Source organism: Schistocerca gregaria, chromosome 2, assembly GCF_023897955.1.
Source record: "Schistocerca gregaria isolate iqSchGreg1 chromosome 2, iqSchGreg1.2, whole genome shotgun sequence".
Taxonomy (NCBI): Eukaryota; Metazoa; Arthropoda; class Insecta; order Orthoptera; family Acrididae; genus Schistocerca; species Schistocerca gregaria.
The window spans coordinates 28,609,034-28,897,391 of record NC_064921.1 but is presented as its reverse complement, the minus strand read 5'-3'; the positions used below and the strand labels follow the sequence as shown (position 1 = coordinate 28,897,391).

Below are 288,358 nucleotides of genomic sequence, written 5' to 3'. Positions count from 1 at the left end.
TATAGAAGTACGGTATACATGAAGTTTGTAATGAATAAAAATACCGTACACCAGATTCCAAGAAGGGCAGAGGCAAACGCGTAAGTATGGGGACGTCTAACATGTCATATGTTAGGCCAGCAAACACAAATGTTATAATTTTTTTCCTCCAATTCCTCAACAAATTTTTGTGAGTGAGCTTCACCTTTCCATGATCCATCTTTTTTTCTGCTTGCAACAAAGTACAGCTATTTTGGCATCAACAGTCTTTCGTAATCAGGTCGAACGGCAATAAAATTGCAGTAATATTAAGGGTCTAGGGGCTTACACAGTGTACAGATAAAAATAGCCCAAAAATAACATAAATTCGTATGTGCAAAACCTTCACCATCTATTGCATCAAATAGCCTACTAACGGAGTTGCGCACAAACTGTGTCCATTTTCTGCAATTCACAATCGTTGAGAAAGTTGACTTTGTCAACATTCAGAATTTATTTGTGAACGGAATGTCTCTTCGTGCGTGTAGTCACATATTTAAAAATAAGCATGTTTCCCCTAAAGCTTACGGCTGTCCCTGCGTTGATGAACAGCAAAAATTATTTTGGACATGACGATTCAATGGGATATTATCATGACCCTTAAAGCCCCCACCCCTCTCAAACCACTATTTAAGTTAAGGAAAGACAAGACAGAAGGGGAAAGACGCCACATCACAAATGGGTTAACTTTCCCCTATGCAGATGGAAACGACAAAAATACACCACTCGCCCAATATATATGCTCCTGCAGCCGTAGTCCGCAAATCCGTGTTCACAACCTTAATAGGTCGAAGAGAAATACTGATTACAGTGAATGCACACTTGGATTTTATACCGTATAAATTATAATGTGGGCACAGATTTGAGAGCTTGTTGCTGTTACAGTTCTTAAACCAACTGCATAACACAAATACTTCTCGAATTTTTGGGCAGATACTTTATAGGCAATGTATTTATCAGAACTGCCATTACTTGGGTGCAGTGTACTGATGAACACAAATTACATAAAATATTTAAATATCATAACAACAATATATTATTGGTTTTAAAATCTTAGGCGTAGGTACAACGGCATGAGCTTTTATTTTATAGAACTTTTATGTTATGCAGAGTTTCATTTACTAGTATTTTATTTACTTCCGGCTTCACATTGACTGTCAATACCGTGGTATCTAGAAATCTCCTGTGTATGTTCTCACTTTACTGATTGGTTCCCAAAAAGAATAGGAAATATAACAGTCAAAAAAGTTTTTGCACTATTAGTCAACCAAGGTGCTTCTTGCGCCAAGGCGTTTCCAACTTCAAATATGAACTTAGGGTACGTAAATGCTGAGCTTTTGCATAAATCTATCACACAGATTTCCGAGACTATACTTGCTTATCTGATTTATCCTACAGAACAGACGCAACTGGCGCGAGAAACGAAAATGTCGACGTCAGTTCAAAGGCATGTTTCCTCGACACAACAGGGCACTGAAGCGTGCTTTCAGTCTTCTTTTCTTGCTCGAAATTTCAACGGTTACTTTACTCAGTATTCATGATCTATATAACGCCAAGTTATTAAGCTGTTCTCATTATTTCATGCGTAAACTGCATCAATATTTCTTAACGCGGCTGGGCCGGTAAATTATATCCGAGACATAAGTTTCAAGATGTAATTTATACGAAATTAATTGCACCCATGTGCGCAGTCTAACATGACATGCTGCCATAATACATTTCGCTAATCAGGAGCTTGAAATTCAATCACTTATCATCGCAATTATAAACTTGTAGCGAACATAAAGGCTTCATGCTCATTTAAGGGCATCGTATGGATCCCAATAACGACCTACCGATTATAGCAAGAAACTGAACACCTATAATATTTGAAACCACGTACAAGGAAAAGGTCTTATTTTTAGAACGTACCTTAGCTACGCAGTTCACTTCGAAGAAGCAGATTCCTCCACACTTGCTCTGAGAACTAAATCTCTGTTACGACCTGCTTCCTTTTCCTCTTCCTCACTTTACCCTGTTCGACAATAATTCAAACCGTTTTTCATGCTACAATGGACTGACGCGGCCAAGCTGTCCAACATTGCGAAATAAACAAACCCAAACTGTGGCGTCTTTGAGAGTCAATAAAATGCATAATGAGTTCTTTGTGTCTCTTATTTCAAAGTATAGGTAAATATAGCAAACACAACTTGTAAATATTACTTTTCTTCGTTAAAGTAAACTTTCGCAGGATACGATAAAATGCCTCTCCACCAACGTGACTGTCCGTCCATTCAAAAAAATGACGGGCTCTGTTGTTATTCTGTTACATAGATAGCGTTATTATTATCAGTCTACACACATGTGTCTGTAACCATGGAGGTATAATAATTTTACCTCCATGCCTGAAACAGTATAGTTCCGTCTTCTGATACAGTTTCATACACTGCCAGTCTTCGCATTTCATTACTCTCACCATAGCCAACTTAACACAACTCTTTTGTGACAGAGTCGCGCAGATGTCAAATCGACGTTGGTCTTTACATAACCAACGTCTTGTTGCACGTCACATAAAAACTGTTTTACTTTGTAACAGGTGCAACTGTATGATTATAGCACACACACATGAACCCGTCACCTACATTTAAATAGCCACGAATGCTATGTTAACAAGTGTCTAAAAGGAAATACACGAAAACAGATGCTACAAAAGTCATACAGTACGACGTGTTCACATTAATTAGTACAGTAGTATGAACCAACAAATCATTATTCTTCTCACAATAGTGGAATTTTAACGTAGATAAAACTTGTTAACCGTATAGAAACGAACACAAAATATTGTTCAGCTGTATAGGGCAGCATGCTCTTACACTTTAAAAAAAAAAGTTTTTCACGCTAATAATTGTAAAAGATGACTGTGACTTGCTATTATGTATCAAATTAATGTGAGTTAAGTGGTTTCTAACGTTATCAGAGTCGCTTAATTCATTATAATTTCAAGTAAAGTTTCCTCAGTGCGTACTGCAGGAAGCAGTAACATTTGTATATCCGGGCGGTGTGGCCGTGCTGTTCCAAGCGCTTCAGTTTGGAACCGCGTGACCGCTAAGGTCGCAGGTTCAAATCCTGCCTTGGGCATGGATGTGTGTGATGTCCTTAGGTTAGTTAGGTTTAAGTAGTTCTAAGTTCTAGGGGACTGGTGACCTCAGAAGTTAAGTCCCATAGTGCTCAGAGCCAATTGAACCATTTTTTTAGTAACAATTTGTATTTTGATGATACAAAGCAGCTTATTTCCGATGAGCTATTCCGACGGATTTGCTGGTATCTGTAAGTCCATTTGCATTTACTCGAAGGCTCACAAATGCAAGGAAAAGGCGCCGTGTGAATACAACTTCATTGTAGGAAAAATTGCACATACTGATAGTATATTTTGATATTATTACAACATTTATCTTTTCCTTGTATCACTTTCAAAATCAGGGGAATCAACCTGGACAAGATGCACAAGAACAAAACATGGAATTACACGGATACAGAATTGCACCACAAATAAAAAACATCACTATGTAACTAAATTTTTGTTTTCCTTGAAAACCAGCAAGTTTCCTTTTATTTTTACTCACTTCTATTTTGGTATAATTATTCAGCAGAAAACTGGGCACTGTATGGACTATATTTTCACACATGTCACTTAGAACATGTCTCATGAAGAAACAGGTGTCTGACAAAGCTACTCTTTTCAAAATTAACTTTAGAATCTGCTCTTGGTTACACATTTTTTAAAACTATGACTCATAGGAATCTGGTATACACAGACAATTCTTTAAGCCATGTGGCCTAATTTTATAAGTACTTTGGATGGAAAAGTTAAGCAAACCTTATTGAGAATGTCAAAATAAAGGCTACAGCATTCATGTGATTTTACAACTGCAACACAAGTTTCACAAGACACTTTTTGTATAGCATTCTGTGGTACATACCAACAACGTAAACAAAAGCAGGATTATTATTAGTTATATCATTTTCATTCATTACTCTGATAAGTGAATCTTAAATTCTGGGTCTGCTAGAAAAATGCAGTCATCCACATCACCATAGTGAGACTCGACCATTACAAAATCATGATCCAAAATCTGGTGGTTGAAAGAAATGCTTCCATAACTAAAGACCATAAACCAAATAAATTATTAACACTTTTTTAATTCTAAAATCTGTACAAGATGTGATAATTTGCTCCAGATAGTTGTCTGTCTTCTAAATTACCAGTCTGAAACCTACTGTACAGAAAATACTACATTTTGAAATTATTAAAACATAACTTAATACTGCAAAGAATAACTTCATTAGTGTGGTACAAAGCTTTGTGTGTTTCTCTTGAAAGTGATGAAACTCTTATATTTAATGACTGTGACCTGCTTACCTAACATTTGAAATTTTCTAAAACCTGTAGCCTAGAAGCATTACAAATAAAAACTGTGAACTGAGTTTCTCACACTGACTGCCATCCACCAATCTGTAACTATTCATACAAACTGGGCTGTACCCTCACTCTGCACTTCAAAAGACATCAAAGCAGTAACAGCTGTGTCACGAAAAACATTGTTTGCCAAATTTACATTTTGTCTGTCAATGGGATGCACACTTTTGTAACTGAGCTTGTAGCTGCTTTTATAAATGCGATATGTCTATGTTCTGCTATGTATTAGTTTGCCACATCAGAAAACGTAGCTTCTAAAACCTGTTCACAATTCTGATCAAATGAGGGGAATATAAATGTCTTGTCTGCATCTTCTAACTTTATCTGATTGTTTTTTATGTCTTCAACAGATTTATAGTGTCATAAATGACATAATTATATGAAATTATCTTTCATTATCTTTAATGTCAAAAGAAAAATGGAAGTAATAATAGCAGAGAGTTTTGTGTAAGTTTCATGAAAAAGTTTCTATTTACAGCATTGTTATCGCAGATTTTAAATATGAGTTTAAGTTCACAAAACATATCAAGTTTTCTGACTACAAGTGGTTCTTCATATATCTCATGTCCAGACACATTTTTCACTGGATGCAATGAAGCAATTTCACTCATTCTCCTAAATGCAGATGACACTAGAAAAGCTAGAACTGTTGTAGCTTCAGTTCTTAATTAATTCTCAGCAACATCAGTTATAACAACTCCTTTGAACAGAATTTTGAATGAATATAATTCTCATTCAACTGTAAAATACATATTCTTTCCTGAATGAGATATCCACTCTGCAACAGAGTGTGCACCGATATAGAACTTCCTGACAGATTAAAACTGTGTGCCGGACCGAGACTCCTTTCTTGCAGGAGTGCTGGTCCTGCAAGGTTCGCAGCAGAGCTTCTGTGAAGTTTGGAAGGCAGGAGACAAGGTAATGGCAGAAGGAAAGCTGTAAGGACAGGGCGTGAGTCATGCTTGGGTAGCTCAGATGGTAGAGCATTTGCCTGTGAAAGGCAAAGGTCCCGAGTTTGAGTCTCAATCCAACACACAATTTTAATCTGTCAGGTTTCATATCAGTGCACTTCGCTGCAGAGTGTAAGTCTCATTCTGGAAACATCCCCTAGGCTGCAAATAAGCTGCATCTCCACAATATCCTTTCTTCCAGGAGTGCTAGTTCTGCAAGGTTTGCAGGAGAGCTTCTGTGAAGTTTGGAAGATATGAGATGAGGTACTAGCAGAAATAAAGCTGTGAGGGCAGGGTATGAGTCATGCTTGGGTAGCTCAAACGGTAGAGCACTTGCCTGCAAATGGCAAAGATTCTGAGTTTGAGTCTTGGTCTGGCACACAGTTTTAATCTGTCAGGAAGTTTCATATTCTTTCCTGTTCAGGCAATCTGGCAGCCACAGTCTTAAGAAAATGACAATTACTTATTTTCTGCTGAATGTTTAAGGAAGCAATGAGTTTTTGTATTTGTTTTGGAATTGGTAGGTATAGAAGACATTTTGAACAAAGACTGTGTGCTGCACTGGAGTGTTCGAATATTAATAAACAACGTATCAACATATTGACAAAAATACTTTTTCTTTTTCATACCATATAACATAATTTGGTCTCACAAGAAATTGACACAAGTGCTTTTTCCTTAGTCATCAGTAATATTTTGTAAATGTGCAACACAATCTTTTAGTTTTGGAACACAATCATGCACAAAGTTTCAGTCAATTTGTCAATGGTTACATACCTCTGTAGCATGTTTTGTAACTGTGACCACTGAGTTATTTTCAAGAATATAGGCACTATCCATTTCTGGAGCACTTACAGTATTATTGCCAACATATATTTGAATACACATACAACTGCCAATCTTTACATTAACTTGAATTTCTGGAATGTCTTCCATTGATATCTTAGAGAAATATATAGAATTGTTAATTACAGCATGGCATCACATGTCACTTTCCACAATTCTACCTATGTTTTCACACAAATCTGTAAAACATTTCATAACATCTTCTGCAAGTAGCTCTCCATTTCTCTTATGAAGCTCTTCCTCTTGCTTTCATCTTCTTTTAACTAGATCTTTTCTGAGTTATATTTAGACAGCCTGCTTAAATAATGCGTTAGACTGGGGGAAACTCTTGGTATTGCTCTGTCTCTCTGTCATGGTCGAGCACTTGAGTATTTCTCCTCATTTCCTAGCATACCTTTATAGACATACCAAAGTGTATTACATCTTTTTCAAAATGCTTAGCACAGACCACAGATCTCTTGGAAGGTAAACAGTCTTTTCTTGGATTGGCTGTTAATAATTCATGATGCACATCTGTATCTGTTGGGAACATGTTTATCATATGGCTTCACTTCTACATTATGTCATTTTTGTTTCTATGAAAACATATTAGTCAGAAACTTACCTTTATAAACAGACTAGAGAAATAGTTTACAGTAACAAAAATGGTAAGTCTCACAACAAACAAAGCCAAACATTCACAAAGTACACAGAACTGCATCAGTTCAGTAGGCTGTCTTCATAGTGTTGCCACTTCTCATAACTCCATCTAGTGTAAAATGGGCTATGCTCCTACATACCAGGCTGAAGTCATTTCAGTGCAGCAACGAGCTTGAATAGGTGTAAAAGGTATTCAGTCAAAATTGACCAATTAAATGTGGCCTATACGTAAACATTAGGCCACACTACTAATCAATCTGCTGCCATGACTGTTATTTGTCTGTCACATCCTTCGGTTGCACCAACTTACAATCAAATTAGCAACTCCCAATTTAACCTAGACCTCAGGTTATGCTACAGATCAGTCTGTCAACACAACCAAGTCAACAGTAGATCTAGGCATCCTGTATGGGGTGGAGGGGCACCAGGGAGGCCTCAGGGTATTATAATGGTCGCCCTAGCCAACAAGTACGAGAATTTGAAACGGAGCCAATGGGACTAACTTCAACTGTTTTAGGGAAACCTGTTTCGTCCAGTGTCAGGAGGAGACAAACGGAAAAGGGCAGGGGCCTGTTAATAGCTGGAAGTTCAAACCTATGGCAGCCGAGGTCACCCCCTTAGGGAAACAACAGCAAGGAACAGGAAAGGACACCAGGTGTACTCAGTGTATATGCCTGGGAGCCTTATTCATGTTGATTAGGCTAATCTATCAGTAATTGAGAGAACAGTGTGCAACCAACTGCAGATTGTGTCGCACATTGGCTCTGAGTTCATACTTGGGTCATTCCAGTGACTGACAGAGAAGGTTGAGAAGATTAGCCTTGTACATGGAATCTGAACAAAGCTCACAATTTGCAGCATTGCCACCAGAAATGATCATGGCTCTTTGGTTCTGAGTCAAGTGGAAGGACTGAACCAGAGACTTTGAAGGTTCTGTGAAAGCTAGGCTGTGACTTCCTGGACTTGGGCCATAAGACAGAACTGTAGGGTCCCCATAAATAAGTCAGGTGTGCACTACACATAAGAGGCTGCTGGACAGGTAGCTGACTTGTCTGGGTTGCACACATGAGTTTTTTTGATTGACCAACTCTCCATCCGATCCAGACTGATAGCTGTGGGAAACCCAGTAGTGACAGTGTAAGGTTGAAAGAAATGCCTCTCATAGGCAAGAGTGTTAAAATTCTAATGTAAACTGCTGAAGCATTCACAACCAAGTGCCAAAGTCTGAAGTTCTCATGAAAATCCGTGAAGCTCATATAATACTAGGTACAAAAAGCTGGTTAAAACCTGAACTTGACAGTAGTGAGACTTTTGCAGAAAATTTGAGTTACATCAGAAGGATAGGCAAATGAGTAATGGAATTTGTGTATTAGTCACAGTAGACAAGAAACTCTTATCCAGCAAGACAGAGATTGAAAGTGCATGTGAGTCAAACAGGCATAACAATCTAAGTTACTGTTACGATAATATCCAAAATTTGCAATAACCCTAATAGAATAAGTAGGTGAAGCTAAACGCTTCAGCAGATCATCATTGTGTTTCTTCCAATTCAATTTCTCATCAATACACACATCCAGAAACTTTGAATATTCTGCCTTAGTAGCAGATTTCTGTTCAAAGTCTATGTTTATGAATGGTGTAATGCCATTTACTGCACAGAACTATATACACTGTGTTTTCTCAAGATTTAGTGAGAGTCCATTTGCAGAGAACCACTTAATAATTTTCTGAAAGACATTATTTACAGTTTCGTCAGTTAATACTTGTTTGTTGGATGTGATTACTTTACTTGTATCCTCAGCAAAAAGAACTAGCTTTGCATCTTCATGAATACAGAGTGGAAAGTTATTAATATATATGAAGATTAATAAGGGACCCTAGATTGTACCTTGTGTTTCACCATTTTTGATACCTCTCCAGCTAGAGGATTGTGCTGATTTTTACAGACTATCTGTATTGTTAATTTCAACCTTCTGTATTATTCCAGTTAATTACGAATTAAATGATTTGTTCACTGTGCCACTCATAACACAATATGTAAGCTTACATAAAAGAATTTCATGATTCACACAGTCAAGAGCCTTCAAAAGATCACAAAAAATTCCAGTGGGTGATGTTGATCAGTGAGAGTATCTTCTATTGAAAAGCCTTCCTGAAAACCAGCACTTAATTTTTATGTGGAGCTACTCTTGAATAGAGTACTCTTTCAAGAATTTTGGATAAGGCTGTCAGAAGTGGGATTGGGTGGTAGTTGTTAACATCAGCTCTTTCCACTCTTTTAAGCAGTGATTTAACAATAGCAAATTTCAGTCTCTCTGGAAAAATGCCTTGTTTCAGTGAGCTACTACACATGTGGCTGACAATCCCACTTATCTGTTGAGAACAAGCTTTTAGAACTCCGTTGGAAATGCCATCAATTCCATACGAGCTTTTACTTTTTAGTGAATTCATGAGTTTCCTTATTTCAGCATGAGAGATGTGTTGAATTTCGGTTAGCATAGATATTGCCTCTTCATATGCAGTCTTGCATTTTCTAATCTACAAAAAAAAATGGTTCTGAGCACTATGGGACTTAACTTCTGAGGTCATCAGTCCCCTAGAACTTAGAACTACTTAAACCTAACTAACCTAAGGACATCACACACATCCATGCCCGAGGCAGGATTCGAACCTGTGACCGTAGCGGTTGCGCGGTTCCAGACTGAAGCGTCAGAACCGCTCAGCAACTCTGGCCGGCTCTAATCTACAGTTGGATCCTATTTCCTCTACAACACTTAAAAATGATTATTAAAATTATTTTCTACTTCTGACTATTTGTTAACAAACTTTTCGTTATGTTTGATAGAAATACAGTTAATTGATTGATTGATTTATTGATCAACCTTTAATCATTTTTCATGCAATTGATGTCGCCATTTTACATAGATCATATAATTACAAAAGTCATACATTTTTAACATTCTGAATGAGTAACTATGTTTTATACTGTACATGTTCAGTAGTCATTAAACATAAATGTGTCATGCAGAATGACAAAAGGAGATACTGTATGTGTAACACAGTACACATGCTAAGAAAAAACATTTTAACAAATGTAAATGAGACAGGCTTAATACATGTTAACCATTGGGGAAAATGCATTATGTAAATAAAGCACAACAGCATGGTACAATAACATTTTCAGAAGAACTTATGTAGTAGGGTGGTCATGTCATACAGCAGTTAACTACTGAGTAAAAATACATTATGCAAATAAAGCACAACCGCATGATACAATAACATTTTCAGAAGTGCTCATCTAATATGGTGGTCATGTCATACAGCAGTTTTAATAGATTAGATCATTTTTATTACATACTTTAAATTCTTCTATTGTATAGAATGCTTTTTGTCCAAGCCACCTTTTTGTAATATTTTTGAAGACATTAAGTGATACACTGTGTGCTGTAGGTGGTAGCATGTTAAATACTTGCATCCCTGTGTATGTGTAACTGTTTTGGGCTTTTTTTAAGCCTAGTAACTGGGATGTCTATCATCTGCCTTTGGCGTGTGTGATGACTATGTACAGACTTGCGCAGTTTGTAGCTTTCTTGGTTTTCCTTTATGTGCACTAAGCAACGGAGAATAAACTGCGATATAAGTGTCAGTATTTTTAACTCTTTGAAATAGTCTGTACATGATACATGGTTTCTCACTCCAGCAATACACCAAATGGCCTCTTTCTGCCAAAGAAAAATTCTTTTTACCCCAGAGGCATTGACCCATAACAGTACTGCATACGTGAGGTGGCTATGAAAAAAGGCATAATAGGCATTTAGCAAGTAGCTCGTCTGTCACACAAGTCCTGAGCTTAGTTAGCAGATAGGTGACTCGGGATTACTTTTTGCATACATAATTGGTGTGAGTTTCCCAGGTTAATTTTGGATCCAGATGAATGTCAAGAAGCTTAACTGAGGAACTACAGTTGTCATTGTTACATAGGCTGAATAGAATGTTTACAGTTTTAGAGTGGTTAATTTGTAATTCATTTGCTCTGAACCATACTCTGGATCTTCTGAGTTGTTCTGCACTTTTGTGCTTGAGTATGTCCAAGGCCCTGTATGCTGTAAGAAAGGTGGTGTTGTCTGGGTATAGTATGGACTTACAAGGCATAATATTGGACAAATCATTTACATAAATTAGGAAAAGCAAGGGTCTAAGCACGGACCCTTGTGGCACACCTTGTGTTACACCCAATGTGTTTGATTTGTTTCTGTTAAAATGTACTATTTGTTTTCTCTCACTCAGATAAGACATAATCAGAGATAGTAATTTACATAAATTAGGAAAAGCAAGGGTCTAAGCACGGACCCTTGTGGCACACCTTGTGTTACACCCAATGTGTTTGATTTGTTTCTGTTAAAATGTACTATTTGTTTTGTCTCACTCAGATAAGACTTAATCAGAGATAGTACTTTGCCTTCAAACTAGCAGAGCTTATTTAATAGAATTCTGTGGTTGACATAATCAAAAGCTTTACTTAGATCTACAAGTGTGGCGTTTACAGAAAGTTTGGATTCAAATGCAGAAAAAGTGAAAGGAATAATATTTTCCACTGCCTTCACAGTTGATAACATAGGTCTGAATCCAAATTGAGAATCACTAAGGAAGTTGTTGGCAGATAGATGTTTATGGATTTGGAGTTGCATGCAATGCTCTATTACCTTTGATAGAATGGGTGTAAGAGAAATTGGTCGATAATTACTTGGACATGACTTGTGGTGTGACCACTGTCATTTTTAAACATGTTGGGAAACAACCACTAGTAAACATCCAATTTACAAGTACACATAGTGGAAATGCTATCATATCTCCTATTTTTTTAATTACAAAATTAGAAAGACCATAAATGTCTTCTACTCTTGAACTTCTTAGTTTTGCAATTGATCTTATGATATCACTTAACTGGACCTCTTTCCATTCACATGTAGGAGAAATGTGTTCCAAATGTTGTAGGAAAGATACAGCTTCCTTTAGGTCCTGTTGACGTTTATTATTTGACTGAGCTGCAGCAGAGGAACTTATGTAACAAGCATTAATGAAATAGGCATTGAATTCATCTGCTGTGATATTCACATTATAGTCATAACTTTTACAGTTCTTACTTCTCCCCAGTTCAGTCTTTACAACATTCTATGCAGCTTTACATTTGTTGTCAGAATTATTAATGTAATTGTCATTTGCCTCACACTTTGCTAACCTGATTTCTGATCTATATTTACTCTTTAACTTAATATAACTAGCTTTGACTGCGTCATGATTTTTATATTTATCATAATAAATCATAACCAATGCTCTAAACCTCTGCAGAATGAGTGTGATCTACTTGGGTGTATAGTCATGTTTTCTGATTGTTGCCGTATTTCTTTTCAGAACTTTTGAACAACAGCTCTTAAAAATGTCTGCGAGTATATTGATAAAAACTGTAAATGCTTCCTCGACACTTTCACTATCAAGTAGGATGTCATTCCATCTAACCATCTGCAACTGTGTCCTGTAGTTGTCAATATTTTGAGCATACAGTAGCCTAATACGCTTTGCTTTCGGGCATTTAGATATAGGTTTACTGACTTTTAATTTTAACCATATCCCCTCATGGTCTGAAAGAAAATAAGAACTGAGGAACCCTAGCTCATACAGATCTTTTTCAACATTGTTGATAACATTATCAAGACAGGATAACTGCCTTGTTGGATTGTTATTAATGCAATATAGATCATGTGATCTTAACATATTCTGTAGATAAAGATGCTTTGATGTCTTTAGCCTTATATCAGTGTTTATGTGTCCAAATATTAATATTCTGTGTTTGCTTAACTTTTCAAAGTGTAAGATCATGTTTTCTAAGACCTGTGTAAATAATTTACTAACACTATCTGGAGTATGGTATACTGAGACTATTATGAGTTTTAGTGTTGGAGTGCTCTCAGTTGCCCTGTTTCTCTTTTAACATTATTCCAAATTGTTTTAATTTAATTACCAGAGATGCTTATCTCAGACATAATGCATATGCTTTTGGACTTTTTAAGAACTTTTCTTAATATAGAGCGGTAGTTTTTATAATGTTTGACTGTTTCTGGATCATTAACCCCTCCTTCTAGCTACAACATACATTTCATTTTTTTCTTTAGAAGGTATTTTTACCCCTTTAGTTGCCATGGCTTTTTAGATGATTTCGTACAGTTATGTTTCACTGTTTCCTTGGGGAAACTGTTTTCCCATATACTCATATAGGTATAATGAAATAGGTTAAATTTTAAATTAGAATCAGGTTCCCTGTACAACCTCATCCCAATCTAACTGTTGCAAAAGTTCCCTAAATTTACAATTGTTAAATTGTTAACTGACCTGTTTTGGAGGACTGTTTTGCAAGACTGTATGGAGCTCTGTTATATACTGTAACTAGCTGTGCATCATGATAAAAAAGACCATTCTCAACTGGAAAAGTTTTTATTTGATTAAATTTATCTTGTTCTATGAAAATACTATCTATCAGTGTGCTGCTTTCCTGCACTACCTGATTAGGAAAATATATAACTGATGTCAGATCGATAGAACCAAGTAATACTTCAAGGTCATGCTTTCTGCCAGACTCTTTCGGAAAATCTACATTGAAATCCAGGCAAACAATAATTTTCATCCCTCTGTCTGACAGATAGCACAACAAAGAATGCAAGCTTTGCATAAATAGCTGAAATTTTGCAATGGGTACCTATCCACAGCTACTATTATAAAAGTACCATTATTTAGCTAAAACTCACGGGCATATTCTTCTGTATGTTGCTCTACACAAAATTTTTTAGTTTCTAAATTTTTCACATTACGGTAAATTTTAACATACATGACAACTCCTCCTCTCTCCATAGTGTCTCTACTTACATGTGCTGAAAGCTTATATCCACCTACATTTATCTTTTCCATATTTGTAACTATATGATGTTCAGACAGGAATGGTACATCTACTCCACACCCAGCTTCTAAATCTTCTAAAGAAACAAGAAGCTGATCTGCTTTGTTTTTTAATCCCCTTATATTCTGCTCAAGTATACTTACATTATTTTTCACTGTTATTTTATGAGAATCTTGTGATATATTAACATTATTTTTCACTGTCGTTTTATGAGAATCTTGTAATATTTTAACATCTCTAATACATGCCTGTCTGAGCTTCTCATTAAGGTTAATTTCTTTCAGTGATGAATTACTGGACACTGACCTTCACCTAAAAAAAGAGGTACTCCCATGAGTTTCAGTGCCTCCCTCTTAAATACTGTGCTATCATCCCAGCCAATTTACCCTTCCCTCTCTTACTGAGATGCAGGTCATGCCTTATGAGCCTCATTTACCACCAGCATCAACAGGAACCAAACCAATGCCTCACAAAATAGCCACCCGAAGCAGCTGATCTAACTCTGTATTGACTTTCGTAACAGAGCTGTTCAGTTGGAGCCAATCATACCGCATGAAACCAGGAACCAAACCAACATTTGTGCGTTTTATTGCAGATGCTAGTATTTGTTTAAGGAACTCGGGATATTCACAGTATCTTCACAAAATTTTTATTAACATTCCATCCCAATTCAATCATAATACCATAGTGCATAATTGCAACACTAGATGAAAGGATGATATTCACTATTCAGTGTAACATCTGACTTTGGCACAGAAAGGGGGGAATTAAGACACCACAGAAATCTTTGGTCATTTACTAAATAGTATTAAACATCTGACAGATAGCCAACCAGCACTTAAAAACATATTAGAATAATTTCTGAATGATAATTCCTTCTACCCAATAGATGAATTTTTAGATATGAAATGGTAAAAAAAAAGATTATACTGTGTAAAGCAAACTTATGTTAAACTGATACATTCTACATCCTTATGAAATGTCATATTCATGATCTATGGAACAATGTATTAATGTAATGTAATGAAATAAGTATTGTTGTCAGTGGTGTTGAGAAACAACTGAAATCATTAAAACTGAACAAAGCTCCGGGGCTCAATGGAATCCTTGTCAGATTCAGTTTTGAATTTGTGACTGAGTTAGCCCCTCTTCTAACTACAATCTCTGATAGATCCTTTGAACACAAAGTTATGTCCAGTTTTTTGAAAAAAGCACAGGCCAAACCTGTCTACAAGAAGGGTAGTAGAAGTGATTTACAAAACTACTGTCCAATATTCTTGAAATTGATTTGCTGTAGAATCTTGGAACATATTTTGAACTCAAACATAATGAGGTATCTTGAACAGAATGACCTCTCAGTGCCAACTAGTGTGGATTCTGAAAACAGATATAGAAGCAGCTTCAGTTGTGCCCCAGGGTGAGTCATGCTACCCACGTTGTATATTAATCACCTTGAAGACAATATTAATAGTAATCTCAGACATTTTGGGCATGATGCATTTGTCTGTGGTGAAGTACTATCTGAAAGAAGCCACATACATATTCAGTCAGATCTTAATAAGATTTCAAAGTGGCACAAGGATTTGCAAATTGATTTAAACGTTCAGAAATATAAAATTGTGCAGTTCATAAAATGAAAAAATGTAGTATCCTATGACTACAATATCAATGAGTCTACCGAACGAGATGGCACAGTGGTTAACACACTGCACTCGCATTTGGGAGGATGATGGTTCAAAACTGGATGTGGCCATCCTGATTTAGGTTTTCTGTGATTTCCTAAATTGCTTCAGGCAAATGCCAGGATGGTTCCTTCAAAAGGCCACAGCCAGCTTTGTTCCCCATCCTTCCATAATCTGATAGGACCGATGACCTTGCTGTTTTGCCCCTCCCCCAAATCAACCAACCAACCAAACATCAAGGAGTCTGGAATCAGCCTACTCATACAAACACATGGATGTAACACTTAGTAGGGAAATGAAATGGAATGACCACATAGTCTCAGTCATGGATAAAACAGGTGGTAGATTTTGGTGTATTGATAGAATACTGAGGAAGTGCAGTCAGTCTACAAATGAGATTGTGTGCAAATCACTCATGTGACCAGTTTTAGATAATGCTTAAGTGTGTGGGACCCAGACCAAATAGGGGATATTGAACATATACAGAGATGGGCAGCACAAATGGTCACAGTTTTGTTTGATACGTAGGAAGGAACTCAACCAAAAGATCCTTGAAGACAGACATAAACTACACTATGTGATCAAAAGTATCTGGACACTCCCAAAAACACACATTTTTCATATTGGGCGCATTTTGCTGCCACCTACTGCCACATACTCCATATCAGCAACCTACACTATGTGATCAAAAGTATCTGGACACTCCCAAAAACACACATTTTTCATATTGGGCGCATTTTGCTGCCACCTACTGCCACATACTCCATATCAGCAACCTCACTACTCATTAGACATCGTGACGAATCAGAATGGGACTCACGGATGTCGATCGTGGTCAGGTGATTGGGAGTCACTTGTGTCATACATCTGTATGCAAGATTTCCACACTCCTAAACATCCCTAGGCCCAGTTTTTCCAATGTGAGAGTGAAGTGGAAACGTGAAGGGACACATATAGCACAAAAACATACAGGCCGACCTCATCTTTTGACTGACAGAGACCGCCGACAAATGAAGAGGATCATAATGTGTAATAGGCAGACATCTACCCTGACCATCATACAGTAATTCCAAACTGCATCAGGATCCACTGTAAGTACTATCACAGTTAGGCAGGAGGTGAGAAAACTTGGATTTCATAGTCGAGCGAATACTCATAAGCCACACACCACACCAGTAAATGCCAAACGATGCCTCGCTTTGTGTATGGAGCTTGAACATTGGATGGATTCGTTACACAACAATAATTTCCCTGTAATGGACTGGCCTGCACAGAGTCCTGACCTGAATCCAACAGAACACCTCTGGGATGTTTTGGAATGCCAACTTCATGCCAGGCCTCACTGACCAACATCGATACCTCTTCTCAGTGCAGCACTCCATGAAGAATGGGCTGCCATTCCCCAAGAAAAATTCCAGCACCTGATTGAACATATCCCTGTGAGAGTGGAAGCTGTCATTGAGGCTAAGGCTGGGCCATCACCATACTGAATTCTATCATTACAGAAGGAGGGCGCCACAAACTTGTCAGCAATTTTCAGCCAGGTGTCTGGATACTTTTGATTACAAAGTGTATCTTGAGAAATTCTATTAACAAAGTTTCAAGAACAATCTTTCAGTGATGACTCTAGGAATATATTACAATCCTTTACATATCACCCATATAGGGATCATGATGATAAGAAAAATTACTGCACACAAAGAGACATTCAATTGTTCTTCCCATGCTCCACACATGAATGGAACAGGGAAAAACCCTAATAACTTGTACAATGGGATTTACCCTCTGCCGTGTGTCTCACAGTGGTTTGCAGAGTATAGATGTGGATGTAAATGCAGAATAAAGTCAATTAAATTTAGCCAAATGGCAGTTGCACCATACTTATTTTAGTGACTCATTTGGCAGGTGTGAAGCCTATACTATGTTTCTTGTTGTTATTGCTTTTGCCTCACATTAACAAGCTGCTTTTTAGTTGAGAAATTCACACAGTAGCTCCTACTGACAACAAATTTCCTCTATAAACTTGAGAATTAAAAAAAGTCTTTAATCCCTGGAGAGTTGTAAATACACATAGAAATAAGTCTGTAAAGTATTAGTCTTGGTGGTTAATAAGTACTATCAGACTTCTTATTTCATATACCTATGGCTTTGATCTAAGACGTAGGCCTAGCCAGTTGCATAATGGTACTAATCCAGTATGTTGTGTCCCAGAATGTCGCAGCAGCTAAGAGAGCTCCATTAGCCTAAGTAACAGGCTATGTAACTGTATTCGAATTTCCAAATGGTGAGGGAAAGGTCATTGTATGATGGAAAACTATTTCACAAAGTGACTGGAAACCTTCAACATATTAAGTTGTTTACATCAAAAATGTTCGTGAAACATTTTAGAGAAAGTAATTTTAGCAATGTAGATGATTCTTGTGAACAGAAGGAATTATTCTATAATTTCATATAAATAGCAAGATATTTAAACCCAGCAGAGGAGGACCCTACACTGGCAGTACGATTTCCTGTAGGACTCTGAAAAGGCTTAGTTCTATGATAAAAGTTCGATGGGCCTCCAGTTTATAGAATATGTGATGACTTACAAAAAAATATATTGCCAGGTCATTGCAAAGGCAAAACTACTTTGAAGTGATAGCATGGTAAGATTGTCAGGCAATAAATCAAAATCTGTTTGGCAAAATATAAAAAGTGAAAGGGAGAAGACACATGAAGAAAAGGAAATTACACTTACAAGTGATTATAACACATAATGTAAAAAAGACCTGCCAAATTAAAGCATATAAATGCTTCCCAAATACTGAGGTTAAGTTTCACAAATCAGAATAAACTTGCATATCGTACACCAACTTACAGCATGATGTTTTCTACAATTACTGAAAATGAAATGTAAAGGTGGTTATATGCCTCAAATGTTAGCTGGTGTAGATGAAGTACCAGTGCACTTCTAATCCATAGTGATTCATAAATTGCAACACCTTGATACATATTGCCACTCTGTCACTCTGAGTGAATATTCCCTGACAGATTAAAAATTTTGAAAGTCGTATCTTCTTTCAAGATTGGTAGTAGGCATAAATCTGTAAATTATTGACCTGTATTACTCCTCTCAACATTCTCCAAAGTATTTGAGAAATTTATGAAACAACAAATCACAAAGTACTTAAATGACCGTGAGCTACTGATTAGTAATCCACATGGCTTTTGATTGGCACATCAAGTACAGAAACAGCAGTAATTGATTACACAAATGACATAGTTTGAGGCCTAGGTAACAAGAACAGTTCAATAGGAGATAATTTAGATCTTTGTAAAGTTTTCAGCACTGTAGCCAAGAAATTATTCGATATAAGTAGTAAGCAATGGTGATAAATGGGTTGGTAATATAGTGTTTTACCATATTTTCAGAATAGACCACGTGTTGTTCAGCATTTGTAGATGATGCTAATGTAACAGTGAGTGGTGACAAGAAATTGCTGTCTACAGCTGATCAGGCCCTCAAACCCCTAGATTTATAATTCACTACTAAAAGGCTAACCCTTAATGTGATGAAAACAAATTATATTCAGTTTCAAAAAATGAATCAAATCCAAGATTTCTTACTGGTTCTGGGCGGAAGTTTGTTCGAAAGGGTATGAAGTGATGCACAAAACGTTTAGAAATTTATGTCAAATGAGGTTTAAATGGGAAATATCATGTAAGAAAACTCTCTTAGTGATTCAGTTCTGCACATTTTGCTCTGAGAATCACTTCTGCAGTATGCTGCTCAGAAGGAACTAAAAGATATACATTGGTTACTTCCAGAACCTTCTAGCTTATGGAATGTTTTTTTTGTCATAAAATTTGTATCTACATCTACAGCTTTAATATGCAAAGCACCGTGAAATGCAGAGCAGAGGGTATATCCCATTGTACCAGTTATTGGGGTTTCTTCCCATTTCATTCACATATGGAGTGCGGGAAGAATGATTGATTGAATGCCTCTGTGTGTGATGTAATTATCCTAATTTTATCCTCACGATCCCTACATGATCGATATATAGGGGATTGTAGCATTTTCTTAGTCATCATTTAAAGATGGTGGCTAGTGTTGATATACATCATGTTCATGCGAAAAAAAGTGAAAATTATACCAATAGATACAGCATGTGTATGAATTGTAGTTATGAAATCAGAAAGTCAAATGATCGTGTAAACAGTCTGCAACCAACCATTAATATTCTGATTAGAAAGCTAAAAAATCGTACTTCCGAAATGTGTGAATCGACAGCAAACTTGCCTCACAATAACCTCGAAAGTCCAGGAAAAGTGAAAAACAAAGTGCCACATTCTCAAAGAAGCTTATTATATGAACCTAATATCGTGTTCACAAGCAGATTCTGTGTGAAATCAACTCTGCAAGATCAGAAACATTGTGCATGTAATTTAGGAGCTGAATATGAAACTACAAATACGCGGAGTAATACATCCGAAAGAATGGCTAACAACTCAATTACTGTTATAAAAGAGTCTGAAAAACCTGAACACTTGCATCTCCGGTGGTCCCTCATAACGAGTACCGCCCTTCGATTGTGGCATTTGCTTCAGAGCGAAGCATTAGGGTTTTTGCAGGGCCAGCCAGCTAACAGCATCCAGCCAGCAGCAGCAGCAGCAGCAGCAGAATTCCAGCCACCAGCAGCCGCTGCTGCAGTGTTCCTCCCAGCCAGCCAGCCAGCCAGCCAGCCTGCCAACCATCCAGCCAGCCAGCCAGCCAGTCAGCCAGGGTTCCTGCCAGCCAGCCAGCATTCCTGCCTCTGCCGTCACCACTCGCCAGTGACAGCGGAGTGGGGCTTCGGCCCCAGTTGGCGATCCGTCAGTCTTCCTCTGTCTTAGTCCGTCTTCATCCATCTTTGTGAGTCCTTTGATTTCTTCTGTAATTTTTGTCTTACCCTGTTCCTTTCCTCCTTGTCATCACGTCAACCCCCATCACCACTACCACTACGACCACTATTGCCATAGTCTACACATCTCCCTCCACCGCCACCACCATGATTATGTGGTGTGCCCAATCTGCCCCACCCCCCCTGATTCCATCCCCCCACTTCTCACTCTCCCTTCTGCTTCCCTCTTTGTCGCTCCGTCCCTGGCTCCTTCCTCCCGTGCTTCCTCCTCTGATCGCTTCCCTCCCCTCCCTCACTCTGTCTGTGCAACCCCCAATTGGATGGTGGCCCGGAAGGCCACATACCATGCCCTGCTCTTGCCCTCGCCTTCACCATTGTCGTCATCTTCATCATCGCCATTGCCTACACTGTCGCCATCCCCGTCTTCGGTGCCAGCTCCAGCGTCCATGCTGGGACCTGCCACTTCCCGCCACCTCCCAGTTGCTCCTATCCCACACGCCTCCTCTCACCCTTCCATCACTGTCATATGCCCCAATGGCACCCCTGCCTCCTCTGCTTCCAAAAAGGCCCAGCCCCATTCTCCTCCCCCCCCCCCCCAGTTTGCCATTGATGTCTCCCCGCTTGGCCCTGCTACCTCCTCCACCCCCTCCTCTTACAAATACTTCCTCTCCTGTCCTGATCCCTTCCTCCTCGAGGCCCGGAATCTCACACTCCTCCTCCACCAACACTTTCTCTGAGCCCCCATCTCCCTCCTAACTCCTCGCCGAGACTCCATCCTCATATCCTCCCCCAGCCCCACCCTTCACACAGACAGCCTCTACCGCATCCCCGCCCCAGTGCCTCCCTCACCCCATTCCCCTCCCGCCAACCCCAATCTGCGCGTCACCTGCTGACCCGCACTGCTGTGATCACTCGACCTAGTCCAACGAGCATGGAGGAGGAGGTGTTGGTGGAGCTCAAGGCACATCCCTCATTGCAAATACGGGCAGTGCGCCGCATCTTCAACCCAGCTGGCCCCACCCGCCTTATGCAGGTGTTCTTGGAACATGCCCCATCCATTGACCGTCTCCTAAAGGAGGGTGCCCTCCTCTTCCACCAACGTTACAAGGTCTACCCCGTTCCCCTCCTCAATCCCTCCGCTGCCAGAGGTGTCTGCACTATAAAGCACACCCTACATCTAAGTGCCACGAGGCCCCTGTCTGCCTGCACTGTAAACAGGCGCACTTTCTCCAGCAGTGCCCCAACCTATAGTCTCCTCCCTCCTGCAACACCTGTAATCTCCTACATCCCACTTACTGCCAGAAATATAAGGCCTAATTCCCTCCCACCACTCCTGAACGCACCGTCCCTGTCTGCCCTCTGGACACCCCCACTCCTCCTGACAATTCCCTTCGTCCCCCCACCCTCCCACCGTTGAGGACATCATCAGGTTCCTAACCATCGTCCACCAAAATGTTCACTCATTTCAGCGCCCCCATACACATCAGCAGATCTCCCTCACCGCCCAATCCATCTTCCACCTCAACATGTATGCCACCTACTCCTATAATTAGGCCCATTTCACCTTCTCCTATAATTAGGCCCATTTCACCTTCTCCTGTCTCGACACCCTTGTTTAAATCCCTGTCATGGTGCAACAGCACCATATCTTGTTCAATAATATCTGTTCCCTTCCCGCTAACAAGAACCTCTTCTTGCACACCCTCGCAACCCATCGCATGGATGCCTTCCTCCTCAATCAAACCTTTCTTCAGACCCAACACACTGTACGCACCTCACCCTACCTCCTTCACCACTCCAATAATCCCCTCCCGATAGCATGTGGCAGAGTGTCCATTGGTCACCACCGCCAGATCCCTGTTCGGCTCCAACCTCTCCTTCCCGACCCCACAGAACACCTGATCCTTAGTATCTTCTTCCCTGGCCTTACCATCACCTGTTTCACTATATATGTCTGCCCCTATTCCTTTTGACTTCCTCTCCCACATTGACCGTACCTTCTCCTCCTAAGTGATCACTGCCGACCTCAACATCCATAGTCGTTCCGCCGCCCAGTTACAATGGTGGCATTGGTTCCTATCCTCTCCAGCACACCCGCCCTGAATCCGGGTCCACTCCCGATGTCATCTTATCCTCCCCTAACCTCCTTGGCTGCATAACAGTGGATGTTCTGGACCCCATTGGAAGTGACCATCTCCCTGTCCTCACTATTGCAGATGGTCGTCGCCTCCATCCTGACGCTTGTAATGACCCTCCCCCAAAATACGTCCATGATTATTCCCGTGCCGACTGGAATGCCTACTGAGATATCCCCTCTACCCAGGTCGATAGCCACCCCCTCACCTACCACCACCCTGATGACATTACCCATGCCGCCTCCTTTCCCCAGCAGACCTTGTCGGCGGTCGTGGAGGCCCACGTTCCTTCCGTCGCCATCCACCCCCACTGTCCTACTTTAGCCTCACAGGCCGTCCTCCTTCTCCGTGAATCCTGCCGTCTCTACCATGCCTTCCTTCACACGCGTGACCCGGACACACTACGACGCCACTGGCAACTACCACGACACACCAGAAACTTGCTCGCAGCTAAGAAACACTGGGACTTGCGACGGACATGCACCCATCTTAATGCTACACTTCCTATCAACTCGTCCAAGTACTGGCCAGCCTTCCGCCACCTTACCGGATCTAACCTCCCCCCCCCTACTACCTCTCCTACATGATAATCACCCCTTCCCTGACAACCTTAGTAAGGCCAATCACTTTGCCTCCTACCTCTCTGATGTCTTTACCTTCCGAGGCGATCCCCAGTTCGATTACTCCCTCTTCCCAGATGTCCGCGATCGAACTGACTCCTCTGTCCCTCCCCTCACTACCGGTTTCCAGTACTTGGACAACATTGCACACACCGAACTCAATGCCCCCATCACTACTCAGGATATCATCGCTACACTCCACACGAAATGCAACACTGCTCCCGGTCAGGATCGTGTCACCTTTGTGATGCTCCTGCCTCCTTCCTCTCCACCCTGGCCGGGCTCTATAATATTGTGGACTGGAAGAACACAACAAAATATCACCTCGATCATCCAATAGCGTGAGGAATGTGTCTACATAATTGTTTCTTTCACCCACAAATACTGAAGAAATTTTGTCAGTTATAAAAACATTGAAAACAGGGTACTCATGTGGAATTGATGGAATACCAGATATGATTATTAAACAATGCTGTCTTGACTTTTCTGAACCCTTGACACACTTGTGCAACAGCTCAACTGGCATCAGGAACCTTCCCTTCATGCTTAAAAACAGCAAAACTAAAACCACTGCTCAAAAAAGGGAATCCAGAAGGTGTTTCAAATTATAGGCCAATAGCCCTACTGCCTGTATTTTCAAAAATTTTAGAATTTTTTTTATAGGAGATTGTCTGATTTCCTAAATAAAAATAAAATTCTCTCTCCCTCACAGCATGGTTTCAAGAAAGGCTGTTCAACTGAAAGTGCAATATTTGAATTTCTTAATGAACTCTATGCTAAAGTGGATGCGAGTGAGTTTGTTACAGGCATATGTCTTGATTTATCCAAAGCTTTCGATGTCGTTAACCATAATGCCCTACTTCAGAAACTTGGCCAATTTGGAATTAGAGGTATATCAAATGAGTGGCTCAGGACATACCTATGTGGTCGTGAACAGGTGTTTGAAGTGCAATGTACTGACCATAACAAAATCAGCTACTACTATTCAGGATGTGAAAAATATGGCGTCCCTCAAGGATCAGTATTAGGACCCATTCTGTTTCTCCTCTACGTCAATGATCTTATGTACAACAAGTATTGTCAAACTACCCTCCAATTTGCAGACAATACAAGTTTCCTTATTAGTGGTAAAACTGAAGAAAAACTAAAAGACTTCGCTATTCAAACAATGAACAGTGTATCTACATCTAAATCTACATCCATACTCCGCAAGCCACCTGACGGTGTGTGGCGGAGGGTACCCTGAGTACCTCTATAGGTTCTCCCTTCTATTCCAGTCTCGTATTGTACGTGGAAAGAAGGATTGTCGGTATGCTTCTGTGTGGGCACTAATCTCTCTGATTTTATCCTCATGGTCTCTTCGCGAGACATACGTAGGAGGGAGCAATATACTGCTTGACTCTTCGGTGAAGGTATGTCCTCGAAACTTTAACAAAAGCCCGTACCGGGCTATTGAGCGTCTCTCCTGCAGAGTCTTCCACTGGAGTTTATCTATCATCTCCGTAACGCTTTCGCGATTACTAAATGATCCTGTAACGAAGCGCGCTGCTCTCCGTTGGATCTTCTCTATCTCTTCTATCAACGCTATCTGGTGCGGATCCCACACTGCTGAGCAGTATTCAAGCAGTGGGCGAACAAGCGTACTGTAACCTAGTTCCTTCGTTGTCGGATTGCATTTCCTTAGGATTCTTCCAATGAATCTCAGTCTGGCATCTGCTTTACCGACGATCAACTTTATATGATCATTCCATTTTAAATCACTCCTAATGCGTACTCCCAAATAATTTATGGAATTAACTACTTCCAGTTGCTGACCTGCTATTTTGTAGCTAAATGATAAGGGACCTATCTTTCTATGTATTCGCATCACATTACACTTGTCTACATTGAGATTCAATTGCCATTCCCTGCACCATGCGTCAATTCGCTGCAGATCCTCCTGCATTTCAGTACAATTTTGCATTGTTGCAACCTCTCGATACACCACAGCATCATCTGCAAAAAGCCTCAGTGAACTTCTGATGTCATCCACCAGGTCATTTATGTATATTGTGAATAGCAACGGTCCTATGACACTCCCCTGCGGCACACCTGAAATCACTCTTACTTCGGAAGACTTCTCTCCATTGAGAATGACATGCTGCGTTCTGTTACCTAGGAACTCCTCAATCCAGTCACACAATTGATCTGATAGTCCGTATGCTCTTACTTTGTTCATTAAACGACTGTGGGGAACTGTGTCAAACGCCTTGCGTAAATCAAGAAACACGGCATCTACCTGTGAACCCGTGTCTAAGGCCCTCTGAGTCTCGTGGACGAATAGCGCGAGCTGGGTTTCACACGACCGTCTTTTCGAAACCCATGCTGATTCCTAAAGAGTAGATTTCTAGTCTCTAGAAAAGTCATTATACTCGAACATAATACGTGTTCCAAAATTCTACAACTGATCGACGTTAGACATATAGGTCTATAGTTCTGCACATCTGTTCGACGTCCCTTCTTGAAAACGGGGATGACCTGTGCCCTTTTCCAATCCTTTGGAACGCTTCGCTCTTCTAGAGACCTACGGTACACCGCTGCAAGAAGGGGGGTAAGTTCCTTCGCGTACTCTGTGTAAAATCGAACTGGTATCCCATCAGAACCAGCGGCATTTCCTCTTTTGAGCGATTTTAATTGTTTCTCTATCCCTCTGTCGTCTATTTTGATATCTACCATTTTGTCAACTGTGCGACAATCTAGAGAAGGAAGCACTGTGCAGTCTTCCTCTGTGAAACAGCTTTGGAAGAAGACATTTAGTATTTCGGCCTTTAGTCTGTCATCCTCTGTTTCAGTACCATTTTGGTCACAGAGTGTCTGGACATTTTGTTTTGATCCACCTACCGCTTTGACATAGGACCAAAATTTCTTAGGATTTTCTGCCAAGTCAGTACATAGAACTTTACTTTCGAATTCATTGAAAGCCTCTCGCATAGCCCTCCTGACACTACATTTCGCTTCGCGTAATTTTTGTTTGTCTGCAAGGCTTTGGCTATGTTTATGTTTGCTGTGAAGTTCCCTTTGCTTCCGCAGCAGTTTTCTAACTCGGTTGTTGTACCACGGTGGCTCTTTCCCATCGCTTACGATCTTGCTTGGCACGTACTCATCTAACGCATATTGTACGATGGTTTTGAACTTTTCCACTGATTCTCAACACTATCTGTACTTGAGACAAAACTTTTGTGTTGAGCCGTGAGGTACTCTGTAATCTGCTTTTTGTCACTTTTGCTAAACAGAAAAATCGTCCTACCTTTTTTAATATTTCTTTTTACGGCTGAAATCATCGATGCAGTAACCGCTTTATGATCGCTGATTCCCTGTTCTGCATTAACTGATTCAAATAGTTCGGGTCTGTTCGTCACCAGAAGGTCTAATATGTTATCGCCACGAGTCTGTTCTCTGTTTAACTGCTCAAGGTAGTTTTCAGATATAGCACTTAAAAATACTTCACTGGATTCTTTAGCCCTGCCACCCGTTATGAACGTTTGAGTCTCCTAGTCTATGTTGTTGTTGTTGTTGTCTTCAGTCCTGAGACTGGTTTGATGCAGCTCTCCATGCTACTCTATCCTGTGCAAGCTTCTTCATCTCCCAGTACCTACTGCAACCTACATCCTTCTGAATCTGCTTAGTGTATTCATCTCTTGGTCTTCCTCTACGATTTTTACCCTCCACGCTGCCCTCCAATACTAAATTGGTGATCCCTTGATGCCTCAGAACATGTCCTACCAACCGATCCCTTCTTCTGGTCAAGTTGTGCCACAAACTTCTCTTCTCCCCAATCCTATTCAATATTTCCTCATTAGTTATGTGATCTACCCATCTAATCTTCAGCATTCTTCTGTAGCACCACATTTCTAAAGCTTCTATTCTCTTCTTGTCCAAACTATTTATCGTCCATGTTTGACTTCCATAAATGGCTACACTCCATACAAATACTTTCAGAAACGACTTCCTGACACTTAAATCTATACTCGATGTTAACAAATTTCTCTTCTTCAGGAACGCTTTCCTTGCCATTGCCAGTCTACATTTTATATCCTCTCTACTTCGACCATCATCAGTTACTTTGCTCCCCAAGTTACTGAGAGGCTTCCAGTCTATATCCGGCAAACTAAAATCTCCATCCAGAACTATAACATTTTGGGGAAATCTACTCCAAATATTTTTCAAATTATTCTTCAGGTGCTGAGCCACAACAGCTGCTGAGCCCGGGGGCCTAAAGAGACATCCAATTACCATGTCTGAGCCTGCTTTAACCGTGACCTTCACCCAAATCATTTCACAATTCGAATCTCCGTCAATTTCCTGCGATACTGTTGCACTTTTTATCGCTATAAACACGCCTTCCCCTTCACTGTCCAGCCTGTCTCTGCGGTATACATTCCAATCTGAGTTTAGGATTTTATTACTTTTTACATGTGGTTTCAGCCAACTTTCTGTCCCTAGTACTATATGGGCGTTGTGACCGTTTATTAATGATAGCAGTTCTGGGACCTTTCTATAGACGCTCCTGCAGTTTGCTATTAGCACATTAATATTGTTATTCCCTGTTGTATTTTGCCTACTCCTGCCTTGCCGCGTCTCAGGAGGCGTCTTGTCGGGCCTAGGGAGGGAATTCTCTAACCTAAAAAAACCCCATGTGCACTCCACACGTACTCCGCTACCCTCGTAGCCGCTTCCGGCGTGTAGTGCACGCCTGACCTATTCAGGGGGACCCTACATTTCTCCACCCGATAGCGCAGGTCGAGAAATTTGCACCCCAGCTCTCCGCAGAATCGTCTGAGCCTTTGGTTTAAGCCTCCAAACCAGAGGACCGCGATCGGTCCTGGGAACGATACTACAAATAGTTACAAGCTAATTATAAACAAAGAAAAGACAGTGGCACTGAACTTCTATAATCTAAAAGGAGGAGACCACCCAAATATACAAGTAGAACTAAGGGACAGAGTTCTTGAAAGTGTTGACAGGACAATATTTCTGGGACTCTGGCTCCAGAACAACACAAAATGGGAGGTACACATTGAATATTTGCAAAGAAAACTAACCAAAACCTGCTACATGATAAGGATCTTAAAAACTTGTTTCAGCAAAGCCAGCCTGTTAAATGTATACTACTCCTATGTGCATTCTGTAATTAAATATGGCGTAATCTTCTGGGGCAATGCAACAACAAATACTAATCTTTTCAGGATGCAAAAGTGAATATTAAGAATTACTGAAGAGATAAACAATAGGAAATCATCCAGACCCATATTCAAAAACTGTCAGTTCTTCCTCTTCCTTGTATTTTATCTACAAAACATCAGGTTTCATCAAACAATATATTGATGGTCACCCAGATATATCATTAAAATGAAGATATAAATGCATACAATACAAGGCAAAAATCTGACTTTCATATGAAACAGGTAAGAACATCATTGTGCCAAAAAGTCACTCTTCATACTGGGATAAAAATGTACAAATAACCTACCTAACCATATTAAATCAGTAATAAACTCAGTAGTTTTAAGGCTGAACTAAAGGCATATTTAATTGATCATTGCTTTTACAGTCTGACAGAGTACCTAGAAACCAAATAACAAAAATAAATATGCATGAAGAATATTCTACGTTGTATGTTGCCTTTAATGTTTGTTGTACATATGATTCTTTGTTAAATTATTTAAATATCTAGTCCTTAGGAATGCAATACCAACTGTCCTTTATCTTGTGAAGACCTAACCATGTCCAATATCCTTGTATATATTCTATACATGTAGGATTCGAAGGACTAAATAAATAAATAAATATCTTGATGCCAGAAGAAGAGCATGAGCGCCACCAACTGTCTAAATAACTTTGTATGATATTCCCTCTAACATTAGCATATGGTACTGGTTCTATCTTATCATTTATATGCTGCTTTTGTTTGTCTTATGATGGATGTTCTGTCCTAATCTGAAAAATAATTTTGCTAATATGAATACTCTGTTCTGTGAAAGTGTATCTTACTTAATATACAGTTCTGTAGTGTTCTCATATCTTTTACTTCGCAATTAGGACAATGATATGCAGAATTATCCAGGAATATTGCTCCTACATAACTCTTGCTCCACTACAAAGTTGACTGTTACAGAAATTAGTGTTAGTGGTGTTGAGAAACAGCTGAGATCGCTAAAATTTAACAAACCTTCAGCTCACGGTGAAATCCGTATCAGATTCCATACCAGATTTCAATCTGAATTACCTCCTCTTTTAGCCATAATCTATGATAGATATGATTTCAAAGTGGTGCAGAGACTGGCAACTTGCTTTAAATGTTCAGAAAAGTAAAATTGTGTGTTTCACAAAACAGAAACAACATGATATTCTATAACTACAATATCGATGAATCATAATTGGTGTCAGTCAACTCATACAAATACCTGGATGTAACATTTATAGGGATATGAAATGAAATGATCGCAGTCTCAGTCGTGGGTGAAGCAGGTGGCAGAAATACAGTCAGTCCACAAAGGAGAGTGCACACAAAACGCTCGCACAATCCACCCTGTAGTATTGGTCAAGTATATGTGACCCGTACCCAATAATACTAACAAGGGATACTAAATGTATACAGAGAAGGGTAGCATGAATAATTACAGGTCAGTTTGACCCATCGGGGAGTGTCACAGAGATTCTGATGAAACTGAACTAGCAGATGTTTGAAGGTAGACGTAAACAATCCTCAGAAATCCTGTTTAGCAAGTTGCAAGAACCAGCTTTAAATGACAACTCTAGGAATACAAGTATCAATCCCGGAGGAGAAGCTTAGACTGATTACAGGTCCCACTGAGGCGTTTAAGCAATCATTCTTCCTGTGCCCCATATGTGAACTGAACGGGAAGGAACCATAACAACTGGAACAACGGAATGATGATTGGGTTTAACTTCTCGTCGACTTCAATTTCATTAGAGACAGAGCGCAAGCTCGAATTTTGTGAGGGATGTGAAAGGAAATCGGCCATGTCCTTTCAAAGGCTTCATCCTGTCATTTGCCCGGAGTGATTTAGGGAAATCACGGATAACCTAAATCTGGATGGCCAGACACATGTCTCAACCATTGTCCTCCCAAATGCGAGTCCAGTGCGCTAACCAATACACCACCTTGCTCGATCCTAATTACTGATCCAATGGAAAGTAGCCTTTGCCATACACTTCACAGCGGTTTGCACAGTATGTAGAATCATTGTTGAAAAGAAATGTTTTTTAAGGTGGTATAGAAGACAGGCACAGGAGTAGGAGAAGAAGCTACGTATAACTCACATCACCTATACAACATGAACCAGAACTCCACTGACAAAATTTCGGAGACTGTTTGAGGATATTTTCTGAGTTATTTGGTATAAATGACTTGTTGTCTCCAGTGACACGTTGCAGAGTAACGATGAAATGATGATTGATTCAGCTTCCTTACCAGAATTTGAAACGTCTCAACAGAGCCATTCCATAAGAACTTCCAATTATGAATTATGTAGCCCACCATGCAACTGTGGTTGAGCGTATGAACCACTCCAGAAGGCTTGAGTAGGTGGACTGACGGCAGAAAAACGTTTTTTCTTGCAACAAAACCAAGTATTTTGCAAAAGGTCATCAGTGTTTGATTATATCATGAGCTTTTGAATGTCTTTTCTATCAATTTGTGTTGGAAGTTGAGTTAGTCGTCGTCTGCTAGAGCGAGGGCTGGGTGCTCGCTGCTTGGAGGGGAGAGCAGGATGACCTCCTCAGGATCCTAGTACCTGGGCAGTGGGGTCTGTTCTTTCTGGAGGTGCTATTGTTGGTATGTCACGTTGGTGACAAGATCTTTCTGGTTTTCGTTTTCATACGGTAGCCGGTGGAATCTTTGTGGAGAGGAAGGTGTTCTGCTGCTGGTTACTCGTGAGTACAGACGTAGTCCTATGTTGCTCTGTTACGAACTTTCGAAGTTTGCGTTTTATCAGTTCTAAATAGACTGAAATATTTAAGTTCGCTTCGTCTGAAACGCTATGGGTCTTCCAGTGCCTTTGTGCTATGATGAAGAAGGAATAGCTGACGATTATGCGCAGTTTTTGCACTGATCGGACTTGGCTTTTTTGCAGTAGAACAACGTGGTGGACGCACCAAAGAAACTTTCCAGCTTGTTTACGTGAGAATAACTTGCGCATACTTCGCGTGAAAAGTAAGGATGTTTCTTCCTTCATTTCTTTATGCCTTTGATTCCTAAGTTGACCGTCGTGCTCTTTGTTCGCATTGTAACGGTTGTCGTTATTTGAGGATCCATCTGCTCAACCTTTCATGTATAATAAGTTTCTTTCGCTGTGACTTTAAGTAATTACGTTCATGATAGTATTCTCGAACTTTTCATGCAAGTGCGGAATTCTAGCAGAAAAAATCTATTGTGTGAGAACCACGTGGATGTGGAATAGGTGGGGGCCTTCAGCCGGATCAGATAATTCCCCCTCGATTTGATTTATACGGCTGCTGTTCCGTGATGGAAATGCACTCTCTCTGCCCACTTTCCCGGCCGTAGTGGCCTAGCGGTTATAGGCGCTAGTCCGGAACCGCGCGACCGCTATGGTCGCAGGTTCAAATCCTGCCTCGGGCATGGATGTGTGTCATGTCCTTAGGTTAGTTAAGTTTAAGTAGTTCTAAGTTCTAAGGGATTGATGAGCTCAGAAGTTAAGTCCCATAGTGGTCAGAGCCATTTGAACCATGACAGAAAATTAAAAAAATAATTATAATCACTTCCGATCGCAAATATTCAGGCATTGCAGTTCTTGTTTGAGCATATCCAGTCCTCGTCATCAGCACAGCACATAAGGACCATCGGCTCTTCTACCTGCCGGGCAAGTCGTGGAGTTGGGACGGGGAGATTAGTGGAACCTTCCTGGACATTTTCTGGGTGCAGATTTCACTGGGTGCTGTTTACAGGACAACCTATTCGACAGCTTTGAGCCTGCCTGAGGCGACTGACAGCGACTCACATTCCTATGAATCGGCGTAGCTCAGGAAAGACCAGAATTTTGCGTGCCCCACAGTCTCTCAAGAACAGATTACAGGTATCTGGGAATGTAGAAGGAATGTTGGGTGTTAGGAGATGTCGCAACGATAGTCATGAGTGTGAAACATTTAACTCACTATCTGAAACAGCGATAGCAGCGGAATATAACTGAGGAATTTCTATCAGTAGGTCGTAGAGTTTAGAGTGTGAAAAAGCTAAGTATAATTTCAGCGCACACTCCGCTGCAGAGTGAAAATCTCATTCTGGAAACATGCCCCAGGCTGTGGCTAAGCCATGTCTTCGCAATATCCTTTCATTCAGGAGTGCTAGTTCTGCAAAGTTTGCAGAAGAGCTTCTGTAAAGTTTGGAAGGTAGGAGACGAGGTACTGGTAGAACTAAAGCTGTGGGGACAGGCCGTGAGTCGTGCTTGGGTAGCTCAGATGGTAAGAGCACTTGCCCGCGAAAGGCAAAGGTCCCCAGTTCGAGTCTCGGTCCGGCGCACAGTTTCAATCTGCCAGGAAGTTTCAAGCTAAGTATTATTTACAGTGTCTGCGCTACCAGAAGAGAAAAATAAACTTAATAATTACAATACACAGTATTTAATAATAACAATGTTATCACACGAAGCTACAATTCAGTTTGTAATGACTACAATGACACTATTTGTAATTTTGTGATTTGAAATTAAGAACAGGGATATCAATGAAGAAATTTGTGTAATGTACTCAGTTACAGACAACTAGTCATAGAGAAAAATAAAAATAGTTCGATGTGTCGGTAGTTACTAAAATTAAGAAAATGGCAATAGTTAAGGGTAATGTAAGAACGGTAGGAGGCGCAATATAAAAATAATTACAGAATTAACACAGATGCAAGATTCTAGGGATGAGAAGATATTACACTAGTTTGGCAGCAAAACAAAGACAAACACTGTTAGGATTAGAGTTTTGCTCCACTCCTTTATATACTTTTGTTCAGTTCTTTCCCGCTACTGTCTCGGTAATTATTCTGCGATCCGTGGTCCACTTATTATGAAGGCCAAAGCAGGATATGACGTTGTTAAAAATCTTTAGCTGTTCACATGTCATATTTTGTCTTATTGTTAAACTACACTACTGACCATTAATATTGCTACACCAAGAAGAAAAGCAGATGGTAAACGGGTGTTCATTGAACAAATATATTGTACTATAACTGACATGTGATTATATTTTCACGCAATTTGGGTGCATAGATCCTGAGAAATCAGTACCCAGAACAACCACCTCTGACCGTAATAACGGCCGTGATGAAAAGCGAGCGAGCGAGTCCCCACTCTGCCTACCCCTTTAAATCACAAGGTGCTACTACAGGCTGTTTCACAACGTAGTGTCGGGGCGCGCTTTAAAGCTGTGGCGACGCCGTGTACAGATACGTCTCGGCTGCGTTTATTTTTAGACAAATGCCTTAAGACCATAAGCAATACAAAAGACGATAGCTTCTTCCGAAACACAATATTATAGGGCAAATAATATTAACATAAGAAATGGCTCTGAGCACTATGGGACTTAACATCTATGGTCATCAGTCCCCTAGAACTTAGAACTACTTAAACCTAACTAACCTAACGACATCACGCAACACCCTGTCATCACGAGGTAGAGAAATTCCTTGACACAGCCGGGAATCGAACCGGAGAACCCAGGCGCAGGAAGCGAGAACGCTACCGCACGACCACGAGCTGCGGACGGTTGTCAAAAAGGTTTATGCGTTTTGGTAGCAGCAACGATTATTTGTTTTGTATAAAAATAGATTAGAGAATCTGTATTAAATTTTGTTATAAGAATGGAATAAAGTGTATCAAATTTTTGGAAATGTTGAATATTGATTTGAGAGAGTCTGAGTAAACCAAGGGCATACAATTGCTATAAACATTTCATAGCACGCCTTAAAGGACCGCGGTTTTGCAAGCATGGACGGGATTCAAAATGCATAGTTAAGGGACCTATAAATTATCCCGAGGAAACAGTACCTAAAGTGTTTTGGGAATTAGAAAAATCACTCGCATAAGTGTATAGTTTGTAGTGGGGAATAGTTTGAAGAGGATAACATTGATGTAGACTAACAAATAAAGTTCTTACCAAAAATAAAAAGTAATATGTGAACGCATCTCGTATGTCAAGATTTTTACATGGAAGTCCAGAATCGGTGTAAATGTTTCGAAGGAAATTTCAGCAGTGTTTAGAATAGTAATTGTGCACATGTTTTAAATAATATGTCTTAGAATCAGGTGAATAGTAACAGAGATATAGTGACAGAATACATTGAAATGCTGCTGTTCCATAAACATAAAACGTTTTAAGTATTGAATCACATTCTACTAACGAATAGTTAATTAAATTTACGATGAAGTTCTTATATTATTACTGATTTTTTACAACTAGTGATAAAGGTATTTATTGCATTGAACCACGTTTGGCTGTATTTACCTTGGAAAACTGTTTAACACTTTTACTACCATGTAGTACATTTCTACTAAAAGAAACTTTATAGCGTATGAGCAGAATCACAGTTAGAAAGATACACAACGTATTTGTTAAGAAATTATTCATTGCTTGTTTACTACATCGTATTTTTGAGGTCATCATCAACAGTGTCACCGTCGTCGTCGTCATTTTCTAAATGAATAACTATGGCGTCTAGTATATCTCCAATAATCCCTTCCTTAACCCAGTACTGTCTTTCAAGTTTCTGCACGTGGAGGCAGTATGCACTCCAGTCATCTCGAGTTATCGTTTCAAAACCTGTAACAAGTGGGACAAGTGTTTGTATTTAGTTTCGAATAAAAAATGGGAGCTCAGAAAATGGCTTCCACCAACTGTAGCAACGTCGTCATGCTAATATCTCCAATAATGTTTCTTCCTCTGACGAAATGTTTGAGTTTTACCCACGCCATTTCAATTGCATTTGAGTCTCAGTTGTAAGGTTCAAGTCGCAGCACATTGTGTCCATGAGCTTCAAGTATTTTATTAATTTCAAATACTTTTTCCTCCAGCTTATGTTGTTTAATTAAATTAAATAATTTTGTTTTTCTCATTGACGAATGAGCTTCCACCTTATTGTTAATAACCAAGTAATCATATCCCTCTTATTCGTAGACCTAATTGGAGCTTTGTTATGCTCCTTGTCGTAATGTGAAGCGTTGTCCATAACAATGACAACAGCTCGGTGGCACATTCGGAATTACTTTAGTCGATATCAAATCTGAAAACTTTTCGTCTTTCATTTGCCCATGGTAGTCTCCTTTTGCTCATCCCGGTTTATAAATCAACTATGCGTTAGGTAATAACCCATCTTTTGATCCAATATTGTTGTATATATTTCTGTAAGTATTGTTGTTATCCACGCAAGTTTCATTACTATAAAAGAACTTTTTGCCTAGCTCCCTTAATTTCCTCACCTGCATCAGTCTCCAGTCAATTATATCCGTTCTATCTACCAGAATCTTTCGTTTACTTACAGATCTTTTCCACGTAAATACGATTTCACGCAGTGTCTTGCATAAAACATCTTTCTGCCAAGAAAAATCTATGTTTTGTTTCATGGCAGTAAGCAATTTCTGTAATGTCGGCACTAGTTTTTGATTTATGTAAAAGTTCTCCAACGTTTGTCGTATGACCGACTTTGTGAAACTGTCTTTAACGATGGGTTTCCTCCCGAAATTATTAGTTTTCTTTCGTGGTGATTCCAGTAAACCATGCGACTTATTTTCGCGTTCCTTCCTTATGTATCCTATTGTGGCGAGGCTGACGTTTGCATAAATTGCAGCCATTTGATTGGGTCTGGTAAAACTAGCAAACAGTTCTTTTTGTGTCGACTCGCTACACACTCTGTTGTAACTAAAGAGACGACTGAACCCTCGTTATTTCGCAGATACCTCCTCTTCGTATTCTGCACATTTTCTTACAATGCAGGGCGATTATCCATCAGTTCCGGATACCTAAGTATATCAGTGAGTATACAAAGTTAACTGACTACCACTGGAAAGTACGATCCCCGAACAGAAACAATGTTTATCACTGCACGCCGATCTACATTGCTGGACAGGTTGCGGGTAACTGATTTTGAGTGCCCCTGTAGGCCAGTGACAGCGTTCTTCGGGGAAAGGCCACTTCCCCCACCAAAAGCGCTGCTCGCTCTTGAGTTTACAGACAGCCTATACGCCTGGGCATTGAGTCAAACAGAGCTTGGATGGCGTGTACAGGTACAGCTGCCTATGCAGCTCCGTACAGGACCTGCAACATGCGGTCGTGCATTATCCTGCTGAAATGTAGGGTTCCGCAGGGATCGAATAAAGGAAGGGTAGAGCCACGGGTAGCTACACATCTGAAATGTAACGTCCACTGTTCAAAGTGCTGTCAATGCGAACAAGAGGTGACAGAGACGTGTAACCAATGGAACCCCATAACATCACGCCGGGTGATACGCCTGTATGACGATGACGACTACACACTTCCAATGTGCGTTCACCGCGATGTCGCCAAACACGGATGCGACCATCATGGTGCTCTAAATAGAATCTGGATTCATCCGAAAAAAAAATTGACGTTATGCCATTCGTGCACCCAGGTCCGTCGTTGAGTACACCATCGCAAGCGCTCCTGTCTGTCATTCAGCATCAAGGGTAACCGCATGTTCTCCGAGCTGATAGTCCATGCTGCTGCAAACGTCGTTGAACTGTCTGTGCAGATGGTTGCTGTCTTACAAACATCCCCATCTGTTGGCTCAGGGATCGAGACATAGCTGCACGATCCGTTACAGCCACGCAGATAAGATGCCTGTCATCTCGACTGCTAGTGATACGAGGCTGTTGTGATCCAGCACGGAGTTCCGTATAACCCTCCTGAACCCACCGATTCCATATTCTGCTAACAGTCATTGGATCTCGACCAACGCGGGCAGCAATGTTGCGATACGATAAACAGCATTCGCGATAGTCTATAATCCGACCTTTATCAAAGTCGGAAACGTGAAGGTGCGCATTTCTCCTCCTTACACGAGGCATCACAACAGCGTTTCACCAGGAAACGCCGGTCAATTGCTGTTTGCGTATGAGAAATCGGTTGGAAACTTTCCTCACGTCAGGACGTTGTAGGTGTCGCCACCGGCGCCAACCTTGTGTGAATGCTCTGAGAAACTAATCATTTGCTTATCACAGCATCTTCTTCCTGTCGGTTAAATTTCTCGTCTGTAGCACGTCATCTTCGTGGTGTAGCAATTTTAATGGCCAGTAGTGTAGTCTTTGATAATTTCTTCTTCTGACTAAAGATCTTAACCTTTATTCAGTGTGAGACAAACATTGTAGCTACTGGCCGAAGTTTTGTGGCACCTAATACTCTTAATAGCCAACGGCCTTGCCGAAGTGGTAACACTGGTTTCCACCAGGTTACCAAATTTAAGTGCTGTCTGGCTGTGCTAACACTTGGATGTGTGACTATTCGGTGTCCTTGTGAGGCAAACTGAGGAACTAGTTGACTGAAAAGTAGTGGCTCCGGTCTCGTAAACTGACATACGGCCGGGAGAGCGGTGTGGTGGCCACATGCCCCTGCATATCCGCATCCAGTGATGCCTGTGGAGTGAGCATGACGCAGCAGCCGGTCAGTCCTGTTGGGCCTTCCAGGGCCTGTTCGGACGGAGAGAGCTTTTTAATACTCTTAATCACACCAAATGGTTCCTATCAACATAATTTTACCAGTTACAGCCTGCATGAGCAGGTTTTCTGCCTGTTCTACCTCATTTCTTGCTATGCTGAACAGAGACAGGCTATTCTGTCTTCGATAATGTTCTACTTAGGCTGCGTAAACAGGCTGTTTTTCTGTCTTAATCTCGTGTTTCCTTTTCATACTCAAGGCACGGACCGCTTTAAGTCACTGATTTCAGCATTTTTTTGTAACGTATTTTGGCGAGGACTGCTGTCCTTGCATGCCCTCGACAGTGCACTCTATCAGGTCGAGTGTGTCTTCCTGGTGGAGCGCGTTTTTTCAAAGAGCGGAACTCAATGTACAGTACAGGGAACTGAACACAGGCCTTACCATCCGTCGAGGACATTATCTGGTGCGCGGCGGCTGTACATTCTCTTGTTTGCTTTCCGGTTTCAATTTTTCAGTGTAGGTTGGTAGTTTCAAAATGCGCTACTATCACGAAATTTCTTTCAAAGGATTTTCAGACGTTGTATATGCCGCCTTTCATATCACGGAGGCTATTAGAAAGTGGGTCGTGAGCCACGAAGATGTCGACTTACGGGGAGTTGGAACGCTCTATCCTGACAATGTTAAATTTAGTGACTTGGGGTTCCCTGTATTTCAGGAACCACTGTAGCCATTGACATGAAACCTTTACAGGACATTAAACTGTATGTTCTGAGTTACTGAACTACAATAATTGAATTTCAGCTACTGCTTTCGGAAACACAAATTTTTAATTACACAGTTAACATTTTGTGTACTTTTTGTACATTATCCAAAATAATTTTAATTATACATAACATTGCGTTCTTCTTTTAGTTCAGTAGACTCAGCATATGTAAGTTATTACTCCCTGAAAATTTAAATACTCTACCTGGTGTGGTTTCTGAAATTTAGGAAAAAATGCAACTGAAAATGTAAATGTTCAGAAAGAGCTTCAAAAGTTTCAAAAGACTGTAACTCACCTCATATATGCTTAATTTTTTATTTTTAGTCTCTCAGAAGCACCCTGCGCCATACTGTATATCATATCTCTTGATCTTTTTTCAAGTTTTTTCTTCTTCTTTCTGGACTCCTTAGTGGCCAACTGTGCTGTATACTCTGCTTTATCAATGCGAACCTTGTCCATCTGTTCAAGTTCTCTGATGCAGTTTGCTCCAGGATTAATTCCCATATGCTGTAGCACTTTCACCCTACCAATGTTACCATCATTAAAAGTAATAACAGCATCACTGATGTCCCCACTCTAGTGTCTTTATTTCAACAAAAACATTTTTTTAAGCAAGTCCATATAAGATTATTGAATGACTCATTGGGATTTTGAGTCTGACCATGGAGACACTTCTTCAGTAATTCAGGAGTTGTCCAGGTCTGTGTAAATAGGTTTTATGATATCCATGACTGCTGCTGTGATGGAATGTCTATGGCTGTATGAACTTTCTGAGTACTGGCCATTGCGGTAATAGCACCACGAATCAGGTCCAGGAGGGCAAAGGTGGTGTACTGGTTTTTCATTAGTTGACAGTCTGTGGAATAAGGTAGCCTGAACTGCCTGCTTCATTTTCAACAAATCATCAGTATTATTTCGAATGGCCATCCCATAATACTACTGTAGTTCATCAATCATTTTTTCTGTCAGCCTGCCTCTTATGGTTTTACCATCAAAAAGTTCCATGTCTCTCAAACTTTGTTTCCACTTCCTCAACCTGGTGCCCATCCTCTAGTGTAACACACTCCCCTTTCATTCGCAGATCGACTAAAAATTTCAATAGCTGCAGAGGGCTCCGTACCACCAATTCTTCCCTCATAATTTCTGTCTCAGATATGCCCTTATTCATTCCCTGATTTACACTTATAATAATATTTGGGGCCGGTCGGTGTGGCCTTGCGGTTCCAGGTGGTTCAGTCTGGAACCGCGTGACCGCTATGGTCGCAGGTTCAAATCCTGCCTGGGGCATGGATGTGTGTGATGTCCTTAGGTTAGTTAGGTTTAAGTAGTTCTAAGTTCTAGGGGACTGATGACCTCAGACGTTAGTCCCATAGTGCTCAGAGCCATTTGAACCATCTTAACTCAATTACACGCATGTTTATGTGATATTACGCACATTCTTAAAATAAAATTATTAATAATCCTGTTATCTCCAGATATAGTACAAATTCTGCTGCAATTTTCAGTACCCGTCAGTTTTAAAATATTGTTTCCAGACTCCGATTTATCTAAGCTTGTGAGGACATTTGCGGTACCTACAATTGGAACCTGATATGGTGAAGACAGCTAGCTTCTTACGAGATGTGAAATCTGCAACACCATTCTGCAGCAACGTCATCCACCGTTTGGTGCCAGGTGGGGCTTTAAGCCGAAGGCCCTGACTATGACATGAGTTATCGAGCACTTCAGTTCGGTGGATAACTGTAGGACCGTCCTCGGTAGGCCAGCAGCTATCAGAGTGTGAAGTGCACATGTGGGAATGTCCAGCGATGGGCAGCAAGTTTCGCCACAGACTGATTTAGTAAGGCATCAAGGAGCTGATCATTCATCTCACCTGGCAGACACTGCAGGTGGATATCATACCTGACGATGTGTTTATTCATACGTTCCTAGAAGAGTCAACTAGCATGTTGGTTCCTGCTACATACACTAAGGTGACAAAAGTCAGGGGATACATCCTAATATCGTGGAAGACCTCGTTTTTCGCGGCGTAGAGCAGCAACTCCACGTGGCTTTGACTCAAAAAGTCGTTGGAAGTCCCGTATAGAAACACTAAGGCATGCTGCCTCTATAGCCGTCCATAATTGCGAAAATGTTGGCGGTGCAGGACTTATGTCCCACAAATGTACGTTGGGGTTCATGTCGGGCAGTCTGAGTGGCCAAATCATTCGTTCAAAATGTCCAGAATGTTCTCTCACACCAGTCGTGAACAACTGTAGGCCCAGTGCATAGCATATCGTTGTTTTGGAATATGAAGTCCACGAATGATTGAAAATGGTCTCCAAGTAGCGGAACATAACCATTTCCAGTCAATGATCGCTGCAGCTGGACCGGAGGAATCAGTCCAAACGCTATCCATACCATTATGAAGCCAGCACCAGCTTGCACAGAGCCTTTTTGACAACACGGGTCCGTGACTTTATGGGGTCTGCGCCACTCTTACTGAAAACGGGACTAACCTGAGCAGGCCACGATTTTTCAGTCGTCTAGAAATCAGCTGGTATGGTCATGACCCCAGGAGAGGCGCTGCAGGCGACGTCACGCTGTTAGCGAAGGCACTCAAGTCAGTCGTCTGCTGCCAAAGCCCATTAACACCAAATTTCGCTGTACTGCCCCAACGAATACGTTCGTCGTATGTGCCATATTGATTTCTGTGGTTACTTCACGTTGTGTTACAATACTGACAACTTTACGCAGACGTCGCTGCTCTCAGTCGTTAAGTGGAGGCCGTTGCCCATTAAGTTGCCCGTGGTGAGAGTTTATGCATGAGATTTGATATTCTCAGTGTTGTGGTTGGCAGGAGAGCCAACCCGTATACCTAAAGGAGGCCGAAATGCACGCGTTTTAGCTCATGCAGGCTGGCGTGAGGTCTGGAACATGACAAGGGAAGTAGAATTGAGAAAAACGGTCGTAGCTGGTGGAATACTTAACTTTAATCCATTAATGGAGAACGTCGCTCTTTATGGTACATGATTCACAATATCAACAGTACGGATACTGGCGCCTTGCTAGGTCGTAGCAAATAACGTAGCTGAAGGCTAGGCTAACTATCGTCTCGGCAAATGAGAGCGTAGAAGTCAGTGAACCATCGCTAGCAAAGTCGGCTGTACAACTGGGGCGAGTGCTAGGAAGTCTCTCTAGACCTGCCGTGTGGCGGCGCTCGGTCTGCAATCACTGATAGTGGCGACACACGGATCCGACGTATACTACCGGACCGCGGCCGATTTAAAGGCTACCACCTAGCAAGTGTGGTGTCTGGCGGTGACACCACACTCAGCACACTCTTGAACTGTGGATTTCGGGATACTGTATTCCCTAACGATATCGGAAATGAAATGTCCCAAGTGTCTAGGTGAAACTACCACCCTACGTCCAAATTCATAATTCCCGTCCTCAGGTAGGAAACTTTCGCACATCAAGCATCTGAGTACGAATGACAGGTCCGTCAGTGCACTGCCCTATTACACCTTGTGTGAGCGGCGCTATGGCTTTCTGTATACGTGCGCATCGGTATCCCATGACTTTTGTGACTTCGGTGTATATGTCTCAAAATGAGGTGTTACATCTGTCTCTAAATACGTCACAGAAAGTGAACTCTGTCCTTCCGCGGAAAATACGTAATTTAGAGATAATGAATGTTGTAAGAGACTGTAGCAATGCAGGAGATAAAGAGAGGAGAGGACTGGGAGAAGAAAGAGAAACTGAATAGGGCTTGTACTGGCGAACTACGAAGTAATTTTGAATCTCACTGAATGGGTACGTGGAACAGAAGAGAAGGCAACGATGGTTGCCGGAAATCACTTTATACTTCATAATTATCTTAAGGGGACATGCTCGTGAAAAATGACCAAAAATTTGAAAAAATTTTCTTGGTCTATAGAAAAGAGTATTTCATGCTGATTTCAAAAATGTATAGTTTATTGTCATTATCATTTTCCATTCGTTATAACATTGAGGTTGAACGTAATGTTGCACAGGGGCTTCGTACATCTGTTGCATTATTTTGTTCTTCCGTTCTTTTCGTCGTTAGTTACGGATCGTTAACACAGGTGTATTCTAGAAGGCACTGACTCCCAAAAGCCAAGTACAGACATGTCTAGAAGGCTATAGTTCGAATTTAAACAAAGATCTGAGAATATATGATTTCGGAATTTCATATGCATGTGGTTTAGTAGTTATTGTGTATTGTTTTGTTTCTGTGTGTGTGTTTCTGTGCTACAAATGCCGAGAGTAAAGAACTTTAGCCCCAAACGAGAGTTTCACGGCAACCAGTTCCAAACAAAACCGAATGATACACATCAGTTGTTTCAAAGGTCGCAGAAACTGCGTCTGCGGGCAATGCTTCTAGAGAAAAACTTTCACTTTCTGAATGTAAGAAGAACAAGCCTAGTAGTATTGTGAGCACTAATAACGACGGAAATGTTATTTTGAACCTAAATATGCTGTCAAGACTTTTGACGACTGCTGTGAGATGTAAGTACTGCAATTGTGAAGATAGTGTTGACGTTTCTGAGGATATTTCAGAAAGGAAGGGCCTGTCAAGTCGGTTAGTGATTTCCTGTAACTCGTGTAAGATGCACACTGATACTATCACCTTGCCAGTAACTGACAGTCGACATTATAGTGTAAATATTCAGCTTGCTTATGCAAAGCTATGTATTACAAGGGGAAGGAGTGCTGCCCAGACTTTTTGTGTAGTGATGGATTTGCCTCCACCTCCACTGAGGTTTGACGATACAATAAATCAATACATAATGCTTTATGTGGCGTAAGTGAAGATTCAATGAAAAGAGCAGCAAAAGAAGCAGTAGCCTTGTCTGAGAATACAGACCCTGTAGCAGCATTTGATGGATATTGACAGAAGAGAGGTCATACTTCGCTGAATGGGGTCGTAACTGCCACATTTATTGAAACTTGTAAGATACTAGATTATGAATGTGTAACAAAGCACTGCCAGGGTTATTCAAGTAAATTTTGATTGGCTCTGAGCACTATGGGACTTAACATCTGAGGTCATCAGTCCCCTAGAACTTAGAACTACTTAAACCTAACTAACCTAAGGACATCACACACATCCATGCCCGAGGCAGGATTCAAACCTGCAACCGCAGCAGTCGCGCGGTTCCGGACTGAAGTGCCTAGAACCGCTCGGACACCAGCGGCCGGCTCAAGTAAATTTATTGGCACACATGTTGGTGTAAAGAACTTCGATGGCCCAAGTGGAAACATAGAAACGAAAGAACTAAACATTTTTAGAAGGTCAGAGGTCAGTCGTGGTGTGAGGTACGTAGGCTACCTTGGGGATGGAGACTGTAAAGCACACACTACTGTTGTTAATGACAGACCATATGGGGACACTCTAATAGACAAGCTTGAATGTGTAGGGAATGTACAAAAAAGAATGGGAGATCAGCTGAGAAAATTATACAAAGACTTCAGTGGGAAAAAATGGGTGGTCCAGGTCGTCTTAGAAAAAGTGAAATTGATTCTTTAACTCGATATTATGGACTAGCAATAAGGAGAAATGTAGGAGATTTGGAGAATATGATAAGAGCTGTCTGGGCAGCATGGTTTCACAGAGTGTCAACAGATGAAATCCTACAGCATGATTTATGTCCAAAAGGGGAAGATTCGTGGTACAAGTACTTGTTGAGCAATGCTACAGGCATACAGTATACCCACAAGCATTCCATACCACTTGCCGTAATGGAGGCAATTAGGCGTATATATAGGGATCTGGCAAATAAAAATCAACTTAGGAAATGTATGCATCGTCTCTCTCAGAATGCCAATGAAAGCTTCAACAGCTGTATATGAGAGAGCACACCCAAAACTGTATTTGTTGGGCTGAAAGTGCTGAAGATTGGTGTAATTGACGCAATAATAACATTCAATGATGGTGCAATTTCAAGGATCAATGTTATGAAGAAATTGAACATCCAGACGGGAAGGAATATGGCTTCAACTCTAACTGCTATGGATAAGCGGCGGGTAACCGAAGCAGAGACAGCTGCAGAAGCTGCTGCCAAGGAGTCAAGGATAAATAAAAGAGTGAAGAGAAAGAGTATGGAGGATATGGAATCAGTAGGACAGCTGGAGTATACAGCTGGGATGTTCTAAACGAGCATAATAGTAAGTTAATAAATCTGTAAATCTTCTTTTGCGATTTACCGAAAACTTGAATTTTCATCATTCAGGCGCACTTTTCTCCTAAATGACTGAAGTTAAACTCACAAAAATTGCTACAGATATTTAGAATGACCTCCTCTACCCCCCTTGTCTACTATTTCCTGAAAAATTTATAACATGGTGATGATGTCAGCGATATTTAAACTACATTTTTAAATTTTTTTATAGTAAAATAAATTACTTGTCTTTTTCACAGATCAGCACCAGGAAAGGAAATTGGAGGTATAAAACACTTATGCGAGAGTTGTCTGTACTCTGGCTCTTTTTCCAAACTGTGCACCTAGTGGTTCCAAAGAAAATGGTATCGCAGTGATGTAGTGTTCCGTTTTTTAGGCTGTTATAAATAATGTTGTCAGTATCAAAACGTGATAAATATCTCGATGATTTTTTGGGAAAAGCTTTGACTAATGACCCTAATCGTGTGTAAGAATTTTGAGCTATCTCTCATTTGTAGATCAGTTGCACTATGAGGATGAAGATAATGCTAAAAATGCAGCCCGTTTAGAGGCGTGGGCCCTTGTTGGACGCAAATACAATAACCTGAAGAAGGAAGCGATCGGTCGCAGGAAATGGAGGCAACAAGAATCGATCATAACAGGATCCTGAAATAATTCCCGTTATAACTAACCTGTGGCAACTTCCACACGTTAACACGTTTTAGTTTCTTCTTTTTGTCACCGGTCTTCTGACTGGTTCTAAGAGCCTGCCTCGAGTTTCTCTCCATTTTCACCTTAGAGCAGCATTTGCACCCATCTTACACAGTTATGTGTTGGATGTGAGATCTGATTATCTTCTGGTGCAAACAATGTTCAAATAACTTACAGGAATGGATAGTGTGCGCGAGTGTTACATTTTCGGAGCTTCTCTGAAAACAGAGGTTTTAGACTCACTTGCACAGCGCTTACTTGATGCAGTTTTACCTTGAAAATGACAGAGTGTGCTCCTGTCGAAACATCAGTAGTTTCCCGTAAGTTATTTCAACGTTGTATGTTGCGGGAGAAACATTACCTCTAAAGAAGGAAATCTAGCGTTGCTTGAGCAGGTCGGATAACTTTGCAGCAGTAGAGTAAGATTTCAATGTGCGTTGTCGTTTTTGATGAGCTGTCTTGATCAAAATGTTGTTCTAACGTCTGGCAAAGTTGAGGAGCATATTAATTCTCCTGATACCAATCGTATCAAGCAACGCGCTGTCCTAGATCCTGTTCATGAGAGGATCTATTACAGTCGCCGACAGCTGGATTTTGTTTCGCATGAATTGTTTCGGCTTCATTTAATGATTACTTCGAAATTGGGGTTTTTCTTGGGATTGTCTAGACAGTGCTTCATGATCACAGTCTAGGAATTTGCCGGTTTCAACGTGTGCGTGGCTCGGAGTCTAATCTATAGCTCGACGTTCTGTGAGAAATCTCACGGAGGAAGCTTTTGACGATGCAGCTTTATCTGTTCTAGGAAAAAGTCTAAATTTTGCCCCGTCTCCCAAGCGTTTGCCAGAAGTTGATTTTATTAGTTCTGTTGAACAAGCTGTTTTTTAACTACCTTCTGATCTTGCAGAGGAGGCTAGGAGGGAGGCATTTCATGTGTTGATACGTTCACTTAGAGGTGATCAGCATATTGTTATTTTACCTGCGGGCAACGGCAATGCTACCGTTGTTTTGGGCAAGCAGGATTACATTCAAAAGATGGAGTGTTTACTGTTTGATATCGGTGCTGACCCCACAAAAGGTGTTGAGAGAAATACTAACAGCCTCCTGAATAAAAGTATCTTATTGCAGGGGACTGTCAAAAGTCTTATTTCTTATTGTGCTATTCCCTCCTAGGTTATGTGTCGTCCGTAAGGTCCACAAGGGACAGGTTCCTCTTCGTCCGATTTTAGCATTTTTGCTCCAAAATATCGTGCAGCAAAACACCTTGCTACTCTGTTGAGCGCTATAGAATGTCAGCGTGAGCACCACATTAAGAACTTGGCGGATCTCTTACGACAACTAGAGTGAATGTGTTTGAATTACTCTAACATTCTAGTTAGTTTTGATGTGGTCTCCCTCTTCACCCGTGTTCTTCTGGATGATTCTTTACGTTTGATTGAGGTTACGTTTGGTTCCGAAATAAAGAATCTATTTCGGCATGTGATGATTTCCACTTACTTTTTATTCAATGACCAATACTAGGAGCAGACAGATGGAGTTGCGACGGGAAGCCTCCCTGTCACCTATAATTGCCAAATTACTTACGGAAGGTTTGAAGGAAAATGCATTGGAGCCGGCGACTTTGAAACCTGTGTGTTTATTCAGATATGTTGACGATATATTGTTGTTTGGATTCATGGCAGTGAGAGTCTGAACGACGTTTTAGAACACCTGCATTCAATCCACCCGAATTTTATTTCTCGATGTAAGTGGAAAAGGATGTCTGTCTTCCCTTCCTTGATGGGTTGGTCAGGAGAAAGGTGGATGGTACGTTGGAACATGGTGTTTAATAGGAAGCCTACTCACTCAGACTTGTATCTGCAGGGTGATAGTTGTCACCATGCGGCTCAACATGAAGGGGTTCTTCGTGCCTTGGTTCACAGGGCCCATCTCATCTTTGATCCTGAGAGTTTGTCAGCTGAGTCAGCCCAAGTCACCTTTAGTCAGAATGTTTATAGGGAAAGAAAGGTCAGACGTGCGGTGCACCGTCGAGCAGCCGTGCACCAGGTGAATGATGATAATATCGAGTTGGCACCAAGCTCATATTTTACAGAAATATTTTGATGTTAAGTGTATTTTTCGACCATCATCTAAGACGAGGGTGCTTTTAGGTTCCGTAAAGGGTGAATTTAGTTTGCGTAAGGCTGGTATCTACCGTGTTCCTCGCGGTTGTAGCATGGCATACGTTGGTCAGACTATACTCAGCATAAGCGGCAAACATGCTTACAAGGGCCGAGCAAATCCGCCACTGCAGAACACTGTCTTGGCACCGGTCATCCTGTGGAATGTAGCAACACAGAGATTCTGTCATGCACTTCCAGCTATTGTGATAGTATTATTAAGGAAGCTGTCGAAATTATATCAGCAGTAACCTTATGAATGGAGATCGTGGTTTTGTTTAATGGAGATGACGGTTTTTGTTTAAATTCTGTACGTAATCCTGCTCTCACCCTTGTGAAAAAAAGAGGGGCATGGTTTATGCTAGCTCATCGTTGATTATTAATTTCACTATCGATAACTTCTGAGATCATCATCTTTGCTTTGTGATGACGCTAGTGAGTTTGTTATCTTTATCTGGAAACAGAAGTTTTAAGTTCGTTAGCACAGTACTTACTTGCTGCAGCTTTACCTCGAAAATGGCATGTCGTGTTCCTGTCGAAATATCAGTGGTTGTTGACGAAGTTACCCAGATGCATTCTCGTAAGTTATTTGAACGTCAGTTGGATATATTCCAATCTCTGTCTACCCCTGCAGTATTGACCGTCAACAGTTCTCTCTAGTGCCTTGGACGTAGTCTATCCTATTAGTCTGTCCCTTCTTCTTGTTAGAATTCTCCATATGTTCTTTTCTTCGCCAATGCTATTCATTTGTTACTTATCAGTATACCTAATCTTCAACATCCTTCTGGAGCAAAACATTTCAAAAGCTTCGATTTTCTCCATTTATGATTCTCCCACAGTCCATGACCATGACCACCACCACACAATGCTTTGCTCCAAATGTACAAATTATTCCTCAGGATTAGGCCAATGTTCGATACTGGTAGACTTCTTTCAGCCAGGAAAGCTCCCTTTGGCCACTCTAACCTGCTTTTGATGTTCCCCTTGCTTCGTCTGTATTATTTTATTTCTAAGGCAGCAGCTATTCTTAACTTCGTGGTCCCAATTCTTATGTTAAGTTTATCGCTAATCTCATTTCTCCTCCTGATCAGTGCTTTCGTCTTTCTTCGATTTGCTCTAAATCCAGATTCTGCACTCATTAGACTATTTATTCCATTCAACAGGTCCTGTAATTCTTGTACACTTTCACTTGGGGTAGCAATGTCAACAGCAAATTTTATCGTTGATGTCTTTTCACCCTGCATTATACTCTAATGCAAGGGAAAAAAAACGACAAACCACAAAGGAATTATACGAATGGGACGGAAATTGGTAGGTCTGATGTACCTGTACAGAAAAACTAATGATTACAATTTCAGAAAACCTGGATGATTTATTCACTAGAAAGAGCTTAAAGAATTGAGCAAATCAATGACACGTTAATCCATCTCTGGCCCACATGCCAGTACTTATTCAGCTAAGCATTGATTGACAGAGTTGTTGAGTGTCATCATGAGGTATATTGTGCCAAATTCTGTCCAATTGGCGGGATACATGGTCAAAATCACGAGATGGTTTGAAGGCCTTGCCCATAATTTTCCAATTGGAGAGAAATCTGGCGATCTTGCTGATCAATGATAGGGTTTCGCAAGCATGAAGACAAGTAGTAGAAACTCTTGCTGCCTGCAGGTGAGCATTATCGTGCTGAAATGTAAGCCTAGGATGGCTTGTCATGAAGGGCAACAAAGTGGGGCATAGAATACCGTCGACGTTCCACTGCGGTGTAATGTTGCGTTGGAGACAACCAAAGGAGTCCTACTATGATAAGAAATGTCACCCTACACCTTAACAGTAGTAGGATGGTGGCAGTATTGTCCCACTTTTGATATCAAAGTGATATCAAATTAATTGATCAATTAATTACCCCCTGCTCCTGATAACAGCATGGGTTATCCCAACTGGCATGTGCCCCTTTCCCCTGCCACCTCTCTGGGAAATCTCTGCCTCTCCCATCCCCTACCCTCCCCTGCGACTACCCAATAAAATGGCGGGAAAAATTGCTCAGTCTGTGTTGGAATGGGACGACTTCACAACTGTAGGTTAATGTATCGTCAGCCACATTGCATTTAACAATTTAAGGCATTGGAATATTGTTTAAACAATTTTTGGGATACAGTTTGTTTATTTATCTAATAAATTTTAAGGAGTCAAGGCAGTGCAGAATATTGTTTATTTAAACAATATTCAGGGATGGATTTTTCACAGTGTATTTATTTCTTCGATGCTACTAAATATTACTGAAATGTCTTTGTGTGCTCACAATTTGCAGGAGAAATTTTCGCATATTTAAACAATTCGAATCTCTTTCTGTAGAAGATTGCGCAAATGTAGTTCAGTTCCGATTGAGAACTATATCTACATCTACATCCATACTCCGCAAGCCACCTGACGGTGTGTGGCGGAGGGTGCCCTGAGTACCTCTATCGGTTCTTCCTTCTATTCCAGTCTCGTATTGTTCGTGGAAAGAAGGTTTGTCGGTATGCTTCTGTGTGGGCTCTAATCTCTCTGATTTTATCCTCATGGTCTCTTCGCGAGATATACGTAGGAGGGAGCAATATACTGCTTGACTCTTCGGTGAAGGTATGTTCTCGAAACTTTAACAAAAGCCCGTGCCGAGCTACTGAGCGTCTCTCCTGCAGAGTCTTCCACTGGAGTTTATCTATCATCTCCGTAACGCTTTCGTGATTACTAAATGATCCTGTAACGAAGCGCGCTGCTCTCCGTTGGATCTTCTCTATCTCTTCTATCAACGCTATCTGGTACGGATCCCACACTGTTGAGCAGTATTCAAGCAGTGGGCGAACAAGCGTACTGTAACCTACTTCCTATGTTTTCGGATTGCATTTCCTTAGGATTCTTCCAATGAATTTCAGTCTGGCATCTGCTTTACCGACGATCAACTTTATATGATCATTCCATTTTAAATCACTCCTAATGCGTACTCCCAGATAATTTATGGAATTAACTGCTTCCAGTTGCTGACCTGCTATTTTGTAGCTAAATAATAAGGGATCTATCTTTCTATGTATTCGGAGCACATTACACTTGTCTACATTGAGATTCAATTGCCATTCCCTGCACCATGCGTCAATTCGCTGCAGACCCTCCTGCATTTCAGTACAATTTTTCATTGTTTCAACCTCTCGATACACCACAGCATCATCTGGAAAAGGCCTCAGTGAACTTCCGATGTCATCCACTAAAAATACTCGAAAAAATACTGAGCTACCAAGGGTAGTTGGAATCTCAAAACAGAAGTCGCACTAAACCCTGAACAAAGCGTCAGGTGACAGCAACCCGTTGTGCTGCTGCGCTGATAGGTAAGAGGTGATAGGAAGTACTAGCGTTCCACTGCTGAACATCAGATGTGACGTCATGGTTGACTACAGTGCAACAGACTGACTGTGGGAATAATGTATTACCAAAAAAAGAACATCGATAACAAAGACCTAGACATACCACACCAACAGATATGCAACAAACAGACTCTATAAAAGATGCATGCGATCACAGCTCCAAGTACATGCACAGTGATAGAAAAATAATTCCCTTACTGCACCTCGCTGGTAGCATCGCCACAAAATGTCTGCCTCCCACTCTGCCCCAAAGCCTGGCGCCCAGGCCTGCAGACAACTAGCGAACGATCGCAGTGTCCCGACCGACTTTGTTGTGGACAACTGACTGGTGTTCACATCACAAAGAGTGACGTGGTCCATCCCCACGTATACGGACAGACAAAGGCAAATGAAGAATTAATTTTCAAAAACACTCGTCATATATCGGGGAATAAAGTATTAATTTTCAAAAACACTCGTCATGTATCGGGGATCTTGTATGCCTGTTTGCGAACTCACTCTCCTCCACAAGTTGCCCTTAATACACACTATCGGGAAGGCAGCCAAATGTATACTAAGCAGGAGCTCGCTATTCACCCAGGGCGCCTCGAGTGTCACCACCAGCACAGTCCAGTGACCGCAGAACAGAAGTTAACATCCTTTGATGCCTGATACTTGGGAAACCTCCTCCGATCTCTCTCAAGTAGCTACTTCCTGTTTGTGCTTGAACCACTGTCTCCAAATATTCAGACACAGGAAGTGGTTGGCCAACTATGGCTTACCACAGCTCTTGCCCTTATTGATTCTGCTCTACCTTCGCTGGCTACCAGTTTGGAGAATTTCCTCCCTCATGATGCTATATCCTATAGGGCATTTATGATCAACCAATCGTAGGCTGCAGACAGGAGTGACACATCTGCAAATTTTTATGTGGACAGACCAATGTCTGTTTGTACTAGACGCTCTTTCTCAAGTGGATGTTCACTGTTTGTGCATCAACCAATGTCTCCAAACATGCAGACGAACTTTTTCATCCCTCCTCGGAATACTGTGTGTCTCTTAGCTAATGCAGAGGACAAAGGGACACCTGGCGCAATTGCGATATAAAGAAGGTGGAAAACAGTTCATTTGCGCCAGCCTATGAAATTGATTGCTTATGAATTTAAAGAAGTCAAACAGATTGCTGAAAACACTCAACAGTGCCGTACAATGATTCTTCTTTGCAATAAAACATATTTTCAGTGTTTGAGACTCACATGCAAACATTACGCAAATCAAGTAATAAAATTTCCACCTCAAATGGCGCTAAATATATCCGAGGTCTTGTATGCACCAACGTTTGAGAACACAGGCACCCTCCTCCGCCACAACATTTCCACTAGTATCTGGCGAAAAAAACCCTTCCAGTCGCATACACTAGCGATCCTGAAGTGTGTACCGTCCGCTGGAGAGTGACGGCCGCTCCGGACAGGATATCGCGTCCTCGCGCGTGCACCGGTCGGAAGAGGCCCACACACGCATCGTCCACGCCGGCGCTTGCGTGAACTTCTGCAGCCAAACCAGAAGCTCAGAGGCCATACAGACTTTTACCGTGACCACCGACAGTTTAGGTGGGGGGAATAATCGTCCAGCACAAACACTCGCCACATTAAATCGTCTCACAATTTCCACTTAATAATCGGAGAATACTTCCAACACACGCCATGACGAAGGCTGCCCAACACGTACTGAATATTAGTTCCCTATTCACCCGTCCAGAAAGCGACGTGGTTGGGTCAGCTGCGCACTTATAGCTCCCCACCCCTTCCCCCTTACCGCTACGTGAGGCTCAGCATTGGCTTGCACCTTAAGCCACAATTTCCATTCGTTCCGGCCACCGGCTAACTCCACCACGCGCCTAGTCACCAAACAGAGTCGTCCTGGCAAACCAGCCAAATATTTATCAGTGTAATTACAATTAAATATTATGATTACAGTGCCAATCTGGTGACATTCGATAGTGAGCGAAGTATCAGAAATACCTCCCATGAAGAATGTGGCTCTGGAAATATCAATTTCCCACATAAATCTATATACTCCTTATGACATAACATAATTTTCCATGTAAAATCTTTCATATCCAAATAAAATTAAAGCCCTCGGCTTTAATGTTACTTTGTAAACGGTCGCTGACCACGCAGCCATGTTCAAATTTTCCACATCCTTTACGGCTGTCTACGCATTGAAATCGCAGCTTTCCAAATCAAAGTTATACCTCCCTTATGACCAGACATAGTCCTACCCACATCGTTTTCTTCACACATGTCGTGAACCTGATCACAGCATCTTTATATTCTAACACACACATTTCTGAATAGCAATGCAATATTGTTTATATGTATATATTGTGTCCGAAAAAAATTGTGGTATCTCCACACTTATATCAGCTAGGTGTCTTTTCTCCTCAGCTCTAGAAAATTCCCATTTAGGTCTTCCAACCAATCAGAATTGAGGACAGAATGCAGGTAAGGTACTTTCAGTCAGCGCTTCCGAAAGTTGCTGCATCCTGGCAAGACTCTCAAACATGTGTTGTAAATCACAGGGTCCGCCACTCTGTGACAATCGATAGCACTTACACGGACGAAAGGGTTGGAAAGATATCACCAATGTGGGTTCGTTTACTGTAATAGACGTAGCAGTCGACAGTGGGACAGAGGACGTGTGGGAATCTGCTTAGGGGAGCCGATGAGAGAACGTTCTGCATATCCATAATGTTGCAGCCTTATTGTCTGCCCTGTTTGTGCTCTGTATCAGATCCATTTGAACCGTTGTACTGGTGTATTGTGCAGCTGTTTACGAAATGAATCTATCACGCTTTATGGTCGGATATACTAGCCAGTGCGTTGAAGTCACATTTCCCAACATCAAATCTGCCCCTCCCCCTTATGGCTAGACATACGTAATTTTTTGCGGGAATAATAGTCTGATTATTTCTCACACACGTCTGCCGATATGTCGGAACAATATCCACAGTAACGTTACGCTCCAAAAGCTTAGCATTCCCGACAACAAGCGTGATTATCATTTAATTGTATATAGCGTCCGAAAAATTATGAAACGCCAAAACTCACACCACCTGGGTTTCGTTTCCCATGGCCTACAACTGCATCTTAGTAGTAAAACCCCGCCAGCCATATTATTGTTATCACATATTCATCGCCGGTCGGAGTGGCCGTGCGGTTCAAGGCGCTACAGTTTGGAGCCGAGCGACCGCTACGGTCGCAGGTTCGAATCCTGCCTCGTGCATGGATGTGTGTGATGTCCTTAGGTTAGTTAGGTTTAATTAGATCTAAGTTCTAGGCGACTGATGACCTCAGAAGTTAAGTCGCATAGTGCTCAGAGCCATTTGAACCATTTGAACATATTCATCGAGGAATAAAGGGTATAATTGCAATTAAAAAGCCACTGTGTCTTTCATTGATGTTACTTACGTTCTTGCATGATAGTTGGCGTTTGCCAAACCAGGAGGAACAGATGATCCCAGGCAAATAATAGACCCCCTGCTAATTCTCTCAAAATCCCTTTACATTTTGACAGCACTGTTCCATAGAAGGCTGTCTGGTAATCCACTTGTCAGTGACTGGGTAGAGAGCTATCACCACGAGAAAAATAGCACCCTAATTCACTACCACGCAGAGCGTACGTGGACAGCACAAAGAAATTCAAACGTATTACACCTATCATTCATCGAGATCGAATGACAGTCCATAAATATCCACCTATACATATATTAATCTCCCGTATCGTATTCCTACGATTATCACGCTAGAAATACGACAGCGTAATGGTATCGGAGTCTTCGTTGACAGCACAGTGTCTTTCTCGCATTCTCTCTCACTCGTTATTTTAGCAATATCCAACGGAGTAAAACTATGAAGTATATGATAAAACTACTACCTTCTACACCGCAGATTTTTTGTGATACATCTATCTTTCTGATAGATTCTTTGTGCTCCCTGCCACATACGAATAAGGTTCAGATATTATGCTATGATCGCATCAGTCCTATAAAATGATCGTCAGCAACGGAAAATGTATGAAACAAAGACATTTTATGAGGAAATAGACAAACGCAAAGCAGAGATGTCTCACATTTGAAATTACACGCCCTGCATCATTAACTCCACGTGCAAAACACAGTCTCTTCCACACACATAATATGTCAAACAAATGTATACACAGGGACTGCAGTACCTCACTACCTTGGAACCACTGCAGCTATAAGACTGAAGGCTGCGGTACAGGAGTGGAGTACTTTGCATACATCTTCGTTCGTCTAAAGGGGGCTGCTGAGAAAAGGTTTTCCGTCGGTTTGGTAGACACGGTTCATGGCGCATGTGCCGGAAGTCCTCTGTTTGCTTTTAACGATTGCAGGTAGCTAGTGTTCTAAATCACAGGCAGAACATATACACTCCTGGAAATTGAAATAAGAACACCGTGAATTCATTGTCCCAGGAAGGGGAAACTTTATTGACACATTCCTGGGGTCACATACATCACATGATCACACTGACAGAACCACAGGCACATAGACACAGGCAACAGAGCATGCACAACGTCGGCACTAGTACAGTGTATATCCACCTTTCGCAGCAATGCAGGCTGCTATTCTCCCATGGAGACGATCGTAGAGATGCTGGATGTTGTCCTGTGGAACGGCTTGCCATGCCATTTCCACCTGGCGCCTCAGTTGGACCAGCGTTCGTGCTGGACGTGCAGACCGCGTGAGACGACGCTTCATCCAGTCCCAAACATGCTCAATGGGGGACAGATCCGGAGATCTTGCTGGGCATGGTAGTTGACTTACACCTTCTAGAGCTCGTTGGGTGGCACGGGATACATGCGGACGTGCATTGTCCTGTTGGAACAGCAAGTTCCCTTGCCGGTCTAGGAATGGTAGAACGATGGGTTCGATGACGGTTTGGATGTACCGTGCACTATTCAGTGTCCCCTCGACGATCACCAGAGGTGTACGGCCAGTGTAGGAGATCGCTCCTCACACCATGATGCCGGGTGTTGGCCCTGTGTGCCTCGGTCGTATGCAGTCCTGATTGTGGCGCTCACCTGCACGGCGCCAAACACGCATACGACCATCATTGGCACCAAGGCAGAAGCGACTCTCATCGCTGAAGACGACGCGGCTCCATTCGTCCCTCCAATCACGCCTGTCGCGACACCACTGGAGGCGGGCTGCACGATGTTGGGGTGTGAGCGGAAGACGGCCTAACGGTGTGCGGGACCGTAGCCCAGCTTCATGGAGAAGGTTGCGAATGGTCCTCGCCGATACCCCAGGAGCAACAGTGTCCCTAATTTGCTGGGAAGTGGCGGTGCGGTCCCCTACGGCACTGCGTAGGATCCTACGGTCTTGGCGTGCGTCCGTGCGTCGCTGCGGTCCGGTCCCAGGTCGACGGGCAAGTGCACCTTCCGCCGACCACTGGCGACAACATCGATGTACTGTGGAGACCTCACGCCCCACGTGTTGAGCAATTCGGCGGTACGTCCACCCGGCCTCCCGCATGCCCACTATACGCCCTCGCTCAAAGTCCGTCAACTGCACATACGGTTCACGTCCACGCTGTCTCGGCATGCTACCAGTGTTAAAGACTGCGATGGAGCTCCGTATGCCACGGCAAACTGGCTGACACTGACGGCGGCGGTGCACAAATGCTGCGCAGCTAGCGCCATTCGACGGCCAACACCGCGGTTCCTGGTGTGTCCACTGTGCCGTGCGTGTGATCATTGCTTGTACAGCCCTCTCGCAGTGTCCGGAGCAAGTATGGTGGGTCTGACACACCGGTGTCAATGTGTTCTTTTTTCCATTTCCAGGAGTGTACATAATTTTATTACTTTACATTTGGTGGTCATCAAAGTTAAACAAGCTATTCCAGCTGTCTTATGGTTGTCGACAAAAAATTGCCGTGTTTTTGGTTCCCAGTGCTTCCATATCAACTTCTTCTCGTGCTAATTCCTATGTACAAATGCGAGGAAATTCAGAGAGAAAGAGGGAGTACTTACATGTTTGCTAGGTGCAGGAAAATTGTTGTACATGGGAATAAGTGGGTGACAGCAAGAGGAATATGAGAAAAAGTTGACATGGAAGCATCAGAAAAAAAGGAAACAACAATGTTTTTTGCACCTGGGTGTATCAAAAGCATTCCTTTCCTCCACCGATGGGACTAATAGTGTGAATTATCCATACTCTATGGGTTTGAGTCCTGCAGTCCGAAGGTGGATCCACCATGCACTACGGCCGGAATAAGGTTCGGAGGTGGATGCACTACATGTAAAGGCCTGGATAGAGTTCGTAAGTGGATCCACCATGCGTTATGGCCCTTATTCCACATGTGGTTATGCATTGTAAGTCATAAAAATGAAGGACGCAATCCTGAAGATTAGGAGGTGAGGATGACCATCACGTAGGACACTGAAACAGCGATCAAATACTTTGATGCAATATGCACCACTAGTATGAGTAATCAATGCTCTTGGTCTCTTCAAAAATGGGAGGCAATGACACTTGCTACCCCGTCACTGTGGAAGATGAGATTAAATTCAGACCGCTGTTTGGAAACGCTCCACAATGCCGCAAACTCTTTCAGTTTCGATATGTTGCGATGTCTTCCACATTTTTGTCAATAAGAAAACTGCCTCTATCTTTTATTTCAACCATCCTGTGTGCAGCGGAAGCAGTTAAGTTTACACCATGCGATGTCCAGCTATTTGAGAGACACAATAGATCGAAACGTGTTAATGTTAGTATAGCACCTGCCACAGACCTCAAAGAAAGACAAAATGCATGGCTATGTACACAGCTGTACTCATACTCTGCTCCAATGTGTTACAGCAGAAAACAATGTGTCTAACTGCTTACGAAACAACAACACAAGAACTCTCTATTGTGACTGATAGTCTGTGGGATATGGTCTTCCTCTAGCACAGGTCTGTGGAAGCGACTTGATGAGACTGCTCCAGTAGACCAATACATGTCAATTTAATGGGATCACCATATATGGTCGAGGTCCACACACAGACAGTATTTGTTTCTGATTCATTGGAAGAGAGAGACGAAGTGGTAAAGTCTTATTGAGTTCTCTATCAGGTGATGTTAGCGAAGTTCTTATACTTCATAATTTTACTCTGATGGGTGTTACAAAAACAACGAGTGTGTGTGTGTGTGTGTGTGTGTGTGTGTGTGTGTGTGTGTGTGTGGTGACAGTGGGAGATAGACTATGCTGTCAGCGTAGTCTCTGGCACCATTACAGTGTCGTATTTGTAGCATGGTAATCATACGAATAAGATACGGGAGATTACTACATATGTTGTTGTTGTTGTGGTCTTCAGTCCTGAGACTGGTTTGATGCAGTTCTCCATGCTACTCTATCCTATGTAAGCTTCTTCATCTCCCAGTACATACTGCAGCCTACATCCTTCTGAATCTGCTTAGTGTATTCATTTCTTGGTCTCCCTCTGCGATTTTTACCCTCCAATACTAAATTGGTGATCCCTCGATGTCTCAGAACATGTCCTACCAACCGATATCTTCTTCTAGTCAAGTTGTGCCACAAACTCCTCTTCTCCCCAATTCTATTCAGTACCTCCTCATTACTTAAGTGATCTACCCATCTAATCTTCAGTATTCTTCTGTAGCTCCACATTTCGAAAGCTTCTATTCTCTTCTTGTGCAGACTATTTATCCTCGATGTTTCACTTCCATACATGGCTACATTCCATACAAATACTTTCAGAAACGACTTCCTGACACTTAACTCATTACTCGATGTTAACAAATTTCTCTTCTTCAGAAACGCTTTCCTTGCCATTGCCAGTCTACATTTTATATCCTCTCTACTTCGACCATCATCAGCTACTTTGCTCCCCAAACAGCAAAACTACTGTACTACTTTAAGTGTCTCATTCCTAATCTAATTCCCTCAGCATCACCCGACTTAATTCGACTTCATTCCATTATCCTTGTTTTGCTTTTGTTGATGTTCATCTTATACCCTCCTTTCAAGACACTGTCCATTCCGTTCTACTGCTCTTCCAAGTCCTTTGCTGTCTCTGATTGAATTACAATGTCATCGGCGAACCTCAAAGTTTTTATTTCTTCTCCATGGATTTTAATACCTACTCCGAATTTTTATTTTGTTTCCTTCAGTGCTTGCTCAATATACAGATTGAATATCATCGGGGAGAGGCTACAGCCCTGTCTCACTCCCTTCCCAACCACTGCTTCCCTTTCATGCTCCTCCACTCTTATAACTGCGCTCGGACAAGGAAAAGCAGTTCCAGAGTCGAGAACCGAGCCCAGAAAAACCGGGAAAAAGAGCAAAAATAGCTGGTTCAGAGTTACGGAAGCACTTGCTGGGAGTAGTTTTATTTAGACTACAGCCAGCCGTGATCATGTTGGGCCACCGGTAGACTTCAAGGCTAGTTTTCAGTATTTGGGGAGTAAAAGACCAGGTAGCTGGAATATAATTTTAAGAAGATGTAACCTATGACATATATCAGGACAGAGTTCGGCGAAGTCCAGGGAGAGTACAAGTAACTCAACTATACTCACTCACGTTGGTCACACTACGCAGACAGACCCTGACTTACGGATAAAAAGTGGTTGGATGGACGTGGGTGACTGCAGACTAAAGACCCTTTTCGTTACGGCCGATTCAGAAGACAATGAAAAGATCAGTGAAACCTTGTGACAGCTGCGGGCCAATGCTTATACTAACCAGTAGTCTTGCCATAGCGTTGCGGGACGAGTTATCCCGCTGTCCTCCCGTCACTGGGAATACAACAAGGCTCTCCTACACTGTGGGGCTCTGAGCGTGACGCCTTGCCGCTGCCTTCCGTTGTGCGAGACAGCACTACGGGCCTTTTGCGATCTAACAGCAGTAGCCACCGCGAGCACCTGGCCAGCAGCCGGAGGCTAACGCACCCGACCCAGTGGAGTCAACGGCTATCCATTGTATTCGTTGCTAACAAAGTGGCATGACAGTTCATCAATGCGTTCCACAGTTGTTGGTCGCCCTGCTTCACTGGCAGGTACCCACAACCCACTGTCTGCCTTTCCTGCACCACCTGCACTCCTATGAGGAACGTAATCCACACTGTGTGGAGGCCAGAGTTCATTCTGTGATACTCGTAGTTCGGAGGTGTTTTCGTATCGTGGCTTGGACTGACCCACAAGTAGATGACAAGCTAATGGCATTTTAATACTTTATTCTGTTAATGGTACGCGAAATTCATAACTCAAATAGAAGTCTCCCAAAGTAGTTTGATGTAAGTCTAAAAAGTTCTCGAGTAAAATAACATTGATTTATGAGCGCCTTTCATACACTGCATCAAATTGTACTTTAGGTAGGCTGTGTGACTCTGTGCAGTATGCTTACCTGTCACATGAACAACCTGGGTTCGAACCATAGCGGAGGTGAATTTTTGAACAAAGCTGCATGTTCCATGAGCAATTCGTGAAGCGTAAAGTATATGAGGCTTCCCTATGGCTCTGGTTAAATAGAAAAGAAATAAAAGAGAAAGCACACGTTTGTAATATGCATGGGAATTGGATATACGTCCTAAACTCCTTCTCTCCCCTGCATCTCTCCATATCCCCATCTCCCTTTCTTTCTCCATCTCCTTCTCCTTCTCTATCTGTCTGTCCATTGCTGCCTCCCCCTGTCTTTGTCCACCTTCTCCTGGCCTCCTCAGTCTCCTTCTGTGCCCCTCTCGCAGTCCGTAATCTCCTCCTCCTTTCTCTGTCTATCTTCTCCTTCTCCCCCCCCCCCCCCCTCCATTTCTTCGTGCACCCTTTCTCTGTCTATAGCCTCTTTCCCGTTTGCTGTGTTCATTTCCTACCACCCATAAATCCATCTCGTCTACTCCCCTTCTCTGACTTGAGGCTTGTTTATTGTTACTACAAATTTAGAATCAGTAACAGTATTCTAATGAGATTCTACTAGGCCTAAATGCAAATTTTCTGTTGGATATATAAGATAAATCTCCAAAAGATCACGACATTGCATTGGAACAGATGTGTGTTTTATATGTCAAGTTTTTAAAATATGTGTGGTATAGAATTTTTTATAAATTTAATAATAGGGAAACGTTGTTACAAAAAATCTCAGAAAGTTATATTCTATTAATATATGGGTAACTAATAACATGCCTGTGTTAGACTGCAAAGTTTTGTCAAAATTTCAAAGCAATCTGTCAAGAAATATCGGTGATACACGATTCGGAGCAAACGAACTTTTACATTTTTATTTAGACCGTTGATGCAAGTATTGAAACTGAATAATAAAAAAAAAAGACGGAAACAAGACTCGAACAAGCGATGCAGTGATTATCCGTCTCGAGATCTGCTGGCTTTTTCTATGTTTTTGTATTCTACGCTCCAGGGAAATACTTGTAGAACATGTACTGTTGTTTAAGAATCGGCATCGGCGTGTAATCAAATCCACAACCCCTACATGGCAAGTGACCGTCCTACCACAGACCCAGGGTACCTCTCAAAAAGTTTGAATTTATTTTACAGCATTAAAACGCTCGGAAAACTACAGAGTCGATTGTCTCGAGAATTTTTAGAGATGCAACGAATAGCTTTGGAAGACTGATACTTGAATTCTGAAATCCCCGTACCTTGAATATAAAAAAAATTTAAAAATACGATTGCCATGCGGCTTCTTGTCAGCCACTCACAATCCCTTGAACGTAAACAGTATTTTTATTTTAGCATTGTCGGTGCAGATAGTCCTTCTTTCTTCTGTATCTTAATGATGAGATCACTGTGGACAGTGCTGGCTTCCAAGACTGCAGTGTTCAAAGGACTACGTTCCTGGATTGACGAACATTCAAGCACCCTATCGCACGGAGATCGATAACCTAGCTGTTTGGGCTCCTCCCCTAAATCAACCGACCAACCAACCCTTTTGCACTTGAGCTAGTATGCTAGATCACCTGTCTGTAATCCTATATAAAAAGTCTGGAACTGTTTAGAACAGAGGATGAAACGTTGCAATAACATTCCCACAATTTGATAACTCCGTGGAATCTGGTCATCAGTGTATATCCAGCTGGATATGGCACATCTGAAGAAACTGCCTCCCAGAATCGAGTCAGTACCACACTGTATTTGCTTCGTGTCTCCTGGGGTCACTAATGTTTTTTACTGATCTGCTTAAATGCTTACTAGCTTTCAACATGATTGTTGCCCTGTAGTGAGTGACTGTCTTAATGGAGGTAGTGATGCCCTCTGGATTAATGATACATATTTTTTTATAGGCAGCCCATTAGTGCCTTATGTATTTCACTGATCACATTCACAAAAAAATGTAATAATACGAAACTTCGTTTTCGCAGCTGTTACACAGACTTCTTGAAAGACTGTATCTAGTATTTTAACGATAATTTCTATTTCCCAGACATTTACTTTTGTGTACTACTTAGCCTTAGTATGGAAAGAAGAGAAGCTACAGTCTGCTTTTGCAAGCAATTCTGCTGCCTTCCCGATACATATGTTTTCGCTCCTTGGGCATGTTGCACATTTTCTCTATCCTATAATGCTGACACAGAATAAAATGATACTTTTTGCATTGTTGGGCACATGATATCATAACCGACGTGGAGAGAAATTGCATATTGTTACTGCCATTCTCTAAGGTGACATTTTGTGTGAGATTGTACCTTCTAAGCTTAAAAAAAGAAGTTCATTAGACAGCCCTGCGTACATTCAGAGTGCTTTTCCCGTACATCACTTCTTGAATTTCAAGTTGCCGGGTTTTCGGTGTTACTTATTTCGCAATTATGTCCTGATCATGCTGTTATCCTCAATTTCTGAATATGAAATAAAATTACTCGCTCATTTACAGCTTGTACCGGCACTCAAGATTTCGGTCCCCGGACCAAAAGACTGGCATTCCTTAAATTTGTTTACAACATATGGCCTTTTTATGGCCACTTACAGTTCTCTGACCTGCATGTGGTTTGTCTACAAACTGTGTCTATTGGTTGCCAAATCTCTTTCATGCAATAACTGCGTTCCCATTCAATTTGTTTCATGTTCTTCGTCTGAGTGTATTCGCATTATATCTTTCACTCGTACCTTTCGCTCCACTTAATAGTGACTTAGCTTTGCATTAAGGTAAAACTATTTGTTTACTTACATTCTGACAACGAAGCATAAAAAAAAACTTTTGTAGCGTTCAAACACTGCAGCAGTAGATTATATTACTTACGCCATGTTAGAACCAAACCACAGATGTGACATGATACTCTTCGTTCAAATGGCTCTGAGCACTATGGGACTTAATATCTGAGGTCATCAGTCCCCTAGAACTTAGAACTACTTAAACCTAACTAACCTAAGGACAGCACACACATCCATGCCCGAGGCAGGATTCGAACCTGCGACCGTAGCAGTCGCGTGATTGAAGAATGCAGTGCCTAGAACCGCTCGGCCACCGAGGCCGGCATGAAACTCTTAAGTCAATCGTGAAGTGAAACTCATGAAGTGCGTTCTATATACCCATTACTTGACGATATTGATAAAATGATGAAAATCCTCTCTGTATGTGTATAATCAGAGTAGCTGCGTTAAACATAGTTGTTCTCTGTGAGATATACGCCAAATAAATGTGATGTCCTTGTATTCCGACAGTAAGCATTGGAGGTGTGAGATCGTGTTGATATTCGCAGGCGGAATAAGTGTTAAATGAGAAGAGAAACCTTTATTAAAGAAGCAGCTGTACGAGTGGAGTAACAATTTCAGAAACGGCGCCATATGACCCTTTTGTTGGAGACAGGTAGGGGAGACATACATACAGTGGAACAAAAATTACATTTTTTATGGTTTTGAAGAAATTAATTCTTACAGAAGAAAATGTTTGTATTTGTTTAAAAAACAAGTCATTTCCCACATTATGGACTGAAACAAAAATAATTTCCCAGCTAATTAACGCATGGGTTTTTAATTTTAAAAAGGTGCTGCAAATATTTCACGGTATTCCAAGTACAGCACACAGTGAAACAGTATTTTACGCTATTATTACTTGAATAGCTTAAATTACATATTAAACATTAAAATATATGAAACTTCCTGGCAGATTAAAACTGTGTGCCGGACCGAGACTCGAACTCGGGACCTTTGCCTTTCGCGGGCAAGTGCTTACCGACTTTTCTTTTTTTTTTTTTTTTGTATTCTCATTTTGTTCGTTTCAATTGTTCATGGTGGACGTCACCTGACGCCCGTTGAAATTCATTATTGATCCATTCACTCAGTTTTTTTTATTGCATAGGGCAGCTAATCCTCTGACCGAACACGCTGAGCTACCGTGCCGGCTAAAACTTTTTTTTCGCTTTTGTTCGTTGCATCTGCTCGGGGCGGACGTCGTAAAAAATCCGCTTAAGTTCGTTGTTGATCGATTGACTCATTTTTTTATTGTAGAACGTAGCTAAACCCTCTGACCGAACACCCTGAGCTACTGTGCCACCCCGTTCTCACAGCTTTACTTCTGCGAAAAGCAAAGGTCCCGAGTTCGAGTCTCGGTCCGGCACACAGTTTTAATCTGCCAGGAAGTTTCATATCAGCGCACACTCCGCGGCAGAGTGAAAATTTCATTCTAGAATCATTAAAATATATGTCAGATACAATTACCAACACTGAGATACATTAAGTTTTGCTCATTGAGCAGCAAGGCTACCAAAACTGATTGGTCATAGAACATAATTTGACACTCGCCTAGTAGCCATATCCAAAACACCGCAGGCAGAAGCATCGAGTTGTCCTTTTTATGTGACACAAAAGCTACGCTTTCTGCTTCTGGGAGTACAAAACTATTGTTCCCAAAGAAAGGAGGCCTCATATTAATCGTCACCAACTACTAACTTAAACACTTTAGCAACAAAAAATGCATCATTAGGAAATTTTATCAAAATATAGCTGCCAATCACGAGACCTCAGTTAAAAGTAAGGAAATCTAGTGATCTAATTCGTTGGATGAGATGTCTTTATTGCTGTGTTTGTTACATTCTCCTGAAGCCTTTTTACTTTCACACTGCTTAGTTTGCTTTTTGTTGGCTCTCTTTACTCTTCTTTTCTCTATTCATTTAACTGTATCTTTTTCCTTAAAGGTTTTGTTCAGTAGCCTCTTTCTTAGGTGTTGAAGGCAACATGGGGCTTGTCCCTTTTGAGTGTCAAGTTGTTTTCCTAGAAGGATCTTTTGGGTAACAACGAAGCTCCTTCGGTGAGATATATGATTCACTGGTCCTACTGTTATCAGTGTACAAACTGCACGTGGTTGCCTCCAGTGATTTGCATATTATCATCACAAGTATTTGGAGGAGCTCTACTGGATAAGGCACACCATCAGAATTTATAGTGTGGTTTGAAACTGCATACATAAAGAAATCCGACGCATCCAAGATATTGACATTATGTGGATAAATTCCACATTTTGTAACCAAAATGTTACATTTGTTGGCATCAGTGCCTCAAGAAAACTTTCACCAACACAGTTTGCGACTTGATACATTGTCGTAGGCTTGGATTTCTCAGCGTCCCTGAGTCTACACTGTTTCAGTATGTACTGTATTCAATTGTTTTGCTGTGTACTAAACACACCAATAACCATAAAAGTATTAATATTCATCGCCTACATATCTGCCGCATCTAAAACTGGTGAATACATAGGTAAAAGTGTATATCTGATCACAAGATAGCAAATTACTCTTAGCTGTATGTATTGTGGGAAATATATAACTTATAAGTAGATGTTAATTGTAATTTCTGACTGTCAAAAAGATACAATAACATAAAATGTAGCATAAAGTCCATAAAATGTTCCAGCGTTAGTGTCAAAGATGTCACTAATAAAGATCAATGTGAAGAAAACATATTACTAGAAAGACCCAAAATCGAATTTATGACTGTGTATCATGTTTCGCTGTGCTCTCCTCTCCTCCTACGATAACGCACTGTAGGGAGACTATGGCTGAGGTGGTTGAATTGTTAAAAATCAAATGGTATCTATCTGTATTGGCTCCTTTCCAGTCACTATACCCTTCCTCTTATTGGATGTTATTATGTAAAAAGACGACCTCAGTAGACGTCGTACCTAACATCTATTTGACGAAAACTTACGACCAGGTACGTCTAACAGCGTAGCTTGACTGTTTCAGACTTCTTTCCTAGAGGAGGCACCACAACGAATTTGAATTACTTCAATGAGCTGACTAAACTAACTTTCTGCGAGCTCGGAAGTAGAGAGAAGTAAGAATTCAATCATTTGGGTAACAACAGTTACATAAACGTTCCGTGACTCCTCAAAAGTTGACATTTGGAATATTACCTCTGCTCTTGTCCTTAAATGTCGATAACTGCTTCATTTCGAACTGCGATAAACGTAGTGTGGTAGTCGTCAGAAGAACATATGGGAATGCACAGTGAAACGCAGCACCATTCTGTGGCGACGAGTGCACGGACAATCTGCTTTACTCTTTGGTTTTTATTAGTATTCTTTGTATTGAGTTATGTTTTTCAGTTGATTGGTGTTCGAGCTTTAGAAAATAAAAATGTATTGCTTCACTACTACGTTGTATGTCTTCAGCAGACGGAGATAAGCTTCAGTTGACCAAAGTAGTAATTTCAACAAAACTGAATCACGAAACAATCAATCGTTTGCAACATAAATAACACTCAAAAGCAAATAACTTTCTTCGGCACAAATGTTCACATCAACTTTCTTGACAGATAAATAAATCGTTTCCATTTTCAACGGTGTGCTTTACTTGAACTTATTCTTTACAGTGACGTCACTGTTGATCGTAAGAGGTCAAGACAAGAACAATGTCTGTGCCATTACGTTTTCCTTTACAACACTGATCGACCATTTTGTCATTTGTTGCATACAATCAGTTTACATTTATTTCATGAATCAGAGGGCGATAACACATGCCGGCAGGATCTTGTGTTATGTGATGGTCTGCGGTTGGCGGACAATAGCGACCAGTCTCTGCTTGCCGGTGTGCTGAAGATACCGCCATCGACACGTTACTGCGCTCTTCCACGAAATCAAACAGTTACAAAACAAACCATTTAAATGCACAATTTCAATTTTAAAGACACACAGATAGCACTGACAATAATCCTAATAAATATCTAACTTTGTACTCATAGAATACACCCAACAAGCGATTACCTGAAAACTGACCTGTAGGAGATATCGTGTAAATGTACTGATATTTTCTTACACTACATCTCCCACTCACTTGTTGAGTTTGGCAGGTGATAAGGCTAGGACTATGCCCCTTTTGCTTCATTTTAAGACTCATGACGACACTTTGTTTCTCTGCAGTGATTATTAAGCCTAGCAATCAGTTCTCTGCATCATACCATCCCATATACGCCGTCTGTTACCTCTCTTAGCTTAACTTATCTTTACTTGTATCTCGAGCTTCTTTCCGAAAAACCAGCACTTGAAAATTCTGCGCCAGGTCAGGTTGGTATCTTTTACCATCTACTATACTTACATTTACCTGCCTCCAGTCTTTACTTTAATTAACTCTATGACAAATATTGACCTAAACTGATAATTATCAAAGTTATTCTAGATATACCGACACAGTTCCCTGTTGTTATAAGCTTACATGTTACTGTCATATGTAGCATTAAGATACTTTCTTTTAAGCTAGCTAGTTTTCATGTAATACTCTTTCATATTATTAGATTTTCTTTAAATTTAGAAATATCTAAATATGAAGATTTTGTTAGTCACCTGGAGCCCCAGTTTGATGAAACAGCTGTATGTAATCAGCTTTATAGAGATAGTCCATTCAACTACATCATATTGGATGCTATGCTACACTCTTTTCTGTTGTTTTTTTTTCATTCAAACGCATTACCTTCATTTCACACACAGAGCTTCCAGGTATTCATAATGTGATTTACCGCGCATGAAGTCTTATGATTTAACCTCTCCTTTTGATTAATATGTATCGAAACCTGAGTTAAGAATCAATACCAGGGGGCTCTAATCGCAAAAATATCAGAGTCTCTCCCATACAACAATGAAAACCAACTTGTGAGGTCAGAAGGCAATAACGTCCGAAAGTTCATTTAAGTCAGACTCGGTGTGGCTTTGCACCACTTTGATATGTCTCTTATGACATCAGAGATGTCTCTTAACATAACTATGAAAATCATGTGTGTATTGTCATCTTTGGAGAACTGGCCCATAGTATCTTCGCAAACCACTGTTAAAGGCACTGTCACTACTTTCTGGAGGACTTTTACGTCCCGAAATCCAGAGGTCATTAGTATATTCTGCTCACGTCTCCCATTCCCTCTATAGACTGGCTAATCGAAGTCCACTATGTACTTGTGCGACTTTACTGTCTCCTCTGCTTGGAATATTATTATTAAGAATGATTTGCTCCCTGTATTTCTTGACTCTATGCTTAAAGGTAATTTGCTATAATGACTGACTTCATGGCTAGATGCATTTTGGATCAGGCTCTTAAGATATTCCTTATCTCATGAACTAGACTTTCACCCAGCATGTGCTTTGTAATCACACTATTCCATTCTTTTTATTTCCAGCTTTTCATCTAGTACTTATTTGTAATTAATGGCTTCTCTCCTTGTCCTTAAACACTGCGAAATCAATTCTTCCTGTCATCGCGTTAATTCCTTAGATTATTACCAACTTATGACTAATGATGGTCAGCTGATATTTATCTATAAATAACTTTATTACCTCTCCTGCACGGGGTATGCTTCGTTCTCTTATTTGTTTAGAAATGGTTTAACTTTGTCTACACTCTATACGTTTCTAATGACACGTGATACTGGCTCTTTCAGTAACAAGGCAACAATTCCGCTACTAGCAGTCCTTCATATGAGTAAAAAACCTTGCATTCCTTCTCACTTTTAAAACTCTTGAGGTGTAATTTAGCTAATACTAAGTCTCTGACTGAGCATTCTGGTTGTAAATTTTCAGTCTCCTGTCGCAATCCTGTGTTAACTCATTATGTACTACTTCAGTCTATAAATGCCCATTTGCTGCTTCCATCAGTGTCCATGCAAAAGATGACAATTACGATGCTCCTATTTTGCATTTTCCTCTTGTTTTCAATGGTGATAACACATACTTGAATATGGGAGTTCATTTAATATCTTCTCGAAATGAGGCATTAACTGGGCTCATAGAGGGTGCTTATTCCAGCAGTACATTTTACATAAACGCCCAAAAAATACCATCATACACTCAGCAAGGTTTATCTCGTATTGCAGTATCATTTTCTTTAATTTCTTACATGTACTTACGGCCATTCTCTCCTAATATATGTTGTGAAATTCTCTAATTTTTAAAATAAAGAGCAAATAAAACAGTGGGTAGTCACTCGTTTCAACATATATAATGTTGCATGTTTTTACCAACACTTCAAGACTACGAACACATATGTTAATTCTTCCAAACTACGCAATAAAGGGCTGAAAAATCCACCGAAATTAGGTATCATAGACACTCTGGAATTACCGGATACAATTTATATCTTACCTGAAAATTCCTGTCTTTAACCTTTCCGCCACGCGGAGTGGCCGTGCGGCTTGAGGCGTCATGTCACGGATTTCGCGGCTCCTCCCGCCGGAGGTTCGAGCCCTCCCTCGGACATGAGTGTGTGTGTTGTTCTTAGCATAAATTAGTTTAAGTAGTGTGTAAGTGTAGAGTTTGACCTCAGCAGCTTAGTCCCTTTGGGATTCACACACATTTGAACAAGCTTTTGGCAAACATCACATGTCCTTAGTATCGATCTCATTATTCGCGCCATGTTTTTGAAATAATAGCACGTCATGAGATTCTTTACATGCCTGCTTACTCCGAAATGTCCATACCATTCTTGTATTTAAGTGACCAGTTCTTCAGTTGCGGAACTGGGTATACAAATTCGCTATAATCAATCGTCATTAGTAGGTTTCCAATAAAGTAAATCGTCATATAATAACCTCTGGTATTTTATTACCTGTTTCCTTCCCTTGCCTAAGGTTATGGATAATTTCTCCTAGCTGTCCATCGTTTACTTGGTCGAGCTTCATAGAGTTAGCCAATTGCTTCATTTTTCTATTATGATTTACTTTGTTTGAAAAATGAACAGTTAACTATCGCTCTGTCATGATAATAGCGCTCATTGCCACTGGTAACTACATATCCGGCGTTAGTTCTGCTCTCTTTTAATATATCTTATTTGATAATTAACAGTTTATTCCCACTGATAGTCAGGACAGCAGTTCTACTGTGCTTTAAATACCTTATTTCATAATTAAATTCCTGTAGACAACAACCTATGGTGTAATAATTGGCAGTTTGTCAGAAATGTCAAAGTTTGGTGGTCTGTTCATACTACTGTCCTTCCTCTCGCCAGAAGTGCTGACACCTACTGACAGTTACCCCATATCGGTGACCTCAGTAGTTATTATACATCGTGAGAGAGCAGAATGGGGCGCTCCGCGGAACTCAGGGACATCGAACGTGCTGAGATGACTGGGTGTAATTTGTGTTGTACGTCTGTACGCGAGATTTCCACACTTCTAAACATCCCTAGGTCCACTGTTTCCGATGTGATAGTGAAGTGGAAACGTGGAGGGACACGTACAGCACAAAAGCGTACAGGCCGACTTCGCCTGTTGACTGACAGAGACCGCCGACAGTTGAAGAGACTCGTAATGTGCAATAGGCAGACATCTGTCCAGACCATCCCACAGGAATTCTAAACTATATCAGGATCCACTGCAAGTACTATGACAGTTAGGCGGGAGCTGAGAAAACTTGGATTGCATGCTCGAGCGGTTGCTCATAAGCCACACATCACGCCGGTAAATGCCAAACGACGCCTCACTTGGTGTAAGAAGCGTTAACATTGGACGATTGAAGAGTGGAAAAACGTTGTGTGGAGTGACGAATCACGGTACATAATGTGGCGATCAGATGGCAGGGTGTGGGTATGGCGAATGCCCGGTGAACGTCATCTGCCAGCGTGTGTAGTGCCAACGGAATTGTTATGGTGTGGTCGTGTTTTTCATGGAGGAGGCTTGCACCCCTTTTTTTGGGTGGCACTATCACATCACAGGCTTACATTGATGTTTTAAGCATCTTCTTGCTTCCCACTGTTGAAGAGCAGTTCGGGGATGGCGACTGCAGCTTTCAACGAGCTCCATATACTACCAGCCTCGACAGAACTAAAATGATAATAATAAGTGACTATGTTGAGCAGTGGCTTCATGCTACTTGTAAGCAGTGGATCTCTGCTACGCTGGATGAAAATGTGGACTCCACTATTTGGAAAAAAAGGAACCCTTATGAATCAGACAAAATCTTTAGCAATAAAAATGAATGATGGATTGCATGTTTTACATATCAATTTTATTAATTTTACAGTTCCATCTGGTGTTAGAAATTCATACAGACATTTTCCGTCCTTTAACTTGAAACATTCTGGCACACAGGAACGGAGCAACAATCATAAGACTGAAGTCTATAAGCATTTATTTATTATGTTGCAAATACAGCACAATTCCGTACACAGCTGTAAAGGCGAAGCCACATGGCGCTACAATTCAGACGTAACCGTGGCTGAGAGTACGTGTTGATTAGCTGTTTCCGCCGAAGGTTAACCTGGAAAGAACCTCAGCATTACTGTTCACAATGACGATTACGTAAAAGAGCACGGAAATCAGAATGTATTTTAAACGACAAAATTGATTCCCTGAAGCTCAATACCATCGAGAGGTTTGACCATGCTCGTACCGCCTATACATCTGTACTTCGCAGCCAAACGCTTCCGTTTGGAAAAAGCGAGTGAGAAGCCTCAGTGCTGCGACTCTGGTCTGGCATTCGTGAAGAGGGCGATTCAAGTCTTCGTTATGCCATCGAGATTTAGCTCTTACTCTTTTCCCCTAAGTCCCATAAGGATACTGCCGGCATGGTTCCTTTGCAAAGGACGATGTCGTTATCCTTCCTTACCCTTTTCACTCCTGGAGTGGACTGCCAATAGCAGAGGTAGCCGTGAGAAAAAGATTGAGTAACCAACGAAAGGGTAATATTCTGCGAGTCCGAGTATGGAATGGTAGAAATCTGAATGTGGTACGGAAACTAGAAAATCTAAAAAGAGAAATGCAAAGCCTCAGTCTAAATATGGTGGGGATCAGTAAAGTTAATCGGCAAGGAGATACGGATTTCTGGTCAGAAATCAACGTCCAAAGAAGTAGGATACCGAGGTACTGAGCAATGACGGGGTGCGTTTGATTCCCTTAGCCGGTAGATAATTAGATAATGAATACCATAGTAAGCAGTTTAGATAAAAGGGAGAGGGATTCTCTAGGAAGTGAAATCACAGAAGTTGCTTACACAAAATCTAGCTACTAGGAAGGCAACGCAAAGAAACTTAGGGCAAAAGAAGAAGTGCCTCAATTAATCTACGAAAGAAGGAAGTAAAAGAAATGGTCAAAAATGATAGAAATGCAGCTATATAAGTCCCATAGGAATTTAATAAATGTGAAGTGAGGGAGGGAAGGTAACACTAAGTGGTTGCAGGAAACCTGTGAAGAGATGGAAACAGCCGTGGTTGTTGGAAGGGCAGATGCAGCATGTAGCAAACTCAAAACAACCTACGGTGGAATTAAAAGAAAGGCAATCACCATTAAGAATGCAGTAGAGATTCCGATGTTGAATGTAGAGGAGAAATCAGACAGGTGGGAAGGATAAACTGAACGTCTCTACCTCACAGGAAGAAACCTGTCAGCGGACGTAACAGAAGAAGAAATGAAAGTGAATTTGGAAGACACAGGGGATCCAATTTCGCAAAGGTATGGAAGATTTACGATTAAATAAGGCAGAGGGCATAGTATCACACCTTCGGAATTATTAAAGTCATTAGGGGAAGTAGTAATCATAAGTCTATTCAACTTGGTGTGTAGAAACATTGAGACTGGACACATCCCATCAGACTTTCTGAAAAACATCATTCACCCTATTCTGAAAGTAGCAACCAGAGATTAGTGCGCTACCTATCGTGCAATCACCTTGACAGCTGATGCATAAATATGCCGACACCAATTAGAAGGATGGAAACGAAAGTCTAGGGTCTCTCAGGTGTCGATCAATTTTGCTTTACGATAGGTAAAGATACCAGAGAGGCAGTTCTATCGTTGTGCTTGTTAATGGAAGCATGACATAAAAAATCAATACACGTTCGTCGGATTTGTCGATCTACATAAAGTGTTCGACAATGTAAATGGGCACAAGATATTCGAAATCCTGAGATCAACAGGAGTACGATTTTAGGTTCAAATGGTTCAAATGGTTCAAATGACTCTGAGCATTATGGGACTTAACTTCTGAGGTCATCAGTCCCCTAGAACTTAGAACTACTTAAACCTAACTAACCTAAGGACATCACACACATCCAAGCCCGAGGCAGGATTCGAACCTGCGACCGTAGCGGTCGCGCGGCTCCAGGCTGTAGCGCCTAGAACCGCTCGGCCACTCCGGCCTTCTACGATTTTAGGAATGAGGAGTAATATATAATGGGTATCAGAATCAAGTAGAATGGAAGACCAGTAATGATTAGGTGTGATCAAAAAGGCAGTATGGCAGAGGAGTAGTTTTTCTTACCCAGTGTTTAACATTTACACCGAATAAGTAATGTCTGGAATAAAAGCTAGGTTTCTGAATGTGACTACACTTGAAGGCGAAAGAATATCAACGATAGAGACTAAGATTCGCAGATTACATTGCCCTCCACTGACAAAACAAGAAAGAAATAAAGAAAGACGACGGCCTAAGCAAGACGGACACAAGAAGCAGCATAGAGGTAGGGCTGTGCGATCTGTAGGGTGCTGATTTTCATACTCTTGACGCCTTTCATACTCTTGACTCTTGAGAATAAGCGTAAATTAAATACGATTTACCGCAAAAAGATTTTTAGGACGTGAAGATGACAGCAAAGTTGGTTGAAACCAGCTGTTTTAAATAGAGAAATATTTTACGCCATCTTGGCTGTTGAATGGTTTTTAACTCTAGGGTGGCAGGTGATACTGTCTGTGATGCATGAGGAATTAAGACAGTTCACCTGCCAGGGAGTAGCTGCAGTGCATTGGTGGTGGCAGGTGTCTGGCAGCGAGTGTCATAGATACAGTGCTGGTTGAGCTAGTCCTTTATTCCACAACAAACACAGCATTTGAGGTAGAGCTGGAAAGCCAGTGGGTGGCCTCTATGGAATAAGCTGCCGAGGCCGGGGAAGCATGCCGGTGTCAGCAGTAGCTCACGAGAAGGGTGGTGCACTGTGTGTTCCCTCAGGTTGCAAAGCGACGCTTACAGCACAGCAGCAATGATGCTGACTCAAGAATGCCGCCGTGTGGCGCACAGTGGATAGTCATTGTGTGGTCTGAAGCAGCGGGTCTGGGAGTGTCCGTAATTTCGTCCACTGTGCAATTCCTGTTTTTGTCCCAGTGACGGAATTTAGAACTGTTGTTAAAAACTGATTTTATTTGCTGTTTGTAAAGATTACTTTTTTTCATATGGAAAACCAAAAGCGAAGAGAAATGAATTCGTTGCCCTAAATGGTTGGTTTGTTGTCATAAAATATGCTCTTCTTCTGCATAACACATAAATTCATATTTGACAAATTTTTAGAATGATGAAAATAACTTGAAAAATTGTTCATTTGTGGCCTTTCAAGTGATTTATAATAGTGAAACCGCCTGACAATGTTACAATGGAAAAATACATTTTTTCGTTAATTGTAATATTAGGAATTTTTGTGGGGGACGATATTATGAACACGTTTTTTGTATTTCTGTTCTTGAACTGTTAATGTTTATGTCCAATACTAACTTTAGTATATTATAACAATAGTGAAATTGTCTGGCAATGTTACAATGGAAAAAATACATTTCAGTTAATTGTAATGTAGGAAATTTTTGTGGGGGACGAAATTATGAATACGTTTTTTGTATTTCTGTTTTTGCAATCTGTTTATGTCAAATAATGGCTTTAGTATATTATAACAATTTAGTTGTAACTTGCATCCAATTGGAGGATAAATTCAGGAATAAAGCCTCAGGTGACGAAAGTAATGGGACACCTCCTAATGTCGTGCCGGACCTGCTCTTGCCCGGCGTCGTGCAGCAGCTCGATGTCGTTGGAAGTGGCCTGCAGAAATGTGAGCCAAGCTACCTTTATAGCCGTCCATAGTTGGAAAAGTGTTGCCACTGCAGGATGTTGTACACGAACTGGTCTCTCCATTGTGATCCATAAATGTTCGACGGGATTCTTGTTGGGCGATGTGGCTGTCCAAATTATTTGCTCAAATTGCCCAGAATGTCCTTCAACCCAATCACGAACAATTGTGACCCAGTGACACGTTTGGGAACATGAAGTCCACGAGTAACCAACCGCAAATGGTCTCCAAGTAACCGAACATGAGCACTTTCACTCAAAGTTCGGTGCAGTTGGACCAGAGGACTCAGTCTATTCCACGTAAACATAGTCTGCACCATTATGGAGCCACCTCCAGCTTGCACGGTTCCTTGTTGATAACCTTGTCCGTGACTTTGTGGGGTCTGTGCCCAGCTTGAATCCTACCATTAGCTCTTACCAACTGAAATCTGGACACATCTGGCCAGGCCACGGTTTTCCAGTCGTCTAGCTTCCAACTTATACGATCACCGAGCCCAGGAAAGGTGCTGCAGGCAATGTCATGCTCTTGGCAAAGTGGTCGTCTGATGCCCGCTAATGCCAAATTTTGCCCTACTGTCCTAATGGACACTTTCATCATAGGTCCCACTTCGATTTCTGCGGTCATTTCATACAGTGTTGCTTGTCTACTAGCACTGACAACTGTATACAAACGCCACTGCTCTCGGTCGTTAAGTGAAGGCCGCGGGACACTGTGCAGTCTGAGACCAGAAGTAATGCCTGAAATCTGGTATTCTCGGGATATTCTTGCCACTGTGTATCTCAGAACATAGAATTCAAAAAAATGGTTCAAATGGCTCTGAGCACTATGGGACTTAACATCTGTGGCCATCAGTCCCTTAGAACTTAGAACTACTTAAACCTAACTAACCTAAGGACATCACACACATCCATGCCCGAGGCAGGATTCGAACCTGCGACCGTAACAGTCGCGCGGTTCCGGACTGAGCGCCTAGAACCGCTAGACCACCGTGGCCGGCAATATAGAATTCCCCAAAAATTTCCGAAACGGAATGTCCCATGCATCTAGCTCCAACTACCACTCCAAGTTCAAAGTCTTTTAATGACCGTCATACGGTCATAATCGTGTTCTAAACCTTTTCATATGAAGTACCTGTGCACAAATGACAGCTCCACTAATGCACTGCCTGTTTATGCTTTATGTACACGTGCGTATTGCTACCTCATGACTTCGTCAGGTCAGTGTAAAGTGCATACTAACGAGTCTGCCAGCGTGTCCAGAAGCCCTGTCAGTGGTGTAATGTGTAGCAACACTCTTTCCAGAGGCGTTGGACGACGTCTTCTGCATTGACAGTTCACTGAATAATTGTTCTTTTGTACTGAACACATGCTTTTGAGCCAGGCTCCTGATGACATCGTTTTGCTGATTCAATCGCAGAAGTCATTCGCAATGCCAGCCAAACCATGGTGCGACACTCCTCTCCCCTTGCACTGGACTGTCTTCTCTTTACTCTCCTGGAAATAATATCAACGATGTCCTTGGTTCGACATTTTTAATAGTCTCCTCCGTTTCTCCTTACTACAGCTTGGACCACACTGTTCACTGGCAGCTTATGATATTAATTACTAATTTCTAGTGGTAACCCGATTCTTCTAGCAACTCATGCACTGTGAGCTCCAGCAATCGGAAACAAGTTACACGAAGTAGAGTCAGTACGACAAGAGTACCAGAAGCCAAGACACATAATCTCATGTCTTTAATACATTGTTCATCACGGTGTTTTGTACTTGCTGGAACATCTGCTCTGTGGTAATGCACCCTTTTCCCCTGCTATCTGTTCGTCGAGTAAATGGATTACTTCCCAGGCGGGAAGTAACCCCAATGGTTTATCCACAAAATACAAGGGCTGTTTCATATTCACAATAGAGATCCCAGTGATAGTAGCTGACAGATGAAAATCTACTTTTGAGATGTCATAAGTTGTGCCACTATATTCTAGTTCTAGTCTCAGCATCTCTTTCAGTGAGCCCCTCTCTTAGCAGTTTAAAATAACCACTTTCGCTTTGAATATGGAATAGATCCAACGCAAGCCGACCTTAGGGAGTAAGAGTGTGGTGCTACCACATATTCACTTGTTCCGAGCTTCGTTAAAACATCTGTACTAGTCCCTTTGCTTTGGTCTTCACTATTTAGCCATATCTCTCAAAGTAGGAGTTTGTCCACGGACAGTAAAGCGTAACTTTGCCTTTCTTTAGAAATCAACATCTGCTCTTGTGATCTTACATGTAGGTACTTTCCCAGAGATTCCCACTTCATCTGTTCGGGATGGACTATGTAACATCAATACCGTGTGCCGGTACTTGCCACTCGTAACTGAACTAGTACTAAAATTAGAAGGAAGGTCAGCATTGGTCGTAATTTTGATGATTTATTAACAGCATAATCGATTTTCGATCACATAATGATAATCATCAGTGCTCTAGCGTACAAATTAAAGCTCGCAGACACTGGTGTCTAGTTATTAGCAGTAATAAAAGCTATGAAACGATCACAATAACTTATTGTGCCTATGAGCTTTTTTAATTTGTACGCTAAAACACTGAAGATGATCACTATGTGATCGAAAATCGATTTTGCTGTTAATAAATCATCAAAATTACGGCCAATGCTGACCTTCCTTCTAATTTTATTTATCATATGGTCGTTGTGGACACAGCTCTCTGTGGAGTCGCCAACCGATGAACTAGTATTTGCAGCTGGGCTGTACCAGTGACAGAAGAACGAAAAGCTCGGCCCACTCAGTTTAACTTCTGGTACCACTTCTGCTATTAATTCCTTCTTGACCTCCCATAGACCAACCAGAAATTGTTCCAGGGGTAACATTGTACGATTCAACTGCCCAGGTACTGCTTGGTGTATGGTCTCCTCTAATGCTGTTATCTCTACCCTTGCATCCCTTTTGCTACCAGTTAGGAGTTCGCGACTGTCACTATTTCATATGAAACATCTAGCTGGGACTGTATCACGTTTCGCTCTAGATTCGCCATGTCCACGGTTGTTTTAGCAGACTCTGTCAGTTCTCTTGTTGGTTCATACGACGTTCGAGTCTTATTCAGCATGCCTTGTTCCGAATTTGTTAGATGCGTGGTGTGGCACTCCGACGTAGCGTTTCTCCTACCACCTAGTCTTCTTACTTGTCCCAGCGAATCATTTATTTTTCATTTATCATCAGTACCAATGGTCCCTTAGATCAACTTCAGTAACCTACCAGCTGTATTCAAACAAACATCATCTCGCGTGGCAATACGGATAGCACTTTGTGCTACTACTCACTTAGACGTAAGCATTGATTCTCTCGTCGTAATTCCTCAAACACTCTGTTCTTCTCGGCCTCAAGATCTAATTTTGCGAGTGAAACTTTTGTGTACAAGGGTGGCTAGTTAGGATGACACCCTCCTGCCTGGAGAACAGCACCCCTACCTTCAGTTGTTGATTCTGCATCCGTTTACCACCATGGGCGGAGTTACCATGAGAAAAATATTGAACAATCAACGAAAGGATAACGTTCTACGAGTCGGGACGTGGAATGTCGTAAGCGTGAACGTGGTAGAGAAACTAGAAAATCTGAAAAGGGAAATGCAAAGACTCAGTCTAGATATGATAGGTGTCAGTGAAGTGAAGTGGAAAGAAGACAAGGATTTCTGGTCAGATGAGTATAGGGTAATATCAACAGCAACAGAAAATGGTATAACGGGGGTAGGATTCGTTATAAATAGGAAGGTAGGACAGAGAGAATGAAGGGTTCAGTGATAGGGTTATTCTCATCTGAATCGACAGAAAACCAACACCGACAACGATAGTTTAGGTATACATGCCGAAGTCGCAAGCTGAAGATGAAGAGACAGAGAAACTGTATGAAGATATTGAGAGGGCAATACAGTATGTAAAGGGGGATGAAAATCTAATAGTCATGGGGCAGGAATGCAGTTGTAGGGGAACGAGTAGGAGGAAAGTGTAGAGGAGAATATGGGCTTAGAACAAGGGGTGAAAGAGGAGAAATCTTATTGAGTTCTGTAACAAGTTTCAGCTAGTGATAGCGAATACTCTCTTCAAGAATCACAAAAGGAGGAGGTATACTTGGAAAAGGCTGGGTGATACGGGAAGATTTCAGTGAGATTACATCATAGTCAGAGAGAGATTCCGAAATCAGATACTGGATTGTAAGGTGTACCCAGAAGAATATACAGACTCAGATCACAATATAGTAGTAATAAAGAGTAGGCTGAAGTTTGACAGAGATTCCGAAATGAGTACTGGATTGTAAGGCGTACCCAGAAGCAGATACAGACTCAGATCACAATATAGTAGTGATGAAGAGTAGGCTGAAGTTTAAGACATTAGTCAGAAAGAATCAATAAGCAAAGAAGTGTGATACGGAAGTATCTGCGTTACATATACTCTTTCCAACTTTCAGTTTTCCCTTCTTTTCTCAGAACCGGTTTTCCATCTGAACTCTTGATATTCCTAGAGCTGCTTCTCTTTTCTCGAAAGGTCTCTTTAGTATTCTTGTAGGCAACATCTATCCTGCTTCTAAATCATTACATTTGACTTATAGTCATGCTTGCTTAGACTTTTTTCACTTCCTGTTAATTTTTTACATTTTTTTATTTTATTATTTTTTATCTTTTAGACGTTTGTGTTCCCTTTCACCTCTTATGTTATGGCACAGTGGAGACTATATCGCATGTTGTCCTCCATACATCGTCATTTAATAGCAAAATAGTGAAATATATCCCCATACATTTACTTATTGCAGCAAAATTGTAACGAATTGCCCTATACAGCGCATTGTTGTCGCAAAAATTGTATCAAGGTACTCTAAACATCGGTATGTTGGTGGCAGCAAAGTTGCCCTTCTTATAGCAAAGCTGTAACAATTTAGGCACATCACGATGTTACAGATAAGCATCAACTGCCATTACTCCTCAACCATGGTGACTACCACTGCCCTGAATGCTATGGCACCGTGATCGTCAGTTCATCAGTGACTACCATTATCCCAAGGATGAACACCAGTGTCTCCAGATCCTGTTGACTGGGACAATGATAGTAAGTTGACGAGAGGTTTGTCATTACCCTAGGTACAACTGGGTAGGGCAGTTACTGTCAACTAACATTGTGATTGCCATTGTTTGGAGATTTGTGTGTGGGGCAGTGACGAACGGTTTTCAGGGTGACTACGATTACCTGACGTATTACTGTGGAGCAATGATGGTTAGTCGACCAGTTTACTACCATTACCTCTCGACCGTGGTGACTACAATTACTGTGAATGAAAGTGCTGCTAAGATATGGCGACTACCACAATCCTGACTGTGGTGACCGCCTTCACCCTCAACATCTGGTGACCTAGCCCAATAGTGCGTGCCAGCCACTGAATCTCAAGCAGTGCTGTAACACCAGAAGATGGCAGTGCATGTAGCAGTGGCTGTCAGCTACCACATCTCCCCTGTTTTCTGATCAGTTACAGACAAGCAAGAAGTGAAATTGTAACGCATTGCTGTATACATCGTCATGTTAAGGCAAAATTGTGACAGATTGCTACATTACGGCAAAATTGTGACAAATCACCGCATGAGTCACTACTGATATACAAAATTGTAACAAAATGCTCCTGTTATAACAAAAATATAACAAAATTTCGCCATATATCGGTATGTTATGAAAAATGTAACAAATTGCCCATAAATGGGCATGTTACAGCAAAAACTCTAAGAAATTACTCTATACATCGCTATGTGAAAACAAAATTTCGACAAACTCGCTGTGTTATAGGAAAATTATAACAAATAGCACTTACACTTTGATGTACTACAGCGAAACTGCAACACATCATCTCGTACATGACCAATGAGTATGTCCTAGCGGATCTCTGATAGCTCCCTAACACCAGGAGCTGGCATTGCATGTTAAGCAGCTTGACAGTGGGAATCAGTCACTGGATCTCGAATAGTATCCCAAGCAATAAACAAAATTGTAAAAATTGCTCCATACATCAACTTTAAACAAAGTTGTAGCAAACTGCGTCATATATAACCATTTTTGCATAAAGCGGTATCAATTTGTCCCACACATCGCCAGCTCAGCAAGGTGAGTCTTAACTGGTAAAATATGACTTGTTCCAACAAGCAAAAGCGATACATCAGCAAGTTGAGGTCTGTTGGTGCCAGCAAATGAAGACTTCTTCCAACAAGCAAACTGCTTTGTCAGATTTGTGATAATTCATGTGTACATTAGCACTGTATCTATGAGATCACAAGCCACGTCACCTTTACTATGATGTCATAATTACACCATGTACAGATCATTGAAATTGACACTATGATATCAGAATCAGTGCAGCATTTTACTGACCATCATAACAAAACAACCAGTCAGTGTGTACCTGACATCTTGGGTTGTGAGCGTGCACAGACAAGGTCCAGTGACTTGTGCCTGATGTCATGGTGATGTTGTAGTAAAGCGGTCTGGCTTGTGACATCATAGATGGGATATTCACATAAGCACATGATGTAACGAAACTACATATTTTGTTGTTGGGACGTCCTGACTTTCTGGCATTGATAAGTCTCATCTTGTTTGTTAGAATAACTCAACTTCTTTAGTTGGTGATGTTCAGGGTAATATGTTACAGTTTGGTGTAAGAATAGTGACAATTGGGGCACTTTGTTACAGTTTCATTTGATGCTTATCTGTAACCAAATATGAAATGTGGGATATCAATAGCTACAACCCACTATCAAAATGTGACAAACAATCACACACACACACACACACAGCTGCCATTATTACTGCATCCAACGGTGTTCAGCACAAGAGTAGTCACCATTACTAGGAGAGTGCCATTACAGTTTTACTGTAACATAACAATATACAGGTCAGTTTTCTACTATATTGGCGTAAAATGATGGTCATTGTGGGGCAAAATGTCATTTAGTCTCCATTGTGCATTAACATAAGTTAGAATTGTTAGCATAAGATGAAAAATGTTTTACATTGTCAGATAACAGTAACACCCTATCATGCAGCCTGTAAGAAACATGGGTGACTTTTAAAAGTAGTTGAATGTGGATAGTTGAAGGACAGCAACACCTGTTTCTTACCTAGAGAAAGGTGTATTACGACTGGTCAGTATGCTGTTTCATCAAAGTGTCATGTAGTTACCACTGTGTGACAACGTAAATCAGTTCTCAAGAAGTACAATTAAACCTGCAAGTTAGAACAGTAGTGTCTGGTGTTTACACAAATAATTTCGATAATTTTTGGTTTCTGTGTACTTCACACATCAAAGTACTCTAATTTATAAATACCGAAGTCTGTAAGTTAGACGAGCAGTAGTACCATGTGTGTTATGTAATGTTATTAAGAAATCTTTATGGATTTTGACAAATAACACAGACATTTAACGCAAAGTTAGAATTTACGTTCAGTAGGCCCAATTGAAGGAAGGTAATGTTGACTTCGGTGCTTGTGTTAACATGCGACTCATTGCTCTACAGTACTAGCCTCAAGCCCATCAGTACGTAGGTTACTGTTCATCACGAACTTGGTTTTGCAGTCAGTGCAATGTTTACAAATGCGGAGTTGGCAGATGCCCATTTGATGTATGGATTAGCACGGGGCAATAGCCGTGGCGCAGTACGTTTGTATCGAGACAGATTTCCAGAACGAAGGTGTACCGACAGGAAGACGTTCAAAGCAATTGATCGGCGTCTTAGGGAGCACGGAACATTCCAGCCTATGACTCGCAACTGGCGAAGATCTAGAACGACGAGGACACCTGCAATCGACGAGGCAATTCTAAAGTCAGCGTCAGAGAAGTTGCTGCTGTACAAAGTAACGTTGACCACGTCACTGTATGGAGAGTGCTACGGGAGAACCAGTTGTTTCCGTACCATGTACAGCGTGTGCAGGCACTATCAGCAGCGGATTGGCCTCCACGGGTACACTTCTGCGAATGGTTCATCCAACAATGTGTCAATCCTCATTTCCGTGCATATGTTGTCTTTACGGATGAGGTTTCTTTCCAACGTGATAAAAATTGTAAATTTTCACAATCAACATGTGTGGGCTGATGAGAATCCGCACGCAATTGCGCAATCATGTCATCAACACAGATTTTCTGTGGACGTTTGGGCAGGTATTGTTGGTGATGTTCTTCCACCTACGCTCAATGGAGCACGTTATCATGATTTCATACGGGATACTCTACCTGTGCTGCTAGAACATGTGTCTTTACAAGTACTACACAACATGTGGTTCATGCACGATGGAGCTCCTGCACATTTCAGTCGAAGTGTTCGTACGCTTCTCAACAACAGATTCGGTGACCGATGGATTGGTAGAGGAAATTGAGCTCTAACATGGAAAGTAAGCGTTTCCGGACACATATCCACATAACAAACTTTTTTTCTTTGTGTGTGAGGAATGTTTCCTGAAAGTTTGGCCGTACCTTTTTGTAATATATATATATATATATATATATATATATATATATATATATATATATATATATATATATATATATGTTTGTGTGTGTACTTATATTTAACGTTAACAATCCGGACAATTTGGTCGTGGAAATATGTAAATTTGGAGTAGTGTTGTGCCTTACACCACATGTGGTACAGATAATGCATGTAGCCCATTGAAAAGTGCTGCTTAATCTGTAAGGTAGATCACTGATTCGAAGTTACTCCAATGTTGTCAAGAACTTTACTACATAATTTTGCTATGTAATGGAATACTTGGAACACTGTACTTATTTAGAAAAGGGAAGAAAAATTTACGTAAAACGACAAATAAAACAGGCATTTGTATGTGGAATACTTCATTATGGTCAGTATGTTTACATATTTTCGATAAGTCATTCACGTTTTTCATGTACTTTCGAACATGACGCCTCTTTCAGACACTTTTGATCATTGCACAATTTTGGCTTGTAACATTAGTGGATTTGCAAACCGTAACTGGCCTAATTCCTCAATTTGTAATTTTCTTAAAATTTCCTTTTAAATTTCCGATGACTACCACCTTGGAATTTTTTTTAATTTACCACCACCGCCACCTTGCATTTTGGAACTACGCACCCTCCCTGCCCTCATCTTGTATTTTTGAATTTCATGCGGTCTTCGAGATCAGCGACAGGAGCACCATCTCCATCATGTATTTCAGTAGCTGCCTTGCAAGTCTTTCAACGGCAAATAGAGTGACCGATAGTAATCAAAATTTTCTTTTGTATTGTTTAACCAAATGAGACATACTGCCAATTTTTCCCATCTGAAGATCACATAGTGAAGCTGGGTCTCCAAAAGCCCCAGAATTCCACTTTCTGCATTATCCGAAGAAATTGCTGCCTATGGAACAAACCATCTCTTTCGCTTCCTAACGTGCGAATGTTGACGAAACCCATGCACCGCCTGAAAAGGCCTCGTTATAGAAGATTTTCTATTATGCCGCATTACACAGTACAAGCTGAGAGACTACGGAACAACTGATCCTCAGTGACGGGTAAGTGCAGGATGACACAAACACTGCTGTTGTGTGTGAGTGGACATGTCGTACCTTGTGCCGATATGACTGCATAGTGTCTAACACTTTATTTGTTATTTTCTCGTTTTATGAATTTAAATAGAAAAATTGGTGTCGAGGAGTATTACATAACTGAAAAATATGTATACGCGAAACACAACAGCCATTTGAGAAAGAGAAATGGAAGCCCTACAACAGTCACTGTCAGACTAGTACCAACGACGTTAGAGAATTATCGTTCCATGCGTAGTCTGTCATTAGCGCCATAACACAAACGGTGCGTCCGGGGTGGTGAAATTTCCGCGAATTACGGATTGCTGATGAATGGAGTCGCATTTGACAGTTGTAGCATCGCGCTTTAGTGTTTACTTCGTAGATTCTTATTCAAATTGCGTGTGAGTTTCGTATAGGAGGTGCAATTTCGAGTCTTAGTTACTGTAATCGTAAATTCAGCAGATTGTAGCGCAGTCGTTAGGCATCTGTACAGGTTAGTTGATACATTCTTTGCGTGTTTCGCTTGCGTTATCTAGGCACGGACTCGTGTTTCGGCAACTGTTGTTCAACATCGATTAGAATGGACAGGGACTGGGATTGCTGTGTTCGGATGAGGGCTGACTTGGCATCCCTTCGCTCACATCTGCAATCGGCGCTGACTTCGGTCGCGCAGCTTGAGGCTGTTGCCAATGGGCACCACTGTGGGGAGCCGGACTCGGGTATCACGGGGATGTCAACCTCATCCCGTCTGTCCCCAGATCGGTCTGCCGCTGTGGTTGCCCCGGTTGCTGCCCGCAGTGGGGCTGAGCCCTCGCCTGTGGTTGATTGGGAGGTCGCTCCAAGGCGTAGTAGGCAGCGAAAGACGTCCCCGGAGGCTGATCAGAAAGCCTCCCCGGTGGGTCTGACAAACCGGTTTCAGGCACTGTCTCTGGCTGAACCAGATGCAGCTTCCTGCCCTGTTTCAGAGGATCATTCTCAGTCTTCAAGGTCCGGGCAATCGGAGAGGGTGGGCTTACTGGTAGTGGTAGTTGGGAGCTCCAATGTTAGGCGCGTAATGGGGCCCCTTAGGGATACGGCGGCTAAGGAGGGGAAGAAATCCAGTGTGCACTCCGTGTGCAATCCGGGAGGAGTCATTCCTGATGTGGAAAGGGTCCTTCCGGATGCCATGAAGAGCACAGGGTGCAGCCAGCTGCAGGTGGTGGCACATGTCGGCACTAATGACGTGTGTCGCTTTGGATCTGAGGAAATTCTCTCTGGATTCCAGCGGCTATCTGATTTGGTGAAGGCTGCCGGTCTGGCTTACGAGATGAAGGCAGAGCTCACCATCTGCAGCATCGTTGACAGAACCGACTGCGGACCTTTGGTGCAGAGCCGGGTGGAGGGTCTGAATCAGAGGCTCAGAAGGTTTTGCGACCGTATTGGCTGCAGATTCCTTGACTTGCGCCATAGGGTGGTGGGGTTTCGGGTTCCGCTAAATAGGTCAGGAGTTCACTACACTCAGCTGGCGGCTACACGGGTAGCGGAGGCTGTGTGGCGTGGACTGGGCGGTTTTTTAGGTTAGAAGGCCTCGGGAAAGTGCGGGATGGGCTGCAATGTCAAAGGGTGCTTGGCAATTACAGGACGTGCTTGGATCAAGGAACAGTCGGAATTATAGTTGTAAATTGTTGTAGTTGCGCTGGAAAAGTCCCTGAGCTTCAAGCGCTAATAGAAAGCACAGAAGCTGATATCGTTATAGGTACAGAAAGCTGGCTAAAGCCTGAAATAAGTTCTGCAGAAATTTTTACGAAGTCTCAGACGGTGTTCAGGAAAGATAGATTAGGCAGAATTGGTGGTGGAGTGTTTGTGTCTGTCAGTAGTGGTTTATCTTGTAGTGAAGTCGAAATAGATACTCCGTGCGAATTGGTATGGGTGGAGGTTATATTTAACAGCCGAATTAAGTTAATAATTGGCTCCTTCTACCGACCCCCAGACTCCGATGATACAGTTGCGGAACAGTTCAGAAAAAGTTTGAGTCTCGTAACAAATAAATACCCCACTCATACGGTTATAGTTGGTGGGGACTTCAACCTACCCTCGGTATGTTGGCAAAAATACTTGTTCAAAACCGGTGGTAGGCAGAAAACGTCTTCCGAGATTGTCCTAAATGCTTTCTCCGAAAATTATTTCGAGCAGTTAGTCCACGAACCCACGCGAATTGTAAATGGTTGCGAAAACACACTTGACCTCTTAGCCACAAACAATCCAGAGCTGATAGAGAGCATCATGACTGATACAGGGATTAGTGATCACAAGGTCATTGTAGCTAGGCTCAGTACCATTTCTTCCAAATCCATCAGAAACAAACGCAAAATAATTTTATTTAAAAAAGCGGATAAAGTGCCACTAAAAGCCTTCCTAAAAGACAATTTCCATTCCTTCCGAACTGACTATGCAAATGTAGACGAGATGTGGCTCAAATTCAAAGATATAGTAGCAACAGCAATTGAGATATTCATACCTCATAAATTGGTAAGAGATGGAACGGATCCCCCGTGGTACACAAAAAAGGTCCGAACGCTGTTGCAGAGGCAACGGAAAAAGCATGCGAAGTTCAGAAGAACGCGAAATCCCGAAGATGGGCTAAAATTTACAGACGCCCGAAATTTGGCACGTACTTCGATGCGAGATGCTTTAATAGGTTTCACAACGAAACATTGTCTCGAAATTTGGTAGAAAATCCGAAGAAATTCATGTCGTATGTAAAGTACACTAGCGGCAAGACGCAGTCAATAGCTTCGCTGCGCAGTGCCGATGGTACTGTTATCGACGACTGTGCCGCTAAAGCGGAGTTATTGAACGCAGTTTTCCGAAATTCCTTCACCAGGGAAGACGAATGGAATATTCCAGAATTTGAAACACGAACATCTGCTAGCATGAGTTTCTTAGAAGTAGATACCTTAGGGGTTGCGAAGCAACTCAAATCGCTTGATACGGGCAAGTCTTCAGGTCCAGATTGTATACCGATTAGGTTCCTTTCAGATTACGCTGATACTATAGCTCCCTACTTAGCACTCATATACAATCGCTCGCTCACCGATAGATCTGTACCTACAGATTGGAAAATTGCGCAGGTCGCACCAGTGTTCAAGAAGGGTAGTAGGAGTAATCCATTTAACTACAGACCTATATCATTGACGTCGGTTTGCAGTAGGGTTTTGGAGCATATACTGTATTCAAACATTATGAATCACCTCGAAGGGAACGATCTATTGACACGTAATCAGCATGGCTTCAGAAAACATCGCTCTTGTGCAACGCAGCTAGCTCTTTATTCGCACGAAGTAATGGCCGCTATAGTTGATTCCGTATTTCTAGATTTCCGGAAAGCTTTTGACACCGTTCCTCATAAGCGACTTCTAATCAAGCTGCGGAGCTATGGGGTATCGTCTCAGTTGTGCGACTGGATTCGTGATTTCCTGTCAGGAAGGTCGCAGTTCGTAGTAATAGACGGCAAATCATCGAGTAAAACTGAAGTGTTATCAGGTGTTCCCCAGGGAAGCGTCCTGGGACCTCTACTGTTCCTAATCTATATAAATGACTTGGGTGACAATCTTAGCAGTTCTCTTAGACTGTTCGCAGATGATTCTGTAATTTACAGTCTAGTAAGGTCATCCGACGACCAGTATCAGCTGCAAAGCGATTTAGAAAAGATTGCTGTATGGTGTGTCAGGTGGCAGTTGACGCTAAATAACGAAAAGTGTGAGATGATCCACATGAGTTCCAAAAGAAATCCGTTGGAATTCGATTACTCGATAAATAGTACAATTCTCAAGGCTGTCAATTCAACTAAGTACCTGGGTGTTAAAATTACGAACAACTTCAGTTGGAAGGACCACATAGATAATATTGTCGGGAAGGCGAGCCAAAGGTTGCGTTTCATTGGCAGGACACTTAGAAGATGCAACAAGTCCACTAAAGAGACAGCTTACACTACACTCGTTCGTCCTCTGTTAGAATATTGCTGCGCGGTGTGGAATCCTTACCAGGTGGGATTGACGGAGGACATCGAAAGGGTGCAAAAAAAAGGGCAGCTCGTTTTGTATTATCACGTAATAGGGGAGAGAGTGTGGCAGATATGATACACGAGTTGGGATGGAAGTCATTACAGCATAGACGTTTTTCGTCGCGGCGAGACCTTTTTACGAAATTTCAGTCACCAACTTTCTCTTCCGAATGCGAAAATATTTTGTTGAGCCCAACCTACATAGGTAGGAATGATCATCAAAATAAAATAAGAGAAATCAGAGCTCGAACAGAAAGGTTTAGGTGTTCGTTTTTCCCGCTCGCTGTTCGGGAGTGGAATAGTAGAGAGATAGTATGATTGTGGTTCGATGAACCCTCTGCCAAGCACTTAAATGTGAATTGCAGAGTAGTCATGTAGATGTAGATTGTGTTCAGTGACAAATTGCAATTCTGCGGGGGACTGATGACCTCAGATGTTAAGTCCCATAGTGCTCAGAGCCATTTGCAATTGTGCGCTGCCCAGATGAACATCGTTGGCGAAAGTATCGGCGATCTTGTGGGAGGTCCCTTACCTCCTGTGTTTCCGAGGCACACAGTGATGCTAATCCTTGCGCCTTGGGGAGGTCACCCCTAGGATGGGACTTCAGATCGCGGCTGGGAATGATTTCGGGAACTCTGACGCCACAATGGTACATCACGAACGTCTGTTTATTCATAAGTTACCTCTCATTCGAGAGTATTGTGGTGCCATTTTTCAGCTGCTAGTCCACATATAGCACGTGTCTTCAGGGCTGTCTGCGTGATGCTGAGGTACTCTCATGGCGAGCAATATCGCTAAATCTGTCCACAATAGAAAACGTGTCGATACCAGATCGGACGGAAACTCCGACCCGCTGCCAACATCCAAGATATCAAGCACCAGTTGCAACAGCTGTGGCCCATCTCACCTCGGGAGATGATATGACCGAATCAGTCATCACATCCACATCAGAGGGCAGCAATGCAACTGATATGTGTGGTCCTACCACCAAGTTCTTTGTAAATGTGAATCGATATTGTAATCACCGAAGTAGCGTCACATACTTTCTCAGCTCACGAAGTTTGATTTTGCATCTTTTTCCCTTTGCGGCTGCTGCACTTCATGTGATTGTTTGGGTTTTACTATTATTTTCTGTACTAAAGCAAATAAAATAATTTGGTATTGTTGGCTGCAGAACCACGATACCATCAAACACCTGATCCGAAATTTTCTTGTTTATTCACACACGATAACATCTTTTCATCTCCAAGTTTGAGTGTTGTTTCTTGCGTGTACGTGTTACAGCGTAGGTGAAAGTGCAGACTGTACGCGGCTTCTGAAAGTCTGTTTATGTGTTTGATGACGTTGAATGAAAAAAGGAAGAGCATTATGGGCTTTATTAAACTGACCAGTGTGGTTACCTCGCGTGTCTGTCTGTTGCTACAGTCGTACTTACTTCTAGATTAAGCCTTACCTTATGGAGACGCTAGTTTAACAAGGAGATCCAAAGTCGCAGAATAGCTTTGTAACAGATCAGTGTACACTCTGTACACGTACACCACATCTACCGGTATCCGTCCCATCGTGGTGGGTGTATTTCTTTCTTTGTCATAGAGTTCTTTTGCACCTGTTCTTATTTTTGTATCTATCATCATCTACATGTGTGCCTTCTAAGTGCTTAAAAAATTTATTTAAATCACCATCTAATCTTCTCATGTAATATTGTACTAACCGTTGGGTATTACACCGAAAGTCACATGAAAAATATAAACAATGTCATATATTGTAACAGACAGTGTGGATTTGTGCCTTGTGTCTAATTAAGATGATCTGCACAGAACCACATCTTCTTTTCTTGTGCGCCAAATGATTGGGAAGGATATTTCTTGTACTCGCAGGACTGTTAGCTTCTACCTCCGCCTCTCTGACGATTATGAACACCCTCGTCTGCAGAGCTTAACGTTTTGCGCTGAAACAATTACTTGATAACAAGTGTAACTCAGAAATCTGTTCCTTACCACGGGAATATCAGACTTCGTAGACGGAGGCAACTGTCTGCAGACAGAATAATTCTTCGCCGTCCCTCAGGGCCTTAGAGTATATTTTGTACTTTCCGTAATAAAGCGAGCTGAACTTTTGTAGAGTGAATCCTCGTAGCGATAATCCACTGAAGTAGTAGGTGCCCTGCAAACAGAGAAAGCGAGTTAATTACACATTTCAAAAATAAGCATCAATTGAAAAATAAAATAAAACAGATTAACTACGGTTAAAAGTGAATAACTGCCATCTTATATTTCTAGATGTGTTACTGGCTGTCCCAGAAGAAGTACAGGTTTGCCGAATAACTACAGATACACCTACTTCTAAACCTATTGTTATTACAGTATTCTACATCACCCACACTGATATGTGTATACCTCGGCAATCCGCGAGTCTATGCATTCATGAGATGGCCATAGCAATCTTTCTTTTGAAAGCTGATTTCATCGCCATTATCTATAGTGACCCTGATTTCAGCAAGATGTGGTTCATGAAAGAAGGAGCTCGACCCTATCGCAGCAGGAGAGTGTTTGATGTTCTGGAGGAGCACTTTGGGGACTGCATTCTTGTTCTGGGGTACGCAGAGGCCGCTGGCATCAGCCTGGATTGGCCGCCATACTCGCCGGATCTGAAAATATGCGAATTCTTCTTGTGGGACTATATTAAAGACAATGTGTACGGCAATAACCCCAAAACAATTGCTGAGGTGAAAGCAGCCATTCAGGAGGTCACCGACAGCACCTATCTTCCAACACTTCAGCGGGTCATGTAGGATTTCGCTATTCATCACATCAGCGCCAATGATGGCAGGCATATCGAACATGTCATAAGCATATATATATATATATATATATATATATATATATATATATATATATATATATATATATATATAAAATTGCTACACCAAGAATAAATTCAGATGATAAACGGGTATTCATTGGACAAATATATTATACTAGACCACTGACCAAACGTTTTCAGTAGGTGAGAGATCTGGAGAATGTGCTGGCCAGGGCAGCAGTCGAACATTTTCTGTATCCAGAAAGGCCCGTACAGGACCTGTCGTGCATTATCCTACTGAAGTGTAGGGTTCCACAGGGATCGAATGAAGGGCAAAGCCACGGGTCGTAACACATCTGAAATGTAACGTCCACTGTTCAAAGTGCCGTCAATGCGAATAAGAGGTGACCGAAACGTGTAACCAGTGGCACCCCATACCATCACGCCGAGTGATACGCCAGTATGGCGTTGACGAATACACGCTTCCAATGTGTGTCCACCGCGATGTCGCCAAACGCGGATGCGACCATCATGATGTGAACAGAACCTGGATTCATCCGAAAAAATGACATTTTGCCATTCGTGCACCCAGTTTCGTTGTTGAGTACACCATCGTAGGCGCTCCTGTCTGTCATTCAGCATCAAGGGTAACCGCATGTTCTCCGAGCTGGTTGTCCATGCTGCTGCAAATGTCGTCGAACTGTTCGTGCAAATGGGTGTTGTCTTGCAAACGTCCCCATATGTTGACTCAGGGATCGAGAGATGGCTGCGATCCGTTACAACCATGCGGATAAGATGCCTGTCATCTCGACTTTGAACGTCGTGTACAGTTCTGCCATTGGGCACAAGAGAAATTAAGAGACGATGACAGATTTTTTGCACGATTTCTATTTAGCGACGAAGCGTCATTCGCCAACAGCGGTAACGTAAACCGGCATAATGTGCACTATTGGGCAACGGAAAATCCACTATGGCGGCGACAAGTTGGACATTAGCGACCTTGGCGGGTTAATGTATGGTACGGCATTATGAGAGGAAGGATAATTGGTCCACATTTAATTGATGGCAATTCTAAATGGTGCAGTGTATGCTGATTTCCTACGTAATGTTCTACCAATGTTACTACAAGATGTTTCACTGCATGACAGAATGGCGATGTACTTCCAACATGATGGGTGTCCGGCACATAGCTCGCGTGCGGTTGAAGCGGTATTGAATAGCATGTTTCATGACAGGTGGATTGATCGTCGAAGCAGCATACCATGGCCCGCACGTTCACCGGATATGACGTCCCCGGATTTCTTTCTATGGGGAAAGTTGAAGGACATTTGCTATCGTGATCCACCGACAACGCCTGACAACATGCATCAGCGCATTGTCAATGCATGTGCGAACATTACGGAAGGCGAACTACTCGCTGTTGAGAGGAATGTCGTTACACGTATTGCCAAATGCATTGAGGTTGATAGACATCTCTTCGAGTATTTATTGCATTGTGAGCCATATGTTTGTGACTATCACAAAGTGAGAAAAGTGGTTCAACTAAAACATTCATATTTCTTTACGTACTACACTAATATGTAATAAAAATGGGGGCTCCTATTTAAAAAAAACCGCAGTTGATATCCATTTGACCTATGGCAGCGCCATCTAACGGGCCAACCATAGCGCCATCTGGTTTCCCCCTTCAAGCTAGACAAATTTCGTTCTTTGTAGTTTTTTCGTTTGACGCTTATTTCGTGAGATATTTGGCCCGATCACTATCAATGGACCACCATATATATATATATAATTTTCCCTTAATTAAATTTGTATGTGCTTATCATTATCTATAACTGAGGAAACGGTAAATCGATGGCCAGTGTGGCAAAGCGGTTCTGGCGCTTCAGTCTGGAACAGCGCGACCGCTACGGTCGCAGTTTCGAATCCTGCCTCGGGCATGTATGTGTGTGATGTCCTTAGGTTAGTTAGGTTTAAGTAGTTCTAAGTTCTAGAGGACTGATGACCTCAGAAGTTAAGTCTCATAGTGCTCAGAGCCATTTGAACCATTTGAAACTCTAATTGTAACCTGTCTACATTATTTTGATATTCAGAGAGTCTACTTGATCTTACAGATTGAAAGTTAAGCAGTTGCCTTTTAGTCATTCGTTGCGCTATCATACTGACTGAAGTCCACCGGTTTTGGTCACTTACAATTTTTTGCGACATGCAATGTAATTGTCTGTAGTCTCTCCGTACCTGAAAAAGGCGGAATCTGGGAAAGACACGATCGGCGGAATCTTCACTCCATTTTCACAGATTGGTCTGTCACTGCGAGAAAGTGTGTCTATTGAACAGTGCTTCGAGGTGTGTTACCAACGACAGTCTATTTTAGCACAAGTGTTACACTGGTTCTGTCTTTGTATATAAATGTAACTACGCTCTGACCCACAGTCACAGCAAAGACAAGACGTTGTAAAACCAAAGATAAGTGTTCATTTTGACTGTAAATATATTTCAATTCTTACATTTTACATGTGAAATAATCATTTCTGACAACATGTCACAACACTTACAACTGGACAAGCGAGGTTTAACTGTTAAGTGGCGTCGGTGTAATTATAAAATGTTTAATTATTTTTAATTTTAGCATCTTGACAATAGATTATTATTAATTTCTGTGCTTTTGAGAATTGCGAAGGATTGTTCTAAGCCTCTTTCTGCAATGTGATAGGGATACATTTTGTAGATGGTCATTAAAGGATTTTTTTGTATTAAAAGACAATAATAAATATGGAGATAAGATTCAGGACTCTTTGCAGTTGTAAGGAGTAAAAGCTTTTGGAATTGACTGGATACAAGAATACAGTATAAGTTGTGCAAGAATCGCGAGGTGATGCGATGGAGTGCACATCCAATGATGTAGGCAGGGGCTCGTACTGTTAGGCAATACACATATTGTGATAATACGTAGAAAGTGTATTTTGTTTGCAAACACATACTTTTTAAGTGGAAAAATTGCTATTAACATTAAGAAACTAAACGTAGGGTAAATTAGAATGTCAGTGGTGTTTGTTGCAGGCTCCTAGTGCGTTTCCCTGAGATACCGAATTTTGAAAACTTTCCACATCGGCAATTTTCGTAGCACACACTGACGAACAACACTAGTACATACACTAGTTGTGTGGATTCTGACCAGAAACAACAAAACTGACCATCACAGGTTGTGTTCAAAATGACAACTGGCAGCGGCAATGCACGCTTCCAGACTATGGATCGACTGCTGCATACGTACTAACATCTCAGCGGAGACGTCCGAGCAGCCTGCAATAATATGTCGTTGCATATCATAGGGAGTAATTGGCGTGTCCTTGTAGACAGCGTCTCTCAGCTTTCAGCACAGAAAAAAGTCTACAGCCGTTAAATCTGGCGAACGGGCTGGCCAACGTACAGGTCCTCTGCGTCCAATTCAATGACTTGAAAACAATTCGTGTAGCCATGCATCAATATTTCATTCACTAAGGGCTGGTCAGCCATCCTTGCTGGTACCACAGGCTGCTCCTAGTCGGGAGAGCAGCGTCGTCTAGCTTTCGCGGAAGATGGTCTGTTAGGAGGCTGCGATACTTGTGCCATTTCAGTGTTCCGTCCGTAAGAAACGGGCCTATGATTCACTATTCCACAATACAGGTTTACACACTACCGACGCTGACGTTTCACGTCACGAAGCCAACGGGAATTGTCAGGAGACCAATAGTGAATATTTCGGCGGTTTCTCTGGCTTAGATTGGTAAATGAGGCTTCATCACTGAACAAGATACATGATACATCTGGAGTATCCTGTCTTAATGCTCATGTACAGAATCGTTTCTATGCAGCTCTTAGCGGAGAGGGATGTGATAGGGATGGAACCTGTGTTGAGGGAGAACGCGTAGGACACTTGCCTAGCCTGTGCCGTTTTCTCGAACAGCTGCACTGGAGGTAAAGTGCAAATAAATTGCAACAGCAGCAAGAACGTTAATATCTCCCTCTTCTGTCGTTACTTGTTTCCTTTTGTTACGTTATTTCGCTGTTATACTTCCACTTTTACATAATTGGTTGAAGAGGTTGGTAAATAATTGCCGAGATGGTTGACGCCTATTGCGATATTTTGTCGCATACGCCGCATTCTTCCTAGACTCTCCATACACAATAAGAATGTCGGCCTTTTCAGCATTGACAAATTCCATCATCCACTCAGGACCTACTGCTTGGACCGACACAACCTTTCTGACTGGCAAGTCGCAGGGGACACACAAGCGTACTGTAAGCAAACATAACATCGTACTTAGCAACTATGCAGGTTGATTGGCACAAACAAGTATCGGAAAGGAAATTCTTCAAACTGTGATATCTCGTACTCACACTAGAATGTTATAACAAACACCACTAACATTCTAATTTACTCTACTTTTAATATGTTAATGGTAATAGAGACTGTTCCATTTTAAAAAGTGTATGTTTGCACAAAAAAATACACTTTCTGGCTAGCAGTACGACACCCTGGCTACCAAGCCATTCTGTGAAAGCCGCAATCAACAGCATTTTACATTTACACAAAATGTGCCACGCAATTTTCAGGTGATTCACTCGGTATAAAATTTGTAAAAGTAGCTGAACTCCCATACATCAAATTCTTAGTGAGCCAAGTAAAGAAGATATTTTACCACAAAAATCTTTGCTCTGAGCTGTTCTTCTTCTTTTGTCACTTCCAGTTTCAGTACATATTATTAGGTTTCCTCTTTTCTGATTATGGTTTAGAGCCATAATTTTATCTGTAAGTTTCTTAAAGGAAGTATTCACAATATAAGGACAGCTATACTATCCCATGTGTCAAGCACGGTATCTCATTTACGAAGTTGTAATTCCCAATACGGTGCACTGAATTACCTTTACACATATTGTTGTATCCTAGCTATACACCTGCCCCTCCGGCTACCTGGGACACACCTGCTACCGCTGGGTGGCCATGCTCCAGTACCACGCGCATCACCTGTCGAAGCCAGCTGATGTGTTGGCAGGTGAGTGCTGGCTGGAATGGCAGCACTGGCACCAGCGCCTTCAGAGCCGGCTGCTGGCTGCCTGTCTGCCAGCTGCTGCCCCGAGCAACACGCTGCGACCTTAGACTCCACGGCAATGCTGGCAAATCTGTACTGGTCACGCGGACGCGTGATTGGAAACATTCCAGCACTATTAGAGTTTTCCTGTGATTCTGCATTTTGGACATCCATCCAAACTGTAGACCATCTGAAAATAGAAATTTATTCTCTGCGATGAACCATGGACCTTGCCGTTGGTGGGGAGGCTTGCGTGCCTCATCGATACAGATAGCTGTACCGTAGGTGCAACTACAACGGAGGGGTATCTGTTGAGAGGCCAGACAAACATGTGGTTCCTGAAGAGGGGCAGCAGCCTTTTCAGTAGTTGCAGGGGCAACAGTCTGGATGATTGGCTGATCTGGCCTTGTAACACTAACCAAAACAGCCTTGCTGTTCTGGTACTGCGAACGGCTGAAAGCAAGGCGAAACTACGGCCGTCATTTTTCCCGAGGGCATGTAGCTTTACTGTATGGTTAAATGATGATGGCGTCCTCTTGGGTAAAATATTCCGGAGGTAAAATAGTCTCCCATTCGAGTATCCTGGCGGGGACTACTCAGGAGGACGTCGTTATTAGGAGACAGAAAACTGGCGTTCCATGGATCGTAGCGTGCAATGTCAGATCTCTTATTTGGGCAGGTAGGTTACAAAATTTAAAAAGGGAAATGGATAGGTTAAAGTTAGATATAGTGGGAATTAGTGACGTTCGGTGGCAGGAGGAACAAGACTTCTGGTCAGGTGAATACGGGGTTATTATTGATTTGTAATCAAATAGGGGTAATGAAAAATAGGGATGATGAAAAAAATAGGAGCGCGGGTAAGCTACTACAAACAGCATAGTGAATGCATTATTGTGGCCAAGATAGACACCAAGCCCACGCCTACTACAGTAGTACAAGTTTATATGCCAACTAGCTCTGCAGATGACGAAGAAATTGAAGAAATGTATGATGAAATAAAATATATTATTCAGATAGTGAAGAGAGACGAAAATTTAATAGTCATGGGTGACTGGAATTCGATAGTGGGAAAAGGGAAAGAAGGAAACGTAGTAGGTGAATATGGATTGGGGCTAAGAAATGAAAGAGCAAGCCGCCTGGTAGAACTTTGCACAGAGCATAACTTAATCATAGCTAACACTTGGTTCAAGAATCACGAAAGAAGGCTGTAGACACGGAAGAACCCTGGAGATACTAGAATGTATCAGATAGATTATATAATTGTAAGTCAGAGATATAGGATCAGGTTTTAAATTGTAAGACATTTCCAGGGGCAGATGTGGACTCTGAACACAATCTATTGGTTATGAATTATAGATTAAAACTGAAGAAGCTCCAAAAAGGTGGCAATTTGAGAAAATGGGACCTGGATAAACTGAAAGAACCAGAGGTTGTAGAAAGCTTCAGGGAGAGCATTAGGGAACGATTGACAAGAATGGGGGAAAGAAATACAGTAGAAGAAGAATGGGTAGCTTTGAGAGACGAAATAGTGTAGGCAGCAGAGGATCAAGTAGGTAAGAAGAGGAGGGCTAACAGAAATCCTCTGGTAACAGAAGAGATATTGAATGTAATTGATGAAAGGAGAAAATACAAAAATGCAGTAAATGAAGCAGGCAAAAAGTTATACAAACGTCTCAAAAATGAGATCGCCAGGAAGTGCAAAATGGCTAAGCAGGGATGGCTAGAGGACAAATGTAAGGATGTCGAGGATTATCTCACTAGGGGTAAGATAGATACTGCCTACTGGAAAATTAAAGAGACCTTTGGAGAAAAGAGAAGCACTTATATGAACATCAAGAGCTCAGATGGAAATTCAGATCCAAGCGAAGAAGGGAAAGCAGAAACGCGGAAGGAGTATATAGAGGGTTTATACGAGGGCAATGTTCTTGAGGACAATATTGTGGAAATGGAAGAGAATGTAGATGAAGACGAAATAGAAGATACGATGCTGCGTGAAGAGTTTGACAGAGCACTGAAGGACCTGAGTCGAAACAAGGCCCCCGGAGTAGACAACATTCCACTGGTACTACTGACAGCCTTGGGAGAGCCAGTCCTGACAAAAATCTACCATCTGGTGAGCAAGATGTATGAGACAGGCGAAATACCCTCAGACTTCAAGAAGAATATAATAATTCCAATCCCAAAGAAAGCAGGTGTTGACAGATGTGAAAATTACCGAACTAGCAGTTTAATAAGCCACGGCTGCAAAGTACTAACATAAATTCTTTACAGACGACTGGAGAAACTGGTAGAATCCGACCTCGGGGAAGATCAGATTGGACTGCGTAGAAATATTGGAACACGTGAGGCAATACTGATCCTACGACTTATCTTAGAAAATAGATGAAGGAAAGGCAAAACCTTCGTTTCTAGCATTTGTAGACTTGGAGAAAGCTTTTGACAATGTTGACTGGAATACTCTTTCGAATTATGAAGGTGGCAGGGGTAAAATACAGGGAGCGAAAGGCTATTTACAATTTGTACAGAAACCAGATAGCAGTTATAAGAGTCGAGGGGCATGAAAGGGAAGCAGTGGTTGTGAAGGGAGTGAGACAGGGTTGTAGCCTATCCCCGATTTTATTCAATCTGTATATTGAGCAAGCAGTAGAGGAAACAAAAGAAAAATTCCATGTAGGAATTAAAATCCATGGGGAAGAAATAAAAACTTTGAGGTTTACCGATGACATTATAATTCTGTCAGAGACAGCAGACGACCTGGAAGAGCAGTTGAACGGAATGGACAGTGTCTTGAAAGGAGAATGCAAGGTGAACATCAACAAAAGCAAAATGAGGGTAATGGAATGCAGTCGAATTAAATCCGGTGATGCTAAGGGCATTAGGCTTAGAGGCTTAAAGTAGTAAATGAGTTTTGCTATTTGGGGTCCAAAATAAACTGATGATGGTCGAAGTAGAGAGGATATAAAATGTAGACTGGCAACGGCAAGGAAAGCGTTTCTGAAGAAGAGAAATTTGTTAACAACGAGTATAGATTTAAGTGTCAGGAAGCCATTTATGAAAGTATTTGTATGGAGTGTAGCCATTTATGGAAGTGAAACGTGGACGATAAATAGTTTAGACAAGAAGAGAATAGAAGCTTTCGAAATGTGGTGCTACATAAGAATGCTGAAGATTAGATGGGTAGATCACATAAGTAATGAGGAGGTATTGAATGGAATTGGGGAGAAGAGAAATTTGTGGCACTTGACTAGAAGAAGGGATCAACTGGTAGGGCATATTCTGAGGCATCAAGGGTTCACCAATTTAGTACTGGAGAACAGCGTGGAGGGTAAAAATCGAAGAAGGAGACCAAGAGATGAATACGCTAAACAAATTCAGAAGTATGTAGGTTGCAGTAGGTACTGGGAGATGAAGAAGCTCGCACAGGATAGAGTAGCATGGAGAGCTGCATCCAACCAGTCTCTGGACTGAAGATCACAACAACAACATTCGGTGAAAGTGTTCAACCATGAACCACGAATTAAGACACTTCACAGATTATCACACTATAAGACTTTGAAAAGGCCAGGAGGTACAAGAAGATTTTAGAGGACATCATGGTCAGGTAGAGATTCCGAAATCAGATCCTGGATTGTAAGTCTTACCCAGGAGCAGTTATATCGACAGATCACAATTCAGTAGTGATGAAGAGTAAGGTGAAGTTTAAGAGATCAATATCCAAAGCAGATGGATACCGAAGTATTAAGGAGTGACGAGATACGCTTGCAGCGTTCTAACTCTCTAGATACAGCAAAAAGGAATAGCTCAGAAGGCAGTGCAGTAGAAGACGAGTGGACATTTCTAAAAACTGCAATCACAGAAGTTTTAAAGAAAAATGTAGGTACAAAGAAGATAACTGCGATGAACCCATGGAAAACTGAAGAATTACTTCAGTTGATCGATGAAAGAAGGAAGTACGAAAATGTTCAGGGAAATTCAGGCATACGGAGACATTAGTCGCTGAAGAATGAAATAATTAGGAAGTGCAGGGAAGTTAAGACGAAATGGCAACATGAAAAATGTGAAGATATCTGAAAAGAAATGATTGGCTGTAAGACTGACATAGGGTATAGGAAAGTCAAAACGATCTTCGATTGAAATTGTTAGCGAGAGTGATAATATTACTTGTACAACGGGAATCCCACTGTTAAATGCAGAGGAGAAACCCGATAGGTGTTAAATAAATACTGAAGGCCTCTATGGGGGGCAAGATTTGTCTGATGTGATAGAAGAAGGAACAGGATTCGATTTAGAACAGATAGAGGATCCAGTATTAGAATCTGCATTTAAGAGAGATTTGGAGGACTTAAGATCAAATAAGGCAGACGGGATAGATAGCATTCCATTATAATTTCTGACATCATTGCGAGAAGTGGCAACAAGACGACTATTCACGTTGGTGTGTAAAATGTGTCAGTCTGGCAATATGATCTCTGATTTTCGGAAAAATATCATCCACATAGTTCCGAAGATTGCAGGAGTCGACAAATGCTACAATTATCGCACAACCAGCTTAACAGTTCATGAATCCAATTTGATGACGAGAACAATATACAGAAGAATGGAAAAGTAGACTGAGGATGTGTTAGATGAGGATCAGTTTGGCTTCAGGAAAGGTAAAGGCAACAGACAATGGAAGCGAGACTAAAGAAAAATGAGTACACGTTCACAGGATTTGTCGACCTGGAAAAAGCTTCCGACAATTTAAAATGGTGCAAAATATTCGTAATCCTGAGAAAAATAGGGGTAAGTTATAGGAATTGACGGATAGTATACAATATGTATAAGAACCAAGAGGAAACGGTAAGAGTGGAAGGCCACGAATTCTGATTAAAAAGGGTGTAAGAAATGTAGTCTTTTGCCCCTACAGTTAAATCTGTACATCGAAGAAACAATGACGGAAACAAAAGAAAGGTTCAAGACTGGAATTAAAAATCAAGGTGAAAGGACATGAAATTCGTTGCTGACATTGCTATCCTGAGTGAAATTGTGAGGAATTACAGGATCTGGTGAATGGAGTGAACAGTCTAACAAGTACAAAATGTAGACTGACAGTAAATCGAAGAAAGACGAAACTAATGAGAGGTACTAGAAATGAGAACAGAGAGAAACTGAACATCACGATTGATGGTTACGAAGTAGATGAAGTTAAGGAATTCTGTTACCTAGGCAGCAAAAAACTAATCACGGACGGAGCAAGGATGACATCACAAGCAGACTAACACTAGCAAGAAGGTCATTACTGGCCAAGAGAAGTCTACTTGTAACGTAGGCCTTAATTTGAGTAACAAATTTATCAGAATGTACGTTTGGAGCCCAGCATTGTATGGCAGTACTATTGGGAAACCGGAACAGAAAAGAATCGAAGCATTTGAGATGTGATGTTACAGACGAATTTTGAAAATTAGGTGGGCTGATAAGGTAAGGAATGAGGAGGTTCTGCACAAAATCGGAAATGAAAGGAATATGTGGAAAACACTGAAAGGAGAAAACAGGATGATATGCCATCTGTTAAGACATCAGGTTTGTTGATTTGGGAGAGGGGATCAAACATCGGTCCCATCGGATTAGGGATGGATGAGGAACGACGTCGGTCATGCCCTTTCACAGGAACCATCCCAGCATTTGCCTGAAGCGATTTAGGGAAGTCACGGAAAACGTAAATCAGGATGGCCAGACTCGAGTTTCTACCGACGTCCTCCAGAATGCGAGTCAGTGTGCTAACCACCACGCTACCTCGCTCGGTTGAGACATCAGGGGATGAGTTCCATGGTACTAGAAGGAGCTGTAGAGGGCAAAAACTGTAGAGGAAGACAGAGATTGGAATACATCCAGCAAATAATTGAGGACGTAGGTTGCAAGTGCTACCCTGAGGTGAAGAGGTCAACATAGGAGAGTAATTGACTGATGACTCAAAAAAAAAAAAAAAAAAAACAGGAGCTGTCGGTCATACAATCTCTGTTTTAAGCGATCAAGGGCATGATGATCGCATCCAGAGAGACCAGAAATACAGGGCGGGGCTAGTACTTCTCCCACTCGAGTTGCGTAACGACATTCGCGATAAGGTGAAATGCTATTTGTGAAGTAGCAGCACCCAGTGTGGTGGAGTGGCTTTCGTTAGACATGCTGATGTCTATTATTGTTTATCCTTCAGCGGCCAAAAGGAGAATAACAGCACGTTGGTAATAACGTCACCACAATTCAAGTTTCTGCATTTACCACACGCACGTCGGATTGACACGAATGACATACTGATTCCTTTCCTAGACGTCCGTTCTTATACACCCGTAGCGGAGTGGCGCTATGTTGCATATTCACTGCACAAACGCCTTCAGAGGTAAAATTTTGATGGCCCCGTATTAAAGACAGCTCACCGTTTATATAACACTTGGAAGACCTGTTGCACTCTGTGACATTATGTTATTGGTAATAAAGTTTTCATTATTGTCTCTGTATCTTGGAACTTGTTCTGTCAGTGTGAGCTCTAACAGGCCACATAAAAAAAATAACGACGACAATCAAAGTTCGTAAGGTTTAATAACACTCAATAACAACAAGCGTCAAGAGGTTAAAATTTTTGTCTGCTCAATCGATGTCGACGAGTTTTTCAGCGTATTTATAGTGAATTTTCTCACATCTCCGACAGTAGATGGTGCTCAAGACAACTTTTTACAAATCTGGTGTTGTGACGCTAGATTTTTCTTACAGTATGTTCCCAGCCACCAGAGACATGACACCACACGTTACGCCTTTATTACAACCAATGCAGCAAATGCAAAAACTGATCGGAGAAGCTGGCCCACATCACCACATCAGCGGAGGTACCGACCCACATTCCCCAAATCGCCTCCACAGTCAGTGGGCTCTGAATAGCACTGGTGCCTTTCCCCACTCCTGATGAGGTAACCTTGAGTCAAACGGATTCCACGCCTGGAACTACAACTCATGACAAGTGATCGCTCAGGTATACGCATCAGTAGGGTTTCTTGTTAGCTTTTTCAGCTACTGAAGATACTTGTCCTTTCTGACACATGACCACCGTGGTCGTACTGAGATACTTGTCCATTTCGATAATTGACCACCGTGGTCGAACCTCAGACTTTACACTATGTAACACTAAGAGCCTATTTTGCTTTTAGCAACAATTCTTTTGCTCATGCACACCCTCCACAGTCAGGACATCACCCACATCGCTACAGGACTCATTGCCAGTCCTTCCTTTTTATCCAGTCCTGAGTTCTATTACGCACAATATACATTCACAGAACTCATCGCCAGTCCTCCCTACTTACGCAGTTCTTCGCGCCAGTATGCAATGAAGACATTTCATGGCGTCTACCATGCCGCTCTAGGGCTTGTTCTTCCTTCACCACTCCGAATACCAAAGTGCTTCCGTTTCCACAGAACCGATATGCGTCCTCTGGGCACCAAATGTCTACAAAACTCCATTAAGAGGTGCTCTCGCACTACTGTAAACTTTCCAAGCACAACATATTTCGATCATCATATTGTAAAGTGCTCTTGCCCTCCGGCCACAACACATACAAATAATTTCAGTACATGGTGCTCTAGGACTAAGGGCTTAACCCATTTCTACTTTCCTGTGTCGCCATTTCAGGCTCTCAATCCCATTCCGGAAGGTCTAACTCATAATCATCCTTTATCTCTTCCTCTGAACCGACCTTGCTAAATGCTACAGGTGGTCTATTGGTTCACTTCCTGCAGCGCTGCAGTCTAGCCAACTCTCCACTTGTCCTCGGTTGGATGCGTACACGTACGACTACAGGCATTACACAGGCTGATTGCCATTCCACGCCGGACAATCTCTTAGGACCGTCAACTGGACTTTCTATGTTCCTCTCTCTTGGATAACCATGTGTAAAAAGGCTGGTCTATGCTGGAACATGTCTCGATTAATTGGTAAACGGCGTTTTCGCTAAAACGATCCTGCAGTTCCCTCTCTTTACAGATTCGCTCCATCCACTGTTGCACCAGTTTTCTGTTACACCCTGGCAGTCCACATTGGCAGTTGTAATGGTTTCCACTCTCGGGTCCCAACTCTGCTCAAGTATTTCTTCTGTTACCCATAGTTTCTTCGCAGTTACATTCTTTGTGCTTATATTTTTCTTTCTAGCCTGACAATCGAGTATCTGATTACGGAATCTCTTTCTGACCATGATGTAATCTAACTGAAACTATCACATATCGCCCCGCCTTCCACAAGTATACCTCCATCTCTTGTGATTCTTGAATGGTATATTCGCTATTACTAGGCGAAATTAATGACAGAACACAATTAGTCTTTTTGCTCTCTCATTTCTTGTCCCAAGCCCATATTCCCCTGTAGCCCATTCCTCTACTCCTTTCCTGCAACTGCATTCCAGTCCCCCATTACTATTAAATTTTCATCTCCGTTTACGTTCAAAATCCTCGTATCTTTCTCTATGTCTTCATCTTCAGTTTTCGACATCGGTATGCATGCGTGAACCATGGTTGTCGGTGTTGGTTTGCTTTCGACTCTGACAAGAACAATAATATCATTGAACTGTTCATAGCAACACACTCTCTGCCCAGCCTTCCTATTCATAACGAATCATACTCCAGTTATACCATTTTCGGCTGCTGTTGAAATTACCTTATACTCGTTTGACCAGAAATCCTTGTCTTCTTTCCATTTCACTTCACTGACCCCTACTATACCTAGGCTGAGCCTTTGCATTTCCTTTTCAGATTTTCTAGCTTCCCTAACACGTTCAAGCTTCTGACATTCCACGCCCCGACTCGTAGAGCGTTGTTGTCCTTTCGTTTGTTATTCAATCTTTCTCTTATGATCACCTCCCCCTTGGCAGTTCCTTCCTGGAGATCCGAATGGGGGACTATTCCGGAATCTTTCGCCAATGGAGAGATCATCATGACATTTTTCCATTTACAGACCACATATTCTGTGGATACACGTTATATGTGTTTAATACCATGGCTTCTATTGCTTTCTGTATCCTAATGCCGTTGATCCATGCTGACACTTCCACCTGATATTGGTCAAGGCGTGCAAACGTAGTTTAGAAGGCATCCGGCTAGGACTAGGTTTATGCTGCAACCCCAGTTGGATGGTATTCTCACATTGTTAGGCAGCGTGAGTGCTATAAAGGAAAAATTGCGGAGCGCTATTTATTTCTAGAGGCCAATATTAGATTAAGGTCAACGACATTTTTTAGTTTTTCATTTGTCCTGTAGCGACATTCCGAATCTGTTGAGCACTGGCGAGTAAGTTGTACATGTTGATGAATAAGGGCATTTTGAGCTTTAACTGGAAGCAGTGCTGCACACGGATGACTTCATTCCATCGATCCGCATCCAAATGATTTGACGATCAAAACATCGTTTGGTGTAGTGTCCCACCATAACTGAACAAAGCTCTCTTGATCCAACGTTGCAGGTGAGCGTCGTAATGTTTCGTAATTGTTCCTGTTCATTGATGATCACTTGAACTAAATCCCACATGGAACGGAGACTTATCTTTTGACCCTAACACCTCAGAATTAATTTATAACCTAACAATTGATTGGCTATACGCAGTAGGTGAGATTCTTCCTCTTAAAATAGAGCTAGATCAAACTCGGCAAGTCAATAAGTGCTGGGAAGTATGTAAAAAGTGGTACAATGATTCAAACAACCATTCTACAAAAGTAGAGACTGGCATATGGTACTGTGGTGTCCCAAGGACAGTAATTAAGCAATAAGGATATAACATCTCATTTCAGTGGACAAATGCAGAAATGTGGCGGCCACTGAGTGACGCGCGTTTCTTCGGCTCGCGAGTTTTTCCGCTCATTGAAGGTGTTGCAGAGAAGTGCGGCAGTCCACAACGTGTGCATCCTATTAAACAAGTGTTACTTGCCGTGGTGTATTGTTCTCCGTTGATTACCACAAGTGATAAGTGATAAGTGAGTGAAAAATGGGAAGAGCACGAGTAAGCGGCAGCAGGCGAGGCTACAGGGGCTTAGGCAGCGCGGGCGCCCGGTCTCCGGCGGCAGGTGAGGCCCCGCTTCCCGACATCGGGGAGCTCGTCCGGTCCCAGGTGAGTGCGGCGCTGCACAGCAAAGACACGCTAGACGTAATCGTCCAATCCATCACGGACTCCGTGACGGCCGCGGTCATGGACAAACTACAAGAGTCTGTCGGGCGCAACAGCACCGAAATCCAGTCTCTTAGAAAGTCCCTGGCCGCACAAGAGAAAAAAGCCGCCGACCTAGAGGCTAAACTGTCTGCTGCCACCGATGAAATTGAGCAGTATCAGCGAAGGAACAGCTTGCGCCTGTTCGGGGTAGCTGAAAACGATCGCGAAAACACCGACGACCTGGCCATTAGCCTCGTGCGTGAGAAACTTGGCGTGCAGATCGACGTGGCCGATATTGACAGAAGCCACCGTGTTGGGCGCAGGATACCAGGTGCCATGAAACCCAGGCCCATAATAATTAAATTTGTGTCTTACCGGAAAAGAGCTGAAGTGTTTGCTCAGAAAAGAAAACTCGCCAAGAGTGGGGTTACCCTGAGGGAAGAGCTGACGCGCGAAAGGCTAAAAGTTTTGAACGCTGCGATCACACAGTTTGGCCTTCAAAATGTATGGACCCAGGATGACAGGATCGTAATCAAGACGGAACGAGGGAGGAAAACGGTGACAAACATGTTCGAACTGAAAGACTGAGCGAAATCTCGCGAGACACAAAGTCTCATATTGTAATCTGTCTAATATAAGTTAATTTTTTATTCTTTCTTTTCATTTTTTTAGCTTAAATACTGCTCCGTTATTTCTATAAGTACCATAAGTACTCTATTTAAAATCAGTCAATTGTTTCACAAAAATATTGTTTCTTTATTTGTCTATTATAAGTGCTCATGTATATTCATATTGTCAGTCAAATGGGAATTAACATCCTCCATTAACAGGAATCTCCTTACAACCGCCTTTCTATATCTGTTATTTCCATCTTCGCCACTACCACTGCTACTACTACTATCTTTTTCGTAACTACTACTGCCACTTTCCATCTTTCTTTTCACTCCCTTCTTCGATACTTCCAGCGTGTTTTTCACCTTTAGTCCACAGACGCTGGAGTCAGTCACGACCTTGGACACACCTGTAAATATGTCTTGCCCCGCGAAATCCAGCTTTTGTCCCTCTTCCGGCCAGCAGGTAAACGGAGCGCGCTCGGTCCTACAGGCGGCCACAATGGGACGGACCGGTTCCGGCGGCGGGCTCTTTGTGGCCCACGCGAACGCGCAGTCGCTAACGGCTCACTTCGACGAGTTCTGTGACCTGTTCTGCCAATCGCTGTTCCACATTATCCTCGTCTCTGAAACTTGGTTGAAACCAAACATTTCTTCCGACGCTATCCGAATCGCTGGTTACTCTCTCCTAAGGGCAGATCGTGAAACACGACGCGGGGGTGGTGTGGGTGCCTATGTTCGCTCTGATCTGACACCTACTGTGCTATGCACATCGGATGCAAAGGGCGAAGGAGAAGCAGAGTTCTTGTTTTTCGAAATAAATACATCAAATCAGAAACTGCTAATTGGAGTAATCTATAAACCTCCAAACGTCGGTGCCATGTCCTCCTTTCAGTCTGCCCTGTCCTCACTCGTGACACAGTATGAACACATAATCATTATGGGCGACACAAACATCGACTTACAGTTAAAATCTCCCTCTGCCGAAAAACTAAGGCGACTGTTCCACTCCAATGATATGAGTTTAACACCGCTGGACCCAACTCATCACACACCACACAGCCACACAATCATAGATATAATAGCGACAAAGCGACCAGATAAAATAATCCGCGCCAATCAGACATCCGCTCCGGGACTCTCTGCTCATGACGTGATATTTTTAAATTACTCAATGCATACTACCAAAGAAAAATCTCACCTGGTAACCTACAGAAACTTAAAAAATGTTAACCATGACGCTCTTCAAAAGGATTGCTCAGACATCCCTTGGCATGATATAAACGATGAACCGACTTTAGACGAAAAAATTCGGCAATTATGTCGCAAAATTATTGCACTGTATGATAAACATGCTCCTCAACGCACTGTTAAGGTAAAGAGAGCTCCCGCTCCGTGGCTCACCACTGCATTACGTCAGTTAATGAATAAACGTGATGCTGCACATAGGGCCTTCAAGCGTAACCCAACTCCCGAGGCGTACGAAGCTTATAGGAAACTCCGAAACAGAACCAAGCAAAGCGTGAGGAATGCCAAAATCAGACATGCCCGCTCTGTCGTATGCGGCATATCAAAACCTGCTGCACTGTGGAAAAACCTGCGCAGTTTCGGTATAGGGAAGCGAAGATCTGACGCTGTTTATCAAGCGTCTGCAGAAGAATTAAACGATTTCTTCTCAACAGCTGCAAACTGCCACGCAGCGACAAATTACCAGCCCCAAGATATCAATCTCTCGAGAGACAAGTTTTTCCTAAAACATGTCACTACCGGCACAGTACACAAGGCAATTATGAGAATCTCTTCCGAGGCAGTAGGAAATGATGGAGTGAGCATTGGCATGATTAAGAACGTCGTAGACACTATTATTCCAGTTATCACAGACATCTTCAACCTGTCTCTTGTCAGTAGTACATATCCTACTGAGTGGAAGCAAAGCTTAATTAAGCCTATACCCAAGACTGACAACCCTAAGTCGCCAGGTGACTACAGGCCGATCAGCATACTACCTGCAATTTCTAAAGCCCTAGAGCACATCGTCCATGAACAACTGACGGATTACCTCAAAACTCATAACATCCATGACGAATATCAGTCAGGCTTTCGAAAGCACCATAGTACAGCAACCGCATTAATCAAAGTAACTGATGACATTAAACATGCTATGGACAGACGTGAAGCTACTATCCTAACACTGCTTGACTTTAGCAAGGCTTTTGACACAGTTGACTTCGATATATTACTAATTAAAATGAAACAGCTGAATTTCTCAAACAGCGCAACACAATGGTTCGACAGCTACCTCAAAAACAGAAGTCAACAAGTCATTTGTGGGTCGGAAAAGTCATCATGGAAAAGCGTGCGCTCTGGAGTTCCCCAAGGCTCCGTCCTTGGTCCACTACTCTTCTCACTGTACATTAATGATATTTCTTCAGTGATTCACTCCTGCAACTACCATCTTTATGCCGATGACATCCAACTGTACATAAGTGCAAGCCCCAGAAACATTGCTGGCGCAGTAGCGAGTATGAACGCAGATCTTTGCTCTGTTTCTCGGTGGGCACAGAACCTAGGTCTGAAACTAAACCCCAAGAAATCCCAGGTCATACTTATATCTCATCCAAAGTTAATCAGCCGGTACTTTCGCGAAACAGTCCCTAAAATACTCCTCAATGGTACCCAACTACCATACCAGAAAACAGTAAAAGACCTTGGAATAATCTTGGATGAACACCTAAACTGGGAAGAACAAACAGTCACAGCTTGCCGGAAATCGCTCTCCTCCCTACATGCAATTCAAAAGTTTAGAAGAATATTTCCAACCCATGTTAAACAAAAATTAGTCCAAACACTAGTCTTGCCTAATTTTTACTACTGCGATGTAGTTCAATTCTAGATGCCTCGAGCTAGTGATGAATGCTTGCGTTAGATACGTGTGCAATATTCGGTTGTATGATCATATCAGTCCTTCATACTCCCAGCTAGGTTGGATACGCCCACATACGGCACGCGATCTCCACACGATGTGCTTACTTCATCGATTTCTTAGCCACTGGTGCCCCCAATACTTATCTTCTCACATTAAACACCTATCATCATTCCACAATCGCAACACCAGATCGGATACGTCTATCATCTTGGCTGTACCTTTACATAACACAAAATCTTTCTCCGTGTCATTCTCCATCTCAGCCATACGACTATGGAACGCGCTCCCCTGTGATCTGCGTCTTATCCAGAACTACTCAACATTCAAGAGGGAACTCAAAGCTTACATATTAGGGACGGTATAACCACCATTCTTGTGCCCCTCCCATCTCTTTCTTTCTCCTCTCCATCACAGCTTCGAATTTTACCGTTCTATTTCTCTTCCTCTAACCTATCTACCTCTTATATATCTCTTTCACCCCATTCTATCGTCTTATGTCTCTGCTCGATGAGAATAACTCACAAGCTGCAAGAACATAACGAGAAAATTCCCAACTAACAATGGGACTGACATTCAGAAAAGAAAAGTATGTTTACTTTCATATACATAGTCATTATTATTATTATTATTATTATTACTATTATTATTATTATTGATTGTTATAATTATTTTTTATTGTTATAATTATCATTGTACTACTGTTATAATATCTATTTTTTTGTTTAACATCAATACTGCATAATAGGCTATATGTCCTCAATGTTAAGTAGAAACTGTAACTCGTTCAACCTGAGTATGCCTGGTTAGGTGTAAGAGAGGGCCCGAAGGCCCTAATCTTGCCAGGTAAAATAAATGCATAAATAAATAAAAATAAATAAATAATCCTGAAAGTAGCTACACAGCTGTAAACCCAGGTAGTATCATGTTCATTTCAGTTGGTGGGGTATATAGAAATAACCCGTAATAATGGGAATGAACAAAAGTAGAATGGAACAGTATAAAGTATCGCAAACTTCAGTGGATGGGAAGGAGGAAGATGTCTGGATGGCTGGCGCTACAGTCTGGAACCTAGCGACCGCTACGGTCGCAGATTCGAATCCTGCCTCGGGCATGGATGTGTGTGATGCCCTTAGGTTTAATTAGTTCTAAGTTCTAGGCGACTGATGACCTCAGAAGTTAAGTCGCATAGTGCTCAGAGCCATTTGAACCTGTCCCACTAGGTTACTTGAAATCTACGGGTGAATCAAAAGTCCACTGACAATCTTTCAGATGTTTTTCAGGCATATATTTCGAGTATTTTGGTACAGGGGTTCCGCATCTCCAATCTGCATTGCAGTGAAGAAGCTCGTAGCATTTAATTATCAAGACACACAACACAAAGCACACAGTGATGGAAACCCCCACAAAGACGCAAATGTGCCGTGACGTGGTTACTGTCAGAGCGGGAACACCGTAGCCTAACGCCACTGTGCCACTCTTCCATTTCATCAGCCAGCTCTTCACCAGGAAACTTTTCCACATTCCTGTTGTGGATCACTGTTAATGCACAACTAACACTGGAGGTATTTTCGTACACTGAAGAGCCAAAGGAACTGGTACACCCGCCTAATATCGGGCAGGGCCACGGCGAGCACGCACAAGTGCAGCAACACGTCGTGGCATGGACTCGAATAGTGTCTGAAGTAGTGCTCGAGGGAACTGACACGATGAATCCTGCAGGGCTGTCCCTAAATCCGTAAGAGTACGAGGGGTGGAGATATCTTCTGAACAGCGAGTCGCAAGGCATACCAGATATGCTCAATAACGTCTGCGGAGTTTGGTGACCGCTGCAGTGGAACTCTCTCCTTACGGATTGTTGGGACGCTATTTAGTCGTAGTTCATGTGGTGCTCTGAGGTAAAGCCTTATGATGGTATTCCTGTAGAGTCCTGAGTTGTTGAGTAGACTGATGTTCCTGCATGTCACAGATGTCCCATCCTTCCCTATTTGATACGTGTCAGGTCTTGCAGTAAAGTACATGAAATTCACTCACAATTGGGAATACGAACATCTATCAGTTGTATTAAGGAACGAAGACAATGAAAGTTTCTGATGGACCAGGACTCGATATCGACACAGATTTTTTAATTTCCCTGCCTTTCCATATATTTATGTCCATAAAGCTATTTCCATGAGCAAATTTTGTCTTCTAAACTTTTAAGTGGAACTGTCATCAGTATCTCGATTTCTGTAATTATTATTTCACAGCTTGGCAATCTTTCTACAGTGCATCCATCCTGTAGATGAAGGAGGGTACATGATACACCAAAACTCCATACAGCACTTTGGTAGCAATAATATCCAAATGAATACATCACTAAGCACACTTAAATATTTGTGGGGGACAATCTATTAGGTGGATCAAAGTGGAAAGCTTGAACTTTCGTTAATGCCAAGAATATAGCGAAAGACACTACTACACAGCAGTGGTCAAACTGAATTTGCTATACAGATGAGCAGATGATGCACTTATCATGGCTTGGATGGCATCTGTATTACACATCTGTTCTCATTCGCTACTCAGCTGGTATCGATAGGTTATTTCTGTGCTGCGCTTTGCTTTGCTGCAGTACTGGCTGTTCTTCGTGTTTTAATGACGCTGTTAATACATTGTGATTAAACGAATATTGAACTAGACTAATTGGGATTGCTCCATCCAATGAGCAATACTGTATCTTTGATCGCTACAATAGTAAATGAAGGGAAAGCAAAGCAATGTACGGTATTATGTATTAGCATATAACATTATAGTCGGAATTTGCTTTTATCTGTATGCAGTTTCCCGTGTGTCGTGCTTGGAATCCTCTGTTATAGTGCGACGTCTGCCGTAATTGGAAATAAAAATTATTCAATATTTTATTACGCGATTCCCTGCTCAAATTCTCCTACTCACGGTGGTCTACATTTGTCTTTTGGATAGCGATGTTGAAAAAGAATAGAAGGTGGGTAGCTGTTACGTCAGTTTCTAGAGTCAAGTGTAGGTGAGTTGGATATTCAAGTTAGCCTCTGCAAAACAAATATCACTGTAAAGATATCATTTCTCTTACATGAGACACAGAGAGAAGTACTGGGAAAAACTGGAAAGCGTTTTAAGAAATCCTATTATAGTTGAAAAGTATCTCTATGCGTCTGTGTATTAAAAAAAAAAGAGGTGGGAGAGATAGTTGTAAACATATAAGCTTGTGGGTCAAGAGCTATATAATCTACTATGCTTAAATAATATGTACTGTATCACATGTCAGTGTATTAGAATATACACTGAAGCCGCGAAGAAATTAGTACAGGCATCCGTATTCAAAAGCGGAGATATGTAAACAGGCAGAACATGGCGGTGCTGTCGGTGCAGTTGTTAGATCGGTTACTGCTGCTACAGAGACAGGTTATCAGGATTTAAGTGAGTTTGAACGTGATGTTATTGTTGGCGCACGAGCGATGGGACACAACATCTCCGAAATAGCGATGAAGTGGGGATGTTTCACAAGCGTGCCGCGAATATCAGAAATCCGGTAAAACATCAAATCTCCAACAACGTTGCGGTCAGAAAAAGATCCTCCAAGAACGGGAGCAACGACGACTGAAGATAATCGTTCAACGTGTCAGTAGTGCAACCCTTCCACAAATTGCTGCAGATTTCAGTGCTGGGCTATCAACAAGTGTCAGTATGAGAACCATTCAACGAAACATTATAGATATGGGCATTTCGAGCCGAAGGCTGATTCGTGTACCCTTGATGAGTGCATGAGACAAAGCTTTACGCCTCGTCAACAGCGACACTGGACTGTTGATGACTGGAAACATGTCACTTGGCCATACGAGTCTCGTTTCAAATTGTATCGAGCACACTGAGGTAAACTATGTACAAAACTTTATGAATCGATGGACCCTCATGTTAGCTGGTAGAGGCTCTTTAATGGTGCGGGGTGTGTGCAGTTTGAGTGATATGGGACCTCTGATACGTTAGATACGACTCTGACAGGTGACACGTACCTAAGCATCCTGTCTGATCACTTGCACCCGTTCATGTCTATTGTGCATTCCGACGGACTTGGGCAATTCCAGCAGGACAGTGTGACAGCCCACACGTCCAGAATTGCTACAGAGTGTCTCCAGGAACACTCTTCTAAGTTGAAACACTTCCTCGCTCAATTATTGAGCATATCTAGGATGCCTTGCGACTCGCTGTTCAGAAGATATCTCCACCCCCTCGTACTCTTACGGATTTATGGAATGCCCTGCAGGATTCATCGTGTCAGTTCCCTCGAGCACTACTTCAGACATTAGTCGAGTCCATGCCAGGTTGTGTTGCGGCACTTCTGCGTGCTCGTGAAGCCCTGCACGATATTAGGCAGGTGTATATGTTTCTTTGGCTATTCAGTGTACATTTTAGCCAGCCGCTGTTTAGTGTGCTCTGCTAAGATAAGTGCTTGGGTTGCTCTGCAACTCACAACTGGTGAGCGGTAGGTACTCTATAATATCAGATTATTTGATCCTTTAAATTTCACATGCTACTGATCGCCAGAGCATTACTGACTACATGCAGTGCTCTACAATAGAAGACATTGGCACAGTCATCATTTCTCGTTTAAATATTGTAAAACCGATGTAAAAAGGGCTGCTGTGCACATCTTGCTACAGAGAGGCGATAGACTGTTAATAATGTCCCACTTCTAAAAACTGGTTCAAATGGCTCTGAGCACTATGGGACTTAACATCTGAGGTCATCAGTCCCCTATACCTTAGAACTACTTAAACCTAACTAACCTAAGGACATCACACACATCCATGCCTGAGGCAGGATTCGAACCTGCGACCGTAGCTGTCGCGTGATTGTAGACTGAAGCGCCTATAACCGCTCGGCCACGACGGCTGGCTGTCCTACTTCTAGAAAAACCTGAAATTGCAAATAAGCAAGTTACGTAAAATCCCTAGATTGATTTCTCCTTGGTGCAACTAGTTGGCTGTGTACTGACTGGAATACGGTGGCCATATCGTTCCTGGCATACAAAACGAGGGATAATGACAAACGTAGGCACCCACCCTAATGTATTCATAGTGGCGCTAATATACCAATGGGCCAGTGGCTGCTTCGTGGCCAACATACGTGCAGCAAAGGCAATAAGAAGCCCGTTGTGATGGAGGCAAAGGCAGTGCTGGCATGTGAGGCGAGGCAGTTCTCTCCGGTGAGGCACTCTTTGACATGTGAAGGAGCTCTCCAAGGTGTGGTATTTCTTTAAGTCATGGGTGTCCAACTTACGGCCTATGGGCCACATGTGGTACAAAGCAAGTATCAATGTAGCCCAAGAAGTGAGCATCTCTCACATGATCGGCAAAATAAATCCATGAAATTCTGTTTATGTAATATTATGATGAACTGAAACTTAATCCTAAAGATGGGATGAAGTATGCATCCATTCTTTCGTCTGGATGCAAAAATTTGAAAATTAGTTTCAGGAATTTCCAAAAAATAATCAAAATTTTGGTATTTATGCGACACCTTTTAACAACAATATAGACAAGTTGCCAGAAGATTTTCAGATGGAATGCATAGAGTTGAAGTCTATCGGATTACAAGAACCATTTGATTATGTAGCCTTGTTGGACTTTTAGAAATCATATACGTCCTTGATACGCAGTCAAGCAACATATGTCATTCTTGTTTGGAAGCACATACTTTTGTAGACAGTTATCACCTGCGAGAGTAACGCACACAAAGTGTAAAAATAGAACGAAAATCTCTTATGGGAGATTGGTAATTACTTACTCATATATATTAAAATGAAATCTCATATACAAAATGTAAAAATAACTCCACCTTGTTGGTTTAGAATAAATAATCGTAAGAAATGTTACTAAATACCTCCAACCTTCCCCCCCCCCCCCCCCGAATATTTTTTTGTTCTTTGGTTATTGTTACTATTTAGTATATTATGCACAGGCCAAAGATACTCGTCTTCTTGAAGTGTCCCCTAGGTAGGCTAAAAGTTTGAACTCCACTGGTTTAAATAAAGAGGTTGCAGTTACCCCTTTCCTAAACCAGCAGTGATATCAGTTGTATAAACGTTGAATACAAACATCATTAGTGCATGTACAAGTAATATGGTCTGGTATGAGAAAAGTTCCTTATATTTTTTTAAAAGTTTCTTCTAAAAGTGGATAGTTGGATGACTTCCGATAGTAGGCAAAACTAGGTAGCCAAAGACATAGCAACCCTAGTTTCCTCTTTTTACAGTGCAAGTACAGACAGGATTTTGTGGTCCGTTGTGAGCATTCCTGGAACCCATTGTGAGCACCCCTTGGAATATCCGAGATTCTCGATCGTTGCAGACTCACTTCCAATGCTGACCGACAACTGTAGAGCCAATTGTCGAGTTGCGATGTGGCGGTCGGCACGAATAATGGCATCCGCTCGATTCAGAATCTCTGGAGCAGTGGCTGTGACAGGACGTCTCGAGCGTGGCTGGTCATGGAGCTCAGTTTCTGCATTTTCTGAGGCTGTAACTTTCTTTAGTCATCGTCCAACTGTACTCCTATCAATTGCAGCATCGCCATACACCGCACACAAACATTTATGGATGTTCACCACGGTTTCTTTCCCTGCACACAAGAATTTAATAAAAACACCCTGCTTGTAACGTGAGTCGTATGTAGACGCCATTTTGACGCTGTACTACGGCTCTACATCTGCCACAACGGTTCGAAACTTCACAGGCGCACAGATGACACATCAAATGCGAGGCACCAACAAGGACGTTTGTCTATGTATATTATGGCGTTTAAAAAAATGTGGGGCATTACATACATAAAGACCCTCGTACGTACTATCAAAGACCTGTTGTGAAGAAGGTATACGGGCATTACGCCTGATTATATATCGAAGGTCCTAGCATCCCAGTAATCATCAACGTTGGGAACGGAATTGCAGGTACTGTCAGACGCCGATAGGGGTCACGCGGTATCCTGCAGACTCAATGGAGCACGCCGCTGAGCCCCCCCGCCGCAATACAGGATGTCTGGCACCAGCCATACAGCCATACGCCATACAGCCATACAGCCCACTCGAGCTAGGAGCCTCTTTGCTACGTGACGCTATGCAGACACTGCAATTTCTCTTTCGTCATTCAAGCATTTATAGCGCTCGCAACTAACCAGATACATGCTGTCAGTAAAGGTATTTATCATATCCACGCCTCTTTAGCTGGACCCACAATATAAAAAAGAGATACATCTAGCTGTCCTATAACATACAAATAACTAATTAACCCTTTGCATTTGTAACGCAAATAGACACTGTAAATACACTTGAAAAAGTCGAAAGTTGTGCATGAGGCATCTGATTCGCAAATAAACAACAAATTTTACTATAGATGCAAACAAACTTAGTCCAACAGCTGAAGCACCGGTACTTTAATCACATGCACTCACAGAATCGTAACTTGAGTGAGATAATTTAAAGAATTTGTGAATGAAGATGTTTACATGTCATGACAGATAACCAGCATGGCGAAATAGAATAGCCTCTGTGCGATACAACATCATCATGCACATATGCACATGTTAATTGTCAGCTCATCTTAATTTCTTGCAGACTGAAGTCTAATTTGAGAACTGTTCAACCCAAGCTGGCATCAAGTAGCTGCTATGACGAGTTTGCTAAGAATCAGGAGCCAACGGATGCTGTCCACCATACGCCATCGCACCCAGTTCTTGAAATTGGCAGACAGGAACCCAAACCGGCAGCACAGTGGGCACAGGATTCTTGAAAATTCAAATCCCGAGAACCATCATGCAGAGGTAGCTTTTTTAACGAGCGATTTTCATGTACCAAACGACATTAAATCCAGTCGGACCCATAGTGACCAAAATTACAATTTTTAGCAGCGCACCAAGGATACTGTCGCCCACAGTATCTCGGCGTTTACTTCATCTGCTGTCAAACACGCCGTTGTACCGCCCATCACTTCAAGAGCGCTCCCCTAGCAGCGACAGCGCTTAAATGCTAAACCACAGACAAACCCTCTGCAGGCGACAAGCCACTCGAGAAGCTATTCCGTGAAGAGAGGCTAATAATGAGTGGGAACTATCGATATCAAAACGTGTCCAGACAGCACACATCTAAAGACTATTTTGTTTCCATGACGGCACCAGCCGTGTAATCGGTTTGTCTCTGACAGTGATGTAATTGTTTACGTAACTATGATAGATTAAGCAAGTAATTTGGAGATATGGCAACCAAGCAGTCTGAGTCAGCTCTCCTGATTAACAGAATAATGCCCATTTGAATTTCTCCTCGTTTTTGAGTCACCCAACTGGACTTGAATGGAGAGGAGAAGGGGAGCGGGGAGTGACCTTGAATCTCACATGGATGTTTGTTTATATAAGAATATTTGGCAACAATCCAGGCTGAGACAGAAAATACCCTGCCCCTGCTAACAATTAGGGTTGAATTTTCTGTTATGAATAGTCTCAGGTAGCACCTTATGAAGACAACAAATCCTGTTGTCCAAATGTTGTGTGACACTGATATCTGGCCAACATCTGAGGGTGTCAACAGATAGCTGTGAAAGCCTGAAGAATTACAACAAGGAACTCTATGGAGAGGAGACGTACTAAAATATGAAGAAGTTCGACAAGCTTTGAGAAAGGGAAGGGGGACGCTGAGTTCTCTGTTTCCTGCTGAGATGTCAAAATGGAGAATTAGTACAAGTTTTCGCTAGGACGAAGCACCTCATCAACTCCAGAGCGGTGAACAGGATAAAACGTCAGGTGAGCATGGCAGTTGTGAAGGAAAGGTTTGGAAACAGAAACCACAGGCTGGATGTCATTGTTGGGGAGCTTGTACACTTTTACCTGTGTATGGCGTCCTCTCTAGCATATAAGGGTTGGGAATGGATAGACAGTGCCTCTTGGTCCCTACCAGAGTGCACCAGTGTGCTAGTCTTTGAAGTTTCACTTTATGTGTATGGGGGCACATGAGATGGAAGATATTCTCACTGTGATGAGCTGAACTTAAATGGCAAGCAGTTTGATGTCACCACTTTGAAAGTACTCAGCAGAGCCCTCAACTTCGCAAATAGTGCTAGGAATGTACGTATTTCAAGTGTCATTAGTGCCATGGAGCACTAACGAATGAACTACCACCAAATGTGGCAGAAGAAATCGGCCGGGAGACCCGCAGAGTAATCAGCAATACAAAAATCTTGAAAATCAAACATTTCCAGTGATGAGAACCAGCACTCAGGAAGCTCCAGGCAGGCAGCAGCATCATGGATTTGGCAGCAGACAAAAGGAACTCCACTTTCATTACGCAGCAGGCTGATTATGGTAAGACAGTCAATCATTACAGCACAAACGACTGTGTGTGGAGAAGTGCTGTGATTGGGAAAGTTGAACTGCTGACGAATGGCATCGCACTGTGTTCAGTGACGAGCTGTGGATGACCAACGTCCGTGAGTGTGGCAGTGACCTGGGGGGAGATCCCGTTCTTCCAATGTTTCAGAGAGAGTGGTGTTACTAGTGGCGCCATGGTGTGGAAATCCATCAGGTATGGCCTCATGTCACAGCTGGTACGGACTGAGGGAACTGGCTGCACAACATTACATAACGGATGTCTTGTATCCTTATGTACCAACTCTGATGCTGCAGTATCATGGTGCAGTTTTTCAACAGATCAATGTTTATTCTTACGTGAAACATGTCTCTCTAAACTGCCTGCATGATGATTAGGAACTCCTGTTGCCAACAAGAGCATGTGGGGGACCAGCTGCGAAGACAGCTTTGTCCCAGTGGCCTTATCCTGGATGTTAAGTTTTAAGGATCAGTTACAACAACGGTGGGCCAGCTTGTTCCAGGAGAGGATACTCTAGTAATGCGAATTCGATCTGAGCAGCCAAAAGTTACGTCCTCGCTGCTAGTGATAAATGGGTGGATGGTGGACAAAGGAACCTGGCCAGGTAAGCACACAAGGGCACTTTAAATGAACATATTGTACTCAACTTGTGGGTGAAGAAATGCTATTCTGTTGACAACTGACAGACGCGCCTAGCCATAAGCAGAGGCCGATAACAGGCGTGCGTCTAAATACTGAATGTTTGCCAGTAGAGCTAACTATCAACAACTCGGTTAACGTTGGGTACCAGCCAGGAACTCGAAGTAATCTACATCTACATGATTATTGTGCAATTCACATTTAAGCGCTTGGCAGAGGGTCCATCGAACCACAATCATACTATCTCCCTACCATTCCACTCCCGAACAGCGCGCGGGAAAAACGAACACCTAAACCTTTCTGTTCGAGCTCTGATTTCTCTTATTTTATTTTTACCATCATTCCTACCTATGTAGGTTGCGCTCAACAAAATATTTTCGCATTCGGAAGAGAAAGTTGGTGACTGAAATTTCGTAAATAGATCTCGCCGCGACGAAAAACGTCTTTGCTTTAATGACTTCCATCCCAAATCGCGTATCATATCTGCCACACTCTCTCCCCTATTACGTGATAATACAAAACGAGCTGCCATTTTTTGCACCCTTTCGATGTCCTCCGTCAATCCCACCTGGTAAGGATCCCACACCGCGCAGCAATATTCCAACAGAGGACGAACGAGTGTAGTGTAAGCTGTCTCTTTAGTGGACTTGTTGCATCTTCTAAGTGTCCTGCCAATGAAACGCAACCTTTGGCTCGCCTTCCCTACAATATTATGTATGTGGTCTTTCCAACTGAAGTTGTTCGTAATTTTAACACCCAGGTACTTAGTTGAATTGACAGCTTTGAGAATTGTACTATTTATCGAGTAATCAAATTCCAATGGATCTTGAGCTAAAAGAACGGTGAACGATGCCCAGGTGCCCGCCGGCCCTGGCGTCCTTCATTCGTCGGCGGCTTGGAGGTTCTTTATCGGTAGCGATGCTCAATGCGCCGCTCGCGGCACCCACAAGAATCGTCAAGGCACCGGCTATAAGCTATGATACTAAATAAACACGACTTTATGACACCCTTAGCTCTAGAATCAGTCCTTGGATTCAGGCAGAGGCGGTGCGACGTCATGTTGACATGTGAATTAATACTGACAAGTACATTGTGAAGTCGGCTCCATTTTGTAATCACTGAAATCTACGTCTGCACCTAATACAGTGGGGCACCGTGTCAGATGGTTTTCGAAACCTTAGGAATATGGGATCTTCCTGTCGCGCTTCGTAGATGATTCGTAGGATATCATGCGAGAAAAGGGTAAGCTGTGCTTTCTAAATACGTACTGATACGTGTACTAAAGCTTCCCTGACTAAAGGAAATTTATTACGTTCTAAATGACAATGTTGTTGTTGTTGCGGTCTTCAGTCATGAGACTGGTTTGATGCAGCTCTCCATGCTACTCTATCCTGTGTAAGCTTTTTCATCTCCCAGTACCTGCTGCAGCCTACATCCTTCTGAATCTGCTTGGCGTATTCATCTCTTGGCCTCCCTCTACGATTTTTACCCTCCACGCTGCCCTCCAGTACTAAATTGGTGATCCTTTAATGCCTCAGAACATGTCCTACCAACCGATCCCTTCTTCTGGTCAAGTTGTGCCACAAACACCTCCCCAATTCTATTCAACACCTCCTCATTAGTTATGTGATCTACCCATCTAATCTTCAGCATTCTTCTGTAGCACCACATTTGGAAAGCTTCTATTCTCTTCTTGTCCAAACTGTTTGTCGTCCATGTTTCACTTCCATACATGGCTACACTCCATAGAAATACCTTCAGAAACGACTTCCTGACACTTAAATCAATACCCGATGTTAACAATTTTCTCTTCTTCAGAAACGCTTTACTTGGCATTGCCAGTCTACATTATATATCCTTTCTACTTCGACCATCATCAGTTACTTTGCTCCCCAAATAGCAAAAACTCCTTTACTACTTCAAGTGTCTCATTTCCTAATCTAGTTCCCACAGCATCACCCGATTTAATTCGACTACATTCCATTATCCTTGTTTTGCTTTTGTTGATGTTCATCTTATACCCTCCTTTCAAGACACCATCCATTTCGTTAAACTGCTCTTCCAAGTCCTTTGCTGTCCCTGACAGAATTATAATGTCATCGGGGATCCTCAAAGTTTTTATTTCTTCTCTATGGATTTTAATACCTGCTCCGAACTTTTCTTTCGTTTCCTTTACTGCTTGCTCAATATACAGATTGAATAGCATCGGGGAGAGGCTAGAACCCTGTCTCACTCCCTTCCCAACAAATGCTTCCCTTTCCTCTCCCTCGACTCTTATAACTGCCATCTGGTTTCTGCACAAACTGTAAATAGCCTTTCGCTCCCTGTATTTTACCCCTGCCACCTTCAGAATTTGAAAGAGAGTATTCCACTCAAGGTTGTCAAAAGCTTTCTCTAAGTCTACAAATGCTAGAAACGTAGATTTGCCTTTTCTTAACCTAGCTTCTAAAATAAGTCGTAGGGTCAGTATTGTCTCACGTGTTCCAACTACGGAATCCAAACTGATCTTCCCCGAGGTCGGCTTCTACCAGTATGCCGAAGAATTCAGTAGCAGACCCATGTTAAGGCTATTGCTTTGTAATTATGCGGCTTCATTCTCTTACCCTTCTTATATATACGAGTCACCTGCATTTCTTTCCAGTCGCTTGGGACTTTGCCTTGCGCTAAATGCAAACTAGGTAAAGGGCTAACGTCGTAGAGTACTCTTTATGAAACATAACTGGGATTCCATCCGTACCCGGTGACTTAAATATTTACAACTTTTTCTGCTGTTGCTTTACGGCAGACACGGCTCCTACTATGTCGTCTACATGGGAGTCTCTGCGATGATCAAAGGATGGTACGTTTGTTCGACCCTCTTATGTGAACGATTTATTAAACGTGAAATTAAAGCATTTTCTATTGCCACAGCTGACTGCTGTACGAGTGACTGGATAGAAACTTTCGACCCGCCTAGTGATTTTGCGTAGGACCAGAAATTTCTCGGCTTATCAGCGAGATGTTTTGCTAAGGTGTGACGGTGGTAGTATCTGTATGCTTTGCTCCTCGATCATTCTAGAACCGCACTAATCTTTACTAACGTTTGCGTGCTCTGGAGGGGACTAGTGTTCAACGTCCCGTCAGCAACGAGACGGAGCGCAAGTTCGGATTAGGGAAGGATGGGGTAGGAAACCGGCCGTATCCTTTGAAAGGAACTGTCTTGCCATTTGCCTCATGCGGTTTAGGGAACTCTTGAGAACCTACATGTGGATGAGCAGACGCGTGTTCGAGCAGTCATGCTCCTGCGTGCGGTCCCATTGTGCTAATCACTAAGCCGCCTCGCTCTGTTTTTTGCGCGTTAGATTTTGAAACATGGGTGCAGTAGTCTTTGTTTCCTCAGCATTTTCTGAGTTTTGTCATTAAACCACGGTACTCAAACCGTGAAGTATCATTTCGCTTGTTCCTCCTCTGCTGGATGGTTCCCTGCTTTTGTCAGACAGTGTAATTAAGTTAAAACTATATGCGAAAAGGCTGAAACAGAAACTGCGAAATCAGTTAAGCAACGTGAGGACTTTTTTATTGATGAAAACGGCCAAATAAAAAAGGAAGCATTTAGATAGGTAATGTAATCGGAGTTCTACGGATAAATCAGTAGAATATATTCAAGATGCAATGCCACATACAAACATGCTTATCGTAGTTACTCCATGTTCTGTGAAGAAATATAATTAACTCTCACGAAAGACAACGCTGTTACTGGGCTGATAATGTCTGAAGTTAAGTATTAAATCCTGTACTTCACGTACATGCAGTTTGTTCAGTGACATATGCGGTATATCTCTATTGAATTTGATAATCCTAGACCGATTGAAATGCGCCTATAATTAGATCTCTTTAAAGGATGCATAGTAATAGATATTAATTCTAAACACTACTTACCTCTTTTTCGAAAGTACTGGAAACACTTATTTAAGCAAGACCCACACTACATCTCTTTCAAAATAAGGAACACTTAATTTGGGTTTCGATGTGCCCTCTCTCTACAGAACACGCTATTTTTTAATTACGGAACAGAGCTAATAGAGAACATCATGTCTGATACAGGGATTAGTGATCACAAGGTCATTGTAGCTAGGCTCAACACCGTTTCTTCCAAATCCACCAGAAACAAACGCAAAATAATTTTATCTAAAAAAGCGGATAAAGTGTCATTAGAAACCTTCCTAAGACACAATCTCTATTCCTTCCGAACTGACTATGCAAATGTAGATGAGATGTGGCTCAAATTCAAAGATATAGTAGCAACAACAGTTGAGAGAGTCATACCTCATAAATTGGTGAGAGATGGAACTGATCCCCCATGGTACACAAAACAGGTCCGAACGCTGTTGCAGAGTCAACGGAAAAAGCATACGAAATTCAGAATAACGCGAAATCCCGAAGATTGGCTAAAATTTACAGACGCGCGAAATTTGGCACGGACTTCCATGCGAGATGCCTTCAATAGGTTCCACAACGAAACATTGTCTCGAAATTTGGTAGAAAAACCAAAGAAATTCTGGTCGTATGTAAAGTACACAAGCGGCAAGACGCAGTCAATACCTTCGCTGCGCAATGCCGATGATACTGTTATCGACGACTGTGCTGCTAAAGCGGAGTTATTGAACACAGTTTTCCGGAATTCCTTCACCAGGGAAGACGAATGGAGTATTCCAGAATTTGAAACACTAACAGCTGCTAGCATGAGTTTCTTAGAAGTAGATACATTAGGGGTTGCGAAGCAACTCAAATCGCTTGATACGGACAAGTCTTCAGGTCCATATTGTATATCGAGTAGGTTCCTTTCAGACTACGCTCGCTCACCGATAGATCTGTACCTACAGATTGGAAAATTGCGCAGGTCGCACCAGTATTTAATAAGGGTAGTAGGAGTAATCCATTGAACTACAGACCTATATCATTGACGTCGGTTTGCAGTACGGTTTTGGAGCATATACTGTATTCAAACATTATGAATCACCTCGAAGGGAACGATCTATTGATACGTAATCAGCATGGATTCAGAAAACATCGTTCTTGTGCAACGCAGCTAGCTCTTTATTCGCACGAAGTAATGGCTGCTATCGACAGGGGATCTCCGGAAAGCTTTTGACACCGTTCCTCACAAGCGATTTCTAATTAAGCTGCGTGCCTATGGGGTATCGTCTCAGTTGTGCGACTGGATTCGTGATTTCCTGTCAGGAAGGTCGCAGTTCGTAGTAATAGACGGCAAATCATCGAGTAAAGTTGAAGTGAAATCAGGTGTTCCCCAGAAGCGTCCTGGGACCTCTACTGTTCCTGATCTATATAAATGACATGGGTGACAATCTGAGCAGTTCTCTTAGGTTGTTCGCAGATGCTGCTGTAATTAACCGTCTAGCAAGATCATCCGAAGACCAGTATCAGTTGCAAAGCGATATAGAAAAGATTGCTCTACGGTGTGGCAGGTGGCAGTTGACGCTAAATGTCCCCAGCTCGTGGTCGTGCGATAGCGTTCTCGCTTCCCACTCCCTGGTCTCCGGGTTCGATTCCCGGCGGGGTCAGGAATGTTCTTTGCCTCGTGATGACTGGGTATTGTGTGCTGTCCTTCGGTTAGGTTTAAGTAGTTCTAAGTTCTAGGGGACTGATACCCATAGATGTTAAGTCCCAAAGTGCTCAGAGCCATTTGAACCATTTTTGACGCTAAATAATGAGAAGTGTGAGGTGATCCACATGAGTTCCCAAAGAAATCCGTTGGAATTCGATTACACGATAAACAGTACAATTCTCAAGGCTGTCAGTTCAACTCAGTACCTGGGTGTTAAAATAACGAACATCTTCAGTTGGAAATACCACATAGATAATACTGTGGGGAAGGCGAGCCGATGGTTGCGTTTCATTGGCAGGACGCTTAGAAGATGCAACAAGTCCACTAAAGAGACAGCTTACACTATACTCGTTCGTGCTCTGTTAGAATATTGCTGCTCGGTGTGGGATCCTTACTAGGTGGGATTGACGGAGGACATCGAAAGGGTGCAAAAAACGGCAGCTCGTTTTGTATTATCACGTAATAGGGGAGAGAGTGTGGCAGATATGATACGCGATTTGGGATGGAAGTCATTAAAGCAAAGACGTTTTTCGTCGCGGCGAGATCTATTTACGAAATTTCAGTCACCAACTTTCTCTTCCGAATGCGAAAATATTTTGTTGAGCCCAACCTACATAGGTAGGAATGATGGTAAAAATAAAATAAGAGAAATCAGAGCTCGAATAGAAAGGTTTAGGTGTTCGTTTTTCCCGCGCTCTATTCGGGAGTGGAATGGTAGAGAGATAGTATGATTGTGGTTCGATGAACCCTCTGCCAAGCACTTAAATGTTAATTGCAGAGTAATCATGTAGATGTAGATGTAGCTGTAGATTATACAAAATTTATATAACAAGATATTGTCAACTAGTGTTGACTGACTTGTCAAAGGCATCTGACTGTGCAGTTAACAATACTCTCCTAATTATGCACAAACGTTATTGTGCCACAGATCTTGCTAGTAAAAGACATTCATTGTCTCTGTATAAAAGAATGCAGAGTGTCGCATTAAGAGACGCAAGGAGCTGTACACAGTGAAACAGCATCTCAAGAAGCGAGAGTAGGCAGTACAGGCCTACCACAATGATCTATATTGGGTCCCATCTAGTGCTTGCTATTTATTAATAATGTACCATTACATATGAAAGAAGCAGAAATGGTTCTCTCTTAATATATAAATACTCGTATTTTAATCAAACCTAATAAAGATAATCAACACTTGAAATGTAAATGAAATTTTCTTTAAAATTCGTAACCGATTTTCGGCAAACAGAATGTGATTTAAGTTAGATAAACACAATACGTTTACAGATGTTAGAAATCTTAACCGTCCAAACTCTGCAACTTTTGAGTTACAGTTAAAACCAGTTGTTCAGGATGAAATGTCAAAATGCTGACTTACTTCGGATATGTTCATTTCCAAGTGTCATACGACATCATGTTGTAGGGTAGCTGGTCGTTGAGGGAAAAGTTGTTTACCTCCCCAATATCTGCTCTAGAACCACTTGTACGCAGCCCTTTCAGCACTAATATTGGCATGGCAACAATAGCCTCACAGTACGTTTACAACAGATAATCACATCTCGAATGGAAGAGTAACATTTACAAACATAATACTAGAATCAGAAACGGCTCATACCATCCATCACACTCAGTCTGATTGCAGTACAAAAAGAACTAAGGAGTACGATCATAAGACTTTTGACCACCTACCCAATAATGAAAGAAATTTGATAGAACTAACTTAATCATAAACAGATACAGATAAAAGAAAAAGAAAGAAACACCACGATGGAATTATCCGAATGGTATTATAAGTAGATCTGATATATGTGTGTGTGTGCGTGTGTGTGTGTGTTCGGAAACGCTTACTTTCCATGTTAGAGCTCATTTTATTACTTCCCTTCAAATCACATTACTCATGGAATGGTAACACACAGCAACAGAACGTACCAGCGTAACTTCAAACACTTTGTGACAGGAAATGTTCAAAATGTCCTCCGTTAGAAGGAGGATAGATGCATCCACCCACCGTCGCATGGAATCCCTGATGCGCTGATGCAGTCCTGGAGAATGGCGTATTGTATCACAGCCGTCCACAATACGAGCACGAAGAGTCTCTACATTTGGTACCGGAGTTGCGTAGAGAATAACTTTCAAATGCCCCCATAAATGAAAGTCAAGAGGGTTGAGGTCAGGAGAGCGTGGAGGCCATGGAATTGGTCCGCTTCTACCAATCCATCGGTCACCGAATCTGTTGTTGAGAAGCGTACGAACACTTCGACTGAAATGTGGAGGAGCTCCATCGTGCATGAACCACATGTTGTATCGTATTTGTAAAGGCACATGTTCTAGCAGCATAGGTAGAGTATCCCGTATGAAATCATGATAACGTGCTCCATTGAGCGTAGGTGGAAGAACATGGGGTCCAATCAAGACATCACCAACAGTGCCTGCCCAAACGTACACAGAAAATCTGTGTTGATGACGTGATTGCACAATTGCGTGCAGATTCTCATCAGCCCACACATGTTGATTGTGAAAATTTACAATTTGATCACGTTGGAATGAAGCCTCATCCGTAAAGAGAACATATGTACGGAAATCAGGATTGACACATTGTTGGATGAACCATTCGCAGAAGTATACCAGTGGCGGCCAATCAGCAGATGATAGTGCCTGCGCACGCTGTACATGGTACGGAAACAACTGGTTCTCCAGTAGCACTCTCCATACAGTGACGTGGTCAACGTTACCTTGTACAGCAGGAACTTCTCTGACGCTGACATTAGGGTTATCCTCAACTGCACGAAGAATTGCCTCGTCCATTGCAGGTGTCCTCGTCGTTCTAGATCTTCGCCAGTCGCTAGTCATAGGCTGGAAAGTACCGTGCTCCCTAAGACGCCGATCAATTGCTTTGAACGTCTTCCTGTCGGGACACCTTCGTTCTGGAAATCTGTCTCGATACAAACGTACTGCCCCACGGCTATTGCCCCGTGCTAATCCATACATCAAATGAGAATCTGCCAACTACGTATTTGTAAACATTGCTCTGACTACAAATCCACGTTCGTGATGAACACTAACCTGTTGATACTACGTACTGATGTGCTTGATGCTAGTACTGTAGAGCAATGAGTCGCATGTCAACACAAGCACCGAAGTCAACATTACCTTCCTTCAATTTGGGCAACTGGAGGTGAATCGAGGAAGTACAGTACATACTGATGAAACTAAAATGAGCTCTAACATGGAAATTAACCGTTTCCGGACACATGTCCACATAACATCTTTTGTTTATTTGTGTGTGAGGAATGTTTCCTGAAAACTTGGCCATACCTTTTTTTAACACCCTGTATATTGACAAGCAAAGGATTACAGTTTCAGTAAAATTGAATCATTTACGCTGATGAGCCAAAACATTATGGTCACCTGATCAACAGTTTGTTTGTCCGTCTTTGGAGCGAAGTACACAACTGATTCTGAGTATCAGGTATCCGACAGTTTTTTGGTAGGTTTGTGGATCTATGTTGTGTTAGATGTCTACGCAAAGGTCATATAATTCGGGTAAATAACGGGTCGCTGATTTGCGTACGCGGTAATTGCGACCGGTGCCGACCCATATGGATTCCAAAAAATTTGCATGAGGCAAATTTGGTCGCTGAGACATCAACGTGAGTTCACTGTAACGCTCTTCAAACCACTGTGGCGCGTTCTAGCGCCGGAACACGGACAATTATACTGTTGAAATATGACATCCCCGTCGGGGAAGACAACAAGCAAGAAGGGATGTAAGTGGTCTGCAATCGTCAGCCTGTCTTCGATTACTACCAAAGGTCTCATGCAAGCGCAGGAAAATGTCCCCCCTAGCATAAAAATGATCTCACCAGCCTGCATCCGTGCGCGCTACACGTTTCGAACCACCGTTGGCCTCCATGACGGCGTTTGTGTAGCAAAAATCTGATTCACCCTAAGACTCGACACGTTTCATTGATCGACGGTCAAATACCGACTAATCAGTACCCTCTGTAATCGTAATTGGCGATGTCGTTGGGTCATCGTGTGAACACGTAGCCTGCAACGTAGGATGGACGCTGTACTCCAGAACATTTGTGCGCGCACCCGCGTTGTGCTCTTCCTGCAGATATGGCACAGTTCACCATCTGTCCTTATTTACAGAGCAGACAAGCCTCCGAACCCCACGTTCTGTGATGAGTCGTGGACGTCCAATGACTTAGCGCCTAGTGTTTGTTTCACTGTCCTTCTGCTTCTCTTCGCAGATGGTCACGGTAGTGGCCGTGAGCATTCGACCAACTTCGCCGAGATACTTCTTCACTAGCTCTGCGTAATAATAATAATTTGTCAAAGTTGCTTAACTCAATAGATTTCCCCACTTGCAGCCCATATCTTCGCTAGAGAGATTGCCCGTCCTCGTCTGCTCCGCTTACATAACTTGGTTGCCACTTTACGTGCTCGCAACGCCGCCAAGGGCATCATCGTTACGGTAGACAGTGTTCATAATGGTTTAGATTATCAGTGTATTCAAGCGAAAGAACTTCACCAGTTGAGCGAGACAATAACGATTTGGTCCATCTCTGGCACTTATGCAAGCAGTTATTCGGTTTGACATTGATTGACAGAGTTGTTGGATGTCCTCCTGAAGGATATCGTGCCAAACTCTGGCCAATTGGCTTGGAAGATCGTCAAAATCCCGAAACGATTGGAGGTCCTATAAATAATGCTCCATACGTTCACAGTTGGGGAAAGATCCGGCCGCCTTGGTGACCAAGGTAGTGTTTGGCATGCATGATACAGACAGTAGAAACTCTCACAGTAAACTGGCGGTAGGTGCCTCTCTGCTCCAGACAAGTCTTCTACTTGGACTCTCATTGACTGGAGTAGAACTGTCTCCATTGGTGACTCTTGCTTCGAACTGAGCCCCAATGACGAGCGACGGTATGTCTGGATACGCACTGGACAGTGGTGGGTTACCAACCTGATTATCTCCCACCATACGGCCCAACAACCAGAAGTGATGGTCTAGGAAGCCATTTCTTTCATCGCACAACCCCTTTGGTTGTCATCTGCGGCATCTTTACGGTACAGCGGTGCTTCGACGATATTTTGTTGCCCTACATGCAGGCCATCCTGGGCTTACTTTGCAGCAATCTTCTTATACGGCGAGAATTTCCACTGCTTATCTTCGCGCTCACCAAACCCTATCTTGGCCAACAAGATCGTCGGAGCTCTCCCCCATTGAAAACGTTTTGATTCGAGAAACTCTTTCTCCTAAAGAAATCATATTATTTTTCTGAAATTGTAATCGTTTATCTGCACGTGTACATCAGAAAATATATATATATATATATATATATATATATATATATATATATATATATATATATATATATATATATATATGAGAAAACGTACTGTGATTGCAAAAGCGAATCTGCCTCCATATCATAGTGAACGGCCGCAGTGTTGATGCACAGAGCGTCAAGGCATTTAAAGTGAACTTGCATGACAAGTTTCGTTACATTTCATTCATATATAAACTGAAGGTTGTACAAGTAGATTCTTAGTCATAGTGGTTTTTCTGTTGTAACCCTCGCTAGTTCAAAGAAATTGGCGCCTTCGTTACAATTTAGACGTGATTGTGACGCAAGAGTCATATTGGAGTTGAAAACATATTTCAAAAGACTATACTCTCGTCACACCACTGATTCTTCTCGAACAGTTACTTAAATTCATCGCACTGTTTCACAAAGTACCACATTCTATAAAAAGTAATTTAGCTTTTCTAGATGTACCGGCACCAGTATCAGTCTAGTAAGCAACGTTTTATCAAATATTTAGCTTGGTATTACTAGTTAAGCTTGTGTAAAGGTAGTTCAATGTACTGATTGAATACTTGCCGGAGTCACTGGCTTCTCTTTGATACCAATCTTCTTCCAGAAAAGCTCGAATACGTTGGGTAAGTTAGACTTTATGTAGTCATATGGTTCGGTGAAATTGTGGTAGAAAATTCGGCTCCATCCACCAGTACTGCCCCACCTGTACACAGTGATCTGTATCTGCAACGATAACACAGAAAATCAGCAGAGAATTGTTCATCAACACCTTTGTCATTTAGGCCAGTAGGAAATTTAGCGAAAATATGTATAAATATTTAGGGTACTCCCAAAAATAACACACGGCGTACAAGTGAAAAGAAAGACGATTTAAAGAATCTGTTGTATCGGTTATTTAGCGATCAAAAGCGATTAAAAATTGCATCATACTTTCTTAAGCATTGCTGGGAAAGGTGTCCACTATTCTGCAGTTTCAGTTGGATGTAGATATTCATCAAATAAAAAAAAGGTGAGTTATAATTCAGTGATTTCTATCTGAAAGTTGAAATAAAATCATTTGTTACTACATATAGGAATACTCATCAATACTCTAAAACCTCTAGCATTACATTACGATTCCTTAACGGTAAATGGTGGGCCCAATAGAAATTAGTATAAAGAAAGAAACTACCAAAAACATTTTATAATCAGTGAAGTAAAGTAGATGACCTAAAATTAAGCAGTATTATACTGTAATAATACCAAGTGAAGCAATATTATGCTATAACAAAACTAATAAGCAGAACAATACCAATAGGAATACTGTAGAAGAAAACTTCAAATAAAGTGACGTAACGTTCTGTGTTGATAGATATTCAAACCCAGCGCCTAATCTGACTGTAAAGTAAACAGAGTCAAACGTTAAATATGGAATTTTTTTCACTGGTAGTGAGATGTGGCCATGTTTGAACTATAAATAACGCAACGAAAAGTTTTATGCTGACTGGGAGTCGAGAACCCACCCGTCGCCGTTTTGCTGACACATGACGAGACGTTGACTACCGTTTTCTTTCTCACCAGTAGTTTGGAGTGGCATGGATGAACCTCACATGATATGATGAACCCGTCAGTGACTAACTGGGAGCCAAAACCAGCACATACCGTTAGCGGTGAGAATGCATAAAGAAGTTAAAAATAATATTTATTTTTCATCAGTAGTTTGAAAGGCATGATCAGTCTTAAATGATGAAGATGATGATCAGTAGTTTGGTGTAAATATGCTATACCTTGATATACCATGACGCAAATTTTTGTACCAGACCAGGATTCGAATCAAAACTTGCATCTTCGGGGAGACCTTGAAGAATTTAACATATAGGTGTATTGTCTCGAAGGGTTGAAAGGGTTCAAAACTCATGAAAGAGGACCTCTAATTTCGAATCATCGACCAGCGCCAGTGTTTTCAAAATCGCAAGTGCAAATAAAATAAGGAAAAGTGTTCTGTGATCTTGTATTATGATTGGGTCCTTAAATAAAATAAAGTTTCTATAGAAAAAATGCGCATTATCAAATTTATGTGACTCCAAGTAGGCGATTCCACGCAGAATCTACAACTAGTGAATTTTCTATATTGTCAAACATTAAGACAATGAGATCGTGCTATAAACAGCATTTGTTTGACAAGTTACACGGTAATGTGACTACTTTGTGGAGCAGAAGATGAATTATCTCTTTTATTCAAAATCGCTGGAGATTTAACACTTTATCATCTTTTTATCTCTTCTCTTATTGAGCTACAAGCTGCCAGGACGAAAATCAGTTAGGAAATCTTAAGTTCTCTTACAACCTATATTAGGTACCTGCTAGACTTAAAGTTGAAAAATTTAATAAACTACGACAGAAACAAAAAAATTTGTGAATACGTAATTTGATTGTTTTATGTATGTTACTGAATAAGTTATGAACTGAATTTCTTTTTGTCTCTGGCCTCACTATCAGATCTACATACATTTGCGTTAGTCTCAGAATACTTCTTGGGTATGACATCAGAGAGGCACAGACCGTATCGAGGTCAAAAGCGCGTCTATCTTACTAATATGTGAAGTAAATCGGTTTATGGATACTTTTTATTTTTTTAAAGTAGTCTTTCGCTATAGGGTTATCAAAGCAAGTTGTAATTAACTTGTATTAGAAGAGTGCATATTTTTTAGCATTTATCACTGCTTTATTGGATGTAGAAAGCACAAAAGATGATCATAAACAATAAATTCTCTCTCATTAACTAAAGCTGTTTGATAATGTTCAGTCAGTTTTACCAATGTGATAAATCGTAAGAACGTCCATCATCAAAGCCTATTTTTCTTGAATGTGGCGAATAATTCACATAGAAACGATCATACTTTAAATTAGAAAACTATTTTCTGATGTTATTTCTTTGATGTACTCATAGTATTTACGGTACATACGTTTCCAGCTGCCTCCACTACCGACACCACGCCTTTAAATCCAAATAGAGCAAAATTTCACAAATTTTACACTGATTTCTGTTTCACGCTCGGCTTTCTAAACCTTAAACAATGTTCATTATAATTTTGAAATGCGTAACGTTCAATGACGGATAGCAAAAGCAATTCTCGAACAACAGACAAAAAATGACGAATGATAAATACACTTACAGAAATCTGTGTGACAACTCGGCACACAAAATATCCACAAACTTACTTGCTAACCTACTTTCGTCACGTAAAGCCGGCCGCTGTGGCCGAGCGGTTCTAGGAGCTTCAGTCCGGAACCGCGCGACTGCTACGGTCGCAGGTTAGAATCCTGCCTCGGGCATGGATGTGTGTGATGTACTTAGTTTAGTTAGGTTTAAGTAGTTCTAAGTTCTAGGGGACTGATGATCTCCGATGTTAAGTCTCATAGTGTTCAGAGTCATTTTTCGTCACGTAAATTTTAGCTGCAACAGTAGATTACATACTTAAGCATCGTTCACGTTATACGGTACAGAAGCAATGGTCACAACATTGTTGACTTGGCAATTACACTGAAGCGTCAAAGAAGCTGATATAGGCATGCATATTCAAATACTCAGATATGTAAACCGGCAGAATACGTCACTGCGGTAAGCAATGCCTATGTAAGTGTCTCGTGTAGTTGTTAGATTAATTACTGCTGCTAAAACGGCAGGTTATCATTATTTAGGTGGTGTCTTAGCCGGCGCACGAGCGATGGGACACTACACCTCCGTGGTAGAGATGAAGTGAGTGTCGATTTTCCTGTATGACCATTTCACGAGTACACCGTGAATATCAGGAATCCGGTACAACATCAACTCTCCGACATCGCTGCTCCTGGAAAAAGATCCTGCAAGAATGGGACCAACGGCGACAGAAGAGAATCGTTCAACGTGACAGAAGTGCAACCCTTCCGCAAATTGCTGCAGATTTCAATGCTGGACCATCAACAAGTGTCAGTGTGCGAACCAATCAGCCATCTGGGATGCCTTGCATCTTGCTGTTCTCCACCCCCTCGTACTCTTATGGGTTTATGGACAGCTGTGCAGGATTCACGGTTTCAGTTCCCTCCAGCTCTACTTCTGAGATTAGTCGAGTCAATGCCACGTCGTGTTGCGGCACTTGTGCGTGCTCGCCCGGGCCATACACGATATTAGGCAAGTGTACCAGTTTCTTTGGCTCCTCAGTGTACATCAGCCGAAAAGTAGTTTGAAAAGACTATAAGAGGAATGCCCTCGAAATTTTGGCTCTACGTTCGACTGCATGACGTTTACCTCTAGACTGCGAACAAGCAAGTAGACGTTATGGGATTTTATTTTATTGAATACAAAATGAAGTCGAAAGAACACATTGCTTAGCCAAGGCAGCTGGTGAGAGGTGATGCGGTCGAAAAAGGAAATGGGTGTGTTGACAGACTGTGAATCTTCTCCAGGAAGCTAGAATTATCATTTCGTGTTTTGCATTCTCTGTTAGGATAATATGATGAGCCAGATAAGTGTTGATTTCGATTGTCTGTTGGAACGATTGTAGAATGGAATGATCATAGTCTGGATTCGAGTCACACTTCAGGCAATTATTCTCTACAGGTAAGAACATCCAAATATGTATTAGAGTACAGTGAAAATTTATGAAGTAAATCGGTAACGATGTTTCTGAGATTTTTGGTAACAAGAGGACTTGTATTTATACAAAAATATAATTTAACATGTACCTGTATACCATATAAATTTAAAAATATGTAGCCTATGTCTGTCCGAATTTTACTCTGGTATCGAGCAAAAATTTGAATTAAATCGCTGAAGAACTATCCCAGATTTTTCCTAAAATCTTTCACCTTTATATACTACATATACGTTTATATACCACATATATTGCTGTGCTGATACTGCGAACGGCTGAAAGCAAGACGAAACTACGGCCGTAATTTTTCCCGAGGGCATGCAGCCTTACTGTATGATTAAATGATGATGGCGTCCTCTTGGGTAAAATATTCCGGAGGTAAAATAATCCCCCATTCGGATCTCCGGGCGGGGACTACTCAAGAGGATGTCGTTATCAGGAGAAAGAAAACTGGCGTTCTACGAATCGGAGTGTGGAATGTCAGATCCCTTAATCGGGCAGGTAGGTTAGAAAATTTAAAAAGGGAAATGGATAGGTTAAAGTTACATATAGTGGGAATTAGTGAAGTTCGATGGCAGAAGGAACAAGACTTTTGGTCAGGTGACTACAGGGTTATAAACACAAAATCAAATAGGGGTAATGCGGAGTAGGTTTAATAATAAATAGGAAAATAGGAATGCGAGTAAGCTACTACAAACAGCATAGTGAACGCATTATTGTGGCCAAGATAGATATGAAGCCCACACCTACTACAGTAGTACAAGTTTATATGCCAACTAGCTCTGCAGATGACGAAGAAATTGAAGAAATGTATGATGAAATAAAAGAAATTATTCAGATAGTGAAGGGTGACGAAAATTTAATAGTCATGGGTGACTGGAATTCGGTAGTAGGAAAAGGGAGAGAAGGAAATGTAGTAGGTGAATATGGACAGGGGAAAAGAAATGAAAGAGGAAGCCGCCTGGTAGAATTTTGCACAGAGCACAACTTAATCATAGCTAACACTTGGTTCAAGAATCATAAAAGAAGGCTGTATACATGGAAGAACACTGGAGACACTGACAGGTTTCAGATAGATTATATAATGGTAAGACAGAGATTTAGGAACCAGGTTTTAAATTGGTTATGACCTGTAGATTAAAACTAAAGAAACTGCAAAAAGGTGAGAATTTAAGGAGATGGGACCTGAATAAACTAAAAGAACCAGAGGTTGTGCAGAGTTTCAGGAAGAGCATAAGGGAGCAATTGACAGGAATGGGGGAAAGAAATACGGTAGAAGAAGAATGGGTAGCTTTGAGGGATGAAGTAGTGAAGGCAGCAGAGGATCAAGTGGGTAAAAAAACGAGGGCTAGTAGAAATCCTTGGGTAACAGAAGAAATATTTAATTTAATTGATGAAAGGAGAAAATATAAAAATGCAGTAAATGAAGCAGGCAAAAAGGAATACAAACGTCTCAAAAATCAGTTCGACAGGAAGTGCAAAATGGCTAAGCAGGGATGGCTAGAGGACAAATGTAAGGATGTAGAGGCTTATCTCACTAGGGGTAAGATAGATACAGCCTACAGGAAAATTAAAGAGACCTTTGGAGATAAGAGAACCACTTCTATGAACATCAAGGGCTCAGATGGAAACCCAGTTCTAAGCAAAGAAGGGAAAGCAGAAAGGTGGAAAGAGTATATAGAGGGTCTATACAAGGCCGATGTACTTGAGGACAATATTATGGAAATGGAAGAGGATGTAGATGAAGATGAAATGGGAAATACGATACTGCGTGAAGAGTTTGACAGAGCACTGAAAGACCTGAGTCGAAACAGGGCCCCCGGAGTAGACAACATACCATTAGAACTACTGACAGCCTTGGGAGAGCCAGTCCTGACAAAACTCTACCATCTGGTGAGCAAGATGTATGAGACAGGCGAAATAACCTCAGATTTCAAGAAGAATAAAATAATTCCAAATCCGAAGAAAGCAGGTGTTGACAAATGTGAAAATTACCGAACTATCAGTTTAATAAGTCACAGCTGCAAAATACTAACGCGAATTCTTTACAGACGAATGGAAAAGCTAGTAGAAGCCGACCTCGGGGAAGATCATTTTGGATTCCGTAGAAATGTTGGAACACGTGAGGCAATACTGACCCTACGACTTATCTTAGAAGCTAGATTAAGGAAAGGCAAATCTACGTTTCTAGCATTTGTAGACTTACAGAAAGCTTTTGACAATGTTGATTGGAATACTCTCTTTCAAATTCTAAAGGTAGCAGGGGTAAAATACAGGGAGGGAAAGGCTATTTACAATTTGTACAGAAACCAGATGGCAGTTATAAGAGTCGAGGGACATGAAAGGGAAGCAGTGGTTGGGAAGGGAGGGAGACATGGTTGTAGTCTTTCCCCGATGTTATTCAATCTGTATATTGAGCAAGCAGTAAAGGAAACAAAAGAAAAATTCGGAGTAGGTATTAAAATCCATGGAGAAGAAATCAAAATGTTGAGGTTCGCCGATGACATCGTAATTCTGTGAGAGACAGAAAAGGACTTGGAAGAGCAGTTGAACGGAATGGGTAGTGTCTTGAAAGGAGGATATAAGATGGACATCAACAAAAGCAAAACGAGGATAATGGAATGTAGTCGAATTACGTTGAGTGATGCTGAGGGAATTAGATTAGGAAATGAGACACTTAAAGTAGTAAAGGAGTTTTGCTATTTGGGGAGCAAAATAACTGATGATGGTCGAAGTAGAGAGGATATAAAGTGTAAACTGGCAATGGCAAGGAAAGCGTTTCTGAAGAAGAGAAATTTGTTAACATCGATTTAAGTGTCAGGAATTCATTTCTGTAAGTATTTGTATGGAGTGTAGCCATGTATGGAAGTGAAACATGGACGATAAATAGTTTGGACACGAAGAGAATAGAAGCTACCGAAGAATGCTTAAGATTAGATGGATAGATCACATAACTAATGAGGAAGTATTGAACAGAATTGGGAAGAAGAGAAGTTTGTGGCACAACTTGACCAGAAGAAGCGATCTTTTGGTAGGACATGTTCTGAGGCATCAAGGGATCACCAATTTAGCATTGGAGGGCAGCATGGAGGGTAAAAATCGTAGAGGGAGACTAAGAGATGACTACACTAAGCAGATTCAGAAGGATGTAGGTTGCAGTAGGTACAGGGGGGGGGGGGGGGGGAAGAAGGTTGCACAAGTTAGAGTAGTATGGAGAGCTGCATCAAATCAGTCTCAGGACTGAAGACCACAATAAGAACAACATATTAAAAATGTATAAGCTACGTCTGTCCGAGATTTTTGCAAACGTTAAAATACTACTTTTCTCTATATAGTAGTGTAGATGAGACATTTTTCAACACTTGTAAACTCAGATTTATTACAATAACTGATATTTCAAAGTGGAAGTCTCTTCTTCATATTACGTGACGAAAATATTTGCAATGGCTCAAGATCAGGAACTCCTATCTAGCGACTACTTTCCCCTTACTTTATCACCAGCACATGTTGTTGTGCTCACTGCCGAGTGTCGTGACCCCCTGAAACCGGCGTCTCCATCCTCGAGGGCTACCATTTTTCTTTTAAGAGGGAGACTGGAGACCTTCTTTACTGGATCAATCCACCTGCTCACTGTGACTTTCCATTGGTCTCTTGCGGCCATCTTCCCTTACAGGATTATTTTCTCTCTGTGTTCTTCATGTCTTATCACATACCGGCCACAGAACTGCACAATATTTTGGCTGATACGAGAAGAAAGGCGTGCAGAGGTACTAAGTTGCTCAATAATGGACACATTTTTTCTTCATTCGATCCATTTTATGCGCTGCAGCCTGCGCCAACATCCAAGCTCAAATGCATCATTAGAATGCTTGTCTCTGGCGTTAAGGCTCCAAATTTCACAACCATAAAAGAAGACGGTAAACACGAGTGTTTAAATAAGGCGGTTCCTTGGGGTGTTCGTTCTCGCTTTGTTTTGTCATATCTTGTTGACCCTCTTCACAACCACTGACCCTAGCGTGATTCGTCTCCTTATCCTCACAGCTTCCCATGCAGCAGATGGCTGACTCAGGATCCACGAAAGAACACAATATTTCCAGTTCTTGTAGTCGGCCTATGAGTTGAACCAGTTCTCCTCGATCAATTACCGTGTGCTTAGATTTGTCGAGATTGAGGCCTAATCCATATGATAGACTAATATCCTTTACTTTTTTTAGTATCTTAGCAAATTCATTTTCGATGCTGGCTGACAGCACGGTGTCATCAGCAAATCGAGTGCTGTTAATAGTTCTACACCAACTAAGATGCCTTTCGTCCACTCATCAAGAGCATTCCTAATTACAGGTTCTGCGTAGTTGTTGTGTAGCTGAGGGTATAGAATGCAACCCTGTCTGAAACCTTTTGATACATAGAAGAAATAAAGACTTGACAAGTCCTGTCTTCACAGCTGCTAGAAGATTGTTGCACTGACTTCTGATCAGTGCTGTCTAGTTTGGTAGGACGCTGAACTATTCAAACACCTTCCTCAGCTTGTCCCAGACAATACAGGCAAAGGCTTTCCTATAGTCGAGGCAGCAGATGGAAACAGGAACATAGAACTCGCTCGGTTTCTCGATTATTCGTCGTATGTTGAGCATCTGTCCACGAGTTCCTCTCCTTCAACAAACACTGCTTTTCCTGCGGATATGTGAGGCTGAACATACGGCTTGAAACGCCGGTTCAAGATGCAAGAGTATCACAGATACCGTTAATGAAATGTGAGCTGTCCTCTCTTCAGTTCCGTGGTATTTCTCTGATTACGTTCTTGTATCTGTCTTGATCCTGGATGGTGTCGATACCAATTTTCTTCAGATTGCTTCTTTCTTCAATTAACTGTAGTGTGCACAGTGTTACCCAAGGACGCTTTACACTTTGTGGTCTTTCTGATGTCGGAAGTGAAACGACCTCCTTCGTTCTGTCTCACATTTGTGATGCTGGTGCATCCTGATGAAGACTCATGTTGTGAAATTTTGGCCTTACTTACAAGCTTGCCAAAAATTTCTGAAGAAATTCCTTATTTGCGAGTCTCACATATCTTTCTCCGCTCTTCTTGGTGGGTTTGAGCTTAAACCGCATTTCATGGACGGCAGACTGTGATCACTTTCACATTCAGCGCCAGGGAAGGTCTTACAGTCCAACACCGAAGTTGTCCAACTTCATGGCACGAGAATAAAGTCAAGTCGTTTTCTGAATCTATCACTAGGTAATATCTAAGGGTACAGATTGTTTGACGTCTGAACATAGTGTTACAATCAGTGAGGTCGCTCCTCACAAAAGAATCTAGTACGTACCTGCCTCCTCACAAAGGAAGCTAGTAGGTTCCGGCCCAACAGCACACTGTAAGTGCATGTCTTGCGTAGTATCTCGAATTTTAGCATTGACGCCTCCTTGAATTATTGCCTGTTCTTTATTATGGGCCTTACTTCTCAATAGAACTGGTCATATCCTCATCCGATGCTGCAGCAGTAGGGCTGTAGGTCTGAGTGATGTTGAGTTTACATGGGGAAGCACTCAAATGTATGGGGTCATTCTAGGTAACACAGGAGTTCAGGTTTCTAGGAACACTATTGCAACACCATTTCTGCTTTGGTCACTACTTTCTAGAAAGTACATAGTTTTCCTTGATTCATGACGTGACCACTTCCTCTCAGGAGAGTCTCACTAAGCCCAAGAATATGTAGGCCATTCATTCTCCTTTCCCTTTCTATTATAATGTTTTCCTGTTAGAAGTAGCCCTTTTCCTTTCTAGAGTGGCCAACGCACATTCCATGTTGCAATCTTTCCTTTCAATAAGCAAAGGTAAGTTACATTGGGGTGTTGGTCCGATGACTTGCTTCAATCCTATCTGCCCCACTCCTCTGGATATCCCAATGGAGAACTTGAAACCTACGTCAGAACAGGCCTTGTAAGGCCCCATTGTACCGACCGGCCGCCGTATGATCCTCAGCTCACAGGCATCACTGGATGTGGCTACTGAGGGGCGTGTTTACGAGACCGGAGACGCTACTTCTCAGTCAAGTAGCTCCTCAGTTTGCCTCACAGGGGCAGAGTGCACCCCGCTTCCCAACAGCACTCGGAAGCTCGGAGCAAGTTAGAGCTGAACAAAGTTATCGGGTTCTCGTAGGAAAAATTTCAGTCGTGGTTCCCCGTTGCCTTCCACTATCCTTGGTATATAACCACAAAAGATCCTACATACATGGTGTTAGGGGTATAAGTTTAGATATTGTGATCATTGGTTCCCTCATGAGTACCGATTGCAGTGTGCTAGTTGTTTTTTCTCTGCGTCTAACAATCTTTCCGGAAACACGTCACGTAATTTGCTATCTGCTGTTTTCTGAGCAGTTGTAACTGCAGTTGTAGCTGCACTATGCCTGTCAGTATAGACTACCAGTCTTGCGTCTAAACCTCTACACTCTAATACCTGACTTGCTGCCCAATGGAAAATAAGCATTAATGACTTGCTCTTGAACATCTACTTTGAGGTACTAACCAACTTGAAACATACCATTCCTAACAGCTATAATTAATTGTCAGCAAATAAAATAAATACAAAAAATGTTGTTCATTACACTGTCCTCGTTCACCAGAAACATATAGGCATTTATACTCCTGACACCCTGTATGGTTCCCCCCAAAAATAACAATATTTGATGTATTTAAACTTGAAATGACACAACGTAAAGTTTTGGGGATGTGAATGCATATCCTAATAGTGTTGTTGTATGAGCATATTCAAACGCTAAATATCAACTTTTTTCATATTTAGCCAGGTGACTGAAACTGAAATAGCGATACGAAAATGTTTTTCTTAACCAACATACGATTCTGGAACATGTGAGCAATGTCTTCTAGCGAGAAATAGACATTATATATAAACACAATTCATCAGAAGCGGGATGTATGGATGTTTTGAATTGGAAATAGCGTGCCGAAAAGTTGTATGGAGAGGTGAACACCGCATATATCGTCACTGTAGCTATGCTGAAATGATGCGATGAAAACTTTAGTTGTGATATTCAGTCCAGAGATTGGTCTGATGCAGCTCTCCATGCTACCCTTTCCTGTGCAAGCGTCTTCATCTCCCAGTAGCTACTGCAACCTACATCCTTCTGAATCTGTTTACTGCACCATGCCTTGGTCTCCTTCTACGATTTTTATTGTTCGCGCTTCCGTCCAATGCTAAATTTATGATCCCTTGATGCCTCAGAACGTGTCCTATCAACTGATCTCTTCTTCTAGTCAAGTTCTGCCACAAATTCCGCTTTTCCCCAATTCTATACAGGACCTCCTCATTATATACCTAATCCACCCATCTAATCTTCAGCATTCTTCTGTAGCACCGTATTTCGAAAGCTTCTATTCTCTTCTTGTCTAAAGTATTTATCGTCCATGTTCCACTTCCACACACGGCTACACTCCATACAAATACTTTCAGCAAATACTTCCTGACACTTAAATCTATACTCGATGTTAACAAATTTCTCTTCTTCAGAAACGCTTTCCTTGCCATTGCCAGTCTATATTTCATATCCTCTCTACTTCGCCCATCATCAGTTTTTTGCACACCAAATAGAAAAATTCACTTACTAATTTAAGTATTTCATTCCTAATCTCATTCCCTCAGCATCACCTGATTCAATTAGACCACAACCTTTTATGGTCGTTTTGCTCTTGTTGCTGTTCATCTTATATCCTCCTTTCAAGACACTGTCCACTCCGTTCCACTGCTGTTCCAGGTCCTCTGCTGTCTCTGATAGAATTAAAATTCGTCGGCAGATCTCAAAGATTTTCTTTTTCTCCACGGATTTTAATTCCTACTCCAAATTTTTCTTTTGTTTTCTTCACTGCTTCCTCAATATATAGATTGAATAACATCGGAAACAGGCTACAAACCTGTCTCACTTTCTTGCAAACCACTACTTTGCTTTGGAGCGCCTCAACTTTTGTAACTGCCATTTGGTTTCTGTACAAATTGTAAATAGCCTTTCGCTTCCTGTATTTGGACCGTATCACCCTCAGAATTTGAAAGAGTATTCCAGTAAACATTGTCAAAAGGTTTCTCTAAGTGTACAAATGCTAGAAATGTAGGTCAGTATTGCCTCCCGTGTTCCAGCATTTCTACGGAATCCAAACCGATCTTCCCCGAGGTCAGCTTCTACCAGTTTTCCATTCGCCTGTTAACATCTCGAGTTAGTTTTTTGCAGCCGTGTCCTATTAAACAGATAGTTCGATTATTTTCACATTTCTCAACACTTGCTTTCTTTGGGTTTGGAATTATAATATTCTTCTTTAAGTCTGAGGGTATTTAGCCTGTCTCACACATCTTGCTCACCAGATGGTATAGTTTTGTCAGATCTGGCTCTCCCAAGGCTATCAGTAGCTGTTATGGAATGTTGTCTACTCCCGGGACTTTGTTTCGACTTAGGTCTTTCAGTGCCTTGTCAGATTCTTCACGCAGTATAGCATCTCCCATCTCATCTTCATCTACATCCTCATCCATTTAAATAATACTTCCGTCAAGTACATCGCCCTTGCATAGACCCTCTACATACTCCTTCCACCACTCTGCCTTCCCTTCTTAACTTAGAACTGGTTTTCCATTGAGCTCTTGATATTCATACAAGTGGTTTTCTTTTCTCCAAAGGTCTCTTTAATTTTCCTGTAGGCACCGTGTATCCTACCCCTAGTGATATATGCCTTTACACCCTGCTTAGCCATTTTTCACTTCTTGCCAATCTCATTTTTGAACGTTTGTATTCCTTTTTGCGTGTTTCATTTACTGACCAGCACCAATATTTTCGAGATCTCACGTTTAAATGCAATAAGAAATACTGTAAGAAAGCTTTTTCGTGACAGAGTTGCCGCGACTTCTGCATCTATTTTCGCCCAAGCTTAACGATCTTTCTTCCTCTAGGTAATTAATGAAAATGGTCGTGCGGTAGCGTTCTCGCTTCCCGCGCCCGGGTTCCCGGGTTCGATTCCCGACGGGGTCAGGGATTGTCTTTGCCTCGTGATGACTGGGTGTAGTGTGGTGTCCTTAGGTCAGTTACGTTTAAGTAGTTCTACGTTATAGGGAACTGATGATCATAGCTGTTAAGTCCCATAGTGCTCAGAGCCATTTGAACCATTTTCTGAATAGATGAAAAACATCTTTAATATGGGTTTGTAAGCACGATACAGTTCTTAAGTCTTTTAACTGGCGTTACCGGAGTTGAAGAGGGTCTGTTCGTGCCTGTAAAGAATGGTTGCCTGAAGTGTGACCCGAATCCAGACTATGATCATTCCATTCTACAATCGTTCCAACAGACAATCGAACTCAACACATATCTGGCACATCATATTATCATAACAGAGGATGCAAAGCGGTAGATGGGAATTCCAGCTCTCTGGAGAAGATCACAGTTTGTTAACACACCCATTTCCTTTTTCGACCGCATCACGTTTTACCAGCGGCCTTGGCTGATCAATGTGCGCTTTCGACTTGATTTTGTAATCAATGAAATAAAATCATTGGTGCCAACTGGTGACGCTGAAGGGCGCAACCACTCCCACATGAACGATTGGTTCCCACTTGGACTGCTGTGATACTCTGTGAGTTCAGAGTCTGGAGGTAAACGAACGTAATGCCAAGATATCAAGGGCACTCCTATCTCCAGCCTTTCAAACTTCATTTTGGCTGATAGACACTGAAGAGCCAAAGAAACTGGTACACCTGCCTAATATGGTGCAGGGTCCCCTTGAGCACTTACAAGTGCCGTAAGACGATGTGGCATGGTCTCGAATAATGTCTGATGAAGTGCTGGAGGGAACTGACACCATAAACCTTGCAGGGCTGTCCATAAATCCGTAAGTGTACGAGGGGGCGGAGAACAGAACGTTGCAAGGCATCCCAGATATGCTCAATAATCTTCATATCTGGGGAATTGGGTGGCCGGCGGAAGTGTTTATAAACTCAGAAGAATGTTCCTGGAACAGCTGTGTAGCAATTCTGGACGTGTCGGGTGTCCTACTGTCTTGCTGGAATTGCTCAAGTCTGTCGAAATGCACAATGGATATGCATGAATGCAGGTGGTCAGACAGTATGCTTACGTACGTGTCACCTGTCAGAGTTGTATCTAGACGTAGCAGGGGCCCCGTATCACTCTAACTACACGCGCTCCACACGATTACAGGGCGTCCGCCAGCTTGAACTGCCCATACGTGCATGCGGTGTCCATGGATTTATGAGGTTGTCTCCACACCCGTAAGCGACCTCCTGCTCCTTACAATTTGAGACGAGACTCATCCGACCAAGCAACATGTTTCCAGTCATCAACAGTCCAATCTCGGTGTTGAGGGCCCACACAAGGCGTCATCAAGGTTACACGAGTGGGTCTTCGGCTCAGAAAGACCATATCGATGATGTTCCGTTGAATGTTTCGCACGTTGACACTTGTTGATGGCCCAGCATTGAAATTTGCATCAATTTGTGGAAGGCTTGCACTTCTGTCACGTTGAATGATTCTCTTCAGTCGTCGTTGGTCTCGTCCTTGCAGAATCTTTCTCCGGCCGCAGGGACGTTGGAGATTTGATGTTTTACCGCATTCCTGATATTCACGGTACACCAGTGAAATGATCGTATGGGAAAATCTCCATCGCTACCTCGGAAATGTTGTGTCCCATCGACTTCAAACTCACTTTAGTCTTCCTAACCTGCTATTGTAGTAGCAGTAACCGGTCTAACAGCTGCGCCAGGCGCTTCTCTTAACAGAGTGTTACAAAAAGGTACGGCCAAACTTTTAGGAAACATTCCTCATACACAAAGAAAGAAAATATGTTATGTGGACATGTGTCCGGAAATGCATACTTTCCATGTTAGAGCTCATTTTATTACTTCTCTTCAAATTACATTAGTCATGGAGTGGAAACACACAGTAACAGAATGTACCAGCATGACTTCAAACACTTTGTTACAGGAAATGTTCAAAATGTCCTCCGTTAGCGAGGATACATGCATCCACCCTCCGTCGCATGGAATGCCTGATGCGCTCATTCAGGCCTGGCGAATGGCGTATTGTATCACAGCCGTCCACAATACGAGCATGAAGAGTCTCTACATTTGGTACCGGGGTTGCGTAGACAAGAGCTTTCAAATGAAAGCCAAGAGGGTAGAGGTCAGGAGAGCGTGGAGGCCATGGAATTGGTCCGCTTCTACCAATCCATCGGTCACCGAATCTGTTGTTGAGAAGCGTACGAACACTTCGACTGAAATGTCGAGGAGCTCCATCGTGCATGAACCACATGTTGTGTCATATTTGTAAAGGCACATGTTCTAGCAGTACAGGTAGAGTATCCCGTATGAAATCATGATAACGTGCTCCATTGAGCGTAGGTGGAAGAACATAGGGCCCAATCAAGACATCACCAACAATGCCTGCCCAGACGTTCACAGAAAATCTGTGTTGATGACGTGATTGCACAATTGCGTGCGGATTCTCGTCGGCCCTCACATGTTAATTATGAAAATTTACAATTTGAATCGAGGAAGTACAGTACATACTGACGAAACTAAAATGAGCTCTAACATGGAAATTAAGCGTTTCCGGACACATGTGCACATAACATCTTTTCTTTATCTGTGTGTGAGGAATGTTTCCTGAAAGTTTGGCCGCACCTTTTTGTAACACCCTGTATAGTCGCTGCCGGGCGCACTGCCGTATTCTGCCTGTTTACGTATTTGAAGACGCATGCTCATAACAGTTTTTTTTAGCGCTTCAATATATATATATATATATCGTAAACCGTTCTTTTAAAATGGTTCATTTACTGACACACTTCAGCGGGAAATGCTCTAAGAGGTTTCGGTGTGGGAACTTTATCCTATGCTACAACGTTCGGTAGCACTGGCGCCCAGCTGAAGCTGCGTTAGTATTACTAGTTACTAGTAGACAATTTTCATAGGTTAAAGTGACAGTTTCAAGCATACTTTATGCTTATGTTCGCTCCTTTTTGTCTCCTACATCTGGGCAAATGAAGATTTAGTGATCTGCGGGTTTGTTTCTAAATTATCAAGTAAAATCGCATCATGTGTAGTAAACATCGACTAATATCAAGTAATGCTCGTGATAAGTAGAGAGTAAAACAGAGTAAAGTAGAGATTAATTGTTGGGCCTATCGCGACTCAGTATCTCCGCTTTATGAGTAACAACTTTCTTTCTCATAAATATTGTTACATTCCAGCCTGGATTTTCCATTATTTGATTAGAAGTTATGTTTTACTATCAGTAAGTTAATTAAGAGTTAAGTGAATGTTGAGTTTCTCTTTTAAGCGGAAGTGACTAACTGTGTTCGTTATACTGAACAGCTGAAGCGAAAACTTGTAGAACTAATTTTTGCGACTCGTAAATTACCAAAATTCGTGTAGTGCAAAGCGTCTTAAGTGAATTATATTTTCAAGCTTTTAATCTGTGTTGCAATGCGTTGTAAGACTGGATGTTGCCGCAGAGTAGTCCGCCAGGAGTGGCTAGAGTGGTATGTATAGACTGTGCGCTGGAATTCAACTTGGCCACTGCAGAGATAATTGAATGGGAAACTCAACAACGCTCTCCAAAGAACTGTAGGCTCTGAAAATGCAAGGGGAAAATCACTGAAAAGGAGGAAAAAATTTGTGCTCTACAAGCTAAATAGTTTAGGCGAAATTTGAACCCGATAGAAAGTATTTTTTTATGATGCTGAGCCATAGTCATACAGTATTTCTTGAAAGAACACATCGCCAATTGACTGTCTATTTCTGTATATTTCCTGCGTTCAGTCTAGATTTCGGTTTCACCCTATTACGGAGTACAAAGGCAAAATCAAAAATTTGCAAATAGTAAAAGATACAGTAAAATGTTGTTAAAATTAAAATTTAAATTTAAATTTCAAAAAAATACTAGACGTAAGATGGTATGAAATTGCGAGGTATGCACTTACATCTTAGACCATCAACTAATCTTGCTGTGTACTGTGCAAGATGACATATACAGAGTCCAGCACCTTTGCTTAAAATGATATAAATAGTACGAAATTAACATCTTGTAGAAATGCAGCATGTTATCGTGCAAGGACATCATGTCTGGGCAAATCGACACAAAGCACGTAATCTGTAACTATGATGTCAAAGAAAGTAGATTCTAGAAGACCTTACACTTTAAAACGTAGAGGTATCACAGATATAAATTTATTAGTGTTAGGTGTCATCGGACCATATGTGATTTGCCTTTGGAGGCGGCATTGCCAATCATAGTTTTTGCATTTACATCTAACCATCAGATCGTTGATAGTATGAAGTGAACACGCGTTACGTAGCACTAAGAAATCAAAGTCTGTAAGGAACAGACGAAACAAAACACAAAAGGCAATGAATCACACAGAACAGTATAGCAAACGCCAGTAATAATGTAGAAATACTAAATATAACAATAAGAGTGAAAAAACGGGTGGGTGGAAATGAAGCTGGGGGCAAGAGGGTTGGATGTTCTTATTGTCATCAGTTTTTTGACTGACTAGTCTGCCACTAGAACTGAGCCACCTCCGAAAAGTCTTCCGGGAAAACGGGTACAGGTGTAACAGGTTGTATCTGGCGTGACATGCAAGAAACACACCAACAGAGAGCAGAACACCACCGAAGAAGAAAGCAAGAAACTTGTGTTTTTGCCTTCCTGTGGTATAATGTCGGGAAAGATTAGCTGGCTCCTGAAGAGATACAACATTTCATTGGTATTCAGGCCCCTAGCAAAAACTCGACAGCTCATGAGGCCTGTGAAGGACGATCTAGGGGCTTAGAACGCCTGGAGTGTACAAGATACCAAGTCAGTGTAGCTGTCACTACGTCGGCCAAACAGTACGCTCTGTTGAGCAACGCCAGACGGAACACGAGAGGTGCTTACGCCTACGCTACCCAGAAAAATCAGCTGTTGCAGAACACGCCTTAGAAAATGGACACCGAATTCTGTTCGACGAAACATCTCTCGTTATGAGGACGAAGGGGTTTTGGGATAGCGTTATAAAAGAAGCTATTGAAATAAAAACCTCTGAAAACACCATCAACAAGGACGGCGGCTTGCAGCACAGCCTGGGACCAGCCATCGCGGGGTTAAAGCGGGCGCGACCGACACGAGATGAAAACATGACCGTATCCGGTGAGGAAGAGAGTACCAGTGACGTCACAGCCAGCAGTGCGGCTATATAACGACGCGGCCACAGCGGCACAGCAGTCAATCTTACCACTTGATAATAACTGAGGAGAACTCGGTCGAAAGATCGTGGGATTGTAACCACCTGACGCGGCTGGAAGCCCGAGAAAAATTTTATTAAGTCTTTTGACTGGCTTGATACGGCTCGCCTGGACTTGCTTTCCTGCCCCTGTGCCACCTTGCCGTCTCAAAGTAGCGTATGGAACCTACGTCCTGAATTACTTGATATATGTGTTCCAGTCTTCATCCTGTCCCATCTCCTTCTCATTGTTTTCTATGTACTGCTTTCCTCACCGATTCTGTCGAGAACCTCCCCGCTCCTTACTTTATCAGTTCAGCTAATTTTCAACATTCTTCTGTGGCACCACAGCTCAGATGCTTCGATTCTCTTCCGCTCTGGTTTTCCCACAGTGCATGTCTCACTATCATACAATACTGTGCTCCAAACGTACATTCTCATAAACTTCTTCCTCAATATTAAGACCTATGTTTGACACTAGCAGACTTCTCTTGAGTAGGAATGCCCTTTTCGCCAGTACTAATCTGCTTGCTCCTTTCGTCAAGAGTTATTTTACTGCCTAGGTAGCAGAATTCCATAACTTCATCTACTTCATGATCACCAGCCCTGATGTTAAGTTTCTCTCTGTTCTCATTTCTGGTACCTCTCATTACTTTCGTCGTTCTTCGATTTACTCTAGATCTACATTTTGTACTCACTAGACTGTTTATTCCATGCCGCAGATCACGTAATTCCTCTTCACTTTCACTCAGGATAGCAACGTCGTCAGCGAACTTTATGTCCCTTCACCGTGAATTTTAATTCCACTCTTGAACCTTTCTTTTATTTCCGCCATTGCTTGTTCGATGTATAGATTGAACAGGAGGTGCGAAAGGCTACAGCCCTGCTTTACGCAATTTTTAGTTAGAGCACTTTGTTCTTGGTCTTCCATCTTATCGTTTTCCCTTAGTTCTTTTACATATTGAATATTACTCGTTTTCCTGTAGCTTACGCCAATTTTTCTCGAAATTTCGAACATATTGCATCAACGGACACTGTCGAACGCTTTTTCCAGCTCGACAAATCTATGAACGTGTCTTGATTTTACTTTAGTCTTGCTTCCATTATCCGCAACGTCAGAATTGCCTCTCTGGTGGCTTTACCTTTCCTAAAGCCAAACTAACAGTAATCTAACACATCCTCATTTTTTTCATTCTTTTGTATATTATCCTTATAAGCAACTTGGGTGTGAGCTGTTACGCTGATTGCGCGATGATTCTCGCAATTGTCAGCACTTACAATCTTCGGAACTGTGTGGATGATGTTTTCTCGGAAGTCAGATGGTATATCACCATTACTCATTCATTTTACACACCAACGTGAATAATCGTTTTGTTGCCACTTCTACCAACAATTTTAGAAATTCTGATGTAATGTTATCTGTCCTTTATGTCTTATTCGATCTTAAGTCTCCCAAAGCTCTTTTAAAATCTTATTCTAGTACTGGATCTCCTTTCACTTCTATATTGATTCCTGTTTCTTCTTCTATTACGTCATCGGACAATTCTTCCCGCTCATAGAGGCCTTCGTACTCTTTCCAGCATTCCGCTCTCTCCTCTGAATTTAACCGATGAATTCTCATTGCACTCTTAATGTTATCACCCTAGCATTTAATATCACGGAAGGTACCTCTGACTTTTCTAAATGCTGAGACAGTTCTTCTGCCAATAATTTCTTTTTCGTTTTTTTTCACATTTTTCATACAGCCATTTCGCATTAGCTTGTCTGCACTTCCTATTTTTTCTTCCCTAAATGACTTTTATTTCTGTATTCTTGAATTTCCCTGAACATTTTTGGACTTCCTTCTCTCATCGGTCAACTGAAGTATTTCTTCTGTTGCCCGTGCTTTCTTCGCACTTAGCTTCTCTGTACCTATGACTCTCTTCTCAACTGCTGTGATTAACCTTTTATAAAGCCGTCCATTCTTTTTCACCTGAACTGCCCACTGAACTATTCCTTATCGTAGTATCCTTATCCTCAGAACACTTCAAGGGCATCTCTGCATTCGTTAGTACTTCCACGTCTTACCTTTACACAGTCATTCTCCCTTACTAGTCTCTTAAACTTCGGCCTACTCTGCATCACAACTGAATTGTGATCTGAGCCCACATCTGCTCCTGGGTATGCCTTACAATCGAATATTTGACACTGGAATCTCTGTCTGACCAAGGTGTAATCTAACTGAAATCTTGCGGTATCTCCCATCCTTTTCCAACTTAACCTCCTCCTCTTGTGATTCTTGTTGCAGAACTCAATTAGTCTCTCATTCCTACTACCAAGCCCATATTCTCCAACATCCCTTTCTTCTACTGCTTCCCCTACAACCGCATTCCAATCCCCCATGACTGTTAGATTTTCATCTCCCTTTATGTACAGAATTACCAGTTCAGTATCCTCATACAATTTCTCTATATCTTCACCTTCGGCTTGCGACTTTGACATGCATCCCACATCTATCGTTGTCGGTGTTGGTTTGCTGATTATTCTGATGAGAACAACCCTATCACTGAACTGTTCACGGTTATTCATTCTTTGGCCTACCTTTCGATTCATAATAAATTCTACTCTCCCTACACCATTATCTGCTGCTGTTGATATTATTGTAAACTGATCTGACCAAAAATTCTTATATTCTTTCCGTTTCACTTCACTGACCCTCCACTGTACCTAGAATGAGCCTTAGCATTGCCTCTTTCCAGATTTTTAAGCTTCCCCACCACTTTCAAGTTTCTAACACTCCATGCCCTGACTCGTAGAACGTTATCATTTCGTTGGTTATCCAATCTTTTTCTCATGGTTACCCGTCCATTTTCAGTCCTCTCCCGGAGATCCCAATGTGGGACTATCACGGAATCTTTTGCGATGGAGAGAGCGTCATGACACTTTTTCAATCGCAGACCATGTGTCCTGTGGATACAAATTATGTGTCTTTGCTTCCACTGCCTTCTTCATCCTCATGCCATTGATCACCGCTTATTCTTCCATCTTTATGGTTAGTTTCCCACCCTTGGGGCAAGAGAGTGTTCTGAAACTCCGTCCACTCCTCCACTCACTTTGACAATTCTATTGGCAGAATGAAGGTGATTTCTTATTCTGAAGGTCTTTGGCTGCCATTGCTTGACGATTTTTATTCAGAATTTAAACGGTGGTGGGGTTCGAAAGTGGAACCGGGACTGCTTTGATTACTAATCAAAGACCCTATCCATAGACCATGGGCTGCTAGCCGGTAGAAGATACTGTTATGCAAATGTCGTATAAGTTTGATAAACAGAAGAAGGTGAAGAGCGTGACTGGAAAGGTTAGAGTGTGGGGAGGGCCTTGGAAAGGAGGGAGGGCCCCTACTGTAGATACTGAAGAGGACAGTTAGTGAGATGGGTACATAGGAAATGTAATGTCAGAAGTATGTGTATGTGCACAGAAGATAGAGAGTGGGGGTGGGAGAGGGGATTCGGAGGAGGGGAAGGAGCAAAAGAAACTTGGGTGGATATTTAATTGAGTGTTGAAATTGGCAGTCCCATATTTCTTCTTCCCCTTTGTTCTCATCTCCCCCACCCAAACCACACTGCTGCCTCCTCCTCTTTTGCTTCACCTACCCCTTTCTCTATTTTCTTTTTTCCTCTCCTTAGACTTCATTATAATTGTCTTCCATGCCTCCTTACACTTCACTGTATATGTTTACCATATCTCCTTACACTCCTTGTACATGTCTGCCAGTTATCGTTCTGTCCCTCTCCCCCATTTCTCTCAATTGCCTCTCCCCAGCCATTATTGATATACTAATCCAGTCTAATGGACCACTTTCATTGCCCCCCCCCCTTGCTTCAGCTGCTTGTTTATCGTTGTGTCAGTCATAGTTTTTTGTCCCAATCCCTTCCACCTGCCCTAAACTTCTCCCAGTCCCCACCACCATTCTGATCTACCTAATTGAAACACAATCGAATATTCATCCATGTTTGTTTTGCTGCTTCCCATCTTCCAACACCTCACCCCCCCCCCCCCTACTATCACCCCCCTAACATACATGTCTCCTGTTCTCCCAGCATATACTTAATTGTAACACTATATTTGCTACATATCCATGTCAATAACTGTTATGTGCAATTGAGCTCGCATCCCCTTTCCAATCCTTTCTCGCCTTCTCCTTCCTCACTCTTCACTTTCTTCTTTTTCTTAATCTAATACGACTTTTGCATAACAATGTATTCTCCTGTTCTTATACATCCCCCCCCCCCCCCCTCGTTCCCTCGTCCCTTGCCCTACACCCCTGGTTTTACGTTGTAGCTGTTCTATTTAGTACTTTTATATTATTACTGGTGCTTACTGTATCGTTAAATGTGATTCTTTGGCTTTTTTATTTTGTTTCATCTGTTCCTTACAAGCATTGGTTTCTTAATTCTACACAGTGTATGTGACTACATATTATTAATGATTTGATATTTACATTTAAGTGCAAAGATGATGATTCACGATGCCACCTCAAAAGGTAATCACATATGGTCCAATGATGCTTAACGATAATAAGCTTATATTTCTGATATTGCCATATTTTAATGTTTAATGTCTTCCAGAATCTACACTCTTTGACACCACTTTCATAATCACGTCTTAGAGGTATGTGCTAGTCTTGTATTAACCTGTTTTTGGCTGATTTTCGCAAAGATGATGCATTGTACAATATTGCGCTGTATTCCTCCAACAGGTTAAATTTGTACCATTTATATCATGTTAAACAAACGAGGCTGAACTTACATGTCATCCTGCACAGTGCACAGCAAAATGATGTTAATGGCCTAAGAAATAAGTGCATATATTGAGTATTGGGGCAACCTATGTTCTGCACCACTTTCCATTGTTGCCAGATGTTTCCAAGATGTCGGCGATGATGTCATCCACGAAGGCGACGTGTAGATTTGGCAACAGTGCATGACGCCATCCAAGATGGCGGCGATGACGTCATTCAAGATGACGGATTTTTCGCAGCAAATTTGAATTTTGGCTGGAAGACGGGGCAATTGGGCTACCTAAACTAACCTAACCCACTCCCCTCCCCTCCTCCAGAAAAATGGCGGGAAGTTTTAATTACAACAAGATAATGCATCACATCACAGTTACCTCTACTAACCTAAGAAAATTGCAGGAAGATAGGTCAGTTGGGCTACCTCCACTAACCTAAGTTGTCCGAGCACCACCTCTTCCTAAGAACTGGCGCCAAGTTTGAGTTTTGGCGGTAAAGAAAGGCCACTTGGTGTTTCTCTACCAACCTAAGAAAACTGTGGGAAACAGAGCTCACCTCCACTAACCTGAGTCACCTGACCACCACCTTATCCTAGGTATTGGTGGGAAAAGGACTCAGTCTGCACTGGGCTGCTGGAGAAAGGAAGGAGTATACTTTAGTTAATTTGGCACAATTTATTTAGGGATGGGGTGTATTTATTACAGTGATACAGAATACACGCTCTGAGATGCCACACAGTGTACAGACCTGCAAAATACTCCTAAATAACTAATTATATTGCTCCGCACATGTGCTTGCTAATTATAAACTGTCAAAAAAAACGCATTGCACAGCCTACAGACCTACAAATCACTCGTAAATAATGCAATACATTTATGTTCAGAGAGCCAAACAACATGTAAATTGTCAAAATAATAATCCATCTAAAAGACTCTTCAAACATGCTTGCTAATCATCAACTGTCGAAATCATGCACCAGGCTTTATTTAAACAATTAGAGGCAGCACCACCATCCAGTGTGTTCGCCATGAGGTCTGCACCCCAACTGACCTAGTACACAGTACCACCACTAGAAGGCGCTGTTGTCCATTCCATAACGTAAGCCAATATGGCAGCCATGACATCAGCTGATGACACAAGTACCGTTATCCAACATGATGGCAATAGTGTGTTCACCACGAGGTCTGGACCTAGTACACAGTACCACCACCAGAGAGCGCTGTCGCTCATTTCATGCTGTAATCCAAGATGGTGGGGGGGGGGGGGGGGAATGGCAGGAAAACGACTCTGCCTGTGCTGGACATTTTATTTTGCATGTAGTGTCTCCACCACAGAGATTTAGACTCCAACTGTCCTAGTACACAATACTGCTACCAGAGGGTGCTGTCATCCCTCCTGTGACATAATCCAAGATGGTAGTCTGGAGGGGGAGAATCGAGTGAAAATGACTCAGCCTGCATTGTGCTGCTGCAGAGAGTAAGAAAGGAGTGTACTTTATTTATTTTGGAACAATTTATTTAGGGATGGAGTATATTTAGCACACTGATACAAAACACATGCTTGGGGTCACACCACAAAGCCCACAGACCTGTAAGCCACTCCTAAATAACGCTTTGCAGACACGCAATCACTTCCTAATCTACCGAATTAATTTCAGTACAGACTTACAGACTGCAACATATGCAGTCGCTGTCCACCACCCCCTATCTAGTAGACCACACAGGAGGCTACCTGCAGCCCTGCGAAGTGACTTGACTTTCAGCTGTTAAACCAAGCATAGATGCCCTCAAGAATGAGGCGGTGACATCCCTTTCATAAATGGTACCTGAGAAATTCCTCTCGAAATACGTGTTCATCTAGGCACGGTTGCTGATGCGACTGGGTAGGAACACAGACGCCCCAGGGGCTCACACACCGACACCACCGTGAGCCACTGCTGGATGCAAGTCAGTGCAGCCCATCAGTATCACGCCGCTGTAGTTCAAAGTTGTTCTTCCCGTGATTTTCTTAGGTTAGCAGAGATAACCATGGTGCGATGCATTATCGTGTTGGACTTTGAACTTCCCCGCCATTTTTCTGGGGGAGGGGAGGAGGGTTATGTTAGTGGAGGTAGCCAAATTTCCCCATCTTCCCGCCAAAATCCGCCGTCTTGAATGACATCATTGGCGCCATGATGTCATGTACTGTTGGCGAGTCTACACGCCGCCAGCCGTCGCCGCTATCTTGGATACATCTGGCAACAATGGAGAGTGGTGCTGAATATAGCTTGCCCCAATACTCTCTTGTAACTGTATATCAGAGTACATCTAATATGGCCTATTGTTTGCATGTTCTGCTTTTAGTATATATCTTAGGAGTCCCTGGTTTATCAATTAGAGGTGGGACTCTGTCACCTCCAAAGGTCCGAGGCATTTTGCTCTGATTGTTGCCAGCATCATGTAAGGTGTCAGGCAAATCCAACACCTTCCATGAAAACCCTGACATAATAAGCAAATCTACTAGTATGTCACATAGCTCCGAATAAATCGTGACATTAAATTAACCAAAGTAATACGAGTAACGAGTGAGCAAATGGAATACCACAGACTAACACAAGAATGCCTAAATGCATGTCGTACCTTCCCACTGTGAGGCAGACGCAGTTTCGAGGGGAGAAACGAGGACAGAAGCCGAGAGCAGAACCATGTTAAGCTAGAAGGCCCTACGATAAGGGAAGGTCTGGACACCTACTGCGCCAGCTAACCAGTAGGGCCACACAACCCCCACGTTTTCGCGTCTCAGGTACGTCAAGGACCACCCCCCAGCCCATGTTAAAAGCTAGAGCCCTCCAGAAAAACAGTATAGATCTCACGATAACATGAAAAGGGCCACTACCACCCGCAAGTTTTAGCGTGAGACTTTTTCGTGTCTCAGGTACGTCAAGGACCACCCCCCAGCCCATGTTAAAAGATAGAGCCCTCCAGAAGAACAGTATAGATCTCACGATAACGCTAAAAGGACCACACCACCCGCACGTTTTAGCGTGAGACTTTTTAGCGTCTCTGTTACGTTGCAAACTTTAAAAACATTGCCCCACCACGAAAAGTATAACGTTTCTCATTGGATAGACAGAATTTTTGTAGGCGGAGCTTAAGGTTAACATTGAGAACCTGGTTGGTCAGATGAAAACATAGCCAGATAGTTTTTTTAAACCAACTTCGGTAAATTGTAGCAAGGAGAAGTTAGGAGAGAGTTGGTTCCGATACGGTGAGCTGGATGGCTGCTGCGCCGGCCGCTGCCGCCCTGACGCTGGCTAAACACCGACAAGGTAATGAACGCACGCGATGCCGCATTATTGAGCGCATAAGGCTTCACTCAGAACTGCAGAAGACTCATCTGTTACACCCCTTTTTTGCGTAATACTAGTGTCGATCGTTAATTAAAACTCATGGTGTTCACATTTGCCACTTGAAGTAAAGATCTGAAACGCGATGATTTTTCTATTTTATAGTTATTGAGAAGCCACATCAGCCACTGTAATTTACGACAGGTTAGATTAGTAATTAAAGATAATTGAGGGTCACTGTAGACCATTTTGATAGTTTTCTCTTTTGTGAAACTTAATTTAAACATAGATTATAGATGTGATATGGCATAGGTCATTCTTCGATCGATTGTAGAACTTGGAAACCCATTCAGGGAATATTCGTTCACATTTTTGTTGAACGCAGTTGGTTTTTACCATCCTGTATTAAAACATTTCCTTGTATCTATATTGCAATTTATAAACGATGTTTTGTGAGTAGAATAAAATTTCCAATGGTAAACCTAACTGCTATTTCGACGTTATTTTACCAGCTAACTAAAAATAGGAAAGCCTTGAACCCTTTCCACTATATTTAGTTAGTATTAAGATTCTTTTACAGGGAGTGCAGTGGAGCTGACGCTGAGATCATTTAGTATTTGGTTATATCATCGCTAGTCTCACTGAACTCTTCTGAATTCTACATGTCATGTGTGGTCTCGCGTCTCCTTACCAGCAACAGGTCCCAGGTTCAAACTAGTCAATTCCCTAAAAAACACGCTCAGAGCGTCGTTGCGCGAAAGTGGTAGCGAGACACGATATAGAACAAACAGACACCACCATGAATGTTTAGAGTCATACCAGGGAAGCAGGTTGCTAGCCTTACTTGCCCCGGGTCCCATTGAGTTTTACCTCAAACGGTTGAGGGACTAACCGGTGGATCTGGTAGTCCTTGCCGTCTGAGCACAAACGTGACCACGACTCAGAATATGTCCGAGATGCCCAGCCTTATTCCAAAATAACTGGTATCCCGACTGTTAGGACCATTTACTTGGCCACTCATACGTTGCCCATAGGACATGACAACAGGAACCCACACCATGAACCAGGGCGAACAGGTTTAGATGGTGGGGTCATGTTACACACATGGGAGAAGCAAGGTTACCGAAGAGACTCATGGGTTCAGCAGTAGAGGGTAGGAGGAGTCGGGGTAGACCAAGGAGAAGGTACCTGGATTCGGTTAGGAATGATTTTGAAGTAATAGGCTTAACTTCAGAAGAGGCACCAATGTTAACACTGAATAGAGGATCATGGAGGAATTTTATAAGGGGGACTATGCTCCAGACTGAACGCTGAAAGGCATAATCAGTCTTAAATGATGATGATGATGATGATTGTACTACGTATGTGCGTATCTCGTAATATTATGCCAGCCTGTAGCTAATATATATTTTTAATTTTAGAGTTTTTTTGAGTTTTCGGATTTTAGGGTATTCTTGCTTTTGGCATTGTACTCAATAATGGTGTGGTAATCTGAAATCTATATTTTACACAGGAAATATACTTTTTAATGGTGGTGTATTACATAAAATAGTTGAAGGATTAGATGATCGTGGGGGCTGAATAAAGGTAGCAAGTTATCAACGAACTGGGAACAGCTCTGCCAGTAGCTTTCGTTACCTAATAAGTCTGACTTATCTGAAGTAGAAACGGTAGCAGTCTTCTAACAATGAAACTGAGTTTAGGTCGGTACCAAAGGAGAGAAGTAAGAAAAGAGTCTTGCTGCTAGAAAGTAGCCATGGGAGGGATGTAGGTCAGATGTAGAGGACAAATTGGTAACAGGGTACCAAGTCACGAGTATTGCGAAGCACCCTGATCCTGATGACACGGACAGTACTGCTTCTCTTTGACAAGGAGTGGGAACAGGGAACAGCCAGCATAAAAACAGAAATTACAGCATTAAGGGATGACCTGGGTGAAACAGGAATAGCAACTACCCAAACAAGAGTGAGTTTTTTGGAGGTCCTGTGGTGCCATGACTAGCTAAGGATTAATACCGCTGTGAGCCAATGAACGCAGGATTGAGCAGGCTGCTACGGCTGAAATGAAATTGCACATGAGTGCAGTTTCTCTTGTTACAATTCGTAGAAGGGGCTATACCAGGCACGGCCTTCGCCTGAATAGGAGAGCGAAAAATAGGTTGGATGAGATTCTTGCAGACAATAATCAGGACTCTGTCACTCAAAGAGAGATCCCTGTTGTGACTGGTGTCAGAGGCGCACCTTTTTAAGGTTTAGAATCAGTTTTCAGGCACCTTGGTAGGAAAGAAAATGAATTAGCGGAAGAGCCCCATAAAATGATTGAGAACGCACAGAAAAGTAAGGTTAACTTATTTCAATATAGTATCAGAGGATTGAGTAGTAAGGAAGAAGAGATTATTATCTGTTTGGAAAATTTAGAGAGCTCTGAAAACATGAACATCCTGTGCCCGTCTCAGCCCCACATAACCAGAAGGTTAGAAAAGTTAAGATATAAAAATTACACTCGCACCACCGTACTGATATAGGAGCTTTTACGTATGTTGAGGCACAACACAAACTGAAAAATATTGTGGCTAGTGGATTTGCGATGAACAACACATGGAAGCTTGTGGTTGCGAATTAATACTGAAAAATAGTTCACTTTTTATTGTAATTGTATACACTCCTGCTGGGAAATTTTTAACTATGAGTGAGAAATTTGGATTCCTTACTATGGTGTTTTCAGTGTAGTTTTCTAAAGGACTCTCATAGGAAATATGATCTGTTAACCTATTTTGAATCCTACAATTTAATCTAATCTGAGTAATTAACTTTCCAACACGGTTGGACAAAAACATCAAGACCATAATTGATAACGTCTTCATTGGTGAAGGTCAAGGAAAGAAAATAACTTTACACCCAGTAACAAATGCTATCTCCCATCATAATGCACATTTAGTTTGGCTAAACAACGTAGTGCCTTGAATTACTGATATTCTTCGGTGGAAATAAGAATAACTGATGATTTCAGAAAAAACGTGTTCAAGAAAAGTTTACAAGAAAATCCCTGGGATGCAAGTTATTATGAACAAAAATGCTGACACAAAAGTTAATGTATTCCATGACAAATTCATATCATTATTTGAAAAACGCTTCCCATATATACTAATGAGGAAGGATACTAAAGAGCAGTGTAAAGACCACAAATCATTAGAGGAACTGAACTGTGTTCTGAAAGGAAAAGGGAAATGTATCTGTCGGTAAAAGCAAATATAGATCCCGCAGTAGTTAGCCACTACCAAAAATACTTAAAAGCTCTAAAAAAGCTTATTAAAAAACAAGGAACATGCTCTTTATGTCAGTAGTGAGTAACTCTGACAACGGACTTAAGGCATATAGAATACAGTCATACGAGAACAACTGGCCAAACAGCAGAACAATATCACTATTGAATTAAATGGAAGAAATGTATTTAATAAGCATTTCTTAAACAAAGTAGAAATACAGGGACAATATGAGGGCAAGGGTCTATACAAGGGCGATGTACTTGAGGACAATACTATGGAAATGGAAGAGGATGTAGATGAAGATGAAATGGGAGATACGATACTGCGTGAAGATTTTGACAGAGCACTGAAAGACCTGCGTCGAAACAAGGCCCCCGGAGTAGATAACATTCCATTGGAACTACTGACGGCCTTGGGAGAGCCAGTCCTGACAAAACTCTACCATCTGGTGAGCAAGATGTATGAGATAGGCGAAATACCCTCAGACTTCAAGAAGAATATAATAATCCCAATCCCAAAGAAAGCAGGTGTTGACAGATGTAAAAATTACTGAACAATCAGTTTAATAAGCCACAGCTGCAAAATACTAACACGAACTCTTTACAGACGAATGGAAAAACTGGTGGAAGTCGACCTCGGGGAAGATCAGTTTGGATTCCGTAGAAATACTGGAACTCGTGAGGCAATACTGACCTTACGCCTTATCTTAGAAACCGAGCGAGGTGGCGCAGTGGTTAGCACACTGGCCTCGCATTCGGGAGGTCGACGGTTCAATCCCGTCTCCAGCCATCCTGATTTAGGTTTTCCGTGATTTCCCTAAACCGTTTCAGGCAAATGCCGGGATGGTTCCTTTGAAAGGGCACGGCCGATTTCCTTCCTAATCCATCCCTAACCCGAGCTTGCGCTCCGTCTCTAATGACCTCGTTGTCGACGGGACGTCAAACACTAACCACCACCACCACCATCATTATCTTAGAAGAAGGATTAAGGAAAGGCAAACCTACGTTTCTAGTATTTGTAGACTTAGAGAAAGCATTTGACAATGTTGACTGGAATATTCTCTTTCAAATTCTAAAGGTGGCAGGGGTAAAATACAGGGAGCGAAAGGCTATTTACAATTTGTACAGAAACCAGATGGCAGTTATAAGAGTCGAGGGACATGAAAGGGAAGCAGTGGTTGGGAAGGGAGTAAGACAGGGTTGCAGCCTCTCCCCGATGTTATTCAATCTGTATATTGAGCAAGCAGTAAAGGAAACAAAAGAAACATTCGGAGTAGGTATTAAAATTCGTGGAGAAGAAATAAAAACTTTGAGGTTCGCCGATTACATTGTAATTCTGTGAGAGACAGCTAAGGACTTGGAAGAGCAGTTGAATGGAATGGACAGTGTCTTGAAAGGAGGATATAAGATGAACATCAACAAAAGCAAAACGAGGATACTGGAATGTAGTCGAATTAAGTCGAGTGATGCTGAGGGAATTAGATTAGGAAATGAGACACTTAAAGTAGTAAAGGAGTTTTGCTATTTGGGGAGCAAAAAAACTGATGATGGTCGAAGTAGGGAGGATATAAAATGTAGACTGGCAATGGCAAGGAAAGCGTTTCTGAAGAAGAGAAGTTTGTTAACATCGAGTATAGATTTAAGTGTCAGGAAGTCGTTTCTGAAAGTATTTGTATGGAGTGTAGCCATGTATGGAAGTGAAACATGGACGATAAATAGTTTGGACAAGAAGAGAATAGAAGCTTCCGAAATGTGGTGCTACAGAAGAATGCTTAAGATTAGATGGGTAGATCACATAACTAATGAGGAGGTATTGAATAGAATTGGGGAGAAGAGGAGTTTGTGGCACAACTTGACAAAAAGAAGGGACCGGTTGGTAGGACATGTGCTGAGGCATCAAGGGATCACCAGTTTAGTATTGGAGGGTAGCGTGGAGGGTAAAAATCGTAGAGGGAGACGAAGGGATGAATACACTAAGCAGATTCAGAAGGATGTAGGTTGCAGTAGGTACTTGGAGATGAAGAAGGTTGCACAGGATAGAGTAGCATGGAGATCTGCATCAAACCAGTCTCAGGACTGAAGACTACCACACACACATATGAGGGCAAACAGTTTAAGAAAAGAATCACTGCAGTATATTAAAATATCAACTATCATAAAATTAAATCATATTAATAAATCACCAAGGCAACCACCTTAGGACATAAAGTAAGATCCATCTGCAACGGGAAAACCTTGCCGAAAGAGTTACTGCGTCTGCGGGAAACTTCCTGGAAAAAGGGTTACAACGAGACACAAATAAAGACAGACTGAAAAGAGGAGGGAGGGAAAAACAAAAAAACAGGAAGAGAAACGTGTGGCGTTCCTGTCACATGCAGGGCCTTAGATGGCCGAGATCACGAGAAAAGTGGAGAAACACCAGATGGAGAGCGTTTTCCACGCAATACGAGAAATTAAGGCCGTGCTTGGCTCTTCTAAACATCAGCTAGGACTGCTGGCGATGGGTGCTTAGTGTACTGAGTGCGAATGGGGGGGGGGGGGTGAAGTATATCGGACAGGTTCTGAGACTTGGTTGTCAAAGAGGCGGTACAGATACGTTTGCACAACGATATGTTGGATTGGTGCATAAGTCCGTAGCGTTTTTCTATAAGTTTAATAAACACACCAGTCCACATAACAGGGACTTCAGTCATCAATAATACACCTCCTTCACTGTAACTTAGATAACTTTTCGATTCCGCGACCTCAGAAATCCTTGGTTTTTAGGTGAAGAATTTTCCGAGCCATATTCGGAGCGCATTTTCACCCTGGAAGGAAGACACCGGAAAAGGCGAAAATCAGGGGGCGCAAGATCACGTGAGTAAGATGGGAGCGGGTTGACTGTCCAGCGCGGCTCCTGTACAACGCTTTGTGTCAGTCCAGCAGGACGCAGGCGGACGCTGCCGTGGAGTAGCGTCACTTGGCGCGGTCGTCGTGGTCGCTGCTCTCGACAATAAATGTCAGCAGTGAGGGATAAGCGGCGCTGAAGCATCACACCGTCACCGTTTCACCATATGCATAACATTACCTTTTATGGAAGCGCATAGGCCTTTTCGAAGAGTTGCTGCTCTATTAATAACAATAACAACACTCAACAGTCAATAACCGTTCAAATTACCGTAAAAATTAGAAAAATTAAACAGTCAAGAATGATGAGGTTACCAAAAGCCACATAGCTGTATGAAGGTCCTTTGCTCGCACAACTACCGGTTTCACGTCAGGATAGACACATTTTCAGATTTGTAATGGTTATATTTCCATAATGTAGATGCACAATTACGGAGTCCCAGCTTTCGGGAAGTTATTCACGTTAAAAGTCAAACCATTTTCTTGCTATGCTCTGTACAGTGGTATTATGCCCATCAGCGGCACGAATGTTTTTGGATACCTCTGTTGCTGTCACCTCTCTATTGAACTCCAGAAGAATAATATGCGGTCTCTTCAAAAATTCCGGAACATTCGTAATTTCGCGCAAATGGTGTGTTGGAGCGGAATGCGGTTAGCATCCTCGCACAAGCCTGTGTCTGATATGTAACTGCCCGAAATTTCCATGTTGTATGTCTGTTAGGTAGTATTCAGTCTGTATTGAGCAGAACGCCGTGTCGCACAGTTAGCGAACTTCGAAATGGGAGGACTAGAGGAGCAACGCGTCTGCATTAAATTTTGCCTGACCAGCAAGCAAATCTTTACAGAGACACACCAAATGTTGCAGGAAGCCAGTGAAGTGGCTGCTTAAGCCGTACACGGTGTTACGAATGATTCACGCGGTTTAAAAATGACCTGTCGGAAGTTAAAGATGACACTCTTTCAGGACGCCCTTTGACGTCTACCGACAACGTCCACGTCAGTATCATCAACAAAATTGTGCGTGCGTGTCCGAGAATTTGGAGAAGAAGATAAACATTTTAGCTGGATCATGTCATTAAATACTGACGCAGCACCTTGGAAGGCATTGTGTTGTCACCAAGTTTACCCCTTGGCTCATGAGTTAAGACCAGAAAGACCTTCACCTCGCAATCTGTGAAGAGCTTTTCGATCGCGCATGTGAGGACGAGATGTTCCTTAAGAGAATCATAACTATTGATAAGACTTGGATCTACGGTTATGATGCTGAGACCAAGGCTACCAGCGGGACGTGTTGCGACGCCTGCGAGAAAATGTGAGATGGAAACGGCCTAAAATGTGACGAAGATTTGCAACGCTAGACGAGATAAAAGAAAATTTGCAGACAGTGCTTCGCACGATTCAGCAGAAGGGGTCCCAAGATTGCTTCCGGAAGTGGATCGTTCAAAATGGTTCAAATGGCTCTGAGCACTATGGGACTTAAGTTCTGAGGTCATCAGTCCCCTAGAACTTAGAACTACGTAAACCTAACTAAACTCAGGACATCACACACAGCCATGCCCGAGGCAGGGTTCGAACCTGCCACACCGGCCGGCCGCCTGAAGTAGAAACGGTGTTGGGAGCGGAGTGTCAATTGTGGAGGAGAGTATTTCGAAGGGGACCATGCACAATAAATAAAAGGTAAGTATAGTGGAATTTTGTGGACAAAGCTCCGGAAACTTTTCAACAGACCTCGTATGTCGGAAATGTTCCGATTTCTCCACTTGGCAGTCCATACTCTGGCGTCCGCAGCTCTACTCGCTGCCCCCAGTTCACAAAATAACAATGTGTCAGCTCAGACAGCAACAATTAACGACAAATAAAAAAATGACAATCGATAAATAAACCCATAGGAGCCGGAATATCAACATGCAAAACATAAATCCTACGAACGTATTCACCAACTTAACAATAAACCGGAATAACGGATTTCATTTCAGAGCGACTGCGTATCACGGCACGCCACCACTCGGCTGGTAACTTGAGAAAATTTTGTCACGTAGTATATCTTGTTTCCCTTGGCTTGTGAAAGACGACAATTTTTTTGGATTAACCAGCACCCGACACACATGTATCGTATAGACAGCATTAAAGCTATTTCTCACGTTTACATATATACCTGTATCGTGGTGGCGCACTCCAGTGTTTCCTCTTTATATATTCGCTTATTTGGGTATGAAATCACGAATTACGCATAGAACAGGAATTAGTTTCTCGACTAAAACAGATCTATCCTATGTTACAAACGTTGAAATTATTCCGAAACTGTTGTTGTTGTTGTGGTCTTCAGTCCTGAGACTGGTTTGATGCAGCTCTCCATGCTACTCTATCCTGTGCCAGCTTCTTCATCTCCCAGTACCTACTGCAACGTACATCCTTCTGAATCTGCTTAGTGTATTCATCTCTTGGTCTCCCTCTACGATTTTTACCCTCCACGCTGCCCTCCAATACTAAACTGGTGATCCCTTGATGCCTCAGAACATGTCCTACCAATCGGTCCCTTCTTCTAGTCAAGTTGTGCCACAAACTTCTCTTGTCTCCAATCCTATTCAATACTTCCTCATTAATTAGGTGATCTATCCATCTAATCTTCAGCATTCTCCTGTAGCACCACATTTCGATTGCTTCTATTCTCTTCTTGTCCAAACTATTTATCGTCCATGTTTCACTTCCATACATGGCTACACTCCATACAAATACTTTCAGAAACGACTTCCTCATACTTATATACTCGATGTTAAAAAATTTCTCTTCTTCAGAAATGCTTTCCTTGCCATTGCCAGTCTGCATTTTATATCCTCTCTACTTCGACCATCATCAGTTATTTTGCTCCCCAAATAGCAAAACTCCTTTACTACTTTAAGTGTCTCATTTTCTAATCTAATTCCCTCAGCATCACTCGACTTAATTCGACTACATTCCATTATCCCCGTTTTGCTTTCGTTGATGGAAACAAATAATCCGAATTTGAAGAGTGTGCCGCTTTCGAAGTTGTCCCTAGAACAACTGCGATACTAGTAGCACAAAATACAACAGTTGGATTTTGAAATGCGGAAGTAATACCAATATCCCTGGAATTAATGAAAAGAAACTATACGACATTTAGTGAGTACTTTCTCACAATCCATCTGAATGAAAACAGATTTACGACACCTTAGACGGTTCTGCAAGTAACTGAAGTGAATAGCTTAGCTGAGTCGTCCTGTAGGTCCGGAAACGTGTGTAATCCTCAGCTCCAGTCCGCACTTAAGTTATGGCGGATAGGGCAGCCAGTGCCTTCCCATGGTATAAGGCGCTGCGCTGTTCCAGAATTTACGAATACAGCACAGGGAGGGGCTGAACAAGCTCAAGTCTCACCTCGGAGTCGTCCGCAAAAACGTCGTAGTTGACAGTGACCTCTCCTCTGTACACAGTTTCTTTAGTTTCCTCATCCACGACCAGCGAAAAGTTGGCTGAAGCCCCAGAATATTCTCCATCGTCGCAGACCGCATACTCCAAGACGTCCACAGCGTACGGACCCTGCCAAACAGAAACAACGCGTCTGTTACAGCAGAAACAACTAGGTAATCAAGTAAACACAAGAAAACGTGTCCTGATGCTGAATGGGGGCTAAGGAAAATCTCGATGATGCCGTATTGCTAAGTTAGTCGTCTTTTATCAGAACGTTTTGCTACTATAGGCACTACCAAAATTCTACGAAAAGAGTTCAGGAAAACATGTTTTACATAGAACATACACGCAACATGAATAATTACAATTTGTGAGTTTATATCAATGCTTGCCAACGTTTCGTAACCGCCAGAAGGTACACTAGGGTGAAAGAAGACGTATGCCATTCATTGTGATTTCGGCCGTCAATGTGTCACTCAAGCATTTAAAAAAAAAAAAAAAAAAAAAAAAAAAAAAAAAAAAAAAAAAGTTTAAATGGCTCTGAACACTATGGGACTTAACATCTATGGTCATCAGTCCCCTAGAACGTAGAACTACTTAAACGTAACTAAACTAAGGACATCACACACATCCATGCCCGAGGCGGGAATCGAACCTGCGACCGGACTGAGCGCCTAGAACCGCTAGACCACCGCGGTCGGCCATTCAAACACAGTTTGCAAATACACTAACGGAAGAAATCGCAACTCTAACAAGAAGTTGTGCGACATAAACGAAAGTTGGTAGGCGTGTTTCTACAACTGAAAGACAGCGTCAAATTTTGCGGAGGTCGCATGACAGTGGATCTAGTAGCGTCACTATGAGGATGAAAATCAGGTTTGCTTCAAATACACTCTGTAACGGTCGTGAGTTACCTTTGAGACTGGCCGTGCTGAGTAGATGTTAGTCAAGAATGCCTTGAAAGAAGACCGGGCTCCGGATAGCCACATGGCACTACCGAGAGGGAAGACCATCGTCTTCGGCGTGTTGCTCTGGCGCATAGCACTGCGTCTGCAGAAGCAATTTCAGCAGCAGTTGGCACCACTGTGACACACCGGACTGATACAAATCGGTTAGTTCAAAGACAGCTTCGAGACAGTCGACCTGGAGCGTGCATTCCACTGACTCCAACCACGGCCATTCGTGTCAAACATGAGTTTATTGGAGGGCAGGGTGGAGGCCTGCTGTGTTTTTTTTTTTATGAAAACTGGTTCTGCCTCGGTGCCAGCGATGGTCGTGTGTTGGTTAGAAGGAGGCCAGGCGATGGCCTTCAACCAACCTGTCTGCGTGCCAGACACACTAGTCTTACAGCGGGAATTAAGGCCTGGGGTGTGATTTCGTCTGACAGCAGGAGCACTCTCGTGGTTATCCCACACCCTCTGACTGAAAATCTGTACGTCAATCTGGTGATTCGATCTGTTGTGCTGACATTCATGGACAACACACCGGAAGTGTTTTCTAGCAGTATAACGCTCGCCCACAAACCACTGTTGTAAACCAACATACTGTACAGAGTGTCGACATGTTGCCTTGGCCTTCCTAATCACCAGATCTATCTTTCATCGAGTTACATAGGACATCATCGAACAACAACTCCATCATCATCCACAACCGGTATTAAGCGTCCTTGTGCTGACCGACCAAGTGCAACAGTCCTTGAACTCTATCCCTCAAACGGACAGCTGTGACCGCTCGACACAACGTATGCACGTTTGCATGCTTGCATTCAACATTCTGTCGGTTACACCGGCTATTAATGTGCCAGAAAGTCACATTTGGAATGGTTTATCCCGCGCTTACATTAACCTGTTATCTTGCATTGTTCATCGCTTAAATATGTTACTTACACAAACGTATTTCGTAAATTTTATTAATATACATTAATTATTTTTTGGTCCTGCGATTTTTCCTATCGGTGTATTATTGCTATCAAATTCCGGGAGTGCAATGCGTGACAATAAATAGAACGTAATAGCATGTTTGTGAAAGGCAATGTGCCGAGTTGAGTCCCCGGTCCGACATACTATTTAAATCTCGTAGGAACTTTCAAAGTAGTACATACTAGCTATAGAGTGAGACATCCACTGTTCAGAAAACTCCAGGTGGCAGCATTCAAGTATTGCGAGGTCAGATTACGGGAGATATGTTTTGTGAACTGGAGGTCAAAGTTGCAAAAGAGCTGGAGAAAGAGGCATTTCAGAAGCAGAAAAGGCTTTTAGCTAGTAGTATGAACGCAGGCTTAAGGAAGCTACTGGTGAAAGACTGATATTAAGCGTGCTCCTGCACATATGTACGGATTAGAAACTCGTACATTGAGAAATCAGGACGAGAGGAGAATTGAAGCTCGTGGAATGTGGATATGGCGCGGGATAGAAAAGTTCAGCTGGATTGATAAAGTCAGGAATTAGGAGGTACTGAAAAGAGTTGGAAAAGATCGGAAAATGTTGCTAACAGTGAGTAATAGGAAGCTAAACTGGATAGAACATAATTTGAGAAGATATTGCCATCTAGTAGAAGCAACTGAAGTCTATTCCAGGGAAAAGAGGGAAGGGCAGAAGAAGATACCAGATGTTGAATGGTGTCAGTAGACCTCAACGTGGATACCAGCGAATGAAGAGGAAAGCATGGGACAGATAAACATTGTGGAGTATGAGGTCTAAACTTACTGCAAGGCAGATACCCAAAAGATTATGAAGTTGCAGTCGTTTCCCCGCGATATATTTCTTTCAGGAGCGCTGGAGCAGTAGGGTATGATGGCGAGCCTTTATGTGGTTTGGAAGGTATGCGGAAGCACTGGCAGGTGTGAAGCACTAAGGCTTGGTTTGTTCAGTCCGCGAAAGGCAAGGTATGGGGAAGGAGTTGCTATCTGATATACAGCTTTAAAATATCAAGTATTTCTCTTAGCACAACGACCATGATGATGAAATTATAGTAAATCGGGTTCATGCACAGGGATCCTGACAACTGTATTCTTGTATGCCGTTCTCGAATGCAATAAGAATTGGGAAAAATGCTGCACTATGCAAACCACAGCCGTACATCACACAGGCACTTGTGGAGTGCAAGTACGGATGCTGAGACCAGCTCTTGTGTTCGCAACATCTGCTGCGTCACAGTCAATGATTCAATGATGGATGAACAAAATTCTGCGATCGCTGCTATTGACATGGACAGCAAAAGAAGACCGCTCTTGCGTATTAGCCAGAGGGAACAAGAATCGTGGGCGACCAACGAACTGGTGAACCGGCAGACTAGCACAAGCTGCAGTGTCCTGTCTGTAGTGGGGATTGGGATGGTGGTAGCTCTTGCAACAAGTCGACACAACGCTTACCTGTGAAATCGTTATTTTGTCCTTGCATCTAACGGTGTATGTAAAACACGAAAGCCGTTAACAATACAAACGAAGACATAGGCTGGCTGCAGCATACTGTAGAATGGCACAGATAACCAACATCAATGTGTGTTAAGAATCAGAGCCTGCTGCAAAACTGCTGTAAAATGGTATCTAGAATTGCAGAGAGGCAACCGTTGGTTAAAGTAACTTTCAGTGGTTTCAATGGATGTCGTAGCAGAGCCTCCTCGAACGGTAACATAAGAAATTTGTCACGTATTGAGGCACTTAGTGGCACAACGGTGTATCGGCACAATGTCTGTAAGTCAAAGAAACTACAGGGAAACGTCCAAGGAAGTACCAATTCCCTTTCAAAATGTTCTTCCATTGTCCTCGGTAATAGTAATGGTATTGTTAACAGCAATATTGACCCACTGTACATTCATACAGTGATAGAGACAATGTTTCGATTAGGTGTATAATCTGATACACAGAACGAAGGCACCAGTGTTTGGAGTCAAATACGTGTGCCTTAAATAAACAAGATAATTATATAGTCCCAGTTTCAAAATGCTGTAAAAAAAAGAACTGCTGTTCAGAATTATCTCAAATTTGAACGGAATATTATCGAAGGAAGGGGAAATTTTACCGAAACATAAAAATGTAATCGAAATTTTTCCACTAGATGGCGCTGTAAGCATCATACAGGGTGTTTCAAAAATGACCGGTATATTTGAAATGGCAATACAAACTAAACGAGCAGCGATAGAAATACACCGTTTGTTGCAATATGCTTGGGACAACAGTACATTTTCAGGCAGACAAACTTTCGAAATTACAGTAGTTACAATTGTCAACAACAGATGGCGCTGCGGTCTGGGAAAATCTATAGTACGATATTTTCCACATACCCACCATGCGTAGCAATAATATTGCGTAGTCTCTGAATGAAATTACCCGAAACCTTTGACAACGCGTCTGGCGGAATGGCTTCACATGCAGATGAGATGTACTGCTTCAGCTGTTCAATTGTTTCTGGATTCTGGGGGGAAACCTGGTCTTTCAAGTGTCCCCACGGAAAGAAGTCACAGGGGTTCATGTCTGGCGAATAGGTAGGCCAATCCACGCCGCCTCCTGTATGTTTCGGATAGCCCAAAGCAATCACACTATCATCGAAATATTCATTCAGGAAATTAAGGACGTCGGCCGTGCGATGTGGCCGGGCACCATCTTGCATAAACCACGAAGTGTTCGCAGTGTCGTCTAAGGCAGTTTGTACCCCCACAAATTCACGAAGAATGTCCAGATAGCGTGATGCAGCAATCGTTTCGGATCTGAAAAATAGGCCAATGATTCCTTTGGAAGAAATGGCGGCCCAGACCAGTACTTTTTGAGGATGCAGGGACGATGGGACTGCAACATGGGGCTTTTCGGTTCCCCATATGCGCCAGTTCTGTTTATTGACGAAGCCGTCCAGGTAAAAATAAGCTTCGTCAGTAAACCAAATGCTGCCCACATGCATATCGCCGTCATCAATCCTGTGCACTATATCGTTAGCGAATGTCTCTCGTGCAGCAATGGTACCGGCGCTGAGGGGTTGCCGCGTTTTAATTTTGTATGGATAGAGGTGTAAACTCTGGCGCATGAGACGATACGTGGACGTTGGCGTCATTTGGACCGCAGCTGCAACACGGCGAACGGAAACCCGAGGCCGCTGTTGGATCACCTGCTGCACTAGCTGCGGGTTGCCCTGTGTGGTTGCCGTACGCGGTCACCCTATCTTTCCAGCACGTTCATCCGTCACGTTCCCAGTCCGTTGAAATTTTTCAAACAGATCCTTTATTGTATCGCTTCTCGGTCCTTTGGTTACATTAAACCTCCGTTGAAAACTTCGTCTTGTTGCAACAACACTGTGTTCTAGGCGGTGGAATTCCAACACCAGAAAAATCCTCTGTTCTAAGGAATAAACCATGTCCACAGCAAACTTGCACGTTGTGAACAGTACACGCTTACAGCAGAAAGACGACGTACAGAATGGCGCACCCACAGGCTGCGTTGTCTTCTATATCTTTCACATCACTTGCAGCGCCATCTGTTGTTGAAAATTGTAACTACTGTATTTTCGAAAGTTTGTCCGCCTGAAAATGGCTGTGGTGTGAGTTCCTCATTAAGCCAACCATACTTAACAATATGCATGGCCATACAAGTTTGGCATTCAAGAGTTGTGACATGGTTATATTGTTAGGTAAGCCCATCCACCACAGCAAGGTAGCCTTACGTCAGATGAGAAATATGCTATCGTAAGCCGTCGCCAGCACACCAATCGGCAAACATGTGGCGCGAAGATCGCTAGTAGGCGCTGGTTAAAGCGCGCCTATCATGAGAGAGACACACTGACATGCAACACGCAGCAAGTGCCGTCTCGACAGCAAGTTTTTAGGCCGCTGCCTCTGACTGGAGGGCCTCACTGGCTCACTCCTCTAGTTTGGCGCCTCTCAGAATACGCATGGAGCAGGTGTACTTCATCACAGGCTACGACAGTACATAGCGACCACATTAGGGACTATGGTGGGACGTGTTACAAGTGTGAAAGAAAGTCCATATCGAAGCAATTTGTTTGCAACGGCACAAAAACGCTAATTTTGCCCGCTACCAGAAAAATAAGGCTCGTGCACATGCAGTGGACGCTGTGCTTTCAAAATTTAGAAAGGGTACCGATAAAAGTAAAAGTAAGGTTGTGCCTCCCTCTCGTCCTAGCGCTGAGCAACAACGTTCTAACAAACTGTTTGTCTCATTACGAATTATGGCCGTTGTGTGAACTTTCAGTTAGACACAGGTGCCTCAGTAACTTTGCTTAATAGTGCCGTATTCGAACAGTTAGACTCATCACACCTTTCTAAATCTAGCAAGCACCTCACTGCTTACAACGGAACGGAAATTCTAGTGCTTGGACAGTGTAGTTTACCTGCCGCTTACAAATCTCGCACTATGACAATGAATTTTACTGCGTTGAAAATCAAGAGACAATGAGAACATTTTCGGTTTAGATGCTTTTTATTTGTCTGGACTTAGCATCCAAGACAATGTATTTTTAATGTCAGCTTTTAAGCCCAAAGACAATGTAGCTAGCAAGCTCGCTTAAAAAATTTGCTGAACTATTTTCGGAAGAAAATGGAAAAAGCTAAAAATTTTGTGTCACATGGTGCATTGAAACACAATGCACAGCCTAAGTTTGTCCGGGGCCGACCCCTTACAATTGATTTATGAAACAAAGTAGCCAGTGAAATGAAAGAATTGTAAGAATTTGATGTAATTGCTCCCATTAGAGCTAGTAAATGGGCAAGTCCTCTCGTTTTGTTGCCTACGCCTTCTGGTCGCATTCGCATTTGTGTGGACTGCAAGCCTACAGTCAACCTACAAACAGCAGTTGACACTTATTACCTCGGTCTCAGGAACTGACGGACAGGATTGGTGCAGGACGTTACTTTTCTAAGACAGATCTGCGTGATGCCTACTTGGAAATTCCACTGGGTGAAGAATCACAGAAAGTGTTTGTTGTAAACACGAACTACGACTGTTCAAGTATTTGCGTTTACCCTTAGGCAGTGCTTCCGCACCCGTCAATTTTCATCGTTACTGGGAACGGATGACTGCAAAAGTGTCATTTAGTTCAAACTACCTTGACGGTATTGTCACCTCAAGTCGTACACCAGAGGAACACATTACTAATTTGCGTACTCTTGTCGGAAGCCGGACTCAAGTGCCATCTCGAAAAGTGACTTTCTTCAAACTGAACCACAGTACTTAGGTCATGTATTAAACAGTCAGCACCCCGTCCAATCTCATTTGCTTGCAATCCGTGACCTGCTGTTGCTCGCAATGTCAGTCAATACTACGCAAGTGACAATCGGTTCATACCGAACGCCGCACAGATGGCAGCCCCATTGCATAGCTTGCGTCGGGAAAGTGTACCTTTTGTGTGGACTAAAGACCGTCAAGAGGCATTTCAGAAACTCAGAAATGCTTTGCTTAGTGACAGATGTTTAGTGCATTGTGACCCTGCCAAGCTGGTAGTTTTGCAAGTCGACGCTTCTTCCTGCGGAATCGGCGTTGTGCTTTGGCACAGAATTGGTTCACAAGACACATCTATTGCTTTTGACTCAAAGTTGTTAACTCAAACTCAGTGCAATTATTACCAAATTGAGAAAGAAGCTATCGCTATAGTATATGGTGTGACAAAATTTCATCGTTATTTGTATGGTCGAAGTTCTTTTAGTGACAGATCACAAACTTTTGCAGTCCTTGTTTCATCCGTCCAAGCCCGCTCCTATACGCACTGCTCAAAAATTTGCAACGGCGGACTTTGCTGCTTTCTCAGTATCAGCATGAAACTGTTCAGACCTACAGCAAAATATGGAAATGAAGACGCCCTATCTCGCCTTCTGATTGGTCTACACTTGCCAAATCGATGCGTAGGACTCTGAATTGATGGAATCTTTTCCCTTGCACTACAGAAAAATTGCACAGGCCAAGGAAGCAGACCCAGATCTCAAGATTTTGTTGCACTACGTTCGCACGTCTCCACCCCATTCATTGAACAGTATCCAGAACTCAGTTGTGCGCCGAAATTTTGCACGTGAACATAACCTTTTAGTTCATCAGGGTGTTCAAAATGATAGTGGACAATCGCGTGTGCTTATTCCCAGAGTGTTTCGAAAGTATGTGTTGAGATTGCTCCACCAGGAACATTGGGGCATTGCTCGCACTAAATAGTTAGCGCGACGGCACTGCACTTGGCAGGGAATGTACGCCCATATTGAACAGATGACGTCACAGTGTCGCGCATGCCCTGAAAACCAATCCGCTCCGTCACAGGCATTCTCAAATTACAAAAATGAATCTTTAAGAAAACTCGGAAGACAGAAATACTCACAGAAGAGCGGAACGGTCTTGATACATCACTACATAGCAAACGCACTAGACAAGTGTTAATAACAACAGGGGAATTTCTTTGCAAAGAGTTGCATTTTTTTTGTCATCAGTCTTCCGACTGGTTTGATGCGGCCCGCCACAAATTCCTCTCCTGTGCCAACCTCTTCATATCAGAGTACCACTTGCAACCTAGGTCCTCAATTATTTGCTGGATGTATTCCAACCTCTGTCTTTCTCTACAGCTTTTGCTCTCTACAGCTCCCTCTAGTACCGTGGAAGTCATTTCCTCATGTCATAACAGATGTCCTATAATCCTGTCCCTTCTACTTATCAGTGTTTTCCACATATTACTTTCCTCTCCGATTTTTGCGCAGAACCTCCTCGTTCCTTACCTTATCAACCACCTAATTTTCAGCATTCGTCTGTAGCACCACATCTCAAATGCTTCGATTCTCTTCTGTTATGGTTTTCCCACAGTCCGTGTTTCACTACCATACCATGCTGTACACCAGAAGTGCTCAAAACGTATATTCTCAGAAATCTCTCCCTCAAATTAAGGCCGATATTTGATATTAGTAGATTTCTCTAGGCCAGGAATGCCCTTTTTGCCATTGCTAGTCTGCTTTTGATGTTCTCCATGCTCTGTCCGTCATTGGTTACTTACTACCTAGGTAGAAGAATTCCTTATTCTCATCTACTTCGTGACCATCGATCCAAATACTAAGTTTCTCGCAGTTATCATTTCTACTTCTTCTCATTACATTCGTCTTTCTCGATTTACTCTCAATCCATACTCTCTACTCATTAGACTGTTCATTCCGTTCAGCAGATCATTTAATTCTTCTTCACTTTCACTCAGGATAGCAATATCATCAGCGAATCGTATCATTGATATCCTTTCACCTTGTATTTTAATTCCACTCCTGAACCTTTCTTTTATTTCCATCATTGCTTCCTCGATGTACAGATTGAACAGAAGGGGCGAAAGGATACATTCTCATCTTACACCTTTTTTAATACGAGCACTTCATTCTTGGTCGTCCACTCTTATAATTACTTCTTGACTGTTTTACATATTGTAGTTGGCTCGTCTCTCCCTACAGCTTATACCTAACTTTTCTCAGAATTTCGAGGATCTTGAACCATTTTACATTGTCGAACGCTTTTTGCAGGTCGACAAATTCTATTAACATGTCTTGATTTTTCTTTAGTCTTGCTCCCATTATTAACCGCAACGTCAGAATTGCCTCTCTCCTACCTTTACCTTTCTTAAGGCCAAACTGATCGCCATCTAGCCCATCTTCAGTTTTCTTTTCTGTCCTTCTGTATATTATTCTCGTAAGCAACTTGTATGCAAGAACTGTTAAGCTGATTGTGCTATAATTCTCGCACTTGTCAGCTTTTGCCGGCTTCGGAATTGTGTGGATGATGCTTTTCCGATAGTCAAATGATATGTCGCCAGACTGATACATTTTGCACACCAATGACACCAATGTGAATAGTCGTTTTGTTGCCACTTCCCTGAATAATTTTAGAAATTCTGATGGCATGTAATGATCACTACTGCCTTATTTGATCTTAAGTCCTCCAAAATTCTTTTAAATTCTGCTTCTGATACTGCATCCCCTATCTCTTCTAAATCGACTCCTGTTTTTTCTTCTGTCACATCAGGCAAATCTTTCCCCTGTAAAATTTTGAGGACAGAACAACAAGTGTGTAAGCTGTAAACATTTTTGGTTAAATGTTGCAATCTTATCAGAGAAATACAAGCATTTACATAGTTTACAATGTGACAATGTTACGACAGTTGTCAAACGAACACATCTCGTCCTCAGAAAGCGAAAACACAACAATAGTAAATTTTAACTCGAAGTTTCTTTACAAAATTGTTCTTACGACTACATCATGATGTTGGCCAGTACTATGATAAATTATCTGATTCCGGTTAAAAGATCGGTATTATTTAGGATGGCAATCAAGCCTATGGAGGATCGTTAGTTTTGTGACAAGTTGAGCAAAATATTACCCAACGTCGCTCGAGTTTAGCGTTGGTGAACCAACAAGTTTATGCCTCTGCTAGCGGTATTTACCTTAGCTGCGATGATCTGTCGTCTGCGTGGCTGCTCTCATCCTCAATTCCTATAAAAACTAATTAAGCCTTTGTTGATTTTTCCAGCAGAAACTCTCCCTATTTTCTTGTTATGCAAGAAAACATGTATTCATCCCTAGTGTCGGAATATGGCGATATGCACGCGCATGGCTGGAGCAGCATGTTTATTAAATGCCCTCTCAGTCCTCACAAGAACAATTAACTAACTGTCTGGTTCGTTTCTCCACAGTTGGACCTCAACAACACTGCAGCTAATATCTAGCTGAATGTCAGCCGCAGTGAATGCAGTGTTCAAACAATTTTCTCCTGTGCATCATACAGAGTGTTATGCCCCCCATTCTGCACGTGGTGCCAGTTCAGAGATGAATTGCCGAAAATTTCACTCCTGTCTTTCCTGTAGCCGAACTGTCTCCCCACCTGGTTTCTTTCGTTCTCCACATCATGGATTTTTTTCCGACCAATAGGAGCGTTCCTCTTATTTTTGTGGAATCTCTCTCTCTGCCAATCGCAAGGGCCCTACCATTAAACTTCATCGAAATCTTGTCACTTTACTGCTTCCTAGTTCGTTTCCGCCAGTCGTACATTTTGTGCCCACCCCAGATGCCTCAAAGTTACATGCGTTCGTCAGATGTGTACCACTCTCTGTTCAGATGATCAACTGCGTCACTGGTTTTGTTCGTGTCCACTTGGAATTCCGAAATACAGTTTTCCAAAGCTTCTTTCTGTCCTACTCGTGGTGGCCCGTTACTTGTTCTCCAGTACAAGTGACCTGTCCGCTCGCCGACTCCCGCTGCAGGACGCCCACTGAGAGGTTTTCGTGGTGCCTCCCGTGGTGCGGCCTCTGCTTCCACACAAAAAGTTTCCTCTCGCTGCTTGTTTCACATTCTGCTCATTGACATGCGTTGTAAAGGAACGGTGTGTTAATGTCGTCGATTGAGTGTCATCCCTTTTGCATTACATACTTATAGGCAAATCTGCTCATTACCGCCGATGTAAGTTAGGTGTCATACTCACCTTCCCATTAAGATGTACTCTTATGTAAGGTGCGAAATTGATCTTCATTTATTCTGCCACTTTACATATCCTCCTCCTTCCGTGTTCAGTTTTGCGCTGGGTCAATCAGTAGTTGAGAAATTGATTGAAGTCAGTGCAAAATGGTTTGCAACTGCTGACTGTAGCAATTGACATATTTACTAACCAACTACCTATTTTAATATTTTGTATACCTTAAACAGTGATTCGATGTAGTCTCTTTATCATTCTATTTTACATTGTACTGAATTTCAATTTGCGGATCTGAGCTCTTAAGTGATGTCCTTCTTTCTTTCAAAATTTAACACTCTTTCTAATTTTCTGATTTTTTATACAATTTTATTTAACTAATCTAAGTTCCTTTTCTTTCAATATAGTTGCCTACATTTTAATTTTAATTTTAATTCGAACACTCTGAGCTTACCTATAAATTTGTATCATCCTAATTTTTTTTTAACTTTGAGGCTAAACTGTTTTCTTGATAACTTGATTAATGTTAAATGATGAAGGATATGTGCTGAAGTTGAGAAAAACTTAATTTAACATTATCCTCCCCTTTTCCAATATTTTTCAATTTATCTCCAGCTTTCATATCAATCATACTCTAAGAAAGTTTCATTTCTTATAAAAATAGCTTTATGATCTATATTAAAGTCAACCGAGTTATTCTCGTGACTTTACAGCCATAACGCCTATTTAACATCCGTTGCTGCCATACTGCGGTCGCGAAGTGGGGCTGAGGCTGTTTCCCAGATAAGTTACTGCAAAATGACGATTTATTACTATAGGTTTTAGTTTTTGACGTTGTCCATTATGAACACATCGTAGTTCCTTTTATTCTGAAGAAGGCTGGGTTATCCCAACTGAAATGTAAACATTGCAAATGAGGATGTTGTTAATTTAAAATTAATATTTATACAGTTGCTGAGAAGTCCGCGAAGTGTAGAAATTATTATGTTTATATTCCCCAATATCTTAAATCTACGCATTATAACTTTACAAAAATTTTCAGATTTGACTTTTACAAACATCTTAAATTTCTAACCCTACTAATTACTTTACAAAATTTAAACTGACATCTTGGAATACCTAAACCCATTCATATTTATATATTCTCTATTTTTGACAAACATATCACACATTAGACTCTTGACCTTCCAAGACATGTTAATATTAGGATTTCTTAATGAAATGTAGGTAGGTTTAATTTTATGTCGCCGCAGCGTGTTTTACCATTGAGCTGAAGGATATTGTGGTCCATTGTCCGATAGCATTTCATCGACACGACCAACTAGTCGAAGGAAATCTCGTGTCAGCACTTGGCTTATGCTCCTTCCCGTTGCTTTTTTCAACGGTGTAAGTGTCACATATTTTGAGGTTAGTTCTAGAACTACGAAAATGAATACATGACTTCTCTGTGTATGGGGCAAAGGACCTATGAGTTCTGTTGCCGCTATGTGTCTCAATTTCTCCGGAATGATAGGGAACATTGGTGGTTTCGTTTGAAAAGTTACTGTTTGGCTTTGTGGCATCTCTTACATTTAGCTAGAACCTGTCTGATTCTTCGCTCCATATTTGCCAAGTGACAAGACATCTTTAGAAAGCATTACTTAGGACCAAAATGGCTGTTACTCAGATGAGTGTACCAAATGAATTTATTTTTCAGTTACTGTGGTATACATGCTACCCATGAACTTGTACACTCCTGAAAATGGAAAAAAGAACACATTGACACCGGTGTGTCAGACCCACCATACTTGCTCCGGACACTGCGAGAGGGCTGTACAAGCAATGATCACACGCACGGCACAGCGGACACACCAGGAACCGCGGTGTTGGCCGTCGAATGGCGCTAGCTGCGCAGCATTTGTGCACCGCCGCCGTCAGTGTCAGCCAGTTTGCCGTGGCATACGGAGCTCCATCGCAGTCTTTAACACTGGTAGCATGCCGCGACAGCGTGGACGTGAACCGTATGTGCAGTTGACGGACTTTGTGCGAGGGCGTATAGTGGGCATGCGGGACGCCGGGTGGACGTACCGCCGAATTGCTCAACACGTGGGGCGTGAGGTTTCCACAGTACATCGATGTTGTCGCCAGTGGTCGGCGGAAGCTGCACGTGCCCGTCGACCTGGGACCGGACCGCAGCGACGCACGGATGCACGCCAAGACCGTAGGATCCTACGCAGTGCCGTAGGGGACCGCACCGCCAATTCCCAGCAAATTAGGGACACTGTTTCTCCTGGGGTATCGGCGAGGACCATTCGCAACCGTCTCCATGAAGCTGGGCTACGGTCCCGCACACCGTTAGGCCGTCTTCCGCTCACGCCCCAACATCGTGCAGCCCGCCTCCAGTGGTGTCGCGACAGGCGTGAATGGAGGGACGAATGGAGACGTGTCGTCTTCAGCGATGAGAATCGCTTCTGCCTTGGTGCCAATGATGGTCGTATGCGTGTTTGGCGCCGTGCAGGTGAGCGCCACAATCAGGACTGCATACGACCGAGGCACACAGGGCCAACACCCGGCATCATGGTGTGGGGAGCGATCTCCTACACTGGCCGTACACCTCTGGTGATCGTCGAGGGGACACTGAATAGTGCACGGTACATCCAAACCGTCATCGAACCCTTCGTTCTACCATTCCTAGACCGGCAAGGGAACTTGCTTTTCCAACAGGACAATGCTCGTCCGCATGTATCCTGTGCCACCCAACGTGCTCTAGAAGGTGTAAGTCAACTACCCTGGCCAGCAAGATCTCCGGATCTGTCCCCCATTGAGCATGTTTGGGACTGGATGAAGCGTCGTCTCACACGGTCTGCAAGTCCAGCACGAACGCTGGTCCAAGTGAGGCGCCAGGTGGAAATGGCATGGCAAGCCGTTCCACAGGACTACATCCAGCATCTCTACGATCGTCTCCATGGGAGAATAGCAGCCTGCATTGCTGCAGAAGGTGGATATACACTGTACTAGTGCCGACATTGTGCATGCTCTGTTGCCTGTGTCTATGTGCCTGTGGTTCTGTCAGTGTGATCATGTGATGTATCTGACCCCAGGAATGTGTCAATAATGTTTCCCCTTCCTGGGACAATGAATTCACGGTGTTCTTATTTCAATTTCCAGGAGTGTATTTCTATTACGTCTGTAGAATAAGTCATTGCCCCTTACGAGACAGAATTGTCTAATGTCCCGTGATTCCCTGTTTTTCCACTTAATTTTAATCTTGTCTAGGTCTAGGTCTTTGTCTTGTTCCCCTGCCTAGGTCTGGGTCTTTGTCTTCTTGCCCTACCTAGGTCTGGGTCTTTGTCTTGTTCCCGTGCCTAACTGTTTTAAGGTACTGGTGACGTAATTTGCAAATGTCATATTTTTTAGGTAATACATGACACTTGCTCTTCTTTCGTATTGCTCTCTCTGCTTTTGTTAACTCCTTCTGGCAATCAGGAGAGGATATCAGCTATGACATTTGATGGTCCAGGCACTTAAGTGACTCGAAAACGATACTGCTGCAATATTTTTGCACTTAATGTGAAGTGCCTCATGGTCTGTAAACAAATTGTTTTTTCGCACAAACAAAAAGTATCTGAACCTACGAAACACCCATACTACTGCCAACGCTTCTAACCTCGTGACTGAATAGCTTTTTTCACATTTAGTAAGGACTCGACTAGCGAAAGCTACTGTCTTTCTTATCCGTTGTCCGTCTTCCTCATATTGTTGAAAGAGTACCTCACCCAAGCCTGTTTTCGCATTGTCGGTTGCCAGACAGAATTCCTTCGTTAAATCGGGATGCGCTTAAACAGTGACCTTTTCAATTGTTGGAACTCCTGTTCTGCTTTGTCATCCCACACCCAGGACATATTTTTGCTAGTTAAGGCACATAAACGTGGGGTAGCAAGGGATTCTATCCGAATGAATCTTTTGTAGAATTTTATGAGTCCCAAGAACTCACGCAACGTCTTTCGATTACACGCAGTGCCTATGTTCTGTATGGCTTGCAGTTTGTTAGGATTAGGTTCAGTTCCCTGTTCAGAGCTAACATGGCCTAAAAATTCCACCTTTTCATTCCCAAAACTCTATTTCATTACGTTTACGGTTACTCAACATTCTTTTAATGTCCTTAACAATTTATCAAGCACCTCATTATGGAGTTTCCATGATGGCTCTGCTATTTTCAAAAATGGCTCTGAGCACTATGGGACTCAACTGCTGTGGTCATTAGTCCCCTAGAACTTAGAACTACTTAAACCTAACTAACCTAAGGACATCACACACATCCATGCCCGAGGCAGGATTCGAACCTGCGACCGTAGCAGTCGCACGGTTCCGGACTGCGCGCCTAGAACCGCGAGACCACCGCGGCCGGCGCTCTGCTATTAAAATGTCATCAACATAACAGGTGTGACGCTCTTTGAGTTCTTTCTCAAACACAGTCCCTAAACAGAGCAGCAGAGGATCTCAGTCGGAAAGGGAGTCTTTTGAATTGATAACTTCGCCCAAATGCGATAAAAGCGGCATACTTTCTACATTTAGGTGTTAGTCCAATTTAACAAAAACTAGCTCTCAAATCAAGGGAAGAAAAAATCATAAGTCCAAAGAACTTTTGTAACAGCTTTCCAATTTTTCTGGGCGATCGTTCTCAGGAATGATAATTGAATTTATCTTGCATCAATGACTGTCCTAATACTCCCATCCTTCTTATCTACAAATTACAAGGGACTGTTGTATGTTGAGGTTGAAGTTTCAATAATGTCATCTTCTATCATCTTGTGTAATTCTGTCTTCAGTAACACAGTGGAATAGTGTAAGGTGGCACTCTAAATGGCCTGTGTTCTTTAACCTGGAATTCATATTGAAAGTTCTTAATGGCACAAGGTTTTGGTAGAAACACTTTGGCATTTTGCCGCAATACTCCTTCTTATTCGGCTTTGCCTGTATCTGAGATGTGCCTTACTTGTAGCAACTTATTATCAATCTCTTGATGAATTTCCACCATTACATCGTCATTTACAGGCATTGCTTCTTTCGCCCTCCTATATCGTGGATGTCCCTCCTCCGATTGATACAGTTCGAGTTGCATAGTCAATTGTTTGTAAGCCCCTGACATCTCTTCATGTCTGAGTTTCTCTTCAAAATTTAGACACACTTTACCGAGTATCATATACTCTTCGTCCACATTGAGTGTAACTCGATTTTGACCCATGAAGTCGGCTCCTATGATTATGGGTACAGTAAGTTTCGCTTCTATTTCATGCCCCTGATATGAAAAAGTTACACGCATTAGTCTACTAATCACCGCTGATGCACCCGAACGGTCCTTAGACTTCAAGACATTTTGTCCGTAACACTGGTACTGCCTGTTCAGCGTTACATTTCTCAAAAAGTCCTTCCGAAACTGCCATCATTTCGCTTCCGGTACCAAGAGTAACGTCTACAAGCATGTCACCTACCTCAATCCGAACGATCGGTTGCACCTCGTGAGGAGCTTTAGTTTCATTTTCATGTATCATAGGTTAACCTGTCAATTGTCTAGTCTTGTTCTCCCCATTGTACTGTTATCGTCACTTTATTTTCCTCATTACTTTTAACACCTGTCATCTGAATGCTTTGGGATGAAGTTATTTGCCCATAATCTTTATTAAACGCCTGTGTTACAATCTGCCTTAGATATCGCTATTGGTGTTATCAATGGTGCTTTATGCTCTTGGCATACTATTTCTCTCTCCGTTTCGTATAAATAAGCGACATCTTTTACAATTTTGTCATCATCAGTTTTTGTACTACTGTCTATATTCACCGTTAATAACTCCTGTTCCTCAACATCGGTCGATTCCCAGTCAATTGAATCCCAGAATGCTGGTGTTTGTATCCGATTACTCCCTAAACCTACTTCAGAATCTTGCTGATCAAAACTAAGTCTATTTACATGTTTAATTATATAATTAACTTCATTTTACGATTGAATTGCTTGTGACTGGTCTTCGTAACGTTCATCTTGTCAATTCTGTCTTTTAACTGGGTTTGGTGGGCTCAATTCGATTTCCTGTACCAGTTCATTTCGCGTGTTTTGTCCTGCTAAAGCTTTGCCAACCGTTCTATCCATTCCATGTCCTCCTGAGTGGCATGGATTTTGTTGTTGAAAACCTCTAAACCTACCTACCTCGTTTGCACGGTGATTATATCTTGGATCATAATTACCACCGTAGTGTCTAGGACCAAATCCACTATGGTACTTACGGGGCCCAGCAAAACCATAATTATTTTTCGACCTCTGTGTATTTCCAAAGCCATAGTTATTATTGTTATCCCATGGGCGATTACCATTCCTTCCAAAATGATTACCTTTTCCTACGTTATTATTGTCATTGTAATTATTGTTAGAGCCTAATCTGTTGCTATTGTCCTCCATACCATTGTTTTCTCTCACTGTACGATGTTTCTTCGCGTCATCTTCACTGAAGATGAATTCAGGTTCTCTTAACATCCTTTTAAATGCTTGTATATTATCTCCTATCAACCAGTGACTGCTGATATCGTAACGGTAACTTGATTGTGCATATACGTGTCAGTTCCCCATCACTATATGGATTATCTAAACAATGATTCTTTTTTGTCATTTCTTCGAAAAATCTAACTGGTTTCTTTTCTCCTGAATTTTCGAATAACTCTTTCTGTAACAATCCATACTTTATTCTATTTTTGGCTTCCGTGGACCAGAATCGCTCCAAGAATGCGGATTTAAATTGCTCATACCATTTGCAGCTACTCTTTGCATTGTTTCCGCTATTGCGCCGTCCATATGCCCACAAATGAAGTCAAGTTTATGTATAAGGGGCCAATGCTCTGGTAAACCGATCGGGAATTAATTTATAAAAGTGCATGGGTGTAAGCCGTTCCCGCTTTCTTTGTAATGTTGGTATTTTCTGACTGTCAAAAGGTGATCATTGTAAAATTTTTCTATTCCACCATACGGCGTTTGTGTTTTCACAGCATTACCCGTTCCCTTCAACTGTCATATTTTCATGTATTTGTTCTACCATATTTGGGTTCTGAGATGACAGATTTACGTCCCATCTGCCTTCGTTTCTACGCAGTGGTGTGCACTTATCTAAACCGTACCGTTCCTCGTGTATCGGACTGAAATATTCGTTTAAATTTCCCTTTACTGGATCAGTCTTTTATTTTCCTGTTTGATTCATATTGACTTGCGGTTTATAACCCGTTGAACTATCACTTGGAAATTGAGAAATTGGTGCATGTGTCGTCGCAACTTGCTCTGTTCTCGCGTCACTCGCGTACGTTCGGAGGGTCGGCTGCCGCTCTGTTGGAGTTGCCGCATTTACCGTTTCTCGCTCCAGTGTCTGCTGTGACCACACATTACCTGCTTCGTTCACCTGTGTTAACTTCTCTCTTCCCATTTGCTTCTGTTTCGTTTCGGTAACTACTGACGCAACCTCTTGTGGATGTACGACTGGAATCTAATGATTTTTTTGTGTTTCCGCTACTGCTACGAAAGATTGCACAACTGAGTTGTTTACTTCTGGATTTTTGTCCATCACTATGTCTAGTGATACTACCGATTCCGTTGCCTCACTACAGCTTTCTGTACGGTTCTCGATGCACTGCTTCAGTTCTGTAAGAAGATGTTCATACTGTTTCTGATTTTTCGAGGCGATGTCTTCAATGCGTGTATCGAATCTTTTTAATGCGACTCGCGTGACGCATTTTCTGACAGTGAGCTCTTCCACTATTTGTTGCTTTTTACCACACGTCTTATGTGCTAAATTATCATCTCTTTCATTAACATAAGACACTGCATCCTGCACCTGATCAACGTCATAACGCATCTCTTTCTGGTCAACCATTAACGATTGTATAAGCTCGCGCGAATCTCTCGCCTCTCTCCAGATTTTAGTAAACTGCTCATTAACTTCCGTTCGTAGCCGGCCGTGGTGGCCGAGCGGTTCTAGGCTCATCAGTCGGGAACCGCGCGATAGCTACGGTCGCAGGTTCGAATCCTACCTCGGGCAAAAATGTATGTGATGTGCTTAGGTTAGTTATGTTTAAGTAGTTCTAAGTTCTAGGGGACTGATGGCCTCAGATTTAAGTCCCATAGTGCTCAGAGCCATTTGATCCATTTGAACCTTCCGTTCGTATTGGTGATATTCGCGGACTTTTTCGAATCCAGCAATGGTTTCAGTTTTGAGACTATTTAAGCCATCATTTGTTTCTGTTTTTAAATCTGCTTCGACCACTGTCCACATTGTTCCTTTCTGCCAGGAGTGGTCTCAACAAGAGAAGTGTCCAGGCGTCTCAGAGTGTTGTTCGGACATGGAAGAGATACAGAGAGACAGAAACTGTCGATGACATGCCTTGCTCAGGCCGCCCAAGGGTTACTACTGCAGTGTCGGTCGGAGGAACACTAACAGCAACGCCACCATGTTGAATACTGCTTTTCGTGCAGCCACAGCACGACTTAAACTGTGGGTAATAGGCTGCATGATGTGCAATTTCACTCCCGACGTCCATGGCTGGGTCCATCTTTGCAACCACGACATAATGCAGTGCGGTACATATAGGTACTGATGGGGCCCGTGGTCTAGGGGTAGCGTCTAGGGGTAGCGTCTTCGGCCGCCAATGCTGATTATTTATCAAAATTTATGCAGTGGCGGGGATAATCAAAACGCCTTCGGTCCCGGGTTCCATCCCCGCCACTGCATAAATTTTGATAAATAATCAGCATTGGCTGCCGAAGACTTCCGGAATAAGAAGTCAGCCTCATTCTACCAACAGCCTTGTCAAAGAGGGCGGAGGAGCGGATAGAGGTTCAGGGTACTCTCTTGTCCTAGGGGTGGGAAATTGCCCCTAAAGGCGGAAGAATCAGCAATGATCAACGACATGAGGATGCAGAAGGCAATGGAAACCACTCCATTAAAGACACGTAACGTATCCACAGGACATGTGGCTTGTAGTTGAAGAAGTGTCATGATGATCTCTCCATTGGCAAAAGATTCCGGAATAGTCCCCCATTCGGATCTCCGGGAGGGGACTGCCAAGGGGGAGGTTACCATGAGAAAAAGATTGAATAATCAACGAAAGAATAACGTTCTACGAGTCGGGGCGTGGAATGTCAGAAGCTTGAACGTGGTGGGAAACTAGAAAATCTGAAAAGGGAAATGCAAAGGCTCAATCTAGATATAGTAGGGGTCAGTGAAGTGAAGTGGAAGGAAGAAAAGGATTTCTGGTCAGATGAGTATCGGGTAATATCAACAGCAGCATAAAATGGTATAACAGGTGTAGGATTCGTTATGAATAGGAAGGTAGGTCAGAGGGTGTGTTACTGTGAACAGTTCAGTGACCGGGTTGTTCTAATCAGAATCGACAGCAGACCAACACCGACAACGATAGTTCAGGTATACATGCCGACGTCGCAAGCTGAAGATGAACAGATAGAGAAAGTGTATGAGGATATTGAAAGGGTAATGCAGTATGTAAAGAGGGGAAGAAAATCTAATAGTGATGGGCGACTGGAATGCAGTTGTAAGGGAAGGAGTAGAAGAAAAGGTTACAGGAGAATATGGGCTTGGGACAAGGAATGAAAGAGGAGAAAGACTAATTGAGTTCTGTAACAAGTTTCAGCTAGTAATAGCGAATACCCTGTTCAAGAATCACAAGAGGAGGAGGTATACTTGGAAAAGGCCGGGAGATACGGAAAGATTTCAATTAGATTACATCATGGTCAGACAGAGATTCCGAAATCAGATACTGGATTGTAAGGCGTACCCAGGAGCAGATATAGACTCAGATCACAATATAGTAGTGATGAAGAATGGGCTGAAGTTCAAGACATTAGTCAGGAAGAATCAATACGCAAAGAAGTGGGATACGGAAGTTCTAAGGAATGATGAGATACGTTTGAAGTTCTCTAACGCTATAGATACAGCAATAAGAAATAGCGCAGTAGGCAGCACAGTTGAAGAGGAATGGACATCTCTAAAAAGGCCCATCACAGAAGTTGGGAAGGAAAACATAGGTACAAAGAAGGTAGATGCGAAGAAACCATGGGTAACAGAAGAAATACTTCAGTTGATTGATGAAAGGGGGAAGTACAAACATGTTCCAGGAAAATCAGGAATACAGAAATACAAGTCGCTGAGGAATGAAATAAATAGGAGGTGCAGGGAAGCTAAGACGAAATGGCAGCAGGAAAAATGTGAAGACATCGAAAAAGATATGATTGTCGGAAGGACAGACTCAGCATACAGGAAAGTCAAAACAACCTTTGGTTACATTAAAAGCAACGGTGGTAACATTAAGAGTGCAACGGGAATTCCACTGTTAAATGCAGAGGAGAGAGCAGATAGGTGGAAAGAATACAAAGAAAGCCTCTATGAGGGTGAAGATTTGTCTGATGTGATAGAAGAAGAAACAGGAGTCGATTTAGAAGAGATAGGGGATCCAGTATTAGAATCGGAATTTAAAAGAGCTTTGGAGGACTTACGGTCAAATAAGGCAGAAGGGGTAGATAACATTTCACCAGAAATCATTAGGGGAAGTGGCAACAAAACGACTATTCACGTTGGCGTGTAGAATATATGAGTCTGGCGACATACCATCTGACTTTCGGAAAAGCATCATCCACACAATTCCGAAGACGACAAGAGCTGACAAGTGCGAGATTTATCGCACAATCAGCTTAACAGCTCATGCATCGAAGCTGCTTACAAGAATAATATACAGAACAATGGAAAAGAAAATTGAGAATGCGCTAGGTGACGATCAGTTTGGCTTTAGGAAAAGTAAAGGCACGAGAGAGGCAATTCTGACGTTACGGCTAATAATGGAAGCAAGGCTGAACAAAAATCAAGACACGTTCATAGAATTAGTCGACCTGGAAAAAACGTTCGACAATATAAAATGGTGCAAGCTGTTCGAGATTTAAAAGAAAGTAGGGGTAAGCTATAGGGACACACGGGTCATATACAATATGTACGACAGCCAAGAGGGAATAATAAGAGTGGACGATCAAGAACGAAGTGCTCGTATTAAGAAGGGAGTAAGATAAGGCTGTAGCCTTTCGCCCCTACTTTTCAATCTGTACATCGAGGAAGCAATGATTGAAATAAAAGAAAGGTTCAGGAGTGGAATTAAAATACAAGGTGAAAGGATATCAATGATACGATTCGCTGATGATATTGCTATCCTGAGTGAAAGTGAAGAAGAATTAAATGATCTGCTGAACGGAATGAACAGTCTAATGAGTAGAGAGTATGGATTGAGAGTAAATCGAGAAAGACGAATGTAATGAGAAGAAGTAGAAATGATAACTGCGAGAAACTTAGTATTTGGATCGATGGTCACGAAGTAGATGAGAATAAGGAATTCTTCTACCTAGGTAGTAAGTAACCAATGACGGACAGAGCATGGAGAACATCAAAAGCAGACTAGCAATGGCAAAAAGGGCATTCCTGGCCTAGAGAAATCTACTAATATCAAATACCGGCATTAATTTGAGGAAGAAATTTCTGGGGATATACGTCTGGAGTACAGCATTGTATGGTAGTGAAACATGGACTGTGGGAAAACCGGAACAGAAGAGAATCGAAGCATTTGAGATCTGGTGCTATAGACGAATGTTGAAAATTAGGTGGACTGATAAGGTAAGGAATGAGGAGGTTCTACGCAGAATCGGAGAGGAAAGGAATATGTGGAAAACACTAATAAGGCGAAGGGACAGGATGATAGGACATCTGCTATGAGGGAATGACTTCCATGGTACTAGAGGGAGCTGTAGAGGGCAAAAACTGTAGAGGAAGACAGAGATTGGAATACGTCAAGCAAATAATTGAGGACGTAGGTTGCAAGTGTTACTCTGAGATGAAGAGGTTAGCACAGGAAAGGAATTCGTGGCGGGCCGCATCAAACCAGTCAGTAGACTGATGAAAAAAAAAAAAAAAAAGAAAAAAGAAACCAGATGAGTGCGACGAATGTCTTCAACCAGACAATCGTCGGAGACGTGTTTGGAGGCAACCGGTCAGGCTGAAAGCCTTAGACACACTGCCCAGCGAGTGCTGCAAGGTGGAGATTCCCTGCTGTTTTGGGGTGGCATTATGTGAGGCCGACATACGCCGCTGGTGATCATGGAAGGTGCCATAATGGCTGAACGACATGTGCATGCCATCCTCGGACCGATAGCGCAACCATATCGGCAGTATATTGGCGAGACATTCGTCGCCGGCCGGTGTGGCCATGCGGTTCTAGGCGCTACAGTCTGGAACCGAGCGACCACTACGGTCGCAGGTTCGAATTCTGCCTCGGGCATGGATGCTTTGGGTAAGTGTGGGTACAGTATGTGTTATTGAAACATTGGAGGATAATGAAGTTTTGGGTCCATTGCTTTCTTTTGTGAAACGTAGTGTTGTACAGTAGGGTAACGACAGGCTAGGAGTTCCCGTGAACGTGCATAATTTTAGCACCGTAGACGCGAATTAGTGGAAAGGAGTTTTAGAAGCAAATTTGGATGTGCCAGATGACGAAGACTGGTGTTCGAGAGGTAGGCGAAGCGATCCACTAACTAACTATCGATAGAACAGCACTGAATGACAAAATTAAGCATTTGAAAGCAGGAGAAAGAGAGCATATGCAAGAATTATTGTGGGAATTTAAGGATTTGTTTTTTCCACAAGCGCCGTTATCAGCAACTCCATTAGTTCAACATAGGATACCATGAGGGAATGAAGCACATGTTTACCGTAAACCATACAGAATAAGGAGGTATTTGCAGCCGATTGTAGAGGATTTCATTCATCAGCACCTTGCGAACGGTATTATAGAGCACAGTAAGAGTTGCTGAGGAGCGGGCATTGTCGTTGTGCCTAAAAAATCTATGGGTGGAACTAAGAAATACAGGGTCAGTTGTGGCTACCGGACACATACCTCATTCCAAACATACCGGAGACTTTGGATCACTTAGGACACTGTCAGTACTTTTCTACGATGGATTTGACAAGTGGTTATCATCAGTTAGGGGTGGATCCATAGGATCGCCCAAAAAATTTCTCTACTCCTGGAGGCCGCTACCAGTACATTAGAATGCCATTCGGTTTGAAAAACGCTCCGGCAACTTTTCAGAGGTTGCTAGACAGTGTCTTGAGGGGTCTGAAACCACGGGAGTGTCTAGTTTATTTGGATGACATTATAGTATTTTCAAGCAGTATGGAGCAACATAGACAGCGGTTAAGGGAAGTCTTTATGAGGTTAAGAGCAGCTCGTTTGACGTTGTGCCTGGAGAAGCGTCATTTTGAATTAGACGAAGTAAAATATTTGGATCATATTATCAGTAAGGACGGAGTGCGAACAGATTGGAGGTTGGTACAGGGATTTTCGGGAACCGAAAACAGTTAATTAAGTGCAGTCATTCGTCGGAATTTGCAATTTCTATCGAAAGTTCGTGAAGGATTTTACAGATTTAGCACAGCTGTTGACGCGATTGTTACGGAAGGGTGTGAAATTTGAGTGGACAGAAGAGTATCAGAAAGTGTTTGACAAACTGAAAGAAGTGTTAACATCAAGTCCGGTTCTTGTTTTCCCAGATTCTGAAAAGGAGTTTATACTAGCATGCGATGCATCGAATCAAGCATTAGGGTGAGTTCTTAGTCACGAAATTGATGGGAACAGACATCCTGTAGCCTATGCATCTAGGCAGTTGAATGCAGCAGAGAAGAATTACTCAACAACAGAGAGGGAGATGCTTAGCGTAATCTGTGGAATCACATATTTTAAATGTTATATGCATGGGAGAAGATTTCGAGTAGTGACAGATCATGCTGCATTGCAGTGGTTGTTTGGGTTGAAGGATCCGTCCACTAGACTCGCTAGATGGGCTGAGAGACTTAGAGAATTCGACTACGAGGTGGTGCACAGGCCTGGGAAGAAGCACAGTAATGCGGGTGCACTTAGTAGGAAGGCGGCAAAAGTAGAAGTCATAGGATATGACCTAGCAGTATTGCAAGAATTACAGGATGCGGACAACGATTGTAAATTGTATCGGACACAGCCACAATTTAATATGTACGACGGTCCTCTGTGCAAGGAAACGAAGTTAAGGCCAGGGATAGTAGTGCCAGTGAAGTTGAGAGATGAGGTTTTATAGGAAGCACATGATCACGTGTTATCTGGTCATGGATGGTGTAGAGCGACGAACAGGAGAGTGGCGGAGAGGTATTGGTGGAGAGGTAGAAAAGTAGATGTGGATCAGTAGGTCAAGAATTATATACCATGTTCGCAGAAAACAGATAACAGATTTGAGCTGGAAACAGATACAGCTACAATGATTGCCGGAAGCGACATGTCCGTTCTCTGTGCTGGGGATCGATGTTTCAGGACGTTTCAGGCGAACACCATAGGGGAACAGACTCGTTCGACATAAATAGACCATTTTTCGAGGTATGTATAGACGGTGGCTGTGCCAAATCAACAGCAGCAATGGTCGCGCAAGCGTTAGTAAACAACTGGATTTTGAAGTTTGGTGTACCGGAGACGATAATTACCGACCAAGGGACCAACCTCATGTCGGATTTAGTGAAGGAACTGTGTAAATCGTTGAACGTAAAGAAGTTGAGGACGAGCGCGTTGCATCCATAGGCCAACAGAAGGACAAAATGTGTTCACAGAACAATCGGGAAGATGCTGAGTTTTTATGTGGCATATTTAAAGCACATTGTATGGGCATACAATGCAAAAGTCCATGCAAATACCGCTATGTCTCCATATGAGGTAATGTTCGGGCGAGAAATGCCGTCACCATTTGATTTGCTGTGGCTACAGAAAGGAAGGACCGGTGAATCTGTACGTCAATTTGCAAGGACAATTCGGGATATTTGGAAACGGGTACAAAAGATGAATACAAAGACTTCGGAAAGGCAGGAAGACGCAGTAAAAAAAAAAAAATGGTTCAAATGGCTCTGAGCACTATGCGACTTAACTTCTGAGGTCATCAGTAATCTAGAACTTAGAACTAATTAAACCTAACTAACCTAAGGACATCACACACATCCATGCCAGAGGCAGGATTCGAACCTGCGACCGTGGCGGTCGCTCGGCTCCAGACTGTAGCCCCTAGAACCGCGCGGCCAGAGCCAGAAAACAAAGTTCCTCACGGGGTATCAAAGGCCTTACCAAGTTGTTGAAACCACATCCTCCGTTAATGTTAAGCTTCAGCTGCCAACTAGAACAACGATAGTAGACATTGGGCGGTTACAGCCATTTAAGAGTTGCCCGGATGTGATTCCCGGAGTATCACAGGAAGGAAGGAGGAAGGAAGAGAGAGTGACGAGAGGTGCTAAGCACAGAGAAAACCAGGAGGATAGTGTACAACATGAAGTACCATATACTGTGCGATGCAGAAAATAGTAGAGTATTTGTAGTTTCTTTTAGGCCTTGTATATTGTTCCTTTGAAGAGGGCGGAAGGATGATGGTGATCCCTGTCCTCAGGTCACTGAAACGGGAAGCGTAGCGTCTGACATATGTGGAGTGTTGTTGGATGAGAAATCAAACGCAATTCTGGTGAAATAAATGCGTAGGACTAAATTTTGCGGCAAAGCCGTAATAAATATATGTTGAACGACTCCAGAGTCCTACGATTTACTGTTTAAATTTTTAGCTATCGACAGTGGTGGGTCAGGGAAGTCGTGTTTATTGAACAAGTTCGTGTAATGTGAAGTTAAAGATGAAAGTAGTCACACAATCGGTGTTGGGTTTGGATCAAAAATGGTGAATTTTCGAGGAAAATCCTTGAGGCTACAAATATGGGATACATGCACGGTACAGTAACTTTTAGCCAGGGGGAAAGGAATAGACGGTTCAAGGAACATTGTGGAGCCAAAATTGAGCTTGCAACGGGTCGGTATGCATAGTAAGTTCTCCACCTACGAGAATTTGGTAGTAGTAGCAAGTTGTTTTGAGCGGGGAGTGTTTGAAGAAGAGAAACGTATAGAGCTCGAGGGGAGCGGAATTTGAAGCAATGGAACTAAGTGTAACATAATAGGACCAACCTTCCACCTGCTAGCATCGATTTCAGGAGTCACGTAGTTGAATATTACACAGCCACAGCTGTACTGGCCAGAAGCCACTTTAGACATTTTGCCTAGGCAGAATCTGACCTTGTTAAATCAAACTCTGGAGCAGGTCTGTTGAGATCCATAAAGCATTTTAGAGCAAAAGGGGCGCATATCAGCTGAACAGCTTGTGCAACATGTCGCTCAGTTTAGGGACAGGTAACGCCAAATAACGATCATTTTCAGCACCTCTGTGCCAAGTGCCATGGCAGCCTTAACTTTGTTATGTGTCGTTTTCTTTCTGATCAGGCGGAGAGCTAATTCCAAGAGAGAACCAAGGGTAGTCCAAGTCCCAGTGAATTGGATACCGAGGGCGTGAGACGAATAGGAAAGGGGTTGATCGAACAGTGGTCGTCCACTAAGGAATTTATTCGTTTTGTTTCATGTCTTGGTTTTAAGGGGCACTAGACCACATTTAAGTTTTCAGAAAGTACGGAAAAATGTCATAGGTGCCGACCCAAACAATTTAAGAGCTAGTTTAGGGTCGAACAGGGGAGCGAGTCTTTCCAAAAAGGGGAATAATGAATGTAGCGGCATCACCGTTTAGGATAGGGAAAGTTAGCTTTGTGCAATATTCTGAGCACAAGTTACAGACAGGTGCAGGTTGAATTAAAATGAGTTATGCATAACAACAGTTGCAAAGTAGAATAGAGTCCACAGGACCATCAAACTGCTGAAAGAGTAGGCGTAGCTGTTTTGCATGTCGCAAATCACAGGCAGAAGGGGCCCACTGGCCAACCTAGCTTGTTATGAGTACGTGACGTGAAGCAGCGCGTATGGCAAAACAGAGGCGCACAGCCTCGTATAAATAGGTGCGGGTTTCTAACAAGATTCATTTGAAGTGTTGCAGCTCTCCTGGACGGCGGGGCGTGTCACACGACCAGTTACACAGAGCAGCAGATGGGGCGCCAGCGTAACAGTCCACGGCGGGTCAGTTGTTCGACCCTCTGATGCCGATGTGGGGTCCGTAGCCAGCCAGTGGCGGGCACTCCATGGCTCGTTACCGGAGCCGGACTCCGGATCGCGGGCGCTTGTTGTCGCCGCGATCTCAACCACGCCGGCGAGAAGCACGCAGCTGGGTGCCTGAAGCAGTGCTGAGTCACCAGTCGACTCACAGTGCGAGCATGGGTCGCTGAGGCAGCCATTCCACGCCAAGCCATTTTGCAGACAGTGAAGTGGTGTGCTCAGCATTGCAGGACCCGGTGACACAGACTGGAGGGAACACGACACTGTAGTTGGAAGCAATAAATCACTGGGAAAGCTAGCATGAGTCTCAATATATTGCCTTCTACCTCTTCCCTCTACATTTGGTCATCCTGGTACATTCGGTGGCAGAAGTTCCCACTGCAGTATGTTGCACACAGGTGTAGTAGTAAAGAAGTAATAATTTATACTGACATGCGCGATGCTGAAGTTTCATTGCATGAACAGCGAAGATGTAGTAACTTTCTTTTCCGTTCGTCATTTTGTGGGTGGGCGGCGTCAGTGACAAAAGAAATGTGTGAAGCTTTTTGGAAGTTATTTTCAAATACTGGACGAATATTGTTTGGATTACATTCACACTTTGAGCTACAAAAGATGTATACACAGTTTCTAACTTTATTAATAACTTCTTGAGTTAAACCGTTAACATACATTATACCTATTAATGAGTAGATTGTGACAGTGTTTTAACTGAATTTTCTGATTTTGAGAAGACAGAAATAGAGATCTATTTTACTTGCTAAAAACATTCTAAAGCCAAGATCGCATAAGTATTTCTTTATTTAAAACAACTAGTTTCAGCAGACATTGCTGTCATCTTTAGGGCATAAAAAATGTGATAGTTATGTGAAATGTTTATTGTAAGTTGAAAATTAAACCAATGGGTCATATGGATAAAAAAGTAGCACGTTGTAAAAGCTTTAGCATAACTAAAATATTTAAAAACATAAAGCACCTTGTGCAAATGGCCATGTCCATGCATAAAACGCTCACAGATGATCATTACATCATAGAAACACAGTACACACTAACACGTCTGATTACCTAAGCTGTGCATATTCTAAACATTGGAAATCCGCCTTAAGCGGCACACAAGGTACAGATGCAGTACCTTATACGAATTTAAGTCCAATTTTAAATATTTAGAATATGTGTGTGTGTGTGTGTTTGTCAGTTCCTAAGGGACCAAACTGATGACGTCATTGGTCCCGTCGCTCACAGGTGAGAACTCAGTACATACTGTTGAAGCATATCTGTTTTCATACGCTGCACATATTCTAAATATTAAAAATTGGACTTAGACGTTGACTGTGGATATTGTATCACAGACACAGTTCCTTTGACTGTTCACAGATGCCACTAAACCCGCCCAAAGATGTAAATAACGATGCATGAGCAGCGTCTATTAGACGGAGTGTGTCTGACAGCCGATCAGTTCCAGCCATTCCACCAGGAAGGAGGTACACGGCTCGTCTGAGTTCAATCATGCGTAGACGGTCAATACCACGGTTCGATTGCGTCCGCAATGTTACTTTGTGCAACGAAGGGCTCTCAACAAGGGAAGTGTCCATTCTTCTCAGAATGAACCAAAGCGATTTTGTTCGGAGATAGAGGAGATACAGAGAGACAGGAATGATATTTATGTTGATCTCTGTTCCAATTTTCTGTATAGGTTACGTAACTCTCGGAACCGACGTGATGCAAAACTTATTTTGATTTGTGTCTAACTTAAAATAACACGTTTCATAACAAAAAAGATTTTTTAAGAACTGAAGATGATAGCAAAGTCAGTATACACCGGTTGTTTTAATGAAAGAAATATATATGCGATCTTGACTGTAGAATGTTATTAGACAGTATTTTAAATTTTTCAGTTCGGCTTAAAATTATGTGGAACTCTGAAAATAAAGATTTTGTGTCCATCTGGTACTGGATGACGAGAATTACGCATGCAGCAGACAGAATTTACGTGACTTTGGATAGTGACTGTGACGTTAGAACCACGGTGTTGACCCTTAGGAGGTTGGATTTGTCTAAAATTCCAAAGGAAGGAAAGGCGTTGGCGCATCCCCTGGTGAAACCTAGGAGCAGCGCGGACACTCACGGCGAGGGCGATGTTTGCACTTGCGCGGGGCGCCGCGGCGCCTGCCATTGCGGCCACCAGCAGCATCACTCGGGCCTCCATGCTGGACACGACTGGGCCTCGCGACGCGCTCACTGCTGCGCTCGCTGCCTCGCCTCGCCGCGTCGCGTGACGCGTGACGCGTGACGTCCTGCGCGTCCCACTTTGCTGAATGGTCCAGAGATAACAAAGAGCCGCCTCTCCATGCACGCTTGTGCACCGTGATTATCTTCCGTTTAACGCTCGCCGGTCACGACAGCATGACATAGTCCTCTTCCTGTTTTGCGGAATGTAAGCAGTGGTAGTGCAATCAAGCCTTCATGATGCTGTATAAATGAAATTCTAGCATCGGGTGTTTTTCTTAGGGAGAACTTTTGTTTTACTGATTATGTCCAAAATGCCGTTTCGTAAATGAACATTTTTTATCCTCAGATATAAAATTTTGAATCAGTTCCGGGACAGAGAGTTCTTAATTACTCCAGGGTGCACTTCCCCGCTTTCACATACGGGAAACTTTCTCCTGTACAGAAATTGCAGCCAAGTTATCCTGAAGCAACAAATGACAGGGGATACCTCCTAACATTGTGTCGGACCTCTTTCCACTCGGCGTAGTGCAGCAACGTGACGTGGCAGGGACTTGACAGGTCATTGGAAGCCCCCTGCAGAAATATTCAGCCATGCTGGCCAGCCAGTGGTTCACACGGGTGTTGCACCTGCAATTGTCCAGATCTACCATCAGGGCCGGCCTGTCCTCCGTTATGGAGGATGTGAGTCCAGCAGCTGCATCATCGGTGAAATTCTTCAACATTTTGTGGAAGTCAGCATTCTTCATGTCTGCTCTTCAGCCAGCAGCAACGTAGTGAGGCGCAGTGGGTGGAGGGTAGCATGGAAACTGCCGGGGGGTGGGGGTCACTGATAGCACCTCTTGCCCGATGTTGCAAGGCACCACAACCTCTTCTTTTGCAGCTTTGTGAGAGTGTCTTCTCCTCTTTTTCCTGTTGTTATGACTACAGTTCTTGATATAACTGCAGCTGCAGTGATTTCCCAAGTGGGCGCCAACGTAACTGGTGCACAGTACTGCTTTGTTGTGTGTCACGATGCAGCTACGTGTGTCATGCGCTTACGCACACTTCAAGCATGCAACCGCATTTTTGCAGTACTTGGCGATGTGGTCAAGTAGCTGTCAGTGGCAGCACTGCTCTGCCCTCATATTTTTCTTCTTGCCGTTGTGGTTCTTACTGGTCAACCTGAGCAAGATCTCAACTGGCTGTCACTTGCCTCCCTTTCTGTTCCAGACATGTTGATTGTTCATGGAGGTGTCAGTCTGTGTGTCGGGATGTGTAGGCGAACGAGACAAGAGACAACATGTATGATGAGACCTACAGTCAGTTGAGCACCAGAAAATGCTTCCTCACTAACTGGATCCCATATTTATGCCTGGGGGATGCATGGAGTTCTGTCTACTGTCCACTGCAGATGATTGTGAGTTTCCTCTTTGGAGGCACACTTCCGCACCACTGCAAGTGTTCCCTATTTTGTCCACGCCTGCTGCGGCAGGTGGCCACATCATCGTATTTCACATAAGGTCCACGCCCACAGCCTTGCAGCGCTGTTGGTGTCCTTACACTGTCCGAGCCAGCTGTGGCTGACTCTCGCGACAGTGTTCCACATTCATTTCACACCAAGTAAGTGAACTCCCTGATGTTGGAGTTCTATATTTCATCCGTTCCCAATGCAGTAACTTCTTGCTGTGGATACCATTGTCCAGTGTTCCATATTACGTCTGCTACCATGAGCCGATCCCTAATGTCTCAGGCTGTTTCTGTGATTCCATATCTTGTCTGCACCTGCTGTGACCATCTCCCATGGCGATGGTCGATGCCTAATGCCCCATATGTAGAGCAACAGTAGTCTCTCATGTGAAAATCTTAAGAAAAAACTGTTCTCCTCGTGTTATTAGTTTACGGCTCATTAATGTGAGCTGTTAAATGTAGATTAACACAGCAAATAAATCTATATCTTGCTGATTTTTATATTGCTAGGATATGATTTCTATTATTTTTCTCTTGTCTTCTTCGTGACTGATATAAAATAGCAAAAATTTCAAGAAATGGAGTCTTTGGAGACACAGTGTAATGAACTACTCACTCCTGGGTGCAAATTAGTGGAGTTACACGCAGTCAGAAAAGAGGAGAGAATGTATTTTTGAAAATACCACAGCAAGTAATTCTTCAAATATTTTTCTGAGAAAGAATAAACATTACCATCGTGTGCAAATGCATGAAAAGTGTTGAAAACCATCTCATTGTAACTACTGTAGTATCATATCCAGTAGGCATATGCCGACTTGTTAAGTTTAAGATTCTCTCAGCATTATACTACATGGAAAGTAGCACTGCCATGCATAGGTCAGTAGCAGTGAGTACTGTGATTTGACCTGAGAAAGACAAGAGCTGGTACACATATGCAAACGCATTGCTTTCTGCTTAACTACTGGTGTAATTATACATATGCAATAAGTTGGCAATAATGTGGGACTGGAAAGACTATTTTGTAGGAAGAGGTAGCGATGGATTATGAAAACTTCTTCTTGCTCGTAGTCTGGACGTCCTACACCATTTTGTGGCGGACTTGTGCTAATTAAACTCCAGTAATGCTTGATTCTCATGAACTATTTAGATGAAGCAGACACCGCATCAACATGTATTTTACAATTGCATATAAGTATCTGTTTTCTGTCGCCAATAACCAGGCAATGAGAAGCAGCGACTGCAGAAGATGCCAGCCTGTCATTTAAAGGAGCCAGTGTCTCAGCCATTTGTATAATATTTCCATAATCAACTTGTGTATCAGTAAATTACTTTCGGTATCAATTTCATATTTTATGTTTTAATTTCATTAAATAGTTGGATCTCTTGACTTACTTGTCTTCCTACATGACTGAATGAATTGATTTTCTTTTGATGCCTTTGTTGAGTGCCGTGTCCCTGGCCCTTGTAACAAGTATTTTAAGTTCCGGAAATTGATATACACTCCTGGAAATTGAAATAAGAACACCGTGAATTCATTGCCCCAGGAAGGGAAAACTTTATTGACACATTCCTGGGGTCAGATACATCACATGATCACACTGACAGAACCACAGACACATAGACACAGGCAACAGAGCATGCACAATGTCGGCACTAGTACAGTGTATATCCACCTTTCGCAGCAATGCAGGCTGCTATTCTCCCATGGAGACGATCGTAGAGATGCTGGATGTAGTCCTGTGGAACGGCTTGCCATGCCATTTCCACCTGGCGCCTCACCTGGACCAGTGTTCGTGCTGGACGTGCAGACCGTGTGAGACGACGCTTCATCCAGTCCCAAACATGCTCACTGGGGGACAGATCCGGAGATCTTGCTGGCCAGGGTAGTTGACTTACACCTTATAGAGCACGTTGGGTGGCACGGGATACATGCGGACGTGCATTGTCCTGTTGGAACAGCAAGTTCCTTTGCCAGTCTAGGAATGGTAGAACGATGGGTTCGATGACGGTTTGGATGTACCGTGCACTATTCAGTGTCCCCTCGACGATCACCAGAGGTGTACGGCCAGTGTAGGAGATCGCTCCCCACACCATGATGCCGGGTGTTGGCCCTGTGTACCTCGGTCGTATGCAGTCCTGATTGTGGCGCTCACCTGCACGGCGCCAAACACGCATACGACCATCATTGGCACCAAGGCAGAAGCGACTCTCATCACTGAAGACGACACGTCTCCATTCGTCCCTCCATTCACGCCTGTCGCGACACCACTGGAGGCGGGCTGCACGATGTTGGGGCGTGAGCGAAAGACGGCCTAACGGTGTGCGGGACCGTAGCCCAGCTTCATGGAGACGGTTGCGAATGATCCTCGCCGATACCCCAGGAGCAACAGTGTCCCTAATTTGCTGGGAAGTGGCACTGTGTAGGATCCTACGGTCTTGGCGTGCATCCGTGCGTCGCTGCGGTCCGGTCCCAGGTCGACGGGCACGTGCACCTTCCGCTGACCACTGGCGACAACATCGATGTACTGTGGAGACCTCACGCCCCACGTGTTGAGCAATTCGGCGGTACGTCCACCCGGCCTCCCGCATGCCCACTATACGCCCTCGCTCAAAGTCAGTCAACTGCACATACGGTTCACGTCCACGCTGTCGCGGCATGCTACCAGTGTTAAAGACTGCGATGGAGCTCCGTATGCCACGGCAAACTGGCTGACACTGACGGCGGCGGTGCACAAATGCTGCGCAGCTAGCGCCATTCGACGGCCAACACCGCGGTTCCTGGTGTGTCTGCTGTGCCGTGCGTGTGATCATTGCTTGTACAGCCCTCTCGCAGTGTCCGGAGCAAGTATGGTGGGTCTGACACACCGGTGTCAATGTGTTCTTTTATCCATTTCCAGGAGTGTATTTCCTCACTGAATTGTCAAAGGGCTACCCATTTTTTTAACTGCCACCAAACACCTTTTACCTGTTGGAGTGTTGTACAAATGGTAAAATCCTGTCTGATCAGTTTCATCAAATCCTTCTTTTACACCTATAGTACCAATGGAAATGATTTCCTGAAATATAACTTAAAGGACTGAATATAAAGAGAACTTACCCTTGATGTAGAGTACCAACATAGGCGTGAACAGTAGTTGACACTAACGTTAGCTTTTGGAATGATATCTTTATCTGGCAGAAGAGAAAAACAATTCAAGGAAAATTAATTAATCTGTGCTTAAGGGGTAGTCATGATAAAGGACAAGAGGCAAGAAAACTCACATTTAGAATAATTTGTTGACAATCATTTTTAACACTGTTCAATTTTTGTCATTTGTAATGTCGGTATTCTTTTATAGTCAATTAATTTCTTGTTCTGCGTAACATTTGAATGATTTATATGGAGACAATGTTAAAATGAGACAGTTTGCAGATCTTGTATGCAATTATTTCGTTTGTATGGCTACATACTGGCCATTTATGGAGTGCCATACAGTATACACAATGGCTTAATTTTATCAGTGGAAATGGGTACTGGTATATCGATCATTTTATGATTCACTTCATTAGTGGAACATACTAAAATAAACCAAGGTAAAAATAATGTCATTTTATGCAATAGATTAAATGCACTTGGACAACAACAGTAAACATGTTCCGAGTATAGGTTCACCACGACAGTTTGTAACAGACTACCCCTTATCATTCTTATTTCTTCATGATATTTTCTGTCAAACAGAAAATAAGTTGAGTTGATGGTTTGCCTAAGGAGTTTAGTAAAACAAATTATCAGCAGGACTCTCCTTGGATGACAGCATTTGAGCTCTTTAGTGCAGAATTTCTTTGTGATAGATGGCGACGTTTTCAGGTGTGGAGATGTAGGTCAGAGTGTGTGTGGGTCTCCTATCCCTCCTGTGACTCAAAAATGTGTCTATTCTTTTATTAATCAACACATCAAGGAAATGTAGCTGGCCTCCTTTTTCAAGCTGCATCCCGAATTATATATTCAGACGGATTGAGTTGAAATGCCCCAAGGACTGTTTATGTTTTTCTCATTCCACTTGGGCACATCACATACGTGTCATCAAAATATCAACATGAAACACCTTCACTTAGCAGGATCTGCTGACTTTACTTCAGAATTTTCAGTGGCAAACCAATTCACTGAATACTTTGGAGCAAAAAGCACAAGCATCTGGCAAGTTCACATGGAAATAAAGATATTTGTCTCGTGTACTACACTCACGGTTTTTCATAAAAAAAACATATACAGATTTGGAGGGCTTCACAAATACAGTTTCAGAATCAAATTACCATTTTTTTGTCAATATGATCAAAGTATTTTTGTAGGTTCCCTCTCCTGTACCTCTCTGCCATCACATTTAGTATTGGCAACTTCTTTTTTACTCTGCTCTTGTAGCTGTGATGTCTGATTGAATATTTAGTGCGCATTTCCACAAATAAAATCTATTACAAAATTGCAGTTAACAACTTTCAGTCCTCCAAGAAGCCCCTAACAACAATTTTGTGTAGTTCAGTGGCTGGGTGCAGGTCTTTCAATTGGATTCAGCAACTTGTGTATCCCTGATTAACTAGGGTAGGGGTAGGGGACCTGCAGTTTAATGTGGAGTCTAAACCACATGTCACTTCTGGCAACTGTTTATATCACTGAGACTTGAAGGATACATCAAAGGAAGACGCAAAATTTCCATGTCTGACCAGGAACTGATCTCACAGGCTCTTGGTTACTAGGCATACACATTACCACTGGATTGCTAGGCATGACAAGAAGCCCCCACAAAATTATAGACTAAACACCATGTGTTATTCTCATAGCTCATTTTAGTGCAATAAATACTTTGCACATATTCTTCTGACTGTTAGAAATGAAATGTATCAGCAACTATGTACATGCACTATATTTATATTCCATTATTTTTGGTCAATCCTTCCTTTTACCGTATTTAGTGGATCAATGGCAGGTAAACTCACCCAAAGTGTATAGGATGTGACAGGGCAAATTTATTTGGTTTTATTTATTCATTACGTTGGCGCATAATTTCATGGAATTTTTGTTTTGCATATTGGTATATCAGTTGCTATGGGTTTATTTATCAATTGTCACTTTTTATTTGTAGTTCACTGTTGCAATTTGTTTTTGTTTACATATTATTATTTTGTTATTTGCAGATAGTGAGTGGAGTTCCAAACACTAAAAAATGGTGTGCTAAGTGGAGAAATTTGAATATTTCTGACACATTCTTCTGTTTGAGGGCATTAGAGGTTTGACAGGTGAAGAAGTAGGCAGAAAAAATTGTGCTGTGTAAGGAGGTTAATGCATTTGGACAGAGCCTGGCAAGAAAATGTTTTCCCGTTACAAGGAGGATCATTTTGACATTAGTGACTCTCTAAATGCAGGAAGACCTTCAGGATTGATGAAGATAGTTTAAATGCTTTAATCTACAATGATCCAGGTCACTGTACTTAAGAAATGGCAGATGTGATAAACTTTGGTCATTCCACCATCATGTGACATTTACATGCAATGAGGAACGTTCAGAAATGGGATGTATGGGTACTGAATGCTCTAAGCCGCTGAGGTGTAACTATCACTGCTGACATTCATTGTAAACAACTGAGACAGTTTGTTGATGTAACCCAAGACCAATGATAATGAATACTATGTTAAGTGATGCTATCCGTAATACCTGCCCACATTCTGCTAGACTGACAAGAAAAGCTATATAGAAGTTGGGTTAGGAAGTTATTTGACATCCACCTTAAGCAACTGTAGCCCCATAAGTGTTCGTAGGTCTTACTACCATGGCGTAAATCCAGCACATATACACTCCTGGAAATTGAAATAAGAACACCGTGAATTCATTGTCCCAGGAAGGGGAAACTTTATTGACACATTCCTGGGGTCAGATACATCACATGACCACACTGTCAGAACCACAGGCACATAGACACAGGCAACAGAGCATGCACAATGTTGGCACCAGTACAGTGTATATCCACCTTTCGCAGCAATGCAGGCTGCTATTCTCCCATGGAGACGATCGTAGAGATGCTGGATGTAGTCCTGTGGAACGGCTTGCCATGCCATTTCCACCTGGCGCCTCAGTTGGACCAGTGTTCGTGCTGGACGTGCAGACCGTGTGAGACGACGCTTCATCCAGTCCCAAACATGATCAATGGGGGACGGATCCGGAGATCTTGCTGGCCAGGGTAGTTGACTTACACCTTATAGAGCACGTTGGGTGGCACGGGATACATGCGGACGTGCATTATCCTGTTGGAAAAGCAAGTTCCCTTGCCAGTCTAGGAATGGTAGAACGAAGGGTTCGATGACGGTTTGGATGTACCGTGCACTATTCAGTGTCCCCTCGACGATCACCAGAGGTGTACGGCCAGTGTAGGAGATCGCTCCCCACACCATGATGCCGGGTGTTGGCCCTGTGTGCCTCGGTCGATGCAGTCCTGATTGTGGCGCTCACCTGCACGGCGCCAAACACGCATACGACCATCATTGGCACCAAGGCAGAAGAGACTCTCATCGCTGAAGACGACACGTCTCCATTCGTCCCTCCATTCACGCCTGTCGCGACACCACTGGAGGCGGGCTGCACGATGTTGGGGCGTGAGCGGAAGACGGCCTAACGGTGTGCGGGACCGTAGCCCAGCTTCATGGAGACGGTTGCGAATGGTCCTCGCCGATACCCCAGGAGCAACAGTGTCCCTAATTTGCTGGGAAGTGGCACTGTGTAGGATCCTACGGTCTTGGCGTGCATCCGTGCGTCGCTGCGGTCCGGTCCCAGGTCGACGGGCACGTGCACCTTTCGCCGACCACTGGCGACAACATCGATGTACTGTGGAGACCTCACGCCCCACGTGTAGAGCATTTCGGCGGTACGTCCACCCGGCCTCCCGCATGCCCACTATACGCCCTCGCTCAAAGTCCGTCAACTGCACATACGGTTCACGTCCACGCTGTCGCGGCATGCTATCAGTGTTAAAGACTGCGATGGAGCTCCGTATGCCACGGCAAACTGGCTGACACTGACGGCGGCTGTGCACAAATGCTGCGCAGCTAGCGCCATTCGACGGCCAACACCGCGGTTCCTGGTGTGTCCGCTGTGCCGTGCGTGTGATCATTGCTTGTACAGCCCTCTCGCAGTGTCCGGAGCAAGTATGGTGGGTCTGACACACCGGTGTCAATGTGTTCTTTTTTCCATTTCCAGGAGTGTACTTGCGGTTTAAGCCCCAGTTCTTACCACACGTTCTCCTGGTACTCATGAGAGTACCTTTTACCTTGAAACAGGTGCTCCTTACTTGAGGGGTCCAGGGAAGTTTCTCATCCAGGGTTCCCCTGGATATTTTACTATCCCCTTCACTGGTAGAGTTTCATCGAGAAGCTTGAGATTTCAGTATGTGTGTTGGATCTGCTTCCTTGTAAATGGTACTGCAACAGTCTTCTTAGGACTGACCCTTAGATCCTATTTCCTGCACTAATTATGCACAATGTTCAATGCTCCTTGCGACACAGCTCTGACTGTACTTGAAAATTTGCCAAGTATTACTATGAGAAGATCGTCTGTGTATCCCTGGCAAAAGTACTGTCTAGAGTTTAATTCTACTATCAGTTCATTCACCACAAGGTTCCACAGTAGAGGGGACATAAGCCCTCCTTGGGGACAGCTCTGGTGGTTTTGATTACCATTTTTCCTTGCATAATGGTGGCCTCTACCTTTCTGCCACTAAGCATGGCTCTAATCCACCTGCAAATGGTGGTCTCCAAGCCACGCCTTAACTATGGATTCGAAGGTCGCGTTGCTAAAAGCCCCTTCGATGTCCAAGAAGATGCAGAGGGCTATTTGCTGAAAGTGTAGTGCTTTCTCCACCCTCCCAACAAGTTAGTGGAGTGCATTTTCACACGATTTTCTTAGTTGGTATGCGTGTTGGTTTACGTGTAGAGAGACCCTAGTTAACCTCCTCCCTCTAACAAGCACATTGACCAGTTTTTCTAATGTCTTACGAAGAAAGGAGTACAAACTGATTGGTCTCATATCCTTGGCATTGGTATGATCAGTTCTCCCTGGCTTTGAAATGATGACAATCTTCACTTTCCTCCAGACGCTGTGAATGATTCCTGCAGCTAGGCTAACCCTACATAACCTGCATACAAATCTTATTATGTTCACTTCTGCTTTTGCAGGAGCGCTGGAAAAATTCCACTGGGGCCAGGTGACTTGAATTACCTCTGCTACTTCCTCGAGCTCTACTGGATTCGTTATTGAATTACTGACTTCCGATAAGCTTGAGTCGAGGTCCCTTCTATACACATCCCAGTCGTTTTCCTGAGATTCATATAGGACGTGATCTGTCTAATGCCCATTTCCACCTCGAGCTGAATATACATATGGTCTGATCAGGATGGCTCTAAAGCCACATGCCATAGTTTGACATAACTACCCATCAAAGTGAAACCAAAGGTTATGTCAATTACCTTTTCCCTTCTTATATTCCTAAACATAAGTTCCCTGCCCCTATGGAGTATCTCTAAGCTATTAGCTAGAAGAAATTCTAGAAGGTGCTCTACTGTTGGTGTGGCTGCTGTCCCACACTAAGTTGTCGCATCCAACCAATAGTTGGTCGCCCTGTTGTGCACAGGCTTATGCCAGTCTCCTCACCTCCTGAGAAGGAGGAGCACTGTGCTCGTAAGGAAGGTATTCCGAGACCATTACAAACTCCCTTGTGATACGTTCCTCACATTGCTGCATCCTGATGGTCACTAACTCCCTAGAACATCGCCATGAAGAGGATTCCATTTTTTACTTAAATGCACGTTCTGGAGTTTCTTGTATTTCTAGCAGAAACCATCTTACCTCCAGTGCCATTGAGGCCCAGTACACCCCCTTTATATAAATAGGATTCCTGAAACAGAACCACATCCACCTCTTGCCTTTCCAGAAGACGACTCAGGGCAGCAGTGGCCCCTTTACGGTGTTGCAGCACATTCTGTCTCCATCTTGAAGTCATTGTCGCTTCTGATGTCTCTGATTATCCTGGCAGCAACCTTTGAGATCCTCAAGAAAAGTCTCAGGTCCAGTTCCCGCATTGCCTTCAGGGACTTCACTCTGGCTATCACTACAACGGTTTGGCCGTTGGTGCAACCTTCCGATTGATTACCTTCCAATCCTCTGTCGAGACTTTCGGATTTTGAGACCCTATTTTCTCAATCAGAGTCTCTGGAGAGGTATCCTTAAGGAGTTTTTGCATCCATATTAGTATCTTTGCGGTCTTGAAGAGGTCAGCTGATATCTTTACGAGCAGCTTTGTATCCTCGCACAGTGATAGTAGGGCCAACTTTTCCTTAAGCCAGTCCACTGTGTCCAACCCCTCGCAGACAAAGATAAGAGTACCTTGATCCAGATAGACTCTCCTGAATTTGGGTTCTGGATCAGCGTCGTCCTACAATCTTCCCAGAGAGAGCCATCTGCACGAGCTCCTCCTGCTGTGAGGAGATCTTGACTGATGGATGCCCTTGCTGGATAACTGCAAGATAACCGAGGCTGCAGTACTGTAGGCCTGTTTCCCTACTTTTCGCCGCAGCGTTTTCTGGCTACGCTTATCCTGAGAAGGCGAGTCTTAGATTCCTTCCTTGTTCTCTCACTGCCTGCCCCAATGTAGAAGGGGTCTGTACACCTCCTTCGCTCTTGGACAGCCTTTTCTTGGAGATTTTGGGCTCAAACCCCTTTAGTTCTCTCTACTTTTGTTTAGGAAACCACTCTTTTCCTTCCTTTATCTTTTGTTCTATAAGAAGTTTCCTCCTCTGAGCCCCAGACAAGTCCTTGCTCTTAATATGGTCCAACTTTTTAGTAACCATACCCACTTCTTGAACAGGTCTGCCCCCCTGCTCAACTGAGGGGACGTTTTCCACCCCCGATTTTTGGGTGTGTGAGGTGTGTGAGGTCTCAACTTGCCCCTCAATACTGCTGTTTTCTTTTGTGTCTATTTTGATCCCACGAGAGCTGGGGATGTAGACGGTTCATACCACAGAAATCCCACACAGCGCAAGGCTAATTACTCAAGAAGGTCGCCCAGTATCCTTGAGGCTCCATTCACAATGCATCTTCCCATGCATCTTCTAGGTCAAGAATATTGTAGAAGTGGTGTACAGGTCATCTTCTTTAGGAGGTCCTGATTGAACACTGCTTGGTCATTTTGTCTACTATGTCAACCCCAAACATTCTCTTGTAGTGGTAACGTAAAGTTTCTGTAGTTTTTTTAATTATTTGTACTCATAGTAACACTAGAATGAAGGGAGCTCATTACTAGCACATTTTTTTACTTTCTTTCCTTGATAGACTGCCAAGGAAATTCCATTGGACTTTAAATTTTTTACATAAAAAACTGATTTATTTGTTTTCGGTGGCCATTGACATTGTCAGTGGTTATCTTACTTCAAGCCATCCATGACACTGTCAGCTCAGTGTGTCAAAGCATGTTTGCAATCCACGATGCAGTTTTCTGTGAATTTGTTCCAAACCAATGAAAATTTATACTTGGGAACGTAAAGACTGTATATACGTCTGGTAGAACCTCAGAAATCTTATAATTTCTCATAATCTATTTCTATTCATCCTGCAGAACTCTTTGTAAATTGTAAAGTTTCTTATCTTCACGTAAGTAATGTTTCCAATACGTTCCAATCTTCATTTCACTTTCATCGTTGTAATGTTGATTCTTGCTGGGGGAGACAAACAACGGTAATTTGAGTTCATTATTGTCCATTTACACCACGACAATATGAGCAAAGTTAATTATCATATTACAAAGTAAATAGCTTTTGTCTGGGAGTAAAATAAACATAAGGTATACCAATAAACAAAGTTATAGTATTATTTTAAAGCGATCAGTATGACTACTCTTAGTGTTATAGACGAAACCTGCAAAAAAAGTAATTAGTTTGCAAAATGTGCTGTTCTTCAGTATAATGAAAGTACATTCCAAAACTTAGAGAAAGGAAATGTCCCCCTAATCATTCCGTGAAACACAGCTAACACATAGAAACAAAAAAGGGTCATTTTGACCCCTCTGGGCATTCTAGTATTAAGCTGCAATGTGTGGAGGGTCCAGTTCAGTCTCCAGGCGGTTATTTGATGTTCAGGGGGTATTATCATATCATGAGCTGGATTCACACATTAAGGTTGCTCTCTACAGGAACCATTATGTTCATTTCAGCATTATTGGTGAACATGTGTTACCATGTCTCCTACAGCTTCATGATGAATGTGCAATGGGCACCCCCATTTTCCAAGATAAGTCGTGTCCTTAGGGCACAAGGATATTTTATCAGTGGGACAATCATCTGGTTCCTTATCATATTTCAACAGGCTGGCTAAATCACCCAATCTTAATACCATACAAAACATCTGGGAATATTTGGACCAGCGAGTGAAATGTAACATCTCAGCAGGTTTTTTAGCTCTGCAGGATCTGATCATTAGTTATTGCCTTCAGCTGGTTATGGTGCTTCTGAAAAAAATTGTTGACTTCCTTGTATTGTCAAGGTTAGATGTGGTATTACATGGTATTAACATGACATCTCTCAGGTGCTTTAAAAATGAACATGACTGTAGAAAACATTTACTTTGTGATAACTGGTTTAGGTCAGGTTTTTACCATTTTCGGATCCTCATACCACGATGATAGGTGGTGGCAGTGGATGTAGTAGGTGTTATAATTCCACAAAGATCAACAGCAGTTAACGTTCATGGAGTTATGACACCCGTTCATTCACTGCCACCACCTACCATCGTGGTATGAAGCTGTGAAAATGGTCAAAAACTTATTAAAACTGATCACCACAAAGTAAATGTTTTTTACCATTCAGACTCCTTGTGTTAACTGTTAAAGTACTTTTTTGGCAGACTGCTGTCCTCTTTGAGAAATGTTCTCAAAAATTACTCTCATAGGTGTGACTATTTTTTCTCTGGTGTGCAGATTTCCCACACAGAGAAAATGTTTTACAACCTATCGATGCACCACCAAGGACTGTGAGCTTGTTTGTGTCAGGAAACTGCCACAAATGGCTCATCAGTAATGTTGCTATCCACGATGCTCTTCCCCAGTAGTAAATAGTAAATAAGCAGTAATAATGATTTCGTATTATTGTAATGGAATCAACATGTGATGCAGGAATATACAAAAGAAATATGATATTGCTAATAATTCCAGATCCTGTTTTAACAATTATGGAGCTAGGCAGTTGTCATTCACTAGGTATATCACTAACTAACCATTGTCCTTAGAGCACCACCAGTTACACCTCACTTTAGTTGTAATCCCATGGTCTCTGTGGTGTTGCTCTAATCATGCAATAAAGTGGCACCTATCATTTGTTATTAAACAATGCATTAACTAAATGACCCACTGTGATCTCAGGCACAATAGCAGCACATCGAAGAAAGATGGAGATAAATGAAACAGATATGCTCATTTAAACAAATGGAGTGTTGTCACATTATGAGAACAGGTGATACAAGGACGCCAACAGAGTTCATCTGCAACAGTAATCATCATGTAAATACATCGGATGTCCCATATATCAAGACCACCGTAACCAACTTTTTGCCAAGATGCGCAATAAAGAAGGTACCAAGCAAATGTTGTTTAATTACCTGACGGACATCAGAACATCAGCCAGAACAGTTCGCATTCTTGTAACTTTATTCATTAGTAGATATGTGCAACAATACATCATTTTTAAGTAACATACTGCAGTTTTTATTCAGTAATCAAGGTGCTCTGCTCAACACTTGTTCAAAAACATATCACAGTGTACCATTCTGAAGGTTTGTGGGAGTACAAAGAGCACCAGCAAAGAGAAGATACAAATTTTACTCGCCTATGGAAAATGTAAATTAGCAGAGCTAGTGTACATTATCCTTGTGTTTACATTTCTTTACTGTCAGTTGCAGTAAATAGACCAGTTACTTTACTCCAGGCATCTGCACCGAACCAGAAATAAATCTCCATTGTTTCTCGTGAGTTGTCTCATAGTAAGTAAGTGGACATCTCTCAATCTGCTTCTTCTCAGCCCATTACTGATGTTCTGTATGTTTTCTTTTTCTTACTTGCACGTAAATTTTAAGTCAGAATGGGACTCTGCCTGTCACATGACATGCTATTTTCAAGTAAGCTACACGAGCAAACTTCAAAGACTGAATAAATTTTTCAATTCAACAGAGTAAACTATTTTAAGGATAACCCCTGTTAAGACTGAACAAGACAAAAATAATCAATCGTTGGTAGAAGCTTTAGACTGAATGGTGAAGTACGTCCTTGAAACAGTAGTGTCACTGAAAGCAACAGAGTCAAGTTAGAGTCCTGGTCTAACATGAAACTTACGTCATCAGTGTTCAACATAGTAAATATAGGTACATCACTACAGTATACTTACAATAAATAACAGCCGGCCGCACGCCAAGCCGCGTGAACAGTCCCCTAAACAGGTGGCTGCATGAGTGAACAGAATTCAGTCATGCCCTTGGTGCTATTCACAGCACAAACCGTTCCATCCATACAAATGCCAAAACTGCCCGTCCAGACTCTGGGATGCTGCCCACTCGTCTAACGCAGTGGGCCTAGGAAGCTGTTTTCTCAGCTAGCTAGACAACAATTGAAGCAAATCATATTAATGGATTGCAGGTATCTTGGTGTATTTCAGCTATGAAGGCTTTACGGGTTATCAGCCGAGTGGCGTCGTCTTCTAGCCTCAACGTTTCAATGGACTGTGTATCCATCATCTTCAGGCGAAGATTGCGCATCCATTATCTTCGCCTGAAGATGATGGATACGCAATCCATTGAAACGTTGTGACTATAAGACGATGCCACTCGGCTGACAACCCATGAAGATTTCATAGGATATTAATGGAGTTTTTACTGTAAAGTGAACTGACAATACTTAGATTAGCGGACGTAATATGTGTTGAGTGGTACTTAAGATAAGTAAATAAATTAGAGAAATTAGAAAATAAATGAAAAACTTAGTTTAGTTTAGAAGAATTACACACTGGCAAACAACGGACAAAGCAGCAGTGGGAACATCCGGCGCTTGCAGGTCGGCAGGAGAAGCTGTCGATTCAGCCGTCAGGACATCGCCCGACTGGCTCATGTGTTTCTCAGTTGTCACATACAGGGTGTTTCAAAAATGACCGGTATATTTGAAACGGCAATAAAAACTAAACGAGCAGCGATAGAAATACACCGTTTGTTGCAATATGCTTGGGACAACAGTACATTGTCAGGCAGACAAACTTTCGAAAATACAGTAGTTACAATTGTCAACAACACATGGCGCTGCGGTCTGGGAAACTCTATACTACGATATTTCCCACATATCCACCATGCGTAGCAATAATATGGCGTAGTCTCTGAATGAAATTACCCGAAACCTTTGACAACGTGTCTGGCGGAATGGCTTCACAGGCAGATGAGATGTACTGCTTCGGCTGTTCAATTGTTTCTGGATTCTGGCGGTACACCTGGTCTTTCAAGTGTCCTCACAGAAAGAAGTCACAGTGGTTCATGTCTGGCGAATAGGGAGGCCAATCCACGCCGCCTCCTGTATGTTTCGGATAGCCCAAAGCAATCACACGATCATCGAAATATTCTTTCAGGAAAAAAAAGACGTCGGCCGTGTGGTGTGGCCGGGCACCATCTTGCATAAACCACGAGGTGTTCGCAGTGTCGTCTAAGGCAGTTTGTACCGCCACAGATTCACGAAGAATGTCCAGATAGCGTGATGCAGTAATCGTTTCGGATCTGAAAAATGGGCCAATGATTCCTTTGGAAGAAATGGCGGCCCAGACCAGTACTTTTTGAGGATGCAGGGACGACGGGACTGCAACATGGGGCTTTTCGGTTCCCCATATGTGCCAGTTCTGTTTATTGACGAAGCCGTCCAGGTAAAAATAAGCTTCGTCAGTAAACCAAATGCTGCCCACATGCATATCGCCGTCATCAATCCTGTGCACTATATCGATAGCGAATGTCTCTCCTGCAGCAATGATAGAGGCGCTGAGGGGTTGCTGCGTTTGAATTTTGTATGGATAGAGGTGTAAACTCTGGCGCATGAGACGATACGTGGACGTTGGGTCATTTGGACCGCAGCTGCAACACGGCGAACGGAAACCCGAGGCCGCTGTTGGATCACCTGCTGCACTAGCTGCGCGTTGCCCTGTGTGGTTGCCGTACGCGGTCGCCCTACCTTTCCAGCACGTTCATCCGTCACGTTCCCAGTCCGTTGAAATTTTTCAAACAGATCCTTTATTGTATCGCTTCTCGGTCCTTTGGTTACATTAAACCTCCGTTGAAAACTTCGTCTTGTTGCAACAACACGGTGTTCTAGGCGGTGGAATTCCAACACCAGAAAAATCCTCTGTTCTAAGGAATAAACCATGTCCACAGCAAACTTGCACGTTGTGAACAGCACACGCTTACAGCAGAAAGACGACGTACAGAATGGCGCACCCACAGACTGCGTTGTCTTCTATATCTTCCACAACACTTGCAGCGCCATCTGTTGTTGAAAATTGTAACTACTGTAATTTCGAAAGTTTGTCCGCCTGAAAATGTACTGTTGTCCCAAGCATATTGCAACAAACTGTGTATTTCTATCGCTGCTCGTTTAGTTTTTATTGTCGTTTCAAATATACCGGTCATTTTTGAAACACCCTGTATGAGCAAAGGCCCTCGCCTACATTCCAAGAGCCATTGATCGACGTTAAGAAGATTCTTCGAGAAGCTTTTCAACGTGACAGACGAGGCAATGACCGTGAAGTCGTTCACCTCCAGTGAACTGAAGTGAATAAATACGCGAGACGCAGTGGGCCCGACAAGAAGAAGAGAAGAGTAGCAGTAGTTTTCAGTCAGTTTCGGTACTGAAGACCGTCATGCAAGAAGAGACTACATCATACACAGACGCACCAAGTCCGCCGCTGTAATGGAATAGCAAGTAGCAGCCTCGACGCCAGAAGACAGAAGTTAAAAGATATTTGGATTTTTAATTACCCGGGTGACTCGTGAGGACGGGAAGTAGACGGCCTCACATCAGCAGTCACCTGTGAGCTGGGATGAAGATCGGACAGCCGATGACTGGCAAGCTGGAGTCCGTTGTTCGAGTCCGGGACACTGGCCTTCCTCCGCCGCGCCGCTCCGCTGGCCGACGCACAACACGCGCGGCCGCTTAGAGAAGAGAAACACTGGGACGCCACATCCAAGGTATCACCGTCCGATGCACGACTTCGCTCTCAATAATTAAACGGGCCACAGCACGTTGCGCGTCTCCAGTCAACTGGGCGAGACGGCGACACGACATACACACCGCCAGGCGTAATCAGACGCCGCCGCTGCCGCAGCAGAAGGCTTCGCAAACGGCACAGCTGCCGCTCTCCGAGCCAGAACATCGAGTACGGAAACAGTAGCACAGATTTTCAATAAAAGTTATCTTATGTAAAAATAATGTTTAATTCTACCTCATACCCGAGCCAAGGAAGAACCCTTCCTGCCCACATGTTGTTAAGAGAGAAAAAGTAATTTTTGTATTCTCATCCTGACAATTGACTAGCATGAAAAGAGAAAACCCAGTTGCATTTAGTATCAAAAGTGTTACAAATGATATGTCGCAAGCAACTGGCGACGCGCAAGCAAAACATAAGTCATGACTAAAGAGTTAGTATGACGGCTCGTACTCTAGTGCGGATCTCCTAGTGCAGCCGAGGCTGGATGGAGCGGCGCTTATATTCTCTTCGTGTCGGTGCAGCTCCTGTTGTCGTAGCCAGGGTACTGCTGGCTGACGTCTTCTCACAGCCTTGTCTACTGTATCGTAAAGGCCTTGATGCTACGCCTGAACATTCCTCCTCCCCCCCCCCCCCCCAAAGAGACGAACCGTCGTCATTTAGGGAGCGCGACAACAGCGGGGGAGGCCAGAGGGTGGACGACGTCGAGCTTCCGGTCATACCGCGCCGCCCGGCCTTCGCTCTCGCGGAAACGTCCCCCAGAAAAAAGACCAGGCGGTTGCCCGTACACCTCAGGAGGCCAACCAAATGTGGAAGGCGACGGCGACTACGGTGTGAGCGGGTCCAGCTCCATCGGTAGGACGAGAGGAGGCGGAGGAAGTTCAGTCTCCGTCTGCATGGGGTCGTCCCGCAGTGTGTTGATGACATCCTCTGGCGGCTGCGATGGCCGCACTGTTCTCTGGGTCCGGGAATCTGGGGAAAGAGACACAGAGGGTCACCGTGCACATAACAGTGGTGAAGCTGATTGTGATGTCGACGCTGCAGCCCGTCTGGACCTGTAATGAGATACATGCAGGCGTCAAGTCGAAGGATGATCTCGCCCCGCGCCTACCGTCTGCTGCCGCTAAAATCCGTGAAAGACACAGTATCACGGAGGGGCGGAGCGATGCTGGCGGCCTTCCTTCACCGCCGGATGATGGGGAGGGCGGGGCAGATGGAGGCGGCCTTCCTTCGGCGCCGGATGATGAGGAGGGCGGGGCAGATGGAGGCGGCCTTCCTTCGCCGCCGGATGATGAGGAGGGCGGGGCAGATGGAGGCGGCCTTCCTTCGCCGCCGGATGATGAGGAGGACGGGACAGATGGAGGCGGCCTTCCTTCGGCGCCGGATGATGAGGAGGCCGGGGCAGATGGAGGCGGCCTTCCTTCGGCGCCGGATGATGAGGAGGGCGGGGCAGATGGAGGCGGCCTTCCTTCGGCGCCGGATGATGAGGAGGGCGGGGCAGATGGAGGCGGCCTTCCTTCGCCGCCGGATGATGAGGAGGGCGGGGCAGATGGAGGCGGCCTTCCTTCGGCGCCGGATGATGAGGAGGGCGGGGCAGATGGAGGCGGCCTTCCTTCGCCGCCGGATGATGAGGAGGGCGGGGCAGATGCAGGCGGCCTTCCTTCGCCGCCTGATGATGAGGAGGGCGGGGCAGATGGAGGCGGCCTTCCTTAGGCGCCGGATGATGAGGAGGGTGGGGCAGATGGAGGCGACCTTCCTTCGCCGCCGGATGATGAGGAGGGCGGGGCAGATGGAGGCGGCCTTCCTTCGCCGCCGGATGATGAGGAGGGCGGGGCAGATGGAGGCGGCCTTCCTTCGGCGCCGGATGATGAGGAGGGCGGGGCAGATGGAGGCGGCCTTCCTTCGCCGCCGGATGATGAGGAGGGCGGGGCAGATGGAGGCGGCCTTCCTTCACCGCCGGATGATGAGGAGAGAGGGGCAGATGGAGGCGGCCTTCCTTCGGCGCCGGATAATGAGGAGAGGGGGCAGATGGAGGCGGCCTTCCTTCTGCGCCGGATGATGAGGAGGGCGAGGCAGATGGAGGCGGCCTTCCTTCGGCGCCGGATGATGAGGAGGGCGGGGCAGATGGAGGCGGCCTTCCTTCACCGAGGGATGATGAGGAGGGCGGGGCAGATGGAGGCGGCCTTCCTTCGCCGCCCGATGATGAGGAGGGCGGGGCAGATGGAGGCAGCCTTCCTTCGCCGCCGGTTGATGAGGAGGGCGGGGCAGATGGAGGCGGCCTTCCTTCGCCGCCGGATGATGAGGAGGGCGGGGCAGATGGAGGCGGCCTTCCTTCGCCGCCGGATGATGAGGAGGGCGGGGCAGATGGAGGCGGCCTTCCTTCACCACCGGATGATGAGGAGGGCGGGGCAGATGGAGGCGGCCTTCCTTCACCGCCGGATGATGAGGAGGGCGGGGCAGATGGAAGCGGCCTTCCTTCGGCGCCAGATGATGAGGAGGGCGGGGCAGATGGAGGCGGCCTTCCTTCACCGCCGGATGATGAGGAGGGCGGGGCAGATGGAGGCGGCCTTCCTTCTGCGCCGGATGATGAGGAGGGCGGGGCAGATGGAAGCGGCCTTCCTTCGCCGCCGGATGATGAGGAGGGCGGGGCAGATGGAGGCGGCCTTCCTTCGGCGCCGGATGATGAGGAGGGCGGGGCAGATGGAGGCGGCCTTCCTTCGGCGCCAGATGATGAGGAGGGCGGGGCAGATGGAGGCGGCCTTCCTTCGGCGCCGGATGATGAGGAGGGCGGGGCAGATGGAGGTGTTCTTCCTTCAGCGCCGGATGATGAGGAGGGCGGGGCAGATGGAGGCGGCCTTCCTTCACCGCCGGATGATGAGGAGGGCGGGGCAGATGGAGGCGGCCTTCCTTCGGCGCCGGATGATGATGAGGGCGGGGCAGATGGAGGCGGCCTTCCTTCGGCGCCGGATGATGAGGAGGGCGGGGCAGATGGAGGCGGCCTTCCTTCGGCGCCGGATGATGAGGAGGGCGGGGCAGATGGAGGCGGCCTTCCTTCGCCGCCGGATGATGAGGAGGGCGGGGCAGATGGAGGCGGCCTTCCTTCACCGGCGGATGATGAGGAGGGCGGGGCAGATGGAGGCGGCCTTCCTTCGCCGCCGGATGATGAGGAGGGCGGGGCAGATGGAGGCGGCCTTCTTTCGCCGCCGGATGATGAGGAGGGCGGGGCAGATGGAGGCGGCCTTCCTTCGCCGCCGGCTGATGAGGAGGGCGGGGCAGATGGAGGCGGCCTTCCTTCACCGCCGGATGATGAGGAGGGCGGGGCAGATGGAGGCGGCCTTCCTTCGCCGCCGGATGATGAGGAGGGCGGGGCAGATGGAGGCGGCCTTCCTTCGGCGCCGGATGATGAGGAGGGCGGGACAGATGGAGGCGGCCTTCCTTCGGCGCCGGATGATGAGGAGGGCGGGGCAGATGGAGGCGGCCTTCCTTCGGCACCGGATGATGAGGAGGGCGGGGCAGATGGAGGCGGCCTTCCTTCGCCGCCAAATGATGAGGAGGGCGGGGCAGATGGAGGCGGCCTTCCTTCGGCGCCGGATGATGAGGAGGGCGGGACAGATGGAGGCGGCCTTCCTTCACCACCGGATGATGAGGAGGGCGGGGCAGATGGAGGCAGCCTTCCTTCACCGCCGGATGATGAGGAGGGCGGGGCAGATGGAGGCGGCCTTCCTTCGGCGCCGGATGATGAGGAGGGCGGGGCAGATGGAGGCGGCCTTCCTTCGGCGCCGGATGATGAGGAGGGCGGGGCAGATGGAGGCGGCCTTCCTTCGGCGCCGGATGATGAGGAGGGCGGGGCAGATGGAGGCGGCCTTCCTTCGGCGCCGGATGATGAGGAGGGCGGGGCAGATGGAGGCGGCCTTCCTTCGGCGCCGGATGATGAGGATGGCGGGGCAGATGGAGGCGGCCTTCCTTCGCCGCCGGATGATGAGGAGGGCAGGGGAAAGGTGGAGGCGGCCTTCCTTCACCGCCGGATGATGAGGAGGGTGGGGCAGATGGAGGCGGCCTTCCTTCGGCGCCGGATGATGAGGAGGGTGGGGCAGATGGAGGCGGCCTTCCTTCGGCGCTGGATGATGAGGAGGGCGGGGCAGATGGAGGCGTCCTTCCTTCGCCGCCGGATGATGAGGAGGGCGGGGCAGATGGAGTCGGCCTTCCTTCACCGCCGGATGATGAGGAGGGCGGGGCAGATGGAGGCGGCCTTCCTTCGCCGCCGGATGATGAGGAGGGCGGGGCAGATGGAGGCGGCCTTCCTTCACTGCCGGATGATGAGGAGGGCGGGGCAGATGGAGGCGGCCTTCCTTCACCGCCAGATGATGAGGAGGGCGGGGCAGATGGAGGCGGCCTTCCTTCGCCGCCGGGTGATGAGGAGGGCGGGGCAGATGGAGGCGGCCTTCCTTCGGCGCCGGATGATGAGGAGGGCGGGGCAGATGGAGGCGGCCTTCCTTCGGCGCCGGATGATGAGGAGGGCGGGGCAGATGGAGGCGGCCTTCCTTCACCGCCGGATGATGAGGAGGGCGGGGCAGATGGAGGCGGCCTTCCTTCGCCGCCGGATGATGAGGAGGGAGGGGCAGATGGAGGCGGCCTTCCTTCGGCGCTGGATGATGAGGAAGGCGGGGCAGATGGAGGCGGCCTTCCTTCGGCGCCGGATGATGAGGAGGGCGGGGCAGATGGAGGCGGCCTTCCTTCGGCACCGGATGATGAGGAGGGCGGGGCAGATGCAGGCGGCCTTCCTTCGCCGCCAAATGATGAGGAGGGCGGGGCAGATGGAGGCGGCCTTCCTTCGGCGCCGGATGATGAGGAGGGCGGGACAGATGGAGGCGGCCTTCCTTCACCACCGGATGATGAGGAGGGCGGGGCAGATGGAGGCAGCCTTCCTTCACCGCCGGATGATGAGGAGGGCGGGGCAGATGGAGGCGGCCTTCCTTCGGCGCCGGATGATGAGGAGGGCGGGGCAGATGGAGGCGGCCTTCCTTCGGCGCCGGATGATGAGGAGGGCGGGGCAGATGGAGGCGGCCTTCCTTCGGCGCCGGATGATGAGGAGGGCGGGGCAGATGGAGGCGGCCTTCCTTCGGCGCCGGATGATGAGGAGGGCGGGGCAGATGGAGGCGGCCTTCCTTCGGCGCCGGATGATGAGGATGGCGGGGCAGATGGAGGCGGCCTTCCTTCGCCGCCGGATGATGAGGAGGGCAGGGGAAAGGTGGAGGCGGCCTTCCTTCATCGCCGGATGATGAGGAGGGTGGGGCAGATGGAGGCGGCCTTCCTTCGGCGCCGGATGATGAGGAGGGTGGGGCAGATGGAGGCGGCCTTCCTTCGGCGCTGGATGATGAGGAGGGCGGGGCAGATGGAGGCGTCCTTCCTTCGCCGCCGGATGATGAGGAGGGCGGGGCAGATGGAGGCGGCCTTCCTTCACCGCCGGATGATGAGGAGGGCGGGGCAGATGGAGGCGGCCTTCCTTCGCCGCCGGATGATGAGGAGGGCGGGGCAGATGGAGGCGGCCTTCCTTCACCGCCGGATGATGAGGAGGGCGGGGCAGATGGAGGCGGCCTTCCTTCACCGCCAGATGATGAGGAGGGCGGGGCAGATGGAGGCGGCCTTCCTTCGCCGCCGGATGATGAGGAGGGCGGGGCAGATTGAGTCGGCCGCGGAGCAGTTCCGCCGGCAGTGGTCCATCTGTTGGATGCGAACGATAGGAGGTGAGAAACAGTTGCAATGCTTGATCTCTGGTTTGCGCAGAGCGAAGTGTGAACATTTGGTGCTTCAAGGTTCTGAGAAAACGTTCCGCTTCGCCGTTTGACTGTGCATGCAACGGTGCACTAGTTTGATGCTGTATGCAGTTGCGTTCACAGAATTTGACCTGAACTATGGGCCATAGTCTTGCATTATGATTTCAGGTAAAACTTTGAGGCAAAAAATAGAGGTAAACAGCTGAATTGTGCTACGTGACGTTATCGAGTTCACTGGCGCAGCAAAAGGGAACTTGCTATACGAGTCAACCACAATCAACCACCGGGTGTTCCAAATATGTCCCGAAAAGTCGACTTGCACACGTTGCCATGGTGATTGCGACTTAGGCCAAGTAGAGAATTTTTGTGGCGGAGCGAACTGATTTTCCGCATATGCCTGACACTGTGGTATCATCTGTTGTACTTGGGTGTCCATATCCAGCCAAGTACAGTGTCGACGTGCTAACTCTTTCGCACAAATAATCCCCCAGTGTCCTTGGTGAAGTATCTGCAACGCTTCTTTTTCCAAAACATTAGGGATCAACACACGTGACTGTCAACTGCAATCTCGAACAATAAACACTCCTTTCTGTACAGCGAGGCTGTGCCGGCATGCAAAGTATCGGCGGACTACAGAGACCTTGATGATATACAGGGAACGAGGCCATGATGTGCGAATGTATGTTAGCAAAATGTTCAAATCTAAATCAGCTTCCGTGACATGTGCAATTATTCTATAGTTCAGCGGAAAAGATTGAAGCAATTCAAAATACTGAGCATCGATGTGACAAGATGCAGCAGATGCATAAAAGACTCTATCAGGGGCGGTCGGAAGACGTGAAATTGCGTCGGCATTAGCATGTTGAGCCGTTGCACGATACACAATCTCATTCTGGTATTGAGACAACAACAAATCCCTTTTTTGCAATTTTTGGACAGTTCGCACAGGAACCGGTTTCGTCGGATGAAACAAGAACTGCAGTGGCTTGTGTTCCGTTACTAAGTAGAATTGTCTGCCATACAAAGAGTGATGGCATTCTGTGACACCACATAGAATAGTCAAAGCTTCTTTCTCAATTTGTGAATACTTAACTGCGCTTTGGACGACAGTTTTGACGTGTTAGTAATAGGCCTGTCTTTATCACTCATCCCGTGCGAAAGCACTGCAACGATTCCGTAAGAGGAAGCGTCAAGTTTGAGTAGAAGTGGTTTGTCAAGATCGAAGTGAACTAAGAATCTATCACTGAGCAATGCATCTTTAACTTTATGAAAAGCCTCTTGGAACTCATCTGTCCAAACAAAGCGGACGTTCTTGTGACGCAAGCGATGCAATGGAGCTGTGATTTGTTCAGCATTCGGCACGAATCGAAGATAATAGTTCACTTTCCCTAAAACTGACTGCAATTTTGTGGCATTGCAAGGAACTGGCAAATTACTTATGGATAACAAATGTGGCTGAAGAGGACGTAAAACTTGACTATTTATGGCATGACCAAGAAACTGCAACTCAGGTTTGAAAGAATCACACTTGTCCAGTTTACACTTTAGTCCTGCATCAGGTAACACATGAAACAATGCATGCAAATTTGCAATATGTTCTTGAGGTATACGACCTGTTACGACAGTATCGTCCAAATAGTTTGAAGAGTTTGGCACTTGCCCAGTCAGCTGTTCCAAATACCGTTGGGAGACGGCGGGTGCGGAAGCACTGCCAAAAGGCAAACGCAAATATCAAATGAGCATTTACTTCAGACACTTTTTGAGAGTCTTCAACGAGTGGTATTTGAAGATATGCGGCGCTCAAATCAATTTTTGAAAAGCGAATAATCTGTCAACGAGATCCTCTGTGTGGCAATGGATAAGTATCAGTAGCAGCGACATGAAGGCTTGGGGAGCAAACCCAGTGTACCTGCCCAGTGACTAGCTTGTATTGGCGCAGTAGTTCCGCTGCCTTCCAATTCCTTAGGTTCAGCAGCGATTTTGTCCCTAATACATTGGACACTGTTCTGATCTGGCAAAATTTCGGCTGAGCATTGCCTTTCATATTAGTATGTGCAACAAAATTGTTAGCCTTGCCTAAAGCTTCAGGAAAGATTTCAGGACATTCTTTCAGCAAACTAGCTACACTGTCTTTGGCATTGAATATAGTCACTGACAACACATTCTCCTGAATTTGAAAACTAAACGAATCAAACGGATCAAGACCAAATATGTTTTCACAATCACGTTACACAATGTGCCCAGTGAAAGTCAAAGTTCACGTAAGCGAGTGATACATGGCAGACAAAGTACATTTTGCGAGATCGGGAATGTCTTGTCCATTATAAGCCGTCAGGTGCGTGCTAGTTTGAGACAGGCGTGGGGAGCTTAACAGTTCGTATATGTTACGATTAAGCAGTGTAACAGAGGGACTCATGTACAGCTGAAATTTTACACGTTTTCCACCAATATGCAGATGAACAAAAAGTTTGTTGGACTGGCATAGCACTGAAGAAACTGTTTGCTTGCTTGTTTTGCTAATGCCAGCTGCAAGCTTTTAATACACTGCATTCATTAAATGTCCCTTTTGACTTGATTTTCGTGAGTGGGAAGAGTTGTTATGTTTGTTCCGTTGCAAACATACGAATTGTACGTGACCACCACAAGCGTAACACTGTGCTTGCCTGCGTTTCGGCGAAACGTAGAGCGCCAACACGTCGGCGTGAACGATAGAGCACAGAAGGCTGTGAGACGACGTCAGCCGACAGAACGCCGGCTAGGACGACCCCACGACAGGAGTGGCGCCCACACGAAGAGAATATAAGCGCCGCTCCTGCCAGCCTCGGTCGCACTAGGATAGCCGTGACTTGAGTTGTGCTTGCATTGAAATTACATACATCGAATAACATTTATTACTTGCGTGTCGCCAATTGCTTGCGACACAACATTTTACATCCGCTAAGTTAAGTATTATCAGTTCACATTACAGTAATAAACTTAATTAATGTGATTTGCTTCATTTTTAGTCTAGCTATCCGAGAAAACAGCTCGTATGTCAGACTAGTGGGCAGGATCCCGCATTGGCGACAAGTTATATGCAGAATCAAGTGCATGGCGGCCACGGAATCTTCAGTTGTGTTTTCATGGCGCTTTATTTCACTCTTGCCTTTACTTTTCGGGGGTGTTTACTTGCTTTAATAGTCTCTTGTGCTAATTAGTGTTTTCACGTGGGCGTTGCAGAAATCTTCCTTGCTTTTCTAGTTATTTTTCTTGCTTGCGTTGCCTGTTTCTTGCATTTGTCTCTCCCAACGTGCTCCCCCCCCCATCCCCCCCATCCCACGCCCTGCTCAGCCGCGACAGCCACCAGCGTCAGATGCGACACAGCTAAACAAGAGGTTTCAGTTCCAGACTCAGCAAATATCTGCAGTGCTCTGCACGGTGCGGCAGCTACTGGCCAACACTGCGCGCCCGACAGCACAAGCACCACTTACAGCAACACCTACAGCTATACCGCCTTCTCGCCGGTTTCGTGAAGAAGAAGAAGAGGAATGGCTCGACTGGTTGCAACAATATGAAGCCCACATATTATCTCATAACGTAACAGGTACTGTGAAAAGCTATCAGTTTCTCTCAACGGTAGGAAGTGCAGCGTTCAGGCTCATTAACAAACTATTTCCTAACGCCACTCCGAGTATGATCAGGTCGTAGATTCTCTAACTAACTATGATGACCAACAAGTGGATGTGGTAGCAGCTAGGTATCAATTCTTTAATAGTAACAAACGGTCAGAACAAACTTACCGTGAATGATCAACAGATTTGCAGGGTATGACGAGGAAATGCAAATTCAAATGTGCTTTTGGTGCTTATATTCAGACATTATGTTGCGTGATGTGATCGTGTACAATGTATCTGATGTCAAACTTAGAGAACAGATTTTGAAACAGTCCAATCCATTATTTCAGCAGGTAGTGCAAATACTATGTCAGTATGATTCAGGTGCAATGGGCAAGTACACTGGTTTTGCTCCCCAAACCTCCAGATCGCATTCGCCTCTGTGTTGACTTAAAGTCTACAGTCAACCCACAAACTGTGATTCGTACTTATCCATTGCCACTCGGAGTATCTCAGGGACAGATTATTCGCTAGTTGCTACTTTTCAAAACTGATTTAAGCGCCGCATATCTTCAAATACCACTCGATGAAAAATCTCAAAAAGTGTCTGTCGTAAATGCTCATTTGGGTTTGTTTAAATATTTACGTTTGCCTTTTGGCAGTGCTTCCGCACCCGCCGATTCCCAACGGTATTTGGAACAGCTGACTGGGAAAGTGCCGAACTCTTAAAACTATTTGGACGATACTGTCGTAGCAGCTCGTACACCTCAAGAACATATTGCAAATTTGTGTTATGTGATGCAGGGCTAAAGTGTAGACTGGACAAGTGTGATTCTTTCAAACCTGAGATACAGTTTCTTGGTCATGTCATAAATCGTCAAGTTTTACATCCTCTTCAGTCACATTTGTTATCCAAATATGATTTTCCAGTTCCTCGCAATGTGACAAAATTGCAGTCAGTCGTAGGGAAAATGAACTACTATGTTCGATTCTTACCGAATGCTGCACGAAACAGAGATCTATTGCATCACTTGAGTCGCAAGAAGTCCCCTTTGTTTTGACAGATGAGTTCCAAGAAGCTTTTCAAAAACTCAAAGATGCACTGCTCAGTGACCGATGCTTGATTCCTCTTACGGAATCGGTGCAGTGCTTTTGCAAAGATTTGGTGATAAAGACAGGCTTATTACCTTCGCATCAAAAATGTTGTCCAAACCTCAGTGTACCCATTCACAAATAGAGAGAGAGGCATTAGCTATTGTGTATGCTATCACCAAATTCTACCACTACTTGCATGGCAGACAATTTTATTTTGTAACGGATCAAAGGCCATTGCAGTAGTTCTTTCATCCGATGAAGCCGGTTCCTGTATCAACTGGACAAAAATTGCAAAGGCGAGCTTTGTTGTTGTCTCAATACCAGTACAAGATTGTGTATCGTCCGGCGGCTCAACATGGCAATGCGGACGCACTTTCACGTCTTCCGATTGGCCGTGATGCAGACTTTGACGATTCCGTTGCATCTTTTTGTCACATCGATGCTTGTGATTCTGAATTGCCTCAATCCTTTCCTTTGAGCTATACGAAAAATGCACAGGCCACGGAAGCTGATTCAGATCTGAACATTTTGCTAACATACATTCGCACATCTTGGTCTCGTTCCTTGCATAGCGCCAAGAAGTCTGTAGTGCGCCGATACTTTGCACGTCGGCATAGCCTCGCTATACAGCAGGGTGTGGTGGACGGTCACATATGTTGATACCCAAATCTTAGCAAAAAGAAGTGTTGCTGTTACTTCACCAAGGACTGTTCGTGCGAAACAGTTAGGGCGTCGACACTGTACTTGCCAGGGCATGGACAACCAAATCAGTCCGCTACGCCACAAAAATTCTCTGCTTGGCCTATGCCCAATCACCATGGCAACGTGTGTACATAGATTTTGCGGGTCCTTTTTGGAATATTCGTCGGCTGATTATCGTTGAATCATACAGTAAGTTCCCTTTTGGTGTGCCAATGAACTCGACAACGTCACGTAGCACAATTCAGACGTTGTCGTCTAGTTTTGACCTCGGGGGTTTGCCTCAAGTCATAGTATTGGACAACGGCCCTCGGTTCGTGTCAAATGAGTTTGAAACATTCTGTGAATGCAATGGCATACAGCGTCTAACTAGTACACCGTTCCATCCATTGTCCAGCGGCGAAGCGGATCGTTTTGTCAGAACATTCTAGCCCTAGATGGCCAATCTTCACGCCACACACACACACACACACACACACACACACACACACACACACCAGTGATGAAGCACTGCAGCTGTTTCTCGCCTATCGTTTTCATCCACGAGATAGACCATCGCCGGTGGAATTCCTTCACGGCCTGCCCCATCGGACACTGCTCCACCTGCTCCACCCTCCTCAGCATCCGGTGCCGGAGGAGGGCCGCAAGTTCCGCTCCGCCCCTCCGTGATATTGTGTTATTCAGGGTTCTTAGCGGCAGCAGACGGCGGGGGCGAGCTGAGATCCTTCGTCGACTTGGCGCATGCAGGTACCTCATTACAGGCCCAGACGCATTGCAGGGCCGGCACCACAACCAAATTCGCCTCTGCCATGCGCATGGTGATCCTTCTGCAATTCTTCCCCCAGATTCACGGATACCGAGGATAGTGTGGCCACAGCAGCCGCTAGAGGGTGTCATCACGGCATCGCGGGACGACCCAATGCAGACGGAGTTTTCGCCTCCTCCGCCTCCTCTCATCCTACTGAGCTGGCCCTGTCCACGCAGCAGCAACAGACGCTTTCTACATCACGGTACGGGCCTCTGAAAGTGGACGCATACCCTTCTGGGCGCTTTCCGAGCGACGTTTCCGTCAGAGTTCAGGTCGGATTGCGGGGTGCGACAGGAAGTCTGACGTCCCCTAGACCCACAGCTTTTGGTCCATCAGAGCGTCCACGAGTATGCAAGTTTCCTAGACACAACAATTCTATTTATCATAGCAGTGGAAACTCAGAGACATATTTACCATCAAATCAGAAATAAGAAATCACTTCCAGTTCAGATTCATACAAAATATGACACTAATTTGAAAGCAAAACAATTTATTAGCAAACAGTATAAAATTAGAGAAAGTTTACGACGTATTTTCAAAAATTACCGAAACATTTGTAACGTAGGATTGAAATATGATTGGAATACCTGCACACGCCTGTGTTTAAATTGTGTCAGCTGGAAGTTTCATTATTATATGTTTTTTAGCTATTGTTCAGTGCTATACTGATAGAACATTGTGTCCCACAGTTTGCGAATTTCGAGATAGGAGAGTTATAGGGGCAATGCGTCTGCATTAAATTTTGAGTGAAACTCAAGAAAATCTTTACAGAGACAAACCAAATGATGCAGGGAGCCTTTGTAACAGGATTCCGTGACATACACAATCAAAAGTTTTAGATAGGATGATGTATAAACTACAAATTAGTTACTGTTTTTTCAATGCCCTGAGTACATAAGCTGTAAAATTTGACACTGTTGTCTTTGTAGATTGACTTTTTCTGAAACCATCCTGTGTGTTATTTATTATGTTATGTTTTTCTATGAATTTGACTATCCTACGCCTACGTCTACATCTACACCTACACGGATACTCTGCATATCACATTTAAGTGCCTGGCAGAGGGTTCATCGAACCACCTTCATATTCCAATCCCGTATAGCACGCGGAAAGAACGAACACTTATATCTTTCCGTACGAGCTCTGATTTCCCTTATTTGATCGTGGTGATTGTTTATCCCTGTGTAGGTCGGTGCCAACAAAATATTTTGCATTCAGAGTAGAAAGTTGGTGATTGGAATTTCATGAGAAGATTCCGTCACAACGGAAAACGCCTTTCTTCTAATGATGTCCAGCCCAAATCCTGTATCATTTCTGTGACACTCTCACACGTATTTCGCTATAATACAAAACGTGCTGCTCTTCTTTGAATTTTTTCGATGTACTCCGTCAGTCCTCTCTGGTAAGGATCCTATACCGCGCAACAGTATTCTAAAAAAGGACGGACAAGCGTAGTGTAGCTAGTCTCCTTAGTAGGTCTGTAACATTTTCTAAGTGTACTGCCAATAAAACACAGTCTTTGGTTAGCCTTCCCCACAACATTTTCTGTGTGTTCCTTCCAATTTAAATTGTTCGTATTTGTAATTCCTAGGTATTTAGTTGAATTTAGAGCTTTTAGATTAGACTTAATTATCGTGTAAGCGAAGTTTAACGAATTCCTTTTAGTACTCATGTGGGTGACCTCATACTTTTCGTTATTTTGGGTCAACAGCCAATTTTCGCTCCATTCAGATATCTTTTCTAAATCGTTTTGCAATGTTTTTATCATCTGATGACATTATTAGTATATAAACGACAGCGTCATCTGCAAATAACCTAAGACGACTGCTCAGATTGTCTCCCAAATAGTTTATATAGATAAGGAACTGCAAAAGGCCTATAACACTACCTTGCTACCTTGGGGAAAGCCAGAAATCACTTCTGTTTTACTCGATGACTTTCCATCAATTACTACGAACTGTGACCTCTCTGACAGGAAATCACAAATCCAGTCACATAACTGAGACATGTTCCATGAGCACGCAATTTCACTACGAGCCACTTGTGTGGTACAGTGTCAAAAGCCTTTAGGAAATCCAGAAATGCGGAATCGATCTGAAATCCCTTGTCAATAGCACTCAACACTCCATGTGAATAAAGAGCTAGTTGTGTCTCACAGGAACGATGTTTTCTAACCCCACGTTGACTGTGTGTCAATAGACAGTTTTCTTCGAGGTAATTCATAATGTTTGAACACAATATATGTTCGAAAATCCTGCTGCATATAGACGTTAACGATATGAGCCTGTAATTTTGTGCATTACTACTACTACGTTTCTTGAATATTGGTGTGACCTGTGCAAATTTCCAGTCTTTCTGTACGGATCTTTCGTCGAGCGAACGGTTGTATCTGATTGCTAAGTATGGGCTAATGCATCAGCATACTCCGAAAGGAACCTAACTGGTATACAGTCTGAACCAGAAGACTTGCTTCTATTAAGTGATTTAAGTTGTTTGACTACTTCTACGTTACACATGTTGACAGCTGTTCTCGATTCGAATTCTGGAATATTTTCTTCGTCTTCTTTTGTGAAGGCATTTCGGAAGGCTGTGTTTAGTAAGTCTGCTTTGGCAGCATTGCCTTCGATGGTGTCTCCATTGTCTCCACTGCTATCGCGCAGAGAAGGCATTGATTGTTTCTTGCCGCTAACATACTTCACATACTACCAGAATCTCTTTGGATTTTCTGCCAGGTTTTGAGGCAAAGTTTCGTTGTGGAAACTGTTATAAGATCTCGCACTGAAGTCGTTCTGAAAAAGATCGCCAATATTGGAGTTTTGCGTCCGTTTGAATTTGGCATGTTTGTTTCGTTGTTTATGCAACAGTGTTCTAATCCGTTTTGTGTATCAAGGAGGATCTGTTCCGTCGTTTGTTAATTTATTTGGTATAAATCTCTCAATTGCTGCCAATACTATTGCTTTGAATTCAAGTCACGTCTGGTCTACACTTATATTATTAATTTGGAATGAGTGGAGATTGTCTCTCAGGAAGGCGTAAAGTGAATTTTTATCTGCTTTTTTTTAATAGGTATATTTTTGGCTTAGTTTTGGAGAATTTGGGGATTATAATATTCAATGTCGCTGTGTTCACTAATCCCTGTATCGGTTTTGATGTTCGTTATTAAATTAGGATTATTTGTTGCTAACTGGTCAAGTGTGTTTTCACAACCGTTTGCTATTTACGTGGGCTCAGGAACTAACTGCTCGAAATAATTTTCAGAGAATGTGTTTAGCACAATTTCGGACGATGTTTTATGCGTACCTCCGGAATTAAACATGCATTTTCGCCAACATACTGAGGGTAAATTAAAGTCACCACTAACTATTGTTATATGAGTCGGGTACTTTTTTGAAATCAAGCTCAAGTTTTCTTTGAACCTTTCAGCAACTGTATCATCTAAATTGGGAGGTCAGTAAAAGGATCCTATTATTATTTTATTCCGGTTGCGAACAATGACCTTTGTTCGCACTATCTCACAGGAAGTGTCTACTTCTATTTCGCGACAAATTAAATTACATATAACAGCGACAAACACGCCACAGCCAACCGTGTTTAGCCTATCCTTTCGGAACCCCGTTAGGTTCTTCGCAAAGATTTTGACTGAGCTTATATCCGTCTTTAGTCAGCTTTCAGTGCCTATAACGATTTGAGCATCATTGTTTTCTGATAGCGTTTGGAGCTCTGGTACTTTCCCAACGCAGCTACGACAATTTGCAACTGTTATACCAATGGTTCCTGTATCTACGTTCTTCCTGTGTTGAGCCTGCACTCTTTCTAGCTGAAGCCCTTCTTGTGTTTTCCCGAGACCCCTCTAACCTAGCCTTATGGCTATTTGTACGATTTAAGACAGTAGAGATGTGATTGTAATAGGCCTTTAATTGCTGGCAACCCCATTGTCTCCCTCTTTATATATTGGAGTTACTCTATTCTTCTTTAGGCAATTTGGAAAGATTCCTACCTGTAGTATTTGGTTTATAAGAATTGTGGGAGGCTTACTTATCTACTCAGAAATATGTTTATTTTAGCAGACATACCATCCAATCTCTCTGAAATTTTCCATCTTATGCAGGTTATAGGGACATACAGGCAGTTACTGTCTCGGAGCTTATTATGTTATTTAATATTTGGATGTTTCGGATCTTGACCAACCATCCACAACATTTATGTAGTACCGACTGAAAATATCAGATACTGAATATGGGTCATTTAGTCATGTTCCTTCCTTTGCAAGAGTGGTATCTACATGAGCTGGTGCTTCCGCCTCTCTCTGACAAAAGAAATTATAGTAACTGAAATAAAAGAAATGGAGCAAGTGAGTAAAAAGGGTAATTTGCGACATGACCTGGATGGGATTATGAGTAATATTTGCAGCTATAAGTGGTGAATAAGGGAACTGTCTCTGGTCATTCGGTACTAGGCTTTGGTTGACAGAAATGTTTTTATTAATTTACATAATTTCAAGACGTTTGATCTTCCTTCCTTTGTGGATGTGATGCAATACTTCACGTTTCACCTTGTAACTATGGCCTTCTTTAAGCAGGTGGCCTGGAAAAGTTAAGTCTCCTTTTCTAAGTTTCCAGTTTATGTGGTGTTCCTTCGAGCAGGTGTATATTGCTCTGCCAGACTGACCTACACAGAATTTTCCACAGTTACAAGTAATTTTATATATTCCTCTTTTTTCCAAATGTAGCTTGCTGTCTTTCTTATTGGGCAAAACGTCCCCAGCAGTGTAGTGCACATAAATTTCTTTTTTGCATTCCTGGATTTAATCTTACGGGCTACATCGAGGGAGACTTTTCCTAAGTGTGGAATTGTGCATGATTTATTGCATTCTTGAACTAGTGGGTTAAGGACAGGCTAAAGAAGAGAGTACACTTGTTGTTTCTGCTTTTTGTGCATTATGAAGTCCACTAGGGCTACAGGCTAGCCATTGTTTGATGACATTTAATTCCATTCGGAAGTTGGCTCCACTCATGGGGATGGACGTTAGGTCATGTATGGTAGAATGAAAGGAAGCATGTTTACAGGTCACTGGGTGTTGAGAATTGTCTGGTATTACAATATCTGTGGCGGTAGATTTCCTACAAATTTTGAAAGTCTGAGTACAGTCACTGATGCCTATAGTTAGATCTAAATAATTTATATAGTTTCCCCCAAACTCCATTGTGAATTTTACACTGTTTAGAATTTAGTTGCTCGAGGAATTTTTGAAGTTGTCTGGCAGTACCTGTCCATAAGAACAACACATCATCAACATACCTAAACCGATACCAGATCTCAGAACAGAGTGGATTTTTTTCCAAAAACTGTGTTTCAGGAAGGACTTTACTGACGGTGTATCCCATGGCTAGACCATCCAACTATTTGTATGTCCTATCACTGAAACGGAAATAATTTTTTGTTAGACAAGTTTCTGTAGCTAACCTTATGTCATCTGCGACAACATGGTTAACTCTTGATTTATCTAGTAAGTCTATGAGACTGTTGAGGCACTGTTGAAAGGTATACCAGCATGGCCAGAGGAGGGTTTTCATGTCTTTTAAATTGTTCACTAAGTCAACAGAATCAAGGATCTCATGAATAGATTAGTACTTGGTTTTTATTTTCATTGGGTGATTTATCTCTCTGGCTTATCCATAACATGGAGCTGAGAATGAAGACATCACAGGACACATTGGGATATTATATTAATGGAGTTAAGGAAGGCCATAAAATCTAGCAGCTGTAGTATTAGTGATGGTGAGGAAGTAGGAATGAGATTCTGGAATTATACTTCTATACAGTATGATGATACCTGTAATTTTTTGATTATAGGATTGTGTCGGGTCTGTCTGTGTCTGCTGGAAGTTAGTGACATCTAGGAAATCTTACACTTGGTTAACAAAGTCGTAGTCGTCCATTAAGACAACAGCATTTCCTTTGTCTGATAGGATTGCTATAACGCTATTGCTGATCATTTGGTCTTGAAATTGTTTAATACTTGATGTTCCTTAGCTGGTGGGGCACTAGAAACTAGGTTACATGTTTCCAGTCTTTTGATCCTTATCCACTCTGAATAATTTGTGCCGTGATCCAGTTTTTACAGAGCTTCTTTTCTACCTTCCTAGTAACTTTTGAACAGCTAACATTTACATAATATATTATAGTTTCACAGAAAATTTTACGACTCCTTTCTACATTTTGCACCATAAATCCCCTCCTAGTTTTCTTTTTTCAGTGAAACGTCCAAGATGTTTAGGTTGGCTGGTTTGGTCTGTCTTACTTCTACTACTGTATCCTCATTTCTCATGACATTATTGTATTGTGGCCGAGAAAGCGCGGCTATACCAAACGGAGAGCGGCCCGCGAACAAACAAACAAACGGAAGGGACGGACACGAAACCACGACGGACGATCGAGAGAGACCTTACGACGACAACACGAAAGAAGCAACGGCGTGACAGAGACATCCAAACGAATCCAAGACGTCCACTGGTAATGAAAACAAAAAACGGTGAACACACTGTCTGTTGTCGAGGTGATATGTCAAGACACACGTAACGATTAGACTCACTGGTTGAGCTTTTCTTTTTTCTTTATTGTATTTCAATTCCTCATTGGGGCGGACTGGCAGCAGCATAAGCGCTGCTCTTCAGCCGAAAGACATGGAACAAGACATTTAAAAATATACAAAGGAGAAAACACGGTGAACATAGATATAAAAATGGGGGGGGGGGGGGACATCATGGAAGGCAATAGACAAAAATAAGGAGCGACTGTAAAATGGAGATAAAAACCGTAAGAAAATAGCGCACACAAGAAACCACACACTGGGAAAATTAAAACAATACAAGGCACAGTATGACGCCTGGTTGAGCGAGAGGCAGGCGCTTAAGTACGCTCTCGGGGGCGCCGCTATTGGCCTCTGGGACCACGTGTTCCGCTGTGGGCCAGGAGGCGAGCGCCGCCACGGCTTACCGCGTGATGGTGCAGAGAGCTCTAGGGATCTTCCATTTCCATGAGGTCTGGCGCGGATTCAAATTCCGCGGCGCGCGATACCAGAATTATCATGCACTTCAATGGATTGGCCATAATGGTCGGCAATTACTATGTTTATGATTAGTACATTGCATCTGCTCTCGGGTATGATAATGATAATATGACCTGTGATTGTGTCAACTGTATCTGTACATATTGTTGGATCCTAAATGTGTGTCTGCAGGTGGAATGAGCTTAAGCTATCAGAGTAACTTTTTGCACGAATATTTTCTGGGATTGTATTAATATGGGCCTACATTCAACACAGAAAATGGAAGATGGGACAGGAGGCAAAAAGAGGACTTGTACCAACGTTTTGGGAAAGATGATGTTGGTAGGACCATCAGAGGACGACGACTCCAGTGGTTGGGACATCTCTTAAGAGCTGGAGAATGTATCCCCAACCGAATGTTCAATTCCCAGCTGATACAAAAAAGTCCAAGAGATTGTGCAAGGACTATGTGGAAAGATAAGGTGATGAGGACATTGCAGAAGGTGGAGCCAACTACATACCTAGAAGATGCAATGGACAGAAGAAAGTGGAACAACATCTGCCGGAAATACCTGCAACTGTGATCAGGACAATGCTCCTTCCCGTATCACCGATTGTGTTATTTATCTTTGTATAGTCTGTTATTCTGGTTTGTCATATTTCTTTTGCTTTCTGTCATAGGTCTTTATGTCCTGTTAAGTACAATAAATGATTATGATGATTGTATTAATATTAAAATCACCAACTATTATTAAAAAGTGAATTGTGTGGTAATGCTGCCAAGTAGTCGATAAACATTCTCAGAGGAAGCTTTCCACTTTTGATCTTGGTGAGTGATATAATCGAACCACAAGACAATTTCTTCCTTGGAGTTGTATTTAAATGGCTGCTGCTTCAATCAATAGTTCTGCACAGTTAGGTATGTGATATTCAGCACAGTCAACTACATTACTATCAACATACAGGGCCTGTCCAAAAAATTCCAGAACTCTATCCACAAAATTTTTCTACGCTTACTTTTCACTTAGTGCACGGTCTCCTTCGAAATAGCCTCCTCCACTGTTAATATGCTGCTCCCAATGACGTTTCCGCTTCTGGAAGCAGTCTTCGTGTGCCTCTTGCTGGATGACGCCAAGCGCCGTTTGAGCATTTTCTTTGTCTAGTCTGTTGTTGCAGATCTCCGTCACTTCAATTGGGTTGTCAGCATTAGAAATAAAAAAACGTCCGTAGGGGCCTGGTCTGGAAAGTGCGGAAGATGAAACAGCCCAGTGATTTCGGTTTTTATGTAATAGTCATGCACGCGTTATTGTGATGCGATATTCATGAATTGTCTCGCCTCATTTCAAGCCGCTTCCTTCTCACATTTTCTCGCAGCCATCGCAACATTTCTAGTAGTACCATCAATTAACAGTTTACCCTGTGGCACAAATTCATGATGAACTAATTCCTCAAAGTCAAAGAAAACTATCATCATGGCTTTAACACTTGACCTGACATGACCATCTTTTTTGGTCTTGGAGTTTTCCCGACCCATTGTGAAGACTGAATCTTGGTCGCAACCGCAGATCCACATCTCATCAACAGCTATGATTCTCTTAAAGAACATCTTGTTCTCATTTGCCCGATCCAAAAGCTCTTCAGACTGTGAGACGAAAGTCCTTCTGGCCTCGACGCATTAATAATGAGACGAACTTGGTGGCAACGTGATGCATTCCAAGATGCTGTGTCAGGATTTCATGACATTATCCAACTGCCATGTTACATTCCTCTCCAATCTCTCGGACAGTCAGCCTTCGATTGGCACACACAATTTCGTTGATGTTCCTGACATTAGCATCGTTGGTATATGTCGAAGGGCGTCCTGAACGAGGGTCACTTTTAATTTCCACCCAGCATATTTAAACCCTGTGAGCCATTTGCAACACCGAGTATAGCTTAAGCACTCATCACCATATTCTTTCTGCATCATTTTATGTGTTTCCGTAGAGGTTTTCTTGAATTTTACACAAAATTTAATGCAGGCGCATTGCTGTTTTAACTCTGCCATCTCGAAATTCGCAAACTGTACAACACAACGTTCTACTTAATACAGCACTGGACAGTAACTGAAAAATATAGAACAATGAAACTTCCAGCAGTTAGACACTAAACACAGGCATGGGCAAATATTCCAGGGACATTTTGTTCCAACACACCATCGGCGCGAAATTATGAATGTTTCGGAATTTTTTGAACAGACCTCGTGTATAGGTACATCCCCAATTTTGTGTTTACTTCTAGAGAAACGTGGCCTTTTTCTATACGCTTTAGATTATACTCAGTTATTTCATTTTCCTTTAGCCTATGATCTGTCACAAAAAAATACATTTGGCATCTCAGTCGCTAATAACATATTATTTTCCCCTAATTTATTGGTAACATATTGCACATTTTGGTAAAGTAATTTAATTTTAGGCCCTTATCAGCTCTTTTTCTGTCAGCTACATTGAATGCCTCTTTACCTGAGGTTTGCTTCTGTAGTCTTTTGTAACACAAGATAGCACCTTTAGATCAGCATCTAAATGATTAATTTCGTTATTTAAAATATTATTTTCACACATACTGTTTACCTCATGTACTTCCACTGCTATCTGCCTCTGACTAAAAAGCGTGTAACCTGAATGTCATGTTCTTGGTTGCAGCTTACTCTTTCTCGTCATGTTGAGTTCCATTACTAACGCACTGTCATCTGCAATCATTGGTTCAATTACACCAAAATTATAATCCGATGTGTTGGGATTGATGATAACTGTGTCTAGACAGGCATCACCTCTTTCTAGGAGCTGTTTTGTTACAAAGAACTATTACCTGTTTGATAAACTCATCAAAACCCTCTCTTTAGTATCACCGTCGTCGTGTATGTTGAAGCCACCACGCAATGCAGTTGCAGACATCAGACAAGTAACGTAAGATAATCAATTTTCCATCTGTGCTACAAAATTTTCAATGTTACCATCTGGTAAATGGTATACAGAGATAACAACAAGATTAATATTTGTTGACACTGCTGTAGCCTGTTTAAAATCCAGGTATGTACAAAAGCTTTAAATTGACTTCCCTTGCATAAAGATTTTTGTTTGAGTACACAAAAACACCGCCATGTTTTGTCATGGTTTGATACCATGCATTTACAACACCCAAATATTCGACAGATTTGTAATAGCCACCTTCTTCTTCAGTCGGCCAGTGCTCAAAGATAAATAAAACATCTCGCTTCACTTCTTTCGCAAAGAATGATGTGAGGTCGAACTTGGTTCTTAAAAACTTCATGTTAAAACTTACAAATTGTATAGCTACAGGCATATTACTTTAAGCACTAATATCATCTCTGTATGATAATCTATAGCCCTGGTTTCCAATTTCAGATTCTATTTTGTTGGAGGACTGGTTGACCTCCAGAATAGAAAACACCTCATTGCAACGTACTTGGGAGTTATAATGTCCATTAGCTGTCCTTTAGATGAAAGTCAAGACAAATCTTGAAACCTTGATTTAAATTTCTCTGCTTAAAAGTTGCTATAACCTGGAAAGATTTTCTCCAGAAATCTGCTTGCATTTTCAGTTGTACCATTTTTCACATTTCCTAAATGGAACCATGCCCTTTTCTCTCTCTACAGCACTCCTTGCTCATTGACAGAGCCTATTATCAGATTTATCTGATTCTGGCAGTAGTACAACGTGTTTGTGACTATGTCAGATACTTGAGGTACTGGTCTTACTTTCTGTACGTGTGGGTGTCTGAAATGGTGACTTATTTGTCATTTTAGGTTTTACAGGTGCAATAAGAGTTCTTTAATGCATTATGTGCCTGTCTGAATTTGTACTGAGTGAAAGTTCCTCTTCTGAAAGACTGATAGGTTGGTAAGATTTTGATTGTTAGTGATTGCAGTTTTTGTTTTGTTAGAAGAAATATTATCCACACATCACTTCTGTGCTTCTTCTTGGACTGGAGGCTGTTTATTATCTGGATTTCTTATTGTGGTTGCAATGTTGTTTTGTTGTCCACATTCAGTTTGTTTTTTAATGAATTTAGGGGGCTGTGGTGGACTCTGTTTAGAATTTTAGATATAGTATATATACCAGATCTGTGTGTTACGAACTCAATAACTGGATCTTGATTTGCATTTGAGTATTTAGTGGGGCTGCTTCTTACATTCAGGGCAACACTTTACTGCTCTTTTCCATTTTTTATGGGATGATTTTGTCAGACACGATACTAGATTGCCTGACCCAGAATTTTTAATGATCACTGTGTTGAGTTGCAGCCTCATTTTTAGCTGTCTCTCATTAAAACTTCCTGGCAGATTAAAACTGTGTGCCCGACCGAGACTTGCAGGAGACCTTCTGTAAAGTTTGGAAGGTAGGAGACGGATACTGGCAGAAGTAAAGCTGTGAGTACCGGGTCTGAGTCGTGCTTCGGTAGCTCAGATGGTAGAGCACTTGGCCCACGAAAGGCAAAGGTCCCGAGTTCGAGTCTCGGTCGGGCACACAGTTTAATCTGCCAGGAAGTTTCGTATCAGCGCACACTCCGCTGCAGAGTGAAAATCTCATTCTGTCTCTTATTAGTTGATCTGAGTTACTGGTTTAGTTAAATTTTACACTGAATCAATTATCACCATTTATTACCAACAGTGTGGTTTTCATTAACAAAGTGGCTGGATAGACTGCATCAAAAGTTACAAAATTCATAAATCAGAAAACAAATACACTCCTGGAAATGGAAAAAAGAACACATTGACACCGGTGTGTCAGACCCACCATACTTGCTCCGGACACTGCGAGAGGGCTGTACAAGCAATGATCACACGCACGGCACAGCGGACACACCAGGAACCGCGGTGTTGGCCGTCGAATGGCGCTAGCTGCGCAGCATTTGTGCACAGCCGCCGTCAGTGTCAGCCAGTTTGCCGTGGGATACGGAGCTCCATCGCAGTCTTTAACACTGGTAGCATGCCGCGACAGCGTGGACGTGAACCGTATGTGCAGTTGACGGACTTTGAGCGAGGGCGTATAGTGGGCATGCGGGAGGCCGGGTGGACGTACCGCCGAATTGCTCAACACGTGGGGCGTGAGGTCTCCACAGTACATCGATGTTGTCGCCAGTGATCGGCGGAAGGTGCACGTGCCTGTCGACCTGGGACCGGACCGCAGCGACGCACGGATGCACGCCAAGACCGTAGGATCCTACGCAGTGCCGTAGGGGACCGCACCGCCACTTCCCAGCAAATTAGGGACACTGTTGCCCCTGGGGTATCGGCGAGGACCATTCGCAACCGTCTCCATGAAGCTGGGCTACGGTCCCGCACACCGTTAGGCCGTCTTTCGCTCACGCCCCAACATCGTGCAGCCCGCCTCCAGTGGTGTCGCGACAGGCGTGAATGGAGGGACGAATGGAGATGTGTCGTCTTCAGCGATGAGAGTCGCTTCTGCCTTGGTGCCAATGATGGTCGTATGCGTGTTTGGCGCCGTGCAGGTGAGCGCCACAATCAGGACTGCATACGACCGAGGCACACAGGGCCAACACCCGGCATCATAGTGTGGGGAGCGATCTCCTACACTGGCCGTACACCTCTGGTGATCGTCGAGGGATTACTGAATAGTGCATGGTACATCCAAACCGTCATCGAACCCATCGTTCTACCATTCCTAGACCGGCAAGGGAACTTGCTGTTCCAACAGGACAATGCACGTCCGCATGTATCCCGTGCCACCCAACGTGCTCTATAAGGTGTAAGTCAACTACCCTGGCCAGCAAGATCTCCGGATCTGTCCCCCATTGAGCATGTTTGGGACTGGATGAAGCGTCGTCTCTGCGGTCTGCACGTCCAGCACGAACGCTGGTCCAACTGAGGCGCCAGGTGGAAATGGCATGGCAAGCCGTTCCACAGGACTACATCCAGCATCTCTACGATCGTCTCCATGGGAGAATAGCAGCCTGCATTGCTGCGAAAGGTGTATATACACTGTACTAGTACCGACATTGTGCATGCTCTGTTGCCTGTGTCTATGTGCCTGTGGTTCTGTCAGTGTGATCATGTGATGTATCTGACCACAGGAATGTGTCAATAAAGTTTCCCCTTCCTGGGACAATGAATTCACGGTGTTCTTATTTCAATTTCCAGGAGTGTAATATATAACATTCTGAATTTTTTGACGGATTCAGCGTTATGCTATAGACACGTTTAATCTAAGACTGGCATTTTAGTTCTTGACAGAGGTTTTGGAGAAATATTAGAAATCCATTTGCTTTCTTCACATTCAAAAATTTCCTGGATCGAATATAGTGGATGTTATGTTAAATCTCTTGAAATTTTTTTCTTGATCGTCTCCAGCGGCAGGACCTGCACTTGCATGAGTGGTGATCTGAACATTCTCAAGGCAATGTTTGAAAGCTATCTCTTGTTTTTGATAGTTGAGAGGCTGGTATGCTTATGCTCTCTTGTTGTGGGTGTTGTAGTGATGTATCTCATTCCTCTTTCTGGAGGAATCTGGATTTTCTTAACATGAAGGAGACACAAAAATTGTAATGACTATAAACAGCCGGCAGGAGTGGCTGAGCGGTTCTAGGCGCTACAGTCTGGAACCGCGGGACCACTATGGTCGCAGGTTCGAATCCTGCCTCGGGCATGGATGTTTGTGATGTCCTTAGGATAGTTAGGTTTAAGTAGATCTAAGTTCTAGGGGACTGATGACCTCAGAAGTTAAGTCCCATAGTGCTCAGAGCCATTTGAACCATTTTTGACTACAAACAATTGTTATTCCCAGCTTTATGAATAATGGGCTACAATGCTCCTGTGACCTTCGATGTTATGATCCTTACTGCTTTTTCTTGAAGCAACTGTACTTCCTTCTGTAGTGTGATTCCATAGTAACAAGCCATAGCTAATATGGTGGCGAAACAATGAATAATATACTATTAGCAGATACTGATCAGTTATCACATTTCCATTTTCTGTTTTGTTCTGTTGTTTTTGCTGTCTATCATGAACCCCAGAAGTTTCATTACCCCTAGACAATTTAGCTATCCTTTGCCACTGAGACTACATTTCCTTCATTGATTTTCATCTTGTTTATAACAAAACATTCTTTTGTCACATAAAAAAATCATCTACTTTCTCTTGAGCTTTGCTGGCCTTGATGCCATTTGAATAAAAAGTTAGGTCATCTCCAAATTGCAAGAACTGTCCATGAGAGCTTGTCATTTACAAACTCTAGGAACAGGAGAGGGCCATACTGATACTTGTGGCATGGGGTTTTCTAACTTCTGTTCACATGATACAGTCTGCCTTCTGTTTCCCACATGAGATTTGAAGTTTGCCAGAACAGTGCCTTCACCTTCCACTGAGGTTATTTAGAAGGATATTATGAGGAATGCAGCCAAATGCTTAATTAAGGCCACAAAGTGTCAGTGGGAAAGATTTCTTTTTTTCAAAGCTATGGTTTATCCTAGTAACAAGATCTAGTGCTAAGGTTGTAGATTTGCCTATCTGGAAACCATGCTGTCCACCTGAGAAGAATTCATTAATCATGAAAAAATTGGAGATTTTGTCTTTAATTGAAGTTCTAGTGACTTTAGCAAAGATTGGAGTGAATGAGATTAGTCTGAAGCTTGCGACCATGCCTGCGTCATCCATTTTATAAACTGGTACTGTCCCTGCAAGTTTCAGAAAGTCCATAAACATGCCAGAAAATACACACTTACTAATTATCATTGTTAACGGTTCATTAGTTTCATAGATAATTTTCTTGAGGACCTTACTGGACAGCTCATGTATATCCTGACTATTGGAAGGCTCATAAGTTTTTACTAGTAGACTATGGTTCGATAATGAGTAATGATAAGTGTGTGCTCCAGAAATGTTAGGTTACACTGTTAGTACAGTCCGCCCCCGGTACCTGAATGGTCGCCATGACGGTTTGTCAATCCTCTGGGGGTGGGTTCGATTCCCTGCTGGTTCGGTGAATTTTCTCCACGCAGGGACTCGGTGTTGTGCTGTCCTCATCGTCATCCTACCATCCTCATCGTCTGCAGGTCGCCGGAGTGGCGTCAGATTGAAAGACCGGCACCCGTCGAACTGCCTGCCTGATGGGGGGCCCTAGCCATACTATTAAAATAAAAAATAAAACTGTTACTGCAGTAGGCACCTGCCCCTTCAGGAGAGGTACAACATCATACAAGATCCACTCGATGGATGTCCATGAGCTGAGAAGATCCTTAGGAACGGTCCATTTTTATCATTGACTCTCACTCTAGATTTGTTTCACGAACTGGCTGAATTTCAGAGTGGCCGGAGTGCTTCATGACTGAGAACTGTTCCTGATATCTGAGGCCATCTGGCACTTATGCCCATATGTGGATACATGGCTGTTTGCATTATGCACGGCCAGAAATGCGTAACTTTTACTTTCAAAATGCCTGAGACCTATCTTACCCTGCAGCAGTTTCAAAAATTAGAGTTTATCAGTCAGTCTGCTACAAATTTGACACATGTAAATGGGATAGCTAACACAGCTGCTAAAAATTTTTCGAAGCTAAACTTCCTATCTGATTTCAAAAAATTCACTGTAGGACAAGCAGCTGATATGCAACTGCTGGCACTTGTGGTGAGTGGAGACATGGGAATCCAGCTTACAAAAGCGCCTACAGCAGGATAAAAATAATCACTATGGTACGATGGCTCTAGGCATTTTCCTAGACCACTCGTACCCTCTGTTTTTCAGAGCAAGTGTTTGACTCGGTGCATAACTTTGCACAGCTTGAAGCTAACAGCACAGTTAACCGTTTCAGAGACTGGTACATTTGCTTGAGTAAGAAGAGACTAAATCTTGTTTGGGACACCAGACTGCCAAAGATCACAAACCAAAATGCCAGTTATCTGAAACGACACACTGTTTCTGATACACACACAAAGACCTGACGGGCACTCTTCCTCCACCTGAAGGATTCAGATGTCTCTTCATGGCTACTGATTAGTACACTTGTTCGCGCAAAGCTACTCCTGTCACAAACATTTCTGGACAAACAAGAACCAGGATTTCTCCGTTACATGGGCTGTCTGGTTCGGTTGCCCAGTACACATCACAACAGACAGAGGGTGGCCATTCCAGACTGCTCTGTTTTCCAAATTCGCCAAATTCTTTGGAGGTTAACGCCATCACACCTCTCGTTACTAACCTGGTAGCAACAGGATGTTGTAGCACTGGCACAGACACTCGAAGTTGCGCCTACGTACCATGACATGTCCTGGACAGCAGCATTATCTCTATTGGTACTCAGGCTCCACGCCGCTATCATGCCAGACATTGGTGCATAAACAGCTGAGATGGCCTATCGAGAGGGTTCCTTCAGAGTTCTTCACAGCAACATTCCCTCTCTGCACCCATACCACTGTTCCTACTGCAACAAGAAAAGGGTAAATTCTCCAAGCTTCATCCTATACCAGTATCCTGCTATGGAGATGCTGACATTTTCATTCATAAGGATTTGAATAAGTGCTCACATTTTATACTAAGGACAGACACTGTCCACTCACCACTAAAACTGCCTTACTCTCACACTCAAAAGAATCAAGTCAGCTTTCCTGTTTCCACCGACAACCTACCTGTCCTATGTCGCCAGATGTGTTGAACGAGGTCCATGAACTGCCCATTTCGGCGACACTCCACCACCGTATCAAAAGCCTCCTACATTCCCTTGCAAACCAGTCCTCCGGAACAGTGACTGATGCTGCCCATTTATATGAAAGGAGAAGCTAGTATCACTAGAAGCTTGCCAGAAGCGATGTCAAACTGGTGTATCACTTGCTTCACTCACTGCAATTTAAGCTGTACTCTTCCTTTCCTGTCTAACCACAACCTCTGAAACAAAGACATCAAAATAAATGGCAGAATATTCGTGACCAGCAAGAATATAAATGTAATTGCTGCTCATTTCACATGCAAAAATTTAATCTTTCCTTTTTTAATTCAACTGAAGTTTCAAAATCGAAAAAAAAACACGCTCTTGAAAGAGAACGCTTTTATATGCAAATAACATCAGCTATTGCAGAAGATACTTCCCTTATATTAATAAGAAAATCCCAGAATCTGTTAAAATTGTGATGATGGAAAAAGAAATAGCAAATAGCAGGACACAAAGCCACTTTTTTGCATCCAGAAATCCATGTCTGTGATTGCAAGACCGTAGTGAACACATGCAAAGCTCAACAATATTATCATTAATCTTAGGATCTCCTGAACTCTTTTACTGTCGATATGTCATTAACTGACTTCTCTCTGTGAACATCATTTTGTGTGTCTTGGAAGAGTTTATTGCCTTCAAAGTAACTTAGTATCTGTTGTTCCATGACTGACTCGAAAACTTTAGATAATAGTGGGATTATCGAAATTTGTCCAAGACTAGACATTTCATATAGGTCATTTTTTATCAAATGGTACTATCCATGGCAATTTCACGAATTCCGGGGAGATACCAAAGGTTATTTCTTAAAAATTGTGCAGGACATGCCATAGATATCTGCACTAGGTATCTGCACTTTCTGAATGCTCATACTGTGTGAATTCACTATTTTTAAAACGTCTTCGGGTGCACTCCATTCCAATTTTTAATAGTGCAATGGTTTAATTTTTTTATGATCTGTAGGATCGAAGCCTGAGTGTGAAATTTCATTCACTCTCATGACAAAGTTCTGGTTGAAAACATCAGTACTACATGAATTGAAGGCTATGGTAGGCTTCTTCCCATGCTCATTTAGGAGTTTCAAAACTGCTTTTGCTTGTAATATGTGCATTTTTAATGAACCTGTCATTGCATTCATATTTTTTCATCCTGTACTTCCACTGCGTAAATTCTCTTAGCTCTTAAGTAGTTACAATGAAGCAACTCTTTAGCTAGAAAGACTTAAGCTACTTTCATCTAGTCCATGAACTTTCTAACAATGAATTTTAATGTGTCTAACGTAGGTGTATACCACAGCTTCCCCTTCATAGTTTCGTTCCGTCCCTGTAATTTGCCTGCAGGAGTCTTCTTGGGGGTTACTGGGAACAAGTCATCAAATTTCGTTCTTAAGATTCGGAACAGACATGCTGCCAGTTTACACCGCAGAGTGCTGCTTTATGTTCATTTAGTCTTTACTCTTCAATAATCCTTGTACGGAATGTCTAATGTGAATTCCCTGTGCTTGGTTGTAATTTACTCTTGCTCTTCATATTGAGTTCCTTTATTAATGCACTATGATCTGCTATCGTTGGTCCAGATGCACTGATATTATAATCCCAGTTGTTAGACACTAGTGACAACTATGTCTACACAGGCAGCACCCTTTGTTAGGTGTTTTGTTGCTACAAACAGCCCATAGCTGTTTATTAATCTCATAAAGTACCCTTCTTTAGTCCTTCAACCACCTAAACAAACGGCATTTCAGAAAGGACTTTACAACTTAAAAAGTTCATTAAAATTTATTGAATGAAGCTATAGGGCTGGTCTAGTGTTATTTTGTATGGAAACACATCAAGTTCTATTTACCTTAAACTAAAGATGTTGTATGTGGCTTCCGTTGGTTATCTTGCACACATCCCATCGGAAGTCAATTACTTCCCAAAGTCCCTGTAGCATTGCAGGTGTAACTTGATCAGTGACGGCGTAAATTCTTGCTCTGAGAAAATCCCAGTCAGCCAGGTAGTGCGTTGGTACACCATCTTGCGTGAAGTAAGCATTATATTCTTGGTCATCCTATGCGAGACAAAACTTGATGTATTTCATTACAATTTGACACTATAATCACCTCTGTCCGTTCCATGAATTAATTTATATAATTTTCAAAGTTGTGAAGTCCTTTTTGAAACACCATGTTTTATATTGAAGTCGCCACATAATGAAATTTTAGACTTCAGGCATTTAAGGTAAGATGAACAATTTTCCGTCTGTCGAATAAAGTTTTCAAATTTGCTATCTGGTGAATGGTATGCACAGACAACAATGAGGTCAGTATTTGTTAGCACTACAGAATCCAAGTACGTATGAGGCCTACAAAAGTTTTATATCGACCTTCTTTGCACAAAGATTTTTGTTTGCATACATTGAGTTGTCATTGTTCGACACCTTGGATTTACCATATCGAAATATTCGACGGATCTGTAATAGTTACCTTCTGGTCCACCGAGCAGGGGGATGGGGAGGGCACGGCCACACCGAGAGATGTCGCTGCGCTCACGTCGTCCTCTTGGTAGTGGCGGTTTCGTTGGACGGGAGATTCATCTTCGGCCTGCAGCGTCTCCTCTTGGCCACAGACGGTTCAGTGCCTTCCCTTGCGACGTTTCAGAGAATGTTATTTCCTCACACGACCTTCCGTGACCGACGACGGCAGCTAGTCGTGTCGCTCTGGAAAGAAGCTCGCCATAGGGACGATAAACGAATCGATGTCTATCTTGTTGGCGGGAACTGGGTCAAGGGCCAGCAGTGTCGGAACTGCGTCGGAGCGGATTCGAGGGTCGGTCCTGCATTGGGTTATGGTAGGCCTCATTTGTGTAGTCTGGGCTACGTTGCTAGGTGGCAGGAGAAGCAAAGAGCAGCGGCTTAGATCGCCGGTAGCACCGTAGGCTGGGACACGGGTGGCCCTTCGGCGGCTGGTAGTTGCCTAGTACGCCGTTGTAGGCATTCGGATCTAAGATGGCCTGCTTTGCAGCACCCGGAACAGATCCGAGGTTGGCCGTCATATTTAATTACTGCACGGCATCCGCCGATCTGCAAGTAGGACGGCACTTGGCTTCGAAGATAAATGGTGATGTGTCTGACGCCACTTAGGACAGCACACATCCGAAAGTGAGTCCATTTCTCCGCTGTACTCCCGTGGACTGTGCCGTGTGGCCGGAGTTCCGTGACAACCTACTCTGCTGAAAGTTCGAGTAGAATTACAAAACGTGCGTCGTACGCATGCCTGAAGCTGTCGGCACAAGGGCCGTGCTGTCGAACGTCAACGTTGAGCTGCCGAGCTCGACGTGCTGCCGAACGCTCAGGAACCGATGCGACTCGGGCGTACGGTGAGTGGGCCCCAACGTGGGGTACGCGATAGCAACGCGCTCTGGCGGCAGTCATCGGCGGTATCTGATTCGTAAATCACACTGTAGAGGACTGGTGGAGAATTCATTCTTTAGCTCTATAAAAATGTACTTCTCTCCATTGTCCATATGCTGTTCAGGTTGATCTGTCTGTACTATACATAAATAAAAACTTCAATATACGTGAAAATATTGTGAGGCAAAAAGGGAAGTACCATGTCCAATCAGTAACGATATCGACTTACAAAATTTCCATTACAAGTATTTCGATACAAATTTACAGTAGTTCTCCACATAAGATTAAAATTTTTTCATCGTTCTCACTTTTTTGTAAAACCGTAAATTGATTCTCTCTCGATCCCACTTTCTACTCAAGTAGCAGAATCTCTACACGTGAGTTATAAAACTTCTACATCTTACATCATACTCCGCAAGCCACCTAATGGTGTGTGGGCCATTTTAAATGGTTTAATGCGTCTATATACATTTCATAGGTTTTACGTTGCTTTATGTACATTTATTCCTTTGTTCACTGTTATTAATTATTTTTATTTTTATTCTTGTATTGGTAGAACCGATGATGGCTGTCAATCGGTTGAAATCAATTTGCAAAAGTAAATAAAGAAAACATTATTTTGCGACTGGTTGCTGCTTATTTGGTAATTTTAAGTAGTGGATTTCTTTTCCTATATATGTGCAGTATGTTGCATTCATTTACGTTCAGGGTCAACTGCATCGTCTACGAATAGCCTTAAAGGGAATCCGACGCTTTCTACTAGATCATTTGTATATATTGTAAACAGCAACGGACCTACCACACTTGCTTATGGTACTCCGGATTTACCTTTACATCTGTCGATTCTGTTCCGTAAACACCGACGTGTTGAGTTCTCTCTGCAAGAAAGTCTTGAATCCAATCGCAAGTGTGCTCCGATACTCCGTAAGCTCGTATTTTTTTCATTAAACTGCAATACGGGATGGTGTTAAATTTAAAAGAAAACAAGTGCAAAATATCTTACTGCAATTAGTGCATGGCACACTGCACATTAAGCCACTCGAACAAACTCACCCCTCAAAAAGAGCGCCCCTATCTTTACAAAACATCGAATGTTATAGTATATACTTACCTTAAACTAATACGATAAATTCAGAACCTATTAAAAAGCGAAAATGACACATGACTCAACTTCATGCGCTATCGCGACCACCAGCGCAGAGTATCCATTTATAGTTCGTTACCATGTTCAAAAAGCGTTAATTGTAGTTATATTAGAAGCTGAAATTTAATTATATCTAATTGCAACGCGTTTTTAATGGATTCTCACCATGCTGTTTCCTTCAAATTGCAGACTATCGTAATATGCATGTTTCAGTAATACTTTTACCACAAATATGACGTTTCCCGTCATTTTATTACAACAAAAGAAACAATTAACGGAGGGTTTTCGAGAGCTAGGCAGTTTACTGGTGCTCAGAAGCAGCATACGTACATGTGGACTTCAACTGTAAGTCAATGTGGCGCCTCACAACTCTGCAGCGAAGACATAGGTGGCGTTGTGCCATCTCACTGGTCAGCGCTCAGCCGCACGTTCAGAATATCTGACGTGCTAGACACTGCTCCGCTCGTTCGAAAACTCCCCAGCGTGCGTCCACCCTATGACGTCAGAAACTCGGCGCGCTCAACGCTCAACGTCCGTCCGCGTGCCGACGGCTTAAGCCTGACAAAAGTGGAGCCCCTGTTTCATCTGACGTAGGAAGCGTTCGGGCGACTTTAATATAGACCTTGCTGTTCACAATCGGTAACTGTATGCCTGTCGTGTCGGTCGCCGGGATCTTCATCTGTCAGAAAACTCTCCATCTCGAGCACCTTGGATCGGGTATAGTCGTTTCAAAACGTAAATCGGAGTATATATTTATGGTAACGTTTCGCCATGGATCATAGACGCTAAGCCGACGTGTGAGAAACGGCTGTCAGACGGTCAAAAAGGCCTTACTATGGCACTGTCAGAGAAGTTCTAACCGGAAGGCTTGAAAATTTAGAGATCTTGGTAAGACTTATTCCAGTGAATTTAGCGTGACAGATTTTGCGGAATTCATGCTAGCTGGCTTGGAGGAGGTCAGTCTAGTCGAGTGAAGTTATTACGCCTGCACTCTGCACATGTCCTAACAGGAAAAGACATTGAGAGCGACGTTGCAAAAGGCCAGTGATGTTTACGGCATTCGACGACCCACATATTATTTATTATGCAGTCAAAATATTGGCTTATAATGACAGCAGGTGTTGGAACTGGAGGTATCCAATAGTGAGCACAGCAAGAAGCTGCGGAGCTGAGGTAAACTGCTTAGTCAACGAGTAACTCACAACAGTACTACTGTGCTAGTGGTGTTGTTGCAAAGCAGAGCAACGGCAACGATAACAAAAGCAAACATTGCATTATACAGGGTGTTACAAAAAGGTACGACCAAACTTTCAGGAAACATTCCTCGCACACAAATAAAGAATGGATGTTATGTGGACATGTGTCCGGAAACGCTTAATTTCCATGTTAGAGCTCATTTTAGTTTCAAAAAATGGTTCAAATGGCTCTGAGCACTATGGGACTCAACTGCTGTGGTCATTAGTCCCCTAGAACTTAGAACTACTTAAACCTAACTAACCTAAGGACATCACACACATCCATGCCCGAGGCAGGATTCGAACCTGCGACCGTAGCAGTCGCACGGTTCCGGACTGCGCGCCTAGAACCGCGAGACCACCGCGGCCGGCTCATTTTAGTTTCGTCAGTTTGTACTGTACTTCCTCGATTCACCGCCAGTTGGCCAATTGAAGGAAGGTAATGTTGACTTCGGTGCTTGTGTTGACGTGTGACTCATTGCTCTATAGTACTAGCATCAGGCACATCAGTACGTAGCATCAACAGGTTAGTGTTCATCACGAACGTGGTTTTGCAGTCAGTGCAATGTTTACAAATGCGGAGTTGACAGATGCTCATTTGATGTATGGATTATCACGGGGCAATAGCCGTGGTGCGGTATGTTCGTATCGAGACAGATTTCCAGAACGAAGGTGTCCCGACAGGAAAACGTTCGAAGCAATTGATCGGCTTCTTAGGGAGCACGGAACATTCCAGCCTATGACTCGCGACTGGGGAAGACCTAGAACGACGAGGACACCTGCAATGGACGAGGCAATTCTTCGTGCAGTTGACGATAACCTTAATGTCAGCGTCAGAGAAGTTGCTGCTGTACAAGGTAAGGTAGACCACGTCACAGTATGGAGAGTGCTACGGGAGAACCAGTTGTTTCCGTACCATGTACAGCGTGTTCAGGCACTATTAGCAGCTGATTGGCCTCCACGGGTACACTTCTGAGAATGGTTCATCCAACAACGTGTGAGTCCTCATTTCAGTGTAAATGTTCTCTTTACGGTTGAGGCTTCATTCCAACGTGATCAAAGTGTAAATTTTCACAATCAACATGTGTGGGCTGACGAGAATCCGCACGCAATTGTGCAATCACGTCATCAACACAGATTTTCTGTGGACGTTTGGGCAGGCATTGTTGGTGATGTTCTTCCACCTACGCTCAATGGAGCATGTTATCATGATTTCATACGGGATACTCTACCTGTGCTGCTAGAACATGTGTCTTTACAAGTACGACACAAATGTGGTTCATGCACGATGGAGCTCCTGCACATTTCACTCGAAGTGTTCGTACGCTTCTCAACAACAGATTCGGTGACCGATGGATTGGTAGAGGCGGACCAAGTCCATTGCCTCCACGCTCTACTGACCTCAACCCTCTTGACTTTCATTTATGGGGGCATTTGAAAGCTCTTTTCTACGCAACGCCGGTACCAAATGCAGAGAATCTTCGTGCTCGTATTGTGGACGGCTGTGATACAATACGCCATTCTCAAGGGCTGCATCAGCGCATCAGGGATTCCATGCGACGGAGGGTGGATGCATGTATCCTCGCTAACGGAGGACATTTTGAACATTTCCTGTTTGAAGTCACGCTGGTTCGTTCTGTTGCTGTGTGTTTTCATTCCATGATTAATGTGATTTGAAGAGAAGTAATAAAATGAGCTCTAACATGGAAAGTAAGCGTTTCCGGACACATATCCACATAACATATTTTCTTTCTTTGTGTGTGAGGAATGTTTCCTGAAAGTTTGGCAGTACCTTTTTGTAACACCCTGTATATGAAATGCGGTAGGAAGCTGGTGTTGAGTGGAAAGGTAGTGAGCCATAATGAATTTATTAACGTTTCTAAAAACACAAATGAATTTATTTTTAAAAGCAAACATCCAAGAATAACATTAACTGAACAAACTAAATTTCAATAACCCACTGACGACAAACACCCGAAAAGGACAACATGATAAAATGACTTCCTTTATGTTAAGAACAATAAATGAAGTAAAAAAAATACATTTACATTACAAACAGCAAACCATATGATCAAATAATAATGTCACAAATATTAACCATCGGCTATTCTTAGTAATTGTCAAACCGCCGTTGCTTTCGCAGTAGCCAATATGACTGACAAAAGTAGTTCAAATTTATGAGGATAGAGGCGGTGGCAGAGGCGACGTCAGAAGAAATAATTCCTCTTCCTCCTCCTCTACTAACATAGGACGGCAGTTGCCGCTATCGCAGTACTAGAAATCTTCTTTAAAGATTTTAATCATGGCACACAGGTATCTTTAACTAGATCACAGTTAACAAGAGATACAATCACGTAACATGTAACTGAGAGACAACTCGTTAATTATTTAGTAAAAATAACTGCAAAAGCAGAATTGCAGAAACTCTTCTTTAGCTTTTTTTGTAGATGCAAACAGCTTAGTAAACAGCTCGTGCTCGTGATGCTAGCCAACAGGTAACTATAGGCATGCCTCAGAAGTAAGGTAGCTAGATTCAACAATTTTCACTGACTATAAAGTACAGTCCGTAAATTATAAGAACTGCATCTACATTCTATACTCTTAGATCCTAAAATCACTTTGGAATAGTGACAGCTACAAGCCCACACACATTGGCAGAACTGAACTGAAGCAGTACCACCCAAAACCTTCATAAATAACACATTTATAAACATAACAACGGACAACCAGGATACGGAGTTAAAATAGCCACCACACGACACCAAGTGACGTGCGCACTAATCAGATGCTCACCGTGACTTCTGGCAAAATCCAGCGCCCACTGACAAACGCTTGCTTAGAGAGCGCCGAGAGAAGCATGTCACGAAGATTACTCGTAATCTGGAAACCACGGCTATTATCCAGCAGACACTACCGCGTCCAGTACTTGCAAAGGTCACACCGGTCTCCAACCCGGCACCTCAATGTACACAAACTGCTTTGCAACTTCAGTAGCAGAGGACGCGCCAGATACTGTGCGTCCTGGCGAAGTAGCTTTTAACGAGCCATGGCCTCGGCTGCGACCAACACTCGCTCCGCCAAACCCGCAGTCATCACCAGTCCCACTCTTGCCAACACGCCGCTCGTGTCACACTCCCCTCTCTCCAATGTCGCCGTAGCCCTTATTTACCTAACTCTCCTCCGACCTGACCTCCAGCGGTGACAGTAACGCTCCATGTGCTCTTGCGGCCAGAGCGATTCCAAATCCGCGGGAATTACGTGAAATTAAACGCGGGCAGTCGGCGCAATATTTACAACAGGTGCACCGAAGTTGACATTTAATCAGAAAAGAACCCAAGGAATTTCGCATATTTGGAAAGAAGTGGCGGATTAATCAGTGGAATGTGTGGTATCATGCACGCTCGACTGTGTAGACAATGTACATGAGGAGCACTACGATGACGATATGTTCTTAATAAGTGAAGCTGATACTGAAACAGGTGTAGAGCTATGTAGTTCATCATCCTTGTCGGACAGGGAGACACATATTCTGTCTCCACTGGAACGTTGTAAAGGACAATTGTTGTCCAAGGAATGGGTATTAACATAATTTCGTGCAAGGAAGATCATCTCCAGCACAGTAAAAAAAAAAAAAAAAAAAAAAAAAAAAAAAAAAAAAAAAAAAAAAACAGAATAATTATGAACAGATTTCTAATATGACGGTGTAGCGAATAAGAAAACCTACCGATACTCAAGGAAGAAGTGGAAGACTGTGTAACTTCAAACAGTGAGACCGATGACCTCGTTGTCTTGTCTCCTTCCTCAAACAACCCAACTTCAAACAATTTTACAGTGTTGGAAGATGTAAGATAACGAAATTTCAAACAAAGTTTCAAATTGGTGATGCTCAGCATATCACCGAATCGGAACGAAAATTTGTAGATGAGATAAAAGAAAAAGTATCCCATCGTTCAGTAAGGAATTTGTTTTCCCAACTCCGACCAATCAGGATTTGAAGAGCAACTGCATATGAAAGGAGCCTTGGAAATTACAGGTTCCAGGAGAGTAGTACCAAGATCAACTAACATCAATGCCTTAACGCCTTAGTGATATATATATAGGCTCAAAGTGGAAAACAGACTTTTCAGTAACCAAAGTAACAACCTTGTAGATAAAAACGTGAAATAAACGTTACGACAAAAGTGTGTCCCTACTGTGGACCCATATGCGAGGATTTTAGAAAGATTTAAGTATCCAGTTATAAGAAAGACTACGTCCATTCTCCAGTGAGACTTGATTGGGTTCGTGCTTCACGTGGCAGAATTTAAAGGCCGACCTTCAAAGCGCTACATCAAATTAGGTGGCCATCGATAATAGCCATCTGACGAACTGCTCGTGACTGATGAACACAAAACAGAAACGATGTTTATCTGCTGCTTACCTCTGTTCCGAATATTATCGACGCTGTACACACTGATAATATTCGGCTTAGCGGTTAGTAGTACTAGTTGCTAAATATTCTAAGGTTCATACTTTCGGCCTATACTTCTGTTTGGTTCTTCGGGAAGCTGTGAAAGCCATTAATTGTTATGTACAAGAATTTGTCACTGGTTATCGCTACAGCCCTGTTAGTTTTGACTTCTTTACCACGCGAATTACGAAACAAAAGAGCTGCAGTAAGTGATTGGCTTCACTGAATGAGTTTTTGAGTCCGAAGTTGGCTTACAAAGTGTACTACTGGGTTCCTGTAGAAAAGTATATTACTGCATTAACTCGATTTATGTTTTGTTTTTATCGTTTGGAAGGAAGTAGACCATGACATTTTTGCTTATCTGATTCCATCTGTTATAGCGCTACATTATATATAAGAGAATTTCGTTTACAACGAAGTCACTCTTTGCCCATAAGACGGTTTGCGTATTTTGTGCTTCTACTAACTTGCTGCTTACTCTAGATCTGTTCGTAGGGCCCTTCTCCACAACTGGAAAGCTGGATGAAGACAGAAAAATCGTCCAAAAATAAGTTATGCTGGATGAATCTCTTCGCATAGGTTTTGTTCTTTTCTTCGTAGTCCTCAGTCTTCTGAATAGTTTAACGAGGTGTGCCACAAACTCCTTACTTGTGTCAACTTCTTCATTCGTAGAAAAATCTGCAGCCTATGTCCTCAATCATTTGCTCTACAGTTTTTGCCTTCTTTAGCTTCCTCTAGTATCATGGAAGTCATTCCCTGACGTCTTAACAGATGTTCCATCATCCTAACTCTTCTCCTTGTCAATGTTTTCCACATATGCCTTTCCTCTCCTAGTCCCACATAACTTCCTTATTCTTCACCTTATCAGCGTGGAATGTCAGATCCCTTAATCGGACAGGTAGGTTAGAAAATTTAAAAAGGGAAATGGATAGGTTAACCTTAGATATAGTGGGAATTAGTGAAGTTCGGTGGCAGGAGGAACAAGACTTCTGGTCAGGTGACTACAGGGTTATAAACACAAAATCAAATAGGGGTAATGCAGGAGTCGGTTTAATAATGAATAGGAAAATAGGAATGCGGGTAAGCTACTACAAACAGCATAGTGAACGCATTATTGTGGCCAAGATAGATACGAAGCCCACACCTACTACATTAGTACAAGTCTATATGCCAACTAGCTATGCAGATGACGAAGAAATTGAAGAAATGTATGATGAAATAAAAGAAATTATTCAGATGGTGAAGGGAGACGAAGATTCAATAGTCATGGGTGACTGAAATTCGAGTGTAGGAAAAGGGAGAGAAGGAAACATAGTAGGTGAATATGGAATAGGGGTAAGAAATGAAAGAGGATGCCGCCTGGTAGAATTGATCAGTGAAACTGCAGCTCCGGTATCGAGCTGGAATGGTATCTCTTTGCCGTTAATGTCCAAGTCTACAAAAAGTTTATTGTCCTGCTGACGACAAGAGCGACTGTCTCGTGCAACGTGAACTGACACTGGTACATAATCACTTGCGACTTGACGGGAGTTCCGGCGATGTCGATGCACACTATTTTTGGTACGAACACAGTCACTGTTAGAGAGAGTGGCACTGGGCGGAGTGGAATGAACTACAGGAATTTCCGTGGGCGAAGCTTCGCGAGCCTGAGTATCCATGGTCCGATTCCGATTCCGGCGCGAAGCAAAGGGCCTGGAATGGCTTTGAGCTTCCGATCTGAGCTTTTTCTGGCAAACACTCTGACCATGTCCTTTTTTATTACAATAAAAGCAAATAGCTTGGCGTGACGGGCAATTCTCACGCGAATGTTTAGTAGCACACCGCGGGCATGATTTGATGACTGCATTTGCTTGCCTGCGCGGCGCACGTGGCTGAGAGCCTCGCGGCAGCGGCGCGGCCGGGCGCGAGGGCTGTTTACTGCTCCGTGCAGCTCGCCCGGCTAGCCGGTTAACCTGACACACTGCTGGCGAAGTTTCAAATGATTCCTGAGCAAAGTCAAGTGTGTCCTGCCGATCCAATATGTCCATCACTTGTTGAAGGGGGGGATTGACTAGTTTCAAAATCTGTTCCCTTATACGTACATCAGAAACGTTCTGTGCAATTGCATCACGTACCATAGTATCTGAATAAGGGAGTCCACATTGACACTCAAAAGCACAATCCCTAGTAAGGCCTTGCAAGGTTGCAACCCACTCCCGATTAGTTTGACCTGTAGTACGTTTTGTGCGAAAGAAGGTATACCTTTTTCGCAACTACATTGACTGATTCTTTGAAATATGCATCTAATGCAGACAAAATTTCTTCGTAGGACAAAGTTGCTACGTCGCGTCGGGGAAATAATTTGACTATCACACGGTACGTGGTCACCCTTACTGGAGAAAGGAGGAAAGGCTGCCGCTCGTTACCTTGAATTCTGTAGGCGACGAGATGGAATCCAAATTGGTGTGACCACTCCGTCCAGCTTTCCAGTGCAGCATCAAAAGGTCGAAAAGTGGGTGCGACAGCGTGTTGTGGCTGCGTTAGCGGTGAAGCGGCTGCTGCCGCATCGTTTTGCATCGCACGTTGACCCTGGACGAGCTGTCCAAGGGCATCCAGTAAGGCGTGCGTCTGCTGATTCTGTAAGCGATAAAATTCGGACAGTATATCTGGAGATTGTGGTGAAGCCATTACACAAGTAAATCAGGGCAATATCGATAAGAACACTTTTACTCTCGTCGCCAATGTTGTGGTTGGCAGGAGAGCCAACCCGTATATCTAAAGGAGGCCGAAATGCACGCGTTTTAGCTCACGCAGGCTGGCGTGAGGTCTGGAACATGACAATGGAATTAGAATTGAGAAAAACGGACGTAGCTGGTGGAATACTTAACTTTAATCCATTAATGGAGAACGTCGCTCTTTATGGTACATGAATCACAATATCAATAGTACGGATACTGGCGCCTTGCTAGGTCGTAGCAAATAACGTAGCTGAAGGCTAGGCTAACTATCGTCTCAGCAAATGAGAGCGTAAAAGTCAGTGAACCATCGCTAGCAAAGTGGGCTGTACAACTGGGGCGAGTGCTAGGAAGTCTCTCTAGGCCTGCCGTGCGGCGGCGCTCGGTCTGCAATCACTGATAGTGGCGACACGCGGGTCCGACGTATACTACCGGACCGCGGCCGATTTAAAGGCTAGCACCTAGCAAGTGTGGTGTCTGGCAGTGGCACCACAGGAAGTATCCCACATTCAGAAAGAGGAGCAGTTGAGTAGATATCTGACGAGTCATATGGGTAATTAGGGACAACATCTGTCGCAGCAATAATCAGACACCTCTTACCGATCTGCACACCAGGCTATGTTCGTATGTGTCCAAAAGATCAAAGCTGAATCCTGTGAAGGCGCGACCGGCATACTTATTTCACATTGACAGTATGGTACCATGCAGACAAGACGTCATCACCAAGATAAGGCACGCCAGTCGACGTTGGGATGCTTTCCCTTACCCTCATTCGGTTATGTGTGTTGCTGAAGAAAGCCATAGATCGCTTTTGTGGATGTCAAGTGTACTGAAATTACCCCAGTATGGACGTAGCTCAGGTCGAGGAAAAAGTAGCGAACGTAAAAGAAGGAGGCGGGACGTCCGAAAACGGAATACGTCTTGTGAGAGAGTGATGTGCAAGGGCCTCCAACAATAGGCTGGTAAGGCACGTGGGACAACGGCGCCACAACATTATGTGAGAGCTACTGAAAAGGGCTATATCTATCAGGCACATCACAGAGACCTAAACCGTCCCTGCACTGCAGGAAGGTGAGGGTCTCATACCTTATATTGAACAGCAAGCCACTGCAAACAGATGAACCCAATAACGCTACGATGCGACGGGCCATGATTGACGGAATATGAAGTGTCTGTGCCGGGGGGGAGGGGGGGGGGGGATATGTGACGCCAAATATACATTTACATATTGTGTCCGTTGCAGAAGATGCATGGTGATCTAAGAGCTCAGCCCGAAGTTGGGAAACTAGCCGCTGGCAGTTGAAGGCAACTGTGCACAAAGGAGCAGCGCTGACCGCAGGAGGCCCTACACCAAGGCGCTCGATTTGCGGATGTTACGGCAGCTACCAGAAGCTTCGCCGTAGGGATAACCTACGTCAGTGACTCCCTGACCTCAGCACCACTACGGAGAACTATGACGAGATTGTCTGCGTAAGCAGTGCAGCTGAATACATGGTCACCGAGAACTATCCCAGAGAGGCTTTGACGGACGCCGCAGAGCAATGTTTCCTTGGCGAAAGCACACAACAGCGCAGAGAGTGGGCAGCCTTGATACGCTGATCGACGGATCGAGATGGGAGGAGTGAGACGGCCGTTGTGGAGTACATGAGACGTAGCTGCACGAAGGAGGTTCATTACAACGTCGACAGTAGTATCAGGGTATCGTATATTAAGGAGTATCCCTTCTAGGTAGTTGTCATCGACCCAATCGAACCCCCGGCTGAAGTCGAGAGCTACCAAAAGCCCTGGCATACAATGAGCCTTAGGAAGAATGATTATGTCCCAATAGCGACAGACGGCAGTGTGGATGTTACTGGCATCTCACAAATAAGTCTGATTGGGGGAAACGATGAACCGTCCATTTAAATTGCACAGGCAACAGCCAGGTAAAGATCTTTGTATTGCTGTTGAGTAAAGGGGCAGTAATCGCGTATCCGTGAAGTACCTCAAGGCTGCTGGACGCGAATGAGGAAACCATCTGGAATTGGCCCGAAAGGTCCTGACAAATTACCATCCACACGCATCGGAAGTGGACAAAATGTCCAATAAAACTCCAGTGGGAGGCCATCAGGGCCAGGCGACCTGTTTGTAGAACCCACCTCGGCAGCATAATGGACTTCTCCTCAGTGACGTTAGCAAACAGATCCATCTTTGCATCCATGGCAGCTCAGCCAAAGGAGAGGCTGGAGGCCACCATAATATTTGCAGAGTGGTGACGTTGTTTACAGTATAGTATAATGTGCATGGAGGGCAGCCCTATATCCCGTTGGGTATGTAAACGCCGCCCATTATCGGTCGTAATAACATTAACCAAAATCTCCGATGGCGGCGTCGCTCCGATTTGACATGATACACAGATGGATTCTCCAGCATTAGCCCGTCACGTGTGCGCACCCTCACCCTTGCTCTTTCATGGTGGCGGCGAAAGAGAGATGTGAGCTGTGCCTTGGCACGATTCACCATCGCCTGTCGCTCTGGCAGATACGGCATCATAGTAAATTCCCTGAGAATGGTGAAATAGAATATCTGAGTTCGTCACCGCCACGCCGCAACCTCCACTCTGTAACCAATCGTGTGCTTGCGGAGCATTGGTTTTCACAGAGCACCCATCAAGGAAAGGCAGACTGATAGGCATCAGGTCATCGGCGAAAAGCTGTCCACATGGTCTCGATGAGCTGCCGGCAGTCGGGTGAAGTAAGCTCAACTGTTTTCAGTTTTCATGGTCCACAGCCGCGCCATACCATTTGGCGGCAGGGATTGATGGCGCAGATGCATGCGTCATGGTGAGAGAACACAACAGGCCAGACTTAAGCAGCCTGCACCCCACTGATAGTATCGAGCGAGATGCAAACATGACTCAGGCTGCTGAGAGAATGGCCAGTGAAATGCGTTAACCCTGGACGATAGCCATGAAGATGCTCCCAACAATCCACAAGGTTGAAACTCTGGAGAATTGTCGCTAGCGCCGCGCACGGATAATGACTTGGCAGCTGGTCTTTGGGTAGTTGGGTGCAGCTGAAATCGCCCGATGGTATTGACATTGATCATGGCTATGCTAAAGTCTGGAAAGCTGCTATCGCCAGGAGGACATGTGATTCAAACACAAGGGAAGCACAGGGAACTCTCTGTTAAGTTTCTGTGGAAGGACACGTCACTGTTATGGTGGAGAGAGCCGGCCCCATTAAGGGGGTCCATCGCTCTGTACATCTCCAAAATGTCTATTCTTGGCAATGACGTCGTCCACCCAGGAGACAGACGTCTCACAGGGTCCGTTCAGCAGAACACTATCAGAGGGGCCCACAGCTGGCGTCAGAAAGGGAGGCAACCATATCAGACACAGGCTGCGGGACGTCGGTGTCCGCAGGTGGACGCTGACTGGAGATGGAGGCAGGGAAGGACGTCGCGTTGTCAGATGTCAGGGTGTCAGAGGACAGCGCACCAGCTGTAGCAGAGTCGTCATCCTGTGAAGACAGCCATCAGAAGGGGTACGGCATGTCTCTTCCGTTTCCTCGGCGACTGTTGCTTCCTGGCATGCTGTTCCATGTCGAATGGGAGGCGGCTATTGTGAGAGAGGTGGCCAGATGGCAGAAAAGCGGAGATCGGTACAGCTTCACGATCAGCAATGACGGGGTCGGGACAGGCAGTTTCTACCTGCTGGCAGTCATCGTACATTTGTATTGCCTCCTGCAGAAGAGACAGACAAAACGTCTATTTCGTCATCGAGTGGAGTCGACGGCGGTAATGATTCAGAGGCGGTGCAGCAGGCAGCACTGCCGCAGAAGCATAAGATACAGTGGGCGTTGCAGGAAGAGCGACGTCTTCGCACGGCGTCTGAACCAGTCTACGTATGAGACATTCAGAACGGAAACGGCCTTCCCGGCCACAACCTTAACAGGTTCGCGGCTGGCCATCGTACATGACGACAGCCCTGCTGTAATTTTTACAACCGGCTACTACAACGTGCGACGGTAACTCAAACGGGAGTTAGAAAACCTGTATCGTTCCAGGCTACAACCAGCGTGGTCAACCACAAGTCTCTATATGTCAGTCAGAGTATCAGTAATATTGAGGATCGAATGATAAATTCCGAGTACATCTTGTGGCTGCGAAGCCGTTCGGCCACCACTACCAACCACCACGACTTATGGAACATGAACAACCATCGGAGCCCACGTCGTGGGCCTAGGACGTCGAGAATGAGCAGGATCTCCATCCGGAGCCCACTGAGGTCTGAACAATACAGTGTGTGACGTCACCCACTACGTCCGCTACTCTCCATCGTCACCAGGGTTTACCCTTCCCTACCACTGCACTGCCAGGCTTACCCGCTGGCCACGATGGATATCAACGTGATTAGCTCTCTTGCCAGGATATAACTTGTGAGAGGAACAACACGAGCCACAGGAGTCGACTTTGCTTCTTGCAAGAAGTGCGAACGTCCGCACTCCGGAACGTTTATGTCTACGCAACGTACGCGACGCCTGGTGGTCCCATGGACACTGGTGTGGCGATTCTACTGCGCCGCGGCATCGAAGACGCCGACATGACTTGTCCCCCCTCCGCGTTTCGCCAGATTATCACATGCGGCACTTCGCATACGATTCATTAATGTCTATATACCTTCGGGCACCATCAAAAGTCGTGACCGTGCTAGGTCCTACTCCGCTGACATCCCACCCCCCCTCCACACATTTTTTGTAGGATGATAATAACGCAGTTCCTTCGCTGGCTATTTTAATTGTGTCCTATATCCCAAGGACGAAACCCCGCACTACCCTCCTTGTCGGGACTGCGTATGGTGATTCACGATCTCCACTTCTTCGACTCGTGGGAAAAGATGCAAGGCAACGGCTCTGGACCCACATTTTTTACCAGTCTTTAGGCGAGACGAGTGGGTCGCATATATGTGCCACAAGATCTTACACAGGGAGCGGTGACTGCCGAACGACGCCCTCTGGCATTTTCTGACCACTGCGGCTACATCTGCACGATGCATCTCCACCGTCAAAGTCTCGCATAGTAACAGCCTTCGGAAGATGAAGGCAACATACCTGTGGCATCTGGGCTGGCTGGGCAAGTCGCATCAACGTGGGCCAACTGTGAACGACGTCACACCCGACACCACCTGAGTTTGGCGTTGTGGCTGCCGTGACGCCTCCTTTCGTTGCCTACTGGCACTTCCACGATCAGCGAAAGTGTAGTGTCCTTTCTCTATGACCAGCCAGTTTTCTTCATCTTCTCGAATTACGTGAAAGCGAGTCTACACAACACTGTCATTGCAGTCAATGTTTGTTGAGCGGTAACTTTAGAATCATATTGTTCCCATCTGCTAGCTGTGTTGCTTAGCCGTTGCCGCCAAAGGTGCTCATAACACTCACTAGGCGGACGATTCGCATTTCAGAATAAATTCATATCTTTGATTTGTGTAGCACACGTGCAGCGAATTAATTCCTTCAAAAGTCACAGAGTTCTTTTAACATGGCACGATGTTTTGTCTGTTGAAAATTATTCCCTTGTATATTAATATGGAATATACTGTTATTATTATTATTACTATTATTATTGTCCAGAGATAATCAAGTACATGGTTCACTTCTTATGATACTCTGTTCGAAATAGTAGGACACTATAGGTTTTCCTTGACTCGGTTTTCATTAAACCCGATAATAAATGTCCAAACAGTGTCTACAAATTCAAAGTCAAATTGCGACGCGATGTTTGAATAGTAGCTTCGGCAACATCTGAAGTTCTGGAATTTGAATTAATGATATCAGTCTTTTATCGAGTGAGATGTTCGCTGGATGTTAGCGTTATGTCAGTTCTGTCAGTTTACATACTCACTTTTAGCCCGGTGCAGTGGCGCCTGAACTTAAGCGATGCGAATAATCGTGACTAAAACGCTAAAAGCTCGGACACTAAAATCTCGATCATAGAGACTCTCAGATGTTAGAAAATACCAAAAGCGAAAGACTATCAGACGCCAGAGGCTCTCAGACGCTAAAGACGTTAACAATATGTGCGCTGGGGTTTATATGGTAGTTCTGAAATTAAAGGAACGTTTGTTAAAAACTCTTTGAGAAAAGCACCTTGCTACTTTGCATGTAATACTCTATTCAATTTGCTCTTAATATTCTTTTATTTAATCTGCACTGCTTTAAAACTGGAATCCGTGATTTCATATCAAATATGGGAAACATTCATGGTCAGTTCGAATAAATTTTAGTTTCAGAGAAGACCAGATATGTAACCGGGGCCAATTGTGAACTACGTCACTCCCGATACCACTTTTGCGTGGTGGCCCTTCTGTGCCAGACCGGCAATCTGAAATGCAGTTATGCAGTTTAGCAAGGACACGTCTGCGTGGCACCCGCAGATCCTGAACGTTTTTACTATGCGACGCTCAGGACCTCGACGCTCGACCCTCGTCACCGGATAGACAACGAAAACGACACTGAATCAAGGCTCACATTCTATCGTCGACGAAGCGGTGCTTTGGAGGCACCGTAGTCCACTCGCGACAACAAGACTTAACTGCTGCACCATATTTTTGCGGACATGCCTTACGTTACAAGAAGGTTGCTAATGTACGACACAAGCAACCAAAGTGAAACCCATAGACGATCATTTTCATCATCTTTACCAGAAAAGAGCCAAAGACGACGAGGACACTGTGAAAGCGCTACAATAGTTGACACGCAATATCGATTGCAGCAGTGACGACATTAATAGAGGAAATATCGCCTGAGGACGTGGAAGACGCCTTGAACAAAAGTACTCTCAGCAAGTCTCCAGGGCCTGATGGAGTACCAGTCGAGTTCTACCGGACCTTCCGTGACATCATAATGCCCTGCTGTGTTACGGTGTTCCAAGAACCATGTAAACTGCACAATACCGTTTTCCTTCATCGAAGGAATTCTCAGACTAGCACACAAGCCAGGAAGAGGGCAACTGGTCAATGACAGACGGCCACTTACATTGTTGAAAGCCGACTACAAGATCTAGGTCAGGCTTTTGGCAGGCCACATTAAGAGGACTTTGCTAATAAGTCTTGCCCCAGGACACACATCACAGGGTGGAGATGCCAATATACAAAAGACCAGAGGTGTCAGCAGCGATCGTCTCGGCATGCCACCTGCGAGCGGCGATCGTCTCCATAGATTTTAATCGGGCATTTGACAGAGTGCACATAACTTTCTGCTACAGGTCGTGGACCATACGGGAGAACCTCCCAAGCTCGTCGACGTCCTGCGGCGGCTTCCGGCAGCGGCCAGCTCTCAGGTCCTGGTTTACTGACGGACGGTGGGCCCAACACCCATCAAGAGTCTCTGCGACAGGATTGCCCTCTTTCTACCTATATTCATGCAATCGAGCTAGAGCCATCCCTCAGCGGGTCTCAATCACAGGCTATCTGGCATCACCCTGCGCGCCATCGCCTTCCGCTATAGAGCGTTTGCCAACGACCTGCTACTGCTGGTTTGTTCCGCTAGTCCTGGATAGTGATATTCACAGGCTGCGAGCAGTTTTCTGAACAGCAACAAGTCGGCGGTGCTGTTTATAGAATACGGTTTTGGGCCGGTTGCTGTCGCTCCCCTCTCGCCAGTTACGGAACTAAGACATCGGGGAGTTGCGTTTACAAAGGATGTGCGCTTTTCTTCCTTTATTGTAATTTCAACACCTGTGAATCAGGTAGGCTGGCAGCAGCACCTTACGCTGCTTTTCAGCGGCAGAGTTAACAAAGAGAACATATAGAAGATACATAAGAGATTGAACAATTTGGCGGGCATAAAACAGTAGACAAAGAACATAAAAAAACACGAAGCCGTTCACACTCGATGAAAAACCACACGAAAAACTGTCGATACGACGTACAAACACTGATGATTTCGAAGGCACATGTGAACGTTGGAGTTTGACGGCGAATACTAAACACAAACACGATGGCACACACACGATGATCTTCGGCGCACTAATGTCCACGTAGCACGTGCGAGTCTGGGGACCTCCCAGGAGGGGAAGAAGGGGGAGGGGGAGGGAGAGGGGTGAGCAAACATGCGAATGGCAGAGGAGAGGGTAGGAGGAGTGGAAGAATGGGGGTAGCAGAAGCCCGGAGGAGGAGTGGGGAGAAAGGGAGGAGGGAGGGCAGGGGGAGAGAAGGTAGAGAGGGTGCCCATAGAAACAAACATGGGAAGAGGGAGGGAGGATCAAAGTTGGTAGGAGGGTAGATGGAGGGGAGGAGGGCATCATCAGGGAGGGGGAGCTGGCGGAAGCCACCTTGAGAGAGGGTGTGGAGAGTGGAGAGATGAAGAGCAGGTGGGACATGGAAGTACTTACACGGCAGCAGATGGGGGCGGGAGAGGATGGGAAAGACCAGCGGGTGAGGAGGATCGAGTTTGTGGGAGGTGTAGAGGATCCGTATCCGATTGAGGAAAAGGAGGAGGTGGGGAAAGGGAATATGGTCGTACAGGATCCGCGTGGGGGAGGGGAGACGGATGCGATATGCGGGGTGAAGAGCATGGCGTTCCAGGATCTGAAGGGATTTGTAAAAGGTTGGGGGAGCGGAGTTCCAGGCAGAGTGGGAGTAGCAAAGGATAGGGCAAATGAGGGATTTATAGGCATGGAGGATGGTGGAGGGGTCCAGACCCCAAGTACAGCTGGAAAGGAGTTTGAGGAGACAGAGGCAGGAGCGTGCCTTGGCTTGGATCGTCTAGAGTTGGGGCTCCAGGAGAGGCGGCGGTCGAGGGTGACACCAAGGTACTTAATGGTGGGGGTGAGGGCGATAGGACAGCCATAGATGGTGATGTAGAAATCGAGGAGGCGGAAAGAAGGGGTGGTTTTTTGCCTACTATGATCGCCTTTTTTTTTTTTTTTTTTTTTTTTTTTTTTTTTTTTTTTTTTTTTTGCAGGATTGACCTTCAGCAACCACTGGTTGCACCAAGTGGTGAACCGGTCAAGATGGGATTGGAGAAGGTGTTGGGAGCGGGAGCGCTGCAGGGTGGGGGCGAGGGCAAGGAAGACGGTGTCATCGGCGTACTGGAGAAGGTGAATGGGGGGCGGCATGTCTGCTGTATACAAGAAGTACAGAAGAGGGGGGAGGACGGAACCCTGGGGCACACCGGCGGAGGGAAAAAAAGGTGTAGGAATCCGTGTTGTGGATGGTGATGTAGGAAGGACGTTGGGAAAGAAAGGAGCCGATCAGACGGACGTAGTTAATAGGAAGGGCGAAGGTTTGGAGCTTGAAGAGGAGACCGGAATGCCACACGCTGTCATAGGCTCGTTCAATGTCAAGGGAGGGGAAGATAGCGGAGCGACGGGAATTAAGCTGTTCGGAGAGAAGACGAGTAAGGTGAAAGAGGAGGTCATCGGAAGAGAAGGACGGCCGAAAGCCACACTGGGTAACGGGAAGGAGGAAGTGCGCTGAATGGCCGCGGAAAAATATCGTCGGTTACTACAGACTGCAAGCGTGATGACGCGCGATAACCTGCTTCGGTTGTTGCTTCCTGGGCCGTTCCCGCAAGCAGCACCGTACGGTGTGCTGGAGTCGGCAAATTTTGCAGCCGTCTTCCTGTATGGTGTTTCACTTTTGAAATGATTGTAACTTATTAATGAAGTGCACCAGTGGTATCTTCTGCCTTGTGGCCGTTAACGTTCCGTTTACCTGCCCTGGTCGTTAGCGTAGTTTTCTGGTAGTGTGTTTTCCTCGCTGTGTTGATGCTGTCTGGCACGGAGTGTAGTCAACAGCTTGATGTTGTTCTTTCTTTTTCTTTTTCTTTGAGTCGTTATTGTGCCTTGACTGTGTTTAGATGCCAATTATCAAGACGTAGTGCTACTCCCATATTCGTCCTCGCTGATAATTTCGATTGTCGTGCCGTTTTAAGGGGAGGAAGGGAATTGATTAGGTGGTTGGTTGGTTCTTCAGCCGTCTCTGGGTCGTGCTGCCACCCGATCATTTAGTGTTGCGCTTGGGTGCTCTTGGCTGCATGTGTCATCTAACCTGTTGTTAGAGTTTCCTCCCCAGGTCAACCCTTGGAACACTTCTGAGCACCACTGTTCTGTTGTTTGTGATTGTGGTTTTCTTTTGTTTCAAGTACTGTGCTAGGCCTTCAGTCGTGTATTATTTAGTTTGTTTTAATGTTCAGTATGTGGCCTTCAGAGGAACCTTATGTGAAATATTTTAAAATTAGGTCTTCAGCCTACTTAAATAAAAATTTGAAAGATCTTTATGTAAGACCTTTTAAAATTTCCTTACTGGAGTTCTTGTTATCCAGGCCTTAAGCCCTCAGTTCTTCTATTTTGTAACTAAGGCCTTCAGCCGTGTGTATTCCTTAACGCAATTTTAATAACGTGTGTTCTGGCTTTCAGTCGTATTGTTTCTGAATTGTTTTAACGGAATGTGTGATTAAGTGTTCTTAGCAAATAAAGTTTGTATGTTTGTTCAACTAGCAGCAACTGACTTGTGCCCCTGTCCACAACCTAATCCGCTCTGTCCTGCGAAATCAGATTTCATTATCTTCTCCACTGGGCCATACCATGAAAGTATCATCCACGGTCCTGAGAAAAAATTGGTTTAATAATAGCTGATTCAAGTGCTCTTTCCTCAAAATCGTTCATAAAAAAGTTAGCCACCAGAGTATACAAGCAAGAACCCTCAGTAATTTTCAGGCGAAAGTGATTTTCCACCCACCATCTAAGATTTCGGACGTGCTGCGATCACCAAGTGGTAATATGTTATTGCGAAGCGTGGGAATTTACAAAATGTCTTGCAAGGTGTTATGGCCCACATAGTACAAACAACACGCATAGTGGAAGAACGTTGCGTAGAACATAAACGTTGCACTCGCCGTTTACAATCCAGCGAGTCATCAATTGCGGAACATTGTATCTCCAATGGACGTTCAATGGACTACGACAACACATAAATTTCGGCCACAGCAATGTCGGTGTGGGCTAGAACTTGGATGGGTGACCATCCAGTCTGCCGGGCGCTGTTGGCAAGCGGGATGCACTCAGCCCTTGTGAGGCAAACTGAGGAGCTATCTGATTGAGAAGTAGTGGCTCCGGTCTCGTAAACTGACGTACGGTCAGGAGAGCGGTGTGCTGACCACATACCCCTCCATATCGGCATCCAGTGATGCCTGTGGACTGAGCATGCCACGGTGGTCGTTCAGTACCGTTGGGCCTTCATGGCCTGTACGGGTGGAGCTTAACTTATTATAAAAGAATCTTTAGGATACGAATCGCTGGAAATTTAATGAACCGTGACAATGGCTAAGTTGGATAACGCGTGGAACACTGTCATCTCCGAGATTTGCTACAGAAGATGACGCCAGAATACTCGGATGGCTGTGGCAAGCGGCAACGCCGAAGACGGCTAATTTTCGCCGTTCCCCCAGCAAGGGAACTGCTGCCGGGGGCTGCGGTCTGTCTGTCACCGTGACTCTGGCGCATGCGCGGCATTACTGTCAGCGTGCTAAAGAGAGCGTGACGGGGAACATCTTGTCAGTATTCGATGGCTCACCTGAAGATGACTGCCAGGTGCCCAGTCGAAATACTGTGGAGCGAAGTTTACGACGACCGGCTGCAATCACGAGATCTCTTAGAACATTTAATCCACCGTGAAAATTTTAAATTTCACAGGTACCCAATGGTTAATTGGCCATGAGTGTGGTAGACCATACACCAACACTTTCTGCCAAACACTGCACGCGCGACGTGGTATCAAGTCCCCAACAAAAATATGCTTCGAGACACCGGCTCCACCCTATCGGATTAACGGACTCTCCACTTTATCGAGGCTGTTGCCTTCTGGACATCGGTTCACGTGCGTGTCGTCACTCGGCGTTTGGAGACTGACACAGAACATGTTTAATTGCTACCTCCATGTCACTCTTGACTTTATTGACCCTCAGTCTCTTCTGTGTCAGGATGACTATTACTTTCACTCGCCAAATATCATGTGCTTAGTTGTTCAAGGGAATGACAGTCGACTACATCTTTGGCGAAGGGTAGAAAATGGAACTTGATTACTAGTGGTAATGTAAAACGGTCACAATGATGTAGAACGCACGCCGAGATACCGTACGCTCTTTGCAAATTATTTACATGGCCTACCCACGCCGCCCCTCCCCCCCCCCCCCCCCCCCCTCGATAGTTGGGGAGTACCAGGCTCACTATAATGTCCCGCAAAACATCTCATCGAACGTAGAATGATCTGAAAAAATGTTCAAATGTGTGTGAAATCTTATGCGACTTAACTGCTAAAGTCATCAGTCCCTAAGCTAACACACAACTTAACATAAACTATCGTAAGGACAAACACACACACCCATGCCCGAGGGAGGACTCGAACCTCCGCCGGGACCAGCCGCACAGTCCGTGACTGCATCGCCTAGACCGCTCGGCTAATCCCGCGCGGCAGAATGATCTGAGTTGCAAGCAGTGAGAAAGGGAAGCGATTGGCTGATTCAAGGAACGCTGATGCACTGAGACATTAACAAGAAAGCAAGAGGCTGCTGCAGATATTTTAGAGAGCATTAGTGGAAATAGGACACACATCTTCAACCAATGGCGTCATTCGGATGCGGCAGGAAAGGGTGAGTGGTCAGCGCACCGCCTTCCCGGCCGTGGTCTTTGCGGAGCTTGGAGCCTCTCAACTGGCGTCACCAGGCTCAGTGCACCCCGCTCCAGCCCTCTAACCAAAGAAACAGCGCACGCAATACTAGGAACTGAACTTGGGTCCTACACATGGCAGCCAGCTGTGCTATCACTTAGCCACGGAGGCGGATAGGGTGGAGAATTGAAATGCCTTTCACTGCGTTTACGTCATTTCACATCGTTCCATATTTAACTGACTGCATGATTTTCTCTGGCCTAGGGTCCATACGAATTTCTTAAATGACTGCACGCTTTCTTCATCTGTTCATTATTAGTTGATTTTCGCACTATTGCACAGTTTCAGCGTTACGTCGTTTTCAGCTTTCCACTTACTTAAAACTTATTTGTTCTGTGTGGCAAATTTCCTACCTAAAAAATGTGCGGCATGTGTACCGGATTTGTACCCGATCCTTAGGTGAAAGACGCCGCACTTTATAAATTCATGAGCTTGATAGCAAAGATAACCGCACTGGTATCAAAACACGCCAAACAGGAATTACTGCTAATAAAACTCCTCAAACATTTCGAAATACTTGACTATTTAGCATACACTAAGAGCTAATCGTGAATCTGGAAAAGTTTTGATGAGATGTTTATAGATGTACCTGTTATTCCCTCAAAGATTATGTAAAACATCCTCGATCGATACGTAACCACTTTTATTATGGCCTGGTGCCGATACGGAAACAATCAGTCCGTGTTTGCTGAAACTATGAAGGGTGAGCAGTCTATACCACATGCGCAAACCTCTGCCGGATTTCGCCTTGGTTCATTCAGAGAGTCGTAAAAATATTATCTCAAGGTACTCGAATGTATCCCAAGCCAAATACCAAATATTTTAAGTAGGCAAAAATAAACTAAAAACTAACAAAAATGGTTCAAATGGCTCTGAGCACTATGGGATTCAACTGCTGTGGTCATCAGTCCCCTAGAACTTAGAACTACTTAAACCTAACTAACCTAAGGACACCACACACATCCATGCCCGCGGCAGGATTCGAACCTGCGACCGTAGCAGTCGCACGGTTCCGGACTGCGCGCCTAGAATCGCGAGACCACCGCGGCCGGCTAAAAACTAACAGGTGAAGGCCGCACCGACTCATTTAAGTTACTTGATTTCGTGCCCATTGATTGCACTCGTTTCGTTTCAGGGAATTCAATTCAAATGCTACATATGGCGTAGATTTTTGTTCGAGCACGGCAAGAGGTAAAAGAATAGGTTTTGTTCGCTTGACTTAAAAACACGCGTCAGAGATCCCCCAGCCGGTGTAAACAAAATTGGAGCCGCCGCTGCCCACAGAAGTCGGCTGTGCACCTGCCCAGAAGCGGACCGTAAAACCCCGTTACCTCTGGTTCGCAATTTCACGGAGGCGAATTTTCGCCGGAAGTGGCTTGTGTCAATGCGCGGAGGGGAAAACCGCGAGCCAAAGTTTCGCCACACTGCCTGTTGTTGTTCCTGCGAAGGCCCACCCTTGTTGTTTACACAACTTGCCCACCTAGCACGGAACGTGAAAATAAAAAGTGAGTGGCCGGGCGGACGGGATTAACGGACGGTACGAACAAAAAAAGAGCAGGAAGAGGCGAGGCGCGATTGAGCAGTACGAGAACAAGTTTCAGTCTGAGCGAATGGAGCGCAATGTCAGCTCCGGCCTGCCGCAGTTGGCGGGGGGAAGTCGGCCGCCCGCTTGCCGCATCTGAGGCGAGAAATTCAGGCCAGCCGGCAGCGGGCAGCCGGTTTTGGCGGTGGCATTATTCCGAGTCGCTAGCCGCCCCCGCATCCCGTGGAGCCGACCGGGAGCAGCGGGCGGACGACCTGCTTCTGAGCGAGCAGCAGCCACTGGGCCGGAACTGCCGTAATTTCAGCTCCGGCATCCGGGCGAGGCGCACGTCCACCTGCTGCACACGGGCCAGCGCTCTGGCAGTCCTCGATTTCTCGCGAGGTTAAGTCAGAACGGTATCCAGTCTTAAACGATAAGTAAGCTAATCATTGAATTTTAATCGTTACCAGCGAAATGAAAAGCTTTGTGATCAATTTTCTGTTTGTTGGCAGGTACTTATTTGCAATCCTTGTGCACATTCAAAAATCGTGCTCTACTGTAAGTCGCTGTACCTCTCCGTTTTGACTTTCCCATTCTAAGTCTTATTCAACCCAACTCATTGTCATTATCTCTTTGTGTCTCTTTGTCACTGTCTCTAGTCTCGCAACCATTCTCCTTCCATCTGACCTAATGCTCCTGTCCCTTCTCATTGTCACTGTATCCCTCTTGCTCTCTCTTACAATTGTTACCTCATTCATTTGTTCTGACTGCTGCTGCCTCTTCTCACTGTCGCTAACTCGCTGTTCCTCGTTGCCACTGTCACAGTCTCTGTCTCTCATTATCACTGGCTTTCACCCACATCCACATTCTCGTTCTCTTTATTCCACTTCAACTGCCACTGTCTCCTTCACTCTTTTCCTAACACTCTTTTCCTACCACTATTCTGTGACTGTCAGCTATGTTCCACTGCCAGTGTGGCTCTCCCTCCCTCTCACAATGCCGCTGTCTCGTTTTCTCCTTCTGTACCACAACCACTGTCTATTATCTTCCAGTATTTATTACTTCTCTCTCTCTTTCCAATTGCCACTGTTCCCTTCTCTCTCAGTATAAGAAAACGAGAATACGTTGCAACACATTATTTTTGCAAAAATTTTTGAAGCTGATGAGGAAAGAAGAAGATGCCAGCTGGTATCTGAGTTTTTTACTCAGGGTCTTTTCAATAAACAGGAACAATTCGCATTTTTTGTGCTCCAATAGGAGCAATTGTCTGGTGCTTTCCTTCTTTTCCCTGTTACAACAGGGCGTGCCACCTATAACAAAGGAACTTTGTAGCTCAGTAAAATGTTGGTAGTTTACTTACGTGAAACTGAAATAATCCAAAACTGATTTTACACTTCAGATTGTAGTTTACAAGGACGAAAATTTTCATGTGCTTCAGTATGTACACCATGCTCGCCCGACTAGCCGCGCGGTCTAACGCGCTGGTCCCCGGCACGAATCCGCCCGGCAGATTAGTGTCAGGTCCGGTGTCCTGGCCAGCCTGTGGATGGTTTTTAAGGCATTTTTCCACCTGCCTTGGCGAGTGAGAGCTGGTTCCCCTTAATCCGCCTCAGTTACACTATGTCGGCGATTGCTGCGCCAACACCGCAAACCACGTAAACATTTGGGGTTACACTCGTCTGGTATGAGACGTTCCCAGACGGGGGGGGAGGGGGGGGCCTGGGGGCTGAACTGCAGAGTAAACCTGGGTCTGGTGTGGATGAAGCCTCTCCATCGTTTCTAGATCCCCAGTTCAATATACACATAAGGCATTTTTAGAAAGAATGCCTACTGAATTTATGATACAATTTGAGCAATTTGCTGCTGTTCATTATTTAAATATATGCTGCTGACTGCGAAAAACGGTGAAAAACGCTTTTTACAAGTTTTTTCAAGAAACGCCCATGAACTAAATGGTGCCTCCATAAGTCTCTTAAGGCGCACTGTACACCACATCTAATGCAAGGAACCAATCGAGTTGCTCCATTTGTTTAAACTGGAAGAGTATGTAATATTCAAGTTTCGATCCTGTACTGGAGGATTGGTAGAGTAAGAAGACCCTTCTGTTGTGTATACAAATAGTCCCTAGCCCAAGATCTATCCAATACAGTTGACGCTACCCTTCTGTCACCAGCAGAGCTCCGGAAAAAATCTCGTTTTCATGCTCGGCATGCGTCCCGATACAAGGTGTATCAGCATTCAAGGGTATTACAGAAACGACCATTCGAAGTAAAAACGTCCACGAAACATGGGCTCTAAAATGCATACCTTAGGAGGTATAACGGCTTGTTCACTAGAAGAGACGTTTCACAGTAGCGAAGATGAGGAAACGCACATCGCTCTTAAGATATGTATTTTAGACCTTATGATAACTAGACTTTTTTGCTTCGAATGTTTGTTCTTGTCCTATCCCAGAATATTGACCATTCCCCCTGAGCCACCCTGTATATTGCAACCTCTGCCTTCACCAATTGTTTTTACCCTTACTGCTTTGTCAAGTACCACAGAATCTATTCTGTCATTTTGTCACTTTTTCTGTGCAAGTTTTTCAGTACTTTCTGCTCCCCAGTGGTTTCAAGGAGAACATCGCCAATTCCTGATCAGTCTACATATTTTTTCAATATCCTCCTATATCGCCACACACACACACACACACACACACACACACACACACACACACACACACAAACACACACAAAACATCGGAACAAATCAAATTCTGCAGCCCCCCCCCCCCCCCCCTGTTAAAAATCCGGAACACGATATATAAACAGCGAACCACACCAAACAGTTTTTCAAACGATGTTGTTGTTGTAGTCTTCAGTCCTGAGACTGGTTTGATGCAGCTCTCCATCAGTAAAGCTGCATGCCCTCGGGAAAAATTACGGCCGTAGTTTCCCCTTGCTTTCAGCCGTTCACAGTGCCAGCACAGTAAGGCCGTTTTGGTTATTGTTACAACGCCAGATCAGTCAATCATCCAGACTGTTGTCCCTGCAACTACTGAAAAGGCTGCTGACCCTCTTCAGGAACCACACGTTTGTCTGGCCTCTCAACAGATACCCCTCCGTTGTGGTTGCACCTACGGTACGGCTATCTGTATCGCTGAGGCACGCAAGCCTCCCCACCAACGGCAAGGTCCATGGTTCATGGGGGGAGGTTTCAAACGATAAGCTCGCGAAATTTTGTCTGTGTCCACATCTCATTCGAACGAATAAAGCAATAACGACAACACATTTAACAGGCAAATAAAAATCAAGTACAGACTAGAACGCAGGCCGCGGTGGTCTCGCGGTTCTAGGCGCGCAGTCCGGAACCGTGCGACTGCTACGGTCGCAGGTTCGAATCCTGCCTCGGGCATGGATGTGTGTGATGTCCTTAGGTTAGTTAGGTTTAAGTAGTTCTAAGTTCTAGGGGACTAATGACCACAGCAGTTGAGTCCTATAGTGCTCAGAGCCATTTGAACCATTTTTGAACACACCAGAACAGGTCAACAAAAGTAATCTCAAGCATAAAAAAAGTGGCATGTGCCTCTATTTTACAGAAATATGTTGTTAAAAGGTTATATTCCAAACAAAATTTCAATTCATACGTTGCACTAACTGGCCTCTACTATAGATGAAATGATGTATTAATTTAGACTTGTGGATGATTACTGCTGGTAGGGACAAGCAATCTGACACAGCAACAAAATCTGATGTCAATAAATATGTATATTGCAGAGACAATAAACGAAATAACCATTGACGATGTCACAACTGTGATTAATATGTTTGGAGAATAAACGAAACAAAAACTGTACTACCAGAAGTCGGTGGACTCTCTGTAATTCGAAATTTTGCGGATCAGAAATAAGTTACGTTTCGCCCAAAAACGGTTGGTTGTTCCATACCACCGTTCATTGGAGCCATGACCGACGAAACGTCAAAGATTGTTTTCCTAATATCGAGGTCACTCTAAGAATGTAGCTTTCTCTTATGATCACACACAGCAGTACTGAAAATATTGTTTTCAAAATTTAAATTTCTCAAAAACAGGCTTCGGACCTAAATGTTAAAAAAAAAAAAAAAAAAAAAAACAAGATTCACTTTTAGGCTTTGCTCAGTGCTTAAAGTAATGTTATAAGACAAATAACTTCTGAAGGTGTTATACATTCCCTAGTCTGAAGCCTACGTGTAAACAATTTAGCCAGCAAGAAAGTATGAAATTTCCATTTTAAGCCTGAGTGAGAGAACAAGTATTGCATTTCGCTTAAGTGTAAATGAAATTTGTTTGGTTAGTAGAATCATTTTATTGTTTTGCATTTGTCTGACAAATACGTTTGCTTACGCTTAAAATTTGTTATTTTTTAAAATTTAAACACTGATTTTTGCTTGAACGTAAATCTTAACTTTTCCCTCTTTTTCGAAAAATTAGTTATTCATAGCTATGTCAATAAATTTTCTTGAATATATTAATGGATTTAGTTCTCTTCATTTTTTTAACTTCTCAGTTACTTACGTCATAAAATGTATCGCGCATTTTACACAATTACACAATAGCAACCTTTTTTAAGAAGGTGTTGCCACAGATCTAGTAAATACTGGAAAAACATCACGAATCACCGTCAGGAGCACCTGATAAAAAATTATTTATTAGAGAATCAGTTTCGGACAACAGACAGTCATCACGTAATCAAAATCACGATTTCTCACTGCTTATACAGAGTGTCCCAGGGGGAATGGCCAATTCAGTGATATGAGAAGAAATCTCATTTGAAGCAATAAACTTCATACCGACATAAGCCCTATTTCGAATGGTTTCCGAGATAGAACGAATTTCATGTACATTCGTTTTTGGGCTAGTGGCACGCCCGTATGTGTCCTATCAATTAATCTCATTGAAGTTTTATTCCAGCCCAACCTACCTCGTTGCTTCCGACATCTTTGCTCGGGCGTCTTTCTACAATTAAAATATTTTGTTGAACAGAGCGATTGTTTACGAACTGTTGTGGGTTACGTAGTACGAGGGATTGACATGCATCAAAGAGAAGGATAGATTAAATGTGTTTGTACACGCGCTAGATGAAATAGGACACATGTGCACTAACGAAGAATGTGCAGATACGTATGGTGCATGTTTACGGCCTGTGCGGTCATAGTGATGTTGCTGCTGTTGAGGTATAAAGGCGGCGCTCTCCGACGCTGCCGATTCCGGTTCGTAGAGTGTTCACCAGAGTTTTCATCACGAGACAAGTTTTCTTCCAAGTTGCTATTTTTTGTGAACGTGTAGTTCAATAACCCGTACAGGAACAGCAACACATGGTTGATATGGTGCACCGTAGTTGTACTACCCTACACGGCAACTTCCTGCAAGCATCAACGTCCCACGAACACATGCTATATGGCGAACATTGCGTCTGGAGAATTAGACCTTCCACCCATTTCATTTCAGCATGTCCACAATCTTTACATTGGCGACAATGCCACACCACTTTTTGTGACTGATCAAATGAAAATAATCATTTGCTTCCGTTTATACGGAATGGACTAAACAACACTCCTAATAATCATCGATAGTCGCAGGAAAAACCGTACGCTACAATGAAAACCAACTCCCAGATTCATTTTGTATTAACGTTTGGTGCGGCACGATCGGTAACATGTTGATAGCTTCATTCAGTTTGGAAGAGCGTATGACGGGGCACAATTACTCGCATGTTTTGTAAAATTCGTTGCTGAACTCTATGAGGACGTTCCTTTGCCCACGCGGACTACAATGTTCCTTCAGCATAACGGAGCCTCTCCACGCTTTACCATAACAACTAACTGATCACCAACAACGCCGGACATCACACCATTAGATTTTGTTTATGGAGTTGTATGACATTTCAAGTGTACGAACGAGAAGTGAGGACGCGAGATGAACTTCTTTGTCGCATCATAGACGCTGCTGCCCTCATTACGGAACAAGCAGAGGCACTCAGTCACATAACACATGTTCTCTCAAGAGAGATCAAATGCACTGACGTTGACGGCGGGATATCCAATATTAACTGTGAAATATACAACAGCTGTGTTAGGACGTGTACGATTATGCTTAGAGGTGAATGTGTTAAAAATATATTTTTTTATTTGATACTTTGTAAAACGCATGTTGGAATGTATACTAATTGTTGTACACGTGTACTTATGTAAAACCTATCAATGTATTGATTAACACAGAAAATGAATAAGAATGTGGGTTAAAGTCGTTCTATCTCGGAAACCGTTCGGAACAGGGCATAAGTCCGCATAAAGTTTTTTGCTTCAAATGATAATTCATTTCGTACGCCTAAATATTGGCCATTTCTCCTGGGAAACCCTGTATAAGCATTGAGAACTCATGGGTTTGAAGTTATGTTGACGTCATTGATTTTATGTAGTCTTGTGTACTGTCGTAAATATTTTATGATACTTGATGACAGTCTGTGAACCGCCGGCGTGGGTGGCCGAGCAGTTCTAGGCACTACAGTCTGGAACCGCGTGACTGCTACGGTCGCAGGTTTGAATCCTGCCTCGGGCATGGATGTGTGTGATGTCCTTAGGTTAGTTAGGTTTAAGTAGTTCCAAGTTCTAGGGGACTGATGACCTCAGAAGTTAAGTCCCATAGTGCTCAGAGCCATTGCAACCATTTTCTGTGAACCAAAACTGATTGTACAGTAGAGAAATGTTTACAGTAGGTGCTGGCGTTGGATCGCGATGTTTTGTAAATAGTAAACCTTAATGCTGCATTTCAGGCTTTTAATTCGAAAATTTCTTCAAAATACTATTATTGCGTGTTAAACACAACAAACATTTTTCCAGGTGGAGCCCATAGGACAGGCTTGACCCGGGGGGCAACTGACACAGATACAGCCCTGATCTGGAATTTGTAGCATAAGCAACACGGTAGCTTAAAGATGTCATGCAGATGAAGAGCGGCAGGAGACGATACAAGAATCTCTGACGAATCGAAATTTTCTATGACGCTGTTTGACTGCACACTCCTTGTTACTGACAGACAAAACTCTAACGGCACATTGCTACGTCACGGATATCCTGGCGTCCTCGTGTGTTACGTCTCAGCGTCGTGGCATCATTTTTCAACAGGACAACGATAACAAAACCGATGGTCAGCTACCTTGGTTGGTCCGGGTCATCGACTGTATCTGGTAGCTACTTAGACATAAAGAAGGACTATCTTCGGGAACTACAATTTGGTGATATAGACTATATCTATATCTACATTGGCTGACATAAAGTGGGGCATCCAGAAGGGAAGAAGGAAACGAAATGAAACTTCACGGGTCAAAAAGAGTGTGTGACATTACTGCAGTGATTCCAAATTTGAGTCTAATTTACGTTGACTTGGCAGTATGAGCCCATTTTTCAGTATGACGTTACATCCACTCTGGCCTGGATACCTGTACTAATTCGGTTGGGAAGGGTGTCATATAAAGTCGTTGTACCGTCTCCTGAGGCAAGCTGTCCAACAACTTTTTCGCTGAGCTGACGTATGAGCTGACTCCTCACATCTTGTATCAGGGATCTTACTGGCCACGTGGAAGCTTCTACTGGTACACCAACCATATGTAAAAGGCGTCAATGAACGCCTAGGCAACGTCCTCCAACGACGAGTTTTCAAACCGATTTTTCGAAGCAATCACAGAATCCACGAAATGATAGGTGCCCCCAAGGATGTAGTCAACATTCTTAACACTGCAGGTGTTTACGAACTACGGTGTGAGTGCGGAGCTGCCTACATAGGAGAAACAGGGAGACCTTTCAGCTTACGACTAGCAGAACACGAACGCTATGTACGATTACAACAACATAACAAATCGGCGTTAGCGGAACACCACCGCGACTGTGGACAACCTACCAGGTTCCAGGAGGCTCGAGTACTGGCGAAAGAATCGTGGATGCGAGAACGCAAAATACGGGAGGCGATCGAAATTATTAAACAGCCTAACAATAATGAACAGGAAGATGGCTACGAACACCCGGCGACCTGGCTGCCGGCCATCCCAGTCCAACGGGCCGCGAGCGGTCGCTGGGCAGAAGTGACACGGGACACGGACGTATCTGCAGAAACAGCTTAGAGCAACTGTCAGTCCACTTCCGCCGACCAGAAGCCGAACGCCGATTGGCGGACAGCTACCAATCGTTGACGACGTGGACATCCACGAATAGCCTCTTTCCTTCCATCTTCCCCTACGTCATGACTAGCCAATCATATTAGAGGGCCAATTAAAAGTTTTAACAGTGACGTCAGACATCGATAGTCTGTAATAAATAGAAGCACCTATCCGCATGCAAAACCAGTCGTGCTCTGAGGAAGGCCGATGCAACTCGACCGAAACGTCGGTTTTAGTTTATTACTGTTGTTAGTTTTTAGCAATGACGCTGCATAATACCCAGAAGAATTTTAATCACCAAAGACGTCCTTTTTGTGGTAGATTATGTATCAGATATGTTAATGTGATTAACCCCATTGAATAACAGAGTTATAACAAGTTTCAAGACTTTGATGTAAACACCATTCAATACAAGATCTCTTAAAGATGTAGTTAAAAAGTCATGTTCTACTGTCAGTTACATTCTAAAAATTCTAGACGGTGAAGCTTATATGTAGGCGAGCTAAATATTTTTCTATAATTAAACCCACCTTAATTACATTCATACAAAAATTACGAAGCTACTAACTAAATTAACACACATTATGTGCCAGAGAAAGTGGTCATTCAGATGCTGCTACTTGGGGTTAGGTGTTCCCTTGGCCGTCCGCTGCGCCCATATATGAATACGGCCGGAGAGGTAGTGCACTTCGCATCCGTCTGCCGTACGGTCCGCGTTAGTCGAACCGGCTTAGGCGCTTCCTCGGTTGACGTCACAGCTAGACAGCAACTGAATTCACATTTTTGCTACTAAACAGGAAGTGAACTCGCGAGGACGCTACACTCTCCCGGATCACTTAGATTTCGCGGAAGTAGCGGCTTGTGTTCCGCCTGTAATGTTAACAAAACCGCGAGGCAAGTGGTGGCTATTTTCCACTTTTGTGGCGGGCAATTAACTTCGATTATCAGAAGTCGGAGCGAAACACCCTTTAATGGGAACTTACCATAGAAGTCGCCTCTGAACTGTTCATAGTGCTGTTTATGATAAAGATATCATATTTATTATTACTATTATCGTCAGGAATATTACTATGTTGTAAACGTGAAAGTTGAACAAATATATGTATCAATTTGAACTCAAAATCTTCAGCCGGCCGCGGTGGTCTCGCGGTTCTAGGCGCGCAGTCCGGAACCGTGCGACTGCTACGGTCGCAGGTTCGAACCCTGCCTCGGGCATGGATGTGTGTGATATCCTTAGGTTAGTTAGCTTTAAGTAGTTCTAAGTTCTAGGGGACTGATGACCACAGCAGTTGAGTCCCATAGTGCTCAGAGCCATTTTTTTCAAAATCTTCATTTATAGCCATAGTTCCTGATCCTGTTGAGTAACCAGAGAATAGTAATATTTCCTTTAGTGGGAAAGACAAGAAAGTGGAATTGCAGACTGGAAACTATGGTCAGTATGTTCTCTATCACTTTCTGTCTGACCACACATATAGTTTCCAGGCTATCTTAAAAGACTGCGAACAGTATACTCATATTTCCAAAACTTCCTATTTCTTAATATAATTCCGCCGCCCCACACACTCTGGTGGCCGTTTTACCAGACACAGAAAATTGGAAGTCTAATTTTTTACTTAACCGTCGATCACACTGAAATCTAATCATGTATGGGTGTCAGGCAGTGAATATAACACTCCGCAAGTCTTTATACAATGAATGGTGAAGGATAGATCGTATCATTATTAATAATTTTTTGTCGTCCTCCATTCGCACACTGAGCGCGAGAAAAACGCCTGTTTATACTCCTCTGCAGCCGCCAAATCTCTATTATGAGAATACAGTCAAATGAAAATGGAACATGCGCCACAACAGGACCATGGAATGGTTCCATCCAAAAGTAGTCACTGCACACGTGGAGACATTTATCCCACTGGGAAACGAGACGATCAATTTCTGTTTCGCAGAACGCGGTCGGCCGCTGACGGCTCCACAACCGCACGCACTCTTGCTCTTCCTCGTCCTATTACAGCCGACGTCCAAGAATGTCTTTATTTAGATCGCCAGAGATGTGTAAATCGCCCAGTATAAGACCTAGTCTGTACAGAGGATGTTGCAGTGTTTCCCATCCAAATCGCTGAAGCGCAGCTTTCGTCCGATTGACAGTGTGTGGGGGCGGTCATTATCGTGCAATCTTCCCACTTCATGCCGTTCTTAGTGTGACTCCTATATAGTTATTCAATTTCACTTGCTCGAGAAGTTCGCCACTAATCTTGCCATCGGATGCTGCCTGGCTCGTTCTTTTTGTGGTAGGCACTGTCTTGCATTTACTCACGTTTAATGAGGGTTGCTACTAATTGCACCAAGAGAAATTCTTTTCTAAGGCATTATGCCATTTGTTACGATCGTCCAACGGCGGAACTGTGCTACAGACAACACCATTGCTAGCGAGCAGTCTTACAGTACTGCTCGTCCAATCGGATAAATCATTTGTGTATATTCAGAACATTAAATGCTCTATTGGGTTTCGTGGGACACAATCAGTGTTACTTTCATATCTGGTGAACATTCACCGTCGAGTGTGTCGTACTCAGATTAACATCGAGCAGATCACATTTCTGCGAAATTACTCGCTGTATCCCTCGGGCATGGGTGTGTGTGCTGTCCTTAGCTGTTCTTAGTTAGTGTAAGCTTAGAGACCGATGACCTCAGCAGCTTGGTCCCATGAGACCTTACCACAAATTTCCACATTTACTCGCCGTACTGTGCAATGTGTACAAGTGGGTAAGACAAGAAACATGTCACTCTTTTTCCGGAGACACCTCGAAATGTATCACCTTAATGGAAGGTATTGTGAAGCAGCTTTGTGTAGAGGAGAGTGACTAAAAGTACGCTATGTGATCAAAAGTATCAGGACATCCTCTAAACCATTCGTTCTTCATAAGGTGCATTGTGGTGCCACCTACTGCCAGGTACTCCGTATCAGCGACCTCTGTAGTCATTAGACATCGTGAGAGAGCAGAATGGATCGCTCCGCGGAACTCACGGACTTCGAACGTGGCCAGGTGATTGAGTGTCACTTGTGTCATATGTCTGTACGCGAGATTTTCACACTCCTAAACATCCCTAGGGCCACTGTTTTCGATGTGATAGTAACGTGGAAACGTGGACACGTATCGTACAAAAGCGTACAGGCCGACCTCGTCTGTTAACTGACAGAGGCCGCAGACGGTTGACGAGGGTCGTAATGTGTAATAGCCAGAAATATATCCAGATCATCACACAGGAATTCCAGACTGCGTCAGGATCAACTGCAAGTACTCTGACAGTTTGGAGGGAGGTGAGAAAACTTGGATTTCGTGGTCGGGCGGCTGCTCATAAGCCACACAACACGCCGGTAAATGCCAAATGGGGCCTCGCTTGGTCTAAGGAGCGTAAACATTGGACGACTGAACAGCGGAAAAACGTTGTGAGGAGTGACGAATCACGGTACACAATGTGGTGATCCGATGACAGGGTGTGGGGATCGCAAATTCCCGGTGAACGTCATCTGCCAGCATGCGTAGTGCCAACAGTAAAATTCGGAGGCGGTGGTGTTATGGTGTGGTCGTGTTTTTCATGGAGGGGCCTTGCACCCCTTGTTGTTTTGCGTGGCACTATCACAGCACAGGCCTACATTGATGTTTTAAGCACTTTCTTTCTTCCCGCTGTTCAAGAGCAATTCGGGGATGGCGGTTGCATCTTTCAACACGATCGAGCACCTGTTTATAATGCAAGACGTGTGGCGGAGTGGTTATACCACAATAACGTCCGTGTAATGGGCTGACGTGCACAGAGTCCTCACTTGAATCCTATAGAACACCTTTGGAATGTTTTGGAATGCCGAATTCGTGCCAGGCCTCACATTGATACCTCTCCTAAGTGCAGCACTCCGTGAAGAATGGGCTGCCATTCCCCAAGAAACCTTCCAGCACCTGATTGAACGTGTGCCTGCCAGAGTAGAAGCTATCATCAAGGCTAAGGATGGGCCAGCACCATACTGAATTCCAGCATTACCGACGGAGAGCGCTACGAACTTGTAACTCATTTTCAGCCAGGTGTCCACATGCTTTTGAACGCATAGTGTATAATCGAAGTTTGATCTATGACGAACCTGTGTTCTGCAAAGCGACTAGAACAGCGAGATTTTTATTATGGATTCAGATTACGTAAAATTTTAAAATGACTCCACATTCGCCAACGTCTATGCTGTTTATTACAATTTCGGCCATTACCATTAAAAATCTTAGCCACTTTCAAGTGATCAAAGATGCTGGAAATACAGCAGTTGTGAAAATTATTAAAAATGAATAAAAATTATACCTGCCTCTATGGCTCGAGTCGACATTTTACTGTTTTCTTTTCCTAGTACAGTGTCCGTTGTTGCCATGTGCAATAAGCACAAATATAGCTACAACAATTTTAATTCCATCCTACCGATGGTGTGTATGACTAATGCTGACCTAAACTATAGTAGCTAACATCCTTTTTATTCATTTTATTAATATTTATCTTCTAGTAGCCTCAATTTTTTATGGGTCGGAGTGTCGAACTTGGGAATCCAGATGGCAGAGATGAAGCCACGACCCACCGCACCATATTTCGTCGGGAGGATGAGCAAGTTCAAGAGCATCAAGGGGCAGTGCAGACTGATACAGTGGTATTCGGTACAATTTGTTTATTCCGATGATTTACAGTACTCGGTGGGTGAAGCGTAGCGATGGCGTGCCGCTCGAATGTTGTCCCGTGCGTCCCACGGGCTGAGCAGACTCCTGGTACGCCGCCGCCGCTGCTGCGTCATTAAGGCCGCCCGCCGATGGGAGTCGGCCGCCGCTCTCCCGGACGCTGCCCGCCAAGCAAGGCGTTGCGACTTGTGCCGCGCTGCTGACCCGCATTCCGGAGGCTGCTGCAGTCCCTGGTCCTCGCCGCACTCCACCCGATTGGGCCTGCTCTGTCCGACCATGGGACGAAGGTAGATGTACTGGTCACCCACGACCTTCGTGCCACCACTGCCACCATGACAGGACTGGACTCGAACCCGTGCCCTTCTGGATGCTGTGCCACAATTTGCCGATAGTGGTGCTTGCCGGATGGCAACACCCGCCGCCGTCTCTGGCGCTGTTGCAGCGCTGCTGTGCCTCCGGCAGCGTACGCCTCGCCCGGACCCTGGTACGCCAGGTGGGAAGCGAACGTGGCCCGTAGACTCGAGTAGAACCAAGCCCCTCCTGGACACTCTGCAGACCGCTGTCACTGCCCTCTTTCAGGCAGACCGTGAAATCTCCAAGTTACAGGCTGCCGGTCCATCCCACCCCAGTGTTGCGTCCGCAGAAGCGGGCTGTAGCCCGAACAAATACACAGAAAACAGAATGGAAGTTTATACAGAATAGTTATGATAATGGTGTCAGACTGGCCCCTATAAGCAAAGACCAGCACAGCTGTTCCGTCGCTCAGCTGACCTAGCACACTCTGTCCCAAGCTAAAACTGCCCGTCTGTTTATATTGGTTTCTCCCTCGCTTCTGACACAGTGTCAGAGAGAGACAGGCAGAAACTATGGCAGGGATAAATTACCACATGTCAGCCACTTACAAATCGCCACGCTTGGCTCTGGCCTAGTGCCCCGACTCATACAACCTAATTTCTTAGAGCAAGGCTGCAGTTCCCTTCCTCGTTGTTGCTCCACTCAAAACAAATCGTGTGTGCGATACCGCCATCGCAGCTCCACGCCCGCGTGTGCCACGTTTACCTTGCCTGGACCGCTGGCTGTCGACTGGTTCCACACTCTGCCAGCGGCGCCAGATTTCATCGCCCAACCGCGCCTCCAATGAATTTTGATAAAATTTCCCTTTCCCTCGACTACGTCTGACACTGCCGCAGCATCTGTAAAATTCTAGTACTGGGTGCTGCGCAGAGTGGCCGCGTGGTTGAAGGCGCCATGTCACGAATCGCGCGGCCACTCCCGCCGGAGGTTCGAGGCCTCGCTCGGGCATGGATGTGTGTGTTGTCTTTAGAGTAAGTTACTTTAAGTTAGTTTAAGTAGTGTGTAAGTCTAGGGACCGATGACCTCAGCAGTTTGGTCCCTTAGGAATTCACACACATTTGAATAGCAAGTCCTGGGTCCAAAATAGCTACGCATTTGGTCCTTAAAAGAACCGTTGTTGATAATAGGATTCATAGTGATGTATTGTGCAGGAGGATCACGTGGGCTGTCTGTCAGTAGACTCCTTAATAGTAACACAGCACAATCAAATAGAGGTCATTGAACATATATTAACAAATGACCTAAGCAGAATTACACAATATTTCGATAAATGAGAAGTTTAACCGAACCCTGGTTCCACATGCTTTCATCTGAGTAATATTCTAGTCAGCCATGAACTAGCCTTATTTCTCGACGGTAATCACCTGGCTCATAAGAAATATCCACTGTCATTTAAACAGTATTTAACATACAGCTAAACTGACATCGAGAAATAATGATCTGCAAAAATTATGTAGTACAAAATGGGGTTCAGCAGCTTAGACCTTACGGTCATCTGTCCTCGGACTTGTCTACTGAGTTGCAGAATGTTGCAGGCCTGTCTGGATAAACTTCAGCAATACAAAGCTGGTAAATAGGCAACTAAGTCAAACAACATGAATTATTACTGCACAGTCGCCGGCCGGTGTGGTCGTGCGGTTCTAGGAGCTTCAGTCTGAAACCGCGTGACCACTACGGCCGCAGGTTCGAATCCTGCCTCCGGCATGGATGTGTTAGTTATGTTTAGGTAGTTCTAAGTTCTAGGGGACCGATGACCACAGATGTTCAGTCCCGTAGTGCTCAGAGCCATTTGAACCATTTGAACTGCAGAGTTCAGTCCATTCCATTATTCTGGCTACTATCTAACCTGAGAAGAAAGTATATCTTTCTGAGCGAATATGAGAAAATATGTAATAACCAGCGGCTGCCAATTCATGAAAACATAACTGCTATCCGAATCAACACACTCCGCAGTGAACAGGCCCGACTCAGAACAGCTAGCAGTCTGGCGGACCGTAACTTCAGTCTCCGCAAAACCTGGATACAAGAATGGTATAATAACACTCCACCAGAGATCTGTAGCTTTTTCCGAGTCGACAACAAGCCATGGGATATTGTGTCGCTCCTCAGGACAATGGAGTACACTCAGCAGGATCTGGACTAACTATGGGAGATCTATTGTGCTGATAGAAAAATACTTTCACTGTGGAGTGCACAGGCAGATTGTCAGAAATATTACTGAACAGCGCCCTTGAAATTCGTACCTTGGGAACTGCAGCAGATGTGATCAATTATGTAAATGATATGTCCATAAATTTGCAAAGGATTCACTACCAAGTGGCACAGTTTCACTTCACCCATTACCACTCTTCTCCTTTTCAAACTTCGTCCATTTCAGTCAATCAACACTTCTTGATTCAGTTTTTACAGAATAGTGTAACGACATTACAGCAGGCGCCACCCATCTGGAGAAGCGATAACATAGATCACTATTGATAATTTGCGATCGAAGCAATGCGTGTTCTGGAAAAACATTATACGTTGCTTATCGAAATATTTACGTTGTAGTATATCGATATTACACTCTATCAACAGTGGATGAGTCGACACGTTTCAAGCAGAAGTTTATTTTTCAAAATACTTTCAATATAATTATTTACAGTATTACTATATTTGCAAAATTATTAACCAATCTCGCATTTGGTGATTTGCGTGGGCTACTTAACTGATATCTACGAATTTAGACTTTCTCGGCGAATTTCGATGATCAAGTCGTCTCGGGTTATCATCCGAGTAAAATAGTCGTTCTGCG

At 43.3% G+C, this 288,358-nt stretch overlaps 2 protein-coding genes across 2 annotated transcripts; one reads left to right on the top strand and one right to left on the bottom strand.

Annotated features, from left to right (window-relative positions):
* Positions 1 to 71,446: 71,446 nt before the first annotated feature.
* LOC126335621 (uncharacterized) lies at positions 71,447 to 198,710 on the bottom strand. Its single transcript, XM_049999075.1, has 5 exons — positions 198,604 to 198,710; positions 167,932 to 168,093; positions 131,973 to 132,131; positions 90,884 to 91,049; positions 71,447 to 71,715 (listed from the first exon to the last, which is right to left on the bottom strand). Exons 1-4 carry the CDS (start codon positions 198,682 to 198,684, stop codon positions 90,894 to 90,896), a joined length of 558 nt encoding a protein of 185 aa, XP_049855032.1. The 5' UTR covers positions 198,685 to 198,710; the 3' UTR covers positions 71,447 to 71,715; positions 90,884 to 90,893.
* Positions 198,711 to 199,298: 588 nt separating this feature from the next.
* LOC126334621 (collagen alpha-1(I) chain-like) lies at positions 199,299 to 222,126 on the top strand. The gene is made up of 6 exons (XM_049997049.1): positions 199,299 to 199,480; positions 217,605 to 218,140; positions 218,183 to 218,428; positions 218,470 to 220,380; positions 220,428 to 221,728; positions 221,776 to 222,126. Exons 1-6 carry the CDS (start codon positions 199,299 to 199,301, stop codon positions 222,124 to 222,126), a joined length of 4,527 nt encoding a protein of 1,508 aa, XP_049853006.1.
* The last annotated feature ends 66,232 nt before the right edge of the window (positions 222,127 to 288,358 follow it).

Excerpts from the sequence above, each read along its gene's own strand:
- LOC126335621 (XM_049999075.1), bottom strand. The coding sequence starts at position 198,684 with ATGGAGGCCCGAGTGATGCTGCTGGTGGCCGCAATGGCAGGCGCCGCG. Across the intron at positions 132,132-167,931 it reads TTTTTGCGGACGACTCCGAG|ATACAGATCACTGTGTACAG; the intron begins GTGAGACTTGAG and ends TTATCGTTGCAG. Across the intron at positions 91,050-131,972 it reads AAGAGAAGCCAGTGACTCCG|GGCACCTACTACTTCAGTGG; the intron begins GCAAGTATTCAA and ends CTCTGTTTGCAG.
- LOC126334621 (XM_049997049.1), top strand. The coding sequence starts at position 199,299 with ATGCTGGCCAGCCAGTGGTTCACACGGGTGTTGCACCTGCAATTGTCC. Across the intron at positions 199,481-217,604 it reads CTTCAGCCAGCAGCAACGTA|CGATGCTGGCGGCCTTCCTT; the intron begins GTGAGGCGCAGT and ends GGAGGGGCGGAG. Across the intron at positions 218,429-218,469 it reads GGAGAGAGGGGCAGATGGAG|ATGGAGGCGGCCTTCCTTCT; the intron begins GCGGCCTTCCTT and ends GAGAGGGGGCAG.